Consider the following 288,358-nt stretch of genomic DNA (forward strand, 5'->3'; position numbering starts at 1 on the left):
CCCGGCCGCCCGGGAGCCTGCAAGTCTTTGCTCCCAGCCAGAGCACCACTCCTGTAGCTCCCACTGCCCCCCACCCTCCCCCTCATAGCAGGCGTCCTGCCCCGCCGGGCCACTCCATGCCTGTGTATGCAAATTAACCCACCTTGTTTGTTGGGTTAATTTGCATATTCACTTCTGATTTGCTGATGGGCGTTGTGGAGGAATGGTCAATTTGCATATTTCTCTTTTATTAGTGTAGATGTAACAATCTGCTCATTTATTGAATTCTTATGTTGAGTATTTATTATATATCTATGGTTTATACAGCATGCTCTAGCTGTCCCTTTAATTTGTATCAGCCAGATCTATGTAAATTGGTTTAATATGGTTTCCTCTATTCCTCTATAGCTGCAGTGTTCAACTTTTTTTATCTCATGGCACACATATACTAATTATTAAAATTCTGTGACACACCAAAAATACATTTTTTGCCGATCTGAAAAAAAAAAATATAGGTATAATTCTGATTCATTTACACCAATGGCTGTTGTTGGCTTAGATGGTCATTTTATTTGACAATCTCAGGGAAAAGAGTTCAGTGACCCTGACTATATAGTCAGGTATTGCATGTTTTAAAAATTTTGTGGCACACCAGTTGAAAATCGCTGCTCTGTAGAAAAGCTCATCTCACTTTTTAATTACCATGATAGGCAGGACACACACATCTTACATGGTTTTCCTTCATTGTACATAGTGGAACTTGCAAATACATAGTGTTCAAATGGGTGTTGATAGATTGATTTATGCTGATGGTGATGTTCTGCATCGATCCATGCTGATATGTCTAAAAGATAAATTGAAGGTGGGAATCCCAGCATCACCTGGGAACTTGTTAGAAATGCACAATTTTGAAAATCATCTCGGAACTACTGTATTCATTTTTGTAGTTTTAAAGGACTCCCCAGGTGATTTTCAGGTACATTGTTTATGGAGCACCGATAAAAACTAAAGCACACAATTCTTGAATTTTATATTATTCAGAATATACAGAATATTTAGTATTCAGGATATAGAATATTTATAGCATTTGGTTAATGGTATTGTTCAAAAATAATCTTTGCCTAAAAACAGAAATCAAAAGGGGAAATGATTATTTTCTTTTATTAAGCTCATATTTTAAATATAATTAAACCATTCATATCAGCATATTACATACACTATTTAACATAAATAGCCCAACATATTTTACTGGTGTGGTAAGTGACTTGTTAAAAGGCACAAAGCCAGTGACCTTACATGTTGAATTTTAGCTAGTTATTCTGTTTCGTTTTATTTAATATACTTAGAAAGCCTATAAAGTAAATGCTTATTCTATTTTAAAAGAATAAGAAACTTCCTTCAAATCAAAGAGTGAATAAATAAATCAGAGATTCACAGATACATCTCTGTTCTTTGACACCATGCTCTTAATTATTCTATTCTATTACCACAATAACCCACGGCATAGATTTCCAAAGATGTGAAATAGAGAAGCATGGCAGATTCAGGCAAGTCAAAGAAGGTTAATTTGGGAAAACCAAGCAAGGTGGAATGTAGTATGTTTTGATGCTGAAAAGGAGGCAGGCTTCATTTTACAGGCAAAGTTATAGATTTTATTTTTTTCTGAAAATAGTGCTGAATCATTTTAACAAGTATGTCCCATGAATAGAAGCATTATGGAGTACATATTGGAAAATAAAATAGAATGGATGCAATAGGACTAATATTTTATTGCCAAATTCTAGGAAAAGATTAAAGGCAGGCTGGACTGTAATATTTGGCATTAAAAAGATAGAGATAGCCATTGAATTTGAAGACTAGAATTAAATCAATAGGAACTGGAGATAGATTTGGTATATTGAGTAAAGGTAAAAAGAAACCTCAAGAGTTTTAGGTCTCTGGTTTGCTATTTGAAGGGATGACAGTGTCTTTCCCTTACTGAGAATAATAGGTAATAAACTAAGAAATTTACATATACTATCATGTACAACTCACAAAATATGTGCGATTACTTTGAAGATGAGAAAATTAATCCAAACTTATACAATTAAAAGTTTGTCTAACTAAAAGGCCTTAAATTCCAAATGTTCCTGCATAGGCTGGTGTTGGTTTTGATGATGTTTCTATAAATATAAATTTATACAATTAAAAGGCTGGTATTTATCTGAGATTTATTTTTATTCCATGTTTTTAGTATACACACATACATACACTCGTATACACATACATGAAATGACACTGAAAATAGATGATAGGTGTTTATATTATTTAATTGACAAGTCATTGGTAACTATATGTTGATCACATTCACTTTTATTTTTTTTACTACTTTGAAAATTTTCATAATTTGAACACCCTTTAATATAATTTATCTTCTGATCTAGCATCTTTTCTGAGTACACGACTCTGCAGTGTGGTTGCATACATTTTTGCAAGCATGTGTTCATAGAGAAACAGTATTACATAAAAATATATTTGAGTGATATGCAAGAGGACTTTTAAGTATGATGTCAACTTGTTGACTCTCCTAAAACTGTGAGTTATAAAAACCAGAATTGTGTTTGTGTTATCAAAGCGAATTTGGGTTCACATCTTGGTGAGCAGGGGACCAGATATTACACTGAGTAGTTGCTGCCCAAAGCAAAGTTTGCAGCAAATAAGGAATAACTTCCAAAGCCATGCTCCTGTAATTTAGGAGCCCCTGTGCTTTTATCCTGTTGAATTAATGTGTGTTCATAATCAGAAATTTTTTTATAGCGTATATGGGGTGGTATTGGGTTGACGGGCACAATTTAGAGATGGCATCTAACCTCCTCCCAGAGGCAGGGATTTTACTGTAAGGAGCTCTTGGTCACCTCATATTCACCATGACTTTTTATTTTTATTGATTTTTGGAGAGAGAGAAAGGGAAATAGAGGAGGAGAAAGGAAGAGAGAGGGGGAGAGAGATTCATGTGAGAGCAAAACATCCATTGGCTGCCTCCTGCAAGCCCCCTACAGGGGATGGAGCAGGAAAACTGGGCATGTGCCCTGACTTGGAATCCAAATAGACAACACCCAACCAATGGAGCCATACTGGTCAAGGCAAAATGGCTTTTTTAACCGGTTTGAGACAGTTCTCTATTGGGTCCTTTCAGAGGTTTCTGCAGATGATTACCTGGAGGCACAACCATTTCCTGGAAAATAGGCTAACAGCAGTTAATGAAAACTTAGTAACTTTTCAACTTAGTTTGGGGTGATATTTGCACACAGCAAAAACTCAGCAAATATTGAGCTATTCATTCACGATGAATAAGTAAATGCATAAATTTCATGTTTCTTGTGTACTGGAACAAAGAGTGGCACAAGGTAATTAAGCAAGTCTTCTCTTTTAATTAGATCAAGTGGATCAAAAAAGTTTGTCTAAATTACCTCTCTGGCAAGAAACATTCATGTGTTAACATAAGGTACAATACATTTTAATTTTTTTTCACATAGGACTCTGTTTCAGGTAACAAAAATAGACTAAATTGCAAAAAGTAACTGCAGTGTGAACAGATAAGCAGGCTCATGAATGTCCATCCCTTCGTCCATCAACTGATGCAGTGTGACAAAGGGAACCTTCTGGGGTTTAAGAGAGCAAAGCTGAAAAACTTGTTTATCTACAAATTTTATTCACATTTCTTAGAAATTCTCAGAAATGTATCATTCTTTCTATCTTATCAAAATTCGAATAAAGCATTCAATAGCCTGAAAAAGTAGTGGTATACTGTAGTGAGAACTGATGGTTCAGTTTACTACACTCCAGGGACGTTAGGAAACTAAATTATTAATTCCTCTTCTTTTCATGTCATTATGATCATTAGACTCCCTTTTATAGTATACTTTCATTTCCCTTTAAACTTTATCATAATTAATGATTACCAGATTATTTGTGTATGGACAAGGAGCCCTTTGTTCATAATTGTCTTTTTTCTCCAGATTGATTTAGTTAGTATTTCTCATATCACAGTGGCTATATCACCATGAATATAACTACAGTGTGATAAATATTAGATAAATTAAATGGAAAGAGCATGATTAGAAAGCTCAATTATTTTTGCTTTTTTGAGTGATAGCTTCACAGTAGTCAACAATACATACATATTTTTAAACATTTATTGAAATATATTTTTAAAATATTTATATAAGCTAAATATATTTTAGAAATATATGTATTTTTTACTCCTTCGGTTCTTTTTGTTCCATTTTCTTTTTTTTTTAATTTAAATTTTTTATTGTTTAAAGTATTACGTGAGTCTCCTTTTATCCCCATTGACCTCACCCCGCTGATTCCACCCCCCAGAACATGCCCACACTCCCATCCCCCAATGTCTGTGTCCATTGGTTATGCTCATATGCATGCATACAAGTCCTTTGGTTGATCTTTTATCACCTCCCGCCTCCCTCCCCCCAGCCCCCCCCCCCCACCCCCGCCTTCCCTCATAGGTTGCACAGGCTGTTCGATGCTTCAAAGTCTCTGGTTCTATTTTTGTTCATCAGTTTATGTTGTTCATTATATTCCACAAATGAGTGAGATCATAAGATATTTATCTTTTTCTGACTGGCTTATTTCGCTTAGTATAATGCCCTCTGCTTTCATCCATTCTGTTGCAAATATTAAGAATTTCTTGTTGTTGTTTTTTTATAGCAAAGTAGTATTCCATTGTGTAGATGTACCACAGTTTTTTAATCCACTCATCTGCTGATGGGCACTTAGGCTGTTTCCAAATCTTAGCTATGGTGAATTGTGCTGCTATGAACACCTTTCTGATTGGTGTTTCTGTTTTCTTGGGATATATTTCTAGAAATGGGATTAACAGGTCAAATGGGAGTTCCATTTTTAATTTTTTGAGGAAACTCCATACTGTTCTCCACAGTGGCTGCACCAGTCTGCATTCCCACCGGCAGTCCACAAGGGTTCCTTTTTCTCCACATCTTAGCCAGCACTTGTCATTTGTCAATTTGTTAATGATAGTCATTCTGACAGGTGTGAGGTGGTACCTCATTGTTGTTTTGATTTGCATCTCTGGAATGATTAGTGACTTTGAGCATGTTTTCATGTGTCTCTTGGCCTTCTGTATGTCCTCTTTCGAAAGTGTCTATTTAGATCCTTTACCCATTTTTTGATTGGATTGTTTATCTTCCTTTTGTTAAGTTGTATGAGTTCCCTGTTAATGTTGGAGATTAAGCCCTTATTGGAGATAACATTGGCAAATATGTTCTCCCATGCAGTGGGTTCTCTTGTTGTTTTGTTGATGGTTTCTTTTGCTGTGCAGAAGCTTTTTATTTTGATGTATTCCCATTTATTTATTTTCTCCTTAGTTTCCATTTTCCTCGGAGCTGTATCGGTAAAGATATTGCTATGACATATGTTTGCTATTATGCTGCCTATGGATTCTTCTAAGATTTTTATGGTTTCCCATCTTGCGTTTAACTCCTTTGTCAATTTTGAGTTTATTTTTGTGTATTGTGTAAGTTGGTGGTCTAGTTTCATTTTTTTGCATGTATCTGTCCAATATTCCCAACACCATTTATTGAAGAGACTGTCGCCTCCATTGTATGCTCTTGCCTCCTTTGTCAAATGTTAATTGAGCATAATGGGTCAATCTCTGGATTCTCTATTCTATTCCATTGATCTATATGTCTGTTTTTGTGCCAGTACCAGGCAGTTTTGAGAACAATGACTTTGTAATATAACTTGATATCTGGTATTGTGATCCCTCCAACTTTGTTCTTCTTTGTCAAGATTGCTGCAGCTATTCAGGGTCTTTTTTTTATTCCAGATGAATTTTTGGAGAGTTCTTTCTAGGTATGTGAAATATGCCGTTGGTATTTTAATGGGAAGTGCATTGAATCTATAGATTGCTTTGGGTAGTATGGACATTTTAATGATGTTGATTCTGCTAGTCCAGGAACACTGTATATTCTTCCATTTGTTTATGTCTTCCTTTATCTCTTTTTTCATCATCCTGCAATTTTCTGAGTACAGGTCCTTTACCTCCTTGGTTAAGTTTATTCCTAGGTATCTTAATTTTTTTTTGTTGCAATGGTAAATGGGATTGTTTTATTAGTTTCTCTTTCTGTGAGTTCATTATTGGTGTATAAAAAAGCCATATATTTCTGGGTGTTAATTTTGTATCCTGCTACATTGCTGAATTCAATTATTAAGTCTAGTAGTTTTTTGATGGAGTCTTTAGGGTTTTCTATGTACAATATCATGTCATCCACAAATAATGACATTTTCTAATGTAATGCTGGATCTGATTTGCTAGAATTTTGTTGAGGATTTTAGCATCTATGTTCATCAAGGATATTGGCCTATAATTATCTTTCTTTGTAGTGTCTTTATCTGGTTTTGGGATTAGGGTAATGCTGGCTTCATAGAAAGAGCTTGGAAGTGTGCCTTCCTCTTGAATTTTTATCTTCAACTCGTTCTCACTAAAAGACACTTTGATCATATCATATGGCATTAATATTTATCCAAATACACATTTCTCTTCAGAATATCTCTCATATTTTATTTTTGTAATTAGTGACATAACTACTGATTTAGGAAAGATAATCTTTTCTTAAAGACCTTTCTTTATAATTCTAATCAAAAACAGAATGTTGGCATGTACGAATATATTTTGAATTAATTCTAAACCTGCTGACGTTATGTAGTGTATTGGAAAGAGAATATACAGAGAAGACTTGGGTTTCAGTGGTAGCTTCTCCATTTTCCAGATTTTCTAGTTTTATAACTTATAGAAAATTCTTTTGTAAATGAAGTCAACTATCAGATTTTATTTATTTACATGTATATAATTATTGTCTCTGAGATAGATATGCATATATACCTATAATAATCATAAATAGTACAATCCTTGTCTTTTACTTCTTGGATGAAAGAGTACAAGAAAACTTTAATTATGGTTCTCTATTTCCTCTCTATTTCCTGCCACAGATATGGTAAAGTTCTATCAGCCTGAGTTCGTGAGTGACCATGTGAACCAGACCCCGACTGGACATAAAGGGTGAGTACTTTGTCAAACCATAACTGAGCATAGAGGGTGAATTAGAAAGATATCTTTATTGGATTAAATGTATTTTATTACAATATTAGTAGTTATTACCTATGGTATCATGTATCCCTCAGAATATGCTTGGTAAAAAATAAATCTCAATTTAAAATGTAAATTAATTATATGTTTAATTATATATGTATGCATATTCTTGGCTCAGCTCTCTTTTTACCTCTCAGTATTAGTAAAGAGTTTTTCCTTTTTCTATATCAATTGATGTTGTACATTCCTATGAGGGATACTTCTATTGACTAGTGGAAAAATGAAAGGAATTTTGATTGTCTTCTTTCATTTGTTGTCCTTTTTATCTATACTATAATAAAGCTTTGTTACAATCATCTTAATCTTTACTAGTCATCAAAATTTAACTTGCACCTACCAGTAATTATTTAGAAAAGGGAAATAGTTTAGTCATAAGTTTTATATCATCCTATTAATTCAAATGCATTATCAAATTATTCTCCTTCAACATGAGATTTTTATTGAGGAATTTGCACATCCTATGGAAAGTATTACTGATAAAACTGAAGGTTTTACTGTGAAATACTATAATTGTTAGTTATATTTATGGCATTGGCAAAATAAATGTTTTGTTGCTGTTGTTAATCTTCACCTGAGGATATTTTTTTCCATTGATTTTTAGAGAAAGTGGAAAGAAGGGTGGATGGGGGAGGAGAGAGAGCAAGAGACAGAAAGAAATATTAATATAAGAGAGACATCAATTAGTTGCCTTCCGAATGCTCCCTGACCAGATCAGGGCTGGGGATTGAACCTACAATCCAAGTAATGTGCCCTTGATTGGGAATCAAACCCTCAATGTCTTGTTGTTCAGGCCAGCACACTAAGTGGTTAGAGCACTTAATGCACTGCCCAGGGCAAAATAAACATTTTTATAATCATCCTTTAAAAACTATTAATGAGTTAATCTTTAGGTCAATAGCAATGAAACATAGAGGCAAATCTTATAGTTTCATATTCCCAAGCATTTTAATATATATCCAAATATTTGATTTTGTTTAATGATGTGTCTAATATGAGAGAAGTAAGCATTTAATAAAATAACATAAGCTGGAAGCATGCTACATTGTAAACAATGAGTGCTGTTGGTATTATTAGAAGAGTATAAACATTAAAGACTTCAGTTAAACATTTGGAAGTGAAGAAGGCAGCCATAGTTAACTCTCAATGCAATCTATATTAAAGAAATTCCCTTTGTTTTTTTTGCAACAATGTTTGCAGCAATAAGACCCTTATGCTTATCAAAAACCATAGCCAACCTGATCTTTGCTTTTCAGGAATGTCTACTCAGAAAAAATAGTTCAGAAAGCAGGATTCCTCAGATGTCTATCCCTAGTGACTGTCAACAAACTTCTTTTTGAAACAGAATTAATAATTTATTTACTTATTAATAAATCTTTAACTTGTAACCACTCTCTTTTCCCCACTAAATTTTTTTCTTCACTCTTCAATTACCAGTAATTCTGGAAAATATTGCAAGTGGAATTGGTTGCACATAATCCAATTATAAGAACACTGTGGGGAAGAAAAACTGCTCCTTTATTTCACTGTCATGGTTTCATGGTTATAAACAGCGTGTACTCTCAGATTACAGAAGGACTTTGCGAATATATGTTCCAGTCTGCCCAAAAATAGTCCTCATGTACTAGTATACCTGCTGTTACAATGTTCTTTAAAGTGTAGCATTTGTCATAGATTTTCCATTTATTTAAGACAGTTATATTCAAGAATTTGCACAATGCAACAGGAAATAAATTTAAGTAAGAATGGCCCTGGCCAGGTATCTCAGATGTTTGGAGCATCATCTTGTACACCAAAAGGCTGCAGGTTCGATTCCTGGTCAGGACATGTGCTTAGGTTCTGGGTTCAATTCCCAGTCAGGGCATGTACCTGTCAATGTTTCTCACATCGGAGTTTCTCTCTCTTTCTCATTCTCTCCCTTCCTCTCTCTCTAAAATCAATAAAAACGTATCCTCAGGTGAGGATTAATTTAAAAATACATATATAAGCAATAATGATTCTTTATTTCAATGAAGCCAATCTTAAAGGAAGGTTTTTATGTATATATTATAATGTCTGAATATACAAGGTGTCCTCAAAAAATGTATGCACACTTTAAAAGCTGATAGCTTAATTCTGAAAATGAAATGTGTTTTAATAAACACTGCCTTTATAATTATTCAAAGTGTTTGTATACATTTTTGGGACACCCTACATAATTATATCCAACTCAAAGGAACTAGGTGGACTTCACTGCAGAAACTGGCAAACAGATTAGATTCTAAAGGACAAAACATCCAGAATATTCTATCTGGGATATTGGAGGGATTGATTCATGCTAAAACTTTTAGAAGGACTTGAGAGTTCTGCATGCCAAATTTAGAAGGATAGCAGGCAGGTGATAAACAGGAAATGTGTTCAGAAGGTCAGTAGTCTAGGAGACTATATAAGTAGGGATATTGTCTGAATAACTTTGGGAGAATCAGTGTCTGAAATGTATTGCTCAGAATCTATTTGCTTTAAAAGGCTAGTGCCAGTGGAGATTGGGAAAGTAGTATGTGAAAGGAACGAGATGTGAGTGGAATTGCAGAATGTTTAAATCTTGGATTCAAGAATCAGATTGACCTATTCAGATAAGGGAAGTGGTTATCAGCTATGTGATTTAGGTCAAGTCCTTTAATCTCCCTAGACTTAATTTCCTCATGTGAAAAATAAGTATAAAATAATAATAATCCTTATGTGAGGTTTAAATGAGATAAAATGCTTACATCATGCTTTTTATATCACTGTGCCTGGTACATACCAACTATTAAATGATAGTATTTAAAATAGAGCAGACACTACATAAGATGGGGCATTATATAAAACCAGTCATTTTCATGAAAGATTTGCCTATCTATGACCCCATAAGGTATTATCAAAGTTACCTTTATGAGAGTAATAACTTTGAGTTAGGAAACATTTGAAAGATGGGGCACAGTGACTCTGGTAATTAATGGAATAAATTCAAACAGAATTTAGCAGTAAGTGTATTTGGTATTTAAATGCAGATCATCTTTCAATTACTTTGCGTTCTCACTAATTGCCCTCTGTATATGTAAAGTATTATAAATCTCAAGAGTTCCAGTGACTCATACTGTGGGAAAAAATCTTAGGATTTGATTTGGATTTCAATGGTTTCTGAAATATGTATCTGATGCAGAGGCATAAATCAAACACCTGTTTATCTAGACTGGTTGGGGAATATAATGATTTGGTTGATTGAATATTTAAGTTAATAGGTCATTAGAATACAAATATACTATGAGCTAATTGCATATTTCAACACTTCAGTGTAAAACTAAAGTGAAAAAAAAATTGGTTTTTGAACGTTGACAGGTCATTTGAAGTTCTTACTGTGTCTTATACTCTCCATATGAATATCGCTCATCCTTACCTTTTCCAAACTGAGCCAACATAGCGCCAACTGATTTCTTACCTATAATTTCAACCTGTTTGCTTGTGCAAAAATCCTCCACCACTGCACCAGTATAACAAAACATAGTCTCTACGTGCAGCTGGGGTGGCTCAACACTCTTGCAAGAAAAAATGTATCAGAAAGGATACCTTTCAGTATACATTTAGGTACCCAATTATGGTTGTACCCTCCATATTACTGGGTATTTTTATTATGTATTATTATTTTTACTTTATAAGGGCAGTTTCTTCTCCATCCTTCTCAACACTTATGCCAAATGTTCACCATATCCTCAAATCCACTGCAGCTTCCTGCGACTATCTCTCTCAAAAAGGTCAAATGGCATTACTTCATTTTTTTATAGAGGAAGCAGAGAGTATATGACACAAACACATGTCACCTCTTAAACCCACCTGCACTTTTACTGCATCTGCCCCAGTTCTTAAACCTTTCACAGCTGTCGTGGAGGGAGGGCTAACACTTCATTTCACTCACATAAATCATTTCCAGGCGGTATACTTTTTCACGCTTGTTCGTAGTCTCAACCAGCAGACAGCAACATACAGTTTAGCACCAAAATATCTCAGGCATTGTTTACTAAGTTTTGTTCTAATTGATTCCCAACTCCATTCTTTATACTGTTCTAAGTTTCTAATTTAACTTCCCTGTCCCTATATCATATTTAGAAAAAGTTTTCTAAAAAGTCACACTTTTTCATTGGTCTCCCAGTGAAACTCAAGTTTTATAATGACCTAATCCAATGGATAGATAAATTATTATTGCACTCACCCTAATTAATATAAATCTTTGCATCATATATTTAATTGTAAAAATACATTAACAGGTATATTTATTTATATATTTATACAAGTTATTCTTTGTCCTTGAAAGAGAATTGAATATGTAAAGTGGGTTGAAAGAAAGAGAACGCAAGAAAGCAAGAAAGAGGGAGGGAAGCAGGAAACAAAGAAACAACTTTTCTTAGATTATTTCCAGTTTGGGGGTTGTCTTCTCTGTCCTTTCCTCATTAGCAATAAGGAACAGTCCCCAATCTACAGATGCGTTAACCTTCCGTTAAAAGTGAATTTTCTTAAATGACACACACCTTTCTAAAGAATTTCATCATGGTTTGATCATTTAGAACAGACTTTATATAAAACTAAATAGTAGTGCTTTCCTTACATAAATGTTTCTCACATATAAAATTACACAGTATAATGACATTTATAATGCTCACATATCAAACAGTAGCAAATACTCATTTTTGATTAAGTAATCATTTAAACCTAACCACATGTAAATGGAAAATAGAAAATGTTATTAGATTTGGGGAGAAAAATGCTTAGAACTTCTAAAGTGTTATTCATCTCAGTAAAATGAGGAAATCTGATGTTGATATTATGGTCATCAAAAATTCTGGTAAGCTTCTTTGTAATGGAATGAGACTTACGATTTGTGAAAATGTTGATACAGGTAATGAATTCTTTTTCAGAGATACATAACTGCTAAGTTATGGCAAAAATATTAATTAATAGTTTAAAAATGTATTCAAAGGTCTTATTTCCATGGTTAATCTGACCTACTTACATAGGGGAAATATGTGTATTGGTCATTATGAGTTAGGAATTCCATTTCTCCTTATAGTTAAAAACACTTCATTCTAAGATTGATGGTTCTATTTTTATTTACATGAAGTAACTTTTGGCTTTTTAATTTTATTCAAAAGATTAGACATATTGTAAGATCCCTATTACTTACACCCTAAGGCACTGTTATCAAACTCTGGTTCATGTACCTGATGCTTCACAAAGCCAAGAATCCAAAATGTCAGAGTTTGGAGCAAAGAAAGGTATCTGGATTAAGAAGGTGTTAACTGAAAAGATGGAAGACTTAGAAATGCTTCAAATCCATTTTGCTGGCTGAAGTGACTTAGGGGTTTTTAAGCCCCAGAAGGGGAATGGGAGGAAACTTAGGGTAAACTTCTATGGTTTCTTGATAACATCTCAAGAATTTGAGCAGGCTTGTAGAGCCATTGGATGATCACATGTGAACAGAGTGGGAGTACGGTGGAATAGAGGGAGGATCTCAGTTCTCATTCTTTAATGCCAAGCCAACCTGTGAATTATTCCCTCATGATCATTTTCTCTTTACTTTTTTCTATGAGGAAGAACAAAGACATTAAGGTATTATCTATTGTTTCCCTAAATTGTTGAGCGATAAGTCACAGGTAATTGATTCCAGAACATGTTTCAAACTTATGGAATCTTATGTTTAGGATATAGCGCAACTGTGTTTACAACTGTGATTACAATTGTTTAGGTTCAACTGGTTCTAAAGGGCATGAGGGTGGCAATTAAAGGAGAGTGCTTGACTGTAGGGACATGGTTATGGTACCACCAAGAGACTGACTTCTGGGACTTCCATTTTCTTTATCTTTTCTAACTGATGAAGTGAAGATCTTTCAATTTCTAAATGGAAAATGTTGTTTTAAAACCTCATGAGTTTGAAGTCCCAAAACCTATGTTATAAGTAAATAAGGAGGAACATAGTGCAATGAATATAAATTTCTAAATTAATATCATTTTGATTACTTGTTTTGGAGTGGATGCGCAGGAAGCCACTTCTGGACTGAGGACCTCAGTTTTTCAGCTGCCAAGGGTGTTGCATGCTAATGCATCCCTTACTGGGTAAACCATCCTAATACATTATCTGATTGCTGGGGCAGTACAAAAACCCAGTCTATTGCTTGATGGAGCACAGATTTTTGGGCCATCCCTGTCCCAGAGCTCCCTATAGGATTGACTAAGGCCATTATTATGACTGCATGTAGTTCAGCTTTTCCCCCTGCCAAACCCTGCTTTCCTCACTCCCTCACATGGGTATTCCAGAAATAACCCCAATCATTCTCAATATACCTGCTACCTGCAAATCTCAGAATCTCCAAATCTGTTTCCCTGGGAAATTTATCCAATTGGTGCCCAAAGTAGTTGTAGAAGGCAGACCCTAAAATGACATTTTGAAGTTAGATAATAATTAGGAAAAGAAACTGGTAAAACTTTTAATGATGGTAACTTGGGTAAGACAATGAGAACAGGAAATTCACAGGTAGATAGAATATCTCAAACAATTGAGAAATTTTGAAAAATAGTAATTATAAGGACCATATAGCTGTTGCTGGGCAATTTATACATTATAGAAAGACAATAAAAGATTGAGGGCAATTAATCATCAATTTGAAGCTGTTGATCTTCCTTGGCAGAACTTCCTTGCCAACAAATAAAGATTACTTTTATCTTCTTTAACCAAGGGACAAAAAAGCTCCATAGGCCCAGGATTTATTTATAGTTGTAGAAGAGTTATAATAGGGGTTAAATTCAGCCTCCAAAAATTGTATATAACAAGGTCACTCTTCCCAATAGGCAGAATGTTGGTCGGTGAATCTGCTCATCTAATTTGTGTGGAAAAAGAAATAGTCTGAGGTAGCTATATAAGAAGATTCGTGGACAGTACACTAGAGCTTGGAAGAAGAAAAACTGGAGGTTGAGGACAAAGTTTTGGGGAAGATATATGTTGATGGGATTATAGGAATGGGCAAAAAGCATGAGAGCATCTACCAACAATGCTGAAATGACTCCATTCCTTAAGGAAACCAACCAGTGATGTTGTGGCAAGTTGATGAATTAGGTCATTTCACCCTGAAGAGTCAGCAATTCATCTTTACTATATTCAGCACAGGTTTGTGTCTGCCTTTTCTACCCCCAATACCTCAATCAGCACCACTCTCAGACTATTTAAAACATGTTTGATTGGCAAACACATGACACTATATAACCTCATATCAGACTAAGGGATCCAAAGCAAGGAGGTTTGGCAGTGAGTACATGACCAGGATCTGTCTATACACACTGTCCACTCAAAAGCTGCCAACTTGATAGAGCAAGAGAATGATCATTTATTAGTAAAGGTGAGGTGGCATCTTAGAAATGTGTCTGAGATGATGGGGACCCATCTCTCATGACAATGTACCCTGAATTAACAATTACTGTCTGATGCTATATCCCCAAAATGCAGAATCTGGGTTCATGGACAAACAGATGTAGGAGTAGAAATAATCTCACTTGTCATCACTTCCAATGCTCACTTGGGAAATCTGTGGTGCACTCCTCCACAATTTTAGTCTCTGTGACAAAATAGGAATATAGTCATGTGCCATTTAATAACGTTTTGATCAACAACAGACTGCCTGCCTATACAATGGTGGCCCCATAAGATTATAATGCAGCTGAAAATTTTTTATGATCTAGTGAGTCACGGGCATCTAACATAGTAGCTCAACATATTACTATTTTGTGTTGATCTTAGTCTATGGATCATAATGATATCTGCTAGAAATGACTGGGGGCATTCACCTAAGCTTCTAGGGAGCCTCCCACAGACATCTTCTCTTTCTAAATCAGTGTTACAACCAACCCTTTTGGTTCCTATTACGACTGCGTGGCACACTTTAGAAATGACCATTAGGAAACTTTGAAGAAGAAAATAGTTTATTACTTACGGGTCCTGGGGTATATAAGGCATGCTAGGGGGCACAGCAAGATCTTGTTGAGGGGGTGGGTGAGAGAGAGAGAGAGAAAAGGACAGAATGGGCTTAGGTTCTGTATTTATTGGGTAGGGGTGGAGGCCTGGGGTTTCTCAGGCTCATTCCTTATTGGTAGATTTAAAATATAGAGTGGACAGGAAGAAAAAAAGCAAAAACAACCCAAATGGTCAGTTGTAGAAATCAACCAAGATCTCTAAAACAAAGGAGCTTCCATGAGGGGAGGTGGCCTTGATCTTTATATAGGCATGCAGCTGGTAATGTGTCTATTGAATAGCCTCCATTGAAGTGGATGCCTCATTAAAGTGGTTACCTCATCAATCAAAGCTTAAGTTGGGAACTTGCATTACAAAAAGAAAGGCCAACTCTCAGGGCTTATACAATCATACTCAAGTGTTTGTGGTGATGCTAAAATAAATAAACCTACTGAGCTGCCAGTCATAAAAAAGTATAGCACAGATAATTACTGTAGTAGGCTATACCCTCTAGTCTATGTATGACACTATGATGTTCACACAGTGATGAGATTGTCTAATGATACATTTCTTAGAATGTATGCCCATTGTTAAGCAGTACATGATTATACTCTCATCTAGGGACAGAACAAGAGTCCTATAAACTGTAATATATGGGACCCACACTTACTTCAGACTCCTTATGCAAAGAGACCTATTGGAAATGAAAGAATAGGGGTTGCCATTCTAGAATGGGAAACTACAGATAATGTCAGTTCTATTTCTACTACAGAAATAGAACTGACATTATCAATGGATGCTGTGGTTTGTCACTCTATATCAGGCAAAGTACAATCTAAGAAATAGAATCAGTAGGAGATTATATTTAAGAGATTTGTTGCAAGGAATTGGCTTCCATGATTATGAAGGTTGACTAGGAAAGACCCAAATCTGTAGGGCAGGCTGTCAGGAAGGACAGGCTGGAAATCTTGGACATGGGCTAAAGCTTCTGTCTACAGGTGGAATATCTTCTGCAAGGCATTCTCAGTTCTATTTTTAAAACCTTTCAAGTGACTAAATCAGATCCACCCAGGATATTGAGGATAATCAGCCTTACTTAAAATCAACTGATTATGAACTTTAATCACATCTACAAAGTAACCTCCAAAGAAACACATACAGTAGTAGTAGTAGTAGTATTTGATTAAATAGCTGAGGCCATTAGGCTATCCAAGTTGACACATGAAAAAGGACATCACAGCCAACCTTATTACATTTAGGACTGAGGAAGGGACATTGGCTGTGAAATCAAGGCAGTGGCCAGGAGTTGCCCTCAGCCAAAGGAAGCTGCTTTGACCGAGGCTGTGCTCCCTTTCTGGGGGTAGCTTTCATCCAGTGACTTGTCCTTGTGGGGATATACAGTTTTAGAACACCCTGTGTTCAAGAATTTTGGAGATATCCTCTGAGGAAAAATACCACTGAGAGGAGGAAGCAGGAATAAGAAGGAGTGGTTGAACTGCCTTTTGGTAACAACAGTGACCTTAGTCACCAATTCAGGCTAAATAGCAGAGCATATGAAGTGTGCTGATTGTGGGGAATTATTGGAAAAATAGGAGATATTGGGGAAAAATCTTTTTTTTTCTTGAAGCAAAAACTCTGATTTTGTTGAGAATAGTATCCTGTCTAGACACAAAGCTTAAAATTTACCTGTCTTAGAATCTGGGCCAGTAGATTCTTCTCAACAAATAAGTGGCTCAATAGTGGGTAAGAACTGTGCTATTATAAATGAAATCAGATAATATTAACTTTCTAAAAACTACTTTAAAACTCTTTTAATAATTCCTAAATTGAACTTTTGAGCAAGCCATAGGTTACTAATCATGGAATACATACAAAATAAGGCAAGCAGGCCTTGGAGGAAGAGTTTAACTGAATAATTTACTCAACAATCTTATCTATAAAAGCAATGTTTCCCCTCCCCTCCTGTTTCTCTTTGACAAATAATAAGCGTATTCTCTAATATTTATATCTGGTAGTTAACAGGATCAAATCTGAGCCTGATTCATTATGACAGACAGTGGGTGGTAAGATGCTATATTCATGCTAACTGACAAATCCTTAGCTTTGCCTCTAAACTCAGATGTCTCTCAGCTGGCTGGCACATCTCCCTACATTGGAGTTTGAATCATATGTGTCCCTCTCCAATAAGTCAGGAGAAAAGCTGTCCTAGCATTCATGAATAGAGATAAGCACTTTCATAAAGTTTTCTTCATCCAATGCAGCTCATTAGCACATCTTTAACAGAGTAGTACCTATTGTGTTCTTAGAAAACTACTGACCATTTCAAGAATTATATATGCATGTTTTCATCATGCAATGCCATATTTCTCTATCTCAAGTGAATCAAGAAAAAGAGCAGAGATGAAATCTTGATTTGAAAGCATTGCTAGGAAGCATTTAACTCATTTGAATAGTTTGCATGGCATAGGAGTTTTCTCTTGCTGAGCTCTAAATCTTAGGCATTTTCAAAGTGATTAGTGTCTTCAGGCTACACTTGTAATGTGTTTGAGGTTAACATTCCATAACAGTGCCATCAAGACAAGTAGGTGCTTTCCTGGCAAAATGCACGAAAAAGAAATGATTTGCTATTGCTATGACGAGCTATAGAATATCAAGAAGCAGGTGCTCTTTTATTTATTTTTGAATGTTGTTTAGGTGATTTCGAGAAAACCAATATTAACTTCCATAAAATACCCATAAGTCTTGTCAGAGAAACAATACTATTAAAACTGTGAGGAGCTCTTAGGAGAGAAAAGAAAAATATAGGCCAATAATTATTATTACATGGGGAAGTTTCAGGAACTATAAAGTTGATTTTATAGAGCTTGGGGAAAGCTTCCACTACAACAATTGTCTTCAAGTATTTTATGACAATATGGAACTAAATTGTTAACTCCTCAAGAGCAGAGACCTTGAAAAGTCTAAGGATTTGTCAGTTAGCATCAATATAGCATCTTACCACTCACTGTCTTTCTAAGTGCTTCTCAAATTGCCCACACTGGAAGATTTGACTAAAGACTGACATTCCTCTACCTTTAAGCAAATGCCTATAAAAAAAAAAAAAAAAAAGACTCTTCTCAGGAAACTTTAGCCACCTCTTTTTGTCCTTTTTAAAAAACCTTTATTATTGAGAGTATTAGAGATGTCCCCTTTTCCCACCATTCCCCCCCTCCACCTGGTTCTCATCTCATCCCAGGCCTTCATCACCCTATTGTCTGTGTCCATAGGTAATGCCTATATGGATATATGTTCTTCGTTTAATCTCTTCCCACTCCCCCCCCCCCCCTTTCTCTCTGAGATTCCTCAGTCTGTTCCATGTTTCCATGCCTCTGGTTCTATTTTACTAGTATTCATCAGTTTATTTTGTTCATTAGATTCCTTGTTCATTTACTAGTATTTTGATTTCTGGATTCAATTGTTGATAGATATGTATTTATTGCCATTTTATTCATATTTTTTATCTTTTCTCCTCCTCCTCCTCCTCTTCCCCCTCCTCCTCCTCCTCCTCCTCCCCCTCCCCCTCCTCCTCCTCCTCCTCCTCCTCCTCCTCCTCCTCCTCTTCCTCCTCCTCCGCCTCCTCCTCCTCATCCTCCTCCTCCTCTTCCTCAAAGAATACCCTTCAATATTTCATGTAATACTGGTTTGGTGGTGATGAACTCCTGTAGCTTTTTCTTGTCTGTGAAGCTCTTTATCTGACCCTCAATTCTAAATGAGAGTTTTGCTGGGTAGAATAATCTTGGTTATATGTCCTTGCTATTCATTACTTTGAATATTTCTTGCCACTCACTCTGGCCTGCAAAGTTGCTGTTGAGAAATCAGCTGACAGTCCTTTGGGAGCTCCCTTGTAGCTAACTAACTGCTTTTCTCTTGCTGCTTTTAAGAATCTCTCCTTGTCTTTAACCTTTGACATTTTTATTATGATGTGTCTTGGTGTGGGCCTCTTTGGGTTCCTCTTGTTTGGGATTCTACATTTCCTGGACTAGCCACCTCTTTTGATAACCTCATCTGGAGGACATAACTCATCCATAAACCACAGCTCACAAAAAAATATTTCACATGTAAACTAATGTGCAAACCCTTTCCCTCCAATTCACAACACATGAGACAATTCTACCTACTTCCTCCAAAGTATCCTCTTATTTATGCCTAGCCCTAGGCCCTTTGTAAAATGGCATTTTGGCTTTGTTTGTTTGTTTGTTTGTTTTTGTAATGCTGTCTTCATTCAATTTGGAAAGTTCTGATTAGAGGCTGCTCAGTGTTCTTGAGCAGCTGATAAAGTATGCACTCTAACTACTTTCCTTTCACATTCTAGGCCACTATGTCCCAGCTCTAATCTTCCCTGCCCAGGTATCAACTAGGGAGAACCCTATGCCCAGGAGCCAGAAAAATTATTCCGATTAGCCAATCCATGAGGAGCCTGATAAACCTAGCTAACCCTACCTCACTTGCCTGCTGGAGTTCCAACTTGCTGTTATCCTGTCCCTGAGTAGAAGCCCCTGTGTGTGGTCCAAGTTGGTAGCCCTCTCTTCTTTGGGAGTAGCAAACAATTCTGCTTTTCATCCATGTCAGTGTCTTTATGTTTTCTCCTCTGATCAAAGGAATCTTTAAATCTTATAAAATACTTTGCTACCATCATTATAACCCCAAATTCAAAGTCAGCCCTTCCCCTGCCCATAACCCACAGATATCATCATTCTACTTACTAGTATAACCTGAAATGTTATTATGGTAATATAAATATATTTACATTATTTGTATCATTTTCTGATATAAAATTGCTTACTTTCAATAAATTGATGGTGATATCTATTGATCCTTTTGATTCTTCTAGTCATCATCATCCTGTGGAAACAACATAGTTTTTTATATGTAACTAAAGATAATCTTTTAGATAAATACCAGGGTCTTAACTTTGTTCTCTTTCTGCAAAATTTAACAGTGTTTTACCTCTCTTTTCCTAAACTTATCACATGGCACTGCTTTACTCTAATTTTTTCTCTCAAATTCATGAAATTTTTCTATTGTTTCTTCTTCTAATTGATGGATATCTGAAAAGTTTTTCATAAATTGTATATTGAATATCATTCTCATTCAAAAAATATTAAACATTTACTATGTGCCAGACACTTTACTAGGCAGAAAATATGGCATTGACAAACACTGATAGAGTATTGAAATAAAGGTATAGTTTTGGCTGCTAAACAATTTACAGTCTGATGAAGGAATTAGGGATTTACTGTCAATATCCATTGCATTGGAGATATCATCTCTTTCACCTCTTAACTTGCTTCCTCATAACTCCTAAACATTATTATTTTATTATCTTCTAAGTAATATTTCATGCATTTATATATTCATTCATTCACTCATTCTTTTTCTTCAAGGACGTTCTTATAATCAATTTGTGACAGTATTTTATTTTATTTTTAATGCTTCTTACTTTTTAATTACAGTTGACATACAATAACTTACTAGTTTCAGATATACAACATAGTGATTGGACATTTATATGACTTATAAAGTGATCACTCTGATAAAGTTAGTACCCATCAGACACCATGCATAGTTTTGACGATATTATTGACTATATTCCTTATGCCATTTTTTGTACTAATAGAGCAGCACTGCTTTTTTAAAAATCTTTTTGTCCCTGACTGGTTTGACTCAGTGGATAGAGCGTCAGCCTGCGGACCAAGGGGTCCCAGGTTCGATTCCGGTCAAGGGCATGTACCTTGGTTGCGGGCACATCCCCAGTGGGGAGTGTGCAGGAGGCAGCTGAATCGATGTTTCTCTCTCATCGATGTTTCTGGCTCTCTGTCCCTCTCCTTTCCTCTCTGTAAAAAATCAATAAAATATATTTTAAAAAAACCTCTGTGAATTTACTGTCCTCCCTATAGTAATTTCCTCCTTACCTATTCTTTTTTTTTTTTTTCCTGTCTGAAATTACCTTCCCTCTATCTTCTATCTCCTCATGTTCAAATTCTGCAAAAACCTAAAGAATTAATATAAAATACTGTTCCATATAACCACTCATATTTGCCTAAATGTTACACACACAGGAAATGTTTTCTTCCTTTTCTGAAAACATCTGTGTCACATATAATATTTTAGTTACTTCATTTTTAATTAGTTAAGATTTCCATTTGTGTGAGTGTGGGTGTGTGGATATGTACATGTCTTTCTTGTGTATCAAGCTCTAAAGGCAATATTTATCTGAATCGTAAGTCATCGCAATATTTTATTTTAAATGTATATGTTACTTAGTACATATTTGTTGAACAAACATATATATGACCCACGTTATTTTTTGCTTTATTCCAAATTGATTTGAATTTGCAAATAAGAATTGGCTCCCATCAATCCTTATATCTATATTTCAGACAAATAATTAGTCATGTAACCAATGTTGGTCACGTATATATGTCTCACTTACTTTGTTGTACATCTTATTTTAAATAAATCAGCTATAATAAATCCATATTCTAACTTCTTTCATAACTTTTAAGCTCCTCTTCCCATTTCCCACAAAAAACTTTTTCAATCTCTATTTGAAAATGTAAAATTTGAATGTATAGTATATCTTCCCAGTGGAAAGTTATTATCTATTAAAATGGATAGTTAGTAAGCCTGTGTATCATAAACACATTATATATGTTTATGATATTATCAAGGAAATGTGTGTACAAATATCATAATATGCTATATTACAACTAAGTAAATAATCGTCTGAGAGGACCATTTAGAAGAAATCACTCAAATTATAGCAAAAAATATTTGTAGTGGTGGATTTATGTATAGTTTTTATGTCCTTTTCTTTTGCTAGAATATTTATGAAGGAATATTATTTTTATATTTAGAATCTCAATGTTAAAGTAATACTGATACATTCTCATTGTGAAAAATAGACCAGTTTGACTTTTCAAAACAACCTCCACATAACAATACAGGGTGTATACTTATTATACATTATTATGTATACTTGTTATGCATTATTAATTCCAATGGGTTAAATCTGAAAAGAAAGAAACATCAATTGAGCTATCAGCTGTTAAAAGTGAGTATACATTTTTGGGGGGACACGCGTTTATAATAGCAAAAGAGTTCAGAAAATAAAGTAATATTTTTCACTAAATATGTCTTAAATGCAAGCCAAGTTTATATTTAAAGTTGCTCTCCTTATTCCAATGCCTGATGTCTACACTGCCTTCTTTTACTGAATGAATTCCTCAAATCCATCATAGGCATTGTAGCTAAGGCTTCTGTTTATCTGTGATATTATGTAAATATGTATCCATTCTAAACAGCATCAAATTTTATTCATCACACTATTATGATTATTTTGGAAACCAGCAATAATTCTTTCTTTAACTATGTAAATATATTTTATTTGTATCTAGCTGTAGCCAAATGACCACATATAAATCCCAAGGATTTTAGTAATATATATGCAAAGAAAGGAAAAAATATTATTATTAATTGTGTTGGTAACATAAATAAAGAAACATAACTCATTAATAAACTCAAACTGCAATTATAAGATATATAAAAGGTGAGGAAAAAGTAGGTTTATAGTTGTTTGTATGGAAAATAAGAAATAATTAATAAATAAAAGTACAAGTATAGACTCTGTTTTTCATACTCACATCTATAAACCTACTCTTGCCCCACACTGTATGAAAACTCTACCTGGCATTCAACTGATCCAGACAAATTTATTTTATAAATGCACCATACTTAGGGAATGGAGTACATTTTGATTAAAATAAACTAATTCATGTTAACTAGTTGACTATTTATTGTAACTTTCTGTTGATAACCTTCTTCAATTCTTATTAACAACCTCTCATGGTATTTTTTTCTACCCTGTATCTAAAAAGTAGTCAGAAATACATAAATGCCTAAGAATACACAATAAAAGTAACTGTCACCCAATCCAGCTAGAGAGAGAGAGAAGGAGGGAGGGAGGGAGGGAAGAACTAAAAAATATAAAGAGTTGGCTTACCTGACTATGGAGACTAAGAAGTCACGTGATCTGTACTTGGCAAACTGCAGACTCAGAAGAGCCAATGGTATAAATTCCAGTTAGAATCTGAAGGTCTGAGAACTAGAACTAATGGTGTAAATATGAGTCCAAACCAGTGGAAACTGCGAGAACCATTGGTGTAAACCCCAGCATAAGGACAGGAAAAGACTGATGTTGCAGCTGAAGTAGACAGGATAGAAAAGGTCCTTCTGACTCAGTGTTTTTTTTTGTTGTATTCAGGCCCTCAGTAGGTTGGAAGAGGGTCACCTACATTATGGAGGGCAATCTCTTTAACTCAGGGTACTAATTCAAATGTTAATCTCATCTAAACCAATGGTCTTACAGAGGCAATCAGAATAATGTTTAATAAAATATCTAGGCATCTCATGGTCCAGTGAAGTTGACACAGAAAAGTACCCATTTACAATCAGAATCTACCTGGCTTCTGAAACCTTTAACTATGACCATAATTGAAGCTATCACTTCGGAAGTCATTGGCTTTGACCATTATTTGAACATTGTTCATGAAATTATTGGTTCTGAACAAACGTAGTAATTGTCCTTAGAAAAAGAATTTTACTTCTCTGGTTTATAACTGTAGGGGTGCCAAGTTCACACCCTACTTCTAATTTTATCCTGACTCTTCTTGTTCCTGGCTGCGGAGAGTGACCAGTTCAGTGCATACTGCTGGGCAGTGACTCCGAAAGGACTGATGCAGAAGTTTCTGTCTGCAATCAGATTACCTTAGCAACCGTTCGACAGCTTCAATATCATTGGCTGTTCTGGTGTTAACCCAGGATTTACCAGTTCACTTTCTTTTATAAATTATAGTCTGGCAAGATGGAACCCGGGGAAAAACAACCCAATAATTGAGTCAGATGTCTGAAAAATGATCAGGCCTTGTCCATTGTTAAATGGGACACAGGGAATTCACATTGTATTTGAACAGACAGAAACCTTCACAGATGTTAGATAAAATGGGCATATCACTGTATTATGAACTCAAATTGAGGAATCAACAGTATTATCTTAGTCCAATCACCCCTTAGTCCAATCACAAATAAGCTCTTATCAACTGGACTGGAATCCCAGTAAATAAAAAATTTTAGTGGTAAATAATTTTAGTTTGAAATTATCATTTAAGAACTTAGATGAATTATGAGATGTGCATCTGATATTTCATGAAAATATTATTAGTTTTTATTTAGAGATATAGAAAATGTAGAAAGATAAAAATTATTTTTCATAAGTAGTGGTACAATTTATCATTGGTTCTTAATTCTATTTCCTAGTAAAATGAATAGCTATAGTATAAAAAGAATGGCATTAATTAAAATCTTGATAGATTTGCTTTTAATTTACTTTTATATTAATTTCTACTAAAATCTAAGCATGAAGCCTGACTCGGTCTAATTGACATAATATTGTTCATGTTTGAGTACTTGTCTTTAATTCTGAAATATTAGGTAACACTTCTAAAACTATTTTGAAAAGCAAAAGCAGTACATAATTATTTACATTTGGTGGTTAGAATAACGGTGCCTAATTATAAGAAAATAAAGAATTGCAAAGTAAAAATATAAGTTAAATATGTATATCAGTCAATTGCCATCAAACCACCAGATTTTCTGGATTAACGGAATTGTTTCACTGCTTTGTTCTAGTCATATGTAAAGAGCAGGGATTTTCAACTTTTTTCACCTCATGGCACACACAAACTAATTACTAATTATTCTGTGACACATCAAAAAATATATCTTTTGCCAATCTGACAAAAATAAATATAATTTTGATTCATTCACACCGGATGGCTATTGTGTTGGGTGTTGTCAGTTTCTTTTTGGACATTCTGAGAGAAAAGAGGTTCGTGCCCCTGACTAAATAGTCAGGTATTGCAAATTTTAAAAATTCTTGTGCCTGCCAGGGTACACTGGTTGAAAATCGCTGCTATAGAGTCATACATCTGTTCCCAGGATGTAAACTCATGTTTCAGAAGAGAATAAAGCAATACGTAGAAGTATTGAAATAGAGATTTATTTTGGAACCTTGAAAATGAGTAGGGATTATAAAGTTCAAAGTTCCTGACCATTTTTTGACCCTTCCAACAGTCTTCCCAGGTCAGTAATACAAGTATTGATAAGATTTCTTAGTGTACAAATGAGGCCACAGGGTACTCTGGGCAGGGCTCTGCGTTACAGTTAGGAGACACAAATGCTTGTCTTGATTCTGTCATAGGCAAGTTATTTGAGATTTTGACACCAAACTTTTCCTTTTTCTGGAGTCTCACTTTTTTCTCATTTGTAAGCTGTAGGACAGTGGTTCTTAAAGTATGGTATATGAGTCCTTGGAGCTACACAAGACCCCTTTAAAGGGTATGTGAGGCCAAAAGGATTTTTATAATAGCACTGAAATAGTATTTGTCTTTTCACTCTGTTGACGTTTGCATTAATGGTACGAAAACAATAGTGAGTAAAACTGTCAATACTTAGCGCCCGCAAATCAAGGCAGTGGCACCCAGCCATGATAATATTATTGTATTTATCATAGTGTTTTTATGAAACAATAAAAAATAAAGTTTTACATTTCTATTCTTAAATATATATCTTTGTAATGTTCTGTGTGATGAAATGGAAAGTACAAATAGAACACTTTCATTGCACACCAACATTTGAGGATTGTTGAAGAAAAACAATTGGGCAAATATATGATGGGAAATCTGATCTGGCTGCTTTATTTTTACTTGAAAAGAACTGATTTGCAAGCTCTGGTTATTTAAACTTAGCCTTTTGGCAGATATTGCCTTGAAAATGAACAAAGTGAGACTGCCATGTCAAGGGAAACCATGGACAATATTTGTTGTCAGTGATAAGTTTTCAAGCAAAAATTAGTATAATGGAAAAGCTAAATCTGCTTGGTACCTTCTCAATAGTCAAAAGACTTTTCTATTGAGATAAATGGTAATATCAGTAAATGTGATTTTAAAATATTGTATAATGAAATTTGTCAATATTTGGAAGATCAGTTGTTTTAATGTAAAAAAAAAATTGGTGTTGTGCTAGATTCTATATTACAACTATTCTTTAAATACAACCACCATTTGAGTTTGGATTTAGTATCAAAAATGAATATCCACAACTATCTCAAAAGATTATTAAAATATTCTTTATATTTCTAGCATACATATGGATAAGGATGAATATTCTTCACATGCCATATTTTTCCATGTATAAGACGCTATTTTTTTCTAAAATCGATGGACTGAAAATTGAGGGGCGTCTTATACACGAAAGTCAGCCAAGGAGGGAGCCCAGAGGGTGCCTAGCTGCCCTTACCTTGTCAAACAGGCTTCCTCCAATCACGAGCCTTATTGGTACTGACATCAGCTGATGCCATAATTGGAGGTGGAGGTGGAGAATGTGCAGATGCGACAGGAACCAGAGTGTTCTGAGCCCATAAGATGTCAAAAAATAAAAAGATAAATACCGGCAAGCAATTGTCTTACTCTGCAAAATTCAAACTGAATATAATCAGGTATGCAAAAGAGCATAGAAATAGAACTGCAGAGAGACAGTTTGGACCTCCTCCCACTGAGTGTTTTATCAGACAGTGGAGAAAACAGGAAGAACAACTCCTTAAGATGCCAAACCGAAGACAGCCTTAAGAGGAAAGCCAGCAAAATGGGCAAACTTGGAGCAGAGGCTTAAGACTTGGATTATGGAGCAGCGCCAGAATGGCTTATGTGTGTCAACCAAGCTTATTCAATGTCAGGCAAGAATGTTTACAAGCGAAATGAAACATTGTTGATTTTACAGGAAAGGCAAAATGGTGCTTCGATTTCATGAGGAGAGAAGGGCTGGCCATGAGAACAGGAACAAAGTTAGCTCAGAAAATGCCACCAGTTTATGAGGGTGATCTCACATATATAGACAGGGACTCAGAAACCCTGAGTGCCTGTCTATATATGTGATACAATAGAAGTATCACAGCAGTGATACAATAGAAGTTGAAGAAATTGGTATGTATGGAACTAATAGTGATGATGAAGAGAGCAGTGATGCAACAGAGGCTGACTAAAGCGATATGCTGCATAATATCATAGCACTGGTATGTAAACATTACCTGCAGTAATTACTAAATAAAAATGTGTTCTCTTTTATATTTAAAATATTGATTTCTTAATTTTGGGTTGGAAAAGTGGGGGGCGCCTTATACACGGAAAAATATGTGTACTTCAACCAAAATAACATTGTAATAAAATTAATGCTGAAGCAGATCTGAGAATCAGCTCTCTTATTAAACCAGACATTAGAGATCAATAAAACCAATAAACTGTATCTTTTCTCACCATATTGGAAAATGTTTATCATAGAAACTATGCCATTTATATTACCAGGTTTAACAGGTGAATGGGTTTATGTTAATGGCTTTATCTGGAGTTGCCAAACTACAGTGCATGGACAAAATCCAACCTGAAAACTGCAAATAGCCTGCCTGCTATTTTTGTAGAGTTTTCTTTGGAATAGAGTCATGTTCATTGGTTTGCATACTGAATATGGCTGCTTTGTGCTGCGACAGCAGAGCTGAATAGTTGCAGGAGAGACTTTATGGTCCACCAAGCCAAAAATATTTACCACCTGGCCCTTCACAGACAAAGTGTGCTGATCCCTGAGCTTGTTGTTTTTATCTTTAAATAAAGTAATACACATATTTACAAGTTTACATTTTAATTTCCAAGATGATAAATACCGAGAGATATAACCTCACATAAATAAAAGATCTTGGAAGTTCTCAATCATTTTCAGGAGCAAAAAAGGATCCTGGAACCACAAGCTTGAGAAGCATTGCCTAAGCGACCAGAATAAATCATATCTTCCTGAAACCATGGGTACTGCTAACATCACTCTCCTTTCAGCTTCCAGAGACCCCCTTTTCTTGTCTCTGGGTCTTAGGCTAGTGGCAGAGTTACTGTTATTTGCTCACAGTTCCTGCACGATTTCTATTGCCTTCTCTGAACTCCACCTACATTGTTTGTTATTAATTCTTTTGATAATAATCTCTTCCTCACTTATTTTAATTGGAATGTTCCACATATATTTCCTTTGGGACCCTAACTAACAATATATTCTCTATATTTTGTTTAATACACACAATCACAGTGAACTATGTGTCTTTTTGTTCTCATTTCACAGAAATGGAAAATAAGACGGAGAGTTTAAATGATTTCCTCTAGGACGATGCGTTAGTATGTGAAGCCAGGATGACAATGCAGGCAGTCTCACTGCAGAGCTTAGCTAATCAACCTCTAAATAACTGTCATTCAATTAAACAAAATTTTTACTTACTCGTGCATTATCCATATTGTCACCCTTGGAAATAAATAAATAATTGGATTTTTTGTGTGACCATAGTATTAGCATCAGCAAAACACACCAGCAACTCATAACTATATTTTCCGTATACTGCATGCTCACTGGTACGGCTTTGGATTTTCCATATATTACTGGTGCTACATAAAATGAAAATAAAAAGCTACTGAACGTAAGTTACTTCAGCATGAACTATGGCATCTGAAATAAAATATCTGTCATTTTCTGATAAGACACCTACTAGGCCTAAATGTGAAGTTTCCTGCTTCCTCTATCATTTTAGCATATAACTATAGTATTTATATGCTACCTCAAAGCATATTCCATCCCCTCAGTGTTTTGTTTTTATAATGATATCTAGCTTTACTCCACAGGGTGCAGGGAAAGGTAAACAATGTATTGATTTGCAAACCACAAGGGAGGGTATCCCTTACTCCCCTGGCGGCTGAACTCCTGAGCAGATTAAATGCCTCACCATAAGCCATGAGACCCTTGGTCATTTTGGCTATTGAATTTTGCACTATACCAGAAATCTGTGCGCTTCTCACGGCTCAGGTGGAGGCAGTGTATTTATGGGGAAATCTCTGTGCTTTCTCCTGTCAGCAACATAGCTTTCTTCTTTCTCCTTATATTTTACCCTCAGCCACTTTCAAGTATAAATTCCAAGTGAACACCTGAATTCCTACACAAAAATGTTAAATTCACATAATTATTATTTACATCCTCAGTTTAACTCAGAACAGTTTTACCTTTCCTCTGCTGTGATTTCGAGGATCCTAAAAATAGCTTCATTTTCATTCCTCCCACATTCCTCACCTGCCAGAGTTCTGAATATTCCCTTCCCTAACCATAAGGCAGAGCCTTTCCTCCCACATCCCGAGCTAAAGCTAAAATTGCACACTCCCAAGGACAGGAAGCACTATAAATTCATACTCAGGTGTCAATGGCTGATACAAAACTATTGCCCAGGAAGTAGGTTTTGACATGAGGCAAGTGCTAAGGAAATACTCTAAAAAGGGGTGGAGAGTAGGGTCTCATAAAAGCCTCATAAAAGGGGATGTCCTGGGCCACCTCAACATCATGACATGGCCCAGTATTTCCCTAACTTGCCTGCTGATAAAATAACCTGGGATACATTTTGTTAAAATCCTAGATTCCTTAGCATTAGACTCTCCAGATCCATCCATGCTGCCACAAAGGGTAAGATTTCCTTCTTTTTATGGCTGAGTCGTATTCCATGGCGTAAATGTACCACAGTTATTCTATCCACTCATCTACTGATGGATATTAGGGATGCTTCCAAATCATCGCTATTAAATTATGCTGCTATGAACATATGAATGCATATATTCTTTTAAATTAGGGTTTTGTTTTTTTTCTGGATATATTCCCAGAAGTGGAACTGCTAGGCCATAAGGCAGTTCCATTTTTAATTTTTTGAGGTAACTTTATACTGCTTTCCACAGTGGACAGGGTCTGTACCAATCTGCATTCCCACCAACAGTGCACAAGGGTTTCTTTTTCTCCACATCCTGAGCAACACTTATTATTTGTTGATTTATTGGTGATAGCCATTCTCCATATATATATATTACTGATTTCAGAGAGGAAAGGAGAGAGAGAGAGAGAAACATAAGTGATGAGAGAGAATCATTGATTGGCTGCCTCCTGCACGCCCTCCACTTGGGATTGAGCCCACAACCTGGGCATGTGCCCTTGACTGGAAACAGATCCAGGACCCTTCAATCTGCAGGCCAATGCTCTATCCACTGAACCAAACCAGCTTAGGCTTGATAATAGCCATTCTGACAGGTGTGATATGATATCTCAATGTGGTTTTAATTTGCATGTCTCTGATGACTAGTGACATTGAGCATCTTTTCATATGCCTGTTGGCCATCTGTGTGTCCTCATTGGAGAAGTATCTATTCCAATCTTTTGCCCATTTTTTAATATGGCAGTCAGAGAAAGACAAGTACCATGTGATTTCACTCATTTGTGGAATCTAATGAACAATATGAACTAAAAAACAAAATATAAACAGACTCATAGATAGGCAACAGACTTACAGCTGTCAGAGGGGAGAGTGGTTAGGGGGGATTGTATGAAAAAGGTGAAGGGATTAAGCAAGCAAAAAAATCCACAAAAAAACAAAACTCACAAACACAGACAATAGTATAGTGATTACCAAAGGGGAAGGGGGTTGAGGGAGGTAAAAGAGGGTAAAGGGGGGATAAATGTTGATGGAAGGAGACTTGACTTGGAGTGGTGAACACAGGTTGCAATATACAGATGATGTATTATAGAATTGTACACCTGAAACCTGTATAATTTTATTAACCAATGGTACCCCAATAAATTCAATTAAAAAAAAGTACAGATTCCTGGTCCAACTCCAAAATACCAAATCAGAATTTCTAAAGGAGAGGCCTGGGAATTTTATTTTTAAGTTGTATCCAAAATGACTTATTTTTTAAAATGTTTCCAATTTTTGGAAACATAGATGTAGTGCAAAGGATGGAAAATGTGACTACACCTAGCAATGTGGTTCTGATTGTGCTGCTTGACCTCTCTTTGCATAAATCCTATCTAATAAAGAGGGAATATGCTAATTGACTGTCCCACCCTCAAAGATGGCAGTGCCCACAGCCAATAAGGAGGGAATATGCTAATTGACTGCCACACCCTCAAAATTGGTGGCACCCACAGCCACAAGATGGCGGCACCCAGTCTCCTCAGCCCCACGGGGGTGGCAGGCGCGTGACAAGGCTGGGCCCACCTGGGCCCGGCCGCTCGGTGAGCCTGCCTCCAGAGTCCCCCAGGTCCCTCAGGTCCCCAGCCACCCAGGGCCAGCCCAAGGCGCAGGCAAGCCTCGGATGGCAGCTGCCCAGCCACCTAGGGCCACCCGAGGCTCAGGTAACCAGGACTGGCCGAGCAGTAGCAGCAATAGAGATGTGATGGGGCATCGTCTTCTCCTGGTCACCGGGTTGCCTCCCACCCCTGAGGGCTCCCAGACTGTGAGAGGGGGCAGGCCAGGCTGAGGGACCGCCCCCCCGCCTCCAGTGCATGAATTTTCATGCACCAGGCCTTTAGTTGTATTATAAAAAATATTGATAATGTTACTTAATTCACATAGTTGTAATGAGAATAAGATAATATATACTAAAGTACCTAGAAATCAGTAAGCACCTAATAATTTACCCTTGTCATAGTTTTGTTACAAATTAGCAGATTTACAGTGCTAGGCCTGCTTCTGCAAATTCTGTAGAAGGTTAGATACTCACAGAGCCTGCCTAAGGCCTTAAAATGCCGAAACTGTTCATTATTAACTTGTTTTTGAGATGGCTAGGGTAAGTGTCATTATCTACATGATCATAACGTTACCATCATAACTAGCTAGCTAAAAGGAATAATAGAAAAGGAGCTAAGGGAGGCCAGGCACTATAAGCATGGTCACCTGGGTGCTTCACCAGGAAGCTGCGGCCACTGGTTCAGTCCCTGAAAATCACTGGGGGAAGGGAAATGGACACGTGCCCAGTGAAGTTGGGGTGATGTAGGGCAGGTGCTTGCCAGTCAGTCTAACCTGGGAGCAAAGATTTTTGGCTAGGAGGGTGGACCCCAATGCAAACCTGGGAAAAGTTGGGAGCACATTATCCCCACATAAACAATTCTCTCTCTCTTGCTCTCTTAGTCTTCTTGCTTCAGTCTTGCTTCTTTGTATTTTCTAGCTCCATGACCCACACTAGCCTGCCATGTGGCCCTGGAAGCCACATGACCCAGGTCCACAGGCAGTGGACTGCAGCTGGGAACACAAGCTAACTTAGCCGGATGCTGGACGGGACTGTGTAAACCTGGAGCAGAAACCCTGGACAATGGCTTCAATCCTTGCTCTACTGAAGACAAAATGGGACTTTTTCCAAGGAAGGACAGAAGGATATGGGACCTTGGAGATCCAGGGGGTTAATTCCACAGAAATAAAGCTTTCTATGATCCCTCATCTTCTCATGGGGGACTCAGGAAGCCCACTTACACCTGCAACAGGTGGGGACACAGGGAGCACCCTACCGATAACAATGATATGGTCCCATTGGCTTCAATTGGTCATTTTAATATTTTTCCATCTTATTTTAGAACATGAAGAAGCACAAATTAACAGCATGTGAAATTCAAGTTATTCACAGTTGCGTGGCTCTTTTACAGTTGATATAATCCATCACTTTCTTTTGAAAATTAAATGACAGTTTCAGAGAATAACACAAAAAGAAAAATAAATATAGGTAAAAGTCCTGCCTTGCGTGACTTAAGAAAAGTTTAGTATAGCCCAAAAGAAGCTATTTAGTTCTAGGTCCAGAAGAAGACCTATTCTTAATAAAAGAGGCAATGTCTTTGAATCCTTGATTGCACAAGCAGGCATTTGGTAAATTCTATTGATAGCTTCAACATACAAGGGATTTAACCTTGTATCCCAGCCTGTCACTGTGGTCCATTTTCCTAAGCAATCCCGTTTGACCCTGCATATAGTTAGCTATATGTAATTCCTCTGTTTCTTAGCATATTTTAAACTCCTTGAAGGTAAAAATGTTGAATTCATCTTTTTATAAAAAATTGATTTTTTTTTGCCTGACCGGTGTTGCTCAGTGGTTGAGCACCAACCATGTACCAAGAGGTCGCTAGTTCAATTCCTAGTCAGGGCACATGCCCAGGTTGCAGGCTCAATCCCCAAAAGGAGGCAGTGGATCAATGTTTCTCTCTGATCATAGATGTGCCGATCTCTCTCTCCCTCTCCCTTCCTCACTCTGAAATCAGTAAGAACATATTTTTAAACATTGACTTTTATTGTTTCCCTTACTGATTTTTGTAAACTGTGCATTGTTTCAATTTTATTTAATAAATTCAGTTTAATTCAACAAATCCTGTTATCTAACCATAATTTTTTTTGTTTCTCATGTACAGATAGAAGCTATCAGGGGTGTTCTGTTTATCTATATATATAAAACCCTAAATGACCGGCGACCATTCGACCAGTCAACCATTTAACCAGTAGCTATTATGTGCACTGATCACCAGGGGGCAGACGCTCAACACAGGAGCTGCCCCCTGGTGGTCAGTGTGCTCCTACAGCAGGGGTCCTCTCAGCGAGCTTACCAAGCAGCAACAGCAGCAGCAGTGGGGCCAGGATGAGCAGGAGCGCCACGGCACCCAGCCTGGGCTCAGGCTCCTCCCCAGCCGCCTGCCACTTTGTGCACTACTACATCCCTCAGGGGATGTCAGACTGCCGGTTTCGGCCTGATCCCCAGCTGGTGAGAGGGTACAGGCCAGGCTGAGGGACCCCACCAGTGCACGAATCTGTGCACTGGGCCTCTAGTAGCTTTATAAATGAAAAGCACATTATGCCAGATATGCCCCTTGTTGGAACTGGGAAAACTGAGCTAACAACTCTAGCCTTCTGATATTTATTCCAGTGTGATACTTCTTTCATGATGATACAAAGCACTGAGATAGAAAACTGTCTGGAGCGATTACAGATGCTCCCTCTTTGGATGAAAAATCGAGGAAATGAGGACATATGTGTGTCTACCCTAAACCATATCTTTAATAGGTATTTACACATATATTGTGATGTTAGATCTTTATCTCAATTTTGAGAGGTAAAACTTCTTATTCTCATCTGAATAAGAGAAAATAGGGGCTCAGAGAAGTACCTTGAATCAAATTACATAGTTAACATTACAGTTGGGATTGGACACTAGATCTGCCCTATTCAAAGAACAAAGCTCTTTCCCCTCAGGACACAACCTATAAATATGGATTAGAATCACAGTGGAGGTAACAGATGATCTTCAGTTATTCCTCCACAGTCTACTATCTCCAGTTCTCATCCATGTCCACTCATCTGATAGGTTAGCTCCTCTCCTTTTATAATCTTCCTCTTGTCTGTTTTTTGCCTTTTGAAAAGCACCAATGCCAAGCCTTTAAAATATATTTTCCTTTGTTGTCTATTGGCCCCTATTTCTCTAGCTTTTTGATGCTCAATCAGAGTGTAATTCACTGAGTGGGCACCTGAGTATTATCTGTTTTCACATATTTTAAATCCAATGTGCTTAATTTGTTTTAGGCAACATAGCTTTGTTGAGAAATGTGTCCACATCCACTGTAAATGAACAGGTGTTATATAGAATTGCTTTGGGTTCATTTTCCCCCATTTCAATTTAGTATATTTATCTTTGAGGACAGCATTGCTACTTTGCGATTCCATCAATTCTTTGAAATTGAGTCTACTTGTGATCCAAATGTGAATTGCTTGACTAATGGCCTATTTGGCCAATGATAGGAGTCAATTTTTGCATTCAAATAGATTTCAAATATTAGAAATATGTATTTCCACCATTGGGGAAATAAATACATGGCACATGTTCCTGCTAGTAATAAAATTCAAGATATATTCACAGTACCATCTGGATATAAAGCAGGGAGACTACCTACATTTGACAGTTAAGAATGTAAATTACAAGTATTTTCATGTAAACAAAGTAGAATTGCAATGTATAACAAGCAGGTAGAATTCTATTAGTGGTATACTTGTGATAGTAGGTAGGGGTGGTGTTAGGAAAAGCATGGTTACTTTTCAGATATTTGCTTACTATATAAAAACATCTTTATTCTAATGATTGGATAGATTTTGCCCTTTACAAATAGTCTTTGTAGCAATAGCTGGGTGGCATTTTATCCCAACATTTTATAAAGATAATGAAGTCGAATTAAGAATGATGAGAAAATAATATTGTGTATGCCACAGTATTTTTATATGCCATCTACTATAGTAATTTTATGCAATAAAATAAAACATATTCACTAAGCTTCAAATTTTTTAAAATATATATTTTTTTGATTTCAGAGAGGAAGGGAGAGGGAGAGAGATAGAAATATCAATGTTGAGAGAGAATCATCAATCCTCTGCCTCTTGCACATCCCCCACGGGGATGGAGCCCACAACCCGGGCATGTGCCCTGATCAGGAATGGAAAGGTGAACTCCTTATTCATAGGCCCATGCTTAACCACTGAGCCACGCTGGCTGGCCTAAGCTTCTGATTTTTTAGTTATTCTTTGGTAATGACTTTTGAACCAGTGTGCTGATGAGAATAAATTCTATGAAGACTATAAAGAGGTTCTCTCTTGGGGGGAGGAGGTAATATTGTTTTGATCTCATATAATGTTTCCTGCATCCCCAATTATTTTGCAGAACAGCCATAGGTCTTCATCTTTGTTTAGGTGCCCCAGCTTTCTACCTTATTAATCATAGAGTCCCATCACTGTAATTCATCAACCAGCTACATTCTCTTTTTGGAATCTTTTTTTCCCCCCTACACTTGTTAGACTCAATTTCTTTTTTGGAATCCCCCTTTTTAGCAGTATGAAAAGAGTTTTTAACTTTTTGGTGGGGGGAAAGCAAGTTCCTGATTTGAAACAGATTTGAAAATAGGTCTTTCATATTATTGACACAATAATACTTCCCCTGTGCATTGTTAAGCATCAGTTGGGAACACAATATGTTGAAATTTCTTATTTATCACTTAATATGTAAGTTGACTAAGGTTTATCTGTGAATATGACACTGAGGAGAGAGTGACTTCACCAACTAGAGTTTCTGGTTTCCGGAATATGACTTTTTTTTTTTTTAATGGCATTGTATTTCACATGGCCGAACATTTTCATAGATTTATTTTTGAACTCCACGCTCAGAAAAAAGACCATGGAGATTGTGCTATTAAATATCTTTCTTTATAAATCTATTTAGAATAATGTCTCCTTCAAAATATGTTCCAGTATTCTATGATGTTAAACTTAAATAAAAATATTGCTGACAAATGAAACAGGACAAAATGAAGTAAGAGCAGGATCTTCAATTTTGATTTAAGCACATGAGCAGATGTAGCAGGGAGGAGACTAGACTGGAATAAGTTCCAGATGGGGTGCTTATGTCAGTAAAATCCTTTGAAGAATTAGTGGCAAGTAAAATCCCAGCACTTGGAGATGGGAACACTTTAAATTACTCTACTAATAAAACATAGTGGACAAAGTTCTAAAAGATTTTGATCAGCTTGGGTTGTTATTATTATTTTTGCAATACAGTTGAAGCAATCAAAACAATTAGGATATTCAAAATTGGCCAGAGAGCAAAAGAATGCAAAATTTTAGAATTTGAAAAGTTTAAAATATTACTTAGTGTAGTAAAAGAATTAATAAAAATAGCTGAAGACATTCTCTGGATGGACGGTGTGGCTCAGTTGGTTGGAGCTTCATCCCTTGCACCAAAAAACTGGTGGGTTTGATTCCCAGTCAGAGCACATAACCAGATTGCGGGGTTGATTCCCAGTCAGGGAGCCTGCAGGAGGCAACCGATTAATGTTTCTCTGTCACATCAATGACTCTCTTTCTCTCTGTCTCTGTCTCTTTCTTCCTCTCTCTAAAATCAATAAAAAAAACACACAAAGAAATGTAGGAAATACGTGACGTTGCTATATCAAACTTTAAGTTAGTGTCACAGCAGGTCTAGAAATTACTGCTAATTCAGTGGTGAGGGTTTGGTGTCCTAGATTTATTTTAGATTGATAATACATGTGTAATTTTAGTCCTAAAATAATCTTTTACTCTTTGATTTACTGATCACATCTATACTGTATTTTATGATGACATAATATAGTAAGTATGCTAATTTTTCATCATTATTATTTCCTTTGTCTTTATATCATTGAGGTTTATTTGGAGCATTTTGATTATTTTTACTTTAAAATGCTATTCATTCTGCCATATCAAAAAATCAAAATGTTTAATAATGAGCTGGGGTTTTTTTTATAATTTGACTCCAAATATATTGTAAATATTTTTCATACTTATACAGATTTGGCTGCTGCCTTTGCAGCTACACATCCACACAAGCCTTACTGCTCCCTAACCTTTTCCCTAGTAGCCCTGATATTCTTATCCAGAAATAGTCAGTCTGGGAAAGGCTTTGTCTTCATGCGGCACCTGCTATAATGAACATGTATTCCCTGAAAAGGATGGACATGCTGGGTTATTATTAATGAAATATGAATATTTTACAAAAATAAACAAAGATTTGGGCCTCTAACACAGGAGCATGGTTTTCTGTGTTGATGACATGGACTGAGATTTTGCTTGTTTAGGGGACTGAATAGTTGGGCTGGGCTGTCCAAGGCGGGCCCCACTGGAGTAAGCATTAGGCTACTCAGGACAATGAACACTTGCAAAGCAGTGTCCCCAAAATGTACTCTGAAAGAAGAGGACAGATATGGATGGCACTCTAACAGAGGCAAGCCCCTATTTTACAATTTTGCCTCAGGCTGATGATAACAGATTCTGTTGTGTCTTGACCATTGAGTTCACTTGACCCTCAAACTTGTGTCTGAATTTTCCGACATCTACAGTCACCATACCCAATAGATTCTACCTCTTTCAAATCTTCCACATCATTATATATATTTTTCCCATCTCTATTGCCAAATCGTAGTCCCGAACACCATCAGCTCTTGCTAGAATTATGCCAACACAATTCTGAGTGGTCTTTCCGCTCTGACTTACCAAATCTGACCTATTTTCCATACCAATGCCCCCTTAAATAAATGTGTGCCCTCAACACTAAATTTGAACATGATCCATAAATATATGAGAAGAAAATAATAGAAAGTTACTTAATTTTTTATGAACATATATTTACATTTGCTACTATTTGGCATCTACACTGACACTGGTCCTCTTAGTTGGTTTCTCAGACTCTCACATGTCATATCATTAATGAGGTGTCCTGCAGTGAGGACAGATGTTCAACAACACAGAAGGGCTACTGGAAACACAGTGCCTTCATGCTTATTTCCTTTTCATTGTGTTGTCACAGTATACACTGAGTGGCCAGATTATTATGATCTCTGAACGCATAATAATCTGGCCACTCAGTGTATGTGTGTGTGTGTGTGTGTGTATTTATTAGAGGCCTGGTGCATGAATTCCTTCATGGGTGGGGTCCGGCCAGCCTGGCCAGGGGGAGGGGAATGGGTGGTTGGCCGGCCTGCCTGCTGGTTGAACTCCTGGTCGAGGGGACAATTTGCATATTAGCCTTTTATTATATAGGATATACACTGAGTGGCCAGATCATTATGCGTTCAGAGAGCATAATAATCTGGCCACTTAGTGTATGTGTTCCATTAAATGGTTACAAAAATTATATTCCCTAGTTTTATGAGAAATGTCATACAACATGGAGAGATGGCTTGAAGCGTCTTTCCTCAGATGCAGTGTTGCATTAATGGAGTAAGCAGAAGCAACCACAAGATAAAAATAGTGTGGGCACTTTTCTTACTCCTTGTGAATACTTCATCAGCTACATTACAAAGTAGCATAAAATAATGGTGATTTAATCATCTCTGAAAGAAGTGAGTCCAACACTCCAACATAAAAAGGTCTATTTTAAATATGAATTCGTTTCCATGTTCATTTAGAAGGAACCTACTACAAATATGTGATTTGCCTTAAAATACTGGCCACTAAAAGGAAAAGGCTGAAAAGATTAGCAAGACATTAAATACTATTAATTAGTTGAACTTTATTTCATTCTTTGTTAATGCATACTTAAATGCCTTATAACATGTATTCATAGAGTGATATGTGTGCATACATACATACTTACATATACACACATACACTCACACATATATTATTTATTGAGGGGGAATGGTCAAGATAATTTACTAAGAGGGGTGCATGATTTGATCAAAAATGTTTAAATACCCCAGCAAGTCAGGGTCATGCTTCAAAATATTGCATTAAAATTATATCACTCTTTTATTTAAAGTATTTATATGTCTATTCAGTTTTTTTAGGAGGAAATTCAAACTCTTGGCCATAGCATTCAAATCACATTTTATGTCATGGTCCCTGCCCACTTCCCCACATCTATCTGTCACTTCACACACTAAATATTGCATATTTTCTTACCGTTACACATCATCTCCCAAAGCCAAACACATCCATTTTCTACCCTTTAGAGGAACCAAATTACTACAGAAGCTCTTATACTGATGCTTGTGAAATACCTATTTGTTTAGTTGATAAAGGCAGTGGAAGAAAATGCCCTTGGCACAGTAGAGAAAGATTTGCTTGCTATGAGATTTCAGCATAAAATTGGCAGAATAGTAGCAATAATATTGAGTGATGGGAAGCTAAAGGAGTTTCTATTGGACTTTCAGTTCCCTTCACAGGCCATGTTCTCTTGATCCAATGATACTGTTACCTCCTCTTCTTTTTTAATAAGTTAATTCCTATTTCATTTTCAGATCTCAACTTTCATGTCACTTTTTTCTAAAAAGCCCTCCCTGGTTCCTCTGGTACCTCTCCTGTGTGACGTGGTGCCTTCTTCTTGCCCCACCTTGCCGCTTATCTCCCAGGGAGGCTGAGACAGTTTACATGTCTTATTCAAATCGTGTCTTTACACCCCAGCATAGTGCTTTTATCATAGCAGAGGATTGATATGTATTTATTGAGTGGACAGACGGATGCATGGATGTAAATTTAGTTGCAAGATTTAACCGGAGCAAATATTAGAATCCAGAAATATTCGTTTTCCTGCCAACCCCCCTCTCCTTCCAAATCCCTTCTCATTTCCAAGCACCCTCTTTTTCTGCCTTGAAACTTCTCTTCCCCACCAGACATATATTCAAATTCAGAGGTCAGTCAATCATCTCAAGTTATTTACTGATAACAAAAGGAGTACTTCTTCCAACTGTTACTTGATAAGAATAATTTATGCAGCATCTTGCTGTTGGCATGCCACTTCGTGTGCGTTAAATGTCAAGAGAAATGTATAGCCATGATAGCAAAGTAACAAGCTATAGGACTGATATTTCTGGACACGTGACCCTGAGACTCCTGTAAGTAGATCTTGATAATGATTAATCACAAAACCATCCCTTGTGAGTTATCTGTGCATTCTGAGAATGAGTTTTCTCTCAAGAAGGGCAATAATAATAAATAACCTTTCACATTTGTAAGGCATTTTACACTAGTTTAAGGCATTTTACACTAGTTTTTCTTAGCAATTGTTTCATTGATTACTAATTACAGCTCTTTCAGACAGGTTGGGAAAATCCTCTCCCTTTCTTCTCCACACACACACACACACACACACACACACACCCACACACACACACACACCCACACACACACACACACACACACACACACACCTTAAATGAGAGAATTTAAGCCACTTGACTGTGTCCACACAAAAACACAGTAAGAGTTAACACCACTGGCTTCCTGATTCCTAGGCCAGGGTTCACTGCCACGCCTCAGACAAGCAAGTCATGGCCCATTTTTTTCTCCATTGACCCAAGCAGGTTAGTTTTGTGTCTAGTACCTCTTCTCACCCATTCACCACACCTGTGAGAGGAAACGCGGGCTGTGCACAGAGCAGCCCACGTGAATCACTGCTCTGTGATTGCAGAGAAAACGTGGTGCCGATTAGTGGGAGGCAGCCGCTTTCCCATGCTGCTCTGCGCATGCTTCGCTGTTACCCCGCATTTAAAGTGAAAACCTTGATGTAGAAAAGAATTACGGCCCAATTCTGATTTGTGGCAGTACACACCAGAACACTCTGTGGCATGCTCATTCATTAGAGGCTCTTCTTACATTTTAATCAGGCCAGGAAACGGCACAGACATTGTGAAGACATTAGTAGTTTTCCATTTGTAATTTCAGAGAGAATGAAAACGGAGTGGCAAAACCTACAATTTAGCATCTTCCACAGAAGGAAAATCTCTGCAATTTGTTTTCATCAATTGAATCATATTAGCTCTGTTGACTAAAACTCATCATTATATGAATCACCGTTTAAAATAAAACTTGTCATATATAAATATATCAGCCAGGCACAGTCCTGTTCATTTTGCATACATTGGATTCTCCATTTTAGAAAATTGAGAAATAGGCAGGAATCCATCCGGATAGATAGCTGGGAAGTAGTGAGGATTCAAATGCAAATATCCCTGATATTCAAGTTCATTTTCTTAAGCACACTTAAATATTATGTTTTAAATGCAATAGGTTCATGGACCTGATTATAACAGTGAAAATTGTTTAGCCCAATTGAAAATTGTAGTCAATGGATTTGTTCACCCTCACCTAACGGTAATTGTAGGAGGTATCTCTTTCCTCAATATTAAGTGTTCTAACCTGTGAGTATACTTCATGATATAAAATAATATACCATCAAGGGTCAACAGATTTCTTTTGGTTTTGACAGTAGGATTTTCTACAGTGACACTAACCCTGCGTATCTCGGACTATTCTCCCTGCCAGTTGCTCTCAGCTACCAGTCCTTTGTCCTGAAAAATTCATCCTTAATATATCATTCAAACCTAGGCCAGAGTGAGTAGAAGTGGCACACACCTTCGAAGGACCCACTCCAACCTTTCAGGGCAAAACAGATTTTCTTTTCTAATTCTTGTTGCCGTCATCATTCAGAACCACGTTAGCGTGGTCTACTTTCTACTAGTGAATAGAGACTCTAGTTCAAGATTTCTGTGTTAAGATTTCTATCTAGCTCCTTGCCCTTTACAATTTTAACCACTAAATAATAATCTCATGCAATTTCAGATTTTCTTTTCCCCTTACATTCTACTTTGCTTACGCATTCTTCCTGATGAAACAGAGTCAATGGAAAGAGCAGAGAAAAGAGAAAGATATTTTGAAGGCATAATAGTATAAAGAAAATAATGCAGTGAAATGTAAAGTTGTTGAATATTAGCAAAAGAAAAAAAAAGATTTTTGTTTGTTCTCTTTGCTTGTTGTTGTCTGGTAGATATTTTACCCAGAAAGTATTAATGGAACTAAAATGCCTTCTTAGAAAGATCTGCATCTGTTTATAGAATAGCTATAGGAATGAGATACAGAGCCATGAAGTCTTGTGTTGCTTATCCCGGCTGGAGGTGGGATTCCAGGGGATTGTGGCAGTAATGAAAGAAATAAAGGATTATGAAAAATAGAGGGGAAAAAAGAGACAAGAGAAAAGAACTCACAATTTCCCTCTGGTGATAAATGGGAACAGCAAAAAGATGTGTGCCATTTTTTAGGAGATATATATATATATATATATATATATATATATATATATAATTATGCATATTATATCACTCCTTCCCACATTTTGGAAATGAGGAAACTAAGTCATAGAAAAATTTTAAAAAAGAAAAGACACCAACAACAATAACTCATCTATAATAATAAAAGCATAATATGCTAATTAGACCAGACATTCTTCCAGACAACCTTCTGGATGAAGCTGGGGCTGCGAGGGAAGCCCGGGTCCGGGTGCCAGAGGGAAGCCGGTACCGGCAGCCGGGGGAAGGAAGGCCTACTCTTGCATGAATTTCGCATCAGGCCTCTAGTTACCAATAAATAATAGACAAAGATTGGATAATATCACGGCTATCTGATAGGTAAATATTATCATGCTTGGAGGCTGTGTGTGTGTGAGAGAGAGAGAGGAGGGGAGAGAGAGAGAGAGAAATCATTGGAGTTGTTGATAAAGTGGAAGTCATATCCAGTAGATGAGGCCAGTTGAGGGAAAGAAAATGAATCAGAAGCTTGGACAGGCTGACTCCATAGCAGGACTTGGTGGGTATTGGGAAGTTATGAGAGCACTTGCAAAGGCTTTCAAGTGCCACATTTCCATTTCTTAGCTGCCTGTAGAATAGCAGAAGCACAGCTTTGAAGCACCATCCCTGTATCAGACAAATGATCCACTTGTACCTTTTTCAGAACAGGGCAAGCTTTGCTATACACCCCTAGAGGAAAGAATGAAACATTAGGAAAAAAAAATTACCCACTCTACTATTTGGCACCATTGTCCTACTAGAAACTAGAGAGGACAATCTATTTAAACGTGTTTTATTGCTGATTTTTTTCTCTTTTTTAAAAGACCTGAAGTCAATAGCCAATCAAATAAAATTAAAGTCATATTACACTCTATATTTTCTCTTTCTTTTTACTTTAGTAATCATATTTTTTATGAGAGCAAAGCAATTCTCCCTTTCTTTTAACCTCCATCATTTCAATTTCACCTTTAAGATTAATAATTCAAAAGTATTTCTGTGCTGACTATAGATGTATTAAGTGTATAATAAGACAGGAAGTATCATAACCATAAGAGCAGCTTGGGTCATTTAGTCTATATCCAGGAATAATGAAGCATAACTATCTTACTGTTAGAAATAACAACAGTTGGGTTCAGGTTGGAGGTTTACTGATTCCCACTGGCAGTGCATTTTTTGACCTAAATGTCAGATATCATTTCTGATATATAATTTCAGTGTTTTAATTTTATATTATATAATGAGATATATTTAAAATGTATCATCCCCTCTAATTAATACAAATCTATTATATCACTTTTTTTGAAAATTAGACACGGTACTAAATACTAATATGAGATATATTCCATGTTAAAAGAAACTAATTTTTATCAGAAATATTCCTTTTTCTGCTTATTTATTTTTTTTAAATATATTTTATTGATTTTTTACAGAGAGGAAGGGAGAGGGATAGAGAGTTAGAAACATCGATGAGAGAGAAACATCGATCAGCTGCCTCCTGCACACCCCCCACTGGGGATGTGCCCGCAACCAAGGTACATGCCCTTGACCGGAATCGAACCTGGGACCCTTCAGTCCACAGGCCAACGCTCTATCCACTGAGCCAAACCGGTTAGGGCCTCTTTCTGCTTATTAATCAATCAATACATCATAACTATATATATTATATATTTTATTTAATATACTATATATTTTACTTAATTATTTTTCATATCATCTGATAGTAAACTCTATAACATTAGGAAAATTTTGTATGAGTTGTTTACGCCTGTATCACTAGAGCAGAGTGCTGGCATACCATAAAGTAACTACTAAGTTAATATTTTCTGATAGCAGCAGTGGTAAAATTTATTGAGTTCTAACATGTCATGCTAATTGATAAGGCATAAGCAATGCCATAGCTAACTTATACTCATGGAGAGGAAGCACATAATAAAGACTATTTATAATCAATATTTACTGAGCTCTTTGGCACTTTACGCGTATTTGATAAGTTGAAAATTATTTCTAGAAACGATTAAATATTATTTTTATTTAATGTCAAGTAGCCTTTATAATTATTACTGAGTCTGGCCTGCTGTGCCATATGGCCCCACACATATGCTAGAAAAACTGGAAAATGTAACTATTATTGTGGGTGTGGCTGAAACCAAGTTCATTGCTGCCCTCTACAAAATCACACAAAAGTGGGATTCTGCCGGAAAGGCAGAAAGAGCAGGTGGACACCCAGTTGCTCAGGCCCTGCCCCCCACTAGAAGTGCTCCCTCATTGCTCCAGTCTGCAGTGATCATCCTATCCCCAACTTCAGTCCTGCCTCTGTGTGGGTCAGAAGCTTTTGCAAAAGGGATGAATCTTGGGTTCAGCCTCAATTGCAAGAAAACAGTAGAATGACATGCTCATTCTTGTGTCAGAATTCTTAGCAAAGGCCCAAAGTAAACAACATCGACTGTAAATATTTCCACAAGGGCACTCACTAAAGTGTTTCCCCATGGAACTCAGGATGCAGCTGACTGCTCCTTCGAGCCTCATCCTACCCCATACTGCTTTCAAAACAGACTAGAAACTTGAGGAAATGAGCTATTAGCCTAGGGCAGTGGTCGGCAAACTCATTAGTCAACACAGCGGCAAACCGCGGCTCACCAGTTTGCCGACCACTGGCCGCGGTGGTTCTCAACCTTCCTAATGCCGCGACCCTTTAATACAGTTCCTCATGTTGTGGTGACCCCCAACCATAAAATTATTTTCGTTGCTACTTCATAACTGTAATTTTGCGACCCACAGATTGAGAACCGCTGCTGTAGAGCCTAAGACCATTGGAAAACACAGATATTTACATTACGATTCATAACATAGCAAAATTACAGTTATGAAGTAGCAACGAAAATAATTTAATAGTTGGGGGTCACCACAACATGAGGAACTGTATTAAAGGGTCGCGGCATTAGGAAGGTTGAGAACCACTGGCCTAGGGGAAAGAACTTTGTACAGTGACCTTTTCTACCCCATCAGAAGGGAAAGAAAGACCCCTCAAAGCAAGTGAATGGACTCTAAGAAAACTCCGCATGGAACCTAAGTACTTGAAGATGAACACTTGGGCAATGCCCTCCCCTTCTGGGTGCTCATTTACTCCAATTTGTATAGTCCTCCTCATGCTGTCACCAGAGCAGAACTTCACAATTTCTTTTCTTTTAATTTATATTTATTGTTCAAATTATTACAAATGTCCCTCTTTTCCCCCATTTGATACCCTCCACCTGGCTCCTGCCCCCTCCCCAGGCTTTCACCATACCATTGTCTGAGTCCATGGGTTACATGCATATAAATCCTTTGGTTAATCTCTTTCCATCTCCTCCCATTCCTGCTGAGATTATTAGTCTGTTGCATGCTTCCACGTCTCTGGATCCGTTTTGTTCATCAGTGTTTTTTTTTTCCCATTGGATTCCACATGTAAGTGAGATTCTATGATCCCTCCATGCTGTCTCAAAGGGTAAGAGCTCCTTCTTTTTTACTGCTGCATAGTATTGCATGGTGTAAATGTACCACAGCTTTTTTATCCACTCATCTACTGATGGGCACTTGGGCTGTTTCCAGATCTTTGCTATTAAATAGCACTGCTCTGAACATATGGGTGCATATATTCTTTGAGATTATTGTTTTGGGTCTCAGGATATATTCCTAGAAGTGAGATCACTGGGTTAAGTGGCAATTCAAACTAAAAATGAAACTTCATAATTTCTTAATTAAGCTTAATACATCTTCTGGAGTTTGAGGGGGCACATCCTATATAATAAAAGGCTACTATGCAAATTGTCCCCTCAACAGGGAGTTCCATCAGGAGTTCAACCAGGGGGAGGGGCCAGCCGGCCAACTGCCCACAGCCCCTCCCCCTGGCTGGCCTGGCTCAATCAGCAGGGGTGGGCCTGCCAGACCTCACCTGTGCATGAATTCGTGCACCAGGCCTCTAGTATGAACATAAAAGCTGGTAACTGCTTCCCTTTTAAAGGACTCAGATGCAAAAATTCTGCCTGACAAAGACACATGAATTTTCATCAACGAAGTTGATACTACTAGTATAAAATGTGAATAGTGTTATACCATCTTAATACAACCTGTACAAAAGGGTAGCTTATAGGGAGTGAGTCATCAGGAACAAGTTGTAAGTGGAGGTTGCAACAGGTCTTCAGAAAATGCATCACATGTCAGGAATATGACAATATAATGAAGATGTCCACATGTAGCCTCTATGGACTACAGGACTGTGACTCATTAATACTTACACTATGATCAAGACCAGCAATTATTATCTAAGTGAGAACTTCAGCTGCCCAATGATATTAGACTTCTTGTCTCTCTGCATCTAATATACCCTCCCCCTACTACCACCCTGAGGTAGTCAGAAAATGAAGAACAGAAAAAGGTAGAGAAAGAATGAAACAATACACCCCTTCCATTGGTTCAGATACATTCTTAAGGGAGAGTATAAGCTATGATGTGGATATAAAATTAAAGTTTTGTTTTGAATTGAGATGAATTTTTTAATACCTCTAAATGAGTTTTAATAAGAGAAATGAGACTAGTGCTATAACTGAAAGTTATCAGAAAACAATAGGAACTGTCTGGGATATTACATGGACAGTAAGAAAACTTTTTCTGATCAAATAATGTTAAGGCAAAACTATGGTTCACCATTATAGCATTTTTCAGAGCTTTTGATATCATAACAATTTATCATGGTCCTAGAGGTAGAGCATAATATACTGCTTTTCCATCTGAACTCCATTAACCTGGAGTAAATATTGACATTTGTCTAAATTTGTCCTCCGATTTAAGAGCTGAAAACAAACTCTAATTACCATATATTACTCTTTTACCTTGTCATTTCTGATACTCCACACCACGCTGCCACTAAAGCCCCAGGAAAATGGTAGATATTTTTAATGTAGCAAATATCTAATATTTGTATATGTACAAACTTTTCAATGTATTGTTCACTTGGCAAAGATGTATGGCATCCACAGACACTTCAAATGATGGGAAAGCAGGAGTCCTGAGGTTAAAACCAGCACTCATTGTAGCTCTCAACATGGAGAACTTGTGAGCCGTAGGTACGTGGAGTTTCCGCTTTAATTCTACTGCAGGACATTGATGAAAGCAGGATAAGCCTCCGGTGGGGGGGTTTAATAAAAGATTCCCACATAAAAGCTGTTGAAGGGAACAGTAGGACACTGATAGTATCAACCTTGATGGTGGATATAACTGGAAGGAGGTAGCTCTCATAGGAGGTGATCATATCAAACTGGTTTTTATTTGACTTTTTATCTGAAATTTGCAATACTTGTAAGGATGGAATAAAAATATTTTAAGGTTGTATGCTCAGTACTCTGGCAAAAGCCAACAAAAACAAATCAAGAAAAAGGCACCATCAAAAACAGTACAAATAATTACGTCAAAGTAATATGAGCTCCCAATCACAAGCCACCAAACAGCCCTGGCCAGTGCGCTAAGTGGTTAGAGCATCAGCCTCTGTACCAAAGGGTCATAGGTTCCATTCCCCGATCAAGGTCAGGGGCATCTACCTCGGTTGTTGGTTTCATGCCGAGTTCCCATCGGGGTGCATGTGGGAGGCAACCTGTCCATGTGTCTCTCTCACATAGATGTTTCTCTCTCTCTCTCCCCCTCTCCCTCCCTCCCCCCACAACCCAGCTCTCTAAAAATCAATGGAAAGAATTCCCTGGGTGAGTATTAACAACAACAACAAAAAGCCACCTAACAAATGAAGAAAAAAAGGCGCTCAAAGTTAAAAACTCTAGAAACAAAACAGACACAAAATATGAGTCACAAATATTTCAGATATTGAAATTACCAGAAATAGAACAAATATATATATATATACATATATATATATACATATATATATATGTTTGCTATAACTAGATAAATAAGAGGTTATTAAAAATATAAACATAATATAAGAAACCACCAAAATAACTGATTTGATTTTAAAATAATTTCAAAATAATTTATAGAAATGAAAAAATAGAAATTTAAATTTAAAATGACATGGACAGTTTAAAAACAAATAGATTTTACTGAAGATTAAAATATTTATTTAAAAATATATTTTAAATATTACACAGAATATGTAACAGACTGTTCAAGTATTTAAAATACTCTGTTTTAATATTAAAGGGCAAGTAAAAGACATGGAGTAGAGAGTACAACAGTTCACTATGTATATAATTGGAGATTCCAGAAATAAAGAAGAGAAAGATGAAGAAATGATATTTTAAAAGATAAAGAAGACAACCACTAAAAAATAAGTAAAAGAAGAAAAATACAAGAAATAGAAGTATAACCAATATATAAAGAGGAGAGACAGAAAATGGAATCATATGAAATGCTCACTTAAAACTACAATTGGCAAAAGAAAATTATAACTATGTGATGATGGATGCTAAGTAGACTTGGGATCATTTTGAAATATGTACAAATATTGAATCATTGTGTTATATATACACAAAACTAACATAATATTGTATGTCAGTTATACCTTAATTTGAAAAATCACATAAACAGCAGAAAATGAGTTGAAGACTAAAATATGAACAAAGAACAAGGGCAACAAATAGAAAACAAATATGGTAGATAATAGTTCAACTGTATCAATATCATTTTTAACATCAATGGTCAAAAGCTCTGTTGAAAAGACAGACATCATCAATGTGTGTAGCAGATAAAGTTTAGCAATATAGAGTGTTCAAAATTTAAAGTATCTGAAAGTGAATGAAAACCTATATGCACCAAGTTATGCCTACTTAGTAAAAAATTCCAATTTTTGTGATCCTCATTAAAAGTGCTTTCAAAGTGGCCTCAGAAGATCCTTTTCTAATTCATTTATTCTGTAGTGAGAGGGCCAAGTAATTTAGGGCATTTAGAAAGTGTCTTTTGACTTAATGATAGATCACACAGTTAGGATAGATCAGACAAGTACTTAGAAGATAATTGAATTTTCTGTTTAATTTTTCTGACATCTTGGAATGTTTCTGATTTAAAGCGAAATTCCTTTTTTTTTCTGGCAGTGTGTGGTTTCTTCAGAAATCAAGTAAAACATATTTCCTACTAGATAGAGGCAAATTACAGGTTTCCTCCAGGAAGACTAAGGGCACCTGAGACTCACATATTTGCGTGAGTATTGAATATGATTGTAGGAAATAAAAGCTATCCATATAACCTAATTCTCATTTGCACAGCTATAAATTAGGGTCTAAGCTTTTTCAAAGATATAGTGGGAATCTTTGAAGCTTCCTCTCAGAAAAAACAACAACACACAATGAACCTTAATTTGATTTCTAGTCCCTCTTTATGAATTCCTAGGGTAAGTACTATTTTATTTTACTGGATGGTATAGTGCCATAAGGTGTCATTATCTGGTCTTCTAAACAGGACACTGAGTATCTCAAAACCAATTCCTTGCCTTATGAGATGAGGGTACAGGGAGTTGCATGAGAGAGAATCCAATTGCAATTTAATTATTTCACTATTTTACCAAAGTGATTATGCTAAGAAAACACCAAGTTCAGTGAGATGGTGAAAGCCAGGTGAAATGAGAAAGTGCCTCACTCTGGTGGCATTATCTATTTGAATCTAAGACATTGTGGATGTGCCTAATCACAAATGGGATATACCAGGGGTTTGGGTCTCTGGCCCTCCTAGGAACTAGACATCTCAATATTTGCAGTAGACTCTACCTATATCAGTATTCATGTGTTACCCAAGTTGCCAAGAGGTTTTTGATTATTGCTTAAAATCATCAGTGGCTGTGAGCAAGAAAATACGTCAGTGGAACAGGATGAGAAGATAGAATATAATTATAGGAATCTTTGAGGCAGAGCAAAAGGTGACAATGACAGTAGGAAACGGATTGAATTTATATAATCAACTATTCAGAAAAATGGATGTAACTTTGTAGTCTGCTGATAATATAAATGAATGAACTAAGATAATCCTGTGAGCTGATATAGAAAAATAAAGAGACCACTGTGAACGAGCACCAGAAATTATGCTTCAGTGGTGGGGCATACTTGTACATTAGGGAAGGGTAAATTGGATGCAAGATGTGTAGAGCATCCAATTTTTTTTTGGTATTTTTTAAATTGACTTCAGAGAAAAGGGAGAGGAAGAGAAACATCAGAAATGAGTGAGAATCATTGATTGGCTGCCTCCAGCACACCTCACACTGGAGATCGAGCCTGCAACCTGGGCATGCACCTGACTGGGAATCAAACCATGCCTTCCTGTTCATAGGTCGACACTCAACCACTTAGCCACACCAGCTGGGCAAGAGCAATCGAATTATTGATCACAAGAGATGTAATCCATAATTTGTGCTGTATTTTTGCCTTTGCTGGTTTAGACCTACCTTTTTAGTCTGTAAAGTATACAGAAAAGACCATAATACTTCATTGAATATTAGTATACATATTTTTAAAATGGAAGCCTTCTGCATTCTCTAGCTGGCCTGAAACTTAGGAATCACTTCAAGTGGAAAGCTAAGTTAAAGTTAGCTCAACAAATATTAAGTACTAACTGTAGGGAGCGGCTCTAGACTTAAGCCTTGGACGGACTTGTAGCAGGGCCACAAACAAGTCCCAGGTTGGAGGGCAGAGTCCTCTTAGCATAATTAAGCTTAACCTTATAGCGCTCCCTAGTTCTTTCCTAGGTAGCTAATGGGCTGTGGGAGGTGTAGCAAGTGCTGCCAAAACAAGGTGAAACTCACAAGAACATTGTAAACATGTTGACCACTACCCTTGTTTTGATCTGTCTATAAAATAAAGCCTCGGCTTGCATGCTGGGTCTTTCTGTGTTCTCATCCAGGCACAGGAGATCTGCTGAGCCCCAGCTGTATTCTCTTGTGTGTCTTTTCTTTAATCCTTCACCGCCCCTTGTCAGGCTCACCAAATCCTTGGCTGTGCTGGAGAGGCACACTAACCATGTGTCAGATGCTATGAAAGGCACTAGTAAGTCACCCTTGATCTAAACCTTTCAGGTTAACATTGACCCTTAGAGAAGACTCTTTATTATAAAACTAGAGGCCTGGTGCACGAAATTCAGGCACTGGGGGAGGGGGGGTGCTGTCCCTCAGCCCAGCCTGCAGCCTATCCAATCTGGGAACCCTCAGGGGATGTCTGTCTACAGGTTTAGGCCCAATCCCCGCAGTTGGACATCACTCTCACAATCCGGGAGTGCTGACTCCTAACCACTTGCCTGCCGGCCTGCCTGATTGCCCCTAACCACTTCTGCCTGCCAGCCTGATCACCCCCTAACCACTCCTCTGCCAGCCTGGTCATCCCTAACTGTGCTCCCCTACAGGCCTGGTCCCCCACAACTACCCTCTCCTGCAGGCCCGGTCACCCCCAACTGCCCTCCCCTGCCAGCCTCTTCACCCCAAACAGCCCTCCCTTGCTGGCCATTTGGTGGCAGCCATCTTTTGACGACATGGGAGTGGCCATCTTATGATGACATAGGTGCGGCCATCTTGTGACCACATGTGGGTGGCCATCTTGTGCGAGGGTGTGACAGTCAATTTGCATATTACCTCTTTATTATATAGGATGTCTACAATAAAATATTTTAAATTTCCCATATACAACCTTCTGTATAGTGAGTGATGGTCAAAAAAATAATGTCCAAACCTATAGAAAAGTTACTTGAGCCAGATTATGAGAACATGCCCAGCAGCAAAATCTCAACAGTTTGAGAAAATGCTCCAGAGAATGGCAGTTTTGCAGTTCTTTTTATGCATTTAGAATCCAAGGAGAACATGTAAGGAAGTTTACATGAAATCCGTTGGTGGTAGATTAAGGAGATGAGAGAAAGCAAAGCGGGGAAATCTCTTGGATCAGATACAAAGCAGAATGGAAACACATACATGATAGTTAATAATTAACATTGACAGCACACAGAGATGGTATGCAGGGAACAAGACAACAATGAGGAGTTCCGTGGTCTTGTGCTCCGGTGCTGGCGGTTGTGCCTTTGAGGGGCAAGAAAAGCAAATTACTCTGACATTTCAAAGGTATGTTATGCTAGATGCATAAGAATGATGGACAGAGCTCACTTAAGGTAAAGCTTGCTCTTTGCTAAGGAAGCTATAGGTCTGGGACATGACTATCCACTATAGCCTGCCCAATTAGGAATTTATGATCAGACCATCCTGTGTGGTTACTTTTGGTCACTGAGCTTGTCAAGCCTGCCATGTAGCCCCCATGAGCTTGTGAGTTTATTATATAGCCCCTTTTCATTCACATGATCATGAAAATCTGAGGGGTTAGAAAGATTGTTGCTGTCATGATTTTGTGTATTTGCGTCCAGTGTACTTTGCAGATATTTTCCTAGTGAAAAATAAGAGCCGTACAAATATAACATATTGTTTTTCTTGGTCCTTGATATGTTCAAGCAAAAAGCTTATTCTTATAAAGAATAATACTAATTCTGGAACTAGCCTACAAAGAAAGCTGAAATGTGTTCCAATACAATCACCTTCATTCATTTATTCACTCAACAAATATTGAGTACTTAAACACGTGTCAGGCACTATTAAAGCACTGAGAGTTATTCAGGGAGCAAAACAAAGAACATTTAAGTCTATTTAAGTCTATACTCCCATGGACTTACATTGTGATGGGGAATATGTTAACAAAGAAGTATACACTATGTTGTTGCTAGTGAGTGCTGAGTATTAAACAAAAAAATTAGCTTCCATGACTGAACATCTTTTTAAAAGGAAATGTTTATTATGCCTATTATATTATATTGCTAACTGGTTTGGCTCAGTGGATAGAATGTCAGTCTATGGACCAAAGGGTCCTGGGTTCGATTCAAGGGCATGTACCTTGGTTGCAGGCTCCTCCTCAGCCCTGGCCCTGGTTCAGGCTCATGTGGGAAGCAACCAATTGATGTTTCTCTCACATCAGTATGTCTCTCTGTCTTTCCCTCTCTCTTCCACTCTCTCTAAAAATCAATGGAAAAATATCTTTGGGTGAGGATTTAGAAAAAAAAAATTTCAACAGATATACAGGAATGTGAGCATTCTTTCTGCAGGGCTGATCCACACCTATTAACAGACTAACTATTCTCTTTCACTTTCTGGGCACTGTAATTTTAATTTAGAGCTTCTCAGAATTTTTTCTTATCACCAGATATTATTAATCTTCTTTAAAAATATTTTTATTTTTGATGTATTTATAAGAAATATACTATTAGTATTTTTACTTTATAGATAAAGGTAAGGAGACACAAAATAATTTGGCTAAGATGAAGTCATTAAATGGCAGAGCTAGAAATCCAAGGAGATTGGCTGTATATCTTGTGATAAATAAGAATAAGGCAGATTAAGGGGGATTAAGAGAGGTGGAATGTGTGCTGTTTTTTATATTGTGATCTGGGAAGGGTTCCCTAGAGACAGGATATTTGATGAAAAATGTGATGGGACTATGAGAGCAAGCCATGCAGAAGTGGCTGGCACCCAGGACTAAGGCAGAAAAATCACAGGAGTTGAAGTCAGAAATGTAGTGAGTGGGGCTTGCAAGAATCAGAAGATGTGGGCCTTAAAGCAAAGGGTCTTGAATGGTAGGGAGTCATTAGAGTTTTGAAGAGAAAGGTGACATTATCTAATTTAAGCTTTCAAAAAAGACTGCCATGGGTGATTACGTGGACAATAGACAAATATAGAAGTAGGGAGACTGGTAAGAAGACTACAAGAATAATTCAGGTAAGAGATGATGTGGTTTGGACTGGGTGATAGCAGTGGAGGTGGTAAGGTGAGAAGTAGCCAGGTTCTGGATACATTTTAAAGCCCATTTGATTAGGATGTGTTGGAAGAATGGATTAGCTAAGTGAGACAAAGAGAGAACTGCAGAAACTCTAAAAATTTGGAGTTGAGTATTTGGAAAATAATTGAGGTGACATTTAGTGAGATCTAGACTAACAGGTGACAAAAGAAGCTCGGGAGTCTGTTTTGGAAACATGAGATTGATGGCATTCTTGGATATGGAAATGGAGATGTTAAGTGGGCAGTTGAATATTCATGGTTGGAGTTCAGAAGAGAGAATGAGACTGGGGTTATACATTTTGAAGTTATCTATAGAGTCTGTCTTAATCCATGGGACATGATAATGTCACCAGGCAATGATGTAGATAGAGAAAATTTAAAGTTTTGGTATGGTTTATGTTGTGTTTACCTACAAAGAATTCCATTAGTTCATAAGTTAGGGACCAAGCCAGCTGGCCGCAGGTTGCCCATGTCTGAGCAAAGAAAGAGAAGAAAAAAAAATTCTTCTTTCTCTTGTTTCAAAATTGCTGACCTACCTAGCAGCTTTAATGAGGGAATGGTGGTTGCATTGGGCCTTGCACCTCACTGGAAAAGAGCAGTGGTGGTGTCTGCCATGAAAAATAGATATTTGCTGAGGATTCAGACCTGAAGGAACAGGTTGTATTTCTGTCCCAATAGTACAGCACAGATTGATTCAAAGATGAAGGCAAGAAATTTGTGATTCTCAAAAAGATTTGGCAAGATAAATCCCAAGAAAAGACTCAACTTTCTAAGAAATTGACAAATGAATGGGGTAGAGCCATCATAATTCAGAATGTAATGTTAATGCAAGTTCAGTAATAATCATAGCCCATCCAACCCATAACATTGTTTGCAATTAACAACTTGTTAGAGCCGTTGTATTCTACAATTCAAGATTCTTATTTATAATAATTCACATTCCTTAACTAACTTTTATTGTATATCATTTTTCTACCTCATTGTAGAAAGAATATGTAGAAAGATATAAAGATACTAGGGGCCCAGTGCACGAATTTGTGCACCTTGAAAGGAACTGTGGGCCGCAAGGCTGCAGTGGGCACAGGGGCGGGTCTTGGCCCATCCTCCTTACCCCCACCTGGCCCCTCCCACTACGGCCCCCAGTCCCCTGTCTGCCTGAAGCCCCCCAGCCCTGCTCACATCCACTGATGGAGTGGAGCTATTGGGGCTGGCGCCAGCAGCGGATATGAACAGGGCCAGTGTTAGCAGCAGGTGCAATTGCTAGCAGCAGGTGCTAGCACCAAGTGGGACCACGGCGTGCAGGAGCAAAGAATTTTCAGTAACCACCAGAAGCTCACCCCAATGACAGCGACTGGCACCCCGCCTTGGTCTGGCCTGCCCCCCCTCACCCCCCCACCGCTCACCTGCTCCACCATCCCGCTGCGGCCGATGACCGCCACGTTCTACACTCTGCCGTCTGCTGCCGATGCCTGCCATGTTTCACGTGTGCCCCCTTGTAGTCAGCTCACGTCATAGTGACTGGTTATTCCGCCAGTAGTCAGCGCACGTCATAGTGACTATGTTCCGCCATTCGGTCTATTTGCATATTAGGGTTTTATATATCTAGATGATCTAATTTGGTAAGATAGCTTAAATTGGTATGTCAGTGCATTGATATTTTTGCACTCTTTGAATCTTCTCTTTGATCTTTCATTCATTTGGTTCATTTTTCAAATAAAAGAGTGACCCAGTAGTAAAACAATTTTATGTATATTCAGGGTTCATGCTTTGTTTGGGTAATAGCACATGACAGTAGAGTGTTTTGTTGCTGGCAGTCAATGGGTGAGTGGGAGCAGGCTAAGGCCCCCTTGTAGACCTCCACTTCCCGCTACCTGCATTATTGCGGTATGCATTTTCTAAGAAGCTTTGTCTTCATGTTTCTATTTTTAACTCTTGCAAGGAAAGTGAAAGAGCTGTGAGTCTCTGGGCATGTGGGGTAAGTGTGATGGCTCTCTATGAGTAGTCCATTTGCCTCTAGGCCCCCTGTGTTGAGTAAAATCACTTCATTCTAACCCATCTTCATTCAAGTTAGTAAATGCAGCATTGTCTTTTTGAGATTCTGGGTGATGTTAGGTATTAGCTATTAGTCATATATTAGTGTAATAAAATAAAATAAAATAAAGACAAATTCAAAAGAAAAAACAAAGGGAGAAACTAATACAGAGGTGGAGTATCAGAACTGAGTTTCTAGTACTTGCTCTGCTGCTAATTGTGTGAGTATGGACAGGTCAGGAAATCCTATTAACTTAACATAATACTCTGCCCAATGAAGGGTTTTGAGATAATATATGAAATTGTTTAGCATAATATAAAAAATGCTGAATGAGTTTACTTAAGGCATAGCAATGTAACATAGGTAAACGACATTCTTAATAATAAAAGCTCACTTATAACCAGCATATTATGTATCTCTTTTAAAATTGTTAACTTAAATGTTTAGAAATAGCGTTGCTTAGTTAATTAGTTCATTAATTAGTCAATTAGTTAAGAAATGTAATTTGTGTTTTAATTTAGTTTATGTTAACTGTGTCTTGTTAAATGGCCTCCCACAGAACTCCCGCCATAGATCACTCTCTCAGAGGCAGAGCCCCATCTCCACTAGCACTGGGTTACTCTCTTTGCAGGTGGCCAGTCCCAATTTCTTTAATGAGTGTCTGCATCAGTAATCTATAGAGCTCACAATAGAAGAGTTTCCTTACTGAAAATACGCTAAAATTATGGCAGAGCCACTCTAAATTGTGAGGAATCTTCACTATCCTATCTAATAAAAGAGTAATATGCATATTGACCATAACTCCAACACACAAGATGGCTGCCCCTATGTGGTCAAAGATCCTGCCCCCATGTGGACACAAGATGGCCGCCACAAGATGGCCAGCAGGGGAGGGCAGTTGGGAGGGACCAGGCCTGCAAGGGAGGGCAGTTGTGGGTGATCAGGCCAGCAGGGGAGGGCAGTTGGGAGGGACCAGGCCTGCAAGGGAGAGCAGTTGGGGGCAATCAAGCCTGCAGGGGAGGGCAGTTAGGGGTGACCAAGCCGGCAGAGGAGGGAAGTTGGGGGCGACCAGGCCTGCAGGGAAAGGCAGTTGGGAGGGACCCAGACCTGCAGGGGAGAGCAGTTGGGGGGACCAGGCCTGCAGGGGAGGGCAGTTAGGGGTGACCAGGCCTGCAGGGGAGAGCAGTTAGGGGTGACCAGGCCTGCAGGGGAGGGCAGTTAGGGGCAAACAGGCTGGCAGGGGAGCAGTTAGGCATCAATCAGGCTGGCAGGGGAGTGGTTAGGGGGTGATCAGGCTGGCAGGCAGAAGTGGTTAGGGGCAATCAGGAAGGCAGGCAGGCGAGCAGTTGGGAGCCAGCAGTCCTGGATTGTGAGAGGGATCCCAGATTGTAGAGGGTGCAGGCTGGGCTGAGGGACACACCCCCGCCCCCCGTGCACGAATTTTGTGCACCGGGCCTCTAGTTCATTCTATAAATGTCTTTATCTTTAAATGCATAATAATCTAATCATAAGTGAATAAACAGTAAAAAACAGATTCTAAATATTTTGACCAAAAATTACATTTTATCATAATTAGATTATTCAGAAACAAAATATAAATGCTTGTACAAGAAAATAGAAACTCTTTCTTAGGTAAACATGTATTTATTTAAGAGTCTGCATTTTTAGTAAATTTTATCACTTAACAATAAAAATTTTGGTTTTATGTAGAAAATGCATCAATTATTTTAACTTAATTTTAAATTACATCAGACTAATTGTGTTCAGCATAAGCCAAATAAAGCTGATCATGGCTAAAAACCGTGAATATTTTAGTCTGCCCATGACATTAGCAAAAGCAGAAGTGCACTTGGAAACTATTACACACACACACACACACACACACACACGCACACACACACGGCACCTAGGAAACTATTAAAAATTGGGACATAGAGAAAACATTCTAGATGGAATCAATTTAGTCTTTTTAAGTTCCTTGGTAGACAGAAAGCACATGATAAAATTCTTAATCAATGTGTACACAGAAACATCATTCTTTGTTTTATTATATTGATTAGAACTGGTGTTTTATTGTTCTCTTGATTACAATACCATTGCGCCACCTTCTGCCTCAACCTCTGTTGTCTTCTTTTGGACAAAAAATACCTTTCTACCCCTCTTAACATGTAACCACAAAGGTGGAAAAGTCATGGAAGTCTGGTTAAGAAAAGGCGGAAACTAGCACCTAAATTGAGAGATGGCCCACTTGCATGCATTATCATTGGAAATTGAGGGTTTCTCTTGGCAACAGCAGAACACAGTGTAGGGATACACAAAGGCTAATTAGACTTAGATAGGCTCACTGGTCACCTAACCAAAATTAATAAATTGGCTTCATGGGTAAAATATTCTGGGATTTAAGCCTATTGTTCTCAAATGAATTTCTGTAATATTATCAGTTTTCTTGATGGGATCTGCTGTATTGGCATTACACTACTACTCCCTTTTAAGATAAAGAACATTTTGAATTATGAGTATCTTACCAAGAGTAGAAAATATATATGTGGAAACTATTTTTATAAACATTAATATGCTTGTCAGATTCTTCATTGGTCAAATGTCTAATGGAGTGGGAAAAAGGATATTGAAGAATCACGGAGTACATGCTGCAGGAAAGAAAGCAACAATATTTTAGACTCTAAGCAGGGGTCCTCAAACTACGGCCCACGAGCCACATGTGGCCCGCCGAGGACATTTATCTGGCCCGCCGGTGCCGCTGCCTGTCCTGCTTAGCAGCTGACTCGTCCTGGGCCCGCAGTGCGCATAAGAATTTGTTCATAGTTTTTTTTTTAAACTATAGTCCGACCCTCCAACGGTCTGAGGGACAGTGAACTGATCCCCTGTTTAAAAAGTTTGAGGACCCCTGCAAGGGATTCTGGTTAGGACTAGGCTTTAAGACCAGGGGCTGGTATGTGACAAAGTTGTAGCAGAAGTCATTGGACCAAGGGAGAGGAGAGGACAAAGGAAAAGAAATGAATGAAACCAAATGAAGAATACTTTCACCTTGTCTAGAGCCGGTTGACTACTCTGTGTCTAGTCTGTGAAGCCTGATAGTAAATAAATATGAAGTCTTATATTAAATAGCCAGTACATTTTTTCTGTGGTTCTACTAGGCCAAAGGAATAGCTCTTACCATTGCCAAAGCATTTTCTGTCTTCAGCTACTTTCCTTTTTATCTAAACTAAATATCACCAATTAATTCTCAGACTGAAGATTCTTGTGTTGACTCTTGAGACTACCCAAGTGCTGTATGCATTTTAAAAAATTAATTTCTAAATTGAATGTTCAAAATTTGCTTTTACTTTCAAAAAATATATATTTTATTGACTTCACAGAGGAAGGGAGAGACAGAAACATCAGTGATGAGAGAGAATCATTGATTGGCTACCTCCTGCACACCCCTTACTGGGGATCAAGCCCACAACTTGAGCATGTGCCCCGACTGGGAATTGAACTGTGACCTCCTGGTTCATAGGTGGATGCTCAACCACTGAGCCACGCCAGCTGGGCTACTTTTATTTTATTTTTTTTTTACCAGATGATGAATCTGGTTAAACTATAGGAGCAATTAGTGTCTATTAGACTACTTAATAGTGTCTCAGTGAAAGTGCTTGGGGCTTCATCATTTTAGTCATTTTAAACTAGATTGTACAAGTCACTAGGGATTATACTAGCAAGAGCTGCCTCCTGGCTATGGACTAAATGACCAACTACAGCAGGACTTTCTTTTCCATAATCTTGTTATAAGTGACAGCTGTGTTCCTAGTGAAAAAATAAGAACTTCAATGCATCCACAGAGTTCTTCCCCCAAATAACCTATTTCCAGGAGATCTGAATCTGTGCTACAAAGGCAGTTTTTTATTTGGTTTTTAAATGAGCACTGGAATTAGTGCACTTTTTCATTCAAGTGTTTAGAGATATAAAATACACATTTCCATAGACTGCAGGGTAGAGCAATCAAAATCCTTGGAATTTCCAATACCATGAAAGTGGTTGTCACCTAAATCCTCTGACCATTCTCAATTCAGCTGACCAAGGGAATGTATATCAGAATCCATGCATGTGGGCAGGGGTGGTGGCAGGGGTAGCAGTGAGGAAGTCCCCCCCGGCCCCGCTCCCTTTGCCAGCCCCACTGAAGTTTAATAATTCCTGCTTCAGATTACATAGATGCCAATCAGAACTTGCTGTGCTGACTTATCCTTAATACTGTGTTTCGGTTCTTTCATCTGAACTTTAATACGCGATTGCTTCTGTTAGAAACAGTTATTAAAAATGGAACTGAATTCATCTAACTAGCATTAAATCTTAAAACTCACAATAGTTTTTAAAAGCTCCCATATTAGCACATCTCAATGCAATTTACAAATGACTGAGCCAATGCCAGTCCTTCCACTTATTCTGAACAAAGGGAGTAGTTTGTATAAGCAGTTAGTAATACTTCAGACACAGCCTCGGGAAGTCCAATGTGTCTTCCTCTGATAGAAGGAAGTTTTGAGGTTGGTATAAATTCAGAGTATAGACTTAAGGATTGGCTAGTACCCGATGAACCATCTCTTTAGTTAGATGTCTTTTTAAGGCGAAGTTGCTGGTGCACTCTGCTAATTATGACTAGCTTCAATATTTCATTATCATATCTCCATATTCCATTTCCTTGCTAATCTGGTCTCAAATCTCTCTGTGTCTATTTACTAGTTTCTTACACATCTTTCATTCATTACCCCAGTTCCCCTAATCCCACTCTAGCCTGTCATGTTAATTTCTTGACTATTATGGCATGAACTAAAATACTTAATCTCTGTAAAATGGGAATGTTATTAACACTTGCTTCATTGACTTGTCAAATGAAAGACAATGATGCATGTTAGGTATTATTACAGTTAAATACAAAATAGGGACCAGACTTGAAAATCCCCTGAGCAGACAAAACCATTTAAGCCATATAAGTGAAAATTAATTTACTTTATTAGGCAAAACAAGCAAAACTTCACTTGGAACACTTCTGCAAGTGCTTCTGATAACCAAAAAGGAAACTCAAGTCATCTTCCTAAAAATGGTAATTAGCCAATCCCTTTCGGTCTGGAAACCCCCATTTTAATAACCAGTTGTTGTAAATGTTATTTGCTATTTCTGAAACATTGACAGTACTTAACACAGGACCCTATCACTGAAATTTCTGCAAACAAATGCTTGCTATTATAGGGTGTGTTTTTTCATAGTTATAGTAAGTTCTGTGCATCTCATACCTGGCCTTTGCAGTATTCACCTTTGCATCATCTCCAGCTATGCTTTTTGTAGAGTCTTGGCTGAGCACAGCCCCTTGAGTTTCTAAACATCTAGCTGCCTCCTCCTGATTCTGTCTTGTTCTCAATGGACTTCTATTCATAGTTCCACTGTTAATCTCATTGATTTGAGGGGGAAATGGTAGGCAATATTTAGATTTTACCTGTATGACAGGCAGACAAACAATACAGATTTTAGCTATTTAATGATTAATGGTCACCATTAACTGAAGTACTTCTTCGTTTTTTAGTTTATAACCTTGACAGGAAATAATTTCTTCAATGAAAAAATATATTTTTAATGTCTCCCTGGAATTTCCAACCTTATAGGTATGTAATCTCAAATATGAAGAATAAACTGCTTGTTAATTGAAATTTTGCTTACAAGAGGTTTAAGGAGTCTAAGACCTGTGCTTCCAATATGGCAGCCACAGTGTCTACTTGAATTTAAATTAAAATCAACCAAATGAAAGGAAAACAAAAATCAGTCTCTCGGTCATACTAGTCACATTCAAGTGTGGAGTCACCACATGTATGTAGTAGCTACCAAATTAGACAGCACAGATAGAGAACATTTCTGTCATCACAGAAGTTCTGTTGGATACTGCTGGTCTAGAGCAAAGTAGCCAATAGTACATTCTATTTTAAGGTAGAGACCTCAAAACTCATAGTACACAACAAACATAGGACCAAATGTAAAAGAAACTGGCCTTAATGGTGCCCATGACCGGGCAGTGAAAAGAGAAACCAAGTACCTATTTCTCTAAGTATTTGGGTATCTATTTCCCTGGGGGAATCAATTCAGTTTAAACTATTGAAGACTTATCTGTTAGAGTGATGCTTCTTGATTATGAATATTCACACTTATTTGTGTCAGCAAATCTGTTCATGGTACATTAGAGATCTTGAAAAGCATCAGCTGTGTCTAGAGACTTGTAGATGCTTGTTGGTGTTTCACTGCTCCAAATATTGGCTAAATTGTCAGCTGTAAGAAGAGTTGACAGCTTAATCCAACAAATTCATCAATAAACTGGAAAAACATGGTCCCCTAAACCTAATCATTTTAATGCATATTTGGACAGAGTGAAGTATCTAGTGATCATCTCAGTCAACCCAGACAACTTTGGTGATGCATCCCAGGATTAGAGTAGTTATTTAATCCTTAAAGAATTATCTCATACATCTGCTTTAATTGGTTGATGTTCTTGCCATACTGATCATTAATTGTCATTATTTGAGTATCACCCTTGCTCAAGAGTCAGATTGTAGAAATTTAAGTTAATGCCTACCTTTACTAGATACCTGGATGCTAGAATATTCACTGGCCTGTTTTGTTTCAGAAGTCTAGGAGTCAAAACTGGTACTTAAAAATTTTAAGGTATTTAATAAGGTTTAAAACTTCCAACTCTTCCAGAATAAGATAAGGAATGATTGTTCTTTTTTAGGAAAATGATGCTGTTAAAACGATGGAATTGGAAAACTGTATCATATATGGTTTGAAAAGTCTAAAGACCAAGTATTTAGTTGCTCCTCCCTTTGAGAAACTCCTTTTTAATTGCATCCTTTGCTTAAATACTTCTACTTATAATAACTCAAAAGGAAGTGCACTCTATAAAAAGTATAATTTCCTAATTAAAATAATATGTGTTTATTGCACAAATTTAAAAAAAAACACAGAAACATATGTTGTAGGACCATATATTAAGATGCTAATATGTATTCTTAAAATAATTCTTGCCCCATATTCCAAGAGAACAGTTAGAATTCTTTGTTCTTCCTTACTTAGGGAAGATTTCTGTTACCAAGTAGAAATCAAAAGTTGTTTGCACATAATATTTTTTTCTGGATTTAGTTTTTGGAAATCTGAGCTCCTAGGGCAAAAAGTTACTCTTGGGAAATAAGACAGATGTCTGTTTTTAGGAAGAAAGAAGTGTCTGCAATGGGCCAAAGGCTATGAAAGATGATAAATGCAAGATCTTGGGTTTGAAAGGGATTGGGACACATGACTCAATTGTTTTTAGTATCTTAAGAAAAGGTAGCAGACCTAGGGGGTGTGGATGTAAATAAGAATTATCCTGGTTTAAAATTACTCTAAAACCACAGAAAAGTAGAGCTCTCAGATTTCCAAAGACAGTGGAGACTTATGCAGTAGACATCTTACTAAAACCTGAGACCAGCATGTCTTCTCAAATGTTTTTCGTCAAGTCTCTTACTCCTACCTTCGTATACCAAACTTCACAGGATCTTGACACAGCTTGTAGTAGGGGAGTGGTGATAATGTAATTGAGATAGAATTTCTTATCAACCAAAAATGGGGCTCAGACTTAGAACCCATTTACTTAAAATAAATAATATGGTGTTTCTTGCATATATGCATTTGTGGAGTTAAACTATATACTCTAAATATGTACAGAACAAAAATCTAAATCTGAAGATTCATGGGTCTAGTTGTATTCTAAGGCTAAAATATAGTCAAAATAACTGAAAATGTCAGAGTTGTAAAAATGAGTATAAACTGAAAAAATAAGTACAGAGTTCCTTTCCCAAAGATATTGCTCTGATAGTAATGAGGGCAAAAAATATCTGGCAGGGCTAATCTGTTATCTGCCTAAAAATCTCTGTCCTTTTTACACACCCATTATTGCCCATTAGTAAGTGAAAGCAAGTTTGGATTTCAAAATATGCTCTCAGAACCCAGTTTACATTTCCACAATTTTATATGTATAACAAGGAACTACTTAAATAAAATTTTGCTCTAACAGTCAAGTTCATTTTTGTGGACTTATTATGTGGATAATTTATAATTTGATTCAGCTTAATGTATTTAGAGAAAAAGGCATATAATTCATGCTTTGTTCTTCTTCCTTTTCTGGAACAAATAATTTCTAAAATTTCTGGCAAACTCCCAATTCTTCCACTTGCTGTTCCAATTCTGGAAATATTTAAAAATGTAGTACTTGGTTCAGACAGCATATGAAAAAAATACATCATGGGATAAATGTGTGTACTAGGTATGTGAAGATGGTGCAAGCTGGGTAAACAGGAGAGGTTTCTCCTATACATCCATCCTTGCCAGTATTTTAAAGCTAAAACTCTGTACTTTCATCTTACAGAAATGAAAGAAAGTGAAACATCTCCTCATTCTCCCAACAGGAAGAATAAGTAAATTTCCCTATTCAATGAAAAAAAAGTGTGTGCCCTGTACAGTAAGTTCACTTTTTCTCTTTTACTACTCAAATACTGAATTACAAAATCAAAACAGGACTCTGACCAACATCAGACCTCCCTCTAGTGTTCAAAGTTGTGCTGCTCCACTATGAAGAAGAAAAAAGAAACGGCTTAGAAATGTTCCCTTTCCTTCTGACAACTAGCTTCTTGTGCCTATTTGTCTCTATATGGCAACCCTGTAGGGAGATCCTGGCAACTGCTAACTGACTAGGAAACTCCCAGGCAGACTCGCCTATGACCTTGAGCCAAGAGCACCAAAATGCCAATCTTGGCTCTTGGAAACAATGCTCTTGTCTTTGTGCATCTGAAGCAAATGGAAAAGGGCATATTGGTTCCAATCCAAGCAGCAAGCATTACTCTCTGCAGCTGGCAGGAATTACCTTGCTTCTGGAGATGTTGGGTTCGCTGGTAGCATATGTTATTCTTCTAAACGCAGCTGATTTCATGTTACAATTACATAATGACCATATAAGCTTATAATGCCCCCATAACTCCTGAGTTAGGGTAATAAAGCTCCCATCCTCCTTTTGTCTCTTTTCTGCTGTTCTGAGCCTATTCTCAAGGTCATGCAACCTTTTTTGTTGTTGTTAAAGGAAACTCCAATTTAGACTTGTCTGCTTGTCAAAGCCACAGTGGTGTTCTGACTTGTCAGTGCACACTATGAGGGGAGACAAGGCAGATAAATTAATCAAATTACCCACAAGGAAATCTATGCAGATGTGTTCACCTTGAGCCAAATGCTGCTACTGGGTTCCCTAGGAGTGAAGTGTGAATTGCTTGAGGGGTGGGCAAAGTGGGAGCTTTTTGAAGGTAAAATGATGTTGATGGACTAGCTCCCCTGTCAGGTTTTTGGCTGTGGTTTTCCTTGGTTCATTATAAGGGGCATCTCTCTGATTTTTCTCCCACAGTTGTTCCTTTGTTTTCCTGCAAAGAGATGTTAATTTTCACATCTCTAGGTTCTTAACATCAGCATGAAATAATGGTACTAGATATTGAGACTTCAGCAGGATTAGCAATGAGCTTTCTTTCTGAACCATATGTTTTAAGAGTTTGGATATTTATGTATTGGTAGAGAGATGATGCTTGCTTTTTATGTAAAAGCATTTTAAGAAATCTTTATTCACACAATTCTGAAATTTCTCCAGTGTGTAAGAATATAGATTTATGTTATTAGTTATTTAGGAATAATAACTGGACACTAGGCAGAAGAGCAAGTCAAGTAAAACCCATTCAGCTCAGAAACCAGGACAAGAGATGTTTTATGAAAATGTGTGACATCACAAAAATCATGTTGAATAATTAAAACTTATAAATTATTTTATTTCCAGTGAGCATAACTCTCTTCCCAGTAAAATTAGCAGGATGATAGCATGGAGTAATATTCTTGGTGACCATCTAAGTATTTCCAGGAAGTCTGGACTTTGCTCTGAGGTGTCTTGAGTAACCTGCCCTCATAAACCTTTCTATGACTGAGAGGTAGGATTCAGATTGGTGTGACAAATTTCTCTGGGTGAAGTAGGGTCATATTAGTAAGCATCCTTTTGCTAAGGAAACATACATGGAAGAATGAAGGGAATTGTTTAAGAAGAAATTCTCATCACTTTTTTTCCACTGTAATTATACAGTTGTTGTGAGGATTAAATGAGGTAAAGCTCTTAGAGCAATGACTGGCACATAAGGGAGGAACAATAAATATTAGCTGGAATATTAGAATGTTAATACATAATCATATTCTCTTTTGGATCTTCTTAATTTGGAAGCATTGTACACAAAGTAAGTAGGGGAAAATGTTTCATTTCTGATAAGTTAAAAGGTGGATGTAACTTTGATCTGTGGGCAAAGTGCTTGCTAGCATTATCCCCAAGCTTTCTATATGTATACACTGTAGAAACACATTCAAGGAAAGTCTGTGTGTGCAGAGCAGATCTCTTTACTCAGGAATGCCATCTCATACTGGTCTGGGGCAGAAAGGAAAATAATGAATCCCCAATGATTGCCACAATTTAATAAAATAACTCAAAAACATGGGCCAATGAATTTCACTCACTAATTTGCTGGAGTGTAACTTTAGTCAAACTTCTTCCATATAGGAATTTAAGACTAAGGGAAAATAAGGTCCACTCCCAAACATTAGCTGTTGTTGTTATTATTATTATTACTACCACAAATTTATGGTGGCCATTATTTGCTTGTTCAGCTAAAATATTCTATGTAAAGCAAAGTAAAATAGATGAACTCAAGGAGTTCAGGGAGACCTGTCCCTTGGAAGCAAGGAAGATCTAACACTCCTGTTGAATATATTATTCCATTGTCATTTTTCGCACCATTTGCAAACAAACTCTTCCCTGCTAGCTGTCTTCTTAATTTACTTTCCAGTTGCCTGCTGCCAAGATTCACGATTCAGCAGGGATTGGTCCCCATCATTATGAGTGAGTTCCCAGAACAAAACAAAGAAAAACAGTTAGAGAGAACCTTACATAACACTGGGGAGACCTTAAAGTTAATGTGTAGAAAAATGGCCATGTACTTTCATTTCAGGGATAAGAAATTCTTTAACATTGATCACCTTTTATGTGTGGATATTAAAGTCTACAGCAGGAGAAGGATAGGGGAGAGTTACTGCCAAAGTTAGGAAAACCCACAATGTCCTTTTTAGGTATTAGTACTCAAGGAGAGTTAGTTTCTCCTTGAAAAGCAAGAGTAGGAACTTAAACTATGTATTTAGAGTAATTTGGGTTGAATGAGGAAAAGAAACATGTGGAGTAGAGGACATTCCAAGAAATAAAGAGAACTGCAGCAAGAAGGCAATAAACTGACTCCATGATTCGTGGTAGGAAGGATGTAATAGAACAGAGAATATAAAAATGGGTAGAGCTCTAAAAATGGAAGGTTGATAGTTTAGAGTGTGGTTAAGAGAAACAAGAGTAACTTGACTTGAGATTTATTTATTTATGATTGTGATAAAATACAACATAAAATTTATCACTGTACAGTATACAATTCAGTGGCCTTTAGTACATTTGCAATATAGTACGATCATTGCAACTCTAACTGAAACAGGTTCACCACCTCAGAAGGAAACCCTGTAGCCATTAAACACTCTCCATTCCCTCCTCCCCTAAGCCCATGAAAACCACAAAATTTTTACCTGTCTCTATGAACTTGCCTATCCTGAATATTTTGTATAATTGGCTGTTATGGGTTGAATTGTGTTCCCCTCCAAAAAATAACTGAAGTCCTAAGTGTCTCAGATTGTAAACTTTGGAAATAGCGCTGTTGCAGATATAATTAAGATGAGGTCATACAGGAGTAGAGTGGACTTTGACCCACTATGACTGTAGTCTTCATCAGAAGAGGAGAAGAGATGAAGATATACCAGCAGACAGCCCTGTAATCAGCCCATCCCCATCTGAGGAGTGGCAGCTGCATGAGCAGCCCACCCCCATCTGAGGAGCAGCAGCTGCGCGAGCAGCTCACTCCCATCAGAGGAGCAGCAGCCACAGGAGCAGCCCGCCCCCAATAGAGGAGCAGCAGCCTCACACAGAGCCCAACTACCCCCCAATCCAAGGAGCAGCAGCCATGTGAGCAACCTACCCCTGTACGAGGAGCAGCAGCGTCAGAAGCAGCCCACCCCTGTCCGAGGAGTAGCAGTTGTGCGAGCAGCCTGCCCTGCCAGCCAGTGCCCACCAGAGGAGCCGCCACCAACTGAGGAGCAGCCACTCCCCAAGGAGCCACTGACACCCAAGGAGCAGCCCCCACACAACTTGACACCTAGATCCTTTGGTGAGAACAAAAATGGGGAGACAAAGACACACCCAAAGGAAAGAAAAGGAGGAATCATCAGAAAAGCAGCTAAGTGAAACAGAGGCATGCAATATGTCAGAATTCAGAATAAGGGTCATACAGTTCATAAAATAGATGGGTGAAAAAAATCAACAGCTTATGTAAGAATAAAGATGAAATAAAGAGTGATATAGCTGCAATAAAAAACAACATGGAAAGTTTCAACAGTAGACTAGGAGAAGCAGAGGACCAAATTAGCAAATTAGAAGACAGGGAAGCAAAACACACCCAAACTGAACTGCAATTGGAAAAAAAATTAAAAGACAGGAGGAGAGCCTAAGAGAGCTTTGGGACAACATGAAATGAGCAACATACAAATAATAGGGGTGCCAGAATGACAGGCTATCATCAACAAATCAACAAATGACAAGTGCTGGCGAGGATGGGGAGAAAAAGGAACCCTCATGCACTGCTGGTGGGAATGCAGACTGGTGCAGCCACTGTGGAGAACAATATGGAGTTTCCTCAGAAAACTAAAAATGGAACTGCCATTTGACCCAGTGATCCCGCTTTTAGGATTATATCCCAAGAAACTAGAAACACCAATCAGAAAGGATATATGCACCCCTATGTTCATAGCAGCACAATTCACCATAGCTAAGATCTGGAAACAGCCTAAGTGCCCATCAGCAGATGAGTGGATTGAAAAACTGGGGTACATCTACACCAGGGGTCCTCAAACTTTTTAAACAGGGGGCCAGTTCACTGTCCCTTAGACTGTTGGAGGGCCGGACTATAGCTTAAAAAAAACCACTATGAACAAATTCCTATGTGCACTGCGGGCCTGGGACGAGTCAGCTGCTAAGCAGGACAGGCAGCGGCACCCGGCGGGCCTGATAAATGTCCTTGGTGGGCCGCATGTGGCCTGCAGGCCGTAGTTTGAGGACATCTGATCTACACAATAGAATACTATACCACTGTAAAAAAGAAGAAACTATTACAATTTGCAACAGCATGGATGGAACTGGAGAGCATTATGCTAAGCAAAATAAGCCAATCAGAGAAAGATAAATATCACATGATCTCACTCATTTGTGGAATATAATGAACAATAGAAACTGATGAATAAAAACAGATCCAGAGACAGAGAAGCATCGATCAGACCGTCAAACCTCAGAGGGAAGGTAGGGAAGGGTGGGGGTAAGGGGGAGAGATCAATCAAAGGACTTGTATGCATTCATATAAGCCTAACCAATGGGCATAGACACCAGGGGGTATGAATGGGGGGTGGGGGAGTTTTGGGGAATCAGACACATATGTAATATCTTAGTCAAGAAAGAGGGGAAAATAAGATATACCAGCAGAGAATGCCATATGATGCTACTGAGGCAGAGATTGAAGTTCTGCAGGTGCAAGCCCAAGATACACAGTATTGCAAGCAAATTACCAGAAGCTGGAAAGATGCATGGATGGACTCTCCCCTACAGATTCCAGAGGGAGCATGGGAGTGCCAATACTTTGGTCTCAGGTTTCTAGACTCCAGAACTGTGAACCAATACACTTCTGTCCATTTAAGCCACCTACTTCCCTGTACTTTGTTTTGGCAGTCCTTGGAAAATCATCCAATGTAACCATAGAATATGTGATCCTTTGTGTCTGGCTTTGTTCACTTAGGGTAATGTGTTAAAGCTTCCTCCATGGTACTGCATGTGTTACATTTCATTCTCTGATGTGACTCATCAGTGTTCTGTTGTATGGTTACACCACATTTTGTGTATCCATTCACCAGTTCATGAACTAACCTGACTTTTTTTTTAAAATATATTTTATTGATTTTTTACAGAGAGGAAGGAAGAGTGATAGATAGTCAGAAACATCGATCAGCTGCCTCTTGCACACCTCCTACTGGGGATGTGCCCGCAACCAAGTTACATGCCCTTGACCGGAATCGAACCTGGGACCTTTCAGTCCGCAGGCTGACGCTCTTCCACTGAGCCAAACCGGTTTGGGCTGAACTAACCTGACTTTTTAAGAGTACTCTTAAAATTGCAAACACATAATAACTTTAATTAATATAATAGACATAATGAAGTTGAAAAGTCTGAGAGTTAAAAATCAGTGCACATAAAACTGAAAAGCCTAGCTGCGCTAACTAGAATTGATTTGAGGTGAGACATTTCATAATTGTAATACTTTATATTAATTTATTATCACAATTTAAAAATACCTGCCAGGCTTCCAGAATTGTTTTTAAATGAGTCATCTTCATAATTCTTCTTAAGTCTAGTGCTCCTTAAACACATACCCATTCTACATGTCTGCCTTAGAACACTCCTACTAGTTCACTCTATATGGAGCACCATCTTAGCACATATGGCAGTGAATTATAATTGCTTATTTATTCCTTTCTGTTAACAAAAATAATAAGGTTTAAGCTATAATAAAGAATAATTTTTTTATTGGAACATGGGAGGGATTGCAGTTTAGGTCACAGATTTAGGTAACAACCTAAATTGTGCTGCAAGGAGAACAAAGAAAGGTAGAGTTTATAATGAGCAAAACCGTAAAATCTGTTCTCACTCAGTCCTCTATATGAATGAAGGATGGTGAATAGATCAGTTGGCATTGATTACACCCATTATAGAAATGAAGGATGCTGGTGTGGAAATTAATTGGTTCCTTTCAAGGTGAAAAATGCAGATGGTCTGTCTCTATGTTGAGGAGGAAGTACAGTTCATATAGGTCCATGTGGCAATCACAGATCCAGGATATTTGTGGTTCAGCCTTGAGCTGAGTTTAGCAACAGGGTAGCAAGTTAACAATAGAACTGAGACATGAGATGTGCAAAGGCCCCTTTTTCTCAAGACTACCCGACTCCATTTTAAATGACTCTCTTAGCAATGTTATTCCCGTTTATTTCTCCATTATCATGTCTCTTCTCTTTGGACACTGAGAGTAAGTTCTATGCCTCATTCATTTTTGCATTCTTTTGCATTCTTGACACATACTGAGTTTTCAATAGTTACTTCAGGTCGAGTGAATAAATAAGTGAATTAACCTGGTCTGTTTCCCCATTGGCTAGAATATCATTCCACATTTTTCTTGGGCATAACATCACTTGGCAGCAGTAACAAACCTGAGAGCAACAGTAGCTGGTGAGGGATTAATGGTCAACTTCAAGATTTAAGAGGCCAAGTCATGGTCAATTATGGCTATAAGAAAGCATGTTTAATTAGCTTCAACTCTGAGTTTTCTCTTTGCACATTTGCATCTCTGCTTCAGTTTCTTTTTATATTAAGGTCAAATATGTTTAGCCGCAAACACTATTGGAAATTCGTATTTTCCTCCCAATCACCACATTTTGTAAAAGCAATGAAAAAAAAAAAGGAACTATTTTGGGAAACCTCTGATTGCCTAGAAATTCAATAAAAATTTTGGAAAAAAACAAACAAACAAAACCCACACCTGTTATACAAGCTGTTGCATCCAGGGGGTTATAATGAGTTCAGTTACAATACACTCAACATTCATTGGATACCTGCTCTGTACAAGGTACAGGGATATAACCTGTGTGGGGTAAAAGGATAAATACGATCTGATCATAGTGCCTAGAGTTCTGGGCAAAAAATATAATCAATCACAAGCCGTAACAAAATAGGCAAGATATAAGTTAGGTTTGGCCAGCACAGATGTATAAACAATGTATCCTGAAGGCTCAGAGGAAAGAAATTTTAATTCTTAGTAAAGAAAAATGTCAGAACATAAAGCTTCAAGGAATAATAGTTATTTGAGCTGACCTGCTTTGAAGCATAAATGACCAAAGAGTAACTTGTATTAAATGCTTGTCATGTTACTGCTTCTCACCTAAGAATTTTATGTACTGTTAACTCAGTTATTTAATCCTCATAGGCATGCTTGGAGATAAGACTGTCATCATTTTACAAATCAAAAAGCGGAGGATCAGATAAGCTAAGTAAATTTGTCTAAAGTCATTTAGCTTTATGAACCAGAACCAGAATTTAAATATGAGTAAAATTTATCATAAACATAAAAAATTAGATTTGTTTCTGTGTTATCTCCTAGTTCCTTGGGTTGGCCCAATAATAGTTATTACACCTCCCATTTTTCTAGAACACGTAATAACTGCCTCATTGAGAGATAAAGTATCTGATCACTATGCTGAACAAACCCCAGTGAGTGAGAACAAAACCTCCTCTGGAATCTCCGAGACAAGTGGCATATTGGCTTTAGCATATGATCTTCTTGAACAGCTTCCTTCCTTTACCTCTCATCCCCCCTTGAGCTTTTATTTTGAGAAAAGCAAACAATAAACTATAGTGTGTGTGTGTGTGTGTGTGTGTGTATATTCTTCGAAATTATTTAGTATTAACTCCTCTTTTTGAACAGCTATGATCTCAACTGGGGCTCCAACACCAATATTGAATTTAGAATCTGACTTGGTGTCAGAAGAAAAAAAAAATAGCTTTCACTTCCTGTTTTTCTCCAGCCAAAACTCTGTGGGAGACCTTTATCTGAGGAAAGAAAGAAGTAACTTAGAATACATTCTGTAAATACTGATTTCCAAGCTATGGGTGTTTTACCACTTTTATCCCCAAGCTCCTCTGAAAGGAATGACAACAAAATCCTTTCTCACTTGATAAGCATTCTAAAATACTAAAAGTACATGTTTAAGCAGAAGAAAATTGGAAGTTGCAATAATTCTACAGGAACTACATCAACTTTTTGTAGCATATGGTTCAACATCATGAACTATTGAAGCCTCTTTTCTATTTTCTTTAACGAATTTTTTTTAACACTCATCAGTAACTACAGTGTAATTTCCCTCTAAATGATGTGGCCCTGCCTTAGCTGGTTTGGTTCAGTGGACAGAGTGCCGGCCTGCGGACTGAAGGATCCCAGGTTCGATTCCAGTCAAGGTCATGTATCTCAGTTGTAGGCTCCTGGCCCTGGTCCAGGGCATGCCAGAGGCAACCAATTGATGTGTCTCTCTCACATCGGTGTTTCTCTCTGTCTCTCCTCTGTCTTCCACTCTCTGTAAAAATCAATGGAAAAAATATCCTCGGGTGAGGATTAAAAAAAGTATAAATGATGTGGCCTATAGGAATATTGTCAAATCTCTCTTCTATGACCAATCCAGATATTACTAGCCAGCCTTGGCATACTTTCTGGGGATGCTCATCCACAAGAATCATCTTCATTAAACCAGGTGTGTGTGTGTGTGTGTGTGTGTGTGTGTGTGTGTGTGTGTGTGTAATAATGAAGCATTTTATCTTGCTTTCCTTATGTATGCCCTTTCTCCAAAAGGTCAGGAACATTGAACTTCACTCTATTTAATGTAGGCTTTTTCTTCAGGATTCTGTGGTTTCCAAAGCAGTTTACCAAGATAACTTTACATTGTGAATTCTACTGCATTCAAAATACACTGAGTGGCCAGATTATTATGACCACCCCATCAGTACTTCATTGGACCACCTTTTGCCTTCAATACTACAGCAATTCTTCTTGGCAGTGACTCCACGAGACGATGAAAGGTGATGTGAGGAATCTGACACCATGCCTGATGAATAGCACTGTCCAGTTCTGTGAGATTAGATGGTTGTGGAACCAGCTGCCTGATGGCTCTTTTAACTTGGTCCCACAAATGCTCAATTGGATAGAGATCTGGTGATTGTGGGGGCCACCTAAACAAGGTAAAGTCTCCCTCATGTTCTTGAAACCACTCCTGCACAATACGAGCACCGTGGCATGGTGCATTGCCTTGTTGGAAGAAGCCATCTCCATTGGGATATGCCATCAATATGATAGGATGAACTGGATCAGCAATGATACTTAGGTATGTGGTGCTATTCAGACGTTGTTCCACACAAAATAAAGGGTTCAAATCATGCCAGGAAAACATACCCCAAACCATAACACTGTCCCTACCAGCTTGAAAGGTTGTACTCATGCATGTGGGGTGCATGCTTTCATGCTGTTTCTGCCAAATTCTCACTCTGCCATCTGCATCATGCAACTGGAAACGTGATTCATCGGACCACATGACTTTTTTCCAATCCTCAACTGTCCAATCCTTGTGTTCCTGTGTGAATTGGAGACGTTTTATCTTGGTAACTGCAGACAGCAAAAGTGTTCGAACAGGCCTTCGGCTTCCACATCCCATATGATGCAGTGTACGGCTAATTTGCCTACAAACATCAGGTGGTCATAATAATCTGGCCACTGTGTGTATATCGGGCTCATACCTAATATTTAAGACATTATGATATATACAAGAAAGATTATATATGTGTGCCAGAGCAAATGTAAGAAACCAAAAAGAGTTTAGAAAACAGGTACTGGTAAATCTGTTTTTCAGTAATAAGAAATCATATATTCAATGGGACAAGATCTGTCCCATTATGAATGCAGAAAGCCCACATTAGGTCTATTACATATTTAATACTCTTGATGACACTTTTAAAATTTTAAGAGAATATTCACTGGTCAGCTAATCTTCCAAAGTTTTTTCACATTGTAGAAGCAATACAACATAGAATAGAATGGTATTCAGTATTTTCTTGCATGCCTCTTTCCATTGATGGAATTACCTCGGTTACATATTTTTAGAGCACAAATTTTGGGTTATAGTTCCGTTTATTTGTTGTGATTATTGTGCATTATAGTGGTGAGAAAAAAAATAGATGAAGGAGAATTAATAGACCAAACAAATGCAGGTGAAGAGACCCTAACATGTGTTAGTATTTTATCCAAATAGCTATACTAGCTATCAAGTTCACACTGTTTAATATGTTCCACTCTTCCAAAAATATATCTCCTCCACAATGGCTTTGGGAATAGAGGTGTATGTAATCATTGCACATTTTAAGATTTTGTAGGGATGGTCATTTTTTAAATGTAGCTAGTAGTGAAAACTCCAGCTAAAAAAGGAATCTGTCACATCCTAGTTAAAATAAATCATCCTAACTTCTCCCCTATCACTGAGAAATGTCAGAAGAACATTTGTTAGCTCAGTAACTTAGTTTCTTTAAAATACTGAATATGAAATGAAAATATACAATTGAGCTATTCACCATGTAGAAACAAATATTTAAAGAAAAATTCTAATAGTGTTATTAATAATATTTTAGATGATATTTGTGTAAGACATCTGCACAATCCTAATATATAAAAACCCTGGGTTGTACCAACCAGTAACAACCAGAGGCTGACCAACCAGAAGTCAGTGCTGGCCCCACCCCCAAGCAAGTGGTAAGGGGCAATCAGGCAGGCAGGCAGAGTGGTTAGGGGTTATCAGGTAGGTAAACAGCAGTTAGGGGTGACCAGGTAGGCAGGCAAGTATTAGGGGAGATGAGGTAGGCAGGCCAGCAGTTAGGGGTGATCAAGTAGGCAGGCAAGTGGTTAGGGGAGATCAGGTAGGCAGACGGCCCCTTGCCGGGCTGGCCCTGCCCCCAAGCAAGTGGTTAGGGGCATTCAGGCAGGCAGGCAGGCAGGCAGGGTGATTAGGGGTGATCAGAGGTGATCAGGTAGGCAGACCAGCAGTTAGGGGTGATCAGGTAGACATACCAGTAGTTAGGGGCAATCAGACAGGCAGGCAGAGTAGTTAGGGGTGATCAGGTAGGCAGACGGCCCCTTGCAGGGCTAGCCCCGCCCCCAAGCAAAGAAAGAGGGAGGCCCAGGCCAGCCATGCCATTGCACCCCAGCCTGTCGCCTGCAGAGGGAAGCCACCGGTGGCAGGGGAGAGGGGGCAGCGCTGCACAGATGGCAAGCAGTGGCAGCTGTGGGGGTGGGGCCAGTTGCCTGCAGCCCAGGGAAGGAAAGCCCCGATAGGCCCTGATGTCAGGCCAGGCCTAGGGTCCCTACCCGAGAAGTCCCGGATTGTGAGAAGGTGCAGGCTGTGCTGACGGACCCCGCCACCCCTGAGTGCACAAATTTTCATGCACCAGGCCTCTAGTAGAGTAATAATTATTCTATGTCTGGTCCCTAAGTACCTTGTGTTTATTTTTGTCATAATGTGTACTATGTATTATTTATAGGCCATTTTTACAGCTTTACTAATATATATTTATATCCATCAAACTGCACATATATGAAGAGTCCACTTTGATAAGCACTCACCCACAAAGCAAACACCAGCAAAATAATGAGCACATCCATCACCCCCACAGTTTCCTTATGTCTTGTTTTACTTCTTTTCCTTGCCCTTGCCTATCCAGAAGCAAACTGTGATCTAATTTTTTAGGTTAATTTGTGAGTTATAGAAAGATTATATGATTATACAACGTCTCAAATAAATTAGGAACGTTTTTCAGTTGGAGTGACAAGTTTGCATGTCAAGGTTAACAGGAAAAGGGGAGGAAATGCTGAACATGAAAATTTTTTAATTTCTCAAGTCATGAGATCCAACACCCAATTTTATAGAAATGTAGTTGCCAAGTTATAATCCTCTATTATATAGTGTTTTTCTTTAATCAGTATCTGAGCAGCTTAATTTACAAAGACCAATATCTGCTTCCTCTGAATGGCCTCCAATTCCTGGCTATGGCCTGTCCGCCAGGCTTCTGATTCTATAATATCCCATCCTACCTTTCTTAACCCAACCAATTAATGCTGTTCTCAAGATGTTTACAATTTAGGAAGTGAAGCTGCAATATACTTAAGTAGAAAATGTCTGTTTATTTTACCCAACTATCTGAAGAAGAGCCTTTTCCTTTGAAAAGCATCCTTCAGCTTTTAGAATTTCAGGAATAGAACTCAATTACATGTTCAATAGTAGCCTGCTTTTGAGTTTGCCTGTTCTCAAAGAATAGGAAGCTCTGGCAGCTGCCTCAGCTCTGTGATCCTGAGGCACTGCGTCACCCTGCATGAAGCTGTCTGAAGTGTTCTCCCTTAATCATGAGTATTGATTATACTCACCCAGCTCCGTGGGGAATTTCATTTCCATATAGAGCGCAAACCGGTGTTCTTTGCTGATTTAAACAGCAGACCAATGTCTGCTATTAGACTTGATACAACTGCTCAATGACTATTTCCCAAGTTTTTTTGCCTGCATCCTCCAAATATTTATAGCATTTCACAAGGTTTGCATACATAGTATTTCTACAGACAACACCACATTCACACAATGTGTGCTCACTACCGGTAGTTATTTTTTTTCCTCCCATTCACACATTCAAGTATATATCAGAGATTAATTCAGGAGTTGTTTTACGCTTAACTTCTTTCATTTTATTAATATCACAAGGACTCACAATGAAAATTAATAATGAATGCTTTCAGAAATTTTCTTCTCAATAATTATACTTTCGAAAACAAATAGCATTTAATAAAATGTGGGATTTGATATTTATTTTTTGAATGATTAATTCCATCAATGCATGTTTATAGAATGTTGTATATGTGTCAGGAAGTATTAAACACTGAATTTTCATGCTCAGAAGCTATTGTAAAGCCTAAGAAAGACAACTTTCAAGGTAGACACTACTTCTTATACATGTGTGATTTAAGAAATTGATAATTGTGTTCCTCCAAATAACCTAATATTTCAATAGCCATTAGAAATATAGCTTGTTAAAGTAAAATTCTGTAAAGAGGATGCTTACTTGAGTATTTCCAGGCAATAGAATCTTAACTTTTATTGTCAAGAAGTGTCCATCGATGTCATAAATGTAGTTAAAACAATTCCTTGAGGATATTTTTTAATGTAAAGGAAAATAAAATATTAGTCAAGACATACTAAAGCTTTACTGTGGAATGAGAGATACATTCAGTTTAATATAATCCTATATAATAAAAGGATAATATGCAAATTGACCCTAATGGCAGAATGACCAGGAACGACCGGTCACTATGACACACACTGACCACCAGGGGGCAGATGCTCAACACAGGAGCTGACCCCTGGTGATCAGTGTGCTTCCACAGGGGGAGCTCTGCTCAGCCATAAGTCGGGCTGAAGGCTGCGAGCGCAGCGGCGGTGGTGGCAGCCTCTCCTCCTCCTTGGCGATGCTAAGGATGTCCAACTGTGGCTTAGGCCCACTCCCTGCATCAGTTGGGGCATCCCTTGATGGCTCCCGGGCTGCCAGAGGGATGTCTGACTGCCAGCTTAGGCCTGATCCCCTGGGGAGCGGGCATAAGCTGGCAGGTAGACATCTCGGGAGCGCTCCTGGACTGCAAGAGGGTGCAGGCCGGACTGTGGGATCCCCCCCCCCCCCCGAGTGCACGGATTTTTATGCACTGGGCCTCTAGTATTAGTATAAAAGTATATGTTAATGTATGTCAGATATTGGCCTTCATCCATAGATGGGTGTTTTCCACCCACACTTTAACCTGGGCAGAAATTCTGATCTTTTTATCTCCTGACCCTTCCTTGTAGTCAATTCCTAGACATTGAATTCTTTGAGGGAAAAAAACCCCACCTCCCTGTTTTGTATCCTTTAATCTACAACACCTAGTTCATTGCAATCCATCTATGAAATGCTTAAATATTATTTTTTATTTCTATATTTAACATTAAATATATTAGTAGTTTGACATCTCTTAACAAGATTACATTTTGAAAGAGACTTTTAATTGCTCAACCTGAAAAATATTCATTACAATCACTCAAACTCGGTGTGATGCTCACCAGAAAGATGTTTGGAGATATGAGACCAGTCCTGTAAGGTTTCATGAGAAGATATAGATTGGTAATCATTAGCTGGGCCCACTGGGATAAGTTTAATTTCTTTGGGCTGCAACTTCTCATGTAACTAATGAGAAGAATGCATATAAATGTGTATTATCCTATCTAATAAAAGAGTAATATGCAAATTAACCATCACTCCGCTACACCCACCAGCCACGCCCACCAGCCACGCCTACCAGCCAATCAGGAGCGAATATGCAAATAAACCCAACCAAGATGGCTATGGCCACAGAGTGCAGGAGGGAGGCTTGGGTTTCCCCGGCAATGGAGGAAGCCAAGCTTTCCGCCTGCCCTTGCCGGCCTAGGCCTCCACTCAAGGCTACAAAGTTTCAATTATAAAGGATAAATAAACCCCAGATACCAGGGCCTCTGCTTGGGTCACCAGGGGGTGTGGCCGGCCTGCAAACCACCACAGGCCCCTCGCCCAGGCTGCCCCACACCCCAAGGGAACCCCACCCTGATCCGGGACACCCTTCAGGGCAAACCAGCTGGCCCCCACCCATGCACCAGGCCTCTATCCTATCTAAGAAAAGAGTAATATGCAGATTGACCATCACTCCAACACACAACATGGCTACCCACATGTGGTCAAAGATCCTGCCCCCATGTGGACACAAGATGGCCAACACAAGATGGCCAGCAAGGGAGGGCAGTTGGGAGGGACTAGGCCTGCAAGGGAGGGCAGTTGGGGGCGATCAAGCCTGCAGGGGAGAGTAGTTAGGGGTGACCAAGCTGGCAGAGGGGGGGAGTTGGGGATGACCAGGCCTGCAGGAAAAAGCAGTTGGGAGGGACCCAGGCCTGCAAGGGAGAGCAGTTGGGGGGGACCAGGCCTGCAGGGGAGGGCAGTTAGGGGCAATCAGGCTGGCAGGGGAGCAGTTAGGCATCAATCAGGCTGGCAGGGGAGTGGTTAGGGGGTGATCAGGCTGGCAGGCAGAAGCAGTTAGGGGCAATCAGGAAGGCAGGCAGGTGAACAGGTGGGAGCCAGTAGTCCTGGATGTGAGAGGGATGTCCGACTGCCCATTTAGGCCTGATCCCACCAGGATAAGGCTTAAACGGGCAGTCAGACATCCCTCGAGGGGTCCCAGATTGGAGAGGGTGCCAGCTGGGCTGAGGGCCACCCCCCACCCCCGTGCACGAATTTCATGCACTGGGCCTCTAGTTTAATATAATGTGATGAACTTTAACACATAGATAGCCAAATATTTCTCTAGAAAACTGGGTTTATTCAGGAACAACAAAGATTGCAATTCTGGACTTGTGGTTTAATGGTGAACCATGTTCAAGTCCAGAGAAATAAAGGAGAGGGACACTCTTTTAGAGACTTGGGCAGGACTGTTGTGAATGAACAGTCCATTGGAGGAAACTGAAAGTTGGACGTATAGTGACTTTTCATTGGCTGAGTTATTTATGGCAGTCTCCCATTGGCTGAGCTGTTATTGAGTAAGGGAAAATATTTCCCTCCTGCTGAGGTAGTAATGTGGTATCACTTCCTGTTGGAGATGCAAGATACATCTCCTCCTGTTGGGGTATTGATGTGCACTAAGTGACAAATATGTAAGTTTCTCTTTCCTGTCCATCTGCCCTGCCTGCATTTTAAATGAAGTTTCTGTTTCTTCTCACAGTGCAAAGCCTCCATTTTTTTATCTGTTTAATGTAGGTGATATAATGTAAATACCAAGATATTTTGAAGTTTAAATAAAACCTTATGTGCGGCACCAACACAGTGGCTTGCATATGGTATGTACCCAATGATTTTTTATTTTTTTATCATCTTTTTTTTTCTCAAAGGACATTACATAATAGCTGCCTACCAATCATTTTATTCAAATGTTCTCAAATCTGCAAAGCATGTAGCCTTCATCAGAATTTGTCTTTAGTTGTCCTATCACCTCTCTCAGAGATTGCTCACGGGAACTCACCCTTCATGGTGTTTAGCAATTGATAAAGTGGGCTTCAATATATTACCTTAGGTGAGATATTTTTAACCAGTGTGCTGCAAGAATTTTTAAAACATGCAATAACTGACTATTTAGGCAGGGGCACTGGCCACTTTTCTCTTAGATTGTCAAACTGAAAAAAATGACAACAGCTGACACAACAATAGCCATCCAGCGTGAATAAACCAAAATTATACCTTTTTTTTTAGATCAGCAAATTAGAGAATATATCCTATCTAATAAAAGAGTAATATGCAAATTGAATGTACCTCCACTACACCCACAAGTCACGCCCACCAGCCAATCAGGAGCAAGTATGCAAATTACCCAACCAAGATGGCTGCAGCCACAAAGCAGGAGGCTTGGGTTTCCCTGGGGATGGAGGAAGCCAAGCTTTCCACCTGCCCTGGCCTTTGCTCAAGGCTACAAAGTTTCAATTATAGAAGATAAATAAATCCCAACAAAAATGTCTGTGGCCACGGAGCGAGCAGGAGGATTGGGTTTCCCCGGCGATGGAGGAAGCCAAGTTCCTGGCCTGCCCTGGCCTCCGCTGAAGGCTACAAAGTTTCAATTATAGAAGGTAAATAAATCCCAGATACCAGGGCCTCTGCTTGGGTCGCCGGGGTGTGTGGCTGGCCTGCAAACCACCACAGGCCCCTTGCCCAGGCCGCCCCACACCCCAAGGGAACCCCCACCCTGATCCAGGACACCCTTCAGGGCAAACCAGCTGGCCCCCACCCGTGCACCAGGCCTCTATCCTATCTAATAAAAGAGTAATATGCAAATTGACCGTCACTCCAACATACAAGATGGCTGCTCCCATGTGGACACAAGATGGCTGTCACAAGATGGCAAGCAGGGGAGGGCAGTTGGGAGGGATCAGGCCAGCAGAGGAGGGCAGTGTGAGTGATCAGGCCAGCAGGGGAGGGCAGTTGGGGGTGACCACGCCAGCAAAGGAGGGAAGTTGGGGGCAATGGGGCCTGCAGGGAAGCGCAGTTGAGTGGGGACCCAGGCCTGCAGGGGAGGACAGTTAGGGGCAATCAGGCTGATGGGAGCAGTTAGGCATCAATCAGGCTGGCAGGGGAGTGGTTAGGGTGTGATCAGGCTGGCAGGCAGAAGCGGTTAGGGGCAATCAGGAAGGCAGGCAGGTGAGCAGTTGGGAGCCAGCAGTCCTGGATTGTGAGAGGGATGTCCAACTGCCCGTTTAGGCCCGATCCTATGTGGATTGGACCTAAATGGGCAGTCGGACATCCCTCGTGGGGTCCCAGATTGGAGAGGGTGCAGGCTGGCTGAGGGACACACCTCCCCATGCACGAATTTCGTGCACTGGGCCACTGGGCCTCTAGTGTGTATGTATGTGTGTGTATGTGTATATATATATATATATATATATATATATATATATATATATATATATATATATATATATATATTTATCTCTGCAAAATTTTAGTAACTAGTTTTTGTGTACCATAAGATGGAAAAGGTTGAAAATTGCTGCCTTAGTAGTTGAGTCTATTATTATCTACACTGGAGGCCTGTTGCATGATATTCATGCAAGAATAGGCCTTCCAGCCGAAACCGGTTTGGCTCAGTGGATAGAGCCTCAGCCTGCGGACTGAAGGGTCCCGGGTTCGAATCTGTCAAGGGCATGTACCTTGGTTGCGGGCACATCCCCAGTGGGAGGTGTGCAGGAGGCAGCTGATGGATGTTTCTCTCTCATCGATGTTTCTAGCTCTCTATCCCTCTCCCTTCCTCTCTGTAAAATATCAATAAAATAAAAAAAATAAAAAAAAAAGAATAGGCCTTCCTTCCCTGCCCCTGGCTTCACTCCCGGCCGCCTGGGAGCCTGCAAGTCCTCTCTCCTAGCCGAAGCACCGCTCCTGTAGCTCCCTCTGCCACCCCCTTTCCCCCTCACAGCAAGTGTCCCGCCCCTCCCAGCCACTCCACGTCTGCATATGCCAATTAACCTTCCATCTTTGTTGGGTTAATTGGATTGGCTGTGGGCGTAGCGGAGGTACGGTCAGCTTACATGTTTGTCTATTATTAGGTAAGATTTTATAGATAAAGGAAATGAGTCCAGAGAACTCACTGCTCTCTAAAGTGAATATGATCTGATGCTTACATTGACTTTGTAGAAAGTCACAGCAGCTGTCTTCCTTGTCAGTTGTAAACCTCTTAAGTTTCTTAGTACATACTTTCTTCAGATGTAATATTGCTGATGCTTTAAAAAAATTGTAACTTGCCTAATTGATTTGTAAATTAAATCTCCCCCTCTTTTTTAATGTTTCACATTTAGCAATATTCCTAGCATAACCTGTCTCCCCTAGGCCTGGGAATCTCATCTGCTTTACTTGGTTTGCATTTTTAAAACAATGCATGCGTTTGCAATATCCTGAGAGCTCTGGCTCAGATTACAAGACTTTCCCCTTATGCATGTGGAAACAATTAAATAAAAAACACATCAAAGAACTCTCTTTACGTGAGAAACCTGAGATTCACACATTTTCATAAATTCTAAACCATGCTTTTGGCCATTTGTTTTTCACTATTTCTCCATAATCCATTTTATCCAGTCCATTAATCATGATTTTAAAATATCTTCTCTGAATTTCCAATGAGTTTGACTTTATTGATAATGAGGTGTTCAGAACCCAGCTTATATTCCAGGGGTGTCAGTTATCCAATAAAAATGAGATACTTATCACTTAACCCATCATTTTAATTCATGCCATGCTATAAACATGAAATAATTTTAACTACACACTTTAAAAGAGTATTTTCTTATTTTTACGTCTGGAAAACCTGAATCACAGAGATTAGCCTAAGTCTATGGTAGAGGTTTTGAGACCTCCTTATATTCTAAAATAAAAGTTGAAAAATATTTGGTTTACTTTATGGGCATAACTTTGATAATGAGTTTCCTTTTGCATTAACACATCCCAAATTTGTTCTCAGCCAATGCTTTATCCCTGAAATATCTAAGGATTCTTCTCTTATTGATCTGTTTATCTTTTTAAAGTCCCAAGAAACCCAAAGGTTTCCAGGATCATTAAATCTTTCAAATTCTAAGGCACCATTTTTCATTCTTATCTCTATTTTCATTCCAGTGTTCTCATTCCTATACCTTCAGAGCCTAAACCCCTTTGTCCACCCTTCTCAACATTTTTTTGAACAATGACATTTACTGAATGCTTAATGTGTGCCAGAGATGTTGAATTCTTTGCTTACATTATCTATTTTTTTCTAATTTAACAGTAATTCTATGAGTTGGATGGTGTTATTCTCCCCTTATAAACTGAGGCAACTGAGATTCAGAGATTGGGTTGTAACAGTCAGGCTTCAGTCAAGAAACCAATCACACCAGTTGTTTTAAAAGAGATAATCCAGCCCTGGCTGGTGTGGCTCAGTTGGTTGGGCATCATCCCATGCACCAAAAGGTTGCTGGTTCGGTTCCTGGTCAGGACACATGCCCTGGTTTGAGGCTCAATCCCCGGTAGGGGGCATGAGGCAGCCAATATATGTTTATCTCCCTCATTGATGTTTCTCTCTAGCTCTCCCATCCTCTCCCTCTCTCTTTCTCTCTTTTTCAAAATCATTAAAAATATTTTTTTTAAAAAATAGATAATCCAATATAAAAGAACTGTTACCTACGCAAAAAAAAAAAAATGTTAAATAGGTAACTGGGCATTATAAAGGAACACTGAGGTATCATAGATATAACAGTAACAGGGAACAGTAAGAGGAGGTGGAACTTATTTTTCTTTTCTTTATATATAAATTTATATTTTTAAATTTTTCAATTACATTTGACATTCAACATTATATTAGTTTCAGGTATATAGCAGTAAGATTAAATGTTTATATAACTTGTGAAGTTTTCACCCTGATAAATCTAGTACCCATCTGACACCATATATAGTTATTACAATATTATTTACTATATTCCCTATGCTGTACTTTACATACCCATGACTTTTGTAACTACAAATTGGTATTTCTTAATCCTTTCCCCTCTTTTACCCATTCCTCCAACCCCCTTCCATATGGCAATCATCAAAATATTCTCTGTATCTATAAATTTGTTTCTGTTTTTTGTTTTGTTTTGTTTTTTAGATTCCACATATAAGTAAAATCATATGGCATTTGGCTTTTATGTCTGACTTATTTTACTCAGCACAATGCCACAATACCCTCTAGGTCCATCCATGTTGCAGATGGCAAAATTTCATTCATTTTTATGGCTAAGTATATTTCATTGTATATATGCGATGTTCTTTATTAATCTATTGATGGACATTTAGGTTACTTCCATATTTTGACTAAAAACAAGGCTTACATTGCTGTCTACAAGAGACTTACTTCACATTGAAAGAAACCCAGACTGAAGGGAAAGGGATGAAAAAAGATATTTCATGAAAACAGAAATAGGCAAACACACAAACAAACAAACCATCTTGTGTAACAGTATATCAACCAGACAAAAAGGCTTTAAAACAAAAGCTGTAACAAAGACAAAGAAGGATCCAGTAATTCCACTTCCAGATATTTAGCCAAAGAAACCCAAACACTAATTCAAAAAGACATTTACATCCATATGTTCTTTGAAATTCATTTTCTGCAAGTGACTGCTGCTTGGCAGGTGTTTCTGTCTGTGAACTTAAAACACACACACACACACACACACACACACACACACACACACACACACACACTTTAGAGCTGGAACTCAAGCCTCTGAGAAGAAGTTCCAGCTCACTGATGATGTGTTGGAAAAAACTTCAAAACAGATTTAACTGCTTCAAATAAACTTTTGCTGCCACGTTGAAGAATCTTTGCTAGTGATGAAACACCACTACAAGTGAACAGGAAGCGAACTGAATGGAGACTATCCCTAATAACTCCTCTAGACTTGCATTTTCAACCAGAATTCTATTGGCAGAGCCTTCTAGGAAGCCAGATAACAAAAGATAAGTATGGTTTGCAGAATCCCAGCCTCAGCATTGCAAAACAGAGTCTAGAAGGGTGGATTTGAAGCTGAGAAACAATCGCTTAATGACTAGACTAGCTCAACTATTTACTTCTTCATACACCATAACACCCTTCAATACATATTTAAATTTCTGTAAATCAACAATAGCAACCCTAGATTTCAAACAACAAGATGAAACAATATTTTATTCACAGCATCTTATAAGTAAGAAGGCACAAAGTCCAAATAGTCATTGTATTTATTTCTGCAAAACAGCCATATTATTATTTTAGTACTGAATTCAGCCATAGTTTTATTGCTACATCTCTTCAGCTGTGAAATGAGTTCCTTGGTCAGAAACAATTTTGTAAAGCATATCTGACAGTGACGATGGCATTCCATGAATACATGGATGACAATGGTGGCAGAAGCTTCATGAGCAAGTCCATATTCAAAATGCACGTCCACTCCAGGGAGGAGATTAGGAAACAAGTGCCATACATTCCAGTCTTTGCAGTTATCATAACCACTTCCTCCTCATTTTCTTTTCCCTTCCCTCACACCTTTCCCACAAGCAAGTTCTTGTGTAATATTCAGAACCAGCCTCAGGGCAATATGCCCTGCCCACCCCTCACCCATATTGGAAATTATTATACATTTTTAAATTGTTTTATGCTTACATTAAATTTTCAAATTTTAATAATTAAATATTTAATCTTTATAATATTAAAATGTAAATTTTACTTTTATAATATAAATGAATGTGATAAGCCCTAATAGTGTGTATTACATGAAATGACTAATGTCACCAGAACAGCAATATTTTGGTTATATGTTGAATGAATAATAGTTCCAAAAGTGTCAAAGTAAAGACCAAATTAATTATTTAATATTGGGTAATTATTATTTGAAAACCAAATTTATTAATTACATATCATGTGTCATCCATGCAGTGTTTAGGGTTCAAAGGTACTAAGGGCTCATTCTATGCTGGAAGTCAGGCAAAGGGATTAAAATGCATTGATACATTCTCATGAGTATGAGTGCATTATGAGTGTTTTCAGAGACATTAACAAAGAGATTTGTAAGCTGCAGCATGAGTCCTGACCTTCATCCATAGATGTAAAACAACTTAACTATGTCACTAAATAAAGTTCAACAGCGTTTGAAAAGCCATTATTACATTATACAATGGGTTTATGCTTACCCCTCTCATGTAATACTTGCCTTCCTTTCTTATACCATCAAGTGTCCACCAAATCCAGTTTATCTCAAAATATTTTATCTCAGATATATCTTAGTAAACCTCTATTTAGAGTCTAAGACTGTGTTATTGACTGTGAAGAATGCATGCATAAGAATAAAGTTACTTTCTCATAAATTGCAGCTGAGGATAAAAAGAAAAGATATCTACCTGGCTTGGAAAAAGAGAAAAACTAGAGAATCTAAGCTAATGTAAATATGGGGAGCAAACTGCAGTTTTGCCACATTATAAAATTTGATTTAATCCTGCTCTGTTGAGCTGAAATTCATGTTTCCATTTCCCTGTGGAAATATAGTAATTAAAAAATTTTATGTTAATTTTGAGTACTGAGTGGAAATACAAACATGATGTCAGTCTTCAAAAATAATTTTATTGATGCTTCAGTTGCTAGGTATTTTATCATATTTATAGAATGTTTAGAGGGCTTCTTTCACTCTTTAAGGCCTTCAAAGTCATTTAATGATTTGCTAATAATTTTTTTAAAGTCCTGGCCTCTATCCTAAAGCATTGATACCAATCCCTTGATATTTTAAGATGCTATATTTCTTGGGATAAAAACTCAATATAGAATCTTTATCAGGGATTTATCACATTTTAAAAAATTCATTTGTGTCATGATTTTGATTATTAATATTCAAATCTTCAGTAACTAGATAAATATGTTCTATGTTGTTTTTGTTTAATTTTCCTCATCAGTCTTCTCTTTTAGAGAAAAATAAAAAGTAAATTAAAACACCCTTTATTTCCTAACACAATGATGTAAAGCCAATATGTAATCTACAGTATATAAGTATGCAGTTTGGGGGCATTGTAGTTAATTTACCTAACGCTCAGTTTTTTCATCCATAAAACGGTAAGAGTAATTGATATTATTGTATTACATGAGTAGTACATACAAAGTCCTTTGCATAGTACCTGGCAAATTGTAATAACCACCCTGTAAATGTCAGTTTTTTAATTTATTGCAATTATTATTATGATTATTATTTTTGGTTGATTTCTCTATTATGAGTATTTTGTTGGCAGATTAGAATAAAACATATCATGCCAGGCTGAACTACTTAGGGTTTAAAATACAGCAGAAAGAATAAATGATTTATAAAGTATAGTAATGAAAAAGTAGCATGAACATGGAATTACACATCACATTGGCTTTGTTTCTTCTGGGTAAGTAGCAATCATGTGCCCACTGATAGGGTAGAATTACTGCCAACTAAATTATAGTTGGCAGAGAGTAGCAGCTGCATTCATTCACATCAGAGGAAAGATGCCAAGTGTCAATGAAGGAAATATTCTTACAGTGCCTTACAACCTGAAGATTTTTTTTTTTTTACTTTTCTTTAAATCCCATTCCTGCCTATCTCTCAGTTCTTTTAAATTGGAGATTATATATATATATATATATATATATATATATATATATATATATATATATATATTCATCCAAATTAAAGTTTTTCTATTTTATAAATGGTACCACTGTAAGGAGAGAAAAGTAGTAGTTTTAACTGTTATTAAAGTAGGATTGCAATTGGCTAATATAGTAGCCTCTCCCTAGTAATTTTAACTCTTAGTCACTGCCACTGCATTCAATTTTATATATCTGCTTTAAGGGAGACGTCACCAAGAAAAAATCTGCATTGCGTTATCTTCAGTCTACATAAGGAATTTGCTTTCATAATCTATCCCCTCCTCTTGTAAAGACATGTATTTAATCAATGCTAGCTTATTCCCACCAATTTATAAAAAATACCTCAATAAAAAAATTACTCTTATGGCCTTCTACCACATAACCATTTCTTTCCAAGGTTACCAATAATCTCTATGATGTCAAAAGTAGTAGTCACTAACAGGCTTCACCTAATTTAAGTTTTCTGCAAATTTGAAATGTTTATTTTGACATTTTCTTTTCTTGGCATTTGGGATGTCATACTCTCTTGTTTTCCCTCTTATCAAATGGGTCATTATATTTCAAGAAGATGTGGTAGATATATACAATGGAATACTACTCAGCCATAAGCAAAGATGAAATACTGCCATTTGGGACAACATGGATGGATCTTGAGAATGTCATGCTAAGTGAAATAAGTCATACAGAAAAAGTTAAGAACCAAAGGATTTCACTCACGTAGAATAAACTGAAAGCAACAAATAAACATACAAGAAAAATAAACAAACACTCATAGACACAGACAATAGTATGGTAGTTACTAAAGGGAAGGTGGGTTGAAGGGTAGTAGAAGGTAAATGGGGTCAAATATATGGTGACAGAAGGTTTGACTTTGGGTGGTGGGCACACAATGCAATATATAGATGATGTATCATAGAATTACACACTTGAAACCTATATAATCTTATTAACCATCGTCACCCCAAAAAATATAATTTAAAAAGAAAAATACATGTAATCTCAATTTTCCTCAGCCCCTAAATATTAAAATGTCCGAGAAATTAGACCTCTTCTCAATCATTCTATTGGTAGTTTAATCTAGTCTTATGTCTATAAGTAACATCATCTGATGATTCCTAGAATATTATCTTTAGCACTAACTTTTCCTTTCATTTAGTACTCTTCCTGACTATTCCATTTGGGAAGGTATTAAGCATTTGAAGCATAACACATATGAAACTGAAATTTCCAAATATCTTTCAAGAACTTTGCTTCTTCTTAGTGTTTTTTTTTCTCAGTAAGAGTCACAGGCATTCACCAAAGTACCCAGGGAGGAACCTTCCTCAGTCCTTGGCTGACAGGCACAGAGCAGCAAAAAGTTCGAGTTGTCTAATGGCTCATATTCCCAGCGGAGGTTGAACAAGGCCATGTGTCTTCTTCCTTCAGCTCTTGCAAATGTCATTTTGTGATCTATTTGCTTCCATGTTTTTTGCTCTTTGTATTTTATGTTGGTGATTTCACTGTTTAAAATGGCCCAAGCATAGTGCTAGCATACTGTCTGGAATTTCTAAATACAGGAAGGCTGTGATGTGCCTGCCTTGTGGAGATGATGTGTGTGTTAGATAAACTTTGTTCGGGCATGAGTTATACTGCTGTTGGCTGTGAGTTCAGTGGTATTGAACTGACAATATATATTAAAAAAGATGTCTTTAAACATAAATGCACATAAAACAAGGTTTTATATTGATCAGTTGACAAAGATGTGACCAGAGGCTCACAGAAACTTAAACATGTATTTCCCTTAGGAGAAATAATTCAGTATTCTCTAATTTAGTGTTCCTGGAGACTTTATAGAATATAACAACTGTGAATAATGAAAACCTTTACAGTGTTATAAAAATTAAATAAATTTTTAAAAATCAATAAGTAAAATTCAAAAGAGAAATTATACAAATGAACCTAACGTGTGTCCATTTGGTAGCATAATTGCACATAGAGAAATATTCACGAAGCTTTTAAACTCACTTATTTAAATGTATAGTCCTTAAGGACAAAGAGAAAGGCAAAATATCTTAAATTGCTTCTAGCAATTATATTTTTGGGGGTAGTATTTGTACTCTGAGGCTCGTGTGTATGTGCACATGTGGTCATGCACTCATGCTGTGGGAGAGAACAAGTAATTATACTAATATTATCAATTAGGATTTAGAGTGGTTAAAGAAGATAAAATGAAAAATCAAGGATGTTAAATAAAAACTCTGCAGTCTTGACTTTGAAATGTAAATATCAGTAGGACTTCATGTTGTACTTTTATCTTTCAAAAAATTACTTTTTTTTCTCTATCCACCGAAAAGGCTTAGAAATGATGAACAATCCAGTGCGATAACACCTCCGGATTCCAGATTGTGCTCTTCCAATATTATATCCAATTAAAAGGAATTAGAACTATGTGAAGAAATGTCTAGTTCCAAATCTGCAATTAGAAGTATGTCTGACAAGCCTGGGTTTATTTTTTCATGCTAAGAAAAAAGGGAAGCAATTTGAGTTTTGTGTGAAAAGACTCAAAAGCCAAATTGAAGAAAGTCACTAGTTAAAGGTAGGACAATTTGAGCATCAAATGTGTTTAAATTTATAAGTTCATAATGATTCAAACAAATGAACAAACATAAATCTCAATAGTCATCTTTAAAGGACACTTCAGAATCAAATTTAAGTATTTGTTTGTACCTCTCTGTACCCAAAAGTTACTGAGGGGAATGATCTTTTTACAGAAGTATTTTAGCCAAAAATGAAAAGTTTGAATTTTCAGTTTAATGGTTCTGATAGGTAAAGTTAATGACTAATCCTAGTACAAAACGAGAGAACAAGACATTGGTATCACCTGATGATGATAAATCATACCATCTATGAAATAGCCTAGCCATATGAAAGCAAAAACTCAATCTGTAACTATCAGTTAACAGGATATATAGAAAATGAATTGCAATTTGAAAAAGAAAATAGAAAGAAAGGAGAGAGAGAGAGAGAGACTGAAGAAAAATTATAAGCTTAGAGCAAAAAGACTTAAGAGGCATATCAATAAATTATATGTATTTTATTGGCTCCTTATTCAAATAAACATACTATAAAAACAAATTGTAAGTTATTCAGATAAATGTAAACAATAACTGGGTTTTGATGATTTATTGTTCATTAACTGGCATTATTAATTTTATGGGGCTGTGGGTAAAAAGTTTAAGGAATGATAATACTTATAAATACATATTGAAGTATTTACAGATAATGAAATTTCTGGAGCTTGCATCAGAGTAATTTATAGCGAGTGTGTGGCAAACAAGCTCAGCTGTGTCTTCAAATCACTACAATGAGTCTGATTTACTTGGATGATGAGTAAATCAGACTCACTGTAGTGTTTGCCAACATGTGCATGTATTTAAAAGTGCAAAATATACACAAAATTTGTTTCATTTTTGAAATTATTTCTTCTCTCCAAACACATATATATGCTGCCAGATAATTCTTTTCCACTTTACTTTAAAAGTCATCCAGAATCTCTCAATTTCTACCAGTTTATCAATTACCAAACCAAACTTCCATCATCTCTTGCCTGAGCTACTTACATGGTCTTCACCTGGCCTCCCTGCTTTCGCTCTTGCCTCTGATAGTCTCAAACCAGGAATTAAAAATGCAAGGCAGATCAGCCAGCTTTCTGCTCACAGCTCTCTAGGAGAGTTTTATTGCATTTGAAATAAATTTTAAACATAGTCTTAAATAGTCTTCCCTGGACTATCTCTCCCACCTCATTTCTTACCACTCTCCACTCTCTCACCTCAACCACATTCTGATTCTCAAACATCTGCAGCACGCACTACAAACTCTAGGCTTGGCACTTGCTCTTTACTCTGGAACGCTCTTCTCACTATTTGCATGATGTGCCTCCTTATGACATTGGGTTCTTAATTTCAATGTCACATCCTCAAGGATAGCTGCCTGAACACCTGATTTATAATAATATTCCCTTGTAATCGCAAACCATTTAATATGCTTAATTTGTTCTGTGTCACATTTTGTTATTACATATTTATTTGTGAACAATATCTTTGTTTTGTTTACCAGTGGACTCTGGTATCTAGATTGTCATCTGAAACATAGGGAATGCTCAATAAATATTTGTTAAATAAGTGAATGGATGGGTGATTTTCAATTGATTAATAGAGCATTGAGAAGAACATTGCTTAAGTCCCCACTATAGATCTGACAAATTATCTAATATTTTACATATATCATCTCACTTAATGTATATACAAACTCTATAATGTAGGTACTATATTTGCATAGTAAAATATATATATTTAGTGCAGCGCACATATAAATCTATCTGTGTAATTCCAAAGCATTTTCCATTTTCTCTTTTTGCTATAAGATTCTACCACATAAAACACATCAGACAGATGCACACTTTCTGAAATAAATATATCAAGCTTTTATTATTACAAATACTGAGTTTTCTGATCAAATGAAACAAGTGGATCTGGCTTTTACCCCATTAGGTATTTGTCTCATAATTCACCACCATTTGAAGTATTCTCTTTAAATATGGTCTCTTTGGGGGCTGTAAATCTCTGTTTGATATGTCCTTTCTGTAAATTCACAAAAGAAACCAGCATTCACCTGACCCAAAATAATGAAAGTACAGAAAAATCAATAATGGGAGATGAATAGCTACCCTCAGATTATGTTTTCCAGCAAAAACAGCAACAAAGAGGAAAAAGACATGGCTCACTAAGATGCCACTATTTTTTTCTAACCTGATATTATTAGAATTTGCTTTCTATGGAAAATTGGCCTGTCTATTCCAGAATTAACTTGCTGTAAAAATGAAGCCAATGTTCATATATGCCTGACTTGGATTTTGTGAGATTTATGGGAGCAAGATGGGAATCTGGAGTCTTGGATCCTGTTTCTATATCAATCTTTTTGTATTTTCAAAAGAATGGTATTACAGAGCCTTACTTAGCTATAGAGTATTATGAAAATACTAGAGGCCCGGTGCATGAAAATCCATGCACTGGAGAGGGGGTGTCCCTCAGCCTGGCCTGCTCCCTCTCACAGTCCAGGAGCATCAGGGGTGGGAGGCGACCTGGCAATCAGGGGAAGGCGATGCCCCCATCACACCTCTGCTGCTGCCACTGCAGGCAGCACAAGCCTCGTCCGACCCTGGTTACCTGAGCCTCAGGCAGCCCTGGGTGGCTGGGCAGGCACCATCCAAGGTTTGCCTGTGCCTTGGGCTGGCCCTGGGTGGCTGGGGGGCTGAGGGGACTGGGGGACTCCAGAGGTAGGCGCACAGCAGGGCCGGGCCTTGCCGCGTGCCTGCTGCCCCAGCGGGGCTGAGACGACTGGGCACCACCATCTTGTGGCTGTGGGTGCCGCCGTCTTTGAGGGTGGGGCAGTCAATTAGCATATTCCCTCCTTATTGGTTGTGGGTGCCACCATCTTTGCGACAGTATGAGGGTCAATTAGCATATTCCCTCTTTATTAGATAGGACAGTTAAATAAAGTGCCAACCAATTGTAGAGTCCAATGAACTAAAAAGTCCTGAGAATGAGGCAGAATATAGAGGTGGAGAAGGGGAGGAAAGCCTAATATTTAGTTAGTAATTATTACATACTGGTTTATATAATTTATATTTCACAAACCCTTTCAAATAGTCATGCTTAGCCCCACTCAATATGCAAGAAACAATGAAAAGTGGATAATTTCATCACACAAATAGAGTTGTCATTCAGTCTCCAAAATCTCTACTACCTTTTATTCATTCATTCTGTCTATGATTGCAGATAAGCCTTTATGTTATACAATTGTAAGAATTAAAAATATACTATTGTCGTCCTTCTAAAGATTACATTTTTATGTAGCTTGGGTCCTCAGATGCACACCAAGACAGAATGGGTTGGGCTGCAAGTGATTGATGGGAGGAAATGCCCACAAAAAGGTAAAGGGGAGATGGAGCAGGACTGGGTGTGATAAGTCTGCATAAAGCAACCCAGACCTGACACTTGTGAAGGGAGAGGGAAAAAGGAGGACTGACTAGGTAAGAAGTGCCTATGACTGCAGCGCAGCCTGGGAAGTCTCAGCCAGGCCCACGGCAAGTCCCTGAGCAAAGAGTTCATGTCAGAGAAGTCCTGCTTCAGGCAGGTGTGGATTTATAATGGAACCCTCACCATGTTTGGATGTTCAGGAGCAGAGGGGAGCATGGTATGGGGTGGGGTATGGTGGAACACTCACACTGGAGGCCTCAGTGTGAACTCTGGCAGGTCCATACATGCAGCAGCTGGACACTGTCAGCCAGCTATGCTTCTTATAGCACGTTCTCTCTAAGGAAGTCTCAGTGGCATACTTCCAGGACCACCCTAAGTCTCAATAAACATAATATCCAAGTTCAAAAATAAAAATGCTGCCGAAACCGGTTTGGCTCAGTGGATAGAGCGTCGGCCTGCGGACTGAAGGGTCCCAGGTTCGATTCCGGTCAAGGGCATGTACCTTGGTTGCGGGCACATCCCCAGTAGGGGGCGTGCAGGAGGCAGCTGATCGATGTTTCTCTCTCATCGATGTTTCTAGCTCTCTATCCCTCTCCCTTCCTCTCTGTGAAATATCAATAAAAAATATATTAAAAAAAAATAAAATAAATAAATAAATAAATAATAAAAATGCTACCTAATGTAGAGTTTTGTCTTCAGTTTATTGTTCTCCATACTCTACGTGATTTTGTTCGGAGTCATGATTTTAAGTATGACGAAGAGCTAGGCAAGATCACAGAGGAGGAGGGTCGAGGTTATAAATGTTACAAGAATGACCAATTATACTAGGCTTAGCCTTCTTTCACTTCACTTCTGTTTTATTATCTGATCATCATACAGAGAGTACAAATAATGTGTACAAAACCAAGGAATCAGGAAAGTAGACCAGCTTCCTCATTTTTACTATTTCCTAGATCTACTAGGTGTACTGGTTAATAAGGCGGATTTTTTCAATAGATGGAGTTAAACGTATGTTGATATATATGTGATTTGATATGTATGCTATTTTGTTGTATTGACAACAAGCTTCAAAACTTCATATGTCAAATTTGCTGAAGGTGTTAACATCATAGATATTTTTACTCTTAAAAATGTCAAATTTCGTGCCTAAAAAAGAGCATTTGCAGGAATTTATAATTCATTACTTTATTTTGAAGAAAAGTGTTGCTGAATACTGTGGGAAGCTTATGGTGAACATGCTCCATCTCAAGATACTTGTGAATGCTTGTTTAAACCTTTTAAAAATGATGATTTCATGTATACTTGTACAAGCCTGCAAAAGAATTGAATTATTTGGGGAGAGTGGCAAGAGGGAGAAAATTTCTGTTTTGATTTTGTACATCAACAGAAGTGGTGTAGTTCTAGCGCTGACAGCTGTGCTATAAAGCACTTGGCTTTCTAATTTGGCAGCCACCCAGTTATGGTAGAGGTAGCTTGTACTGAAGCCAGTGGCCACAGGGGCAATCTCTTGGATCTGCACATCATGGTAGAGGCAGCAGCCTCTTTGACCTTGTCTGTGCGATGGCTTTGAAAGTTTTCCTAAAAGCTTATCTGAGAGTTTTTCAATTTGTCCTTCTTGAAAATATTGTGAGCCCTTCCTAAAAATACTATTAGCTGTTGATAACATTTAATAAATTCTTTTCTGCTTCAACTATCTAGAATGTTTCTAGTGTCTATATCTAAAGATTCTGACTAATATCGAGCATTCAATCCAGCCTGATGACAAGGGAATGGTATAAAAAGCGGACTCTGGAAAAGGTGACTTCTGTGACTTCTTGAAGGTTGAATGCAAGTAAGGGAGTCATCTCTGTGGTACCAGTGTATAAAAAGTTCAGATGTCACATCCAGGGGACTACAAGTGTAGAACGTTCACTGTTGACACAGGATTACCTTGAAGTTTTATTTTTGATACATAATCCCTCCAGAAAAGATATGCAAAATATCTACTGCATTTAATTAAAATCTTTCTCAGTTGTGCTGGCATCAGAAGACTAAACAATAGAGTATGATCAATGTATTGATAGCTTGTTACCTGTATGACTGAGGACATGTTCGTTTGACAAAAGCATCTCTAAAAGAAATGCAATTTCAGGTCAAAAATACTTTCTGTCATAAATTACCATTATACACTATGTGAATTACCAATAAAATCAATGATTGTCCCCAACCGATGATCTCTTCCTTGGTCAAAACATTTAGACCCTCATTCAAGTTTTTTCAATTCAATTTTCTCTCTTTGAACCATGACTCAATGCTAAATTTTGCTCTCAGAGTTTAACAGTTAACTTCTTTACCCAGTTACCTTCCCTAACTTTGTATCTTATGAAGCCAATTAATAAAATCCCCCAATAGTCCTCACTCTTTTCCACATTGTGAAAATGTAGCTCAAAGGGTTAAGTAAGCCTGGCTGGCATGGATCAGTGGTTGAGTGTCAACCTATGAACCAGGAGGTCATGGTTACTTTCCCAGTCAGGGCACATGCCTGGGTTGCAGGTTTGATCCCCAATGTGGAATGTGCATTGTTGATGTTTCTCTCTCTCTCTCTCTCCCTTCCTCTCTGAAATCAATACAAATATGCCATATATATATATATATATTAGAGGCCCAGTGCATGAAATTTGTGCACGGGGGGGGGGGGGTCCCTCAGCCCAGCCTGCACCCTCTCCAATCTGGGACCCCTTGGGGGATGTCCAACTGCCAGCCTGGTCACCCCACGCAGCCTGCTATTCAGTCATTTGGTTGTCCCTCACTAACCCCCCTGCTGGCCTGGTCACCCCACTCAGCCTGCTGTTTGGTCATTACTGTGAGGGCGTCCTGACCAACCAATTTGCATATTACCTTTTTATTAATATATTAGTGGACCAGTCCATGAAATTCGTGCACAGGGTGGGTGTCCCTCAGCCCGGCCTGCACCCTCTCCAATCTGGGACCCCTCTCGCAATCCGGGACCACTGTCTCCTAACCGCTTAGCTGCCTGCCTACCTGATCACCCCTAACCACTCTGCATGCTGGCCTGATCACCTCCAAATGCCCCCCCACTAGCTTGCCCTCAACTGCCCCCCCCGCTGGCCTGTTCACCCCAATTGCCCTCTCCCCACTGGCCTGCCCCCCCATCTGCCCCCCCTGCCGGCCTGCTTGCCCCCAACTTCCCCCCCTATGCCAGCCTGCTTGCCCCCAACTGCTTTCCCCTGCCAGCCTGATTGCCCCTAACTGCCTCTGCCTTGGCCCCGCCACCATGGCTTTGTCTGGAAGGACATTCGGAACGTCTCCCAGAAGGTCTCCCAGTCTAATTAGCATATTATCCTTTTATTAGTGTGTGTGTGTGTATGTGTGTGTGTGTATATATATATATATATATATATATATATATATATATATGTATATATATGTATGTATGTGTGTGTGTGTGTGTGTATATATATATATATATATATATATATATATATATATATATGTTTTAAAGGGTTAAGTAATTTTCCTAGTTCATACAGAGTTATAGTCAGAGTGGTCTGCCATGCTCCAGATCCATTACATCAGGGTTGGGGAACCTTTTCTGCCAAGGGTTATTTGAATATTTATAACATCATTCGCAGGCTATACAAAATTATCATCTTAAAAATTAGCCTGCTATATTTGGTCAAACATTTAATTGACTTACTCATAATGCCTTGACAGGGCCAGATCAAAGATTTTGCAAACCTTATACAGCCCTCGGGCTGGGCATTCCCACCCCTGCCTTACATAATGACTAAGTCACACTGTCACATCAACACTGGGAAGAAAGTATCTGAGGACAATTGAAGATCCCTAGCAAGAAGACATATTCTGAATGTATATATTAGTAGCTAATCTGAATCAAACTAGTTCTCCTATGGAAATGTGTTCCACAAAGTATATATTATTCCTAAAACAAGATGTGTCTGAGTGCTAGCCCCAACAATATTAACTTATATATGAATCTTTGTATCAATTTTCTTATTAAAAATAGCTTTATGAATTAAATGGAAGGAAGTGCCAAAGGGAAGAAAAGCAATTGTTAGAAGAAAGATAGTTAAGAAAAATAGAATTTTATGTTTGATAAATAATTCTTAAAAATGTTTGAACATGTGGAATAGTTGCTATTTTATTTACCATTTTAATATTTTTCAATTTTAAAGTATTTTTTCAATTTTAAGTAACTTGTTATCATCTCAAATTCAATGAACACTGATTCGTTTCATGATGAAAAGTAGATGTAATATGCACTTTATTGAAGCTCCTGGAATAATTTTTAACATCTACATTTTCATTCTTTATTGTAGTGAATGTAATCAAGGAAAAACTTTTCTATTTCCAGGAGAAAATACTATATATAAATATACCAAATATTTTTAAGATGTTACCAAGAAAATTTAAGAAGTGTTTTGTAACATATTGAGAAAAACAGCCTTGTTCCTCCATAAATTTTCTTTGGGAATAACTTTCAAAGTAGAAGTGTGAATGGTTTAGACCAGTAGTCTGATTCCATACATAACCTCATAAAAGCTTATGCTTTTATGTTATCATAAATGCAAGACTTGCTACCTTCTCCTCACAACCAAAAGATGGAAATACTGATCTGTCTGATTTCAGGTTTACAGATGGGTGGGATTCTATGAGGATCTACATTGACACAACACCTGCTGTTTTGGTTTTCTGCCTCTCTGTAGTAAATTCAGCAAAGTTTGAAAATTAAGCCTCTCTCTCTGGCCAGCTCCTTTATTCTACAGACCAGGATCGAAAAGCTGAGACAGACTCACTAATTTATGTTTCCCCAGAACAAATGCCATAAACACATCATATTGTGTCTTAGTCAAAAAGGAATTCCTTGCCCTGGTTGGTTTGCTCAGTGGTTATTGTCAGCCCATGGACCTAAGGGTCGCAGGTTCGATTCCCAGTCAAGGGCATATACCTTAGTTGCAGGTTCCCTAGCCTAAGGCATGTGGTATGCAACCAATTGATGTGACTCGCTCACGTTGATGTTTCTCTCTTTCTCCCACTCCTCCCCCACTTCCATTCTTCCTGGCAATCACTGGAAAAAATATTCTCCAGTGAGGATTTAAAAACAAAGGGAGGAAACCCTTTTATGTATAATATTTTGAATGAATGACTATTAAAACAGATATAAATGTAAACTTGCTTGTGTTTGATCTTTATATTTGTGTTGTTAAAAACAAGAATAGCTTATAAAATATGTTTGGAATGTTTACATCATAAAATACGAATTAAAATACAAAGTAATTCTACATGTATCACTCAATTACTCTCAGTAAACAAAGGCATGAAAATTAAAATCACACCTGCAAGTTCACAATTGCTTGCTCTAGAAAAAATTATAGCCCTCCTTACTGATGGGTTATATCCTCTGAAGCTATTTATATTCTGAAACTCTAGCCACTCATCAAATCACATAATATTGAACTGCCTTTTGATATTATCTCTATAACAAATTACCTCATCCAAATGCAAAGATACAATGTCTCTATTATTTTGCATGAATTAAATATTTAATAATGTATATTGTGTGGCAGGTAAAAAAATATTGATAGATTCCATAGTGTACAGTAAAAGAATTGAGGGCTCTTGATCTCATAAAGAAAATTATGAGTTATCATTCCCATTTTGTCTTAAATTACAATATTTTCTTGAATCATAAGTTCAGTGTTTTTCTTTGTTCACACAGGGAGTCTTCTAAGAATGCTCCTAATTGCTTTTTTTTTAGATAAAAAATATCTTTATTTTGGTTTAATAATGTGCTACATTGTTTACAAAATAATGCTATGAAATCAAAATGACCTGTCTCATTACCCTGTAAGTAAGTGGTAAGTTGTTTAACAAAACAATGAAACCAAGTGATTTTAGGTTAAAGTCATGGGCAGTGTTCAAACACATACAACTTCTATTCTGTAGGACTAGTTCTTCTAAATATTGGAAATAGAACTTCACTAATGTTTGGGTTTAATCTCCAGAGGCGCTAATCACATTATACTCTGTTGAGGAGAGAAAATATTATAGGAGGTTTCTAACGGGAGGAGCTGGAAGAGCCTGCAGTAACTTATATCACAACAAGATGTTTAATAACCTGTGAAAGTTCCCCAGGGAATAGTAGAGTGTGGGAGAAAAATATGTTTCTTTACATACACATAAAAGTAAACCAAGTACATTAGAAAACTTAAACATATTGGGGTATTTTTAAAACCAAACAAGTAGGTTTAGAGGTAAAGGGCAATACTTGTTCTTAATACACCTAGCAACGAGTCTTAGAAAACAGCCAAAACTGTAGATCTCCCACCAGCTCTACCCCACTATCTTCTGTCATGTTGATGATCAACATCATGAAAAGTGTCATTACGAGATCTCCAGTGAGATTAAATCTCTAATGTGCACTCTGAGTGTGTATTGCATGATTTTTTACCTGGTAGAGGTGGTATTCAAAGTTTTTCCTTTGGTGAATCATGTGCTGACCAACAAGGATGACCAAGCAAATGCCTCCCTTCTCAGCCCTAGACTTGCACAACATTTAAACAATAGTGACATCTAGCAGCAAACATAGTCAACATGATGTCTCTCATGTAGGACTTTTCTCAGTGCATCAAAATATAATTAATTCAAGGCTCCCAACCATTACTCAAGGTGACAAATACAATAATTATTTATCAAATACCCTCTTAAATAAATGCCTTTTATAAAGTAACTGAAAACAAATCACATTTCATTTCTGCCTCCCAAACCACAACTCATGCTAAGCATTCAAATCAAGTGCCACAAATGACTTTGCTTTTAGGATGCATTTTTACAACATCTGCTGCTGTGTTATTGAATCTATATGCATTGCAGATTAGCTTTAACATGATGCATCTTAAAAAATGAACGCTGCCTCTGCTAGCAGAGTTAACTAGCTGCTTCAAAAATGTAATTCATTTTACTCCTAAGGCTTGGAAATAAACAACTTTAATATCTGCTTTAGAGAAATATGATGAAATGGGAAGCACAAATTTACATTTAAGATAATGTTAAGTGGAAAAAACATTTCCCTACTCTTAACTGACAGATATTTAAAGCTAATCTAAGAAATTTTATCCCATAGCTTAAATGTAGTAAGGGTGTTTTATTTTTTTTCTGCAAATGAAACTAGAATTTAAACCATATGAATTGCCAAAGGACTGGGCAGTTTACTTGATTTTGAATTTGCTTAACTACAGATGTTCCTTCTGATTGGTGTCAGAATTGAATTAGTGGAGGAAAAAAGAAGTTTGGAGAGGATGCCTACACTTGGGCCACTTGTTCTGATCTCAACATTGAGGATTGTGTTATAGAAAATCAGACCTTGCTGACACTGGGGTTTATGTATTACATTAAAGTATTTTCTGATTATTTTTGTTATTCCCCTATAAGAAGAATACACACACACACACACACACACACACACATATATATATATATCTCCTATCTAATAAAAGAGTAATATGCAAATTGACCGTACCTCTGCTACACCCACAAGCCACGCCCACCAGCCAATCAGGAGCGAATATGCAAATAAACCCAACCAAGATGGCTATGGCCACAGAGAGCAGGAGGGAGGCTTGGGTTTCCCCGGCAATGGAGGAAGCCAAGCTTTCCGCCTGCCCTTGCTGGCCTAGGCCTCCACTCAAGGCTACAAAGTTTCAATGATAGAAGATACATAAACCCAAACAGAAATGGCTGCCACCTCGGAGCACGCAGGGCCTCCACTTGGGTTGCCAGGGGGCGTGGCCAGCCTGCAAACCACCACAGGCCCCTCGCCCAGGTCGCCCCATGCCCCAAGGGAATCCCCACCCTGATCCGGGATACCCTTCAGGGCAAACCAGCTGGCCCCCACCCATGCACCAGGCCTCTATCCTATCTAATAAAAGAGTAATATGCAAACTGACCATCACTCCAACACATAAGGTGACTGCCCCAATGTGGTCAAAGATCCTGCCCCCATGTGGACACAAGATGGCCACCACAAGATGGCCAGCAGGGGAGGGCAGTTGGGAGGAACCAGGCCTGCAAGGGAGGGCAGTTGTGGGCGATCAGGCCAGCAGGGGAGGGCAGTTTGGGGTGACCAGGCCTGCAGGGGAGAGCAGTTGGGGGAGACCAGGCCTGCAGGGGAGGGAAGTTAGGGGCAAACAGGCCGGCAGGGGAGGGCAGTTAGGGGCAAACAGGCTGGCAGGGGAGCACTTAGGCATCAATCAGGCTGGCAGAGGAGTGGTTAGGGGGTGATCAGGCTGGCAGGCAGAAGCGGTTAGGGGCAATCAGGAAGGCAGGCAGGCAAGCGGTTGGGAGCCAGCAGTCCTGGATTGTGAGAGGGATGTCCGACTGCCCGTTTGGGCCCAATCCTACTGGGATTGGGCCCAAACGGGCAGTCGGACATCCCTTGAGGGGTCCCAGATTGGAGTGGGTGCAGGCTGTGCTGAGCGATACCCCCCCTTCATGCACGGGGCCTCTAGTATATATATATGTATATTGCTTGTGTGGCAGCAAACATTGAACTTGCTGTCTGTCAGAGATATAGCAAAATATTTTGTTTTCTGCAAAATTTCACTGAAATATAATGGATGAAACTGCCAATACAAAGAATGAAAAGAAAGGTATAAGCATGACAATGAAAATATGCCTTGCCCCCATTTTCTTTAAATGCTATTTGAGAAGTTGAGCAGAAATTAAAAGAATGTCTCTGCCTGTCTCTATTGTTGTTGTTGTTGATTTTTAATTGGACAGTAGCAAATTCATATGAAGGTTTACATAGTGGTAATATTTTCTTTTTTGTGTGTGAATCTGTCAAATGCTGTGAATCTATTTCAATTCAACTGAGAAGTAGGAAATTAGACCAATTGCAGGCTCCATAAGCAGCTCTTAGGATTTATGTTGTCTGTAGAGCGTAGCTTTCTTTCCAGCGAGGTCGATTCTTTACCAAGATCTGTTAGAGCAGATCTTCAAAACCAGTCTCACAGAAGAGAAGCACAACAGAATATCCAGGAAAATACAACTAGAATTTGAAAGGAAATGGAGGGGGGGTGCAAAGTCAAAGGAAAGAAAACAAACAAATGTATAGTATGGAGCAGTGGGGTGTGGGGGGAAGGAGTTTGGTACTAAAAAAGAAGATAAAAAAAATCTAGATTTAATAACAGCGACCATTTATTAACAAGTAACATTTTGAGCCCTTAAAATGGGCTAAGTACTCTTCTTCTATGAACTTTACACTTACAAACTCATTTCTCTTCATCACAACCCCATCAAATAGGTGCTGCTATTAAATCTATTTTACAGAAAAGGAAGCTGAGATACAGAGAGGTCAAAAATCGCATAAATAGGTAGTAGAGTTAGGATTCACATCCAAGAAGTACTATACTAGGGCACATCTCAAATTTATGGGTTATTTTGTGTGTGTGTGTGCCAGGCACTGGTTTAAGCAGTTACGTGGATCTACCTTATAGCAAACCTGCAAGATAGGCATTTTTCTCTATCTTATAGATGGGAAAGTGAGGCTTAGAGAAAAAAGCCCCAAATTCTGGTGGCTTAGCACAATTTTAGTGACTTATTTTTTTCTGATTGAATTTTAAAAGAAAAACAATGTTATTTCATGACGCTTTGTTTCTGATAAATGACTATAATTAAAGAACTAGTTGCCCCCTATGTGTTTCCTGCTGCCACCAAATAACAATTTATTACTAGAAAGAGATCCTGTCACTAGAGGAGAAAATACACGTGTTAGAGCCACGTGTAATCTTTCCCATGCCACTCCTAAGCTTTTTTGCTGACCTTGTTGAGAATCACTTTCCTTAATTAGAAATTTGCAAGGATTCATAATTTTCTCATACCAGTACAGTAAAAATCCAAGATCAGTTATAAAGTCCACTTATCCTATAGGAAATGCTCAGTACATGGAAGCTCTTTTGAATTTTTCATCGTTTGATTTATGTGTGTGTGTTTGTTCTAAGGATGACTCTAATATATGAGGGATCCTCAAGAAATTAAAAAAAAAAAAAAAAAAAGCGTTCAGGAAGAGTATGAAAGCCTGAGACTGACTGGCTGCTTATAAAGATGAGATTAGTGCAGTAAAAGTGGTACCCATTAAAAATGGAAAGGTCTATATATAGAAAAAAAAGACAGAATGTCAATCAGCAGCATCACATAACTGACAATGAAACTGGGCCTACTGTCATACTGAAGAAAAGGCTTTATGACATTATTTCAAAACATTGCTAAGTGTATCCACGTTTCACTTCCACTAAAGTATCTGGTGTCTGGAACTGCCTGCTCTAAAAATTTCATGAGAACTACTCTTGAATGTGCTATTTGGCAGTTTTTCTGTTGCCCTCAAACCACAACTGAATTATCTCTTCTGAACATCACACCTCTCACTACTAGAGATCAGTGACTCAGACCCAGATGCAGAATATGGTAGGAGCCCTCTTGCCAGCAGGAATCCTATTAAAGAAAACCTTTTAATGGCAAGAATCTATTTAAGCTGTGTCTTCCAAAGAAAGGGATACAAGGGCCATTGCCTAACAAAATTAAAATAAGATTGAGCAAAGGGCTGCAACTTATTCTTCAGGGGATCATTCTATAAAAGCAATTGCAACTGTAATTATTGGATTTTATGGGACAGTCTTGCTTTCCTGGAATTTTTTTTTTTTAATTAAGCCACTCTGTTAAATGAATAGCTAAAGTTAATTTAATTTCTACAAATTTTAAAAACTCTTTACACAAATTAAAAGTTTGTTTGAAGAATTTTAAGATTATAATATCCTCAATGCATATAGAAAACTAGTACTATAATAGGACATTTCTATATACAATTATTTTATTTTCAACCTGATTTAAAATCAGAACGAAAATAATGTTTATAATTAGTCCTTTCAGACAAGTCCAGTGAGAAAAAAATTCAAAATACTTGTTTATGCTGCTTGGAAACGTACATGCTCTTGCCTTTATAAGTTTATATTTGTTCTCAAGGAAGTGACTTAGAATTTCTTCGTGTTTAATTGTCATAGACTATTAAACTGACTCAGAGAATTAACTTCATGTCTTAAATGTAGAAACTGAAATTAAGTGACTGTACAGAGAGGTTTTTCTCTTTCTATCTCAGTGTGGAAATTTTCTTAAAAGCATGAGATTGCAACTCTTGAATGCTATGTACTGCCTGAAGCAGCTTGAACCCAAAGCTTTCTTTACAAGCATAGGCTGAGAAAATTTTAACAAGAACACGTCTCCATTCTTTCTCCTTAGTTTCCAAATCCAATGTAACTTGACTTCTTTTTTTAGGGTTTGAATAAAGAAAATTCAATAACAAATCGAGTATATAAAATATGTTTATTATTATAATAACACTTAACATGAAGTCCACCCTTATAACAAAATTTTAAGTGTACAATACAATATTGACAACTATAGGCACTAGAATGTATTCATCTTGCATTACTGAAACTTTATGCCCATAGAACAATAACTCCCCATTTCCTTTCCATCCAGACCCTGGCAAACACTATTCTACCCTATGAATTTGACTATTTTAGGTATATCCTGTGAGTGGAATTATGCAGTATTATTTGTTCTCCTATGACTGGCTTACTTAATATAATGTTTTCAAGATTCACCCATGTTATCACAGATGGCAAGATATCCATCTTTTCAAGGCTGATATAAAAATTAAAAATAACATATTCTTACATTTCCACACAAAAATTTTGTGTAACCTCACATGGAGCAAGACTAAATGTTTTATTGATTAGATTCTCAATTAGATGTTGGTCAACTTGGAGTCTATAGAATATTCATTGCTTCTAAATCATGAAGTAAACAGTCTAAGACTTGACTTTTTTCACAATTTTTACCGGTAGAAAGGCATAACTATTCACTCATTCTTAGTAGAGCTGAATTTGATTGACAGATGTGACAGTGCAACTCACTTTAATGGGCAGGCAGCAGTTACATCAACAACATTCTGTTTTGGTGGAGGAATTTCATGGAGATACAGGAGAGCCTTCTCTTTCATCATCCAGAGAACTTATCCTCCAGCACACTGATAAGCTAGAAACAAATACAAGCAGATGTGGATCACTTTATCTGTGATATTTCCTCCCCTAAAAATATTGAAGTGAATGTGGACAAACTGAAAGTTTGAGATAAATCCTCAACCCTTAACATCATCTAGTATGGAGTTATCCCTTCAGGTTGGAATAAATCAAATAATCTCAGACAGCTTGGGGTCTGGGAAAAGGCCTTTACCTTCAGTTATCCACTTACTAAACTATTTTAATTCTTGTTCTGTTGTTCCATAATCATATGGCATTAATCAACTGAAAAATATTTCAGTTAAAATGAATCAGCGAGGAGACTTTTTATACCATCCCTTCCTGGTTATGAGAGAAAGGTCAATTGCAAGCAGGAAGGAGGGAGATACTGACTCACCAATCCAGAGGGTCAGGTATATTGAATTCATGACAAAAAGCAGAAAATAGTTGTAGTAAATTAAAGAGTGAGGAGGGGGAAAAATTAGAGTGGGGGGAAAAATAGTGGAATCCACCAGATCTGGGTGTAATTCCCAGAATATTCTGCTATATCCTGGCTGGGTGATCCTGGAAACAAACTTAATTTTCTAATTCCCCTCCGAAAAAGTATCTCCTATCAACCTATTAGGGAAGTTTTTGAGGACTAAAACTTTAACAGCACATCACATATTACAGAGAACAGACTACACACTTAAAAAAATTATCTTTGCCTTATCCAGCCCTTTTTTTGTTGTAAATATTGCAATAGTTTTAAAAGAAATTGAAACTTTTAGGACCTTATCTCTGACTATATATCTAATTTCCAAACCACCACATTTGCTTGTGGTATATCTTTTTGCTATAGGGACCTATTTCTTCTACCTGGATATAAGCCTTCCCCTGTTCCATTCATTCCTTTCCTGGCTAATTATTTTTATTTTTGTTTTCTCAATGTAAAAGCTACTTTCTCAAGGATCATTTCCATATTAGCACACCTCACTATCTAGATAAATTTAGCTTCTCTTTCCCGTGTCTCATAATAACCTGTGTTTTATCCTCTCTAGTTATACTTTACTTATCCATATGTGCTGGACATTCATTGTAATTAACTTATGCTTCTAATTTGTTTTTTAATGTTACCTTCCAGTCATTGCATACTCTGGGAGAGGCTGTTTAGAATACTCCTATTTATACCCTACTGGAGGCCCACTGCATGGATTTGTGCACTAGTGAGGTCCCTATGCCTGGCCTGTGCCCTCCTGCAATCCAGGACCCCTCGGGGGATGTCGGACTGACAGTTTCAGTCCAATCCCCTTCAGTCCAATCCCCACAGGCCAGGCTAAGGGACCCCACCGGTGCACGAATCCATGCACCAGGCCTCTAGTATGCATAGAATATCTTTGGTTAATCTCTTCCCGCCCTCCCCTCTCCCCTCTTCCCTCTGAGATCATCAGTTTGTTCCATGTTTCCATGCCTGTGCATTGAGCGTCTGCCCCCTGGTGTTCAGTGCACATTATAACTACCGGTCAAACAGTCTAATGGTCACTTAGGCTTTTATAATAGATACCTAATGTGGTGCTTGCTACATAGGAGGGCTTGATAAATATTTGTTGAGTATTTATGAATGCTGAATATTTCATACATTTAAAACAGAATTCTAGGACCATTAGTATTATTTAAATTATTTAACATCAATATGTTATTTAGTGTTTGGTCATTTTAAAGAATCATGGAAAATAATCTAGGGCATAATTAGAACCATGATTTATTTCAAGTACTAGGAGATTAAGCACATATTCTCAGGATATTTTTGAATAAAATAAGTCTTAGTCTCTCTCTCCTTTTCTTTCTCTCTCTCCCTGTCTCTCCCCTGTCTCTCATAAACACATTACACACATGTACACACACAGAAAAATACTAAGAGTAGATATATGGAGGTAAATAATTATTTCAGCCTTTAGTGATGTGCAAATATGTAATACAGACAGGAAAGTATCATCTAAAAGGTAACTAAAAGTGAGTAAGCAATGTATTGTAATTTCTATGAGTTACTTACTAGAGAAATTTATTCAGTGAAGATCCAAATTTTGTCCCATTGTAATTTGGTTCATATTTTACATTCATGATTATTTATACCATATTTTGCCCCTGTTCCTTTTTTTCTCAAAAAAAAAAGACAAAAAAAGAAATTATAATGTAGGAAAGATATGAGAAAAACTCCACTTAGCATCTGTGCATTCTGTTTGATCTATTCCAGCATCATTCTCACTCCTAATTAGTGATGATGATAACACATTTGGCCTTAGGCAAATAAGGCTAAACCTTATATTGTTAAATGGCTTGTTCTTCTACTCTGAAGATAACTCCCCAACCACAAACTGTTAAATCTGGTGAGAAAATTGGCAGACAAACTCAATAAGCAGTTACTTTGTAGGCAATCCATAGAATGACTTTTCACAATGTTAAATTACCTTCATAAAGAATCTAGACAGTCTTATTCTTAATTTTCTTGAAATCATATGGCACAAGTGCTGTTAGTGTAAAACTTCACTATCATAAATTTCATGACAATTAACAATGGTGGAATGTGGTTCAGTACACTCAAGAAAATGACCTTCTGCCTTAATTGTGTGGGTTTTTCTCTTTTGGGATTTGTATTCAGGCTTTAAATACTCATATACTTCTAACAATTACATTTTGCTGTTTTACTTTCGTTACCAGCTGGTGTTTTGCCCCTGAAACCCATTCACAACTTCAATAAGTTATGAAGTTGCTGCCTGTTTTCAGAGTATGATGGCATAGGAAAAGTTTTAGCTGCTGGCTGTTTTCAGAGTATGATGGCATAGAAAAAGTTTTAGAAATATTTAAGGAGTAAAAATAAATCCAAAGTTATTGGTAATGCAAGAATACAGTAGCAATATAATATGATCTAACATTTAGCATCCAGCTTAAATTATTTAGAAGTAAGAATTAGGAACCCACGAGCAGTGGGCTGTATGCATGAGTTGCTAAAAGCAATGCTAATTATTAATCACTCTCTAGGGTAGCAATTATTATCAGGAGACCAATTTTCCTTTAAATACAGAAAAACTCATGGCAAACTACTATATAAAACTTTATGTAAGTAAAACCACTATTAAAGTCCTCAGTTTGAATATTATGGATTGGGTCATAGGATATGACCTGGGACACATTTTCATAGAATATGATAATGCATCTCTCACACTGCAGAGAAAGGCTCCTCACCTTGTAAGATCCCACCTTCAGCACACCAGAGTTTTAAAATGACCCTTTGAAGCCAGGACGGATTTATGTTAATGAATTATTTAATACCTATGCCAAGCTCAATTATTTTCACACACAAAAGAGGCAGTCACCACACACCCTAATCTGTATGCAACAGAAATGCTGCATGCAAATTACAGGTGAGGCAAGGATATACAGTATGGAAAAAGAGGAAAAGAGTAACTTCACAGAAGAAAAAAACTGGCAAACACTACCTCAGACAGGTGAAGTTCAACATGAACAGTGATAACTTACATTTATAATGGGGATCCTTGACATGATGTGATCTAAATGGCACTTTGCCCCAGTGGTCTTGCTCCCCAAAACACATAACCACCACTAGCATTATGATAAAAACGTCAAATAAGTCTCAAGTAAGATATTTTTTAAAAGATCTAACTAATAATCCTAAAAACTGTCAAGATCATCAAAAATAAGGTAGTGTAAGAAATGATCACATCCAAGAGTTGTCATGGAAATATAATGCCTAAATGTAATGTGAAATTCTGGTGGGATCCTGGGACAGAAAAAGGACATCAGGTAAATGAAGAAAATTTGAATAATGCATGGACTTAATAATATACTTGTTTATTAATTGTGACAAGTGTACCATATTACATATGATGCTAATAATAGGGGAAACTAGGTGCTGGATACATGAGAATTCTGTACTGTTTTTGGAAATTTTCTGTAAATCTAAAAATTCTAAACAATAAAGTTAATTTGTATAAGTATCATATAATGATCAAGAATATGCACAGTGGGAATTGCTGAAGGCAAAATGGCATGTCGGGACAGTGAATCTGATGGCTCGTAGAGCATGGATAGGGCTAGAAAGTTTTCTTAACAATGCTCAAACAGCATAATGCAGCTCCAGGTTTCTTAATGCCAACAAAAACAATTATTTTAGAACATCCCAGTGCACATTGCAGAATGAACTATATCGGCTGGAAACAGGTTGGGTAAGCCTATATATATATTAGTCAAAGGAAACTCAATTAATATATCGAACCATTGCATTGAATAATAACAACACTTGAGATTTAACACTAAAATTTATTTTTTTATCTTGCATGCTTACTTAAGTTTCTTTATTTAGGATAACTATTTCTTTTATTGACTCCAGATAACAATTTTGGTAGTCCCATGAGTTATCTGTTTTATCTTATGAAACAAAACTCACTATAGTCAGTTCAGCTTCCAGTTTCAAATCATTATTCATATTATGCATGTAATAAGCTCAATACTTAAGCATACCCAGAACTCTACCCCGTAGGCTCCTTGAGTTCTTCTTTAAAATCTTCTATCATGCCTTTGGATTGGAGAAATTATGTTTCACCTTTTCTTCTTGGAGTGTTTAATTAGATTCCTGAAAGAAAGTACATAAAAATTGACAGTAAATGTTAACTACTGAGTCTTTTTGTATACTCCATGTGATTGAAGATTAAAGAATAATAAATAGTAATAAACTATGTTTTAAGGAAATTTTTGTAATTACTGCATATGATCCAGTGTATCTTTTGAAATGTGATAGAAATTGTCTATTGGTACCTCAACCAGAACTTCCATGTTATGCATGTGTGTGTGGGGGGTGGGGGGAGGAGGGATGTACTGCCTAATATAATAATTTACTAGAATAAAACGATGGTGGTTTCTAGAGAGAAATACAAGCACTTATCCACCCCAGAAGTGGTTCTCAAAGTATGATTCCAAGAGTAGTGGCAACAATGTGACATGGGAGTAGGATTGCAAGGTAAAATACAGGACACCCAGTTAAATTTGAATTCAGCTAGACAGTAAATACTTTTTTAGTTATATTGTGTCCTAAAAACTGTATGAAACATACAAAAAAGGTATCTTTAATTCATCTAACATTTAATTGTAACTGCTTTAAAAAAAATAAAACTGTTGCCCAGCTGGTTTGCTCAGTGGATAGAGCGTCGGCCTATGGACTGAAGGGTCTTAGGTTCGATTCCCGTCAAGGGTACATACTTGGGTAGCAGGTTTGATCCCCAGTGGGGTCCTGCAGGAGGCAGCCGATCAATGATTCTCTGTCATCATTGATGTTTCTATCTCTCTCTCCCTCTTCCTTCCTCTCTAAAATCAATAAAAATATATTTAAAAAACAAACAAACAAAAAAAAAAAACTGTTAACACTACTTGAGAACTTGCAGATTCTCAGGTCATACCAACCCTATTGAATTAGATATTCTAGGGTGGAATTCTAGAAGTTTCTGTTTTAAGCAGCCCTATAGTTCTGTTGTGCACTAAAGTTTGAGAACCACTGCTCTGGTTACTAAGAATCTTTTAAGCACTTGATGTTTCTCCCAATCTGGTCCTTCTTTCACAAGCTACACAATAGACTTGTTCATGTCAAGCACCTGCATTAAGAAGAAATATGTCTGTTGGTAAAATTAATGTAATTCTTAAACCACTAAAAAGAGTCTGAAATTACTTGAGCCCCACTAAACTGACATTTCCTAGTTGTGATTCATTGGGTGATTGATAAATCTGCCTTAAGAACATTTTGCCTATGTCTCAGATTCCTGGTTTCTAGACTAGTTTCCACTTGAAACAACAGTGATTCATGCCATGTCCTCTTCTAAAATGTTCTCATATTTACCGTTTTTGGAATTTGCTACAAAGCACCTTCTTCATCTATAACTAAACTACCCAACGATTGCTGAGAAAGACTGCCACCTAAAATCCTGCTATGGTATACCTTTGTCCTTAATTGGGTCCCCTTGAATGTGGCATTTCATCTTAGGTTGGTAATATGGACCATTGGCTGCTGCTCACAGAGATACCCCTCTATCACATTCAGTATTGTTTCCTACTCTGGCATCCTTTGTCCGGTACCAAATGCATTTTCCCTCATGTCTTAAGTCCAAGTCTTCCTGTCTGCGTCTATGTAACATTCAGTGTGTAAAGTAGCAAATAGTCTCACTTAACTACAGTACTTCATTGACTGCATTTCTATTGCCTTACCTATTTCTGAGGCTAATTGCTATTAAACAAATCTTTACTAATGCAGGAAGTTGAGGAGATGTGACTCTTCATGAATATAAATGCATTCCACGGATATGCTCTACAAAATGTTTTCTATTTAAGGTCACGGGGAGGAAGGAAATGGACATTTATTGAATGTTGACTGTGTGCCAGCAACTGTATATATTTATCTCAATATAGAAATCTTTTTTTTTCTATTCTTACCACTCTCTTCTTTTGCTTAAAATCTTTTAATTTGCAGAACCATGTTGGTAGGCCTGAAATAATTAGAAAAGACAGAGAAAATCAACCTGTAGATCTCAGTGAGTGAAGGAAAATGAGGGATGGGTTCCTAGCAACAAAAGAAAGTAATAGACATTTTTTATTTGAATAGAAATAAGAGAGTTCATACAATACTCTCTTGTGTTGGACTGGGAGAGAGAGAAAAAAAAGGAGAAGGGGGGATTAAGATTGAGAGGAAATAAAACACAGGAGCAAAGGTATGATTACATGGAGGACTTCAAGCAAAATTTACTTTGCTCTCAGGATAAACTAGTAGGTGGGCACTGTGACAACTTGGATGTTATAATGCCTGTGTTATTGATTAAAATAGTTTTAGAAGCAAATGAATTTATTACCAATTCAAATTGAGATGCAAAGCGTGATCACATCATGATTATGTAAAGAACTTGAACAAATTATGTTTGTACCCTTTAAGGGAGAGAATAGTAGAAGATAAATTAAGCAGCACAGTATTTCTAGAACCATGCTACCAGACCAGAGCATTTGCCCTGAAGTGGCAAAATAGGTTTTCATGAGCCACTCAGAGGAGATAAGTAATCGCTGAGACCAGGGCCTCCTAGTCAGTCTTCAGTAAGTATCTGCTAAATTCATGACAAATTGTGAAATTATGTTTTACAGTTGCCTCAACTTGCTTGCATTTGCTTCAGGTATTCATATTTTTTTTCTTATTCAAGACAATTGTTGGATCATTAGTATATATGAGAGAATCGCTTGGAGGACTTATTAAAATAAAGTTTTTTTTAGCCTTACCCTTAAAGTTTATGATTTAGCAGTCTTGGGTCTGGCTTTAGATTTGAATGTATAACAATTTCTTAGGTCAAGCTGATGCTGCTAGTCTGGGACTACACTTTGAGAACTATTGGTCATGTCTTCAATAAGTCCCCTTATATGCATGCATACAAGTCCTTTGGTTGATCATGCATATAAGCCTAACCAATGGACACAGACACCAGGGGGTGAGGGCATGAGTGGGGTGGGGGGGAGGGCAATGGGGCAATAAGGACACATATGTAATACCTTAATCAATAAGGAAAAATAAAATAGGATCAGGTGAAGGAAGAAATTTAGAAAAAGGGAGAAAAGATAAAGAGGCAGAATCTTTAAACCTTGACAAGCAATGCATGTCACAGTATGTTCCTTAGTGATAAAGTTTTTTATGAGTTTTTGTATTAAAATTTAAATTGCTTATTGCATGTGGATTTGCTCATTCAAAAACTATCTCTGAGCTTTATGCAAGATGTCATGCACTATAAACAGCGTATACAGATTAGGAGGTACAAAAAATAGAATATTTTCACTCTTGAGAAAGATGCAGTCAAGTTTAAGCATAGCAGCTATATTTTACTTCATGTGTTAACACCACTTGATTTATAGTAGTTTCCTGCAGTGCTATGTTGGGAAGAATTCTGATCTCAGAATTTCCACTGTCCAGTACTGTAGCCATTAGCTTCCTATGGCTTTTTTAGTGTAAGTTAAATAAAATTAAAAATTTATTCCTAAATCACACTTACCAAGTGGTCAAGAAATGTATGAATTTTTGCTTTACTGTTAGAGGTAGACGTAGAAGGATGGTGCGAGAGAGGAGACACACCTCTATTAATAAAGTTAAAGAAGAGAATAAATAGATCATGATTATAGGGCACAGGATCTTCAACACGGCCTCAAATATATTTATCTTCCTCCTTACACACCTATGCTCTCAGGCTACATAAAACGGCATATTGTGAAAAGTCCAGGACTTAAATTATAGCTCAAAAGGCAAGTGAAACAGTTGTCATATAAGTTGGAAAGAGAAGCATGGAGAAGTCATCTGCATCATCTTGAGAAAATAGAAACTCTGCGTAGACTAGCTACTCATATTATGAAAGACAAGATGAAAATAAATGACTGCCCAATATTTAAGCACAACATAGCTTTAAAAGTTGCAAAACAATAGACAACCTTACTTATATTAAAAAATAATTTAAGGGAAAAGGCATATTATTTTTTAAAATTTTATCTTTATTGTTGAAAGTATAACAGATGTCCCCTTTGTTCCTACATTGTCCCCCTCTACAGCCTCCCCCAAGCCTTCACCACACTATTATCTGTGTCCATGGGTTATGCATATATACATATAAGTTCTTTGATTAATATCTTCCCACCCAACCCTGCCCCTCTTCCCTCTGAGATTCGTCAATCTGTTCCATGATTCTATGTAATATGTGCACCACTATGTTCATAGCAGCTCTATTTACAATAGCCAAGGTTTGGAAACAGCCAAAGTACCCATCAGTAGATAAGTGGATAAAAAAGATGTGGTACATTTACACAATGAAATACCATGCAGCTGTAAAAAAAAGAAGGCTCTCTTACCCTTTGAGACAACATGGAGGGACTTGGAGGGTAATATTCCCCTTGGAGGGAAATAAACCAGTCGGGCAACAAGTATTACATGATCTCACTCATATGTGAAATCTAATGAACAAAATAAACTTACGAAATAGAGCCCATGTAGTTTTTAAATGAGTAAAGAATCTGGAGTAAAAAGCTGATGGAAACTCAGTCTCAGTTGTATTGCCTAGAACAGTGGTCGGCAAACGGCGGCTCGCGAGCCACATGCCTATCTCACCTACGTTTAAGATTGCAGAGTCCAGGAATCTGGGGATTATATTTCACAGTCATAGAATCACAACTGTGAAATATAAATTATTAAAGCATGAATAGGAAAGGAGAATAATGGCGGCGGAATAGACAGACGTGTTCCGAGCCTTGTCCCGGAGCAGAAAGAAAGAACAGCTGAGGGTCGCGCAAGGAGTGTTTGTTGGCTGGTTGGGAGACAGCTGAATTCCAGAAGGAGGTGGGGGACTGCTGAACGGGGTTCCCCTGACCTGGCAGCAAGAACTGCGGCTGGGTCCCCTCCCGGAGCTGCGGGCTTGGACGCGGAGTCTGCGCCATCTTGATCCGGAAAGTGGAGCTTATCTGAAGCCTGAGAATCCACAACTGCGGCACCCCAGGAACAGCTGCGAGCCCCAGAACAACGCTCCCCAACTGGCGCAAGCACACGGGTTCAGAGAAGCTCTACACTCCACCACGGAAAGGTCAGATTTCGCCTGGGATAAGGTGAGGTCTCTGGTCCCGGCGGGAGAGAGGAACGCGCGTTTTGCGGGAGCTGGAGGACCAGGGAAGTCTGTGCCTAGAAAAATCCGTGGCTGTAGGGGCTGGCGTGATCTGTGACTGTGGAAAGGGGTCCTCAGAGCTGCTAAGAGAAGGGCACTCTAAAAAGCAACCCATTTTGATCTGAAGTGCAGGGACACCCTAAGAATTTCAGGCAGTCCAGACTTACGCGCAGCCCGTGCGCTCCCTGGGTGCCTGGGCTCACTCGCAGTCCCGGAGTTCGCACACTTGGGCTTTTTCCTCTTCAAATCCTTGCTTCTGATTACTAAGCCCAATACATAGGATCACCCAGTTGGGGACACCCTGGGAGACTGCAGGGGAAGGTTGTTTTTCTGGAACCTGGGGATCGGAGCGGGGAGTGACCATCAGAGAGTCAGCTCTGAGGCAGACCACTCCCACAGGCCCGAGTGCCACAGGGAAAGAAGGCTCTAACACTCCCTAGAGAGGCCATAGATAGACCCGGAAGTCAATCCAGAAACACTGCCACCCAGGGGCTGAATCACAAATTGACTCTTGTGTAATCAAAAATAAAGGAATACGAGAAATTAAGACACACCGCCTGCTTAAAATCAGGACTGGCTTACAACACCGAAGAGCAGTGGATCGCAGGGAACTGCAATACTGTCTGGACTGAGAAACAGGCGTGCCAAACAGAAAAACAGAGGAAGTGAATGACCTTCACTACTCCACATTTTATTTTTACCTTTTTTTTATTTTTTTATTTTTTTTTAATTTTCATTTTTTGCATCTTTTAATCAAGAAACTTTTTTTTCTTTTTTCATCACTTAATTTTGCCTTTTTAATGATTACATTTTTATTTTCAATCCGTATTATTACTACTGCTATTTTATCTTTTTTTTTTTTTAAAGTGTCATTTTATTTTCTCTTCATTTTATTTTGGGATTAGGGTTCTACATTCTATTTTTTATCTTTCCTTTAGCATCGTTTTACTCTATCTCAACTCTACCTTTAGGCCATCACTCTCTTCCTAACCTCCCCCTTTTCAGTGTCCTGTTTGTCTTACCCTTTTACTGCTTTAGATTTTCCCTATTCTTTCTGTTTACCCCTTGTTAAAATTTCACCCTACTTACATATCTAATCTCCAATCCCCTGCTCCAAGTCCACATACACCTCTCCCTTCGCTGTCTGAGTTATCCATAAACTTGTCCTTATCTCTGTCCTTTTGTTGTTGTTTGCTTGAATGTAGATTATATCCAATTTTTATGCTTTTTTTGTGAGATTGTTTTGCTTATTCTTCTTTTGTTTATTCTTTTGTTTGTTTTGTGCTTCAGCTTAACCTTGCCTCACTCCATATTAGTTGGTGTTGTAGTTTGTACTAATCCCCAGGCACTTGTTGCTGGCATTTTCTGGGATTAGTGATTGTTCTATTGGAGTTTTATCCCCAATATATATAGTCTGTTCCCCTTTCTCTCTTAGTCAATTTCTTGTCTCTTACTTTTTTTTTCTCTTTACTTTCCCTTTTCCCAATTTCATTTTCACACTCCTTTTTTCTTTTTTTCTTTCTTTCTTTCTTTTTTCCTCTTCTTCTTTCTCTCCTATCACCTAATTTGCCTTTCTCTGGTGGTCACCTTTATTGGAGGTTATTAATATCGTGAATACATTCCTGTTCAGTGCCTTGTGAGTTGTACCTGGTAGTGCTGTATTTTGTGCCTTTAAATCAACCCAGGAGAGAGAGAACTACATAACCAGACACCCAGAGAAGAGAGACCATGGGGAGACAAAGAAGCAGCCCGCATATGAAAGAAAAGCAGGCATCACCAGAAAAGGAAGTAAACGAAATGGAGGCAAGCAACCTTCCAGAAAAAGAATTCAGAGAAATGGTCATAAGGTGGCTGAAAAGAATGGAAGACAAATTCGACAATATGAGCAAGAACCAAGAGGAAATGAAGAAGAACCAAGAAGAAATGAAAAATGACATCGCTGCTGTAAAGAACTCAATAGAAAGCATCAAGAGTAGACTAGAAGAAGCAGAGGACCGCATCAGTGAGCTAGAAGACAAGATGGAAAAAAATACCCAAGAAAAGCAACTTCTAGAAAAAAAAATTAAAAGGCAGGAGGAGAGTCTAAGGGAACTTTGGGACAACACGAAACAAAACAACATCCGCATAATAGGGGTTCCAGAAGGAAAGGAAGCTGAGCAAGGAATAGAAAACCTCTTTGAAGAAATAATGACAGAAAATTTCCCAGATATAGGGAAGAAAAAACCCACACAAATCCAAGAAGCTCACAGAGTCCCAAGCAAAATGAACCCCAAAAGACCGACGCCAAGGCACATTATAATTAAATTGGCAAACACCAACGACAAAGTAAGAATCTTAAAAGCAGCAAGAGAGAGACAGAAAGTTACATACAAAGGAACCCCCATCAGACTAGCAACTGATTTCTCAACAGAAACTCATCAGGCCAGAAGGGAATGGAATGAAATATACAAAGTCATGCAAAGGAAGGGGCTGAATCCAAGAATACTGTACCCAGCAAGACTGTCAATCAAAATTGAAGGTGAAATCAGGAGCTTCACAGACAAAAAAGGACTAAGGGAATTTATTACCACCAAACCAGCAATGCAAGAAATGCTAAAGGGTCTACTGTAAAAAAAAAAAAAAGAAAAAGAAAGAAAGAAAGAAAGAAAGAAACAGGAAGCGAAGAAGTAACACAGGGGTAAAGAATAGGAATGGCGACAAATAAGTACCTATCAATAATAACTTTAAATGTAAATGGATTAAATGCCCCAATCAAAAGACATAGGGTAACAGATTGGATAAGAAAACACGACCCATATATCTGCTGTCTACAAGAAACCCACCTCAGAAAAAAAGACGCACACAGACTGAGGGTGAAGGGATGGAAAAAGGTTTTCCAGGCAAATGGAACTGAAAAAAAAGCTGGGGTAGCAATACTTATTTCTGACAAATTAGATCTCAAACTGAAGGACATAACAAGAGATAAGGAAGGCCATTTCATAATACTAAAGGGAGCAATCCAACAAGAAGAAATAACTCTGGTAAACATATATGCACCCAATACAGGAGCACCCAAATACATAAAAAAACTCCTGGAGGATATCAAGGGAGACATTGACAGCAATACAATCATAGTAGGAGACTTTAATACCCCACTATCACCATTGGACAAACCCTCTAAACAAAAAATCAGCAAAGAAACATCAATCCTAAATGACTCACTAGACCAGATGGAATTAATTGACATCTTCAGAACATTTCACCCCAAAGCCACAGAATATACATTCTTCTCAAGCGCACATGGGTCATTTTCAAAGATAGACCATATGTTGGGACATAGGCAAAGTCTCTTCAAATTCAAGAAGATAGAAATCATATCAAGCATCTTCTCAGACCACAGTGGCATAAAACTGGAAATCAACTACAATAAAAACAACCCAAAGAAATCAAACACATGGAGACTAAACAGCATGCTATTAAACCATGACTGGGTTACCAGAGAGATCAAAGAAGAAATAAAAAACATCATGACAACAAATGACAATGAAAACACTACAATCCAAAATCTATGGGACACAGCGAAAGCAGTCTTGAGAGGGAAGTTCATAGCTCTACAAGCCTACTGCAAAAAACAAGAAACAGGGGTAATAAATTACCTAACCCAACAACTCAAAGAGTTAGAAAAAGAGCAACAAGAAAAGCCCAGTGTAAGCAGAAGGAAGGAAATAATAAAGATCAGAGCACAGATAAACGACATAGAGACCAAAGAAACAATACAAAAGATCAACAAAACCAAGAGCTGGTTCTTTGAAAGGATAAACAAGATTGATGAACCTCTAGCCAGGCTCACCAAGAAGCAAAGGGAGAGGACCCAAATAAACAAGATCAGAAATGAAAGAGGTGAAATAACAACAGATCCCGCCGAAATACAAAGGATTGTTAAAAAATACTACGAACAACTCTATTCCAACAAACTGGACAACCTGGAGGAAATGGACATATTCCTAGAAAAATATAACCTTCCAAAACTCAATCAGGAAGAATCTAAACAGCTCAACATGCCAGTAACTATGGAAGAAATTGAAGCAGTCATCAAAGAGCTTCCGGCAAACAAAAGCCCGGGGCCAGATGGCTTCACAGGAGAGTTCTACCAAACATTCAAGGAAGAACTAAAACCTATCCTCCTCAGACTATTCCAAAAAATTCAAGAGGAAGGAACACTTCCAAGCTCCTTCTATGAAGCCAGCATCACCCTAATACCAAAACCAGATAAAGACAACACAATGAAAGAGAATTACAGGCCAATATCCCTCATGAATGTAGATGCCAAAATCCTCAACAAAATTCTAGCAAATAGGATCCAGCAGTACATCAGAAAGATCATACACCATGACCAAGTAGGGTTTATCCCAGGAATGCAAGGATGGTTCAATATCCGCAAATCAATAAATGTGATACATCACATAAACAAATTGAGAGATAAAAATCACATAGTCATATCAATTGATGCAGAAAAAGCATTTGACAAAATCCAACACCCTTTCTTGATAAAAACTCTCAACAAGGTGGGAATAGAAGGATCATACCTCAACATCATAAAAGCTATATATGATAAACCCACAGCTAACATCATACTCAATGGGCAAAAACTAAAACCATTTCCCCTAAGAACAGGAACAAGACAGGGATGCCCACTCTCACCACTCCTGTTTGACATAGTACTGGAAGTATTAGCCACTGCAATTAGACAAGAAGAAGAAATAAAAGGCATCCAAATTGGAAAAGAAGAAGTAAAGCTGTCCTTATTTGCAGATGACATGATATTGTACATAAAAAACCCGAAAGACTCCATCAAAAAACTAACAGACTTAATAAATGAATTCGGCAATGTAGCAGGATACAAAATTAACACCAAGAAATCTATGGCATTTCTATACACCAACAATGAACTTACAGAAAGAGAGACTAAAAAAGCAATCCCATTTTCCATCGCACCAAAAAAATTAAGATACTTAGGAATAAACCTAACCAAGGAGGTAAAAGACCTATATGCGGAAAACTACAGGACACTGAAAAAAGAGATAGAGGAAGATGTAAACAGATGGAAGAACATACCATGTTCATGGATTGGTAGAATCAACATCATTAAAATGTCCATACTACCCAAAGCAATCTATAGATTCAATGCACTCCCCATTAAAATACCAACGGCGTATTTCACAGACCTAGAAAGAACTCTCCAAAAATTCATCTGGAATAAAAAAAGACCCCGAATAGCCACAGCAATCCTGAGAAAGAAGAATAAAGTAGGAGGGATCTCAATACCAGATTTCAAGCTGTATTACAAAGCCACTGTCATCAAAACAGCCTGGTACTGGCACAAGAACAGACATATAGATCAATGGAACAGAATAGAGAATCCAGATATCGACCCAAACCAATATGCGCACTTAATATTTGACAAAGGAGGCATGAGCATACAATGGAGTCAAGACAGTCTCTTTAATAAATGGTTTTGGGAAAATTGGACAGATACATGCAAAAAAATGAAACTAGATCACCAATTTACACCATACACAAAAATAAACTCAAAATGGGTACAGGACTTAAATATAAGACGGGAAACCATAAAAATACTAGAGGAATCCACAGGCAGCAAAATCTCAGACATTTGCCAAAAGAACTTTTTCAGTGATACTGCCCCTAGGGCAATGGAAGCCAAACAGAAAATAAACAAATGGGACTACATCAAAATAAAAAGCTTTTGCACAGCAAAAGAAACCATCAACAAAACAACAAGAAACCCCACTGTATGGGAGAACATATTTGCAAATGGTATCACTGATAAAGGTTTAATTTCCAACATCTACAGGCAGCTTATACAACTTAATAAAAGAAGATAAATGATCCAATAAAAAAATGGGCAACAGACCTAAATAGAATCTTTTCTAAAGAAGACAGAAGGAAGGCCAAGAGACACATGAAAACATGCTCAAAGTCACTAATTATCCGAGAGATGCAAATCAAAACAACAATGCGATACCATCTCACACCTGTCAGAATGGCTATCATCAACAAATCAACAAACGACAAGTGTTGGCGAGGATGCGGAGAAAAAGGAACCCTCGTGCACTGCTGGTGGGAATGCAGACTGGTGCAGCCACTGTGGAGAACAGTATGGAGTTTCCTCAAAAAACTGAAAATGGAACTCCCATTTGACCCAGTAATCCCACTCCTAGGAATATATCCTAAGAAACCAGAAACACCAATCAGAAAGGATATATGCACCCCTATGTTCATAGCAGCACAATTTACAATAGCTAAGATTTGGAAACAGCCTAGGTGCCCATCAGCAGATGACTGGATCAGAAAACTATGGTACATCTACACAATGGAATACTATGCTGCCGTAAAAAAGAAGGAATTACTACCATTTGTAGGCACTTGGATGGAATTAGAGAACATTATGCTAAGTGAAATAAGCCAGTCAATGAAAGAAAAATACCACATGATCCCACTCATTTGGGGATAATGAAAAACATTATAAACTGATGAACAAAAAGATAGTTACAGAGGCAGTAAAGCATCAAACAGACTGTCAAATTACAGTGGTAAGGTTAGGGAGAGGTGGGGGAAATAAGAGATCAACTGAAGGACTTATATGCATGTATATAAGAGTAACCAACGGATGCAAAACATTGGGGGGTGAGGGCATGTATGGGAGTGGGGTGGGGGTGGGGGGCAATGGTAAGATATGTACACATATAATACCTTAATAAAAATTTGAAAAAAAAAATAAATAAAGTTTCTTCATGTAAAAAAAAAAAAAAAAAAAAATGAAGCATGAATAGACCCCAGAGAAGCTTGATTCATAGTGGTAGGTTGTGATTAGATGCAATGCCTCCCATGTCACCCTCTCACCACTGAACAAGGAGACCTTCTGTAATGAGCTGGAAATCAAGCTAAGAGCTAGCCATGTGAAGAAATTTCCTGCTTGCAGAGTTTACTCTTTGAGCATCATCTTCTTCAACAAATCCAAGATGTCTCAGGAGATTTGGATGGCCACTATGTCCTAGAATGAGGACTTGTAGTTTTGTTTTGATTTGAAATTCATACTCTTAAAAAATAAGTTTTTACTGATTTTAGAGTGAGACGAAGTGAGAGGGATAGAGAGATAGAGAGAAACATCAATGAGAGGGAAACATCAATTGGCTGCCTCCAGCATGTCCCTTCTTGGGGATCAAGCCCATACCTTGGGCATGTGCCCTGACCAGGAATTGAACTAATGACCACTTGGTTCATAGGCCGATGCTCAATCACTGAGCCACACTGAATAGGCCATACTCTTTTTGTTGTTTTACAAAATTTACATAATTGTTGACAAACTATAGTGAGTCAAGTCTATACTGTATGTTTTTATTGAAAAAAAATACCCAAGTCTATACTTTTTTTTATTAAAATTTCCATATTGTCTGCAAAGTTTTAGTCCTCCATCTTATTTTCAAGCTTTTAATTCTATTCAGAAACAATTAGTAAATATATATCCTGCGAGTAATAGTCTACTAAGTGCATGAGGGATGCAAGGATAAATACAAGAAATGCTGTGTTTCAAGGCTTGCATTTTCCTCGAGGAAGGAAAATATATTTTGTTTGAAATACAGCAGTGAATTATATAACTAAGTAAGACAGTTAAGGACCACACTAAAAAAATGCCTTAAATAAAAGCTAAATATTAAAAATGTTACAGTCGGGAAAAAAAAATACAACTATTCATTGAAGAATATGCTGTTAAAAGCTATGTAGCTTACGGACACTCCAATTGATCAGGTAAAGCAGGGAAAACCACAAAGTCAGTACACTGGTGTTTTCTATTACTTTTCATGATAGGACACATGTTGAATATTTGTGAACTACTGCACTGATAAACTGTTGTTTTCAACCAACGGATCTAATTTTCCCAGGCCCTACCTGCGTGCACTCCAGCCAAAGGGTTCCAGTCTTGGCACGTGTAAACTTATTGGTGACATATTTGTTGGAAATTGACAATTTATAAAATCAAACACCTTTAAGAGGCATTTCTTTCCAAGAGATCTCAGGCTTTTCTTAACTATAGGTTGATAACTTCTGCCCCAAAGGCAGCAATCTAGAGGTAGATTGGCAGCTATGAGAACTCTAACAGCAAGTTCCAGTGTGAGAACTCTAACAGAAAGTGATACCTTCAATTGCACTGTGTCCAGCTAACTAAATCACATTCCCTCTTGAAAATTTTGAGGTGAGATTTCCAGAATACATATAAAATTTGATTTTTTAATGGAGAGTCTTGAAGAGTAAAAGAAGTATGATGAGAAAACGGGAAGCAAGGGTCCAAAGAAGTGATGAGAGAGAAAAAGAGGAAAAATATCAAAAGTTGAATAGGAAAAACAAATGAGCAGAAAAAAAATCAGAAGGAGAGCCAGCTAAGTCAGGTATGTAACTGAGTCACCAGAACTGTTATCCGACCACAAAGCTAATGCTGGATGCTGCAAGGCCATGCTGTTCTCATGCACGTTCAGGGTCCCTTGTCAGAGTGCTTGCTCTTCTCCCTTATCCCCCTTGCATGAAACATGAGTTCATTTCTATTCCTCGCCACCTGGAAAACCTATATAACACATCACCCATAAAGCCAGTCCAGCAGGAACACTCATCTCTCTATGGCCTTCCTTGGTGTCCACTGTGACCACAGGAATGATGGGAAGGTCTGCCACTCCAGTGGAGGATTTCTGTCTCATGAATCATTCCATGAGGTGGATAATAGTTCTTGGAATGCTAGTTTACAAAGGCCAGTGGGTAACTGTAAAGTATTTTATGTTTCCTTTTCTACAAGGAAATATATCATCTCTTATTTATAAATTTCTTAGTTTTAAAACATATTCATGATTTTAGACACATCACCTAACCTCTTGTCCTATTAATCGCACATATCCCAGGCATAGCAAGCTTCAATTCTGAATACCTCATGCTGTTTCCCCAAATCCCATATTGATAATTTGATCTATCTCAATTATTCAACTAGATAGTTGTCACAAGAGAGCAGCCACAGACAGTAGATAAATGAATGGATAGAGCTCTGTGCCAGTAAAACTTTATTTAACCTTAATTTATAGTTCCATAAACTAAATAAAGTATTATTTTCAGCTTCCCCTAAGTTTTAGGGTGATTCTGTTACAAAACCAAAGCTAAAAGAGACACTGATTATATTGTCGTTTCCTTTCCCATCTTTCCAATCCAGTTAACTGCTCCTACTTGTTCTTTAAGATTCAGCAGAAGAATCATTTCAGAAATCCTGAAGGCACTGGTTTTGGAGGCAAACCAATCCAGATTTGCAACTTGATTCTACAAATTACTGCATTTTTGAGACTTGGGAAAGGGATCCTGTCTGTGCTTTAGTTTATTCATCTATAAAATATGCCTGGCATAAAATAACTGTTAGATACTTAATAATTATCAACAGTTAAATATTGTCATTATATCCTTATTACCTTCGCTCCAAGTTCAGAATAGATGTTCTGCACTATCTTATGAATACTCCTGTAACACTATTTACTATATTATATATTAATTATTCCGTTTTCCTTGTCATTATTTGACACAAAGTAATGAACTCATCATTCCAAAGCATGCTTTCCCTCCTCTGATGATTCCTTCCAAGAAGACACTCAGTTGCTGCCTCACTCCTGGCCTCTCTCTATCATTTCACTGAACTCAGTACTGAACTCATTTCCTACCTGTTCCTTTGGAGTGGTATGTGCTCTCTGAGAGCACACAACCCTCTTCTGCCCCTCTGGGGAGCAACATCACCTATGGTGAGGCCCAATCCTGAGCTCCATGACCAGGTTAGTACCTGCCTGGTTCTAGGATTCAGCATTAGGTATTCGGAGAACGCATTTGGCCCTTGCATTAAGTCATATCTTCCCACTTTGATCTGTCATTACTAAAGATTTAATTTAGACCCCAGTCTTCTTGCTTCTCTGTCATATTTCTCAATTGGATCATAGCTTCACTCAAGGAACAGAAACAATTTTTATTGGGTCTCTTGAGATCCCAGCATACATATGTATATAATGCACTTAGAACTGTTCTTGAAAAAAATAGTGGGCAATTCCTGTAGGGAGGAAGGGTAGTGTTTCCTTTCAATTCTAGCTACGTAAAGAGGCTTCCAGAAATCATACCATAAATCTTGAGGTTTGCATGGAGGAAATGGGCATGTTTACCTTCTGCTGGGTACTTGATGAGCGGAAGAAATTTGTATGTCAGCTCTGTGTATTTAATCTGACTGAGCATGAGAGAGTTTTTGGGAGAATCTGCAATTTGTCCCTAAGAAATTTTGACTGAAGGAGACCTAATTGGCAGTCAGTGAGTCAATGGATAATCTACATCTCAAGTGTGTATGTGGCGGGGGGGAGGGGGGCGGGGGGGAGGTGAAGGGTAATGGGGTGGAGGGGATAGCTAAGTAGGACTGTAGCAGGGCTTGAAGTTGTCCCAAATGTGTGGCCTCTGGGCATGGACTTTCCAACAGAAAAAAAAAAAAGGCATAGAGCAGTGCTTGGGAAAGGATTTAATAAGGAGCATGAGGGCAGCTGGAAAATTGTTTATGAAGCGTGTCAGGGAGCAAAGCCATGAGGTGGTCCCTACAGAAGAATCCCCAAATGAATCACCAAGAATCTGTGGTCTTCCTGCCATGACAGGCACTCCGCTGCCCAATCAGCAAGAGCTGAGGAAGCAGTTAACTCGATTGGAAAGGTAGGAAAGGAAACTGCTTGTTTTCCACTCAGCTCTCCCCCCACCCCTCCACTACGTCATACCCTACTGGAGACAACAGGGAAGACCTAAGAAGAAATAGACTATGGATAATAAAAGAAAAGAAAACAAGAGACCCTTCTTCCTCCTGAACTTCAGACCAAGAATTAGCTAGATAAAAGGAAAAATAAGTTTAAAATGTTGGTTTAAACTGTACTAGATCATAAGATATCTGATGGAGTGATTGTTCTTACAAGTAAACGAGACACAGAATGGAACACAAAAAGAATACAGCTGTTTCCTGATTTTACTACACTGTGTATAGTCTGGTCAATAATCAATACGTATGTCCATATAAACATTAATTATTGAATTTTCTCTTTAATTAGATTGTTGACATTACAGCAGAACTATAAATGCACTGCCAACATTTTTAGTAGCAGAAAGAAAAATGAGAGCTAATTTTGACAGGTCAGTTCGCTCTTACATAGATCACAAAAATTAACTTTAATGGCTGTTCTACAAACACTAAGATTATTTGATCTTGAAACAAAACTAGAGCTGAGTCAGCAGAGAGCTCCAAATTTTGCAGTGTTTGTATGTTTCAAAAATATATGCCCTCAGGATATGAATAAGAGAACAAAAACTCAGAATAGCCTCTTTAGTGTATAGAATGAATATTTAGACCCCTTCCTTCAGTATGCTGTATTCTTTTTAAAAACATGATAAGGATTCTCCAGTTAAATAACTGTTTCTAATCTACACTTTTATTCTTAAAATACTTTACAACCACTTTTGTTTTCTTTGTTTGTTGTACATTTCCTATAGAATTGCTAGATTAAACCTTTCATCATAATATTTTATCACCGCATTCCTATTTAATACAAAGCCATGTGACTGCTGGAAAGGTCTACAATAATTTGTGTCCCTAAGCACACCATTTCTCTGACTACATGCATTTTTTATACCCTAACTCTTATTGTAATTCTTATGATCAATAAAGATGCTTGCTCAGAAGTAGAATAAATTTGTGATGTATTAATATTTAATGTCTCAGGCCTTAAATCATTGTCCACTCTTACCTAAATAAAATTATTTTGTATTCTTTGTGGCGGCTTATGTAAATTGAGATAGAAAAATCAACGAAATTATTCCTGTTTGTAGCAGTTATAGAAAAATTGCTTTTTACATATTTATGCATATAACTAAATTCTATGCCATTTATTGATGCTGAAAGGTCATATGGAGACAATCTATGTAAGATCTGGATAACTTTCAAGGTATTATTTTGTACCTGGATTCCCATTCCCAAATATGCAAGAGTCTGGCTAATTTAAGCAAAATGAGAATAAGTGCATAGAGCCCTAACCGGTTTGGCTCAGTGGATAGAGCGTCGGCCTGCGGACTCAAGGGTCCCAGGTTCGATTCCGGTCAAGGGCATGTACCTTGGTTGCGGGCACATCCCCAGTAGGGGGCGTGCAGGAGGCAGCTGATCAATGTTTCTCTCTCATCGGTGTTTCTAACTCTCTATCTCTCTCCCTTCCTCCCTGTTAAAAAAAAAATCAATAAAATATATTTTAAAAAAAGAGAGAATAAGTGCATAGAATATGTAGATGGGAAAGCCTAAAAATGAAGCTCAGAAGTTACCACAAACAAAAACAACACCCAATATATAACTGGCAAACAAATATTTGATAGATGAATTAATGAATTAAGGTTAAATAATTATTAATTAAGATGAATTAATAAATTTAGATTTTGCCAGTCAGATGTACTTAAGGACTTTGATTTGGAAATCAGATGAGAGATGGTAGAGTATATCTTAAAATGTGGAATATTAATATTAAATACACTTCTTTAACTAGCTGACTATATTCCATTATCTAAAAATACAAGTGGAGATGTCAGATAGGCAGCTGATCATATCTGAGACTGGAGGTCAAAGTGTGATCCATGCTGGAAATATACATTTGGGAGTTTTGGGTGAATATATGGTTTTTAAAGTCATGGTACTGGGTGAAATCACTAAGGAAGTGAATGTAGATAGATAAAAGAAGAGCTCATGCATTAGGACTGGAACACATTGGTTTGGCTCAGTGGATAGAGTGTCAGCCTGCAGACTGAAAGGTCCCAGGTTCGATTCCCGTCAAGGGCATGTACCTTGGTTGAGGGCACTTCCCCAGTAGGAAGTGTGCATGAGGCAGCTGATTGATGTTTCTCTCCCATCGATGTTTCTAACTCTCTATCCCTCTCCCTTCCTCTCTGTAAAAAATCAATAAAAAATATTTTTAAAAAAATAGAGATCTGGGCTGAGGGAAGGACCATCCAGAGACTAAGAAAAGGCCAATGGAATACCAATACACTCAGGAGTGTAAGAGGTCTTAGCAGCCAAATGTATTAGTTTCCCAGGGCTTCCTTAACAAAGTATCACAAACTGGGTGGTTTAAAACAACAAATTTGTTCTCTCACAATTTTGAAGGCCACAAGTCTGAAATCGGGAAGTCAACAGGACCATGTTTGCTCTGGAGGCTCTGGGGGAGAATCCTAGCTTGCTTATTCCAACTTCTGGCGGTTGCCAGCAATCCTTGGCTTCCTTAGCTTTCATTACTCCAGTGTCTGCTTATGTATTTATCTGGTCATCTTGTGTGTGTGTGTGTGTGTGTGTGTGTGTGTGTGTGTGTGTGTGTGTGTGTGTGTCTGATTTTCCTTCCTGTAAGGACACCAGCTTAATATTATGTTAAAGCCCACTATAATCCAGAATGACCTAATTTCTAATATTATGTAATTACATCTGCAAATATTTTATTTCCAAACAAGGACACACTCTGAGGTTCCAGATGGACAGGAATTTTTGTAGGACACTATTCAACTCAGTAAACCAAGTGAAAAATTGTTTAAGGAGGTGAGAATGACAAACCTTATCAAATGATGCTGATAGTTCAAAATTGGTGAGGACTGAGATTTAGATTTTATCATTAAGAAAAGCCACACAGGAGTCATTGGCTCCCTCAACAAGGGTGATTTCATGTTGTGGGTAGGAGTTGAGTGTAAGCCTGACAGGTGCACGTAAAGAGAATAGATGAGAAGAATTAGAGACCAGCATACATGACTTTTTGAGGGTTTTGCAATAAATGATAGTAGAAAAGGCAGGTGAGGTAGGAGTGAAATACAGAGACAAGAGAAATCATGTTTTTTTTCTGTATGCTTACAGGGATAAAAAGCAGCAGCAGAGAGAATAATAATTTTGGCACAATAGCATGTTTCCTCTTCATATAATGAACATATCTTCACATAAGTAAGAAATACCTAAGTATAACCTGTTTTGACTTTTTGATCTCCTTCCCTTTAGCCTGATGCAATCTAACTTCATTTATGGATCTGGAGGCACTGAGGGCTATTTGGAATGAGGGTTGTGCATAACTAGTAGCCCCTTGCAAGATACCCCTTAAGGTCATCCTTAAATGTAGGCAAATCAGCTCCAAATCCCAAGAGACTACAGGGTTTACACCAGGAAATGGCCAATTTTTTTTAATGACTGACAAAGTAAATCTCTCATCTCTTATAGCTAAATTCTGATAGAGCTAACAATCAGATTCAAGGTTTGATTCTGCAAGTGTTCCTGGGTCACTAATTTAGATTCACAGTGTCTCCCAGCTCTTAGATTAAGGATAATACACAGATTTTTTTTTTTAAATTAGGTTCTCAGAAAAATTCCCTGGATGGAACTCATAAGAATATATTGTGTAATAATAGTGGTCCTAAGGTAAACATCAGCACCAAAAATATACACAGGAGATCCTCACATATGCAGAGATTAGCAATATATTTCTAAATAATCAGTGGCCCAAAAAATAAAGCATAATGGAATTTACAAAATATTTTAAGTAAATACCCAAATACTGAATACCATATAGTATGGAATGCAATTAACTAGTTTTATAGAAAAACATAATAATGTAAAAGTGTGTAGTAGAAAAAAAAGAAAGGTCAAAAAAATCAATGAACCAGCATCCAGTATAAGATATTAGAAAAATAAAACCACACTAATCTCAAAGACAGTAAAAAGAATAAAGATAAGAGCAGAAATTAATAAAATTAAAAAACATATAGTGAGTCAACCTCTGAATACACATATATGTATATGTGTATGTATATGTATATATTATAATCAGTACTCAGCACTAATAAGATATATTATCATATCCACATTGAGTATATATCAGGAATACAAAATTGGTTTAACATCAGAAAGTCAGCCGGTGTAATTTTCCACATTAATAGCTAAGGGAGAAATTAAATTATTATCTCAATATATGCAGAAGTTTTGACAAAAGCAAGAATCATTCATTATCAGAACAAAAACAAAGTCAGAACATTTTAACCAACTAGAAAAAGAAAGAGATCTTTTTCATTCTGTTTAATATTTATGAAACACACACACATACAGATGTAAAACACACATACATAGGTATAAACACACATATTTGCAGTTAATTCTCATTATCTCCAGTAGTTATCTATAATAATAAAAGTGTAGTATGCTAATTAGACCAGACAGCCCAACGGCCTTCCAGACGTCCTTCTGGACGTCCTTCCGGATGAAGCCGCCGCGGCGGGGGCCAAGGCAGAGGAGGTTAGGGGTGATCAGTCAGGCAGGCGAGTGCTTAGGGTCTATGAGGCAGACAGGCAGAGTGGTTAGGGGCCATCAGGCAGGCAGGCAGAGGCAGTTAGGGGGGATCAGGCAGGCAGGCGAGCAGTTAGGGGCAATGAGGCAAGCAGGTGAGTGGTTAGGGGCAATCAGGCAGGCAGGCAAGTGGTTAGGGGCAATCAGGCAGGCAGGCAGAGTAGTTAGGGGTGATGAGGCAGGCATGTGAGTGGTTATGGGTGACAAGGCAGGCAGACAGAGTGGTTAGGGGTGATCAGACAGGCAGGCAGGCAAGTAGTTAAGAGCCAGTGGTCCCAGATTGCAAGAGGGATGTCCGACTGCCGGTGAGGGTTCAGGCCTAACCCAGCAGTCTGACATCCCCCGAGGGGTCCTGGATTGCAAGAGGGTGCAGGCCAGGCTGAGGGACCCTCCCAACCCCCCCCCCCAAAGCCCCCCTCAACCCCGTGCACGAATTTCATGCACCGGGCCTCCATCATTCTTTAAAGTCCCTGTGAATGCTAAATTAGAAAATCCTGAACCATTGCTTCTAGAGGGAAATATAGGGTTTTGTACCTATGAGCTTGTCCTCACATTTTCATCAACCCATTGTGTGTATCAGCTTAAAGACAACTTTAAGGGGAGAATTTGTTCTACTAAACATAACAATTTATTAGAAAATTGTAGTGAGACTCAAAAGTACTTGAGAAAAGATACTTATATGTTAGTAGACCAAAAGAACTTTATAAATTAATTTTGTTGAATTATCAACATTGAAGTTATAACTCATGCCTGAATGAGGTTTATCTAATATACATGGCTGGACAAAAGTAGGTTTAAAGTTGCTTGTATGGAAAGTAATACGATAGTTAATAAATATTACAAGAAAAAAATCTGTGTTTTATGTAATCACAACTGTAGACCTTCTTCTGCCCATCCTGTACGTATTTTCTGAGTAATACATGTGGTTAAGAACACAAAACAGCACTTCAGCACTATGCTTGGGGACCATATTAATGAAATTACCAACAAAAATTACAAAAATGTGAAAAATATGACACCAAACCTTGACAACAAAGAGGACACTATTTACAAAGAGCTAAAAGAAGACAAGGATCATGGCTCATCAGCAGCAGGAAACATGCATGCCAGGTAACTCAAGTTTTTTACCACTCTGCAGTGAGTATTGATTTGGGGGCTAAAAGTAAATTTTAGTGATTAATAGAATTGGCAAACACAAAGTTTGAAAATAATGAGGCCACATAATTAGAAATAGCATCCTTAATGTTGAAATATCAAATGCTTTCCCTCTGAGATGAGGAATAAAATAAGGTTGCCTGCTACCACCACAGCTCTTCAACATTGTAATAATCCTACCCAGAACAAAAAGTTAGAAATATTTAAATAAGAATTGGGAATAAGTAAAGCATCCAACATGATTGTGTGTTTTAAAATCCAAACATCAACCAAATTAGTTTATGAATTTTACCATACTGAATATATAAAATCAAGCTTATTTCTATATCAAAGAAAAACATAAAATGCAATTTTAAATAGATCTTATTTATAATACCACCAATAATATTCCATTCTGAAGACTAAATCTAACAAAAGGTATATAAGATCTCTGGTCTGATCTATAAAAATTTAATGAGAAAGATTAAATGATACACATACTTATGAATAGGATCACTCAATATTATAAAATGTCAATTGTCTCTAAATTGATGTATAGAATCAATATGATTGATGAAAATCCCAGTAGGGATTTTACAGTGGAAATGAACAATTATTCTTAAGTGTATATATAGAGTTAAAGGACCAAACATGGGGAAGATTCAAGAAAAACAAAGGGGAGAGTTTTCTCTACTAAATATAACAATTTATTAGAAAATTATAGTGAGACGCAGTAGTATTTGAGAAAACAGTCATATGGACCAAAAAAAACTAAATAGCAACCCCAGAAATTGAACACACATTTATAAACATTTAACTTATGAAAAATTTGGCACTACAGAATGATGAGAAAGTAATTCTTTTTTAATGAGAAAAAATAGGACAACTAAAAACCAATTGGATAAAAATACTTTTTTTAACATCTATCTAAAAAAGTTAAAACAGATAGACAATAACCTTAAATGTACAAAGAAAATAATAAATATTTTAGAATTTGGCAGAGGAGAAAAGCTCTATAACTTTGTTTTGTTTATTTTTTAATTTATTTTTTCTTTATTGATTAAGGTATTACATATGTGTCCTTATCGCCCCATTGCCCCTCCACCCCCCCACTCATGCTCTCACCCCCAGGTGTCTGTGTCCATTGGTTAGGCTTATATGCATGCATGCAAGTCCTTTGGTTGATCTCTCTCCCTTACCCCACCCTCCCCTACCTTCCCTCTGAGGTTTGATAGTCTGATCAATGCTTCTCTGTCTCTGGATATGTTTTTGTTCATCAGTTTGTTGTTCATTATATTTCATAAATGAGTGAGATCATGTGGTATTTATCTTTCTCTGACTGGCTTATTTCACTTACCATAATGCTCTCCAGTTCTATACATGCTGTTGCAAATGATAAGAATTCCTTCCTTTTTACTGCAGTATAGTATTCCATTGTGTAGCTATGCCACAGTTTTTTAATCCACTCATCTGCTGATGGGCACTTAGGCTGTTTCCAAATCTTAGCTATGGTAAATTGTGCCTCTGTGAACATAAGGGTGCATATATCCTTTCTGATTGGTATTTCTAGTTTCTTGGGATATATTCCTAGAAGTGGGATCCCTGGGTCAAATGGGAGTTCCATTTTTAGTTTTTTGAGGAAACTCCATACTGTTCTCCACAGTGGCTGCACCAGTCTGCATTCCCACCAGCAGTGCACGAGGGTTCCTTTTTCTCCACATCCTCGCCAACACTTGTCATTTGTTGATTTGTTGATGATAGCCGTTCTGCCAGGTGTGAGATGGTACCGCATTGTCGTTTTGATTTGCATCTTGGATGATTAGTGACTTTGAGCATATGTCTCTTGGCCTTCCTTTTGTCTTCTTTCAAAAAGATCTATTTAGGTCCGTTGCCCATTTTTTGATTGGGTTGTTTATCTTCCTTTTGTTAAGTTGTATGTGTTCCCTGTAAATGTTGGAGATTAAACCCTTATCGGAGATAACATAGGCAAATATGTTCTCCCATGCAGTGGGCTTTCTTGTTTTGTTGATGGTTTCTTTTGCTGTGCAGAAGCTTTTTATAACTTTGGAGTAGAAATTATTTGTTAAGCAAGACACAAAAAGCACTAATTCTAAAGAAAACGAATTAATAAAATGGACTACATTATAATTAAGACTTTCCCCACTAAATACACCATTTCCTTATTAAAAATGCAAGCCACCCAATGTGATAACTATTTGCAACATAAACAGCCTATGAGACCCATATCTAGATAATATAAACATTTTCACCAGAACAATAAGAAGACAATCAGCACTGCACAGAAGAGAAAAGCCAAATAGCCAGTAAGCATGTGAAAAGATATTTAAGCACATTTCTAATCAGATAAATTTAAATTAAAATCATAAAAAGATAATAAAAGAGTAATAAACATACTGCAGTGGCAAAACAAAAAGAATGTCATTATGATAAAACTAAGAAGTATGGCAATTCTAAACAGAGGATTTTGAGCAGTGGGAATAATTTATGCACTGCTGGTTAGAGTGTACATTGCTACCACTACTTTAGGGAAAACAGTTGGCAGTATAAAATAGACATAAATAGATGCATACACTATGCTCTATTGATTCCACTCTTAGGTTATATCCTATGGAAGAATATGACTTTTGCTTAGGGATATATAAATACATAAAAATATATATAATATATTTGTATATATGAATGTTCATAGCAACATTGTTTATAATAATCCCAAACTGAAAGCAAAACAAATGCAAATCTATAAAGAAGATATATATGATACACACATTTAACGAAATATATAAGTAATGGAAATGGATAGCAATATGGTCAAACCTTAAAGACTCCAGGAGGAAAATCTGAACTCTGTAGAATCAATGGAATACAGTTTGTATCATTCCAAAATTTACATACTCACATACAGACATAGGCATACACATACACACTTATATAGGCATAATTGGGCAATAAATTACAAAGGAAGGTGAGAAATAAAGTACTGTTAGGATAAGACCAAGGTTACTGCTGAGGGAAAGGAGGTGCTATGATTCGAAAGGAGATATACTGGAGCATTTTGGTGCTAGTTCTGTTCTGTATTTGAACTAAGGGGTCACCCTACTGTTCACTCTATAATCCATTAAATTGTACATACATGTTTTTATTATATTTCATATATTTATAAAAGTCATAATGTTTAAAAGTTACAATCATATTTTATAAAATAAGAGTAAGGATAAATTAAGTGGGCCTAGACATTTGGTGAAAGGGAAAACAGGAGTTATAGGAGCATTATGATTTTGTATTTATTTAATCAATGGCCTAATCATTTAGGTTTAAAGGGAGTGAACTATAATGAATTATATGTCTGCTCTAGTAACTCCTGTGCTTGACCTCATTCAGTCATTGAAAGCGATATTGGCATACCATTTTACCAATGGGCAGAAAAATTGAGTTCAGAAATGTTAAGTGGTTTGTATAAATTCTCCCAGGTAGTAAATGATAGCACCAGAATTCACATTCAGATGATATGACATATCTTACATACTTTCCACTATACCTCATTACTGTCTTCTCTTTTTTACCGCCCTCTATTACCATCACAGTTCTCCTTTAAAAGGTTTTTATTTACAGGTGGAACATTTTTGAGGACACCATGGTATAAGAAATGTGCTAATAGCAATAGCATATTCATTCTTGTTTGGTAATGAACAGTTATTTTATTTGGCCTTTGCCTCTTTAAAGTAGGTGGATGGCATATGCTTCCTATAAAATAAATGGAATACTGAGAATTGCATTAATATGTATGCACACACTCCATTTACATCTAAGTAAAATTTAAAAAGGTTACCCACTTTATACATTAGCTTGCCATGACCTATGCAAGACCTATTCTTTAGGATTAAAATAATAATTATATAAGCAAAGATAAGCTTTAAATCTATGTCGTATTTCCTTAGCCACATTACTGAATGCTAATACTAATATCAAAAATACCAAATATCAGAGCAGAAGAAGAGAAGAACTTTGGGGATAGTGAGGTATGCTACAAGTAAAGACAGAATATACAGGGCAGTAGAAAGTCACTAAGGGAGGTGCTCTAGGAGGTGAGGATGCATGAATTAGAAAATTAGAGTATCAATGACTATTTTACCAACATACACAGGCCTCTGCAGGAGAGAGATCCTTGTGAAATCTAAAGAGCAGTGGTCACAGGAGTCCAGGTCCTGGTACTTCAGGCGTCCATGGCTTCCACCACACTAATCCTAGGCATGCATAGTTCTTTTGTCCCTTCCCACGTCCTCCCTTTGATTTAGTTCATAATTCTGCTGTCTTTTTAAAATGTTTTTCCTTTTTATCAAGAAACTTCCAAATTCTCTTTAAATACATTTGTAGAAGTGATAGCCAATTGACAAAAGATCTTACATCTTAGATTCATACCAAGCACAATGTAATCCCTGATATTATCAGAGAAAACAAAATCATGGAAATATCTTTTTATAGCTGTAGGTTTTATTCTAAAAACTCTGATTAGATGAGAGGTGCTGTGAGGCAGTTGGCCATTTTATTAGTTCAAATGATTGTCTTCCTTGTTCTCAATGCAGTCCAGTATTTATTCTATTATTTAAACAAGATTCCTGGTTTCCTTAATAGAAACTGCTCAGAATCGATATCAAAACCAAAGTCCATAGCACAAAAGGCAATAGTGATGAGGATCCATTCTGTAAATACTACCAAAGTATGGGAAGATATTGATCACCAGCATTCTGTGAATGAAGGTAGAGGGGAGGAAGCAGCACATGGACAGCAAGGAGGAGAGGTAACGAAATGAGTGTGGTGGGAAGGAAACGGTGTGGCAGGAAAGCATGATCCTGGACTCAAGACACCAGGGTTGTATTCTAAATGGCTAATTAGTTATATAAAATTGAAGAAATCATTTGACCTCTCTTGGATTTAGATTAACATTTATAAAATATAAATGCTAGAATAAATAATCTGTATTTAGTATTTCAATGATATTATAAAGACTAAAAATAGGTAGCATATGTACTTTATTTAATAACTAGAAGCAAAACATAGTCATTAATACCCTGTGTTTTGGGTATTCACAATGTTATTATTTTTTCTGTAGTGGTAACTTAGTTAAAATTCTACAATTGTGAAAAGGTGGATCTGAGATTTAGACTAAAAGACACAAGTTTATTCATCTCTAAAACCTTTTTTGTTTTCACTGAGTAAATTAAAAACAAAACAAAACACAAAACCAACAAACAAGGAAATATAAATAGTCCCATCCAGGAGTCTTTATTTTATTATGGCATAACTTGCAATCATTTATTTTTCTTATAAATTTCTGATCCAGGTATTTTCTAAAACTAACTTTTTCACAGTATCTTTCTCCACCATGGAAGTAATTGGACAGTATATGGAAAGTAAAGGCAAAATGAATGTAATTTGCTAATATGTAAAGTTATTTGTACGTCAAATGCTTTTTCATTGGGGGTAATCTATGTACAGTATTTGTCATGCTCTCAACTCTTCACAAGGTGATACAAACATCAAGAATCAGAAGTCATAGAGCCTTGCAATAATTTTACAATATAATTGGCAAATGCATAGGAAGATATAAACATGGAAAGTTTGGGGACAGTTTAGGGACCATTTAACTGACTTTAAAGAATCAGACAAAAAGTTAGGGGAAGAAAGCAAAAATCCTATTCTGAGTTGTGAGGTCAAGATAAGGTAAATGAAGAATCATAGGGTTTTTCAATAAGGAAGTCTGAAATGATGAAAGTATGTTTTAGGGAGACTAACCTGATGTGTGGATGTATTGAGTAGTGAGATGAGAAGCCAGGAGAGCAGCAGAGAAACTGCTGGGATAAGCTGGCAGTGGGAACATGAGAACGAATTAGCACTGAGTGGAAGTTTGCCTTTGAGCATGCTCACAGACTAACTGAAAATAGAATAATTAGATATTAATAAAACTTTCCTTCATCTTCAAGTCTCATTTAATCAGAGATGAGGTTTAAAATCCTTAAACTGTCTGTGATACACTTTAAGGAAGGAGATTTACTATCTCTTAAAAATATTCTACCAGAACATTTTTTCTGGATATTAACTCAGAGTTTGAAGGGATCTCCAATGCTTAGTCTCCCTGCCTCCTGCCAGAATTACTTTCAAACCATGCCCGACAGATGGCTGTGTATAAAACAATTTAAAGATTGCTCTGAAATTTATACAAAGATGCCACTAGAATGTGAAGAACATGATAATCACAGGAAAATTTAATACTACTCAGATAGACTGAAACAAAACAGCTTTGATAATATTCTAGGGAAAATAAAACTAAAATATCTGTTTATCATACAGATAAAAAGGTGTAGATAGTATATGTCAGCCTTCAAAAAACAATGTAGATTCAGAAATTCCCAATATATTGAAAATTAAGCAATGGTATAATCTCATGAATATTATTATTAACTGGCAACTAAAAGAAAAAATAATGCTAACCAAGTAGCACTCTTTTTTAGCTAGTTCAAATATGCTAAACAAAAAGCAGCCTGCTAAAATTCATACTGAATACATCCTGGTTTGTTTGCTCTTTAGCTCCTGTCAGCTTTAGAACAAGCTGTGTAACTGACCGTGGGGCATGGGTTTTTGGATGGCTTGTTCAAATGCACCTGAGGTGTGAAAAAGAGTACCAGGAATGTAGCAGCCCCTAAGATATACTTTTTGTATGATGGAGTACTCTTATATATATTTACATGGCCTTTTATATATCCTTAAAAGATTTAAAATTTCTCACTTTAATCTTTGGAGGTGATAGCAAAGGCCTTCCCAATCCACACTTAATATCCAACAGATCCTACATAACATGATAGAAGATAAAGAGTTTCAGAGTACTGAATTTGGAATCAAACTGACTGCATTTGAGTCTGGGTGCTGGTGCCTATTAGTTTTAGATTTTAGGTAAGTCATAATATTTCTCTGATCTTTAGGGCTCATATCTACAATATGAGACTAAATATACCCAGTAGATTGGGAATTCGGTTTCTCACCATTATAGTGGGAGATTACAAATAAGCAAGTGAAAAAGTCTAGAATGACCCATGTGGTAATGGATTAGAGTTGATTAATCAGTATGAACTTGTCTGACCTTAATATAGATTCAGATAGTTATAGAAATACTTACAGATATTTGTGTTTACATGAGTATATATACATATATTTCCTTGCTCTGTCCACTGAGATGACCTAGAATCAATGATGCCCAATAACTACAAGCATCTCTAACACTCAGATCTTAATTTTTCTAATGCCATTCTCCAATAAAAGGAACCAGGGATCCCTTGAGAAACAACTGATTATAGGACTAGGGCAAGAAATGAATTCAGATCATCTTGCAGATGCCAGAAAGTACTAAAACAAAACAACAACAAAGAAACCCACAATGATGGATGTGTGTAAAAGGACATAGCAACTAACGGAAAAAAGCTCCCATTGACCAAAGCTGAAATGATTTCACCAACAAGACAAATTGAATAATATTGGATTATTACTCTGCTATTACCCTGGTGTATTACACTGGTATAAATAAAGTATTTAATAAATAAATAATTAGGGGAGAATAGCCAAATTTCCTATGCAAAAACAATTTTAAATAATTTATGGAGATATTCTTCCCTTAAGGTGGCAAAATGTAATATTTTTTTTAATTATGGTCCGTGCATTGTGAAATTCTTCTCAAGAGTACTATATGGAAAGGGGAGCAAAAAAGTGACTCTGTAGTGGAGAAGCCTGACAAAGATAACTTGATCTAGGTGATATTATGTGATGAAAATGTTACTTTTCTTCTATGGCTTTCCTTCCCAAAATATGTAACCCCAGTTTAATCATGAGAAGAAACATCAAGTCATTAGGAAAATTCCAATTGAGGGGCATTCTACAAAAGATCAACCAAAAAACATATATGCATATATGCATAACCTATGACATAGACAATAGTGGGCTGAAGGCCTGGTGAGGGGACTAGAGTGGGGAGGAGGTAGGCCCATGAGGGGAAAACGGTAACATTTGTAATACTTTTAACAATAAAGATAAATTTTTTTAAATCTAACCAGTATTCCTCAAAGCTGTCAAGAACATCAAAACCGCAAAAAGTCTGAGATACTGAAACATTCAGGACATGCCTAAGGAGGTATCACAACTAACCATAAGAGGCCATTCTAGATGGAAACCTACAGAAGAAAAATGACATTAGGTAAAGACTACGGAAATCCAAATAAGATATCATAATACTGTATCAGTATTGATTTATAATTGTCACAAATCAGCAATATTATTCTAAGGTCTTTCTGCCAGTGTTCTGTAAATCTAAAATTCTTATAAAAGAAAATGTTTATTTTAAAAATACCTACCAGATATGATCTATACAATTCAGATAAGTTAAATATTGTAAATGTATAAGGCACAATGCAAACTTACATTAGTCTCTAAATTGCCATAAATATTACAGGTGGTACTTGAAGAAAATTGGAATTAACTCTCCATATCAAGAATTTCTCTTCCTCTTTGGCTCATCTAAAGATGATGTGGTCATCCCATTAAAGGTAGTCAACTCTGGCTTCTGTTGAATCTGTACTTGATGTTGGAATAGATTAGTTTCTGCTATAATACCAAATATCTTCTAAATATCAGTGGCATAAATAGCCAACGATTCTTTCTTGTTCACAACCCATTTTCATTACAGTTTAATTGTTCCACATCATTCTCATTCAAGATCATGAGCTAATAGATTCTCCACCAACTAGCATCTCACTGTTTTTTCTAACACTGTGATAATAGGTAAACACATAATGCATTTTAAAGGTGCCTATGTGACAGTGACATCTTATTTCAGCTCACACTTCATTGATCAAAGTAAATCTCATGGACACACCTTCAAGGAGGTGAAAAAAAAGACAACCTTGAAACATACCTGCAAGTAGTAAAAGCACAAATATCAGTGAACAGAGAGTACACGACTATCACAGGTTTTAATAACAATCTCTATTATCGAGTTATTCATCCATTCAACCAATAGTAAAGAACAAACCACATATATTATTGATGACATTGGAAAGTTTATACATTAAAAATGCATTTCCTCACTTCTCTATAAGTTTTTGACTTCTCTTACTGGACAGGTGATGCTCTAAAGCTCAAGATCACATGATTCAAGCTGATACTAACTATAGAAACTCCTTAGGCTACATACCTGAAAAGTTCTTGGTGAAAAGAACACACTGTTTTTAGTAGAACACCTTCAGTGACTAAGTTTGATTCTGGTTTCTTTCATAAGTATATGACATAGGGTGATAGCATAAGCAATCAACTCACAATAGTCAACTTGTAGGGAAATTCATGATAAAAAGTACAGGCTTTGGTTCAAATCCCAGCTCTGCCATTTTTCTCCCTTCTTTTCACAAAAACAAAACAAGCAAAAACAAACAAACAAACAAACAAAAAACACACAAAACCCTGAGTGAGTTAGATGTGCTTTATATTGGACATGTTGCAAAGGCAAGACAAATAGAAAGCAAATATAAAACATAGCCTCTACCCTTCAATAACCCTCCCAGTATGGTGGCTTATCTCTGGTTTGTGTCTCTTATATATGCCTTTTTTTTTTTTAATCCTCACCTGAGGATATTTTTCCATTGATTTTTAGGGAGAATGGAAGGGAGAGGGAATGACAGGGAGAAACAGTGATGTGAGAGAAACACATCGCCTGGTTGCCTCCTGCACAGTCCCTGAGCAGGACCTGGACTGGGGAGGAGCCTGCAACTAAGGTAAGTGCCCTTGAACAGAATTGAACCCGGGACCCTTTGGTCCCCAGGCCAACGCTCTATCCACTGAGCCAAACTGGCTAGGGTTTATATCTGCTTTTGATGAATATTTTTTGGGGAAGGGGTACATATTTGTCCCTCAGTGGAAAGCCATCTCTAATTTCTCCTCTGATCTGTAAATTATTAGTGCTCACAAGTTACACAAATCTGTTTAACAAGCAAGTATCACTTCTATAGTATAATATGATAGTTTCTAGCAGTGCTTTCCAGAGGTTATCTGCATTGTCTGTTATAGTGTCTGAAATTTCACTATCACAGATTCATTTCACTGGTAGGAGAGGGGGAAATTTAAGAACCTGCAGTAAAAATGTGAAGACTTTAGGAAGAAGAGTACCTTAGGTTTATATTAGTTCAAGTTAATAAAATTATCACTTGACAGTGCAGAGACCAAGACACTGGAGTGATAATTAACACCAAAGGCCCTAGAAGGCATAAGATGGGAGAAACAGTCACTGAAAAAGGTTAGATGGGTATAAAAGTCTTGTTGAATATGCTGTTTTGCCTACGAATCTGAATAAAAGAAATGGTGATATAAACATTGGAATAAAAGCTGCCTGCTGTGAAAGCCTTCAGTTCATTGATAGACCAATCTTTTCAACTTAATAGTTTAAAACAGTTTAATAAATCCGAAATGTGCAGTATTAATAAATACATTAACAAGGAAAAGAAATTCCTAGGGAGAGTAAAATTCGTTTAAGTCATTTCCATGCCATTATTTTCAAGAAACACTGTCAGGTTTAATATGAGATTAGCATTGAAATCAAGACAGGCCATCATAATTTTTTAAAACATCCTTCAAATATGCTTTCCTTGGTGGACTCCTTTGGCCTCCCACTGCCATTCTGTTTAGAGAAAGTGTTTGAAATCAGGGCTGCTCTCTGCAGGCCACCTAGCAAGGAGAAATTAGCAAGCACATAGCGGGAGACAGGCCAGAGGATCTCTACTCAGTCTAACAAGGCAAGCATTATGACTCCACTGACCAGATAAATGGAGCAGTAAGGAGACTGAAGCTACATGAAAATATTTATTATTAAAACACATTTCAAGAGCTTTCTGTTCTTCAGGGGATTAATGATGAATGAAAGTACTTATGATTAAAATATGAAGCCTGATCTTTTTTTTAAACAAAGCTTGTTAGACGAAATTTACCAGGCCGTGTCTGCCTCCATAATGTGGGGTCCTTTTCAATTTGTTTTTTTTGTCCTGGAATGATCATTCATTTTCCTTACCAGAAGCAATGTCAGTAATGCAAGTAAAAGGTCATTTTCATAAACTACTTGTAAGCTAACCACACATTCTTGTTTGCTTAGGACAGTCCTAGTTTATTCTGCTGTCCTGGTATCTTTATTAATAGCATGTTTGCTCTTAAAAGCATCCTGATTTAGATGATTCATTATATGGTTATGCAACTAATAAGCAGTCTCTGTGACTGATTTAGGCTCAATATAAATTGATACCAGCTTCACAGCAGTGAGTATCAATGAAAAACTCCATTGATCGTGTCATCTGATTAGAGCATTGCACTTAATGAGATCATAATCATATATCTCTTCCATATGATGGCAGGGAAGAGTAAATGTGTTCCAAGATCAAATAATTTTCTCCTAATCAGATTAAATTTCATATACACTCAGGGACATTGAAAGAGAATACATGTTTGTAAATATACACCCTTTACCTGAAGGCTTACCAGACATGTGAATTTGGACAAGTGACTTTACCTCTTTGAGTCTTAGTTTTCTCATCCATAGAACTGAGCTAAGAAAGAGCTGGGTTTCAATATAAACAGAAATCCAAGCCCTGGCCAGTGTGGCTCAGTTGCGCCAAATGACAGTTCGATTCCTGATCAGGAGACATGCCTAGGTTGTGGGTTCGGTCCCTGGTCAGTGTGCATATATGAGGCAACAAATTGGTGTCTCTCTCTCTCTCTCTCTCTCTCTCTCTCTTTCTCTTTCTCTCTCTCTCTCAAATCAATAAAAAAACATATTTTAAAAATCCAATCCTTTCTAAGAACAGACAGATTAACAAAGATCACTGAATTTGGAATCAGAAGAAATCAAATAATGATACCATCACTTAATAGTTGTGAGACCTGAGCAACTCATTTTAACTGCTTTGTGCCTTGGTTTCCTTATGCATAAGTAGAGGCATTAGAAGTTTGAAAGTATTCTCTGTTGCAAGAAAGGAGTATACATAGATGGCAATGGCATGGGAAAATGTATAGCTGTATTGGGTGCCCACAGGAGAGTACACATTAAAGTTATGCCAAAACTGGAGAGGCTGTTAAGGCTTTGGGATGAGAGTAATTCTGTTGAAGTAGGTGTTTGCAAATCAATTTCTGCCTTTCAGAGGAAGAATGGAATGTATTTTGGTACCGAGCTTTTCTTGTTTCTTAAAAATATTGAATTGCTGGGCTCCCTTAGTTATGAAAATGTGAGATAAATACTTTTTTGTGGTTGGCAAGAAAAACGTGTAAGCTTGTGTAGCCATACAACACGGGTGCTACATTCTCAGGTGTAAATGTGCAGTTTGATAAGGTAACTTGGGTATATTAGCAGGACCGTACTTTGGTATAATTAAAAAAATATTTGTTTTTTTCCAATATATGGATTTCAGTTGTCTTATGCCTGAAAATCATTATTTATCTCTGGGATATTCATATAAATTTATTTCCAAGCTTTTGCACAATCAAGAGCCAAAACTAGACTACAGAAGGTGCAGGAAACATATAAATCCTAAACTTCTCATCAATTCATGCAGAGAAAAAGGTAATAATAATAATAATAATAGCAGATAACATTGACACAGTGCTTCTTATATAAAAGCACTTACTGGACTACAGTGCTAAATATAATTTAAGTAATTTTCATACAATAATCTTTTTAATTCTCACAATAAATCTATAAAATGGGTAATATTCTTATCTCCAACTTACAGATGAGAAAACGGAGAATATAAGTAAGGTCTCCATGGTCAGGCTTTAAACCTAAGTGTTTGGACTTCAGAGTCTTTTAACCTTATCCAGTGTCACCCTCAAGACCGGCTTCAGCATGATAAAGTTTATGCTGTAAGGTCTTAGACTTGGTATTATTTACAATTAAATAAGTTTGAGGCTCATAGAGGTGCTTTCAGACTATAGTTTCTGGAGCTTGTGAAACCAGATTCCACACTTGAGGGATGAAGTTTCCATGTAATGGCTCCCACCATTGTCATTCTGGAAAGTAGTGAATACTAGTCTGTAAAAGAGCTGGATTCTAGACTAAGGGGAAATAAGGATTCCCTGTGTTTGGGTCTGGATGAGCCTGGAGTCTGGGGAATGGAGGTATTGGATAATTGATGGTAATGACTTGATTCCTGCCATTGAAGATATTTCAGAAGCTAGGGGAGAAGCCATCCTCATGCTGGAAGCAAGGTCATGTTTGAGCTCATGGGTTCTGAGAGTAGTGACTTTGAAGAGACATTATAAAAAGTCTTCTGGTTATATTTCTGTTATTTCTAAACCATAAGTAAATCTTTGCACAAGGCAAATGTGGTCTCATTAGTTCTGTGGGAAACGGGCACCAGTGTTCCCGGAGGCCATCGTGGTGTAGGAGCAGAGGTGACCTGTGGGGCATGGGGCTGTCTAAATGAAAAGCAGTCACTCTGATGCTTATGGCAGAGGCGGCCATGCAGGGGTAACATGAGTGTCTGGACAGAGGGTGATTTGGGATTTGATTAGGATTACCTTTAGGCAGTATCTGAAAAATTCAGAAATTGCTTGGGGGACATGTGGTGGGGGCAGACTGAAGAAGCTGATGACATTTGAGTTATCTAAAAACAGGTACAAAAGTGAAATAGCCTAAGAAACAGTTTAAGAGCCTTACAGTCACTGGATTCATTTTTTCCAAGACATTAAGACTCTTAGCGAAAGAAAATAAATATTGCTTTTAGGATACTCCCTGTGTGTGTTAATGACCCACTCTTCTATGTATACCTAACCCTCATCAACCCACCCCCACCCCACACAAAGGGATCTATTTAGGTAACCTTATCAATATCCAGTATTATTATTAATATTCAATATTGTTACCGATATCCACTTCACCCCCTCTTTGCTGATTTGGTCATATTTACTACTAAGTGTGGTAACTGCTGAAGGAACATACACTTGAACAATATTCTCTCTTTCTTCTTCCTGTCTTCATGACATTCCAGTGCTGTGACAAAGGATCAGAAGGTCTCAGGCTTAGCCATCCTCTCCTGGTATGGTTAATTTGCATATTTCTCTTTTATTAGTGTAGATATCTCCCCACAGAACTCTCTTATTTTCCTTTAACCACACATACACCCCCAAAGGATACCAGAATTCTAACTATAGCAGTTCCTAGAATAGCATTGTTTCCTTCAGTGTTGTTTCATTTTAATGTGAGATGCTATAGGAACTTACCTGTTGTTTTTATATTAATTAGACAATGGCAAAATTGGTTCTATTATATGTTTCACTTAAAGTCACAGAACTTATCTGTGGCATTAATTGAGGACTTACTGTATAGATGAGTCATTTTGCTGTTCAATCCCTCTTCCCCCCAATTAATATTCTACATACTGCTTACACTTAGGAGGGTAATCAACAATTACTAAGTAGAAAGACCCTTCTAAGAAAGTAGAACTTTGACAGTCATTTGGGAGGGGTATAGATTGCCAGAATAGGTAAGTTTGCTGAATTGATGATACTTTACATTTTTCTCAGGACCACCCAATTGGTCAGGCAGTACCAGACACCGACTTCTTAAAAGCAAAACAAGGTAGTTCTTTCTGAGCAAAAACATCAACAGATTTTGAATGCACTGATTTTGCAAAGTTGTAAGCAGTACCAGGTACAGCCCAAATGAGCTAGTAGGGAGCAGAGCAGGGAAAAAAACCTCAGTGTATCGAGCCCCTTCACCCATTACTTTACTTAATTACAGAGAAAAGTCTGATTGTATTTAATATATCAAAGGAAGCCTTGATCAGAGTATAAGCTTTGCAAACAGTGTTGGTAGGCAAAAGAGCCAAAGGGAGGAAAGTTATAGACAGGCAATTGGCTACCATGTAGTCATAGGATGAAAATGTAGAAGGGTCAGAGACTGCCATGTTAGAACAAATTTTCATATACTATTTACTATTGACATAATTTTATTTCCCTTTTTTCATTATTTTCTTTAATTTTTAATCTGGCTATTAGAAATTATAGTGAGTGTTTAAAATTTATTTTTAACATGTATTATTACAGACATTTCATTTATCATACAATTATATACTCATATATAACATAGGTGTTTTCTTTAGTAAATAATATCATGGTGTAAAGTCCTATAATCCTATCTAATAAAAGAGCAATATGCAAATTAACCATCACTCTGCTACACCCACAAAACCACGCCCACCAGCCAATCAGGATCGAGTATGCAAATTAAACCAACCAAGATGGCTGGGGCCACGGAGCGAGCAGGAGGCTTGGGTTTTCCCGGCAATGGAGGAAGCCAAATTTTCCACACACCCTGGCTGGCCCAGGCCTCCACTACAGGCTACAAAGTTTCAATTATAGAAGATAAATAAATCCCAACAAAAATGGCTGCGGCCACAGAGCAAGCAGAAGGCTTGGCTCTGCTCAAGGCTACAAAGTTTCAATTATAGAAGATAAATAAATCCCAGATCCCAGGGCCTTTGCTTGGGTACCCAGGGGGCATAGCTATCCTGCAAACCACCACACTCACTTGCCCAGGCCGCCCCATGCCCCAAGGGAACCCCCACCCTGATCCGGGACACCTTTCAGGGAAAACCAGCTGGCCCGCACCCGTACACCAGGCCTCTATCCTATCTAATAAAAGAGTAATATGCAAATTGACCATCACTCCAACACACAAGATGGCTGCGCCCATGTGGTCAAAATGGCTGCCCCATGTCGACACAAGATGGTCAGCAGGGAAGGGCAGTTGGGAGGGACCAGGCCTGGAAGGGAGAGCAGTTTGGGGTGATCAAGCCTGCAAGGGAGGGCAGTTAGTGGTGACCAGGCTGGCAGAGTAGGGCAGTTGGGGGCGATCAAGCCTGCGAGGGAAGAGCAGTTGGGGGGACCAGGCCTGCAGGGGAGGGCAGTTAGGGGTGACCAGGCCTGCAATGGAGGGCAGTTAGGGGTGACCAGGCCTGCAGGGGAGGGCAGTTAGGGGCAATCAGGCTGGCAGGGGAGCAGTTAGGCATCAATCAGGCTGGCAGGGGAGTGGTTAGGGGGTTCAGGCAGAAGCAGTTAGAGGCAATCAGGGAGGCAGGCAGGCGAGCAGTTGGGAGCCAGCAGTCCTGGATTGTGAGAGGGATGTCCGACTGCCCGTTTAGGCCCGATCCTACCTGGATCAGGCCTAAACGGGCAGTCGGACATCCCTGGAGGGGTCCCAGATGGGAGAGGTTGCAGGCTGGGCTGAGGGACAACCCCGCTTGTGCATGAATTTTGTGCACCAGGCCTCTAGTTTAATATATTAAACAATATATGGTCAATCTTTACTTGTGTAAACTTAGATCAACCTGTTTTGTGGGGTTGTTGTATTTTGTGGGGGCTATTGATAATTTTTATTTCTTTTTTATTGTAGTAAAATATATATAATGTAAAATTTACTATTTTAAGTGTACAGTTCTATCTCATTAAGGACATTCACACTTCTGTGTAGCCATCACCACTATCCATCTCTAGTTATATCCATCTCTGTTTATATTTTCAAACTGAAACTCTGTACCCATTAAATACTCACTCCTCGTTACCTTTTCTCATGGTTACTGGCAACCCCCATTATACTCTATATCTCTATGAATTTGACTACTCCAGGTACCTCATACAAGTGAACTCAGACTTTGCTGTTGTTTTGCAACTGGCTTAGTTCATTTACCATGTCTTCAAGGTTCTTCCATATTATGGCAGGTCTCAGAATTTCCTTCCTTCTTAAGGATGAACAATTTTCCCTACTATGTACATAACACATTTTATTTAGCCATTTATCCATAAATGAATACTTGAGTTGCTAGTACCTTTAGAGCTACTACAAATAATACTGCTATGAACAAAGGTTTACAAATATCTTTCAAGACCCTGCTCTCATTTTTTTATGGGTATATACCCAGAAGTGGAATTGCTAGATCCTAAGTTAATTCTATGTTTAATTTTTTGAGGAATTATCATACCATTTTCTACAGCAATTGTACCATTTTACATTCCTATTAGCAATACATAATGGTTCCAAATTCCCCACATCCTTGCCAATATTATAATTTTCCGTTAGTGTGTATGTTTTCAGTAATGGCCATCCTAATGGGTGTTAAATGGTATATTTTATAGTCAGTTTAAAATACCCTGTTACAAATATTTGCCAGTCCATGCAAGAAAACTGTGGGGTGACAGACAAGGTTTGAAGCATTCACTCAGAAACACTCTATTAATTGTTCTTGCCCTAATTTTATATAGCTCTTCCCTTCCCATCTCTAATTTCTCAACTCTGACTTTTAGAGCTCACATTTAGCTCCACTAGATATGTTTTATTCCATTTCAATTTTTTTGTTTTCAAGTTTAGAACTTTGCCATAGCACTCTTGCCTATATTCTGACTTTGCCCATCTCTCTCCATTGGCTCCACTGTGAATTCACTAATCATGTCTAGCTCAGCAACTCTAACTGCTGGGAGCCAATTCCAGCATGTCATAATTATAAGAGTTTTATCAAAAGGTTGATGAAACTTGGGGGCTTAACAAGGGCTGAGTCACATATGTAATTACCTGTGGGAGTGGCTAGAGGGCACTTCCCCCAAACCTGAATAGGATGATAGTTTACTGCCAGACAGCTCAGGGCATCTTAATCTACATGTTATTGCCTCCTGTTGGCCAAACTCCTGAACATCTGTAGGCTATTCCCCAATCTGATGATGCTTCTGTAAACCCTACCCTCTGAAACCCTACCCTTTAAAGTGTATGTCTCCACCTTGCCTTAGGACAATTTGTGTTAATAAAAAACACAGGGTCCTGAGACAGGGAGAGTCTTTAGCTCCTTTAGCTGAAGCTCCTCTGACCCCCAATGACTTTCAAAACTATCTTTCATCTTTGGACTCCTACTTAATCTACACACAGCCTTTCTCCAGATCACTAAAACCTTCATAATGCTGTGACAAGAACCTCAGCATCTAACTATGAAATAATGATATAGGCAATAATCACTACCTGTAAGATGTATGAAAACCTGAGACTTTGGGCCCAAACTCCAGTTTTCTGACTTCTAAGGTTATTCTGACTCTAAAAACAAATACAAGTTTTGTAGGAAACATAGAACATGTCCATCCAGATGGACATCTCACCAGAGCAGCTTCCTTCCTATAGAGAACACTGCTTATGTAGCTCTTCCCACTTTTGGTACCAGAATCTATATATGCCAATAGACATATGCTGTCCATTTGGTACAGATATCTAAGTATCACACTACCTCATAAATATATGAAGAGGCACTTAAGGACTAGTTGAGCATATCTGCACTCTGGGATCCCACCAGGATCGGGCCTAAACGGGCAGCCGGACATCCCTCTCACAATCCAGGACTGCTGGCTCCCAACTGCACACCTGCCTGCCTTCCTGATTGCCCCTAACTGCTTCTGCCTGCCAGCCTGATCACCTCCTAACTGCTCCCCTGCCAGCCTGATTGCCCCTAACTGCCCTCCCCTGCAGGCCTGGTCACCCCTAACTGCCCTCCCCTGCAGGCCTGGTCCCCCCCAACTGCTCTCCCCTGCAGGCCTGGGTCCCTCCCAACTGCCTTTCCCTGCAGGCCTGGTCGCCCCCAACTTCCCTCCTCTGCCAGCTTGGTCACCCCTAACTGCCCTCCCCTGCAGTCTTGATCACCCCCATCTGCCCTCCCTTTCAGGCCTGGTCCCTCCCAACTGCCCTACCCTGCTGGCCATCTTGTGATGGCCATCTTCTGTCCACATGGAGGCAGGATCTTTGACCACATGGGGGCAGCCATCTTGTGTGTTGGAGTGATGGTCAATCTGCATATTACTCTTTTATTAGATAGGATATAGTCTTGGTGCACGGGTGAGGGCCAGCTGGTTTGCCCTGAAGGGTGTCCTGGATCTGGGTGGGGGTTCCCTTGGGCTGTGAGGTGGCCTGGGCGAGGGGCTGTGATGGTTTTCAGGCCAAGCAGAGGCCCTGGTATCTGGGGTTAATTTATCTTCTACAATTGAAACTTTGTAGCCTGGAGCAGAGCCAAGCCTTCTGCTTGCTCTGTGGCAGCAGCCATTTTTGGGGGGATTTATCTATCTTCTATAATTGAAACTTTGTAGCCTTAAGCGGAGGCCTGGGCTGGCCAGGGTGTGTGGAAAGCTTGGCTTCCTCCATCACGGGGGGCAATCCTAGCCTCCTGCTCTTTCCAGCTCTGTGGCTGCCGCCATTTCTGTTTGGATTTATGTATCTTCTATCATTGAAACTTTGTAGCCTTGAGTGGAGGCCTAGGCCGGCAAGGGCAGGCGGAAAGCTTGGCTTCCTCCATTGCCAGGGAAACCCAAGCCTCCCTCCTGCTCTCTGTGGCTGTAGCCATCTTGGTTGGGTTTATTTACATATTTGCTCCTGATTGGCTTGTGGGCATGGCTTGTGGGTGTAGCAGAGTGATGGTTAATTTGCATATTACTCTTTTATTACATAGGATTGACCATCTGCTTAAGTTTTTAGTTTTAATTTAGAACCTTTATCAAATATATGTGGGGCTTCAAATATGCTCCCTGGTATGCTGTCACTAGTTACTTGTCCTGGTGTGTGGAAAAGGAGGTTATGGTGGTGAGTATGTGAAACATAGTTTGAGTTATTTTCCATATGAACAACTGTAAACCTACTTTTGTGCATCCCATATGTCTTTCTGCCCATTGAGCTTTGGCCCACCACTTGTCTTCATGCTGAGTGTTCTGGTGAACTGCTTCTCTCTTCTTCATCTCTGCTCTAAACATGCAGAAGGAGAGTAATGCTTTTTTATTTTTAATGGTCTAAGCTGAAAATTAATTCCTCTCCTAAAAAATAAAGACACATGGCTGTTATAACACTTCATTTTTACTCTTATTGGATGTTTTTTGAGACAAAATCAATGTATGGGTTTTATTACTTAGCTATGTATCTCCTAAATAACACATGGCTCTACATGCATCATGAAAAGAATTGGAACACATCCATATATTTCAGACAGTGGCACACACCTCAAAACTACCTTTGGTTAGCAACTCAATTAATAGTATTTGTAAACAAAATGTAAATGCATTGGAACTCATTGCAATGATAATAATTAAATAGTCCAGTGACTGTTGTGATGCATCCAAGAAGTAGGCACTACTCCCTTCTGAACTTCCTTAATACATGAAACTGGTGCCTTTGTGTTTCTTTTTAGATTATCTAGCTCCCACTACTACTCCTTCCCCACTCGCCCCTTCCCCGTGTAGCTGCTCAATTCTATCTGCCTTCCAAGCCTTACCCCTTATACTTATTCTTTTTCCAAAAAGGAAAAAAAAAATAGTAATTTCAATGTTATTTTCCATTTGTTGCAGACAAATTACTCCAGCTAATGACATTATCTTTTTGTTTAATGTTACAGATCAACAAAACTGCTTTTAATCATAACTTAATTCAAAATTATTTTCTATAGATAACTTTTTCCCCTTTCAAAATAATAATATAGGTACTTTTAATTCCTTTTTCTGTATAACACACAGAATATGCTTATGTTCATGTAGTTTGCAAGTGCTTAAGTGCTTTTAATCATAGATGTTTCTCTATAATAAGAGAATGATGTTACCCTTTCCAGATACTCTATGTTAAGGGTAGTTGACTTTAACTTTAACATAAAGCACTAACAGTGCAATAATTAGCACATGTAAAAACGGATCCATAGTAGTATTTAGCTTGGGTTGGGCAATAATAAGTCTGTGTCCTTGACTCAATACTTTCATTGACTGCCATTTTTTCATACATCACGACTGAGTGATGTGCTTCAAACAAAATATTTTGTCCATTCATTCTTGTTAGGTCTGGTATTTTACTTATTAAAAGAACAATGATAGAGAATAAAACAAAGCACATGCTCAGGAAGTTTGTCTAAACGTGGCACAGTGACCACATGTGCTCATCTTTTTACCTTCTCCCAAACCTAATTGAAATTACAGGAGAAAAATAAAAACTTACAAGAGCAAAGAGAATAGAGAGACATTAGAAAAGTTGAAAGAGAAAGACCGGGGATCATGATATGGGAGCCAGCAAGAGGAATGAAAGCCACTTCTTAGATAGCAGCTGTACTCTGGACATCAGTAGCAATCTTTCCTGATTTGCTGCTGGAAGACAGATAGCTCTCAGAGGAAGTGGAGGGGGTAAAAGTTGGTAAAAGACTGTAATTTAAAATGTTGATTTATTTGTTTGAGCACTGGAAAGAAAATATTGCTATCTTTTGAAATATATTAAGGGGAAATACCAGCCCATGTATAAAAAAAAAAATATTAAGGCAAAAAAAAAATACTAACTTTAGAATAAACCAAAATTTTCAAGAAATAAACTACTTAGTGGTTATAAATATATAAATATATACTACTAGGGGCCAGATGCATGAAACTTGTGCAAGGGGCTGGGCTGCCTCGTGGCTCCACGGCCCTGTGGCCCTGCCCACTGGTTGTTCTGGAAGGTCATTCCAGAAAGTCGTTCCAGAAGATGGGTCCACTGCCCTGTCTAATTAGCATATTAGCCCTTTATTATAAAGGATAATACTCTAAATCCTATCACTTCCTTAAACCTTAATATAAAGAATACTGGGAGAATAGAAACAGCAGAAGTAGGGAGGGTGCATGTATGCAAGAAAGAGAACTTCTCTAATATCATGCAAGGAAGATAATAGGCAATAGAATCCACTTAGAGTAGATAATTCCATTTATTTTGGAAGACAGAAACAGTGGGACTGATTTTTTCTCAGAAGCCTTTCAGGATTATTTGATGTCTTTAACTATGTATGAGTATTATTTAATAAAAATTGAATTGAAAAACAACAAAGCAGATATTTGGTTAATTACATATTCAGCCAATTTGTAGAGAAAGATGTTTCTTGTGGTGACACATGCCAGCATTATAGACTTTTAAATTAATCCTCTAATGATTTTTATACAACTCTAATAATTTACAGTCTCTAATTAGGAAGCACAAAGTTATGTGAAAAGAGACTTATTGCTATAGACAAATTGAAGCTAGGGAGCAAGCACATGGTATGTGACCTCCTTACTTATGATTAAGATTTTTAAAACTCAATTTAGAATAATTTTTAAATATTAGAAAAACATACAAAATTTGAAAATTTTCCTGCTTTCCTGAAATATACTTAGCCCATAATGAAACAGTCTGAAAATTCTGAAAACACATTCATATCAAAATATAGAATATTTAAATCACAAAAGAAAGATTCCTCATGCACCTCTTTAGTGGCAAACCTGTTAAGATATTTATCACCATAGGTTAGTTTTATTCGTTCTAGAATTTTTAAAGTGAAAATCATAAGATAGGTACTGGTTAGTGTATGAATTATTTTGCTCATTACTGCTTGATATATTTATCCACATTGCTATGCATATCAGTCATTCATTCCTCTTATTTTATGAGTATACCTTAATGTCATCCATTCTCTTGTTTGACATTTGAATTGTTGCCAGTTTCTGAATATTCTGAATAAAAATTTTATGAATATTTGTGTTGTAGTCTTTTTGTGGACATGTATTTTTACTTATCAGTAGAAAATACACATGAGAGAATTTGCTAGATTGTGAGATAGATGTAGGTATGACTTTATAAGAAACTAGCAATATCTTCCCCACCCATCAATATATAAGAATTATAAGAATTTAGTTGTATTACATACTTCCCAAAATTTGGTGATATCAGGGCTTGGCTTTTTACTTCATTTTTAAATTTTGTATTTTATTTTGTCTTAGCAATAAATATATGACATCTCATTGATTTTCATTTTAATCTCCCTGATGACTCATGAATACTTTTTCATGGATTTCTTGCTATTCAGGTAAAGTGCTTTGTAAAGTATCTGGTCAAATGTTTACCCAATTTTTAATAGATTTTATTATTAACAGGAGGACTTTTTTATATCCTCTTAACCCCAGTCCATTGTTAAATATACATATTGAAAACATTTTCTTTCAATTTATGGTTTGCCTATTTGTTTTGTTAAACAATGTTTTTTTATGACAATATTGATTTTAAATGATATCTAATTTATTATTTTTATGGTTAGTTTTTACTTTGTCCTGTGTAAAAAATATTTGCCTACTCCAAAGTCCAAAAGATAATACCCTAAGATTTTTTCTAGAAACTATAATTTTAGACTTCTAGGTTATGTCTAAAATCCATCTCATATTACTATTTTAAATTGCGTGTGGTAAAGTTTGAGGTTATTAAATATATGGCATTCCAGAGCAATTTGGAGAAACATTTGTTGAAAAGACTTAAATTTATACCTAAATTTTTACTATTTTTACTATTATATAATTTTATTTGCTTTCTGTTTTTTTAATTATATCTTTTTTTAATGATTCTGGTTTTTTAAAATATTCTTTTTATAAAATGTTTTTATTGATTTTTAGAGAAAAAGGAAGGGAGAGAGATAGAAAGATAGAAACATCAATAAGAGAGAAATCATTGACTCATTCCCTCCTGCATGGCCAGTAGCCACTGGGGATCAAGCCCGCAACCTGGGTATGTGCCCTGACCAGGAATCAAACTGGTGACCTCTTGGTTCCTGGGTCAAAGCTCAACTGCTGAGCCACACCAGCCAGGATGATTCTGTGTTTGTTTGTTTTTAAATTTATCTTTATTGTTTAAAGTATAACAGATGTCCTCTTTGTTTGTTTATGGCTTTTATTTTACCCTTGACCCTCTCCAACTCGTACCTACCCCTCCCAGGCCTTCACCACTCTATTTCTGTGTCCATGGGTTATGCATGTATGCATATAAGTTCCCAGGTTAATCACTTAACTGCATTATTAATTTATAATTAACATGTGAAAACGACACATATGTAAATTTGACAAGTTTGAATACATAGATACACCAGTGAAAACATAAACACAATCAAGTTAATTAATGTATCCATAAGTCCCAAAATTTCTTTGGGTGGAATTTCCTTTTTTTTGTGCCCCCAGGCAACCATTGATTTTCTTTGTGTCACTATAGATTAATTTGATTGTCTTAGAAATTTATATAAATGTAATCATCAAAAACACAATATATATTCTTTTGCAGAGGGTCTGTCTCAACACAATAATTTTATGACTAGAGGCTTGGTGCACAAATTTGTGCACAGGTGCAGTCCGGCAGCCCTCCCAGATGGGGGCCAATAGGGCCAGCAGGCTGGGAGGTGTGGCCGTGGGAGGTTGGCTGGCCGGCCCAGCCCCCGATCTGGCCAGGGCCGGCTGGGGGAAAGGGCTGCCCCTTGATCAGGCAGGTTGGCCAGCCACATTGTGCATCATAGCGACTGGTCATTGTGGTCATTCCAGTCATTCCAGCATTCCAGTTGTTCCGGTGTTCAGGGAGCTTGGCTTTTATATATACAGGTTTATGCATTTTTTATTTGTATCAGTAGTTTGTTACCTTCTTTTGCTGATGATTTCCCATTGAATGAATGCATCATAGTTTATCAGTTCATCAGTTGATGAGCATTTGCAATGTTTATAGATTTTTACTATTATATATAAATCTGCAATGTACATTAATATACAAGTTGTTGTTTGGATATATGCTTTAAATTTTTTCTTAGGGTAACAGCTGTGAGAATAATGCCTGGGTCATATGATAGGTATATATTTAATTTTTAAGAAATAGTTTTAGAAAGTGGTTATGCCATTTTATATTCTTACCAGCAGAATTTCTGTTGAAACATATCCTCTTGCAACACTTGGTATGGTCAATCCTTATAATTTTAGCCATACTAATAGATGTATAGTGGCATCTCATTGTTTTAATAATTTTCATTTTCCTAATAACTAATTATATTAAGCATATCTCCTTATACTTATTTGTCATCCTTATTACATCTCTATATCTTCTATGTTGATCTCCTTTGTCAGCCTTCATTCCAATACCACATTGCCTGTTTACTTCAACTTTAAAATATCTTAAAGTCACGTCCTAAGAGTCTTTAAAATTTATTCTTCATTTTCAGTGTTCTTTTGGTAATTCTAGTTCTTTTCATTTTCATATTAAAAACCAAATCTGCTTAGGTTTTTATTGGCATTGTTTTGAATCTCTTGATCAGTTTGAAAAGAATTACTGATTCTTCTGACCTCTGTACTTGATATACTTCTACATTATTTAGGTCTTTTTAAATATTTCTCAGTAATATTTTTGTCTTATTCAGCCAATAGGTTATCTCTTGACAGATTTTTACCTAAGAGTTTCATATTTTTCACGCTATTGTAAATGATATTACTTTATTTCTTGTTTTAATTACTGATTATTAAGTGCTACTATATATAGAAAAATATTTGAGCTTGTTTAATAATATTGCATTATACAATCTAGCTAAATTCACAATTTACTTAGTTTCCATAAGATTTTCTACATAGATGATCCTGCCATCTTCTATCAAAAATAGATTTCCTTTCCAACCTAGGTTGCTTTATTCCTCATGCTTGTGTTATTGTACTGGCCAAAAACCTGGGCGGGGGGCAGGGAATGGGTATCTTTGCCCTTTTTTTTAATATTTGAAGGAAAATATCCTGTTGGATGTAGGTTTTTCATAGATTTACTTTCCCAGTTTAAGTTACCTTAATCTTTCTAGTTTGTTGTGTTTTATTGGGAGTAAATGTTAGATTTTATCACATTTTTTTCTGCATCTATTGAAATAACATTTTTTTCTTTTTAAATTTAATATGATAGGAATTTCATTTACTGATTTTCAAATGTTAATCAAATTTTGAAATTTATAAAAAATGTTACTTTATCATGTCATTTACATTTGATATATTTTTAAATTTGATTTATTCAATAGGTTAAGAATTTTTGCATCTATGCTCATGAGGGCTATAGGTCTGTAGTTTTCTTTTACTTCTCTTCCCCCCCCACCAACCCACTACAATGCTTATAGAAAGAGTGAGAAATATTCCCATATCTTTAATTTTTAGTAGAATTTTAAGAATTGCTATTATTTTTTTAAATAATAGGCAGAAATTACCACTGAAGCCATTTAGTCCTTCAATCTCAATAGTAGTTACGGAGCTATTCAGTTTATCTATTTCTTCTGGAATGAATTTTTAAGGAATTCCTTCTCTCAAGGAATGTGTCTGTTTCATGTAGGTTGCTAAAGTTATTGGCAAAAAGTTGACATACTGTTTTCTTTTATTACTTTAATACATGTAGATTATGTCATGGTGTAGCCCCAATAATTCCTGCTATTAGTAATTTGTATATTTTTATGTTTTATTTATGACCAGTGTGCCAAGAGGCTGATCAATTTTTATTAATCATCTTTCAAAGCTATCTTACAGTTTAAGAAATATACTCAATTTTTTCTGCTTCTTTGCATGTTTAGTAACTTTTAATGTATTCTGAATACTGTGAATGCTACATTGCAGGGTGTTTGCATTTTTTGGTCTTCTTTTAAAGAATTTTTATATTTTTTTCTGACCTACAATTTGGTGTAGATCAGCTTGATACCCCAAGGATTGTTTTTAGGTTTTGTTAAAGCATCTGTAACAGCAATTCTCAACCTTTTTCATCTCATGGCACACAAAATCTAGTTAGTAAAATTCTGGCACCAACTATGTCTAGTGCATGTTGACCCTAAGCTGTATTTTTCATGGTTTTTCTATCTTCACTTTGCAACATGATCCACTAATCTTTGTTTTCACAGCCTACTTGACTCTATTCACACTTCCTGTATATTCTTACTGTATCTTTATGAGTAACACAGGACAAGTATCTTGTGTAAGTTAAACATAAAATATTTCCACAAAAAGCAGTCTTCATCTCAAAGAAGGATGAAACTAGCAAATTATACGCATATTTACTAGTAACTAATCAAGATGAAACAGTTTAGCTAAACTTAAAAAGCTTGTAAAGCAAGATGTGAGACATGATGTTGCAATTTTTCTTAAATTATAAATAGAGGTATGTGATAGTTTGGTAATGGAAAGAGTGGTCCAAGCCTTGTAGATCCAGACTCTAAAATGCATTAGTATATTTACAAGCAATAAATTATTTTTGGTCTGATTATAATAGTTGAATTCACATAAAACTGATATACCAAGCAGGATACAATTCACTGATTTATTATGGAAGATGATAGGTTGAGAATTGCCTATATCCTATATTTCTCTATGCTGGATTCTGATGCACATACATCTGAAGAAATTGCCTTCTCTGTAACATATTTTCCTAGGCCAGCTATACTCCATTGATAAATTTCTTTTAATTCGGTTAATATCATCAATGAAACTATAATTCAAAAAATTTCCAGGCAATCTCATATAAATTTTGTCTCCTTCTATTATGGACTTATTTAAATAATTTAACTCCAGAAAGCATTTTTTATAAGCTTGTCTCCAGGTTCTTGGAGGTAACCATAATCCCTGACACTCCTGTATGCCACCAACTACCCAGCTTAAAATTTCTTAATATCAGAACTTTGTCCTAATGAATAAACTTTGGATCTTTTACATGAAAATATATATCTATTGTCCAATAATGTGACATTACAAGGAGAAAACTTGAATAAAGACTGAAATAAAAACAGATCAATCACTCTAAAAACTTTTACAAACAATTCAAGGCTTAGAATATTGTACCTACAGATGACAGTGAAAGAGCATCTTTTTACCCTCATGTTATGGAAATGACTGTCATTTGTGCACTGGATTTTCATAGTAAAACCCTAAGAAAGATATTAAAAAGACAAGTATCACTAAAAATAATAATATTTGAATATTAATATCATTGCACTGACATAAATGCATATGCCCTTCAAAATGAGTTAGTAAAAATATTTTAAAAGTTCAAATAAAACACCCAGAGCTAAAGATACTAAAGGGCAATATCCTTTAAGAGGGAAATACAGCTTTCGAAAGATGAAATAATCTAAAAATTATCTGTACTACTGAAACATGATTCCATTTGTAATAAAAATAATTTGAAAAAAAAAAGATGAAATAATAGGTCTATGCATTTTCCCACTTAAGGGAACATCACAGAAATCCTTACAATTGCAGCAAAACAATGGTGAACAGAAGCAAAAAGAGTGTGAGTATACTTTCACTGTGACCAGCTTAGACCGGTCCATAGGAGATGAAATGGACTGAAACCTGGCAAATGCCAACACGAGTCTTAAAGATAATCGATCCTGTGGTCTTAGTTATAGATTCAGAGTAATTTTGCTGTATTTGTGACTTACTGTAACTCTTAAACACATAGCAAAATTACTTATTTTCCACCCTAAATGGAGTATGCTATACAGTTTGATATAACTTACTGGGTTTACTATGGCATGAGGAAATAATGGATGTGTTACTCTTTAGCTTTTAACTTTAAAGAATGAAGAAAGGAAAACCTTACACAGTACCCTTGAAAAGCCATCTACATGCAAACTTTTGGATATTTGAATTATCTGCTAATTAATCAACAAAGCATGTTAGAATATATTAATGTATTTATACATAAATCATTTTAAGAGTAGGATGCTTTTCACTGTATAGTAGTCATCAGAAAGTTTTTTAAATCACTTGTGCAATATTTTATGTGTTAATTGCCAAATATGCTAAAGGTCCCCTCCTAAATTTAGTTTTATTATTGTGAACCACTGAAACGTTCTCAGTATGTTCATTCATTCCTTTAATAGATAGTTGTTGCCCTCTCTTATATGGTAGGCAGAATCCTTACCCTCAGGGAATTTTCAGTCGACCTGGGACACAGCTAGATTATAGAAAAAGCAGTAAGTTTTCTGGCCCTCATGAAACTCTTATTCTACCTGGAGAGACTGATCTTAAACAAAGGATTTTACAAAACATTTTCCAGTTTCAGCTTGTTAATTTCTGATATGGGAAAGCGCATGGTTCTATGAGAGTGTCTAACAAAAAGTCTGGAATTGCTCTTTTCCATTTCAAAAAATGTAACCCAGCTGGTGTGGTTCAGTGGTTGAACATCGACCTATGAAGCAGGAGGTCATGGTTCTATTCCCAGTCAGGACAAATGCCCAGGTTGCCGGCTGGATCCCAATGTGGAACCTGCAGGAAACAGCCGATCAATGATTCTCTCTCATCATTGATGTCCCTCTTTCTCCCTCTCTCTCTCCCTCTCCCCACTTCCTCTATGAAGTCAATAAAAATATATTTTAAAAAAGAATTGTAAAAAATTTTCAAACTCAGAAAACTCACCTGAAAAATTTTCTTGTTTTAAGAGAAACTTTTTCTTAATTGCATCACTGCCCTTGTATAATTGCATGTTTATATTAATTAGCAGAAATGGCCATCACAGAGAGATCGAACAATCTACAGTTGAGTACGAAAGTACTTATGAACTGTTTCCTGTTTGTCCACTATGTGTTAAGCATCACTGCATACTCTAATGATGTAAAAATATGTAACATAGTAAGAGTAGGAGACAGCTAGAGTGATGCAGGTTCCAAGGCGATGGGGAAAGGGGAAATAATGAGATGGAATAGGTGCTTGTTCTAGAATGAGAAATCTTGATTACGTTTACAGGGTGAGAAATAGTGTGGTGAAGGCTTGGGAGGGGCGGGTGCAGGGTAGAGGGTTCAATGGGAAAAAAACATACACACAAAAGCAAAGGGGACATCTGTAAAATACTTTCAACAATAAAGATTATCTTAAAAAAATAACCAATAAACAGAAAAATGTTGAAAACTTAGGAGAAAGATTATAGAGTTGTGACAGTGCAAAGGCAGAGGCATTATACTGGATTATTATTCCTTGATGAGTTCCTATAAGAAATAAACTATCTAATGAATTACAAAAGTAGCCCAAGAAGCTATCAAGAATGATGAGGTTTGCAAGCAAGAATAGATTTTTCCTGTTGTTGCTAATCTTTTAAATATTTTTATTCCAAAAGTAATATAGTAGTTGCTGTTTCGAGATGTGCAGCAAATACTGATAGGCATAATGTAAAATGTGGAAGCCCTCCCAACCATATCCTTAGAGTTAACCTAATCTAACAATTTATTTGTTTGCAGACAAATTTCCTTCCCAAACATATACTTTGAAGTGAAAATAACATACATTCAATAAGGTTTAATGTTTGCTCATGAGTTTCAAGAAAATGCTGAGGTCAGAGACTAGCAAGACACTGGTCATGGATGAGGCTGAGTAGCAAGGAGGTCAATGGCTCTTACCATGGAAATGGAAATACAAACAAAAGACAGCATAGGTTAATGAAAGAGCTCTACATGAGTCCCTGGGATCCTGAATTCCAGTTTTAGCTCTGCCATTGATTTTTCTGTACAACTTTTCGTTAGTCACCTTTGGTTAGTTAGTCAATCTCCTCTTTTATAAAATGAATAGAATTGTCTGCTCAATCATAATAGTCATTGTCAGTTTTAATGATTGATAGATTTTAGGAATTTAATTACTTCAAGTTAATATATTGGGTTATAACTTTCACAGGTTTGCAGATTATTAGAAATAGTGCTTTCAAAAGTAGTGATCTTAGCCCTAGCAGGTGTGGCTCAGTTGGTTGGAGCATCATCCTGTACACCAAAAGGTGGTGGGTTCAATTCCTATGTCAGGGCACATATCCAGGTTGCAGGTTCGATCCTTGGTTAGGGTGAGTACGGGAGGCAGCCTATCAATATTTCTCTCACACATCAATGTTTCTACCTCTATCTCTCTTTTCTTTCCTCTCTCTACAACCAGTTAAAAAAAACCAAACACACACATATCCTCCAGGATTAGAAAAAAATGTAGTGATCTTAGAAAATGAAAAATTCAATGACATTTGGCCCAAACAATGAATCAAAGAAACTAAACATAACAATGGCATGTATTTTAAATTCAATTTCACTAGCATTATAAATGATATCTCTACAAAACAAAACTCTTGTCACTGTCATTGGCTGTAAGACTTTTAAAGCTTTGTAACCTCAAAAGATTTTTAATATCATAAAATAGTTGTTTAATCCATTTCTATTACTTTTAATAAACTGTGAGGTAAGAAATCCCCTCTCACTTTGAAAAAGGACAAAATAGGTTGGATTGTTATTATAAGGCATCTTAAATCACACTTTTGGTAAAACACTGACATAGCCAAAAGTTATATTAAATTTTTTTAAAGCTTAAAATATTTCACTGATATTTTCTCTTTGTAACTACCTGACTTACCACAGTTCCAGTATAATAATTTATTCAGGCATTCATTTAGCAAACATTTGTAAAGTGACAATTAAAACATTTATCACTTAGGCTCACCTTTCTAACTTGATTGATTTTTATGGAAATACATGGCCCTAGAGGATTTAAGATATAAATGGATTCTCTTGCTCTCTTTGCTGACTAATAAAGAGGAATTGAAGAAAATTTATTTGGAAAATTAGATGCAAAAAGTTACCAAACTATTATTTTTTAAATAACATATGTAATTAAGTTTCACTTATTTGTACTCACCAACCTGCTGCTAATTATTGTTATAGACTCATAATTAGCACTTATAATGTCAAGTATCTTGTTAAGTATGTGCATATCCTAGATTGTAAAACATTGTTAATAAAATTTAGCTATTATTGATTGAGCATTTATCATATGCCCATCAATATTTAAAAAGATAGTGATATAACAATGAAACATGCACATAAAAATGTAAATGCATGTGCTTTAACAAGTTCACAATCTTTAAATGGAAGAGACTAACAACATTATATCATGAAGTGGATGCTACAAAAGCATAGATTATTTTGAGGAGTGTACTGAAGAGAGTAATTAATTGTAGGGGAAGCAAGTAGCTTTATAGCATGGGTACTTTTAGTACTAGGCCTAAAGCCATAATTACAACTTCATTGAAGAGAGGTGATGAGATAGAAGAGTATCCTGAGAATAGAGAATAATAATAATTCCCCATCCTCGGGTAAGAGTGAAGATGATTTTTTGTTTGGGAAATTATAGATGGTCTAATCAGACTCATGCAAGAAGTTTGTCTTAGGAGAAAGAACCTGGGGCATGAATTGAGGTCCAGTTTTGAAGTATCCTGAGAGCCATATCAAGATACCATGACTAACTTTTCTTAAAGTGAATGTTTTTGACACTGGCTGTGATTACAGATTACTTGCGGAGCTGCCCTGTCAGTCCCTAGCCAAGGTTAAATGGGAAAGAAGGAATCTCTGTGGCCAAACCCATAAAACAATATCTTTTATGCCCCATAACTTATTTGGATACATATTAATGTTTGAAAACCAAACCAAATGTTTGTAACAGAAAAGGAGTTTTAGGCTGATATGCAAGAAATTATATAATCAGCTCTTGATTTGGAAAATCATTCTTGCCACTGAACGGAATAAGAAGAGATAAATTAGGAGGTGGCTGTGTTATTCCTATGCTGAACATTGAATGTTAGAGGTAAACAAGAGAGAAGTGTTCTGCTCTCATGCAGCTTCTATCTTAATGGAAAAAGCAATAATAAACACTATTTTGTACACTATGTGAAATTGGAGGTCAATATGCACTATTTGAATAATTAAAATGAGTAATACTTTTTTAAAATTTTGCTTTACCTACAGTCAATGCTTAACAAGCCTGGCTGGGCATCAATAATGACACAGGGGATCTTATTGAAAATACAGGCATCAAAAGTGCTGCGCAGTGTGAGGTACACGGGTCTGTATTGCTAAAACACTTCCCAGGCATCTTTTGGATGAATGGTCATTTGACCCTCTCCAAATCATCCATGGAGACCTGTGTTCCATGCCAAAAGGTCCTGATATTGGGTCCTGTCCAAAATGTCTGCACTGAGAAAATATCCCTGGATTTAATGATTCCTAATGTTTATTTACTAGTATATTTTTGGTTCATAGGATTAAAACATTAAAAACACTATCATGTTCTATTGGTCCAATAATTGTGTTGTGGCTGTATTGACAATAATAACTCTTCTTGCCATGGTAGTCTAGCAGCTGGTAATGACACATGGGACTAGGTAGATGGGTTGGCATGGATCAGATGTCCCCATGGACATTTTACGCAGGGCCAATTGTCCTACAAGGAACTTTTGAAGTGGTCTCAGCATACATTAGCAGGGTAGCTTTGGACATATAGGAACATAGAACTAGAAGATCCAGATTTGTTAAGTTATCCCAGTCCGGTACTTCACGCTGTACTTTGTAAAACTAACCTGAGGTTTAGCTGGGAATTATAATTCAATTCAGTCTAAATGTCAACAAAAACTATACTACCACTGTATGCCAGGCACATAAGGTTTGTGGGTGGGCAGAGAGATTAAAAAAGGACTCTACATTGTAGCACAGAAATCAGACTATATAATACAAGACAAAGCTGAATAGTACAAAACAGAAGGACTAGTTATATACAGTGAGAAGGAAAAAGAAGTTGTAATTAGTTCTATCTGGTGGAAGTGAACTGGGAGTGGGGATGAAATGGAAATCATGAAACTTGACCTTGGGGTATAGCAGAGTAGCAGGGTTTTGCAATTTAAGATGGATTTCAAAAGGGGATGAGATGACATTTCAGTATTTTTTAAAAACAGCATAAACTTAGATACAGAAAATGTTTTGTTTTAATGGTAATAATTTTGCTTAGCATCCTCAAGGGAAAATGTTTTCCAAAATTCTTGTCACATTGGAAAACAAGTGTCTAGTTCTTTTGTACTCATGAAATTTGCAGGATAAGAAATTCACATTTCAAAAACCAAACAACTAATCCTATATAATAAAAGGCTAATATGCAAATTGACCGAACAGCACAACAACCAGTCGCTATGACACGCACTGACCTCGAGGGGGCAGACGCTCAACACAGGCTGCCCCCTGGTGGTCAGTGTTCTCCCACAGAGGGAGCACCACTCAGCCAGAAGCCGCTCACTGATGGTGAGCACAGCATCTTGGTGGGAGCCTTTCCCACCTCAGCGGCAGTGCTAAGGATATCCGAAGGCTGGCTTAGGCCCACTCTCGTGCACCAGGTTTCCAGTCTTACAAGAATAACCTTGGGCATTTGACTGTGATTCTTTTCAGTCACAACTTGCCTATTTCACAGAACTCTCATAGTCCCTTAATGCCTTGTCTAGATTCTTTTTCTTGGGTTTCATTTTCTTCTTTTGAAAATCAGAGCAATCTACATAATAGGCTACCTATCATAAGAGGGGGCGTAATAGCAAAGCAGACTGTCTCAACTCCATTGAAACTGAGAGTCTTAATAAAAGAAAAATGAAGTGAAGTAAAAAAATTAAGTTTGAAGAACATAGAACAGTATTAGTTAAATCTCACAAGAGGCAAATTTCACCAACAGGATGACATTTGAAAATGTTTTTATTTTTGAATTTATGCTCAATGTTTCTTTTGCTCACATAGTTCTAGGGTCAGTTGTTTTAAATTTTTTCTCAACCAGTATCTCCCTTCTCTCTTAGGGCTGGCGAGCAGACCAGTATACTAGTATAGCATTAGAGATGTTAAACTATGCAAAGGTTCCTATTATGGAACATAAATGATGCCTGTGTAATACCAGGTATTTCAAAATTCTGTATTAATAACAATCACTAATTTACCCTCAAAGTTTTAGTTTTTGAAATATCAGAAACAAAATTAGTTATAGATTTAAGTGGCTCAAGCCGGGAGAGCTGTGCTTCATTCCTAACATTACATGTACCATTCAAATAAGGTCATATTATTTCATTAGAAAGTGTGGAAAATGCCTACTCAGAAATGCAGAGCATTGAGCAATAGTGTGCTCACACCGTGTATCAGGCAGAAGAAATGGACAGAGGGGACTGTGATAGAAAAATCAAGCAATTAGCCCAATTTATAAATAGTCTTCTTTGTACAGGATTTGGCATCAGACACATTTAGGTAAGAATCCCACCACCTCTCTGTTAATAACTATGACCTTAGCCAAATTACTAATCACTCTGAGTCTCCATGAACTTAATCTGTAAAATGGGGAAAATATAACTAAACCTCAGGACTAGTTTAAGGGGTCAGAATAATATAAAATAACATACAACAACCACAAAGCAGTCTAGTTATTCAAGTTTCTAGAATCAATAGTAAAAAGAACACAGAGTTTCATCCCTTTAACTTTGAAGTGGCAAATATCCAAAGAATCGTTCTATAACTTGAGAGTGTTGCATCTGCCCTCTGATTCACATTCTAGAATGTTAGGCCTTATTATTTCAAGTTATGTCTATTAAACCATAGGTTTCTCAGATGGCACTGGCAATACTTTGAATTCTGCTGGAACCTCTTCTACACACATCATAGAAGGCAGCCATTTGTCCAACATTCCTTGTAACAGGACTACACACAGATTAACTGTGAAACATGCTCTTAAAACAAAACAGAAAGGGGACTTCTCTTTCAAGACAGGATGGTGCTGCCCAAATGTGCAGCGTGCACACTGTTTAATGACTAGTTTCTCATGTCATGACTCCTCTGGGCTTTCTTGACAACAGCACCTCCCCGGCACTCTCTGCCCTGCCAAGTATTCTATTTCTGAGCCAGTTATTAGCAAATGACTGCTGTTCTGAGCTCCTGGACTGCAGAAGCAGACCATGTGAGAAATGCTAAGATCTGGCTGGCCTTATAATTTATTGGCTTTGTTGGAGTTTGAAGGCTTCTGCATGCTAACACATGCAGTGTAAGAGGACCAGGGCCAAAAGAAAGGATCAAATTGTCAGCAAGGTCTTGGAGGAAGAGATGGAGACATCTTAAATATATTAATGTGATTGCATATATGCAGAAATGTAAGAAACACATATATTAGTCCATTAGCATGTATTTTCTTAAAAATGCATACACACATGTAACTAAAAAGTTACTTCGATATACTAACCCTATGGTTCACCAACATTGACCCCATATTGTGAAACATACAGTTGTTATTTATAGGCATAACATACAAAAGAATATCAACCTTGTATAAACGTGACCTTTATGCAAACCTATAGAAAACCCTTTACACAAATGTGTATTTAATCTCTATGTAAACATATGTAACCAAAATGCATAGAAAGAGACAAAATATTTTGATAGAATGAACATTGGTTTTATCATGTTTGAAATACTGCACTTTGTCAAATAGTTGTCTGATGCTTTCTTTTAATTATTTTTATTCTCTTCATATAAGATGTTTTCATCATCTCTACAATTTTCACTAAAATAATGGCATTGCCTCCTGTTATTGATGGGTAGTCATTCTTTACTATCCATTACTTTCTTGGAGCTTCTTAGGGTTGTCCTATGTGTTAATGACATAATGTTATTGTTTTGGGTCTTACTGAGACAGCAAAATCCTCAGAGCAGAGAACCTGTCTATGACAAATTTTTAAAAATATAGTGTCTTTTAGAGAGAAATGTAAAATAACCTGCTTAGAATTTACTGGAAAATGGTGTTATGCAATGTTTTATAATGCAGTCACTGAGAGATGGTCCGAGGTTCAAATCCTGGCTCTGCCAGTTACTGGCTGGCTGCTTGCACTTATGAAAATTGCTAACTACTCTCTAGATAATTACTGCCCTATAGGGTGGATTTGAGGACTCAGTGAAATGATGCATTTAAAACACTTCATGTACTGTTTGCGTACTGCTTAAAACACAGGAAGTTCTCAGTAAGCATCAGCTGATACTATTGCTATTTTAAAATTAGTATCTGCAAAACCAGATAACTCTAGTGCAATTCTGTCTAAGTATGTACCTCTTGCATATGTGGATTTAATGGCCTCCAAGATATATTATGTCATAATGTGGGATGCTGATTTTACCATAGTCTGTTCACAGATAAACGTTTACTGGGTATAATTCTCCCATATGATTGATAATAGCATATATGATAAAATGATAGACAACCACAGGTGTTCCATTTCAAGCAATTAAAGGCATGAACCCCATACCAAGTAAATTTCTTCCCAATATGCTGACACAAAATTAAAAAAAAATAATAATACACATCTTTTTTTTTTTAAGGCAAAATGTCAATCTCAGATTTCTCAGACATCAGCAGAACATTTGCTTTGTTAAGTGTCCTACCACTTGTCAGCAAAAGCAGGAAGATGCAGTGTTTGCTTTGCTCTCATATAAACCTGAAGCACTCACAAAGGTGTACATATACACAGAATAACATATTTATGTACACGTAACCAAAATAACATATCTTATGGAGTTATTCATTTAGAAAATTATTTTTCCTGTATAATTCCTTGAGTATAGTATACAAAAAATCAGTTGACTTAAAGAAAAAAAAATTAATTTCTTTATTGATTAAGATATTACATAGGTGGTCCATATTCCCCCATTACCCCCCACCTCCCATTCATGCCCCCACCCCCCTGTTGTCTGTGTCCATTGATTAGGTGTATATGCATGCATGTAAGTCCTTTGGTTGATCTCTCCCCCTTACCCCCACGATCCCCTACCTTCCCTGAGGTTTGACGTTCTGATTGATGTTTCTCTGTCTCTGGATCTATTTTTGTTCATCAGTTTATGTTGTTCATTATATTCCACAAATGAGTGAGATCATGTGATATTTATCTTTCTCTGCCTGGCTTATTTCACTTACCATAATGCTCTCCATCTACATCCATGTTGTTGCAAATGTTAAGAACTCCTTTTTTACCGCAGTGCAGTATTCCATTGTGTAGATGTACCACAGTTTTTTAATCCACTCATCTGCTGATGGGCACTTAGGCTGTTTCCAAATCTTAGCTATGGTGAATTGTGCTGCTATGAACATAGGGGTGCATATATCCTTTCTGATTGGTTTTTCTAGTTTCTTGGGATATATTCCTAGAAGTGGGATCCCTGGGTCAAATGGGAGTTCCATTTTTAGTTTTTTGAGGAAACTCCATACGGTTCTCCACAGTGGCTGCACCAGTCTGCATTCCCACCAGTAGTGCACGAGGGTTCCTTTTTATCCGCATCCTCACCAGCACTTGTCATTTGTTGATTTGTTGATGATAGCCATTCTGACAGGTGTGAGATGGTACCGTATTGTCATTTTGATTTGCATCACTCGGATGATTAGTGACTTTGAGCAGGTTTTCATATGTCTCTTGGCCTTCCTTATGTCTTCTTTCAAAAAGTGTCTATTTAGATCAGTTACCCATTTTTTTGATTAGGTTGTTTATCTTATTTTTGTTAAGATGCATGAGTTCCCTGTAAATGTTGGAGATTAAACCCTTATCGTTGATATCACTGGCAAATATTTTCTCCCATGCAGTGGGCTTTCTTGTTGTTTTATTGATGGTCTCCTTTGCTGTGCAAAAGCTTTTTATTTTGATGTAGTCCCATTTGTTTATTTTCTCTTTAGTTTCCATTGTCCTAGTAGCAGTATCAGTGAAGAAATTGCTTCGGCATATGTCAGAGATTTTTCTGGCTGTGGATTCCTCTAGTATTTTTATGGTTTCTCGTCGTATGTTTAACTCCTTGATCCATTTTGAGTTTATTTTTGTGTATGGTATAAGTTGGTGATCTAGTTTCATTTTTTTGCATGTATCTGTCCAATTTTCCCAACACCATTTATTGAAGAGACTATCTTGACTCCATTGTATGTTCATCCCTCCTTTGTCAAATATTAATTGAGCATAGTGATTTGAGTCGATTTCTGGGTTCTCTATTCTATTCCATTGATCTATATGTCTGTTCTTGTGCCAGTACCAGGCTGTTTTGAGAACAGTGGCTTTGTAATACAGCTTGATATCTGGTATTGAGATCCCACCTACTTTGTTCTTCTTTATCAGGATTGCTGTAGCTATCCGGGGTCCTTTTTTATTCCATATGAATTTTTGGAAAGTTCGTTCTAGGTCTGTGAAATATGCCGTTGGTATTTTAATGGGAAGTGCATTGAATTTATAGATTGCTTTGGGTAGTATGGACATTTTGAAGATGTTGATTCTACCAATCCATAAACGTGGTTTAAAGAAAATTTTTTTTCAGGAATAATAATCTTCCTTGGAGAGAGGGAGGATGGAGGGAAAGAGGAAGAAAGAGATGGTTGTATATTCTTCACCGTTGTGTGGTAGGATGTCCAGGTGTATGTGTGGGTTTGTAAATGAGGTACCTTGCCATACATCTTGATAAATCACTGAATATTTCTTTGAAATCTTTCTTACCTCATTTTACTCTCCCTTCTCCATGTCACATTGTTCAATAAAATTGTTTATGTCAAATGAATCAATGCATGAGGACATCAATTTATTTGAGCAGAATGATCACCGCTACGATTAAAAGATACCAAATTTGCATTGGATGGTGAGAAAGGACTCAAAAAAACAGCACCATTTATATATTTTATTTTGGATTATAGACATATATACTATAAGGTTTTTAAAAATCTAATTTTGTACATACACAGTATAGAAATCTTTGTCTATTTAATGGGTTTGCTCACTTGGTAATTTTGCTTCCTACACTCTTGTATATGCCTTAATACCTTGAAATAGCACCGTGATTAACAGAATCTAGAGTTTTTTTTGCACAGTATTTAGATAATATGGGATATTATTATTTTGTTCATTTTCATAAAGCTCATCTAAACCACATGACTGTAACTATGGAACAGAGACATCAAAATCCACCTCCTGGCACAGTTAGATATCTTTTTGTTGAATTCATTTTCATTTCTCTTAATGCACCAAACAACCTCCTCCCACCCCCTTGAAATCTTTGCTTCTTAAAGTTGATGCCTGTTATCTAAAGGGCTAGAGGAGGGGGTTTATCCAAGTCTCTAAGTTGGCAGGGCTATTTGAAAAAGTTTCCAGAGCTGACTGAATCTACATTATGTTTATCCAGCACCATTAATCCATTGCCACCAGGAATGGTCAATTAATTCACCTTTTAAAATTTATTAGTCTCATTTGACTTCTTTATAGGAACAATGATTTAGTTGTGAAGTAGCAATGTGTATAGTCTAGGGAGAGGGGCGCATGAAAGCAAATGTCTCCCGGATATGTTATAGCTCTTACTTTGTAATATGTCAAGTCAACTTCTGTATAATTATTCACCACAGCAAAAGTATGTGATAATGTGTGTGTGTGTGTGTGTGTGTGTGCGCGCGCACACGCGCACGTGCACCACTACTCATGTAACATTGATAATTTCCAGTGGATCTGTAAATGCATGCCATCTTTGCCTTTGATCCCTAATGTGAGAAGAAAGCTCAAGAGAAATAGAAAGAAGCACTTTGACTCATTTTTATCATAACGCAGTGCGACCAGGAGACATTACCCTGATACCACTGGCTCAATATTAAGATTTATATAGCAATATTTGCTAACCACATAGAAAGAACAGAAATGCAAAGGTCACTTTGCTAGCACTCTCACTGCACCCTCTGCATGTTCATATTCTTCAATGATAAGCTCAGTTGTTTATTTGTGTTAGTGTTACTGGGGAAATTTGGCTATCCTCTTCCCCACTGGGTGCTGGCTGTGGGTCCTTACAATGTCTCAAGAAAAAACCACAGGAGGATGAGTGATTTTTATTTCTGTGGGATTACATTTCTGCATTTCCAAAGCCCCTTCCCAGTCATAGAAGAAGCATAGCTGGGGTTTCAGTAAGGCTAAAAGCAAAGCCAGTGTCCAGAGTTCCTGTTCCATGTTGCAGCCAGGTCCAGTTCAGCATCAGGCTAGTGGCAGCCCATTAGTCCATTGTGTGGGGGGCCCACATACCCGTGGCCATGTGGGTGAATGCCAGGGAGCAGTAGTGCAGTAGTGAGAGAGCCCTGCAAGCCAGGAGTCAAGTGCAACACACCAAGAGGATCCAAGAGAGTTTCTTTGTTTAGGGAATTGAGATTCCCAAACCTCACACTCTTGCAATAGCCACACCCATTCTGGCCAATGACCAGGCGTGACTGACAAAGAAGTACTTTCTCAACCTCACCCCAACTTTCCTGGGCATGCATTTATTTGCCTCCCTGTTCAGTCCCCAGCAATCTGAGGGGAATAGACTGATGGCTCCCTGGGGAGTATAAAGCTTCAGCTTCCTGGTGAAGCCACCAAGATGACATACCTATAATATTTGCCCTTCCCTTTGCTCCTTTCCTATTATTAATAACTGGGTTGATTATAATGGTATCATTATTACCCAAGAATTCTATTATATGGGATCATGGAATCTCTTACAGGGTTAAGACCTAAGACTTGTTATTTTTCTCCTAGTACCTTTTTAAATGAACTCTCCACAATGACAATATCTTCTCTAGAGGATGAAATAGATTAAAGATCAATCTGACTTTGTCAATTATATATCTTTCCAGTTATATTCAAGCACATTGTTTTTTGTTATATATGAATTATAGTCATTATTATAAATTGTTTTAGAAGTGCATCATAATTTCTCACACTTTCAATGACTATTGAAAGCTAAATCTTAAAATCACATAATTTTATGGTCAATAGGAAATTCAAGGAAAAAAATAAATACATTTATTTTGGGGGTGAATATAAATTGGAAAAAAATTTATAATTATCTAAATGTTTTTGTTCTTGGGAAGCAATTTGTTATTGCCTTAGGGTATATCTTTGCAGGAATTCTGGTTAAAGATGGCACACTGAACATGTATTTTTTTTAGTTTTTCCCTTCCTCCTCTCAACTATGAGATGATAGTGAGGATACATAAATTTGAATAATCATAAGTAACCCTGAAAATGAAAACAGATTTCATTTGCACTTCAGAGAAGTTGATTCTTTAGAGCAATCTGTAATAGAATAGGATTAAATTGACTGAGAAATCAAAGCATAGGGGGTCGAAGCCTAGAATATGACCAGCAAAATGCAGGAGATCTCCTGAATGGGCTTGAAAGAGGTACAAACCCAGAACCAGCAGCTACAGGAAAAAAAAAATCAACCATTGACCCATAATCAGTATAATTAGTGACTAATAGCTTGATTAGGCATCCCCACACAGAGGAAGATGTGTCTATCATTTGTCTCAGGATAAATCCTAAACCAGCTTTCTGTAGAAACTATATTATTCACCTAGTGTAAAGCTACTTGGAGTCTTTATGCCTACGAAAAAAGCAGAAAAAAATCCAAGTAATTTCAAACCTAACATGGGGTGGGGCCAGTGGAGGGTAAAAGGCAAGGCAGTGCTGCTGCCTGCTCTGCTCCTGATAGAGCCCCCTTTTTAAAAATTGAATATATTGGGGTGACATTGGTTAATAAAATGATATGAGTTTCCGGTGTACAATTCTATAATACATTATCTGCTTATTGTATTATGTGTTCACCACTGCATGTCAAGATCCTCCCATCATCATTTATCTCCCCTATACCCTCTTCTCCCTCCTCCCAACCCTCTTTCTTATTTTCAGATCTTATCTGAATGCTCTTGGCAGTTCATGCCTCTGAGTAATATTGTCAGTACTTTCCTGAATTTTTGATTAATTTATTTCATTCTCACAACAGCCCATGTGTGGTAGGTACTATTATTATAATTATCCAAGAGATAAGGGAACTGGGACACACAAATATTAAATAATTTGTTCAAGTTCATATAGCTAGCAAGGGTTAGAACTGAGATTCGAGCACAGTGCCATATCCTTAACCATGACCCTAGGCCACTCGGATGCAATGCCTATTTGATGTGTCATAAAAAAATCTACAGCCAGATTTTCCATATAGAGGAAAGGACTTCAGAAAAATAGACCAACAAACCTACAAGAAAAATTCATGCCATCTGCCTGTGTCTTTCAACTGAGTCCCTAGTTCAAGAGTCTGAACAGACAACCAAGAATCAGCAAACATTTTAGGAAAACCAATAGCCAGTAATCAATATGAAAAAAAGACTTAAAACTAAAAAAGCCAGAGATATTTTTAAGAAACAAAAGAGAGCTTTAACAATTATAAGAATTACACTTAGAGAAATAAAAGATATTTCATCAATAAAAAGTAACACTGCAATGAAAAAAAGTAATTTTATAAAAGTGAAGTTTCTTGAAATTTCAAATGTAATTCCTAAAATTTTTTAAAAAGTCCACAGAGTAGCTAAGTAATACAACAGACCTAGTTTAAGTAAAATTGTTTATCTTGAATAACATAACTATGAACTCTCTCGGAATAAGGAAAAAATGAAAGAAGTTAAGAAATGCAAAGGATCAAAGCAGGCATTCAAACAGCCATTAACTAGAAATTTTAGAATGAGGAAATTTAGGAAAAAATGATAAAATTACAGACGAACATAATTTTAATGATTCATTTTTTAATATTTAAAGAATTTGCTGGCCATCAAACAGAATGGGATAAAAGGTTTTAAACCTATAAATATTTTGGGAGAGTTTCTGAATTTGAAGGAAAATGATAAAATCCTTCAGAATGAAAAAATATACAGGTTGCTTCCAAAGGAATAAGAGCTCAGATTGGCTTTATATTGGTTACCACCAAACACCAACCTTGATAGTAATGAAGCAATGCCTTCACAGTTTGGAGGTAAATGACCTACAACTTGCAATTACAAATCCATCTGTCAATAAGTTAAAAAAAAAAACACAAAAAACAGACTGACTCATATACTTTATGTCTCATACATACCTGTTTCAAAACGTTTTCTTGAATATACACTGAGTGGCCAGATTATTATGATCTCTGAATGCATAATAATCTGGCCACTCAGTGTATATCCTATATAATAAAAGGCTAATATGCAAATTCTCCCCTCCACCAGGAGTTCAACCAGCAGGCAGGCCGGCCAACCGCCCATGTCCCCTCCCCCTGGCCAGGCTGGCCGGACCCCACCTATGCATGAATTCACGCACCGGGCCTCCAATATATATACATACATATACACACTGAGTGGCCAGATTATTATGCATTCAGAGATCATAATAATCTGGCCACTCAGTGCATATTCAAACAAAAAGAAAAATCCAAGATTAAAGATATTTAATCCAAGGTAGAACTAAACTAGAAGAGCAAATAGTTAAAATCAAAGGTGGTGACTATGTAGTAGATCCTAACTGTACCAAAAAGTCAATTCATAAAGTTTGTCTTCAAGAAGTAAGTGAATTTTATCAATAGTATATGTTAGGCCATTATTTGTCTCAATTGTCAACAAGAAACAAATAAAAAAATGAAACTCTGGGAAACATTTAGTTTTTTAGAAACAAAAATACAATAAAATTATGTATATAATATAAAATAAGCTAAATGGTGAAATAATTTTGAGCAAATAGTTAAATACCAAATATTCATTTCACTTAGGCATGTAGAAAATTCTTATTTCATTGGCAATTTTTTGGGAAATAGAATTTAAATTCTTTGGTAAAATCACAGTATTTTTTATTTAGAGATATACCATATTTTACCTATTCATAATATTGTTTTCATTAGTTATCTATCTTTAGAGTAAATAGTAGGCTAAGCATTCAAGAGAGTTAATTTTAGTTAGAGACCATGAATGTTCTAAATCATGGCAACTTGAAAATGTATACTTTATGTTATAGCTGACAGAAGTCAGAAACAGGATAAGCAGAGGAGAGAAGCTACATATGAATTTCCTCTTACTATAAAGCAAGGAATCAATAGATATTGTTTAACAATTATGCAGTAAAAGTAAAGACATATGATTTTACAGTTAAAAATATAACTACAAGAGGAACAAAAGTTATAAAAACAAAAATAAAGCAGGGAGAGGACAGGAAAATAGAGGCATCAGTAATGAAACTGACAAATTTCCACTACAATAAGATGCCAAGACATGTCATCCAATGAATAAAAAATAAATTGACAAATCAAAAAATAATGATGTGATAACATTTAGGTTTATGATTGTAACTATAAGTTAATTTGTGAAAATTAAGCAGAAAGTGGAATAGTGTGTCCTCTAGAAAGTGGGGTGTTGGGGTGGGAGGAGAGCGCAGAACTCTTTAATTTCACATATACCCTTCTGTACTATTTGGGATTTTAAATCAGGAACATACCAAAAATTATAAAAACATATGTATGCATATACATACATACATATATGTGTGTGTGTGTACATGTGCACGTACAGACACGTGTATGTGGAAACATGCAAATACCTGAATTTAGGCACATATGTATATTCCCATCTGCCCTTTCACATTTTTCCCTTTGAGTGTTTATAAAACTCATATGGGTGTCTTTCTGCCCACAGCTAATGCCTTTCAATCAAGATCTGTGTTCAATCAATCCTGCATTACCATTGTACTTTTCCCTAAGAGTGGAACAGTTTCTAGAGATAACCTATATATATATATGGCTAATAAGCAAAGTGTCCCTACAGGAGTTCGACCAGGAGACCAGGAGTTTGATCACTTGCTATGACATGCACTGACCACCAGGGAACGAAGGAAGGCTCTGGGCGGCAGCCGGCAGCCGGGGAAGGGAGGCCCTGGCCGGCAGCTGGAAGGCCCCGATTAGCCCTGATTGCCACCAGGCCTAGGGACCCTACCCATGCACAAATTCTGTGCACCGGGCCTCTAGAATATACATGTGATGTGATAAATTTCAGTATCTGTTAGATATACAAAGCTAATCTCATGACTCTAAAGATGTGGTGGTATATTCAGCTTTGTGGTCTTTATTATTTTCTCATTGGTCATTAGGGCTTAAAATGCAGTTTCTCATGAAATAAGCTGGCTAGTACCCATTCAGAAGATTTGGTGTTGCACTGTTTACAGTTCAGGAGAGTACTTTAATTTCTAACTAGAACACATTTGGAGTGTAATGAGTTTAAGATGGCTAAAATCCCACAGTATAGATTTGTCCAGATCATGATCCAAACATAATTCATAAAATCCATGCACCTGAAGGAAGTCTAAAGTATCTGATCAGTATATTCTCTTGCCTCATCTAAACTGTTCCAGGAGATAACTTGGATGAAGTTTTTATATAAACTAATAAATCTATTAGCCTTATTTTTTTCTAACTAGGAAGGTGCCTAACTTTTTATATTGTCATTTTTTCAAATTCTAGTTCTAGTGACATCTTTTTTAACTTTATTGAGGAATAATTGAAAATATAATTGTATATATTTAAAGTGTACAATGTGATGATATATGTATACAATGTAGAATGATTACCAAGATTAAGGTAATTACTATATCCATCACCTCACAGAGTTAATATAGGTCACTCTTTTGTGTATGTGTGGTGAGAATGTTTAATATCTACTCACCAACTTTCAAGTATACAGTATCACAATATTAACTGTAGTTAGTATTCTGTACATTAGATCCTCAGAAGTTATCTATCCTATATAATAAAGAAGTAATATGCAAATTGACTCTTTCCAACATACAAGATGGCCACCCCCATGTGGACACTAGATGGCCGCTACAAGATGGCCAGCAGGGGAGGGCAGTTGTGGGTGATCAGGCCTGCAAGGGAGGGCAGTTGTGGGCGATCAGGCCTGCAGGGGAGGGCAGTTGAGGGGTGACCAGGCCTGCAGGGGAGGGCAGTTGAGGGGTACCGGGCCTGCAGGAGAGGGCAGTTGGAGGCAACCATGCCAGCAGGGTACAGCAGTTAAGGGTGACCCAGCTGGCAGAGGAGGGCAGTTAGGGGCAACCAGGCCTGCAGGGGAGGATAGTTAGGGGCAATTGGGCTGGCAGGGGAGGACAGTTAGGCGTGACCAGGCCGGCAGGGGAGCAGTTAGGCATAGATCAGGCTGGCAGGGGAGTGGTTAGGGGTGATCAGGCTGGCAGGCAGAAGCGGTTAGGGACAATCAGGCAGGCAGGCAGGCGAGCGGTTGGGAGCCAGCAGTCCTGGATTGTGAGAGGGATCGGGCCTAAATGGGCAGTTGGACATCCCTCAAGGGGTCCCAGATTGGAGAGGGTGCAGGCTGGGCTGAGGGACACACACCTCCCGTGCACAAATTTCGTGCACCGGGCCTCTAGTATATATATATATAAAAGCCTGAGCAACCGGATGACTGGATTACCAGATGACCAGCCGGTAGCTATGATGCACACTGACCACCAGGGAGCAGACACTCAACACAAGAGCTGCCCCCTGGTGGTAAGTGTGCTCCCACAGTGGGAGCACCGTTCAGCTGACAAACGGACGCCAGACTCCGGGCTGATGGCTGGCGAGCACAGCTCTAGGGGCAGGAGCCTCTCTCCGGACACTCCCCTGTGTGCCCAAGCAGCGGCAGCAGCAGCAGCAGCAGGCACATCCAGGCTGAGATGAGTGGGAGCAGCATCATCCCAGGCTCAGGCTCCTCTCAGGCCACCTGCCACTTCACGCACTACTCCATGCTGTGCAGGATTGAAGCAGACGGTCAGCTAGAGCCCGACAAACTGGTGGGTAAGGCTGGGCTGTGGTGGCACGGAGGTCCACTGATCCCCACAGGCCAGGCCAAGGGATCCCACCAGTGCACAAATCCATGCACTGGGCCTCTAGTTCTAATAACTGAAATTTTGTGATCTTTAAGCTACATCACCATTTCCCTCTTCCTTCAGCCCTTGGCAGCCACCAGTCTATCCGTTGTTTCTATAAAATACTGGGGGGTTCGGGTTGTGTGTGTTTTTGTTTGCCTTTAGATTCCACATATAAGTGAAACCATACAGTATTTGTCTTTCTCTTTCTGGCTTATTTCACTTGGCATAATGCCCTCCAGATTTGTCCATGTTGTTGCAAATGGCAGTGTTTCCTTTTTTTATGGACTAATAATATTTCATAATCTACACATACTGCATTTTCTTTCCATTGAAGAACATTTATTTTGTTTCCATGTCTTAGCTATTGTGAGTAATGTTACAGTGAACATAGGGGTACAGGTATTTATTCAATATACTGATTTTAATTCCTTTACATATATACCCAGGAGTGTGATTGCTGGGTTGTATGGTAGTCTAGTTTTAATTTTGCCATATTATTTTCCACAATGACTGTATCAACTTACATTCCCACCAATGATGTATGAGTTCCCTTTTCTCAACATCCTCATCACCATTTATTATCTCTTATATTTTTTATAATAGCTATCCTAACAGGTGTGAGGTGATATCTCATTGTGGTTTTGATTTGAATTTTCTGATGATTAATGATGTTGATCACTTTTTCATATATTTGTTGGTCACCTGCATTCCTCTTTAGAAAAAAATCTCTATTTCTCTTACCCATTTTTATTGGATTATTTGCTTTTATGCTATTAAATTGTATTAGTGTCTAATATATTTTGTATATTAACCCCTTATAGATATATGGTTTACAAATATTTCCTCCTAGTCTGTAGTTCACCTTTTCAATTTATTGTTTCTTTTGATATGCAAAAAAAATTTTTAGTTTAATTTAGTCCCATTAATGTCAAGGGTATTTTTTCCTATGTTATCTTTTAGGAGTTTTATGATTTCAAATTTTCTACTTCACTCTTTGATCCATGTTGAGTTAATTTTTTGTAGTGGTGTAAGACAGTGATCCAGGTTCATCCTTTTGCATGAGGATTTCCAGTTTTCACAAAACCATTCTGGACATATCACACTACCTGATTTCAAACTACATTACAAAGCTACAGCAATCAAAATAGTATGGTACTAACATAATAAAAACAGGTACACAGACCAGTGGAATAGACAGAGAGCCTAGGCATAAACCCATCCATATACAGTCAACTATTATTTTAATCCTCACCTAAGGATATTTGGCATTGATTTTTAGAGAAAGTGAAAGGGAAGAGGGAGAGAGAGAGATCAACATCAATATGGAAGAGACACGTCGATTGGTTGCCTCCTACCTGTGCCTGTGACTGGGGCCCGGGATCCAGCCTGCAACTCAGGTACGTGCCCTGGACCATAATCGAGCCCAGAACCCTTCAGTCCACAGGACAATGCTCTATCCAATTAACCAAACTGGCCAAGGCCAGTCAACTGCTTTTTGATAAGGATACCAAAAACACACTGTCTTTTCAATAACTGTTGTGGGGAAATCTCATACCACCTTTTTCATGAAGTCTTTCCTAGTCATCCCAGTCCATGTTTATTTAATACTGATTTATTGAGTGCTCTAAATAGGCAACATTTAGAGAACACTAATTATTTATGAGGTAGTCAGATACACATATAAATTAAAATTATACACATTATCCTTAAGTAACCAACACTCTAGTGCAGCAATTTTCCATGGGTGTGCCACCAGAATTGTTAAAACTTGCAATGCCTATTTAGTCAGTGACACTAACCTCTTTTCCCTTAGACTGTCAAATAAAAATATGAAAACAGCAATACAACAATAGTCACCCAGTGTGAATAAATCAAAATGATACCTATTTTTTGTCAGATCAGCAAAATAATTTTTTGGTGTGCCGCAGAATTTTAGTAATTAGTTTATGTGTGCCAGGAGATGAAAAAAGTTGAAAATCACTGCTCCAGTGAGCAAAATAGAGATGTAAGCAAGTCAACACATCTATATTATAAAGAGGTAATATGCAAATTAGGCTGGGACTCCATAACAGGTCACGACCAGACAGGAGGAGGTTGCACACGCAGGTGAGGCCCAGAGCAGAGACAGAGACAGAGGCAGGGGGGCCTGCCCAAGTCGGCATGGTGGCTTGGGCAGCCCCAGAACAGACACAGGCAGGGGGGCCGGGGGATGCTGTGAGTCAGGCATGGGTCCTGGCCCCCTGAGGGGTGCCTCCTCACACGGCAGGAGGCAGGGCGCCTCCTCGTGAGATTTCAATCATGTGTGGGGCCTCTAGTAATATAATAAAGGGAAGGAAATGCTCCTGGTAGTGGGAAGCATTGAATGCTTTAGGAACACACTGGGACACCCAACCCAGTTTAGTTAGAAAGGAGAAAAACTTCGTGAACTTGTTGAAGGAAATTCTGAGTCCAGTTATAATGGACAAGTAAGAGTTAATCAGGCAAAGAAGCCTGCTAGGAGTCTTCTAGTCAGAGGACACCATTAAAACATATATTAATTGTGCTCACATTGTTGTCCAAGTTGTGTTACTAAAGAATTGCCTTGGCTGCTTGTAGGGATTGGGTGAGTCAAGGATGTGAGCAGAGAACCATATGAAGACTATTGCAGTGATCTGTGTGAAAAATGATTGTGGCTTGGACCATGGTTGTAGAAAAAGATGAAAAGAATAGAAGGGATTTGTGATATATTTTGGAAGAAGAAATGACAGAAACAGGTGATGGGCTATTTGCTGGGAAGTGGAGCAAAAAGAGGAACAAAAAATCATTTCCAGCAGCCAGATGGGCAGTGGAATTTTCACTGAGATAGGGCAGTCTGGGGAACAACATGTTTAGAGTGAGGAAGATAATTAATAGTTTGATATTTGAATATATCTTGTATCCCTAATTAAGTAAAAAAAAAAAAAAAAAAAACAACAAAAAAAAAAACCTCTTATGAGTTCCAAATATGACATGTTGATAAAAGATTAATTCATTTAGGGGTAGGGTATAGTACTAAGAAAATTAAGTTCATTTAAATTATGTGAATTAATTTTCATACCATTTATGCAGTTAAGTGCAAAAAACATTTATGGACATAGGTAGTTCATTAGTACAAGGAAAGTCAGTTGATCGAAGCCAACACGTACTTTAACCAGGCTGCATGGTGTTGCCTGAAATGTAGCCTTGAATACACAGGGTGGAGGCGTAGATAGCGAGGGAAACAAGGATATGCACGTTTTTGCTTTCTGGAAGTGCCACACACCTCCTTTAAAACATTGAATTGTTTTATTTGCTCTTCAAAGAAATTGCAAACTCCTCTCCAACCTCACTCTGCACTACAGCCATATTGCCCCTCATTCTATTCCTTAAACATGCTCCTCTTCACATCTTTGCATTAACTATTCTGCCTTGAGGCCTTGAGTGCTGCTCATCCAGCTCTTTGGGAGTTTGGCCCAGTGTCATCCTTTGGGTTTCAACACAAATGTCAACACCTCAGAGCAAGTTTCCTTAACCTCACTCACCAGAGAGACGTTGGCCAGTTGGTTCTGCATATCATAACATTACCACCACTATGGCCAAGAGGCCTTACATGGTCTAGTCCCCCAATCACCGTCTGATCTTACCTTGTTCATTTGCTCCAATCTTGATGGTCTCTTGCTGTTCATCAAGCATACCAGCCAAATTCAATTGCAAATCCCTCTACCTAGAAGACTTTTGAATCATACATATACATGGCAAACCATAGTAAATTCCTTGGGTTTTTATACAAATAATATTTTAGGAGAGACTTCTTTGTTAATTCCCTCCCATAAGAGAGCATACCTTGTCATATTCCATCTCCGTTTGCTGTGCCATTTTTCCTATTACATGGGCAATGGACCTAAATAGAAACTTTTCAAAAGAAGACAGGAGGAAGGCCAAGAAACATATGAAAACATGCTCAAAGTCACTAATTTTCTGAGAGATGCAAATCAAAACGACAATGTGGTACCATCTCACACCTGTCAGAATGGCTATCATCAACAAATCAACAAATGACAAGTGCTGGCGAGGATGTGGAGAAAAAGGAACCCTCATGCACTGCTGGTGGGAATGCAGACTGCTGCAGCCACTGTGGAGAACAGTATGGAGTTTCCTCAAAAAACTAAAAATGGAACTCCCATTCGACCCAGTGATCCTCACACTTCTAGAAACTAGAAACACCAATCAGATAGGAAATATGCACCCATATGTTCATAGCAGCACAATTTACAATAGCTAAGATTTGGAAACAGCCTAGGTGCCTGTCAGCAGATGGATGGATTAAAAAACTGTGGTACATCTATATAATGGAATACTATGCTGCTATAAAAAAGATAGAATTCTTACCGTTTGCAACAGCATGGATAGAACTGGAGAGCATTATGCTAAGTGAAATAAGTCAGTCAGAGAAAGACAAATATCACATGATCTCACTCATCTATGGGAAATAATGAACAACATAAACTGATGAACAAAAACAGATCCAGAGACAGAGAAGCATCAATCAGACTGTCAAACCTCAGAGGGAAGGTAGGGTAAGGTGGGGGTAAGGGGAGGGATCTACCAAAAGACTTGTATGCATGCATATAAGCCTAACCAATGGACACAGACAACAGGGGGGTAAGGGCATGAGTGGGGGGGGGGGGGTTGGGAAGGTAATGGGGGGATGAGGACACATATGTAATACCTTAATCAATAAAGAAATTAAAATGCAAAAAAATAAAAATTTTTACAAAGCCATTTTAATTCAGAAATATTATAGGAGCCCTGGATGGTGTGGCTAAGTTGGTTGGGGTGTTGATCCAGACACCAAAATGTCACCAGTTCCATTCCCGGTCATGTGGCAGGTTCAATCTCTCTAACATTGATGTTTCTCTCTCCCTCCTTCCCTCTCTTTCCCTTCCTCTCTCTCCAAAATCAATTTAAAAATATTATATGACCTCCTCTGCAGTTTCTTGCAATCGACCCATCTTTCTATCATCATGTCTTTGATCTACTAACTGAGGATGAACTGGACAGAATTCTAAGAAATATGGTATCTCAGGATAAACTGAACAATTGCTAAGATTAATGTTGTGCTTTGAAGATTCCAAGTTATATAAATTTTACCTTTTAGCAGAGAAGACAATAGCAGGACTCTAAAGCAAATGAGGCAACAGGAAGAACAATGCAAATTAAGGAAACAATATTAGTTAAAGCTCAGTTCAGGAAACTCACACCACTTTAAGTGGTTTAATCAGCAGGAACTTTAATACAAAAGAATCAGTGCTTATAAATGCTTCTGAAGGGCTAACAGAAAAACTTCAAAGCTAAGAATTCTTGAAAATATACCAAATACATTATAGAACTTACTAGGGGCCCAGTGCACGAATTTGTGCACCTTGCAAGGAACTGTGGGCCGTGAGGCTGCAGTAGGCACAGGGGTGGGTCTCGGCCCATCCTCCGTGCCCCCACCTGGCCCCTCCCGCCACGGCCCCTGGTCCCCTGTCAGCCAGCAGCCCCACTTCCACCGCCACCACAGTGGATGCCCGCCATGTTCCGCACAAGCCCCCTGGTGGTCAGTGCACATCATAGCGACCGGTTGTTCGGTTGTTCCACCATTCGGTCTATTTGCATATTAGCCTTTAGTTATATGGGATGAGCCTGTGACACAATCAGAACTATGGAGAATCAGGAAGCCACCATGGGAAATACTGAGTTCAAGACCACACCACTGTAGATAGGATCCAAACAGTAGGGTGTACTAATAAATATGTGATGACCAGCTGGGGTTGTTGTCTCTCCCTCCATCCCTACTGAATTTAAGTGTTTGTCAATTACTGTGGTGTAAAGAATCCCTTCATGGCCTATTATAAGCACCAAGGTGAAGTCACTAAATAAGTTGCAAAAAGATAAACACTAATACAACATTACCACAAACTGATAAAATAAATGTAAATAAATTCAAAAGCATAGAAAATAGTAAGTGCAGTATTAGGAAGTGATGAATTTTGAGTTTTTATTACCTGATTCTAGCATAATGTATTTAATTTTAAGTTTATGTAATTTAAATTTTAAGAACAGTTATGTTTAAAACCAGCTTGCAAAATTCCTAAGTACTTAACTGTGGGCTCTCAAAAGCCAATACGATTTGGCTCCAGCGCTCCAGTGTACACAAGGATCAAGAAGCCTGGGATAATGAGGCTGCCATCACCACACTGCCACGACTGAATGGAAAACATTTCCAAAAGTTTACTTCAGTTTGCCAAGTAATGTTTAAATGAAAACATCTGCTTGACACTATTTGCCTGAGATCCCCTTTCACTCTCACAACTAACAAACAGGGAATCATTTCTAAAAGTGTTGTTTTCGAAGTCAATAATGGTTATCAACTTACCACCTCCCCAGTTTCTAAAATGCTCTCATTTGTAAACTAGTATATTGGGAATAGAAGGTGATGAAGGGAAAGGAAAGTTTGTGAAGGAATTAGCAAGTTTATAGTCAGAGTCAGCATTGTGCAAAATATTTAAGTGCATAAATAATTAAAAAATTGAAATTAAGAGATCTGGTTTTTAAAACTCTAATGAACAAAAGTAATAATATTCTCCCACGCAACTAATAGCTTATATTGGGCACTACAGTGATACCAGTAGCAGAAAAATGCTTCCCGTGCCATGGCCTCTATCTTCCAAAAACTATGTGAATGTTTTTAATGCCCTTAACAATGCCTTTCTAGTCTGATCAAGAGATAAATAGTACTGCCGTTATTTAAAAAAAAAAAATGCTTCTCATCAATAAACCTCAGATTGGTAGGCTGCAAGGAATAAAGAAGAAGAAAAGTGTTAACAAGAAAATGTTTCATTTAAGGCATAGGTGCCTATATAATGCCTCTCCCTTGGTGAAACGTTAAAATTTCCAAAAGTCTGCTAACTGTAGTACATAAAGCACTAAATATAGTACACTAAGCACAAGATGAAACTCTTGGTTATATTTGTCTGAAACATTGTTAACATTACAAATTGTTGACCACGCTATAAAGTATAAATAAGAAAACTGTAGAATGCCAATCTCATTTGGGGCTACTACTCTCTCATTAAAGTATTGGGTGTCCACTTCCTATTATCATCCCTTCAAGAAGTTTTAGTAAAGATACAACTCTTAATTGTGATACCTATAAAATAATCAGTTACTAATCTGTCTTTGGCTGACTTTAGAATGACTTAGGCAATAGAAAGATTATCACTGTGCAAAATATTCCTACGAGAACATAATTAAAATCACAGATTCTTTGAAAACACAGCATACAATGTTTAAACACCATCAGAAGCTCATTCCAACAACGAGGCAGGGTTTGATGAGAGAATGTGTCTATTGAAAACAAATTTTCACATGTACAAAATAAAACTCTAATTAGCACTATCATGCTAAACATACATAGGCTATAACTCAAGTTTTTACTTTTCCTTCTTATTTGTATTTTTTTATTTAAATAGATTTAATGTCTCATATTTTTGTTCAGCATGAAGCCTGGTAGAAAAAGTGGAAACTTTGGGATCCGATAAGAGTAGACTCCATCCAGATTAAGTTCTATTCTTTTAAGTTACTCCTCTCTGAGACTCAGCTTCTTTACATGTAAAATGTAGTAAAAAATACCTTCCTCCTGTGAATTTTGTTCCCTCCTTATAAGAAGGTCTGTGAAAATGTCAGTCCCATAAGCTGTGAAACATGTTCTACCATCTGCACACAAGAGCGTTCCCCTCATTTATAAGAACAGTAGGATGGGTTCAGTGACAGAGGATGGGTGTGAGACCAATGATTTGAGGTGACAATTCCATAAATAGTAAAACATCTGTCTACTCTGTGGATTTTGACACCTTTTCAAAAAAAATTTATTATCTAAAATCACACCATGATGAACAAAAATAAAATATAAAACTTGGTAACAACTGAAATTATTGTTTGTTGGGTTGTTTTTTTTTTTGGTATCAGTAAATATTTCAAACATTCAAAATTGCCTAGTAGAATATAAAGCACCCTGGCACTTACTATACAATTTAATAAAACATTTAAATTACAGTGGAATATTCTTTCAGTAAACTATGTATTAAAATGTCAATTTTTTTTTTTTTTTTTTTGCTGGTTCAAACTGTTCCTCTAATTTTTGAAAACAAAACCCTGAGTAATTTAATTCTTCTTAAATCTTAAAATCTTTTAAAAAAGCACTAATTTGAGTATGTGCATAGGGCAAAAATGGGTAAAATTTTAAAATGCATTAGTAGGAGAGCTAAAATACAATTGCAAAAATGGAGCATCCAGAAAAACAAAGCATAATTTGAAGTAAAACAGAAGCACAAATTGAAGATGGGAGAATTCAGCACAAGGAGCCTCCCCATTCAGCTTGAAAATGAGAAAAGTACGCAGGAAAGTCATGGATTTTGATATAGACTATAAGAATTAGTAAGAATTAGGGAGATGCAAGAGTATGAGGCATGATTCTTGATTGAAAGCCACATATACTGATCATGTAGCTTTAAACAAAAAGTAAATATATTGCAAAGTTATTGGAGCTTAGAGAATTAAAAAAAAAGACTAAAAGACATAGTTTGGAAAATAGAAAAGAAAAAGGATGGATTTAGAAAATTGGCAAGAATCTTGCTAGGCAGGCAAGGAAAATGTAACCAGAAACCATATGTTTGTTGTAGCCTTTAAGCCATCACTGTAACAACAACAACAAAAATATGAATTGTAAATGCCTTTTGCTTCTTGTGTCACTCTACAAAGTCAACAACAGGAATGACCTAGAGGCATCTAGTCTAGGTCAAAGGCTACCTCTTGGATTCAGGAATTGGGGAGTACAGGAGTAAAAGAAAGGAGAACCCCACTCTGTGATATTGTAAGTGATAGAATGAATACTACATCTACTGGTTTAGATACCAGTAACTCAGTACTTTATGCTAATTTGGCATACTATGCTATTTATATGTATTAAAATACTTGTGGGTTTGTTTGGTGTGTTGTTTTTTTTTTTTTTTTCATTTAAACTGACTTTTCAATCTTTTTGAAAATATGAACCTGAATCATTTACATTTTGAGTCACTCCAGAGAAATTTACTCAGCATTGGTATTTTGAGTGAAAGGAATATTCATTTGAAAGGCATCCTTCTTTGCCTACATTATCCTCAAGCAGAGGCAGAAAACTGCTTTCGACAATGTAGTTTCTCTAGAAGGATAATGCTTAATCCAAATTCAAAGATTTCCTGAACATGTGGAATAAAAAAATGCAATACTGTGAATTACACATGTACCTCTGCACTGAAATTGCTACTTTTCCATCATTAAACTAAAGGAGACAAAGATTAACTGGAAAAGTTCTCGATGAAGTGAAACTATAGTTCACTATCAATAAGAAAATGGTTGTTCAAAAATAAGGTTCTTAAAGTTACTAGACAAGTAAAGATGTTATTTTCTTGTTGGACTAAAAGATTGCAGTTAGCTAACAACTGTCTTGTCACCATTCCCCTGAAAAAGAAATCTTGTTGAGCAACTAAAAATCATTGTAGGAAGACATGCCACAGATTCAGCAATGATCTAACACTGATACACTTTGCTATTTAAGATTGTGCTTTTTCATAACTTGGAATATTAAAAAGTTAATAAAGATTAAAATTATCTCAACTTTCTTTATATATTGTTTGTTGTTATTAATTCTCATCCAAGGATATTTTTTTCCATTGATTTTTAGAAAGGAGGGATATGGGGGGCGGGGAGAGAGAGAGAGAACATTAATGTGAGAGAGACACTTCAATGGTTACCTCCCCCTCACACCCTGAATGGGGCTAGGGATCAAACCTGCAACCCAGGTACATGCCCTTGACTGGGAATCGAACCTGCTAACCTTCGGTGCACAGGCTGATACTCTAACCACTGAGATCACCAGCCACAACTCTTTATATATCTTTTTGAGCATTAGATTCATTCTGTTTGAGGCTTTTCCTCTGAAGTACAATGAACATCATTGTTTCAGATTCAATTGTTAACTTTTTAAAGAATCTGAGTATAAATACTTATGGAAACGAGGTATTCAGAAGAAAATATTTGTTATACATTTATTATTATAGGAGTAGATATAAAAAATATAGAATGGGAGTGAAAGTTTTTATTTCTTCCTGTAAAAATGTATTTAATGCATTTATTTGTAAAACTTCAGGCATAATAAACCTTTGAATTAAAATAAAGATTGTGCCTTTTTAATATGCTCAAATAATATAATGTCATATCATCTTTTATTGATAGTTTAAACTCTGGTCTGATTTATTTAGAGTATTATATGCATACAACTTTATTACAAAGATATTAGTTAGCATATATAGTTTTTATTAACTTACATTTAGATTGTAAGTTAATAAAACTTTTAAATGTTACTATATTTCTAAAATGTTACTACAATTTTGTTTTTAGTATGTTTTAAATTTGTAGTGTATTGATTTAAAATTGTGTGCCCTCATAAAAATAATGATTCTTTGCAAATAAATACCCAATACCAGTAATATCATTTTGCTTAGTATTGCTATCAGGAACTACTTTATAATGTTTCTCACAATGGAATAATTTTCGCAAACCAAAAAGGGTGTTTGAGATAGAATAGGAGAAAATCAAATGCAGGAGTAGAGGTGGGGAAACTCGGTACTTTTGAAAATGGTGAGTTATTTACAAAGATAAACTTATTTCCTTTGTCATATCTTTAGTTAGCCTTGGAAAGTCAGTCTCCTGAAGTTTATCATACACATTTTTGAGTGGAATTCAGATGACTCATTGATAAAGAGCCTGGCAATGGAGCAGATGCAACTTATGCATACCATGGCTGACGAGATCACATGTTCATCTTTATAGAAGGTAAACGTACAGATACAACATGGGCCCTTCAACCAAGCATATGTGCAGGGTAATTACATGAAAGAGTACAGATAAGTCAGCAGTAAATAATTATCATCAGAAAATGTTCAATTATGCTGAAATCTTTCCAGGAAAGTGAAAGTGATCAGAGGGTTGTGTAATGGGAAAGGGGATATTTCAAATACAAAGCAAAGCAAGTGATTAATGCATTAATTCTTCAGCAAGTAGAAGGAAAGGGTTTTAATGATCACTCAAGAATGAATTAGAAAATATTTTAACTTGACATCATGCCAAAAATATTTAACATTTTGTTCTCTTGATTTGCCATAAAAAGGCAAACTAGTAATCTAAAATAATAAAATCTTAACATTAATAACACTCAAAAGATTGCTAGGTACTGAACTAGTAGTTCTAAGCACTACAATATGTGGTCGACTAGCGGCACATAAAGGCCCTTGTCAGTAGATGAAATATTAAACAATCACAATTAATATCAGAACCTTGTGGAGAAAAACTTTTTTCAGGTAAAGGTCCTACTCAATTTTACAATTCTTAAAGTGTATATAGCAATCCTTCCTGTGGGCTGTTTAGTAGTTCATTACAACATAAAGTCATTTTCTGTAAGTGGTCATTTAAGTTCAGCTAAATAAGACAGAGGGTGTTGTTCAAACTAGACTTTGAGTTGGGAAAGAATTAGTAATCTTACTTCACATGAAATAGTCAATGTTTAAGACACTTACAGCTAAAACCTTGGTTTTAAATGACTAAGAGCCATGATCTTTGATATCATGTCACAGTACTTTGTTTCCTGAGTGAGAAGAAGGAAATGGGTTCAGTGATATTAGAAACTACTTAGAGGGTTTCTAAGCAATAAGGAAAGAGGTAACAGCTAAATTCTACAAGGATTAACAATGTTATGCCCTAACCGGTTTGGCTTAGTGGATAGAGCATTAGCCTGCAGACTGAAGGGTCCCAGGTTCCATTCCGGTCAAGGGCACATGCCTGGGTTGCGGGCTCAATCCCCAATGGGGGGCTTGCAGGAGGCAGCCAATCAATGATTCTCTCTCATCATTGATGTTTCTATCTCTCTCTCCCTCTCCTTTCCTCTCTGAAATCAATAAAAATATAGTTTAAAAAAAACCACAAACAATGCTAGAAAAACATGATCAAATGGCACCTCTCTAAATTGGGAGACAGAATTATTCCATTTGAAATAGGAAGAAATGATATTTCACTGGCACATTTAGAAACCTCGTATCTTTTAAAAAAAATGATCTTCGTAACTTTGTAATATCTAACTATTATATATGCTACTGACATTTCCCATCAGCCAAACATTCATTTACATAATTTTTAAAAGGCAGGAAATGGATGAAATGTTACATAAAAGACAGATGATTTAGGATCAAGTCTCCCTTTGCTACTTGCAGTTATGTGATGAAACCTTACCAAGTTCAAGCCTCAGTTGCTTCATACACCAACGAGAAATACTAATACCTCTGTGCATGGGTATAGAGGAGACTAGGTCTCTTGGGGTTCTTTCACTGATGAAATTCATGATTCCGTGATTTAATATGTTCATGTTCCCACAGAAAAAAAGGAAAAAATAAATTATTTTTCAATTTTTCACCCGCTTGCTTGCAACACCAATGAATAAATGCCATCATTTTCATTCTAACACAACACTAACATTTTGAATATTCACAGTATGTCAAGCATTGTGTTAAACATCAATTAATTTAATCCTCAATATAATACTGAGAGATTGCAATTAATTTCCCCATTTCACAGTTGAGAAGCTGAACATAAAGGAGATTAAGAAATTTGTTGAAGGTTACATATGTTCTGAATAATAAACTGATTGAAACCCAGGTCTCTTAGGGACTAAAGATGCTACCCTTCCTCTTTGTCGCAGTTTCTCATGCTTGTTAGCACTGAAGGAGCTGCATTGCTTCAACAAGGCAATACCCATATTAGCCTCAAATGGTTCTGACGATTCCATTTTAGCCCTCATCCTCTAGTTCGAAAAATAACATGCTATATGGCACCTTTAACTCTGCCAAAGCAATGCCATATATATCTTAGTTTATCATCCCGGAAATCTTGTTCATCAGATATAACTGCTATGCCTGTTCCCATTTGGCATACAAAAATAATAATTAGATAAAATATTTTAAAAAAACAACACTATTTCGAACCAGACCAGCTCAGTGGTTGAGTGTAGACCTGTGAACCAGAAGGTCACAGTTCAATTCCCTGTCAGGGCACATGCCTGGATTGCAGGCTTATCCCCAGTAGGGGGTGTACAGGAGGCATTCGATCAATGATTCTCTCTCATCATTGATGTTTCTATCGCTCCCTCCCTCTTCCTTCCTCTCTGAAATCTATAAAAATATAGTTTAAAAAAATATTTCCAGAGTTAGGGAATGATTAGGGTGTGGTAAAAAGAGATCTGCACAAGGAGTTAAGCAGAACTGAATTGTAAGCCAGGTGTTCCCAATTCCCCCGCAGGTCTCTTCCCATCACCTCATGTTTTTGCTTCATGGTTTCCTGCAGGCTGTAGCCTTTTCTGACTCCTCGGTGCCCAGCAGCAACAGCAGCAGCAAGCCGTGAAGAAGTAGTATGCGAAGCATAGACTCACCATCATGCATCTGTCAGAGAGACAGCCAGTGAGAGATCGCCTTAAGATATCTTAAAGAAAACTAAGTAGAGTTGAATATCAAATGGAAGAAAAGCCCAGAAAAGCATTTGGGAAACATTTTTATATATTGTTTCTATCATTTGATACCTGTTTGTAAGCAAGGATCTAAGACATTTTGTCAAGTTGAGGATTCATAGTACCGGAGATAAAAACAAAAAACAATATTGGGCAAGCAGCCTATTCAAAGAGATGTGTTCAGGAAGACGGTGGGTGGGCAATGATGACCAAGTGGGTCTCAGTGAGGACGATGCTCTGAGTGCTGAGAGCACAGGTAGCACATGTGTCCTATGGTTACCTATGCACAGGTCATATCGCCTGGAGAGAGGAAATGCTCCATAGCTAACTGGCTCAGCATTTGGTCTTCTTCTCTCCTCTTGCTTTAAATAATTTGCCTAACCCATAATTATTTCTAGCTTCCTAAAAGAGGTTAAAATATGTCAGGATGGCCAAGAAGATTGCTTACTACCGTGTTTCCCTGAAAATAAGACAGTGTCTTATATTAATTTTTGCCCCCAAAGACACGCTAGGTCTTATTTTCAGGGGATGTCTTATTTTTCCATGAAGAAGAATACGGTACACATTTATTGTTAAATGAAAATAAAGGAAATTTATTACCTGTATGCAGTACGGTAGTACGGTAGTTGTCAACACAAACCAGACAAACTGTGAATCCTACAGTATCAAGAATTTACTCATTTATTCAATGACAATCATGTCATCATCTTCTGGAACATCATTATAACAATCCAATTCCTGAATTTCCTGGTGAATTTCTTGTGACTCCATTTCTTTCAGAATCAGTGGACCAAATCTCTCATGTTTAGCAATAGCACTGTCTTTAAATGAGTACTTCTTGTCAAGGTAGCCTGCTCGCAGTGCATTTGCAATGCAACTGTCAGTGATTTTCTCCCATGAATTCTTCACCCAAGGCACAACTTCTTGCAGTTTAGGTTTCACAAAGTTTCCACGCTGATTTCTCTCCATTCTATTTTCAATGTAGTATTAATTTCCATGCGCAAATTGTCTTTGAATGACTTGTTTATTGCAATATCAAGAGTCTGGAGATAGGCCGTCATTCATGCGGGAATCATTATCTGATCTATTTTTCTTTCGTGAAGAAATGTCTTCATGTCTTTAGCGCGGTGAGTGCTGGCTGCATCCCAGACTAGCAGACCTCTTTGGCTCCCTCACATAACAAGCGGCAGCATTAAATCGACCCACTTCCTTATAACTGCTTGTGTGGCCCAGGCTTTTTCAGTTTCAAGAATAAAAACGCCCAAAACACATTCAATCTTTTCCTTCTTGCCCTTAGAAATGATTAAAGGTGGGATTTTAGTGCCATCCAGACGAATTGCCAAAATACAGGAAACGTGCACTTTCGTAAGCAGTGGAGGGAATGTACGCCAAGGAGGCACCCCGCTGTTCAGTTGTTGTTTGAGATGATTGGCCCATAAACACTGCAGTTTCATCCATAGCAATCATGTTGGAAAGATTGTATTTAGAGAAGTCAGCATCATCAATAAAGGACTTGAATGCAAGTGCTCGCTTAATAACTTGAGTAGCTTCCAACCTAAACAATGTTGTAGATCTTCTTAAAGACAGTTCACTTCGCTGAAGGAAATTATCCAGCCAGTGTTGTGATGCTTTGAAGTCTTCAGGGGCTATGTCAAACTGTGGTGCCATTGCAAGGGCAAATTCTTGAATCTGAGCCCTATTCACAACCAAAGCCTTTGCTCTCCTGTCAACAACCCATTCACAGATCAGGTCTTCCAGCTCGGAAAATAATGGTTGCCGACCTGATCCACATTTGCGCTTTTTAGCATTTCCCTTGTCCACTTGTTCAATGAGGTTACCATACTCTGCTCGCCATTTTTGGACCAATAGGATACTCAACATCTTCTCTTTGCAGAAAGCAGTAAGATTTTGGCCCTAAGAGTCTTCCACGATTCCTTTCTTGTACTCCACGGAGTAGCTTTTTCTTTTTGCGCTCATTTCTAGGGGTAAAAAAAAAGGAATTGGGGTATCAAGGTGGGGGGAGGGGCATCACTCAAAATGACACAGGGGGGATCAGAGGGGGGAATCAAAATGGCACAGGAGACTCAGAGGGGGGATTACCATTTTAGTAACCCCTTTTGATCCTCCTGTGTCATTTTGATTGCCCCCTCTGATCCTCCTGTGTCATTTTAAGTGATCCCCCTCCCCCCACCCCTGTGCCACTGAACACCTTCACCAGACATCAGACATTTACCCCCTGGGGCCTGCCTGGGGACTGTCACTGGGCTTGCTGGGGCCTGGATCTGGGCTGGAGCAGGGTCTGCCACTGACTGAGAACCTTCAGTCATCATGAAGGCGGCCACGAGCATCAGGTAGTGTCACCAGAGACAGACCAGCACTCACCACCTTCGCCGCGTCCCATCCGCTCTAATCCTCCTGTTCTTCTACATGCATCTGCGAAAGTCTCCTCCTCTCTCCCGCCCCACGCTCACCGCTCAATCCGACCTCCGCTCCGCCTCCACACAGCAGTGACGTCAGGACTCCGTGTAACGTCACTGGTTGCTAGACGCCAGTCAGGGCGGCCCTAGCGACCAGTTTACGGTAAATTAATTTTCATTCTGAGATAGAGCCTGGGGCCTTATTTTCGGGGGATGCCTTATATTTCACCCAGAACGAAACCTGTAAGTAGGTCTTATTTTCGGAGGATGTCTTATTTTCGGGGAAACACGGTATTATGTATAGGAATATGAAAACCCCCCAAAAGTCTAATGCATTATCATCACTAACAAATCTAAGAGTTAATGATAATGGCAATTAGCATCTACTGATAGCTACTATTTGCCAGGGACTATGCTTAATGTTTTATGTGATTACCTCATGAAAACAGTATTTTGTACAAAAGGAAAGTGAATTATAGAGACATTAAATTTTTGCCTACAGTCATACAGATGGTGATTAGAAGCGCCAGGATGTGAACTTGGAAGTTGGACTCTGCAGTGGGAACTCTTAACTATTTCACTAAATAGCAGTTTGTTCTCGCGGAGCATGTGTTAGGCACTACGCCAGGTGCATTATTGTATTTCATCTTTATATTTATTATCATTCACATTTTCCAGTTGAGGAAACAGAGGCTTAGATAAATGAAGCAAATTATTAATTTAGCATACAGCTGGTGAGTGGTGGAGCCCAGACCAATTCTATTTCTGTTTTGCTTTCATTGTGGATTCCAGTATCCTTGCAAGTGTGTGTGCTCCCTTCCATATTGCCTCTCTAGAGAGCAGCATCACATGTAACAAGAAAGAAAACATCTAATTTTGCCCCTTCTTTGTTCAAATGAGGAAACTGAGGCTTAAAAGGAATGGGGACTTACTCAAGGTTATGCAACTATTTGCTACAAAGCAGTGACAAATATGTTCTCACAATTTATCCAGAAATTATTCAAGTAGGCTATCTTTCCTCTCTTAAAGCATGTTCTGTGACCTTTTCTCATTAGGTAATGTCTACTGTGACACACATTGAATTTAGAATTAGATAGGGTTAGGTATGGCTACCTTTTGTGTTTAAAGAGGAAATTTCTCTCTAAGTAGCAATTTCTTACTTGTGTTATTTTTTAAATCACCTGGAAAAAATTAATACATGATAGAAAAGGCACAGTTTATTTTATTTTTAACCCTGAGTTCAGCTTCTACATCTAATTTTAAAACATTGACTCTGTCAACTTACTTCATTCACCCTCTCATCAAGCTGCTAGACCCCCTGAAAATGTTTGGACATATTTATTTACACTTAAGTTTATACCAAAGATTTAATGCCATATCAAGGTTTGTGCCATATGATAATTTCTAACAGGAACTTTCACTAAGCATATATGTGAGCATCTTGAAAGCGCTGAAAGGTAAAAACATATCCCTCAAGTACACTTTTATAGATGGTTTCGTTTGCAAAGCCACAGGACAAAATTTTAACAGTCAGGGGTCCCAGACCCAAAGTGGGCTATGGAGATGGTTAATAGCAGAGTGTTCCTAAGACAGGATAGAAGGACAGCCCCAAAAACATGTTGCTTAATTTATGCAATAAAAATAAATCAGGGATGGGAAATAATGGAGGCTGAGAACAGCCACCCAAATAATAATATTTTCCCCAGTTTCTTTATGTGTGTCATTTCATTGAAAAGGGGGATAGCTATTCAAGAAAGAAGTGCCGTGCAATTACACCCAGTAATGTTTACCACATACCTTCGCAGAAAGGATATTTGGTGAGGATGGTTAGACACAGGGAATCAGAAACCAAATGGAGTCCTGGCTCAGATCCAGCTCATAGTGGGTCAACAGTGCTCACAATTCCTCCTGCTGATAATTATCCAAGTCACTGAATAAATAATTTTAATTGATATATATGTAGTTGGCAAAATCCTCATATTGGCTCCTTGATATATAGTGTAAGATCTATCATGCTGATAAAGGCCAAGCGGAAGCTCTGAAAATTCCCCTACTCTTGCAAGATAGTAAATCACAAGCTATACTGCATTCTCTTGGGAATAACAGTACCTGATGTAATCCTAAAATAATTAAAGGATACAGGAATGATAGTCCTTATCATATTATCATACAATCTAAACTGGATCACAGTGGATTACTACAAACTTTACTGAGTAATCTGAATGAAGTTGCTATATTGAAAGTGTGTATTTATTGCAGAAAATTAATGTAGCTTTGAGCAAATGGTACTGAGCTTTTGACTTGGTGAATGCATTCTTTTATATGAAACTCTGCTCTAGGAGGTAGAAAATGTGAACTTTCTATGTCCATGGGTTCCCATAACCAGCAACTTTTTTGGGTTTGGGTCATTGGGAATCCCTATGGGAGGGAGTCTGTACCTGCCTGGAAAGCCACTTTGAGCTAGTTGTGTTACTTGATTGAAGGTTACTGATCTAGGCAACTCTGTGTCTCCGGGTTGCAATATCCCCTGCATTGCTATACTCCTCTATGACTGAGGATATCAATAGCCTGACTACCACTAAGCTCCAGGTTTTGGTGTTAATTCCACACCTTTGTAACTAGTTCTTTAATAAACAAAACTCACTTGATTTTCTTATTGTGAATGAGTCTTCTGTTTTCTTTGAAATTTTGACTGTTTGATATGAGACCATCAAATTCCTCTGAGATATTGAGAGGGGAAGGACAGGTAAGTTGAGAATTAGGAAGATAAAAATTATACTGAGTGGTTCTGGAATTAACTTTTTCTCAATGACTCCGGAACATATTTTAAGAATGTTATGAATATCTAATGAATGGCCTTACTCGTCTTTGTATTAAGATAGTGATTGTCAATGTGTGGCCTCTGTACAAGTCACATTGACAACACTAGGGAACTTGTTAGAAATGTAATTTCTTAGGCTGCATCTCAGACCTACTAAATCAGAGACTCTGGGAGTAGGGGCCAGCATTCTATATTTTAACAAGCCCTCTAGGTGATTTGATATATGCTACACTTAAGAACCATAGTAAGGTGAATCATGATCCTGCCTTCCTAATACCTATATTACACAGAGAAATACTAATTTAGGTATTGCCAAACACATTGGAAACTCTTTTTAGGTAAAACCAAAAATATGAAATGAAGACATAAAGAGATAATGAAATAATTCAATGATTGCACCTATTGCCAAGCTTCCGCAATTATTTTTAATGTTAGCAAGTACATAGAATATTTAGCTCCCCTATGACAAGCTTTTCATAATTTTCAGCTCTAAAAACCACATATGCCATAAAGAGGCATCTAGGTAACAAATAAAAATTTAATTATTTACAGGTCAGACATTTTTTCTAAGTGTTTTCTGCAGAATAATATTGTCATGAACTATTTAATAGGAAGTATTGGGAAATTGGAGGTGGTGGTGGACCTCAACTCAAATAATTAAATAAAACTTTTAGTTCAAAATTTATTTATAATATGAGCTATCCTAACTTATTCATATGCATATAGTGTATTTTATCTGCCAGAGTACCATAAATATAAAATGAATTTTTGGAGAACACTTAGGCCAGGAAATGGTATAATTAGTAAAATAGGGTTATCTACCAGGAAATCAAAGGCAGATATGAACAAAAATGAAAGAACTGAAGGTAAATGGACCATCCTGGTAAGGGTCTCTGATTCTCAAAATGTGATATTAGAATTATTCCCTAGCATGGCAAAAATGTACCACATGGTTTAAGATAGCAGACAGAATGACAAAATTACCATGAAGGAGGGAGAAGGTAGCTTTGTCATGTTACAACAGGTTTGTAGAGTGGCTGAGGTAAAGAATAAGCATAGTAAAGCTGTAACCTGAAGGAGAGAATTCCATGTACTAAAGGCAATTCTTCACTTTAAATAAAGTAGTAAGGAGAGACATTTATTAATCCATTATTTTATGTGGTTTCAATGAGGAGTTTATCATAGTTGATCACCAATGGAATGTTGGTGAAAACCCAATATATCTCTGCCTCAATATATAACTCCCTTGGAAAGAGCACTAATAATTCACATTTTAGGCCTATTATTGTTGTTGTCATGGTTTAGTGTTCTGAGCAGAATGCAAAAATAAGTCATAAGAGCTACAGAATCAAATCAGATGTAATATTTATATACCTAAGATTTTTGGCCCTCCCAGATGGGAATATTATGGGAATATTTCAGAAGGAAGTTGAAGTTAAGAGAAAGAGAGAGAGAGGCTTGAATCTATTCTATAAGTAAAGCAATCTAGGATAGTTTGTGACTCAAGCAGGACTTGTGAAGTATCTATTAGCTTAACATAAATCTAGGGGATCTGGGCTAAAAGACCATATTCTTTGGAAAGTATGGACTTGGAATTGGAACATAGGAATTATAAGTGAGATTTATTTGTGTTTCTTTTTGTCCTGAGAAAACCATCTAGACATCAGGTCTCTTGTATAATCTCTGGTTGATGTGCAACTTGTACTAAATTTGGCACACAACCCCAAATTCCTTAGGAAAATAATCCTAATTTGCTTAGAGTGGTACTAAAGTTCCCATGATGGGCAACTCTGTTTCCTTAGTGGGCAAATACATTTTATTTTGAGTGAATTTTTAAAATGTAAAAGCAAGGGAGCCCATAGTTTTAATGTTCTTATGTTAAGCTTATGAACAATTTGTGTGCCTGTGTGTGTACATATATACAGTTATAAATACTGTTGCTTGATAGAAAAATATACATTAGGGTATCTAATGGTTTAACTTTATGATTATAATGAAAGTATTTAAGTTAATGATGAAACTTTTCATTTTAATGTGAAAAGTTAAAAATTATTAAATTTGTAAGAGTATTAAATATACAAATTATCACATTTATAAATTTAATCTACTAGGTTTATAAGACTATTTTAAGTACTTAGAAAGGTTTTATTAGGCAGTTGAAGTACTAAAAGAAAAAATTTTATTATTTTAAATTTATAAAGGCAATTTAAAATTTTAAGATAATTATTATAAAGGATGGTTTAAAGGTAATTGTTAAAATTGGATAATTTATTAAGTAGAATTATGACATTTGTAAGTGAAAACTAAAAGCTTTTGAATTAATAGGTTTTAAAATTTGAATATAAAGCAAATATTTATATCAAAAGTAGCTACAAAGTTCATATTTTGTACACAAAAAACAAAAGAATTCTCCCAATCCTATCTAATAAAAGAGTAATATGCAAATCGACCATCACTACAACACACAAGATGGCCACCCCCATGTGGACACAAGATGGCCGGCAAGGGAGGGCAGTTGTGGGCAATCAGGCCTGCAGGGGAGGGCAGTTGGGAGGGACCAGGCCTGCAAAGGAGGGAAGTTGGGGCGATCAGACATGCAGGGGAGGGCAAGTTAGGGGTGACTGGGCTGGCAGAGGAGGGCAGTTGGGGGGGACCAGGCCTGCAGGGGAGAGCAGTTGGGGTGGGGGGGGGGACCCAGGCCTGCAGGGAAGGGCAGTTGAGGGTGACCTGGCCAGCAGGGGAGGGCAGTTAAGGGCGACCAGGCCTACAGGGAGAGGGCAGTTGGGGGTGACCAGGCCAGCAGGGGAGTGCAGTTAAGGGCAATCGGGCTGGCAGGGGAGTAGTTAGGTGTCAATCAGGCTGGCAGGGGAGTGGTTAGGGGGTGATCAGGCTGGCAGGCAGAAGCAGTTAGTGGCAATCAGGTAGGCAGGCAGGCGAGAAGTTGGGAGCCAGCAGTCCTGGATTGTGAGAGGGATGTCCGACTGCCCGTTTAGGCCCGATCTGGATCAGGCTTAAACGGGCAGTTGGACATCTCTCGAGGGGTCCCAGATTGGAGAGGGTGCAGGCTGGGCTGAGGGACAACCCGCCCCCCCCCCCCCCGGGCATGAATTTTGTGCACTGGGCCTCTAGTGATAATAATAAATGTGACATTTGGCAAACTTTGTAATATATAGCCCTAAGACAGTGGTCGGCAAACCGAGCCACTTGCGGCTCATGAGCTGTGGTTTGCTGCTCTATTGACTAATGAGTTTGTGAACCACTGCCCTAAGATACTGATGACTTTTTCTCATTCTGAATATCAAATTCTTGACTAGTAATTGCTCAGTCAAATTACCTGTAACTTACGACTTGTCACTTGAAAAACAATGGAATCTATAATCCAAAATCGTTAATGAAAACTATATATACTCCCCTATATATAACTTTTACATTAGAAAGAAAGAATAAGTACAGTTATTACTGAGCTGCATTCTAGGGGAAAAGGGGTATTAACAGGGTAAATAGTTACTCATTAAGAAAATACCTAGCTAGGTGTTGACAAATAAGATGGCCAAATAAGATGTCCCTCATTTATATTCCATTCTCAAAATTACTCAACGTCATTAATCATTGGGGAAATGCAAATCAAAACCACAATGAGGTATTTCCTCACACCTGCTGGAAGGGCTATTATCAAAAAGACAAGAGACAAGTTTTGGTGAAGATGTTTAGTTGAGGAAAACCTTGATGCAAATTTGGTTGGAATGTAAATTAGTGCAACCACTTGGAAAATAGTATGGCAGTTCCTAAAATATTAAAATTAGAACCACCATTTGATCCAGCAATCCTATTTCTGAGTATATATGAGGAAGAAATAAAATCACTATCTCAAAAAGATATCTGCACCCATATGTTCATTGAAACATTATTCACAATAGCAAAGACATGGAAACAAAGTTAAGTTTCCATCAGTAGATGAATGGATAAAAAAGATGAATACACACACACACACTCACACACACATGCACACACACACACAATAGAATATTATTTGGACATACTAATAAAAACAAGGAAATTCTAGCAAGGGACTAAATTCAAGAATACTCTATCCAGCAAGGCTATCTTACAAAATTGAAGGGGAAATAAGGAGCTTCACAGACAAAAAAAAAAGGCTAAGGGAGTTTATCACTACCAAGCAAGCAATGCTAAAGGGACTGATGTAAAAAGAAGAAATAAAAATTAAAGAAGGAACACAGGCACAAAAAATTAAAATGGTTACAAACAAGTACCTATCAATAATAACTTTAAACATAAACGGACTAAATGCTCCAATCAAAAGACATCGAGTGGCTGAATTGATAAAAAATCATGACCCATATATATGCTGTCTACAAGAGACCCACCTAAGAATAAGGGACTAACACAGTTTGAAAGTGAAGGGATGGGAAAAGACCTTTCAGGCAATGGAAATGAAAAGAAAAAGCTGGGGTAGCAATACTTATATCTGACAAAATAGACCTCAAAGTGAAGGCCATAACAAGAGATAAGAAAGGCCACTTCATAATACTAAAGGGATCAATACAACAAGAGGATATAACCCTGGTAAACATATATGCACCCAATGCAGGAGCACCCAAATACACAAAAATACTCCTGGAAGATATCAAGGGAGAGATCGACAACAATGCAATCATAGTAGGGTACTTTCATACCCCACTGACATTACTGAATAAATCCTCTAGACAAAAATTCAGCAAAGAAACAGCAATCCTAAATGACTTACTAGATCAGATGGACTTAATTGAAATCTTCAGAACATTTCACCCCAAAGCCAGGGAATATATGTTCTTCTCAAGTGCACATGGGACATTTCCAAAGATAGACCACATATTGGGTCACAGGCAAAGTCTCTCCAAATTCAAAAAGATTGAAATCATATCAAGGATCTTGTCAGACCACAGTGGCATAATATTAGAAATAAACTAAAACAAAAACAACTAAAAAATTCAAATACTTGGAAGCTGAATAGCATGCTATTAAACAATTATTGGGTTACCAAAGAGATCAAAGAAGAAATTAAAAACACCAGGAAACAAATGACAATGAAAACACAACAATAAAAAAAAACCTATAGGATGCAGTGAAAGCAGTCCTGAGAGGCAAGTTCATAGCTCTACAGGCCTACCTCCAAAAACATGAAAAAAATGGTAATAAATCATCTAACTCTAGAACTTAAAGAATTAGCAAGAGAGCAACAAGAAAAGCCCAGAGTGAGCAGAAGAAAGGAGATAATAAAAATTAGAGCAGAAATAAATGACATAGAGACCAAATATATATATATATATATACATACATACACACACACACACACACACACACACACACACACACACAAATGATCAATGAAACCAAGAGCTGGTTCTTTGAAAGGATAAACAAGGTTGATGAACCTCTAACCAGGCTCACCAAGAAGCAAAGAGAGAGGACTCAAATAAACAAAATCAAAATGAAAGAGGCAAAATAACCACAGACCCCACAGAAATACAAAAATTGTTAAAAAATACTATAAACAACTCTATTCCAACAAACTAGATAAGCTAGAGGAAATGGACATATTCCTAGAAAATACAACCTTCCAAAACTCAATCAGGAAGAATCTAAATATCTCAATAGCCCTATAACTAAGCAGTCATTAAAAAGCTTCCGGCAGCCCTAGCCAGTTTGGCTCAGTGGATGGAGCGTCGGCCTGCGGACTGCGGGGTCCCAGGTTCGATTTCGGTCAGGGGCATGTGCCTTGGTTGTGGGCACATCCCCGGTGGGGGGTGTGCAGGAGGCAGCTGATCGATGTCTCTCTCTCATCGATGTTTCTAACTCTCTATTCCTCTCCCTTCCTCTCTGTAAAAAATTAATAAAATATATTTTTTTTAAAAAAAGGCTTCCAGCAAACAAAAGCCCAGGGCCAGATGGCTTCACAGGGGAGTTTTACCAAACATTCAAAGAAGAACTAAAACCTGTCCTCCTCAGACTATTTCAAAAAATTCAAGAGGAAAGAACACTTCAAGCTCCTTCTATGAAGCCAGCATCACACTAATACCAAAACCAGTAGACAACACAATGAAAGAGAATGACAAGCCAATATCCCTCATGAACATAGATGCCAAAATCCTCAACAAATCAGATTACATCAGAAAGATCATATGCACATGACCAAGTAGGATTTATCCTGGGGATGCAAGGATGGTGCAATACCCGCAAATCAATAAACATGATACATAAACAAATCTATATAATAAAAGCCTAAGCGACTATTAAGGTGGAACGGAATGACCAGAATGACCGGTCGCCAATGACCAGAATGACCAGTCGCCATGATGCGCCCTAACCACCAGGGGGCAGACGCTCAAGAAAGGAGCTGCCCCCTGGTGGTCAGTGCGCTCCCATAGGGGAGCACTGCTCAGCCAGAAGCTGGGCTCATGGTTTGCAAGTGCAGCGACAGTGGCAGCACTAAGGAGCGGCCAGCCGAGTGATAAGGCACAAGCAGGCAGGCTGTAAGGAGCGAGGGATCCTGGCCTGCTAAAGAGCACAGAGCAGGCTGAGGGGGATACCACCCACCTCCCCCCCCCCCCAGTGCATGAATTTCGTGCACAGGGCCTCTAGTTGAAAGATAAAAATCACATAGTCATATCAATCGATGTAGAAAAAGCATTTGACAAAATCCAACACACTTTCTTGATAAAAACCCTCAGCCAAATGGGCATAGAGGGATCATAACCTCAACATAATAAAAGCCTTATATGACAAACCTACAGCCACCATCATACTCAATGAACAAAAACTAAAAGCATTTTACCTAAGAACAGGAATGAGACAGGGATGCCCACTTTCACTACTCCTGTCTGACATAGTACTGGAAGTGCTAGCCATAGCAAGTAGACAAAAAGAAGAAATAAAAGATATCCAAATTGGAAAAGAAGACATAAAACTGTCATTATTCACAGATGACATGATACTGTACATAGGAAACCCTAAAGACTTCATCAAAAATTATTATACTTAATAAAATAAATGAATTTGGTAATGTAGCAGGATATTAAATTAATGCCAAGAAATCTATGGCATTTTTATACACCAATAATTAACTTACAGAAAGAGATATTTAAAAAACAATCCCATTTACCATCGCACCAAAAAAATTAAGATACCTAGGAATAAACTTAACTAAAGAGGCAAAAGACCTGTACTCAGAAAACTACAGGACACTGAAAAAAGAGATAGATGAAGACATAAACAGATGGAAGAATATACCATGTTCATGGATTGGCAGAATCAACATCATTAAAACACCCATACTACCCAAAGCAATCTAGAGATTCAATGCACTCCCCATTGAAATACCAATGGCATATTTCACAGATCTAGAACGAACTCTCCAAAAATTCATCCCAAATAGCTGCAGCAATCCTGAGAAAGAAGAACAAAGTAGGAGGGATCTCAATACCAGATATCAAGCTGTTTTACAAAGCCACCATTCTCAAAACTGCCTGGTACTGGCACAAGAATAGACATATAGACGAATGGAATAGAATAGAGAACCCAGAAATTGACCCAAAACAATATGCTCTATTAATATTTGACAAAGGAGGCATGAACATACAATGGAGTCAAGAAAGTCTCTTCAATAAATGGTGCTGGGAAAATGGAACAGATACATGCAAAAAATGAAACTAGACCACCAACTTACACCATGCACAAATATAAACTCAAAATGGATAAAGGACTTAAACATAAGATGGGAAACCATAAAAATATTAGAAGAATCCACAGGCAGCAAAATCTCAGACATATGCCAAAGCAATTTCTTCACTAATACCACTCCTAGGGCAATGGAAGCTAGAGAGAAAATAAACAAATGGGACTACATCAAAATAAAAAGCTTTTGCACAGCAAAAGAAACCATCAACAAAACAACAAGAAAGCCTACTGCATGGGAGAACATATTTGCCAATGTTATCACTGATAAAGGTTTAATCTCCAACATTTACAGGGAACTCATACAACTCAACAAAAGGAAGATAAACAACCCAATCAGAAAAATGGGCAACAGACCCAAATAGACACTTTTCAAAAGAAGACAGAAGGAAGGCCAAGAGACATATGAAAACATGCTCAAAGTCACTAATTTTCTGAGAGATGCAAATCAAAATGACAATGTGGTACCATCTCACACCTGTCAGAATGGCTATCATCAACAAATCAACAAATGACAAGTCCTGGTGAGGATGCGGAGAAAAAGGAACTCTCGTACACTGCTGGTGGGAATGCAAACTGGTGCTGCCACTGTGGAGAACAATATGGAGTTTCCTCAAAAAACTAAAACTGGAACCCCCATTTGACCCAATGAACTTCACACTTCTAGAAACTAGAAACACCAATCAGAAAGGATATATGCACCCCTATGTTCATAGCAGCACAATTTACCATAGCTAAGATTTGGAAACAGCCTAAGTGCCCATCAGCAGATGGATGGATTAAAAAACTGTGGTACATCTATACAATGGAATACTATGCTGCTGTAAAAAAGATGGAATTCTTACCATTTGCAACAGCATGGATAGAACTGGAGAGCATTATGCTAAGTGAAATAAGCTAGTCAGAAAAAGGTAAATATCACATGATCTCACTCATTTATGGAATATAATGAACAACATAAACTAATGAACAAAAACAGATCCAGAGACAGAGAAGCATCAATCAGAGCATCAAACCTCAGAGGGAAGGTAGAGGAGGGTATGTGTAAGGGGGAAGAGATCAACCAAAGGACTTGTATGCATGCATATAAGCCTAACCAATGGACACAGACACCAAGAAGGTGAGGGCTGAGTGGGGAAGTAGGGGGTAACGGGGGGATAAGGACACATATGTAATACCTTAATTAATAAAGAAAAAAAAAGGAAATTCTGCCATTTGCAACAACATTTATCTTAAATATATATGCTAAGTAAAATAAATCAGACAAAGAAAGACAAATGCTGTATGATTTCAATTATACATGGAATTTTTAAAAAAGCTGAACTCATAGAAACAGAGTAGAATGGTGGGTTTTATGGACCAGGGGATAGGGGACATGGAGAGCTAGAGGTCAAAGGGAGAAATTTCCAGTGTTAAATTGAATAGTTTCTGGGGATCTAATGTATAGCATGGTGCCTATCTACACTAATAAAAGAGAAACATGCAAATTGACCATACCTCTGCTACACCCACAAGCCACGCCCACCAGCCAATCAGGAGCGAGTATGCAAATTAACCCAACCAAGATGGTGGTGGCCACAGAGCTGGAGTGAGCAGAAGGCTTGGGATGCCCTGGTGATGGAGGAAGCCAAGCTTCCCACCCGCCCTCACCAGCCCTGGCCTCCACTCAAGGCTACAAAGTTTCAATTATAGAAGATAAATAAATCCCAGATACTTGTTTCCAGCCGACCCTGGCCTCCGCTCAAGGAGGTGCTGAAAAAAAAAAAGAAAGAAGGAAAAGAAAAAAAGGAGGGGCTGGGAGCTTGGGTCACCAGGATGTGATCAGGCCAGGATGGGATGGCAGTTTTGGGTGATCAGGCTGGTGGGGGGCGGGGCTGTTGAGGATAAGCAGATCAGCAGGGGGTCAGTTGGGGCTGAGCAGGCCATCAGTGGAGGTCAGTTGGGGGTGATTAGGACAGTGGGGGGGGGGTGCAGTTTGGAGTGAGCAGGCCAGCAGGGTGGCAGTGGGGGCAAGCAGGCCGGCAGGCAGAGTGGTTAGGGGCAATCAGGCAGGCAGGCAGGCAGGTTAGCGGCTGGAGCCTGCAGTCCCGGATTGTGAGAGGAATGTCTGACTGCTAGTTTAGGCCCAATCCCTGTAAACCGGCAGTAGGACATCCTTCGAGGGGTCCCAATTAGAGAGGGTGCAGGCCAGGCTGAGGAACATCCCCCCCCCCCACCCCCGTTCATGCATTTCATGCACCAGGCCACTAGTAGTTAATATCACTGTATTATATGCATGAAACTTGCTAAGAAAGTAGGTTTTAAATGTTCCCACTACAGAAAAAGTAGTAGTTATGTGAGGTGATGGATGTGTTAATTAATCTTTCCTTGTAATCATTTCACAACATATACATGTATGAAATCCTAATGTGTACACCTTAAATAATGTTATATGTCTGTTTTATCTATATAAAATGGGTGGTGGAAGGAGAAAACACCTAAATGGGTTGCTGCTTAGTTATACAAGGTGATTTATTATCCTGTCCTTTCTCCTACAAAGTGTGGAAGGGGCTACTAGCATCAGAAATCAATAAATTGTTGAGAATCACAAATATCAGACAAAAGGATAGAGAGAAGGTAGATCAAATAAACATGGCATCAGGTGGGTCTGTAAGGAAGTCAGCTATGAAAAGTGTACCTGTGACAGGATTGGACAAGGGGGTGATGCAGGTATGGCCAAGGGACCAAAGGATTGTGTTGCTTGATAATTTGATTTAAGTTATAGTCTATTCTATGCTGTTCTAAAATTGACTTTGGTTTTTTTTAATATTTAGTGAAACACTTTTGTTCAAATTAGCATAATCAATGACTCTGAAGTTTAAAGGAAAGGAGAGCTTTTTCTCTATGATTAGGGGTAAAAAGAGCAGAGAAAATAATGTAAAATAGAGAATTCAATAGAAGCAAAAATTTGGATCAAGGTATGTTTACTAAATTCATGCAAAATATTTGGGAGGTGGTTGGACTTTCTGTAAGAGTTGAAATGGGAACTCAAGGAAGTTTGTTTGTATTTAAAGACCAAATGGACAACATGTCATTGGAAGACTTACTGACATTCAGGTGATAAACACATGGATTACTTTCATATATAATGAACTATAAAGGATATACAGTTGACATTTCCTCCTCAACAAGGAATTGTGAAGACTTATCTAGTGTACCAGAAACAATAGTGGCCCAAACTGTAATCTTCTCTTAATCTGGTCATTGCCCTTTATAAACTCTTTACTGAAAGCCTATGAGATGCCTAAGGTCAGATACCTGTCTTTAAAAATTACCTGAATATTGCACTGCATGCTTTAACATAGAAACCCACACATGAACCCTATATGTTCATGTTGACAAATTTCTCCCCCAATCAATTTAATAAGTAAAAATTTTTAAATCACCTGGAAAACACTTCTGCTAACTCTCTTAAGCTATCTTTCCTATATTTATATCCATGGTTCTCCCCTTGGTTTAGAAATTGGCTTGTATGCCCTTCTCTAGGTAACTTGAAGCTCTTCCTGTTTTCCTTAATTTCCCTGTTACCTGTGTTTTTGAATACAAATATCTTCTCTCAGCAAAGTCTTCCTTGCAGTCTGCCCATTTTCTTTTCCCCACTGGGATAAAGACAGGGATAAGGACAGGGATAAAGACATCATATCCATCTTACAGTGAATCTCTTCTTTGTGTTATTTGTGAATTTTTCTCTTTGCCTTCCCTTCAGATATCTACCCATTAAAACGTGTACTAGTAATAGAGCTCTGTAATTTTTTGCTTACAACATATTTGTAATGATAACTACAAACAAGGGTAGAACTATTCAAACGGAGACATTGAATTTTCAGACATAGAGGAACACCTTAGTCATGAATCATCAAGGTTTATAGAAAACATTTCAAATGCCTTCCATCCAGGTGCTTTTGTCTAAAAAGTAGCATGTTGGAGGAACCAGTCCTTCCATAGCCAAGTTTTCCAACCGTATCTCTACCCTCTTCAAGTCTTTACTAGTTCACTGTAATTAGTATTCATCTTCCAGCTGAGGTGCTTCAGAGAAATATGTGAGGTAAATCAGGCTGGTTTCATATTAAAAACTAAATAAAAATAGTGAATATCATTAAATTAAAAATGCCTGCAGCATTGTCTAGGCTGGCAACTAACCCTTTAATTAAAAAAAAATATCTGGCCGAAACCGGTTTGGCTCAGTGGATAGAGCATCAGCCTGCGGACTGAAGGGTCCTGGGTTCGATTCCGGTCAAGGGCATGTACCTTGGTTGCGGGCACATCCCCAGTGGGAGGTGTGCAGGAGGCAGCTGATCGATGTTTCTCTCTCATCCATGTTTCTAGCTTTCTGTCCCTCTGCCTTCCTCTCTGTAAAATATCAATAAAATATATTTAAAAAAAATATCTGAACCGTGAATAAAAAGAATCATTACTTGGTATTATTATTTCTTTTGCATAAGGAGTTCCGCTAGCCATGGAAAGAGGTGGAGATGACCTATTAGGTTGAGTTATTATTGAGAAGGAATCACAAATAGAGAAAAAGCCCTTCCCACATCCTTCATTTTTAGTGAATTTCTCTGCAAAATGTCATCTCACTTTACAGGTTATAAAACAGAGGCTTAATGAAAGTAAAGAATTACTTGCCAAAGATCAAATGGCTAATATGGGACAGAATTAGGATTTAGAACCTGCTCGGCCCTTGGATAACTTGATTGGTTATTGAGTTCGAATTTTCTTGAGCAGAGAAACAAGATAATGCTTTTATTGTACATAGAAATGCATAGAAAACAGTCAGTAAATGGTTGTGCAAAAAATCCCAAGCATTACTTCTTTTGTTTCACTTAGCCACCTCTTCTTGTTTCTAACCTGTCTTCTGCCTGGCAATTCTGCAGCGACAGTAAATGACAACATTCAGCATGAAGTTTTGTAAAAGTACTAAGTGACATATTTCAAGAAATGCTAATTTAAACTTGGATCAGTTAAATCTCTGAGGATTCAACATATGACTTAAATGGATCATGGGAAGTAACAAAAGACAATTGAGAGCATTCCAGAGGCAGGTGAGATACAATGGTAACAATTTTTAAAAACAAGTGCTTATCCTGATGAGATCTTTATCCACTGTCCTCATTTTATAGTGACAATTTGTAAATTTCTACCATTTACTCATGGAGTTGAATACCTGAAGAGACCTTTCATAGGGATTCAGTGCTATTGAAGACAGTGACACCATATAAACCATTGAAAATATGCATTACTAGAGTTAAGGATACATAATCATTGGTAAATATTATTTTCTCCTTTCTTTTCATTTCTTCACAAGAAAGGTTAATCAAATTTTCTCATGGAATAAAATAGAGACAAATCCAATTGAGCTAAGCAGGCAATGCACAAAAATATAGGTATTTTTCCACCCTGATATTCCCTAGTTAGACGTGTGTTGTTTCTTAGTTAATTGAAAGCACAGGGCCAGCCCACATGATGCCAAATTATAGAGCAATGTAATCCTGTTTCCACAATAGCTTTTGGCTGTAACTTCTAAGAATTCACATTGGAAAATTAGTAATTCACTCTAGCTGTGTACGATTGTCATATAATTTTTCTGCCATAGTATTATTTTGGATTTGACAGCAAGGGAAAGGATTAGAGAGGGTTCCAGAATGTACATTTTTTGGTAATGATATTTTGCATGTTTCTAAATTTCGTGATAAGTAGATGAAGAGTTTAAGAACTTAAAAGCCTTGATATGAATATATAAGTAGCTGTAGATATTATGGGCATGGAAAAGGAATAGTTTTTCACTGAAAGGGGAGAAGTGAACTTTTCAGAATACTTGCATTTTTCTTAAGACTGTGCATTTCACAAAGCTCTCAGGTCACACTAATTACACCTCCACAATAAGGCTTCCCCGCCCCCGAGGTAACACCACTAGTGTTTCTGCTAAGAACAAAGAGAAAATTGACTGTATCTTTTCCAAGGCAATTGATGATCAGTCTATAGTTATCTTTTATTTCTTGCCATTTTTAAAATAGCCAAAACCAAAGGAACAGCCTGACCAGTTAACCTGCCTGCACAATTGCAAGGCAACGATGACCACAAGATGGGCTGTCTCTGCCTCTCCCAACTTCGTTCAACAAAGGCACCAAATTCTAAGTAAATGACACTTAGACAACTGCAGTCATTATTAGACATATGCAATTCTCAGGAACTGGAACCACTTTGCTGTCAGCTTCCTGGCTCAGCATGTTCCCAGGCTTATGATTATCGCACAGCTGCAAAATTTAAAGGATGCTGCTCATTAGTTAATGCTCAGCTAGGGTACCCAAGGCTGGAGGCTGGGTGAATGTCCTCTTCACTGCCAGGGCAGTATGTCCAAATAAAAGAAGAAAAAAAGCGTATGTGTCCTACACTATTTCCTTACTCTCAGATTTTCAAAAGGTTCTCTTTAGCCACTTTTTAGCCTTGGCATCTTTAATGATTCAACCCTACACCTAAAAAGACTGGTAGAACAGGTTCAGTCTTTTATAAAAACTTTTGTGACAAAATGAGTGTCTCTATGCTTGTTATTGTGACTATAGAGAGCACCACATTAAAAGGGGACATATGTAATACTTTCAACAATAAAGATTTTAAAAATCCTATCTAATAAAAGAGTAATATGCAAATTGACCATCACTCCAACACACAAGATGGCTGCCCCCATGTGGTCAAAGATCCTGCCCCCATGTGGACACAGATGGCCACCACAAGATGGCCAGCAAGGGAGGGCAGTTGGGAGGGACCAGGCCTGCAAGGGAGAGCAGTTGTGGGCAATCAAGCCTGCAGGGGAGGGCAGTTAGGGGTGACCAGGCCAGCAGAGGAGGGAAATTGGGGGTGACCAGACCTGCAGGGAAGGGCAGTTGGGGGGAACCCAGGCCTGCAGGGGAGAGCAGTTGGGGGACCAGGCCTGCAAGGGAGGGCAGTTAGAGGTGACCAGGCCTGCAGGGGAGGGCAGTTAGGGGCAAACAGGCTGGCAGGGGAGCAGTTAGGCATCAATTAGGCTGGCAGGGGAGTGGTTAGGGGGTGATCAGGCTGGCAGGCAGAAGTGGTTAGGGGCAATCAGGAAGGCAGGCAGGCGAGTAGTTGGGAGCCAGCAGTCCTGGATTGTGAGAGGGATGTCTGACTGCCCGTTTAGGCCCGATCCTACTGGACAGTCGGACATCCCTCAAGGGGTCCAAGATTAGAGAGGGTGCAGGCTGGGATGTGGGACACACACCTCCATGTACAAATTTCATGCACCGGGCCTCTAGTAAATAAAATAAAAATAGAGCACTACATAGAATTCAGGAGACTAGCATTGTATTTCCAAAGCCACAGCAACTCATTTAATTCCTCTGGCTTTCACTTTAACATTCTCTATCTCTAAAATGAGGTACTTAGGTTAGATGGTATCTATAATTTCCTTCAAGTTTCTATGATTTTTATAGATTTGTTCATTTACTTCAAGCTAATGGTAGCTTGAAATGAAAAACACCATCACATTAATTGACACCATTTTATAAACTATTTCACACACACACAGGCATACACCTTATTTAAGGAAAATGAGAACTAAATTATTGAAAATCTACTAAAATGTCAGCACTGTTTTACATGATCTTATTTGATTCTCATGAAAAATTTTAGAAGTTGGTTTAATGTACCAATATGTCCAGTAAAGAGACATAGTTTGGCAGATTTAAAAATTTAGATAATTTATTCTACTAGTAAATAGTAGGGTTTGAGAACTATAAAGTCATGCTTATGTCACATATTTAGGGTGTCTTCTACTATACATCTGTTTACCTCTTTCACTGGTAAAAAGTCATATTTTTTTAAGATTACTCTTCAATAACTTATTGAATGACCTCTATATGCCCAGCTCTATTCTCAACACTAAAAATATAGATCCTGCCATCATGGATCTTATGTTCTAGTGCAAAGGAAAGAGATATACAATAAAAAAGATAAGTTAATATCTATCCACCATGTATTAGATAGTGATAAATGACAAGGGGAAAAATAAGACACAGGAGGATTGAGAATATTGAAGTGTTAATGAGGGTGAGGAGGGGGTTTAAGCTTATTTGAATGGAGTGGCAAGAAAAGTTTTCATTATGAAGGTGATATCTGACACAAGAACAAACAGAGATGAGGGACATGCAGATAACTTGAGGAGCAGCATTATAAGCAGAGGGAACAGAGAATGTAAAGACCCTGAGAAGTAAGTGTCCCTGGAGTGTGTAAGGAACAACCAATGAAGACTGGGTGACTGGAATGTGGGAAAGAGACATAAAGTAGAGAGGAAATGATGTAATGGTGGTAAAGGACAGATTATATGGGGTCTTGTAGACCATTGATAATTCCCTACCTTTAATTTTGAGGCATAAAGCCATTGGAGGGTTCTGAGGTAGGAATTTAATCACAGCAATATTACCTGGTGGCTATGTTAAGAGTAGACTATAAAGGAGGAATGGAGGGAGCAAGGAGAACATTTAGGGGTAATAGTGATAATGATCTAGGTGAGGGATGATATTGGCTTTCAGTAGACTTATAATGGTGGCATAGAGATAGTAAGAAGCAATAAGATTCTAAGTATTTAAAGTTAGAACCCACAGGACTTCCTGATGAATTGGATGAGGTATAAGAATAAAGAGAATAATTAAAGGATGGGGCTTTGTTTTTAACCTGACAAACTGCAAATTTGTTGTTACCATTTATTGAGATGGAGAAGACTTTTAAAGGAACAAATATGGAGGAAGCATTAGGAGATTTGAACACTGAATATTTGGATATTTAAAATTAGATTTTAAATTTGGCTTGCCTATTAAATACCCACAGAGTCATTAAGTAGTTTAATACATGAGACAGAGATACAAAATATCAAATAATCAGCATAGATATGGCAGTTAAGGTTTCTGAGAATGATGTGATTTCTATGGATATAATTATGAATTAAAACACACTCACACATACATTAGATTCCAGAAAAATGGGTGTATTCCATTTAGGGAAAGAGAACTAGGGGGAGAACCATCAGAAGATTATTAGCAGTATCAGCTAAAGGCAGGTGGAAAACCAGGATCTGTAGTTTCTTAGAAGCCAACAGGAAGAAAGTCTTTCAAGCATGAGAGAGTGATTAACTCTGCCAAACACCAGTGATAGGTGAGGTAATATGGTTCTGGGAATTTGCTATTTGATTTAGCAATGTGAAGATCATTGGTAACTAGGATCTTGGAAGAGGAAAATAAAATTATTTGGTCCTGGCCAATGTTGCTAAGTGGTTAGAGCATCAGCTCATGCACTGTGGGTTGGGGGTTTGATTCCCAGTCAAGGCCAGGTACCTGGGTGGCAGGTTCATTCCCCACCTAGGCACGGTGTGTGTGGGAGGCATCCAACCAGTGTGCCTTTCTCACATGGATGTTTTTCTATCTCTTTTTCTCTCTCTCTACCCCTCCCTCCCTTCCACTCTATCTAACAATTTGTCTGAAAATTTTTGCTCTAAAGGGAAAGAGAAAAATGGAGTGATAGCTGACATGGGGTTATTATAAGGAAGATAAAGATGGCTAGCAATAGACATCATCTGAAAAATTCTTTACTTTCTTCACTTAGTAAAGAAACAATAGGATCAAGGTAGATAAATGTAATTAATTTGGTCTATTTATAAATAATTGTTGAGTGCCTTCTTTGTGTCAGGTACTTTTCTAAGGTATTTGTACACAGCAATGAACCTTCAGAAAACACCTGTGTTTAAAAAAGTAAAAAGTTCTATGTAGACAATTAAAGCGGAGTTTGTATAAAAGGAAGATTGACCAATGACTAGTAGAGATTGTATGTTCAAAAATGCAGTTTGGGAGATCCCCAAGATGGGCTTCAACTTTAATAATTCTCTAGAAGAACTCACAGAACTCAGAAAAGCCAATATACCTATGGGTACAGTTTATTGCAGCATGAAGACATGGAGTGCAATCAGCAAAGGGAAGATTTGCATAGGGCAGAGCCCAGGAGAAAACAGGAGCAGGTTTACAGTTGTCCTCTCCCAGTGGGGTCATGCAGAAAGCAGTCACTTCTACCAGGAACAATGTGCATCTATATTTAGGGAGTGTTCCCAATCAGGAAATCTCACTCAAACCTTGGCTTCCAGGGGTTTATTTGGGGTTAGTCACATATATAAGCAGAGCAGATTGCCTGCATGGCTGACCTGAGTTACTCACTCTCCAGCCCCTACAGAAATCAAGCCGGTATCACTTGGCCTAAGGTCTTTATCATAAAGAACATTGTTAAAATAAATTTTCAGATATGCTCCAAGATCGCAGTTAATGATACTCTTATGAAGCAGAATATCAAGGTTTTGAGATTCTCTCACAGGAACAGGTCAAAGCCCAAACCTTTCTTTGGAAGATGTTCTTTCATACTCGAATGTAGAATTTTGATGTTTTCATATAAATATTCATATCTCCAATATTTATTGTAATCTTCTAAAGAATCTTGTATTGTGTTACTTAAGCAACTCTTTTAGCTTCCAGATGCTCAACTAGGATGTCTGAATATTTTAGCAGTTTAATCTGATTTTTCTTTTTATTCATTTGGCTAATCAAACTGGTTGATGGTTTACATTATTTGATTTCAAGAAGACTCTGGGCTGAATCAACTGTGTCCAAATTAGAAAACAAATTATCTTTAATTACTGAGCAGCTTGAAATAATTTAACAATTTTCATTCAGAAGATGAAAAAGATGGAATACATTTGTGACTGCTAAAAATCAGTATCATATCAGAAAATTTGAGAATAAAAATAATCTTTAACAGATATCAGGATATTGAATTTTAAACCTATTCTTTTCCATCACAGAAATAAATATCTCAATTTATAAAATAATAAGAGATTTTAAAAATAAACAGCTATTATGGCCCAAAAATTAATGACTAAAATACACAAACATACAACTATCAAGACATATTCTATAACTGTAGTTAAAATGTTTTAGAGAACTCCTAAAAATACTTCACCATAGCAATCTACAGATGTATTCTGAAGTTTTTGGATTTACAATATTACTTTCTTCAATAAACAAAAAACAAAAATTACATGTGGTGGTTCCATATTCATACACATGCCATTTCAACCCTGAAACAGAACAACTATTTTAAGCTTTGTTTACAAGCACATGCTCAGAAGTCAAATATGAAGGAAAAGGTAATCTGATTATTTTATCTGAAAAAAAATATGGTATCAAAGAAAAAATATGAGTTTATATGCTTTTGGATTCTATTAATTTGGGGGAGGGAACGAGTTAGAAGACAGAGATTGGGTTAGGGGTACTTCATATGCTTCCTGGAACTCTGCTGTATTTTAAAGGGTTCTTCATTAATGTAGCTTGCCCTTTATTTCTAAGGGCCATCTTTCATCAGCTCTATAAGTAAGTCAGTGAAAGAAGGATAAACACAAATTTACTATCCACTATTTGCTTATTATACTAAATATATTTCATCTGGTTTGTTTTCCAAAAAAGCTCACTTATAGTGATACTATTATGCTCACTAAGAGCTAAAAAAAAAAAAAAATAGGATTAGAGAGACTGGATAACTAGCCTAAAGATATACTGTTAGTAAGGAACAGAAATGAAGCTTGAACCTAGATAAATCCCAGAATACCATGTGAAATGTAAGATGTTTCTGTCCAGGGTACAGATCTATAAGAACAGATTAGTAAACAGCATCTATGAGTCCACAAAATAAACACAATATAAATGTGCATTAAAAACCAATCATTGAGCCAAAATAAATGCTTATTGAGTATGAGAGCTCTTTGGTGCCATGGTACAGAAAAAAAAAAAAAAAATATATATATATCCTTGAGAGAGTACTTAAGAAAAGATGCTTAAATCAGTGATTATAATCCACTTCAATTGTGGAACATAAAAGAAAGCACTCTGTTCTACTTGTAGGCTAAGGAGAATAATATGAGAGCTAATGTGAGAACTGTGTTTAAAGCATGAATTCTTCAGGGAGGTAAACTATGAAAGGATAGTCCAGGCAAAAATGACAAGTATGACGAAAGACACAGAAGCATGGCAGATTGCAGTCTGGTTAAGGAAGGAGGAATTTACTGATTGACCATAGCATGAAACATATAGGGGATTTAAGAGAAGATAAGATTGGGAACACACTATTAGGATCACATTGTCTATTTTAAGAAATCTGGAGTTTATTCTGTAGTCTAAGGATAACTATTGAAAGGGAATGCTATGAATATATATTAGTATATCATAGTTTTAAAAATGCTTGCTTTTCTGCCTTAAGGAGTGGAACATTTTCTCTCTAGAGTAGTAAATTTTATTTAAAGAAATACCTTGTAGATCATTTTGAATGTGAAAGATATAAGAAGCTCTCTCTTTCTCCTGCCTCCTTCCCCTGGCATAGAGTTAGAAAAAGGCAATGAAACAAAATGTATGTAAGCTGACTACATAATAAATTAACAGGAACGTGGGTGTACAAGAGAAGAAATTGGAGAAGAAAAAGGGCTAAGCAAAATCACAACTGGGCATAGAGAAAAAAATCATCCTTAAGAAGATGGTGAGCGCTGAGAATGTCTGAAGTATTCTTAACAACAGCAGGATCTAATTTTAAGTCTTGTGGCACTTCGCTGTCCATTTCCCCCTATTACCTCAAACTTCGGTAAAAATTTACATATATGTTTTGTGTAAGTGTACTTTGGAAAAAGCAATGAAAAGGGACTTTATCCCATATCACAGTGACATATGTCAGGGAATAAAACAAATGTGGGAGGAAGAAACCTTGAATTCCAAATGAGTTTTAGAGTGCATTATATATGCAAAAAGGGGGGCGGGAATAGAAGCAACTATGAGAATGAAATTTCTACACAGATTTGCAGAAATCATGTGGGGGGATGTTAGATTACCAACTACACACAGGGTAGGTTTAAAAATTCATTTAAATACCATAGGACATTGACAAACAGGAGAGAAGTATGACACCTGCTTAAGTGATTCTTACAGTATCTTTTATGTAAATGACAATAGTAATAACTTGGAATAAGGTATTAGCAGTGGAGATGCAAAATATTAGATGGTTACAGGAAACTTTTGCAAGTAATATCAGAAAGACTTGGCAATTATTTAGAAAAATTTTAGGGTTTTTTTTGTTTGTTTGTCTGTTTTGTGTGTTTTTTTCCCCTAATTGGCAGTGCCATTTACTGAGATAAAGAATAGAGAGAAAAAAGCCAGCAGAATTAAAATAAGTGTTATGCTTGGCTGTGTTGAATTTGAAATGTATATTAGATAACTAAGTCAAGATGTTGCCACTATTCTGTTTGTAATCACCTAAGAAAGTAGTATATATGAAGAACAATGGAGGAATTTGGATCTCTAAACTACATCTAGAGGCCTAGCAGAAAAGTAAGGAAAAGAGCCAAAAATGGAACAGCCAGCCAGTTAGTGGGAAAAAAAAAATAATGTAAGTATGGTGTGATGATAGCGAGACAAGGGTGTTTCAAAAAGATGAGAGAGTTAATTTGTGTCCAATGCTGTTGAGAATTGGATAAGAACAGATAAGTAATCTTTGCCTTGAATGTTTAGAAGTCACTGGTAATGTTGACAAGAATAATTGTTAGTGGTATGTTGAGGTTGGAATAGTCTAGGTATAGTATGGGAAGTAAGGAAGGTAAGACAAATTCCTACAATAGACAAATTTTTTGTAATTTACTGTGAAATTCAGGAAAAGTTGGATAGTAGATTCAGAAGGAATATTATATAATAAAAATGCATACATTGTTGAATATGAAAAATATTAGAGAATGTTTGCATTTTCCTAGGACTATTTCACAATGGATACATTACAGAGAGGATGTGCTTTTAAGAACTGAGTCCATAAAAAATGTTATGATAGCATCTTCCAGTTGCCTTGCAAAGGTCTTTTTACCTTAATAACATTTATTCTTCTCCACACATTGAGATTCCCAGGTCCTAAAGGTTTGCAGTTGGTTCAATAATATCTTGATCGACAAATCATCTCTTTTACTTTCCTTTTTTAAATAACTTTTTATTTTAGAATAGTTTTAACTTTCCAGGAAACGTGAAAAGATAGTACAGAATGTTTTCTCATGCCTGACCCATATTTCTCCTTTTATTAACATCTTAAATGAATATGGTATGCCCTGGCCAGTGTGACTCAGTTGGTTGGAACATCATCCTGTATTCAGAAAGGTCGCAGGTTTGATTCCCAATAAGGACATATACCTAGGTTGTGGGTTCAGTTCTGGTTGGGGCATGTATGATGTTTCTCCTCTCCTCTCCTCTCCTCTCCTCCCCTCCCCTCCCCTCCCCTCCCCTCCCCTCCCCTCCCCTCCCCTCCCCTCCCCTCCCCTCCCCTCCCCTCCCCTCTCCTCTCCTCTCCTCCCCTCCCCTCCCCTCCCCTCCCCTCCCCTCCCCTCCCCTCCCCTCCCCTCCCCTCCCCTCCCCTCCCCTCCCCTCCCCTCCCCTCCCCTCCTCTCCTCTCCTCTCCTCATCTCTCCTCTCCTCTCCTCTCCTCTCCTCTCCTCTGCTCTCTCTCCAGAGCCTTTTCCTTAATAAAGCCAAAATCTCCACTGGGAAAGCCTCATCATTTCACAAGGATTATTCTCTTCTTCCCCTGCCAGAGCCACAATAGGATCTTTCTCAAATTTTCACCATAAGAACTTGGTGTGGATCCTGGAAGTATAGTCCATTGAAGTGGAGGGCCCCCCTTTTAACGGCACATATCACACTACACTACACTCAACATCTAGCAATTTGGCAAAATTATCATTTAAGTTTCCTACTAGTTTATAGCCCTAAGAACTTCTGCTGCTGCAAGTAAAAAGACCTTGGCTGTAATTTAATTCACTTGTTTCTCAGGATGTCAGGGTGGCAGTTTGTGCTGCAAACAGTTCTCTCATGCATCCAAGAAAAGTCATTGATTTTCACTTTGTCTAGCTTTTTTCTTGTTTTAAAGATGGGAATTTTAAAGGTCCTTGTATATTGGAGCTGAAACCAGAAGCTAGTCCCCTTGTGTTTAATTCATCATAACATGCCTGTCCTGCTTTCTCTTTCATTTGAATTTTTCAGATGGATAGCCTGAACTTTATCTAAGACTTTTGTGCCTAAGTAATAATGTTAAGTGTTACCATTTTACGGAGTTATTCTGTGGTACAAAGGCATATGTAATACGTAAATCAACAATAGACTTGGTGTCACAAGACCTCAGTTAGAATCTAAGCTCTGGCATTTGATGGCAAGATTTTTGGCTTATTACATGGATGAAATGAGATATGTGTTCAGTGTTATTTAGAAGCTTTCTTAAACTTTTAAGTTACATATTTGTTATTAGTAAGAATAAAATTATTGTTTTAAAACTAAATACTTTATTTCTACAAGAGAGAATGCTAGGCAACTCAGAGAAATACTTTGGAACTGATAGTCATACAAGGCTACTTCTAAATTTTTATCAAGTAAGTTACTCTCTATTCACTTTATATTTCAGAGTAGTTAAGAGTTGTCTTCTATTTAAGGCTCTAGATTGTCTGGATCTTATTTATTTGTTTTTCTCTCTTGTGCTTGGGGAGATGCTCAGAGACCATACCCTATTTTTTACCTGTTCACTCATCTGTGTGTCCATTTAATTTAGTGAACTTGAGTATGTTTCAGGCATATGTTTGGCATTAAAGGGTCTCTCCTCAACTGCTCAAAATGTGATTGGGAAAGGAGCTACATAAACCAACATATACAATAGAGAAAAAATGTTTGGTAAAAATATGGATAGATAAAGAAGATGTGGTACATATAGTATACACAATGGAATACTACTCAACCATAAATAAGAATGGATGAACTACTGCCATTTGCAACAATGTGGATGGACCTTGAGAATATTATGCTGAGGCATAAAAAGCTAAGAACCATATTATTTAACTCATATGTAGGATATAAAACAAAAACTTGTGAACTGAAACAGCATTGTGTAAGTTGCCAGAGGGATGGGAGTGAGGGTTTGTGGGAGTGCAGGGGGCCTAATTTACTCATCATGCATAGATATCACCTGTATGTGTCTTATGGCACACTTAAACACACACACACACACACATTTATAGTTAATATCATCATCTAATGTGATATATATATATATATATATATATATATATATATATATATATATAATTTCAAGGCTTTAATTTCATCCTTCAAACTTCTATATTATAAAGGTAATGTATACATAAATGGTGTTAAAAGGAATATTCTCTCCTTGTTATATACATCCCTGGTATTTAAATGTTTGATTTATTTCATAGCATCTTGATTTCCTTAAAAATAAAACAAAAGCTTCTGGGAAATTGCATTGCAGTATAATTAAGGCTTAAAGCAAATGGGAAAATTTTAAATAAGAAATATTTATCTTTCTGAACATATTTTTCACAAATCAAAAATATGACAAGTTTCTATGGAAATTTTCAACTTAAGTATGTTATGAGACATCGTATTTTCAAAGTGAGAAACCCACCTCAGCTTCTGGACAAGATAAACTAAAGGGATTGAATTAACCCAGGCCCTGAAACAACCCAAAGAAGAAAGAGGAAAAATATAAAGAAACAATGGTTCTCAAACACTGCACATTTGGCATCAGAGAACATGGATCACAAGAGAGGAGACACAAATAAGATGGGCCAAATGATAGCTCCAATTACTGCTGCAAAAGTGATTTCAGAGCCTTCATAGAAAGGTGAGCCCAAGCAAAGTACAGTAGGTCCTCGGGTTACATTGGAGATCCGTTCCTACGGCGCGACATAATGCAATTTTCGCCGTAAGTTGGAACCCACCTGCATAAGCTCCTGTCACTCACATTGAGCACATACACAGCAGTAATGAAGTGAAACAGTAAAAAAATTAAAAATTAAAAGAAAGATAACAATTCCTGACCTTTACTTTGGTAAATACAGTAAATAATAAAAAACATAAATCACATATGTACATACGTCGAAATGACAGAACTTGTTTTTTATATATAAATGGAGATAGCGACATAACCACGAAATGACGTACATGGAGTCCAACATAAACCAAGGACTGTCTGTACAGAGGTCTGACAGAGGGGAGGGGATAGAGCTTGAAATCACTGAAGGCCAAGGTGGCTAAAGCATCAAAAAGGAGAAAGCTGCAGAGATAGAGCATTCTAGAAATCAGAAGACCCTACATATACTTATTAAATCTTCAGTTGAGTGCTTGTCAATAAATGCACATACTAGACCAGAAATAGACACACCCAAAAAGATTAGAGGAAGCAATCACTGGTGCTCACAGAGGGCCAGAAAGAGCTCATGTTTCTGCTAGCCAGACTGAAACTATTTTAATTCATGGTTACCAGGCAATTACCAGGGTATACTGGCCCAAAGTGGAGCAAAATCAGTCCTAAACAAAATGCTACTTTGGTTTTGCTTTAAAAAATATATATGATCAAACTTGAAAGGGTAAACTGTTTTCATAAAACTTAACAGCAGTATATGCTATAAAAATGTTTTAAATAATTTTTAAGTCTAGTACTCAACTAATAAAATTCACAATGTGTCCTATATAATAAAGAACTAATATGCAAATGATTGTCACATCCTTATGCCCTAACGGCTCAGACACCAACACTGGGGAGAGAAGAATGGGGACCAGCCAGGCACAAATGAGCTCATAAGAGAGGAATGGGGACCAGCCAGGCACAAATGAGATTGTGAGAAAGGAATGGGGACCAGCCAGGCACAAATGAGCTCACGAGAGAGGAATAAGGACCAGCCAGGCTGCAGCCCAGGAGAGGAACAAGCTGCCTGCCCTGCCATCCCAGGTGCCAGCACCTGCAGCTGAGGCCTAGGCGAAGTCGCCCGCCCATGATCCCCTGTGGCTGCGGCCGGCCCAGGCGAAGCCAGCCTGAGTCCTGGGTGCCTGCAGCTGTCCAGAGGGAGGGAAGCCCGGGTCCCAGGTGCCTGCAACCAGCTAGAGGAGAGAATCCTGGGTCCTGGGTGCAGGGTGAGACAGAGGTGGTTAGGGGCGATCAGGCCAGCAGGGGAGCAGTTAGGGACGATCAGGCTGGTAGGGGAGCAGTTAGCGGCGATTAGGCAGGCAGGCAGAGGTGGTTAGGGGTGATCCGGCAGGCAGGCAGAGGGGTTAGGGGCGATCAGGCAGGCAGGCAGGCAGACAGATGAGTGGTTAGGAGCCAGCAGTCCCAGATTGCGAGAGGCAGTTGGATATCCCCCGAGGGGTTCCGGATTGGAGAAGGTGCAAGCCGGGCTAAAGGGACACCCTTTCCCCCATGCACAAATTTTGTGTACTGGTCCTCTAGTTTGCATATAAAAAAATAACTAGGCATACAAAAAAGCAGAAAAATATAATTCACAATGAGGAATAAATGTATGCAAAAGAAATAGACTCAGAAATGATACAAATAAAACAAATCATAGAAAGGAACATTTAAAACCGAAATCAACTATTCCATATATGCCCAAAAATATCAATGAAAAATTGAACATAAGTTGAGACCTGGAGGATATTTAAAAGAATCAGCTCATGAGATAAAAAATATGACTTCAGTAAAAACTACTTTTTAAGGAAATAAAAGCAAAGTCAATACTCAGAAGAAAAGAATAGTTAACTTGAAGACACCGTAATGGAAACTAACTTAATGCAAAGAGGAAGAAAGTCTAAAAAAATAAATATCAATGAGCTTTGTGTCAACCTCAAGCAGTATAAAATTAGTGAATTTGAACCTAGAACAGTGGGGTGGCAGTGGATAGGAAAATATTTTTTAAAATATGTCTTGAATTTTTCAAAATATTGATAAAACTGTAAGCCCATTAAAGAAAAATAAGCCCCAATAATAATAATAAAGAAAATAAAGAACACCAAATTAAGGCAGTTCTTGAAGAGTCTAAGAAGAAAGACAACTTACACAAGACAAACAAAGTTAAGAATGATAACTGACTTCTTTAAATATATTTTTATTTCAGAGAGGAAGAGAGAGGGAAAGAGAAATAGAAACACCAATGATTAGAGAGAATCATTGATTGACTGCCTCCTGCTCACCCCCTATTGGGGATGGATCTAACAACCCTGGCATATGCCCAAATCCAGAATCGAACCACGACCTCCTGGTTCATAGATCGATGGTCAACCATTGAGCTACACCAGCTGGGCTGATAGCAGACTTCTTTATGAAGACATTAAAGCCAGAAGTGTCACCTTTGAAGCTCTGAAAGAAAAGCATTCAACCTAAGATTCCATATTCATGAAAAATATCATTCAAAAATAAAGGTAAAATAACTTAAAAAACTCTCAGTTATTAAGGCTCCCCAAGGTTTTCTTTTCATTAAAGTGGCTCTCAAAAGTGCTGTTTAGTGTTTCCCCTTGCTTTTAGAAAATATGTTTATTGACATATAATTCACATACCATAAACTCTATCCACTTAAAGTATACAGTTAAGTGGTTCTTGCATATTTACCAAATTATTCAAACATCATCACAATATAAATGTAGAACATTATTTTGTTGTTAATCCTCATCCAAGGATATTTTTTCATTGATTTTTTAGTACATTTTTTATTGATCTCAGAAAAAGGAAGGAAGAGGGAAAGATAGAAACATCAATGGTGAGAGCGAATCATTGACCAGCTGTCTTCCACACCCCCCCACTAATGACAGAGTCTGCAACCTGGGCATATGCCCTGACTGGAAATCAAACCATGACCTCCTGGTTCATAGGTCAACGCTCAACCATTGAGCCACACCAGGTGGGCTCAATTGTATTTTAGAAAGAGAAGAAGGGAGGGGAAGAGACACAGAGAGAGGAACATTGATCTGAGAGAGACACATGGATTGGCTGCCTCTCGCATGTGCTCTGACGGGCGGGGATCGAGCCTGCAACCAGGGTACATGCCCTTGACCAGAACTGAGCCCAGGACCCTTCAGTCTGTGGGACAATGCTCTATCCACTGAGCCAAACCAACTAGGGCTAGAGCATAGTTATTATTCCAAAAAGAAACCCATGTTTGTCAGTCACTCCCAGCCCTCCCATCCCAGCCCTAGGCAACCACTAAGCTGATTTATTTTTCTATATCTTTGTCTACTGTGGATACCTCATATAAATGGGATCATAAAACACATGGTCATTTGTGACTGGATTCTTCATTTAGCATAATGTTTTCAAAGTTCATTCATGCTTTGACATGCATTATTACTTCATTTCTTTTTATTGCAAAATAATATTTTAAGGATATAACACATTGTATGTATTCATTTATCAATTGATGGACATTTGGTTAATTTCTACTTTGGGGTCATTATGAATAATGCTGCTATGAAATCTGTGTATGATATTTTGGCAGACATATATTATCCTTTTTGTTAAGTATATATCCAAGAGTGGAATTAGTGGATTATATAGTAACTCAATTTTTAACATTTTGAAGAAATGCCAAAATATCTCCCAAGTGACTACACCATTTTACGTCCTCATGAGTGATGTATAAAGATTCCAATTTCCTCATATCCTTGGTAACATTTGCTGTTTTATGTCTTTTTTATTATAGCCATGCCAGTTGGTCTCAATTGGCATCTCACTGTGGTTTAGATTTGCATTTACCTAGTGACTCATAAGGCCAAACATGTCCCTTTATATCTTCTTTAAAAATATACATATATACACAAACTATGCCCATTTTTAATTGTGATATATGTTCTTTTTTATTGAGTTGTAAGTATTCTTTATATATTCTAAAACCAGTTTCTTATCATATATATATGATTTGCAAATATTGTTTTCCATTTTCTGGGTTGTATGACCACTTTCTTGATGGCATCAATTTTAGTACAAAAATTTTTAATTTGAATAGAGTTCTAATTTATCTATATTTTTGTCACTTGTGCTTTTGATGGTATATCTAAGAAAGCATTAATTACCTAACCCAAGAATATGGAGATCTACTCCTTTGTTTTACTCTAAAAATTTTACCAATTTAGCTCTTAAATTTAGGCCTATTACCCATTTTAATTATTTTTTGTATATGGGGTAGAGAACATTCTTGCTCTCTTTCATCTTTTTCCATTTCTTCACTTTCAGTCTATGTGTGTTCTTAACACTGAAGTGTGGCTCTTGCTCACAGCACATTGTTGGATCTAGTTTTGTAATCCATTCAGCTGCTCTGTATCTTTTGATTGGAGAATTAAATCCATTATATTTAAAGTGAATATTAGTAGGCAAGGATTTACTAGTGCCATCTTGTTATTGTTTTCTGACTTTTTATCGTTCCTTTGTGTTTTTGCTTCCTCACTTACTGTGTTCCTATGTGATATATATTTTGTAGTGGTGTGTTTCAATCCCTCTCTACCTTTTGTGTATCTACTATAGGGGTTTTGTGTGTGTGTGTGTGTGTGTGTATGATTAGCATGAGGCTTAGATAAACACCTTACATATATATAACATTCTATTTTAAGCTGTTAATGACACCTTCAATTGCATACAAAAACTCTATTCTTTTACTTCTCCTCCCCACTTTATGATATGAATATAATGATTTATGTATTTTATATTGTACATCCATTAACAAATTATTGTATTTATAGTTATTTTTGATACTACTCTCTTTTAACTTTTATACCACAGATAAAAGTCATTTATTTATATGCCTCCATCAGAGTAATTCTAAATTTGATTATATATTTACCGTTACAAGTGAGTTTTATATTTTTATAAATAACCAAATGGAACTGTAGCCTAGGCCACAAGGGACTGAGTAGAATCCAGGTGTGTAGCTATGACAGCGTGTCAGCCACCTGTCCATGGGACCACCTTCTCAAAATGGCCTTCCTTGGCAATGGGCTTTATTGAAGTTTCAGGATCTCCTGCCTGGATCCCAGAGTTTTCACAAAGCACGTTTATCCACGAATGACTACAAATATTGTTGCTGAGGAGGGATAAGAGTGAGGGGCCTCTAGCTGATATCACACCTCCACAATCACTTTAAACTAAAATAGTTAGAATATCCAGTTAAGAAGCAGAGAGTGTCAGGCTGGAGTTTTTGTAAAGCGAAATAACTCTTCTGTATATGCCTTTCAAGAAACTCAGTTTAAATGCCAAGAACTAACTATGTCAAAATTAAAAGGGTAGAACAGATATACCATGAAAACTATAATCAAAATAAAGTAGGTCAAAGAATATCACCATGGATAAAAAGGGTCAGTTTATAATGATAAAGTACTCAATATATTAACAGGAGATACTAATCCTGAATAGTTATATACCTAAAAACAGATCTTTAAAATGCATAGGTTCAAAATGATAGGACTGTGAGAAAAAAAGTGAACATTGTGGGGCAACTGCACATGCAAATAATAATCACCACTGTGTACACTGTGTTCCAACACAAAAGAGAAAAACAATTGCAGCAATAGCAGTGCTTTCCCATTTTTATATATATTCATTAAGATGTGCTTATTTGACTCTCACAACAGCCCTATGAAGAACAGAGATTTAATATTATTATTTTATTTAAAAAGTAACAACGTTCAAAAAGATCTAATTAGTTTCCACCCTAGTTCAGAAGCTATGGTTTACTCAGATAAACCATAGACATAAGCAGTAAAATTTGAAATGGAAACATTTATAAATCTGGATTTTATTGGATGGTACATAGATGACATAAAATATGGTTTAAAAGGAACTCAGACAGAATTTAGAACATAGAAATCCTTAGGTTATTCTTAAAACAATAAACAAAGCAGAATGTCCTTAGTAGAGAAGCATACAGACACAATTTTTAATCAAATAAACTGTCTCCTCAAAGTTATCCATCTTTTTACTATCACTTGCAGCAAGAGAGTCTTGGCCCATCTGAGAAATCATAAAATAAACTCACAAATATAAAATTTAATGAGAAATCAAATAACATAAACCAATCTCATAAAAAAGAAATGAGGAAATGAAATAAAAAACAGCCGAGATAAAGAAACCTGACTTTAATACTCTTGATGGTTTGCCAGTTCACAGCCTGCTATAAAAAATCACTATAATTAATGGATCGTTATTGAAATATTTTGGAGAATGGAAGGAGACATTGCCACAGTTATTATTTTCACTGAGATGATGATATAATTTGTGACAAGGATTATGTGGATATACCTGCACAAAACTGTAACCAGATTTCCAACTATTTGTGTAAATTTTGATACTAAAAGTCAAATGCAATGTAGTAATAATACAAATTCCGAATAAAAGGATGCTTCATATGACATACCAAAGATACCTCTAGTATAGCAGTCAGGTAATTTTGGTTTGCATCTCAACTTTTTAGCTGATTAGCTCTAGTGGATCTCAGCAAGGTTATTTCACCTTTCTGGCCTTAATCTTTCTTCATCTAAATGAAGAGGCTCATACTAACAAATTAAACGTGCCAATAGTAAGGCAGTAGGCACACTGTGATGAGTACCTTAAAGAAGTATACTTCAAATAAATATAATTCACTACCAGTTTTAATTGTACATGAGAGTGCTTCAAATTATAATGATGGTGATAAGTATTTATTAAGTGAATATTTATTGAGAAATTACCATCATACTACCTGTGTTAGATACTGGGTGATATTATCAGATATTGAGAAAAGGGAAGATATGAAAATATATGCAATTTATGGCATATTCATACAAAAATAAATTGTATCATTATTTATAGTAATGCTCTGACAATATGAGCACTAGAAATTTTTTAAATTTCTGTTTATAAAAGTAATAATTATTGAGTTTTAAAAACTTGAAAAATATTTCTAAAATGAAACCCAAAATTATTTGAAATACTGAGCAATAGCCCCTATTGACATGTTTCCAAAAATTATTAATGTTATATATATTTCAAAGTCAAATAATACTGCCCAACAGGCGTGGCTCAGTGGTTGAGAATCAACCTATGATCCAGGTGGCCACGGTTCAATTCCTGGTCAGGGCACATGCCTAGGTTGTGGGCTCCATCCCCAGTGTGGGGTGTGCAGAAAGCAGCCAATCAATGTTTCTCTCTCATCATTGATGTTTCTATCTCTCGCTCCCTCTCCCTTCCTCTCTGAAACCAATAATAATATTTTTTAAAAGTAATAATAAAGTCAAATAATACTAAAAGTCTCACAATGAATAGCAACCATCAGTCTCACATAAAACTTCCTATCACCCTGTTCTGATGTTTTGAGATGATCATTTTTAATACTTAGCCTATTTTTTTCCTGACATTTATTTGCTTATCTAGATTATAAGGTTCATGGCATTTATTGATTTATCAATATATTATGTATTAATTTCATTTTTATACCAGGATTTAAGTCTTTTATACTTACACTACTCTACCCCTTCCTTTTTCTTTCTTGTTTTGGTTTTCTATTGCTGCCATAAAAAATTATCACAGATTTAGTACCTTAAAAATCACAAATTTATTATTTCACTGTTCTATAGGTCAGAAGTCTGGTAGGTCAGCTAGCTTCTCTGCTCTGTGTACCATGAGGTCAAAATCAAGATGTTGACCAGGCTCTTGAAGAGAATCCATTTCCAGGCTCTTTCAGGTGGCTTACAAAATGCAACTCCATGTTGCTGTAATCTAGGATCCTCATTTTTTTTCTTGGATGTCAATTGGGACTGTTCTTAACATTTAGATGCTTTTCCCCAGTTTTGGGAGATGGCCTCCTTTATATTAGAACCAGAAAACCAAAGATGTAAACACCAAAAGGTAGGAGCTATTTTAAGTTACCATAGTTACTCTGCCATACTCTACCATCCAGCTCCATTGATCCACAACACTCTCACATGCAAAATACAATAACTCTCCCAATCTTTCAGTTTTACCCCCTTACATTATTTGCTCCAAGTCCATGATTTCATCATATAGATCATGCCCAGGTGAAAAATGAGGCTTCTGCCTGGCCAGTGTGGCTTAGTGGTTGAGTATCAACATATGAAACAGAAGGTCACAGTTCACTTCCAGGTCAGGGTACATCCTGGGTTGAAGGCTCAATCCCCAATGGAGGGCATGCAGAAGGCAGCTAATCAATGATTCTTTCTCATTATTGATGTTCTCTCTCTCTCTCTCTCTCTCTCTCTCTCTCTCTCTCTCTCTCTCTCTCCCCTCTCTAAAATCAATTAAAGTGTATTAAAAAGAAAGAAAGAAAAGAAAATGAGGCTTCTATGTATAAGCCATTATTAGCTCTTAGAGTACCATTATTTCCCACCTGTGGACCTGTGAAACTAAAGGAAAAAATATCTCAAACATACTCAACATACAATAGTGGGACAGACATGAGATAATAGCTACAGATTTCTGAATCAAATATGGAGAAAATGAAGAAAATGAAAGATAAAAAGGAGTCACTGGTAAGTGGAAATAAATGTCAGGAAAAAAAACAAAACTGGTTTTCACATACATCTAGGCAAACTCCAGCCATAGTTTATTTTTTCCCAGAAAACAATGTCTCTGTTTATTTTTTTTTTAATTTTATTTTTCAATTACACTTTGTATTCATTACTAGTAGTCCTGCGCACAAATTTGTGCACCAGTAGCTCGCCAGTTGCTCTCTGCTGCCCTCCAGTAGCTCTCTGCCACCCTCCAGTAGCTCTCCGCCCACTGCCACACCCTCCTGTAGCTCTCTGCCACCCACTTGTAGCTCGCTGCCCCACCCTCCTGCTGATCTGCGATCCAGTTGTTACACCATGAAGCGTAACAACCGTTTGCATATTACATCTTTATTATATAGGATAATTTTTTTATTAATTTAAGTAGCATAGCATAGTCCTTAGACAATCATATACTTTACACAACCCCCCCTCACCCCCCACAATATTGCAGTACCTACCTGGCACCACACATAGTTACTACAATATTATTAACTATATTCCTTATGCTGTACTTTATATCCCCATGACTATTCTTTTACTACCAATTTGTACTTCTTAATCCTTTCACCTTTTTCACCCAGTTCCCCCACCCCTTTCCCTCTGGCAATCATCAATCTGTTTTCTGTATCTATGAGTCTATTTCAATTTTGTTTGTTTATTTTAGTTTTTATATTCCACATATAAGTGAAATTATATGGTATTTGTCTTTCTCTGACTTATTTCATTTAGCATAATATCCTCTAGGTCCATCCATACTGTCGCAAATGGTAAGATTTTATTCTGTTTTTAAGGATGAGTAATATTTAATTGTATATATATAGCACAGAGTTTTTTTAATCCACTCATCTATTGATGGTGACTTGGGTTGCTTCAATATCTTTGCTGTTGCTATTATCTATAGTTTCTTGATTAGATTTCAAAACCTGGGGATAATCCTGGCTTTAGTTTCTTTTCCTGGTTTTAGTTTGGTTTCTTGGTTGTGCCCTTTGAATCAGGCTTCCTTTTGCAATGAAAGATCACATGTGTTTGCAGAGAACTTTTATCAGCCTCATCACATTTAGTAGAGTTTGAGGACTCCAACAGTTTTTTCATTTTGCATCCTTCTGTCCCTTTCAGTCCAAGATGGCAATTTTTACTGAAGTAAATTTCTCAAATATGTTGTCTGTCTCCCATGGATTTCACTGAACTTCACTCCAATAGACAAAAGCCACATCCACAGATTTTTTTTTTTTTTGTAACAACTCTATTTTGAATTCCTGCTGAGGTGGCTGAAGGTCAATGCCATTAAGCGTCCTAAAGACCCTTTTGTTTGAGAGGATCTGTGAGACATACTTTTAACCTTGTGAAAGAATCCTTTATCTGACTGAAACTCTGACCTTTTTATCTTTCTGAGGTTTTAGTACAATGTTGTCCAGTTAACATGTTGGCCTTTTCTCTAAAGTATGCTTTCCTGACAGCAAATCTCTTAATGTTGGTGTTTTTGGTTTTGTTTTTCCCATCTGGAGAGATTGAGAATTTTCAAAATTATTGACTCCTGCTTCTTTTTGGTTTAATAGTCTATTTATCTCCCTCCCATTTTACTATAAGCATTAAGAAAAAAAAATCAGGTATTTTCAGCAAGTTTCTTGGAACTCTCTTTAGCTGTATATATAATCAAATTATCACTTAAACATCTTGATTTTCAGATAACTGCAGGAGATAATTTTGCTAAATTTTCTGTATAACAAGAATCCCCCATTCTTTAAGTTTTTAGTAACCTGTTCCTCACTTCCTTTTGAGTTTTCCACTGTAGCTTCCTTCAAGTCTAAATTTCTACTAAAACTCTGTTTATGTAATTTAGGCTTGCTATCATGCTCCTCAACATGTTTCCAGCTTCAGTCCCTTGCTCAGTTCCAAAGTCACTGACAATTTTAGGTCTTTGTTACCACAGCATTTCACTCTGGTACCAAAATCTGTTATTAAGCTTCTACTGCTGCATAGAAAATTACCACAAATGTAGGAATTTAAAGCAACACATTCATTATTGCACAATTTCTGTGGGTCACTGTTCCAGACATAAGCTGAGTCATCTTCTTGAATTCCCACAAGGTTGCAATCAACATATCAGTCTTATGTGTCTTTAGCTTTTGGGCACTGATTACTCAGAATTTTTAAATGATAAAAATTGCTGGAACACTGTGTAGTTTATACTTGACATACATGAATTCATGTGGTGTCACCATTTCTACAATGTAATATATTACTGTTATTAAACCTCTTGATCTGAATGACTTGGTATTGAAGCAAATTGTTTTTCAGAGTTGACCTTAGATAGCTTGTATGACCTATCATGGTCTGGTAAAGTTTATCTTTTCATGAATCATGATTCATTTTGAAAGTTTTGGTTTCTTATTTTTTAAATAAATTAGCATGATATTCTGTGGGATAACAATGTAGGATAGAGCAGGATGGAAAGCAGGATGAGCCATAACCGGTTTGCTAAGTGGTTAGAGCAGTGGTCGGCAAACTGCGGTTTAGTCTGTTGACTAATGAGTTTGCCGACCACTGGGCTAGAGTATTGGCCTATGGACTGAAGGGTTGCGGGTTCACTTCTAGTCAAGGCCCGTACCTTGGTTGCAGACTCAATCCCACACTCTGGTGGGAGGCATCCAATCGATTTGTTTCTCTCCCATAGATGTCTCTCTCTTTCTAAAAATCAATGGAAAAAATATCCTCAGGTGAGGATTAACCAAAAGAAAAAAGAAACCATAATTATAGTTCTGGTTAAAAAATCTAAGGCTATATGTTTGGATTTTCTACATAAATTCAAAAAAAAATTTTATTTCCATTTATGATGAGAAACAACAAAAATAAATGTGTATTCCAAATCAATATTTATGTACTGTATCTCAGGGATTATATTGATTTTTTCCAATGAAGTTGCCATATCCAAAACCACAGATACAATTGATACCAACACCTGGATAAGTTATTTATTTTATACTATTACTTTCCATATTCTTTTTGGTTTCTCATTGGGCAAACAGGCAAGTTCAATGTGGAGACAATAAGAGGCACCACGTTTCTCAAGTTACTGGCAATAGTTTCAGTAATTTTTCCAAGGGATGCAGTATTGATTTCAGTGTACCATCTTGTGAGGGCATTTGTAGAATACTTTTATACCCTTCTTATCATGCTTATAATTCATAATCTTCCAATCCTCTCTCTAAGTGTTAGTGAGAACTGCAGAGATTCTTCCAGTAACATTTATTCCCCACTGTACTTTCTGGGACTGGGTAAATAATTGCAGGGCATCCGTGATCCCACTAAACCCCTATTAGATTAACTTAGGTTAACTCTTCAGGTGTCACTTGACTACACTAACTTGTGGCTTATGGCATTTGGCATCTTTCAGGATAGGCAAGAAAGCAGAGTCAATATTCAGTAACCCCAGGAATGTCTGGGGGGAGGGTTCTTTCACCAGTGTTATTTAATCAATTTGGTGTTATTTATGTTGTGTCTTTGGGAAGTTCTCAGGTGAAAATTAATGGCCTAATTCTATGGCTATATTGTAGGGTGCTTCCATAAAAGGTTTTAGCCTCTTTCTCTAAGTAGCACCAGATCTGTGAACTGGCTTAAGCTTAGTCATAAAAGTATATTAATCCCCAAAATATTAGCTATATTCAGATTTCTAGTCAGAGGATGTAGAATTTTTACCTACATATATCAAACAGAACCATATCTGGCTGCCCATTTATCTTAAGAATTCTGGATCTATTAGTCATTGTTATAAATCTATGTGTGCCAAAATAGTCTAGTTCCCATGGAATTCTTTTAACTTATTTTATACTTGCTTCTGCCTTGTCTGTGGTATTTAAGCACTGCCATCAGGTGCTATCATTTTGAAATTCCATTTTTTCCCCATTGAAATATTGGTTCCATTACAGCATCTTTTTTTGCCTTTTTTCACTTTATTACTGACCTACTGAGAGGCAGCACCAGAGATCTCTTTAATGACCAATATATGTCTGACTTTTTTAATGAAGGGAATGATAGAAAGTGTGGTTTATGAGCAGTTGAGCAGGTTCCTTAGAATAGACTAGAGGCCCAGTGCACGACATTCATGCACTGGTGGGGTGGGGAGGGTCCCTCTCGCAGTCTGGGACCCCTCAGGAGCTGGCCTAAGCCAGCAGGCGGACATTTCCCGAGGGGTCCTTAGCAGTGCCTCGGAGGTGGGAGAGGCTCCCGCCATCACTACTGCGCTCGCCAGCTGTGAGTCTGGCTTCTGGCTGAGCGGCACTCCCCCTGTGGGTGCACAATGACCACCAGGGGGCACACCTGCATTGAGCATCTGTCCCTGGTGGTCAGTGCACATCACAGCAGCCGGTCATTCTGCCATTCGCACAATTTGCATATTAGGGTTTTATTATATAGGATACTTCCAATATTCTTATTTCTGGGAGCTTTCAGATACCTTTCTCTGTGGTTTGACAAGAAACTTCTGGCGTAAGGACCTCATTAACTAAAGGCCACAATGTATCCAGGCTTCAATGATCAAACCAAATTAACTATTAATGTCAGTTTCAACTGCTGAAGCTGCCAGTTAAATACAGTTCCTAGCTAGGTAAACTCCTTTCAAGGATGGGCCTACAGGTAAAGCGAGGTACTGGATTGGGAAGATGTCTGCAATGACAAAAGGAAACACTGAGGTTCAAAGTTCTTAGCCTCATCCATGAATGTGCACATGTAACAATTCCATGTTTCAAGTTCCTGCTGCTTCTTCAACAGGACCCATACATTAGTGTAAGAAAGCTGGTGGGATTAAACAATTAATTGGTCTTTCAAAGTCTATAATCCTTCCAATGAAATCCTGGCTTTTGTCTTCATATGAGAAATAACATTCCTTTAAAGTTGCCATTGAGGCATTCTAATTTTCAACACATATTCTTAATTACATGTTAATAGTTTCTCATTTCTAATTATATGTATGTGTGATCTCTAGGACTAACCTGAAAAGCAGTGTCATTGAACAATTCCTATAATCACTAATGTTGCCACTCTGATTAGTTGCCACAGCCACATGTTCTCCCAAACGTGGCTCTCTATATGTACCTTATACCCTTTACCTAATGCTGCCACCAGAGGTAAGGATTAGGCGTGCCTCATTTCCTTTAGGCAAGAAAATCTTTTTTTTTGGTACTTGAAAGTATGGAGCAGCCTAATCTCTGAATATGTATTCAACTGTCTATTTTTTCTGGCCACTTGCTGGACCGATTATTTACCAATTAGGTTTTCATTAAGAAATAGATGGCACACTTAAAGCACGAAACTTGGAGGAGAATTTCATTGTAAATTTACAACAAAAGTAGCAACGTAAGATAATCAGAAGTATAGCCATCGCCACTCTTGGACCAAAAGAGACATGAAGAGAAAGAAGTTACTAGAATTGTGATGGACACAGTGGTTGTATTAGTTTCCTCGGTTGCTATAAGAAAGTACCAGAAATGTATTCTCTCACAATGTGGGTTAAGTCACATATTGGATTTGGAAATGACAAATTTTAGGGGGCACAATTCAGTCCAGTGTGTATAGAGTATGTACTTGAGAAAGGCTTCATCCTTCAATATAAGTGAAAAAACTAGCTCGAGGTGACCTACAAATAATGGACCTAGGAAAATATATAAGTGACTCCATTATTTTCCCTCCATCTAAACATCCTGCCAGGCTCCCTGTTGGCCACCACGAACTGGAACCTAGAAGGCTTAAAAGCCATATTGCTCAATCTCTTGGCCAGAGAGTCAGGTGGAGAAAAGTAGGAAGATAATCTTAAAAAGCGAAAATATCTAGCACACCCCTGGTGGGACTCTGGAAATCTAGATAAGCTCACTAGGCTTTTAAACAAATAGGAAAAGCATTCCAAAAATTAGGTACCTGATGGAATGGAATGATAAAAGCACGAGTATGTAATCCAAAGTCTAGAAACAAAGTAATAAAAGTTATTGTTGATAGAATTTGTCAATTTTTATTCTGAAGTTTCATCTGCCTTTTAGCTTCTCAGGAAGCAGAAACTATTGGTTACTTGAGAGAAATTAAAAAGTTTGAGAGAAAACTATTAAATTTACATATTTTGAAAATCTAATCCTGTGAGAGGCCAGTAAGGTTATATGCTAAGCTGAAAAAACACACAATTTCCTAAAGATTCTTAGAAATAGAGAAGGAATATCAGAGATCAGGTACTCAAAAACTGATTTTAAAAATATCTTCATGAGTTCTGATCTAGTCAACTGAAACAATCTTTTGAGGAGTGTTTATCAAAATCATGGTTGTTGTGGCTTAAAAAAAAATAATCCAACCTTCTATTATCCAAAGTGAATAAGCTTTTTTTTAAAATCAAATAGAATCAAACTATTTTTAAAGGTAAATAGCATGTCTAGGTTAAGATAATGTAAATGGAACATCCTCTAGTGTATCATCTCCTTAAGTCACATTAAAATATTAGAAATACCCTATCTAATAAAAGGCTAATATGCAAATCGACCTAATGGCAGAAGGACCAGTGGCTATGACGCTATGACATGCACTGACCACCAGGGGGCAGACACTCAACACTGGAGCTGCCCCCTGGTGGTCAGTGCACTCCCATAGAGGGAGCAGCTCAGCCAGAAGCGGGCCTCACAGCTGGCAAGCACAGCAGCAGTGGTGGCAGTGCTAAGGATGTCCAACTGCCCACTGGGAGCCCCAGATTGCAAGAGGGTGCAGGCCAGGCTGAGGGGACCCCCCCCCCCCCCGCCGGCCCAGTGCACAAATCTCGTGCACTGGGCCTCTAATTAAATAATAAAACATATTAACACTGAAAACTTAGGCTAACAGTCATCAATTCCTTAGTGTCTGTGGATAATGTCCATTAGGGGAAAGACACGGTGTCATCGTTTTGTAAACCTCAGACCCTGACCTAGGACACTAATCAAGAAAAAAGTAAGCTTTGGTTTTACTCACCCCAACTCTCTTACATTAACTACAAGACATGTTTCTGCATCAACCAGACACTGTACAGGAACACTGCCTTCTTAAGTGGCCATTACCCATGTCTAACCTCATGATTTTCTTCTTTTCTCATGCATTCAGACACTACCCATCTCATGATGGGGGCGGGAAAAGAACAGATATTGAAACTTGGCATTCTCGTGTAGAATCATCTGATCTACAGTATTACAACTGTGTGAGACATAGGCAGAAAGTTAATTGATATGGTTGGGTTGGTGTGTGTGTGTGTGTGTGTGTGTGTGTGTGTGTGTGTGTGTGTTTATTTTAATGCTCTGTAAATCATCAAAGGAAAGATATATTATGAGGAACATAAATTATCTTCCTCCTTTTTGGAAACTATAAAACTTCCTTAGTTCAGACATAAAAATTTATAAGAAAATATACCAAAATAACTTACAACGGTGACTGGAATGCATAATTATAAGTTATTTTTAATTTCTCTGATACAGATGTTTGGACTTTATAAATTTTCTAGACTATGTCTCTATAACTTGTAATTAAGAGGAATAAAACATTTAAAAATAAAAAAAGGACAGGAAAGGAGAAAAGAGAAAAGCAAAAGTCAGAAAAAGATAAAAAAAAAAACCCTCTTGTCTGAATGAATTATTGTATTGTCAATTTTTGTAGCAGTGGTTGAAAGGACCATCAAATGCAGAATAATCTTTATTATGTAGCTGATAATTCTTGAGTTTGTGCCTTAGAATAATATTTATTAAAAATCATGTCACTGTTTGTATCTAAATTCTCTGATGTTTTGCTCCCTACTTATTAACTAGAAGCTCTCTGCTGCATGAGGTATAGTTTTCCAGCACTACATCATGGTATATTCAGCTTGTCATTTTTTAAAAATTTCTTTACTGATTAAGTTATTACATATGTGTCCTTATTCCCTCATTCCCCCTCATCCCCCCCCCACTCATGCCCTCACCCCCCTGTTGTCTGTGTCCATTGGTTAGGCTTATATGCATACATACAAGTCCTTTGGTTGATCTCTCCCCCTTACCCCCACCCTCCCCTACCTTCCCTCTGAGGTTTGAAGGTCTGATAGATGCTTCTCTGTCTCTGGATCTGTTTTTGTTCATCAGTTTATGTTGTTCATTATATTCCATAAATGAGTGAGATCATGTGATATTTATCTTTCTCTGACTGGCTTATCTCACTTTGCATAATGCTCTCCAGTTCCATCCATGCTGTTGCAAATGGTAAAAGTTCCTTCTTTTTCATAGCACCATAGTATTCCATTGTGTAGATATACCACAGTTTTTTAATCCACTCATCTGCTGATGGGCATTTAGGCTGTTTCCAAATCTTAGCTATGGTGAATTGTGTTGCTATGAAGGATATGCATATATCCTTTCTGATTGGTGTTTCTAGTTTCTTGGGATATATTCCTAGAAGTGGGATCACTGGGTCAGTGTGTCATTTTGGGGGGTGTTTTTGGCCGACCTAATATAAAGTGCTTACTTTCAATTCAGTTGTTTCACTCATGCTTCAAGATCTATCTCAACCATTTTAAGGAATCTTCCTAAAATTTACACTCTGTGGTGCTATCTCTTTTGTCTGAAACTTATCTAACTTCAGTCTTCTTTAGTGCACTGTTTTTATGTTAAAATCTGTCTTCTCAACATACTGTGATAAAAGTAAAATTTGGCATTCTATTTGCATCCAGATCTACCACAATTGCTCTATTTTAACAGTGGGGAAGAGCCAATAAAAACTTTATCTCCCTAACAAGCAAAATCATATTAGAAATATGTTTAAGTTAGAAGTGACAAGGAACTCATTTACAGACAGATTATCTTTAAGATTATTTATAATATAGTTTAAGTGACAGAATTTAGTTTTTCATTATAAATATATTTTTATGGTCAGCAAAAGTAGGCACAATTGAACTTTTGTGTCATTAGTATTGAGGTGAAGTTTCCATTCTTGGGCAACTAAACATAAAAATGAACATTTTCTTTTTTCTCTCTCTGTTATCTATCAACTATCTAGAACTAATTGCTAATTATGAACACTGAATGAATGACCATCCTATCTAATAAAAGAGTAATATGCAAATTAACCCTCACTCCGCTACACCCACAAGCCATGCCCACCAGCCACGCCCACCAGCCAATCAGAGAGAATATGCAAATAAACCCAACCAAGATGGCTACGGCCACAGAGAGCAGGAGGGAGGCTTGGGTTTCCCAGGCAAAGGAGGAAGCCAAGCTTTCTGCCTGCCCTTGCCGGCCTAGGCCTCCACTCAAGGCTACAAAGTTTCAATGATAGAAGATACATAAACCCAAACAGAAATGGTGGCAGCCATGGAGCTGGAAAGAGCAGGAGGCTAGGGTTGCCCCCGGCGATGGAGGAAGGCACACCCTGGCCGGCCCAGGCCTCCGCTTAAGGCTACTAAGTTTCAATTATAGAAGATACCTAAATCCCCCAAAAAAAGGCTGCTGCCACTGAGCAAGCAGAAGGCTTGGCTCCGCTCCAGGCTACAAAGTTTCAATTGTGGAAGATAAATAAACCCCAGATACCAGGGCCTCCACTTGGGTCACTGGGGGGTATGGCCAGCCTGCAAACCACCACAGGCCCCTCGCCCAGGCTGCCCCACACCCCAAGGGAACCCCCACCCTGATCCGTGACACCCTTCAGGGCAAACCAGCTGGCCCCCACCCGTGTACCAGGCCTCTAACCTATCTAATAAAAGAGTAATATGCAGATTGACCATCACTCCAACACACAAGATGGCTACCCCCATGTGGTCAAAGATCCTGCCCCCATGTGGACACAAGATGGCCACCACAAGATGGCCAGCAGGGAAGGGCAGTTGGGAAGGACCAGGCCTTAAAGGGAGGGCAGTTGTGGGTGACCAGGCCTGCAGGGAAAGGCAGTTAGGAGGGACCCAGGCCTGCAGGGGAGAGCAGTTGGGGGGGACCAGGCCTGCAGGGGAGAGCAGTTGGGGGGGACCAGGCCTGCAGGGGAGGGCAGTTAGGGGTGACCAGGCCTGCAGGGGAGGGCAGTTAGGGGTGACCAGGCCTGCAGGGGAGGGCAGTTAGGGGTGACCAGGCCTGCAGGGGAGGGCAGTTAGGGGAAAACAGGCTGGCAGGGGAGAAGTTAGTCATCAGTCAGGCTGGTAGGGGAGTGGTTAGGGGGTGATCGGGCTGGCAGGCAGAAGCGGTTAGGGGCAATCAGGAAGGCAGGCAGGCAAGCAGTTGGGAGCCAGAAGTCCTGGATTGTGAGGCCCAGTGGGATCGGGCCTAAACGGGCAGTCGGACATCCCTCGAGGGGTCCCAGATTGGAGAGGGTGCAGGCTGGGCTGTGGGACACACACACCCCAGTGCACGAATTTCGTGCACCGGGCCTCTAGTAAGGAATAAAGATTATGCAGACTTAAATTTAATCCTATTTTGCCTATGTGGCATGACATTTTGTTTATTACACATTTGTGGTCGGTCACTCAGTCATAAATATTCTCTAAAGTTCTCTTCTGCAAATAACTGAGAAGGTATTACCCTGCACTTGTGTAATTTTTATATCAATAAAAGTATTCTCTCATTTTTTTTCTGTACTGTTGAAACATACATTTAAAAACTAATTTGAAAATTTCAAATTTCTATGATGTTTATAAATGTCAAGTAAACAAATATCACACTGTACTAATATTAGAAACTGGACTGTTTAATAAATACTTATTAATTTATTGAACATTTTCTCTACTTCTTGGGCATTACTCTAAGAGATAAGATGCATAGAAATATGTCAAAAAGTTCCTACCCTTAAGAAACTCATAATCTAGTGAAGGAGGAGACCACCAATACAATGTAATGAATACTATTCTGGATATGTGAAGAATAATAAAGAATTCACCCTGCCTAAAGGGTGAGGAAAGACTTAACCAAGGAAATAATATTCAAATTGACTCTTGATGAATTCAGATATTAATTTAATTTCTTAGGCACTCTTTTTTTCCTGAGAACTTATATGTTCCAGCCACTGATCTAAAAATTAAATGGATATAATTTTTAGCAATACACGGTGGGGCAAAAGTAGATTTATAGTTCTGAGTACATTCTTGCATTATCACTTATTAATTATTGTATTATTTTTCATATGAACAACTGTAAGCTTACTTTTGCCCAACCCTGTATATCCAAGTTCTGATCTATTACAAACTAATATAGGAGACAGATATAATTTGTATAATCTTATTAATGGATATACCTAGCACAATTACAAACTGAAATATATTCTATGAAGATACAGAATGAGGATCTAAAAACATGTAAGATGGTACCCAAATTTACCCTAAGGAAATATTGCTTAAACTTGGTGGAGTTTGTTAAGCAAAGTGAAAGATGAGTTCAAGAAAGGGCATTGTGTACACAAAGATCATCTGGTAAAAGGAAGTGGAACACACTCAAGATAGTGATTTTTAAAAACCAAAACCACCACAACCAAAAACCTTTTTGTAGAGCAGAGTATTGGAGGAGATAATGTAAGATGAGCTGAAACCCTAGTCAAGACCAGATAGCCAAGAATTCTAAGCCATGTTAAAGACTGTATCTGTAATACTTTCAAAAATAAAGATATTTTTAAAAGACTGTATACTATATTTTAAGAGCAATTGAAACCAATAAAAATTTTAGATAGGAGTCTACCACTCAAAGAAAAGGATTTTGTACCATCCTGATATTAAAATAAGAGAGCATATGGCATATTCAGAAAATGGTAAGTAGTTGAACTTAATTAACTTTGTAAAGTGGGGACTGAGAGGTTATAAAGACAGCCTTAACATTCCCTTCTGCTTGATGAAACTTGAAATAAGCCTCTTCCTGACTCCAGGCTCCTGACCTCCCTTTTCTTAGAGCATTTACTTTTGAAACTTGTAATCATAAGTCCTTTCTCTGATCCTTTGAAATTAAAATAGTTTTTAAAGTTTCTTGCTAGTTTTTCTAACCAGAAATATCTTTCTCAGGGACCTGGGAGCTGTGTCTTTGCAATATAATCATCAAGAAAGAGTGTACTCCTATCTCCACTTTCTGTGAGAGGATAGATAGGGGCCTAATTTTGGCAGATGTCTTGCTCTAAGTTGTAAAAATACATCCTGTCATGAAGATGGAGAAAGTTTATTTTTCATCTGGTTAAAACCAGCGAGCAAATATGGGTGGCCTATGACCCCAACTCCAACTCTTAAAAACCACAACACTTTCAGTGGAGTTGAGCTCAGACTGAGTTCTGGCATTTCTCTCCTATTGTAGTAATCCTATATCCTATATAATAAATAGGTAATATGCAAATTGACCCTCATGCCCTCACATCACAAGATGGCCACCCCCATGTCATCAAAAGATGGCTACACACATGTTGTCACAAGATGGCTGCCCCCACGTCATTACAAGATGGCCACCCCACGTTGTCACAAGATGGCCACCCCCACATCATCACAAGATGGCCGCCCCCACATCATCACAAGATGGCTGCCCCCACGTTGTCACAAGATGGCTGGCAGGGGAGGGCAATTGGGGGCGACCAGGCCTGCAGGGGAGGGCAGTTGGGGGGGGACCAGGCCTGCAGCGGAGGGCAGTTTGGGGGGGACCAGGCCTGCAGGGGAGGGCAGTTGGGGGCGATTGGGCCGGCAGGGGAGAAGTTAGGTGTCAATTAGGCTGGCAGGAGAGCGGTTAGGGGGTGATCAGGCTGGCAGGCAGAAGCAGTTAGGGCTAATCAGGCAGGCAAGCAGGCGAGTGGTTAGTAGCCAGCAGTCCTGGATTGTGAGAGGTATGTCCGACTGCCGGTCTAGGCCCGATCCCACAGGATCGAGCCTACACCGGCAGTCGGACATCCCCCAAAGGGTCCCAGATTGGAGAGGGTGCAGGCTAGGCTGAGGGACACCCCTCCCCCCCCCCAGTGCACAAATTTCATGCACCGGGCTTCTAGTCTTAAATAAAGTCTTCTTTGCCTGTTTAACTTTGGTGCAATTTTTGCTTTCACAAAGGTGAGACCCAAAACATTAAACTACTTGCTAATAAGCTTGTATTCTATTATTAGGCAATGTGGAAGCATCCAACGATTTTTAAACAAAAAGAATGATCAGATAATTTAGAAAGATATCTTTGGGGACAAAATAAATGAAAGGTTGAGGACCAAACAAGAGATATTTTAAGAGATCAGCAAAAGATATAATAATAGATTAAAAGTAAAAAAGGATAAGTTAAAGTAATTTTCTTTTATTTATTTATTTATTTATTTATTTATTTATTTATCATCTAAAGTTTTATATATGTCTCCTTTTTCCCCACTTGACCACCACTCCCCTCCCAGCCATTCTCACCCCAGGCAAGCCCCCACTGCCTCAGTGTCTGTGTCCATTGGTTATGCTAATATACATGCATACAAGTCTTTTGGTTGCTCTCCAACTCTCCCCCCACCCCTGGAACCTTCCCTGCCATTTGTCTCTGGATCTATTCTTGTTCATCAAATTATGTTGATCATTATATCCCACATATGAGTGAGATCATGTGATATTTATCTTTCTCTGACTGGCTTATTTCGCTTAGCTTAATGCTCTCCAGTTCCATCCATGCTGTTGCAATGGTAAAATTTCCTTCTTTTTTATAGGACCGTAGTATTCCATTGTGTAGATGTACCAGTTTTTCAATCCATTCATCTGCTGATGGGCACTTAGGCTGTTTCCAGATCTTAGCTATTGTAAATTGTGCTGCTATGAACATAGGGGTGCATATATCCTTTCTGATTGGTGTTTCTGGTTTCTTGGGATATAGTCCTAGGAGTGGGATTACTGGGTAAAATGGGAGTTCCATTTTTTAACTTTTTGAGGAAACTCCATACTATTTTGCACAGTGTCTCCACCAGTCTGCATTCCCACCAGCAGTGCAAGAGGGTTCCTTTTTCTGCACATCCTCACCAGCACTTGTTTGTTGATTTGTTGATGATAGCCATTCTGACAGGTGTGATATGTATCTCATTGTTATTTTGATTTGCATCTCTCAGATGATTAGTGACTTTGAGCATGTTTTCATATGTCTCTCGGCCTTCTGTATGTCCTCTTTCGAAGAGTGTCTATTTAGGTCCTTTGCCCATTTTTTGATTGGGTTGTTTATCTTCCTTTTGTTAAGTTGTATGAGTTCTATGGAAATTTTGGAGATTAAACCCTTATCTGAAATATCATTGGCAAATATGTTCTCCCATGTAGTGGGCTTTCTTGTTGTTTTGTTGATGGCTTCTGTTGCTGTACAAAAGCTTTTTATTTTGATGTAGTCCCATTTGTTTATTTTCTCCTTAGTCTCCATTGCCCTAAGAGCTGTGTCGTAAAGATATTGCTATGACATATGTTTGCTATTTTGCTGCCTAGGGAGTCTTGTAGGATTTTTATGGTTTCCCGTCTTACTTTTAAGTCCTTTAGCCATTTTGAGTTTGTTTTTGTGTATGGTGTAAGTTGGTGATCTAGTTTCATTTTTTTGCATGTATCTGTCCAAATTTCCCAGCACCATTTATTGAAGAGACTCTCTTGACTTCATTGTATACTCTTGCCTCCTTTGTCAAATATTAATGGAGCTTAATGGCTTGGGTTGATTTCTGGGTTCCCTGTTCTGTTTCATTGGTCTATATGTCTGTTCTTGTGCTAGTACCAGGCAGTTTTGAGAACCATGGCTTGGTAATATAGTTTGATATCTGGTATTGTGATCCCTCCAACTTTGTTCTTCTTTCTCAGGATTGCTGTGGCTATTCGAGGTCTTTTTTTATTCCAGATGAATTTTTGGAGAGTTTGTTCTAGATCTTTGAAATATGTTCAAGTGATTTTCAGATGTGAAATCAAGATTTATAATTTATTCAAATGGATAGATATTGATTCTATTAATTATTTTGCTTAATTTATGCTTTTCTTGACTGAAATATTTCATTCTTAAATATTTCTATATGTCAAATTCCTTCAAGATCTTCTTAATATATTATCTCATCTTGTGCTTTCCTCTAATTCTCTCAAGTGTGATGATGTATTTCTTTTTATGAATTCCAGAGAGCATTAGATGTAGTTCTGCACTGTGGTGTCTATAAACATGGTTATTTATTTGTGTGACATATTTTACGTAGAAGGAAATAACTGTGTCTTATTCATAGTTAACTCTTCAATGATCATTGTACCTATTACTTAAAAGTTAAGGATCATAAGAGTGAGGAAGTAAGAATAATGAGAAAATCACAAGTGTATATGAGTGAAAATAAAAGAAGGTAAGTTGCAATTATAGACTGTGAGGGAAGGAGCACTATTAATCATAGATAGGAGACCTATAGTTTCTGCTTCAATGTACTGAATAATATAATTTTTGAAGCTATAAAAGTTGAAATATTTGAGCAAAATCAAACAGAAGCAAGGAAGAGGAAAAGTTAATGTAGTTGACTAAGAGTTGAAGTGTAACTAAATATAGCCATAGCGAATGTTTCCAGGGGACTTCAAAGATGGGTGAACACACATTCCCAGCCATACATGGAAGCAATCCAGCTTCTGGAAAAGTGACTCTTATGGGCTGGCTTTAGAATTGTATTAAGAAACAAAGATATTGGAGGAATTTTAAGAGAGGCGTGGCTTAGCACAGGGACATTTACCTTTGGTTTGGAGTAAAAAATTGGAGGCAGAAAGATGGGCTACATGAATTAGAACTCCAAAGATGAGGCTGAGTTCATTGCTGAGCTTTGCAAAGGAAGTGAATTCAGCTGTCTGTTAAAGGAAGAAAATTGGCACTTGTGCTGGAAATGTAATGTTCTTAAATAAATATATTACACAATTGTTGTGATGGTCCGTCCTTGCCATACCCTGGAATCCCAAGTTATCTCTATGTGGGACTCAATTTATTAGAAGGTACTCAGTGAGTATTTGTTGATCTGATCTGAGTTGGCACACATTTTGCATGCTAGGATTTATTTTATATACATAACTTCAGCCTTGGTAATATTGTCTAATTTAATTTAATCAGATATCAAAGTGAAATGTTTTCTATGGAAAATGCTAATTAAACTGTTCAAGAATTCGACTACTTACATGCATAAGGAGTAAATTAACTAGCATATTATCTGGCACATATATGTTGGTTCCCTACTTTGTGCTTTTTCTTTTCCTAAAAATTCAATAAATATTGAAATGGAATACAGGATATCTGTTGATATTTTAATTATATCAACTATAAAAAACTGTTTGGAGACAACTCATAAGAAGGTTTATGTTTTATAAACTTTATTATGCAGGGTGTCCCCCAAAAATGTATATACACACTTTAATAGCTGGTAGCTCAATTTTGAAAATGAAATGTATTTGAATAAACACTGCTTTTATAATTATTCAAAGTGTGTGTATACATATATATGGGTTTGCAAAAGTAGGTTTATGGTTGTGAATATGTGAAACAGTTTATTCTTATATTATTATTTATTGTAATATTTTCCATATTAACAACTGTAAACCTACTGTTGTCTAACCCTGTATGTATGTGTGTTTGTGTGTGTGTGTGTATAATGAAACAACCCCTGATATAATAAAATGTTAATAAAACTTTCTAAATATATTATTAAAAAATAAACTGTTGCAACATTTTCTACATTTGCAATTAAAAATTATTAGAATTCTGGGTGGCCAGTACTGTAATTGACCTCTCAGAAAAATAAATGATGTTTATTCTTCATGAGTTATCAGGATCATATACTCACTCATAAAAAATAAGATGGTTTTCATTACTGACTTGAGACCATATCTTTATTGCTTTGGTGACTGCTTTAATAATAGGAATTCTATGAAACTGGTTAAGCTGCTTAAACCTGTTTATTTGCCTCTTTGATTTTCCTTTATAAAAAATATTTATGGTATAAAATTAACATCTCACAAGCAGTATAGTTGAGGAAGATATCATAAAACAAAAATTTTATTGTTACCCCATAGGCGTAGTTTAAGAGATAATGAAGTTAATGGCATATTTAATGATACTGTGCTTATGATGAACATTCATATTATTAGAAATTCAGCCCCAGTGGAGGAAAGTATCTCAGTATCCGTATAGCAACTTTCAGAATATGAGAATGTTAATGTTTAAATTACACCTCAAAGTCACCTATTTAAATTCTTTTTCTCACAGATCAGTACATTGCATCCTTTAGGTTAAGTGATATATACACATTTTCAAAGCTAGTAAAGGACATAACCAGCCTATACCACACTATCTATCCAGTTTATTATTATTACTGAGCTCCAATTTTCTCAGCTATAAAAATAGGATAAAAAACTTAAAAGTCTTATTTAAAAAGATGAAATAAGATGGCATGAGCACTCAATAGATGGTTGTTGTTGTTGATGTTATTACCTTAATAAATCGTGGTTGTTGCTTTTTTTTATTTCACAACCTCAACTAGGAAACATTAATAATAATAAACCATAATAATAATATGAATTTAAGAGCAATCTATCTTTATAGTATTTATGGTTAATTGATTAAATGAAGGTCATCAGAGCATTTCTTATAAATGTATTTTCACTAAAAGCTGCCATACAGGATAAATATAATTACCTTTTGTATTATGATAGAAATAAGACATGAAGGTTACATGTCCTTACCTACATAATAAGTTGGTATGCAAGATAAAATCAAAGTCATGATTTTTACCACAATTTTCTGACTTTTCAACTTAGTTAGTTCGATTTATCTCATTGGTGGGAATTGGTAAAAAGTGTTAAAATATTCACTTTACTATTAAAATTACTTTTTCTTTTCCTATTTTGATTTATTTTATTCATATCATAAATGCTTCCAAAAAAGAAGAGGAGGGGAGGACAAAAGCAAATTTATTATGCTATAATAATGAATTAAAACTCTGAAAACTACACAAAAAGTTGAGACTTGTACTGAAAACAATCATTTTATTTGATCATTCCTGTATGTAACATTTAAGATTAATGGATTCCTTTAAAACATCTGCAAATTATAAAATTAAAGAAATAATATATTCGTAGTGCTAATCATGAAAGAAAAAAGTTAGTTAATTGAACCACAAATTATCTTCAGCTCCTTCTTTTGGGACAGACTGACCAAGAATATCCTCTTTCTAGACCAGGGATCAGAATTCCAAGAACTTCAAAATGCTACAGCACAGCTCGTGGAAATCACAGGGCCCAACACGATGATGTTACCAGCAAATCTAGAAAAAAGTCAATGGGTTTGGGGTGGGTGTGACTGGAGAGAATAAAAAGGTTTAAAAAAGATTGAATAGTGGAAGAATTGGGGTAGAAATAAAGGAGGGATAAGAATAAAATGGATGAGCCCTGGCTGGTGTGTCTCAGTTGGTTGGAGCATTGTCCGGTATACCAAAAGGTTGTGGGTTTGATTTCCGGTCAGGGAAGGGCACATACTCAGGTTTCGGGTTCCACCCCCATGGAGGCACAGGTGGGAGGCAGCTGATCAATGTTTCTCTCACAGCAACGTTCCTGTCTCTCTTGCTGTCTCTCTCTCTCCCTCTCTCTCTCCCTCCCTCCCTTCCATCCTGTCTCTAAAATCAATTAAAACACACACACACACAAACAAACAATGAAATGGATGACCAAGTACAGTAATAACAAGAAGTTCTCTTCTCCTTGGCTTTTATGAGTGGTGTAATCTTTCCTCCCAAATTCATTTAAAAACACAAACGGGAAAAGGCTATGAAAAATAGCACCATAACATGTTGTTACATAACATAAGATGTTGTTATTCTAGATTTAATTCCTTGTCATTTTTACTGTTTAATTTTAATTTGAACTCAAAGGTTTGAAAAAGTGTTGTATTTGTATAAAGAACATCACTTTGAAGAAATGCCAACTTTCCTTAATTTTTTGCTAATTTTACTTTATAAATATTGATAAATGAACCAGTTAGGGTCCTGGCAGAAAAAGAATTGGCACACCCAAACAGAATAATTAAGGTGTATGGTATATGACACAGAAACTATTTATTAAGGTGTAGGTAGGGTTAGAGAACTCAATAAGGAATGGTAAAGTGTCTGTCAGATAACAACAGCAGGGAACTGTAACCACCACAGCTTTACTGGGAAAGGGAGATAGTTACCCGACAAGTGGTCAAAGACACTGTTGTATGGAATATTATGACAATGAATAAGGCCATTTTGTCGGTCCACAAATGGTGGTGCTGACTCTGGTAAATGCCTACAGATTTTTCTGGGGAAATGTTGGGTGAAGACTCATAGTACATACTAATTTTCCTCAAATGGACCTATATTCTACCTCAACTGATAGCCTACCCCTTCACCCCCACTATGTGAACTGCCTTAGTTCTAAGATCTGGAGAAGAGGCTGTGAATTGCAACTATGGAAAAGTGAATTAGGATGCTTTGCATCAGTCTTAAAATAGCATGCATGTGAGTGCGGTCAATCCTCATTATTTGCAGATTCCATATTTGTGAATTCTCCTACTCACCAGAGGCCCACATACCCAGCTGAGTTTGAAAAAGGCAACTTTTTGCCTTCTTGGTTCATATGTAAATAAATGTCCTATTTACAGTATATTTAATGTCATATTTTGCACATTTTTATGCTTTTTGTTACTGATTTTGCTGTTTAAAATGTCTCCCAAGTGTAGAGCTGAAATACTATATAGTGTTCTCGAATAATAAGATTGTGATATGCCTTATGGGGGAAATACATGTATTAGGCAAGCTTTGCATATGCATGAATTATAGTGTTGATGCCCATGAGTTCAATGTTAGTAAACCAATATATATTAAATAAAGTGTCTTTAAACACTCATAAAACAAGATTATGCATTGATAAGTTGATGAAAATGTTGTGAACAGAGAGTTGCAGGAACCGAAGCCTGTATTTCCCGGTGGAGCAATGGTTCATTATTCCCTAATTCAGTGTTCTGCTGACTTTATAGATCATAACTACCACAAATAATGAATACAATGAGAATTGGCTGTGTGCCTACATATATATCAAGAAGCCCCTTAGTAATCTGCTTATCTGTTTCATGTCTAAAGACACTGTAATCAATTAGCCATTGTGGAAGGTCTTCATGTGTGAAACATTCTAATTATCTATCCATGCCAGATAGATTATTGTGGTAACTATGCCCATCTTATCCCTTAGAGTTGAATGACACATCTGGCCTCTCCATTCTGGAATCCTATTATTCTCGGTGAAATCAGAGAACCCAATTCCATTGTATGTACCTCCCCCAACACCACTGAACTTCCAGAACAGCCTCCGCAGAAGTTTTAAGGAAGCTAATGTTCTTTTATCAATGCATTTCTTAATACCTGGTGAAGAGAGTCATCTGGCCCTTCCAGATAATATGACTAGGGAGTAGAGAGGGTCTTACACATAAATGATCCATATAAACATACCACGTTCCGGGAGTTTTCTAACTCTTTTCTCTACCATATGGAAGGAAAGTTCCAGCATTTCAGTCCCATTGATTATAGATCTCTGTTGAGTCTGAATTTTTTAGAGCTAACATACTAAACATTAATACCTCACCCAGGTCTTTCTGGGTGAGTGTACCATCAATTAATTTAGCCTAATAGAGAAATACAAGCTTAGGTTCATACAACCCTCTGTTCACAACATTTTCATCATTTTTCTTAGTCCAACATCATATATATATATATATACACACACACACTCCTGGTGATGTAAATTTGTTCTGCAAGTCTTTTAGTGTATAGTGTATCTCTTTGCATACCAGGCTTTGTATGTTGCTCTCTGAACTCTGTTGGGTCTAACAGTTATGTGTGGAGAGACATGTGAGGGCATTTTCTGAGGAATATGGGCATATCACTGTGAAGTAACTCTCCTAGATAAAATCATTGGAAGGCCATTGTGCAATCAGAAATCCTGGTTCACTCAAATGTGGAGTAAGGAGAGAAGGGTTGCTTCCCCTAGCAAGGGGGGTTTATTGACTTTGTGAGATTATTAGTCTCATTTGTGGTTGCCAGAATATGCATTTACCGTATCTCAGGGGCTCACTGCTTCCACATCTGCCCTTGAAAGTTAACATATCAGGCATGACTTGGTTGAATATTTAATTGATGTTTCAACCCTATAAGACTCTGAGTTTTGTCTTCTGTCATATATATTATGCTGTGACTGCAGAAGATCATAGCTTTCAGAGCTGCTATAACAGGAATTTTTTTTTTAAATTTCCTTTTGTATTTTTCTGAGTTGGGCAGAAGCCTTCAACTTATCTTTCTCCCTGTGGATACTCTCTCAGGTTTTTGGCATTAGCTCTGGTATAACATTCTTTGTAATCACTGTAGTTGCCAAGGTTAGTAAGTATCATAGCCATTTGCTATGCAAACACCTTGCCCTCTACCTGTGTTTCCTCCCCTGCCTCCACTGTTGATAATTTCCATAGTGTGACACCTTCACAATGTACAGACTCCCAGGACCCCATTTCCCTTTAGCAAGATTTACCACAATCCCATGTTAAAGGACTGTTTCATAGAACAACTTCCTGAACCCATTACTGTAGGAGTCAGGATATGAAGAAGAAAGTAGTAACACACATTAATGTGGCAATCTGGGAAAGTAGAATAAAAAGAGTGTGCACAAATCTGTGAGAAGTAAGCCAATATCTAGTGCCCTGAAATAGCAACAGGAAGTGGATTCATTGCCACTAAGTTAGGTGAAGCAGGCCGAGGGAGTAGGTACTGAAGACCAAGAAAAGTGCCTGTGGCAGAGGTCCATGCAGCGTGAACCATGGCCTTCAGGAGCAGGACACATAATCTACAGTGACACAAGCAGGAAAGACAGGGAGTAACAGCTCAGACTTAAATCTTTTCCCACTCTTCATTCATTAATCAGAGAATCAAGGTAGATGTCAGAGAGCAATGGAGCCAATTGATGTAGTCCAGAACGTTTAAGCTCTGGGGATACAGAGCAAAAGTGAAGACTTCTAACACAAGAAATACTTTCATTTATTCAACTTAAGTAATTATATAAGGGACAGACTATCCTTGTGATGAAGACCAAAAGGAAATACAGGGCTTTTGCCCTATATTTCAATTAAAGTACTTCTTCTCCCTTGTTATGATATACTAGAGTCCCAGTGCACAAAATTCGTGCACTTGGAGGGTCCCTCAGCCTGATCAGCACCCTCTCACAGTCCGGGAGCACTCAAGGGATGTTTGACTGACGGCTTAGGCCCGGGGACATCCTTAGCACTGCCATGAAGGCGGGAGAGGCTGGTCAGTGTGCATCATAGCGATTGGCCAATTTGCATATTAGCCTTTTATTGTATAGGATTCTAGTTTCAGAGTTAATGTGTGAGGATTGTGGTTTTTGTTTTTTTATTTTTTTTATTTTTTGAGTGTGAGAGCATGTTTTTATTTATTTATTTATTTATTTATTTATTTATTTATTTATTTATTTTTAGATAGTATATATTTTTTCTTTATTGATTAAGGTATTACATATGTGCCCTTATCCCCCAATACCCCCACCTTCCCTCCCCCCCCCCACTTGTGCCCTCACCCCCCTGGTGTTTGTGTACAATGGTTATGTTTATATGCATTCATACAAGTCCTTTGGTTGATCTTTCCCCCTTCCCCCCACTCTCCCCTGCCTTCCCTCTGAGGTTTGATGGTCTGATCTATGCTTTTTTGGTTTTTGAGAAATGTATGTAAAAGCATTATTTACATAGGAAAATAAAATTTTCCTATGGAACTTCTCCATTTTATGTCCCATTCTCCAGTCACCCATACTCCCATAATTTCATCCTATCTAATAAAAGAGTAATATGCAAATTGACCATCACTCCAACACACAAGATGGCTGCCCCCATGTGGTCAAATATCCTGCCCCCATGTGGACACAAGATGGCCACCACAAGATGGCCAGCGGGGGAGGGCAGTTGGGAGGGACCAGGCCTGCAAGGCAGGGCAGTTGTGGGCAATCAGGCCAGCAGGTGAGGGTAGTTGGGAAGGACCAGGCCTGCAAGGGAGGGCAGTTGGGGGTGATCAAGCCTGCAGGGGAGGGCAGTTAGGGGTGACCAAGCTGGCAGAAGAGGGAAGTTGGGGGCCACCAGGCCTGCAGGGAAAGGCAGTTGGGAGGGACCCAGGCCTGCAGGGGAGAGCAGTTGGAGGGAACCAGGCCTGCAGGGGAGGGCAGTTGGGGGGGACAAGGCCTGCAGGGGAGGGCAGTTAGGGAGGACCAGGCCTGCAGGGGAGGGCATTTAGGGGAAAACGGACTGGCAGGGGAGCAGTTAGGCATCAATCAGGCTGGCAGGGGAGTGTTTAGGGGTTGATCAGGCTGGCAGGCAGAAGCTGTTAGGGGTAATCAGGAAGGCAGGCAGTTGATCAGTTGGGAGCCAGCAGTCCTGGATTGTGAGAGGGATGTCTGACTGCCCGTTTAAGGGCAGTCAGACATCCCTCCAAAGGTCCCAGATTGGAGAGGGTGCAGGCTGGGCTGAGGGACACTTCCCCCCCCATGCACAAATTTTGTGCACCGGGCCTCTAGTAATTCCATATGCATTTAACATTAACCTCAACCATAACCCCAGATTTGTGCCCTTGTTAAGCGAAACCCATCCATGCTTTATGTTCTCTTGGCCATAGCAATTGTTTCAAGGATATCTATATAACTCAGTTGAAAACCCTTAGATTTAGAAGACTTTTGCTGCCCTGGTCTGTGTGACTCAGATGGTTGGCCATTGTCCGGTGCACCAAAAGATTGCTGATTCATTTCCCAGTCCAGGCACATGCCTGGGTTGCAAGCTTGATCCCATGCAGAAGACAGTTGATCAGTGTTCTGCTCTCACATTGATGTTTCTCGTTCTCTATCCCTCTTCCTTCATTTCTCTAAAAAATCAATAAAAATACTTTGTAAAAGAAGACTTTTGCTGACACTCTCCTGAAAATAAAAGCAGGTATTCTTTTCTGTAAGACTTGAATGAATTGGACATAGGGTAGAAAGGGTGTAACCACCTGCCAACACTGACAGTGTAGGAAAGCTCACATACAGAAGTGAGTGGAGAAGTAACACAAGATTTTCTTGGAAGACTTTGAGCCTTAGTCAGGCTCCCTTAAATGCAACACCACCCTTGGGACTTAACGGTTACAAATAAAAAAGAAAAAGCAACTAATTTTTTACTTAAAGCAGTTTGGGTTGGATATTCTGTCTCATTCAACCTAAAGCATCCTAAATAATATAAACTTGAAGCTGTGCTCAGGGAAAATTCAACTTTTGACAGAATATTATATCAGCAAATGTTTCATTCAGTCTTAATTAAAGATAAAGTCAAAAGCAGAGGGCAGGGTTTTTACTGAGGAAAATACTACAAAGTGTATTGGAGAATGCAATTCTCAAAACAAAGATTAGCCTTTGATAAAATGAAATAAAACCTGAGTGATATTGAAATAGCCTCTTTGGTCTTGAAAAATGAATGCATATTTATATTTAGAAGTCTAAACTGTATGCTAATTATCATTGCTAAGTAATCAGGGACAATATGTGTTCTAAAGACACTACTAACAGGGTGTCCTTTCTGTAGTTCTTAACCCAAAGAGAAAAGGTAAAGATTACCTTAAAGCAATAGCTATACTTGGATCACATATGCAATCCTAAATCAAAGCAGTGGTTTTAGGTTTGGTGAAAAAAAAAGTCTTTTTTAATAATATAAACGAGATCCCCAAATCCTTGGTTGATTCCCAAAGGGAATCATCTTAATAGCTTTAAGAACATTAACTCAGAAATATAAAACTCTGACACAGGAAATGCTATATCAGAGCAAGATTTTAGGTGAATGTTTTAAATATAGACTTTATAAAAATAATGATAAGAGATGAAGAAATACATATCTATTCTTCATTGCCTGTTTTATCTTTTGATAGGCTACCAATAAGAACAGACCTTCATTAAGACATACTAAATGTCCTTGGAATATTTTTAATATCTATTGTTCTGTTCATTAGTTATTTTCTACATAGACATTTGCTAATTGGAGGCTTAAAGACGCAAGCTTAAAATTATAACAAGATGAATATATATCCCAAACTATGTTCCTCTGTCATTATTCTTAGATTTGCTTTTAATTTGAAGACCATTTTCAATATTTTTATCTTCATATTTTTCTTTTTGGTTTTTTGGCCTCAGGCAAGCTCCATGTTAAGCAGCTCTGAGCATATAAATTTAACTTAAAAAAGTTTTTTACATTCCCCAAAATTGCTGAAAATTGAAACTGCAGATTTCTATATACATTTGCAAAGAAACTCATTTTTTATTATGAACTGAAAAATCATGTCTCCTGAATGCTTGAGCCACTCAGTCAACCAGCTTTCATATTTCAAATAGTTGGAAACTCACAAATAATCTAAGGCCAAGCTCCAACTGCAGAGAATAGCACAAGAAAATCCTTTCTTGCATATTTCCAATACCATATGGCGAATTGCATTTTCTGCTCCTGGAGAACATTTTAGCTCTGATGAATTTGTAATTACATCCAACTAATTAGCACCATTTTTTTTTTACAGTGCTGCCCTTTCTTTTAAGAGGAAAGGAAATTCTGTATCTTTCCACGGTGATTATAACTTTTACTATATGTGTAGTTGTTAGAGGAAAAGAAATTTAAGCAGGCACCTAATCAATATTCATGAAATCGGGATCAAAAAGGGTGGTGCCAAATCTGCTTTAGCCTGTTTTGGAATCAAATCCACAAGTTGGTGAAATTGTTTTTTCTAATTGACATTTTGGTTGTATGTGGGCTCAAATCTGTTTCAGTTAGTCCAACTTTGAGAGTTTAATGTGTGGACAAATCTGGATAGGAGACTTTTCTTTTCTTTTTTTGCTTCTGCTTTATTTTGCAAGTCAGCCTGCAAGTTTTCCATCATCCTTTGAAAAGTAGTTGCCAACATTTCTGCCTGATTGGTGCCTTTCTGTTCTCTCAGCAAAGCCAGGACAGGGCTCTACACTGTGGAGAAGGTAGACAGGGTGCATCTTGTTAGCTCCTGGCTCTGTCTGCTGACACAGCAGCTAAAGTAATTGCAGCCAGCTAATGGCTCTTCCTGGTTCTTTGAAAGTACATTGACATCTCCACTGACTGGGCAATAAGTGTCCCTTAATAGTCTTCCCTTTCCTTAACCTGCCTCCTTCTCTGGGGTATGCTGGACAAGGAGGAGAGGTGGCCACTGCTTTAAGGATACAGTATTCTCATTTTCTTGTGTCTTCTCTTTCCTCATCAAAATTTGCTCTCAGAAAGATCCATTATGAGTCACTTACGCATCACTGTTTTACCTCCTAACGTCTGGATGGGAAGGCCTGGTCTCATGTGAAAGGAACTGAGTACATCAGAAAATGGTAGAGAAGCTTCCTCAGGAAAAATCTGTTCAAGCTTTTCTTGTGCCTTTGCAGTCACTTATGAGCACAGGGAACACTTAACCTGGAGTCAGGCTAGCAGAGCAGGTTTGTCATAATATTTATAACTTCAAATAAAGGTTAAAATACAATGCTATATAAGTTCTGTTTTAACTGCTTTAATCCTCACAGTAATCCCCAGTTTATAGATGAGCAAATTTATAAAGTCTGAATCCATAAATTCCATATCTAATATTGTCATTAAAAAATGGAAAGAAGGGTCCTAGAAACATTTAAACCAAGTTGAGCCTGACTGGTGTGGCTCAGTAGTTGAGTGCTGACCTATGAACCAAGAGGTCGTTGGTTCGATTCCCAGTCAGAGCATATGCTCTGGTTACAGGCTCAATCCCCAGTGGGAGATGTATGGGAGGCAGCTGGTCGATGTTTCTCTCTCATCAATGTTTCTATCTCTGTATCCCTCTCCCTTCCTCTCTTTCTAAAATCAATAAAAATACATTTAAAAATAATAATAAGCCAAGTTGACATGACTGTCTAACACTCAAATATGAGTAATGTTTTATTTTGCTGTTGTGAAATAGTTCCATTTCACTTGCAAGGGATAGAGGCCTTTTTTGTTCTCATACTTTAAGCAAATCTGATTATTTCCCAGCTATAAAGTACTTTATCCCCCCCGCCCCCCGCACCTCCCCATTGACCTGCATTAGCTTTCATGTTTGGGTGAGGAAACCAGGGCTGAAAGAATCTGAATGTCTTGCCCAAAGTTGTGCTGTTGGTACATGTGGTTGGGGGAGCTTATCTGACCAGCTCCAAAGCCTGTGCTGCAATTGCTCCACCAAATAGCCTGTGTCCCTCCAGGAAGCCTGTGTGCTTTCCCAGATTGAGGAATTAGAAAATGACAGACTCCTAATAGCTTTTTAGAATTTTGTGTGTTGTTTTCTTTTACTTACTTGTTTTCTCCCAAATGAATTCATCTGACTTTTTAACTTTGGGGTGACACTCATGGAGCTAAACTCCACTTAATAAAGTCTGCACAGTCATTATTTTTTTTCTTTATTGATTAAGGTATTACATATGTGTCCTTATTGCCCCATTACTCCCCCAATTCCCCCACTCATGCCCTCACCCCCCTGTTGTCTGTGTCCATTGGTTAGGCTTATATGCATGCTTGCATCCATCTCTTGTCATGGCAACGAGTACATTGCTGTGTTTTTTGATAGCTTCTAGCAGTATTTGGTAAAGATTTAACAACTATATCTTTGGCAAGTGATCCATTCAAATTTTCATTTATTTATTTAATTTTAATTGAATTTGAATGTTTGTTGATATCTGAAAACAGAGCAGGTAAAAAGAGAGCTTGCCAGTTACTAGTAGTTACATAATAAAACGTAAAAAAAAAAAATGTAGATCTGTAAAATCTTTCCCAAGAGTAAGTCTTTTTAAGAATAAGGTAAGCATGATAAATTTCAAAGGCCTTGAAACTGATAAACTCATTTTTTCTCCTAGAATATTCCTAGTGAATCCATAGGCCATTGCCCACAGCAAACATCCTCTCAAGCTCCTCATTCCCATCGCATGCCCCCCCCCAACCTCAGCCCTTGTGGACAACCGCCATTCCCACGTTGTGCAGAAGGCTGGGCCACTCCTCACAACTGCCTCAAAAGTGTTCCCTCACTTTACCTGTGTCCATTCACTTTTTATCTGTCTCAGAAAAAGGATTGCTATCACATTTACTTTTTTTAATTTTTTCATTAATGTTTATTGAGTATATTTTATGTGTATCACAGTGGCCTGAGTCTCAAGCAATGCAGGTATCCTATGCCTGGCAGAGAAGTGGTTAAGAAAGAAGCTGAGAGCCAGGTCATTGTTGAGGCCTGAAATATTGAGTCTGAAAATATTCTATAATCTATGAAATGCTATGCTATTGTGGTGTCAACAATAGCATTATTATTATTCTTTTCATCCTCCCTCTCTCTCTTCTTTTCCTGCATTTCTCCTTTTCTATTTATTTTCTTTTAGTTATATTATGGACATCATTTAACATATGCAACGGGAGACAGAATACTATAAAGGAACTCTGGTAACCATCCTCACTCAGTTTCAACACTTAACATCTCATAGTCAATCATATTTTTCCTGTCAATATTTTATCCTTGACACAGTTCTCCCAATTCCTAGTTGTTTTGAAGCAAATTTAGAACAACAATCATGTCATTTCATTTGTGGGTACTCAAATGTTTATCTTGCAATAATAACTTTTTATAAATGACCATAATATCTTGTTGTCATCATATATGTGGTCAGTGATCAAATTAACCATTGCTCTTTAAATATTGTTATTGTAAAAAAAAAAAATCTACATCAAATTCAGTATCCTAATAAGGTTCACACATTGAAATTGGTTAATGTGCCCTTTATGTCTCTTTTTAATCTGCAGTTTCCCTTCTATTTCCCCACCCCCAGCCTCTCATAATTTACTTTTAAAGAACTATTGAGTTTCTATTGTCTGGATTTTGCTGATTGTGTCTGCAAGGTATAGTTTCACATGTTCTCTTTTCAGTATTTTCCACAAATTGGATGGTTACATATAAAGTTTTTATTAGATGTCAGTTATTTTATTTTTATTTTGGCAAGATAATTTCATAGAGGATGGGCATTCTTCCTTCAGGACGCAATTATATTTGGTGTTTCTCCTTACATGATGTTAGAAGCCATTGATGATCAATCACTAGATCTATTAAAGATTGCAAAATAGTATTATTGTAATTGTATCCTTCCCTGTTTTATTTATTAGCTAGAATAAGTCTATGAAGGGAAATATTCCTATCAACAATTATGGTTTCCAAATGACATGGTTCACCAGATATCAAAAGAATTATTTATATTCCTGGGCCTACTAATGATAACCAAGAAGGTTTTCTTTTGGAAGGGCGGAAGTCAAATTTATTTAGGTATAATTTACATAGTGAAGTTCATCCTTTAAAACATATAGTTCTGTGAGTTGTGACAAATTCTTACAATCATGTCATTACCTCTAAAATGAAAATATAGAATATTTCCATAATACAAAAAAATTATCTGTACCCCTTAATAGTCTTCCCAACCCCAGACCCTGGAAACAAGTGATTTCTTTTATATCCACATATTTTTGTTTTTTTCCAGAATGTCATATAAATGGAATGATGTATTTTGTGGCATTATGAGTCTGGTTTCTTTCACTTCCAGCACCATTATGATCTTATTCTATAAATTAACTTAAATTTATTTGTATATTTACTACTTTTTTATTATTACTCAATAGCTTATGAGTATTGTAGCAAAATTCCTCAAAGGATTTGATTACATTAATTTACTCCATTTCCTCTTTTGCTATTCTCTCTTAAACACTGCAATAGTTAGCTAATATAGATGGTTACTGGAAATAGCTGCTGCTGTAATTGTCCTGAATTTCTTTAAGGCATATTTCATGCAGTGCACATGCCCTGACTGGGTAGCTCAGTCAGTTAGAGCAGCATCCTGCTATGCCAAGGTTTCAGGTTCCATCCTGGTGAAGGCTCATACAAGAAGCAACCAATGAATAAGTGGAACAATAAAATGATGCCTTTCTTCTCTCTCTCTCCCTCCCTCTCTCTCTCTCTCTCTCTCTCTCTCTCTCTCTCTCTCTCTAAAAAAAAAAAGAAAGAAAGAAAGAAAAAGAAAGAAAAGGAACTCTTCTTTCTTTATTATTACAGGTATCTCTGTAATAATATCAACAATAAAGAAAAATAAATAAATAAATGGAAAATAGCTGCCTCTCTAATGGCACTGAGTTTAAGGCATATTACAGATAGTATACATTCCGTATCTGTAAAAGCCCATATAATATTTTATACAAAACTTAAAACAAATATTGGTGAATAAAGAATGGTAAAAGAATACATGAAAAATTTCAGCTTAGCATAATTATTATATAAGTGTAATAAAATAAAAGTGTTGAGATTTTGATTGATGGAGCCCTAATGTGATGTTTTCTCACATTTTTAAGATGCAAATTTCCTGTTAGATCTAAACTTCACCAGGGGAAAAATAACTATATGTGTGTATGCTCAAAGTAAAATTGTTATAAGCAATTATAAGTAATGATCTGATTAAGCACAGTATTTCACTTGTCATTAACAAACTTATTGCTTGATACAATAATATTCTCGTTTCTCAGAGAAAACTGTCAAAATATTTTCTTATAAACTTCTCAAAGGCATTTAATGCCCAACTTATTTCAGAACTAAATTCCTACAATAAATTCTTTAACCCAGCTTGAACAATTCAAGGACTAATCAATCTTGTTTCATTTCAGTTTAAATATAAAAATCTGAGAGTAGCTTTCTGAAAACCTCCAATGTCAAAAGGTAAATTAGATATCTTACACTCATTTTTACTCATTACAAACAAATTTATATGTATATTAGTATCAATTTCAAAGACTACTCTTGAATATAATCATTGTCTGCTTTATGTCATTGAACTTAGCTTTTATCAGGGTCTTGTGGTGAAACAATATAAGAGCAGAAGGGATCCTCAGAATATGATATAACTTTGAAATAATGCTCTCTGGATATGATTGGATAGGTTTTGTTATTAATGTTTGTTTGTTTGTTGATTTTGTTAATCCTCACTAGAGGCTATTTTTCCCCCAATGATTTTTAGAGAAAGCGGAAGGGAGGGAGGCAGGGGAGAGAGAAGAGAGATAGAGAGATTGGCTGTCTCACATGAACCCTGACCAGGGCGGGCAGGGAGCAAACCTGCAACCCAGGTACCTGCCCTTGACCAGGAATCCAACCTGCAACCTGCAGGTGCATGAGCCAACACTCTAACCACTGAGCAACACTTGCCAGGGAAATAGGTGTTTTTTTTCATAGGAAGTACTATAAATTTCTCTGCCAATTGTTTAAATTAAATGACTACTGCATTTTTCTATTCCAAATATCCACATATACTTTATGTCATAGATTCTTATATAATTAACTAGGGGCCCAGTGCACAAATTTGTGCACCTTGAAAGGAACTGTGGGCCACGAGGCTGCGGTGGGCACAGGGACGGGTCTTGGCCCATCCTTCATGCCCCTGCCCGGCCCCCTACAGCCCCCAGTCCCCTGTCTGCCAGCGGCCCATTCCTGCTGCCGCTCCTCCCACACACTCAAGGCGCTGGCCCTGATAGTGCCCACTGACAGCGTGGAGCGATTGGGGCTAGTGCCAGCAGCAGGTGCTAGCGGGGCCAGCACTGTCAGCAGGTGCAAGAGGCTGCTGCTGCCCCGATTGCCCCTCGGGAGCAGGGTGAGGTGGAGAAACCCTCAGGGGTGATCGGGACTGGTGCCGGGTGCGAATGATGGCTCCGGTGCCGGCAGTGGGTGCAAGCAGGGCCGGCACCAGCAGCAGGTGTGAGTACCAATGGGACTGTGTTGCACAGGAGTAAGAATTTTCAGTAACCACCAGAGGCTCACCTGATGACAGCAACCGGCGCCCTGCCCTGCCTTGGTCTGGCGGCCCCCCTCACCTGCTCCACCATCCCGCCATGGCCAATGCCCGCCATGTTCTGCTCTCTGCCACCTGCTGCCAATGCCTGCCATGTTTCACACATGCCCCTAGTGGTCATTGCACATCATAATGACCACTTGTTCAGTTGTTCGGGTGTTTCGCTGTTCGGTCTATTTGCATATTGGGATTTTATATATATAGATAGTTTTTGAGAAAGTACATCATTTAAATGTGATAAATGCTACCTAATAGACCATATTAAATAAACAACAGCAAAAAAGAAAGAAAATCTTTATTCTAAGAAACATATATTTACTTAAATATTTTTTCAATTGTATTTGTTCAAAAATATGTCTTTCTACAATGGATGGTTATTTCTAAAATAGATCTACCTGAGAGAGTCAGGTTGTATATAATTTATTTCACAGTGATACAAATAAAACTTCCATCAATTATACTCTCAACTATACTACTTGACAACATTTAACTAAAACCCTTATTATCATTGTTATTATTTCATTGTCACCAACCAAACTCTAAACATTTTAGAGACCAATGTACCAGAAACAAAAATGACATTAGGGGTGCTTGCAACCTCATTAGGTTGAGAAAATAGATCTAAAACATACAGATAGAAAAGGCAATAATGCATAACAGACCTCAAGACAGCCATTATTTTGTGAAGAGAAAACTAGAAGGAAATAACTCTCCAGCTAAGGGATTGTTTCCTTTTTTTAAGTTGAATTTTCCTAAGCACTGAATCCATATTATAGAAATCCCTGGAGAATTCAGTTGTACCTCAGCTATCCAGCTAAGGGTGTTATTTGTCTGGAGAATTCTAGTAACCAGAGGAAAACAAAAGAACTAAAGAAGATTCAAAAGCAGTGCTCTCACAGAGAAAATTCTCTAGAGACTATAAATCCCTCAATAAATATATGATAAATAACTTTATTTGGAGTTACAAGATAGCTGCCAAGTAAACCTCCTCCCTTGTGTATCTTATAATACCTAAACACCCCTCCAACAGAAATAACAAAAAAGCTATTTGTATATCAATGTACAGTTCACAAAATACTTTTCTGTTGCTTTGCTTAATTTAATCTTCACATTGTCTTTGAAACATGCACTAAGAAGGTTCTGTGTAGACACTGACTATTTAAATTTATTTAGTAGGCCATAATAGTCAAGACACCCAATATACCGTAATAGACTGTATACCTAGCCCTGTGCAAAGTGATAAGGGATAAGTAAATGAGACATGGTTCAGAGTTTAGTGAGCTGCCACATACATAAGTGACTATAATACAACGAGACATGCTATGGGTGAACCAATAAACTAAGTTCCACGAACTAGTTATTCTGTGTGCAATACTGAAAAAATCTGAGAGAGGCAGGTTGAATGTTATAATTGTAATTTTTTCATCAAGTTGTAAAAGACATCTTGGAAATACATGTATATTCATGTCTTATTAAGGTGTTCAGGTCAATCTCCTCACTTGAGGACCCTTCAATAATACATTACTCTGTAAAGCAATGAGCTGTGATTTTTTTTTTTTTTTTTTACTTCAAAACTATTACAGGCTATGGATAAAAATTTGACTGATGAAATTTGAAAATAATATTGGTTTGATTTAGAAATCAGTACTCCATTTTGAGTAGCTTTTTGTTATAATTTTCAAATGGGTTTATAGGTTACTCTTGCTTTTAAATATTTAATCTTTAGGCTTCTTGGGTAACTCAGACCCCAAATGCTTGGCTAGTCTCAAAAATGGTCAGCCCGCCCTAGCTGATTTGGCTCAATGGATAGAGTGTCGGCCTGCGGACTGAAGTGTCCCAGATTCGATTCTGGTCAAGGGCATGTACCTTGGTTGCTGGCGCATCCCCAGTAGGGGGTGTGCAAGAGGCAGCTGAATCGATGTTTCTCTCCTATTGATGTTTCCAACTCTCTATCCCTCTCCCTGCCTCTCTGTAAAAAATCAATAAAATATATATTTTTTTAAAAAAAAGGTCAGCCCTACAGCCAAGAGGATGCATAAAATGAATGGTTTGGCAACTCCTGGAGCAGGACAGTCTCTAACAACTGGACACTATTCAGTCAATGTCACTGCTACTGGAAACTCTGAGACCAGATGACAGAAGTTATAATCCTTCTTGAGTGCTGGTAGGCCTCTGGAACAACTCTACTGACTCCTCTTTAACATTAATGCACATCAAAACTTGCCTGGAATAGAAGACATTTTAACCCTTACTTCCCCACTTTGATTAAGTTTCTTTCTCTTCTCTACTGTCCCAAGATTAAAAACATGTTTGCTTTATCACCACCTTGTGAATATGTTGCTGTGTAAAGATACACTCATTTACATGGCAAAAGTCTTTGAACCTTTGCTTTCAGACTAGAAAATAGGTTTCTAACCAGGTTAATACAGCTCGTGCCAGGAAACCAGGCATAAAGAAGATTTTCAAAGAGAAATAAGTAATCAGGAAATTATTGCATACATATAAATGGAGAGAGAGAGGGAATACCAATATGATAATAGAATTGTGGAGTTATTATACGATAGTATGGTTGTGGTATTGTATTATATGATAATCATACTCAAGAAAATTGAAATAGAAACTCTCTATGCTGTGAAAGAAAACAGAATCACACCTGAATAGTGAAGTCATACCCTGTGGCAACATCCTGAAAATGAGGCTGTTTTCTCAGTCAGGAACCAGAACTGAAAGGTCGGGCTCAAGGGAGTCGCAGAGAATAGCCTTTTATGTTCTCTTAGCTTTGACCATGAAGCTGTCGAGATATTTTGAAAGCAGTTCCCTGAGTAATAGATATGACGTTGTCCTTCAAAAGTTGTCATTAATAAGTCCAATATTTTTATCAAAACAGTCTTCTAGTCATTCACTAAAGTGATGCTTTTCCTAGTCATTCAATTTCTTAAAGCAGCTGAGAGAATTAGCACAGCTGTCAGTGATGAGGGGATTTAAGGGCATGGCTGATGAAAAGTTATAGGAGTGGTAAGAGAAAGACAAAACCTAGTTTCTTTTCTCCCAAGCTCCAAAGTATCTTTAACTTCTCTCTACTCTAGTGTTCTCATACAGAAAAATAAAGTGTGTGCACGCCTCTTTTCTTCATCAGAACTTAAGCTTCCTCAGGGCAGGTGTGCACGGTTCCTGGCACAGGGCCTGGCACTTGATGACTCTCCATAGCTGTCCATGAATGAATAAACAGTACCTGAAGCTAAAGTATCTTTTTCTCTACTTAGGGATGCAATCAAATCATATATTTGCAAACCAGTCATTATTTACATAATTGTCATTGTGTTACTTTAGAAAAAAAATGTCATTGAGGTAGAAGATTAGAGATCTGATACTGTAAAGGAGAACAATGAACTCCCCTGTTTGTTGAAATTCCCTTAAGTTGAAAGAACTTCAATACTTTGATAACTCATTTAGACCTTAAAAATATTCCTTCCATAGGGCACTATCTTGTTATAAACCTTTTTGAAATCACATATGTACCCCTGGTCACCACTCTCCAAACACCAAGCATCCTCAAAAACACGATGCTGATTTTGTTGTCAGAAAGGCCTAAACGGTCAGAGATGTTGGAATCGTTCTGTTGTCATTGTGGGTGCTTAGTAGTATTGGCTGCAAAAGCAGTTGAGAAGACAGTTGGAATGTTATTAAATTCTGGAGCTCATAAAATTTTGGGGAAAACTTTCTTTATGTCTTTGTATGAGGGAAAAGGGGACTAGAAATTAGCAGAGAGCTCTTAGTCATATTCTTAATTAGGGCTGTGAAGGGAAGATGAAAGAGTGTCTACTGTGAGGTAAGCACTGTGTTAGGCACTTCCAATCTAGAAGAAAATGAACAGATACCTTATATCTGAATAGCACTTTACAAATCGCAAAGTTCATCACACTTAACTTCATGAATTGTCAGAAAAGACATCACAATCCCTAATTTATGGATGAGAAAACAGAGGTTTAAAGAAACTAAGCAAAGCTAGTGACCTGCACAAGTGGCAGAACTGGGACCAGAACCCGGTTTTTTTATTCTAAAGTGCATGCATATATTTAAAAAATATAAGCAAAAAGGAGAAACCAAGATGGCGGCATAGGTAAACACCTAACCTGCTGCCTCGCACAACAATTTCAAAATTACAACTAAAAGACAAAACGGACATCATCCAGAACCACAGGAAGGCTGGCTGAGTGGAAATTCTACAACTAGAAGGAAAGAGAAAAGCACCTTGAGACTCAGAGGAGCCGCAGGAGGCAGAGGTACCAAGGCGCACGCGCGGTAAGGGTGGGCAACTGAGTGCCCGGCTGGCTTTCTCAAGTGGGAGGGAGACAAAAGCTCCAGACTACACTGAACTCCAGTTCCAGGCAAGACTCTGGGGACCCAGACTCACTCGGGGAGAAACTGAACTGTCTGGCAGCGGACGAAACTCGAGGGCGGCTTTCTCTCAGAGGTGCTTGCAGTGATTACCACGGAACACTGAGATACAGGGGCCTATTAGGGCAGGGCTGACGGGAAACCAATGCTGTCTGCTCCTCCCTGAGACTCTGCCCCATCCAAGCTGAGCACAGAAGCTTTTGCAAGTCTAGTCTCATAAGGGTGTCTCCAGCACAGAAGTTTTCACAGCGTAGACACAACTGATCCTCACAGCCAATTGGCCTGGAGGTCAATTCCTCCTAGTGATACCAACAACAATCAAGGCTTAGCTACAACAGGACTGTGCACACAGCCCACAAAGGGGTGCAGCAAGAGTGTCCACCTCAGGTAACTGAGGAGGCTGAGCCACTGGGCCCTATAGGACACCTAGACACAAAGCCACTCTATCAACTCAGGGAAGCAGCCAAAATGTGGAGACAAAGAAACAGATCACAAATGAAAGAAATGGAGGAAAGCAAACAACTGGATATAGAGTTCAAAACCACGGTTATAAGGTTTTTCAAGAATTTCCTAGAAAAGGCCGATAAATTTAGCGAGACCCTCAAGGATATGAAAAAGGACCAACTAGAAATTAAACATACACTGACTGAAATAAAAAATATTATACAGAGATCTAACAGCAGACTAGAGGATCGCAAGAATCAAGTCAAAGATTTGAAATACAAAGAAGCAAAAAACACCAAACCAGAAAAGCAAAAAGTAAAAAGAATCCAAAAATATGAAGATAGTGTAAGGAGCCTCTGGGACAACTTTAAGCGTACCAACCTCTGAATTATGGTGGTGCCAGAAGAAGAGAGAGAGCAAGATACTGAAAACCTATTTGAAGAAATAATGACCGAAAACTTCCCCCACCTGGTGAAAGAAATAGACTTACAAGTCCAGAAAGCACACAGAACCCCAAACAAAAGGAATCCAAAGAGGACCACACCAAGACACATCATAATTAAAATGCCAAGAGCAAAAGACAAAGAGAGAATATTAAAAGCAGCAAGAGAAAAACAGTTAATTACCTACAAGGGAGCACCCATACGACTGTCAGCTGACTTCTCAACAGAAACTATGCAGGCCAGACGGGAGTGGCAAGAAATATTCAAAGTGATGAATAGCAAGAACCTACAACCAAGATTACTCTACCCAGCAAAGCTATCATTCAGAATTGAAGGTTAGATAAAGAGCTTCACAGATAAGAAAAAACTAAAGGAATTCATCACCACCAAACCAGTATTATATGAAATGCTGAAAGGTTCTTTAAGAAGAGGAGGAAGAAGAAAAAGGTAAAGATAAAAATTATGAACAACAAATACTTATCTATCAACAAGTGAATCTAAAAATCAAGTGAATAAAAAAATCTGATGAACAGAATAAACTGGTGAATATAATAGAATCAGGGGCATAGAAAGGGAGTGGACTGACAATTCTCGGGGGGAAAGGGGTGTGGTGGGTGCAGGAAGAGACTGGACAAAAATCATACACTTATGGATGAGGATAGTGGGGGGGGGCGTAAGGGCAGAGGGTGGGGTGGGAACTGGGTGGAGGGGAGCTATGGGGGGAGAAAGAGGAACAATTGTAATAATCTGAACAATAAAGATTTATTAAATTAAAAAAAGAGACTAAAAATACTTAACCAAAAAAATAATAATAAATATAAGCAAAAAACTTCATTGTTCATGAAAATCCTTATTGACTAGTGGAGTCTGTCTGAATTCTGTGTTAAGAAGGATCTGAAGCCAAGCCATAACTAATTGAAAAAGACTGCTGTGTTTGATTATTAATGTATTTCCTTGACAAAAAAAACTAAAGAGTGATGAAATATCACCCATTTCTACACTGTTTCCTACATTGAGGTCTTCAGATATGCATGTCCATCTCAATAGTAACACTGATTGATTATAAGATCACTCATCAATGGAAAGTAAGAATTGATACCAACTGCAGAGAATTAGGGGCAATTGCAGGTGCCCCCTCCTATTCCAATGGACCAGTTAGGACTTTATTGATTGGACTAGGGGCCCGCTGAATGAAATTCATGCACGGAGGGGTGGGTCCCTCAGCCTGACCTGCACTCTCTCCAATCTAGGAGCCCTCAGGGGATGTCCTACTGATGGCTTAGGCCTGCTCCCCGTGGTTCTCTGCTCTCTGAGGACCTGCCTGCTTGATGCCATCACAGACCCTTGTGTCTGCTCTCTGTGGGGGCCTGCTTGCCCTTTGCTGCTGGGGCTAGGGGCAAGCAGGGCCCTGCTCTCTGCTCACTCACTGCGGGTGACTGCTTGCCCTTTGCTGCCATGGCCAGGGGCAAACAGGGCCCTACTGTCTGCTCGCTTACTGCGGGGTACGTTCCTGCCCCGCCCCCAGACGCTTGGCACCTGCACACGTAGGCCCAGAGTAGCTGGGGTTGTTCTGGGACCCTGGCCACTCCGGGCCACGCATGGGCCTACAGGCTCAGAGTGGCCTGGGTCCCAAAGACGCCCATCCCCAGGACCCAGGCCACTTGGCACCGGCATGTGCACAAGCGGCTGCCCTGCCCCCAAACGCTCGGTGCCTGCATATGCAAATTAACCCCCCAGCTTTGTCAGGTTAATTTGCATACTCACTCCTGATTGGCTGGTGGGCGTCACGAAGTGACGGTCAATTTGCATCTTTCTCTTTTAAGTGTAGATTGTTGTCAAAGGCCTATTGGGATATGACCAGGGAAAAAGTAGGGAATGGATTATTCCCAGGAAATGGATTATGCCCTGGAAGGCTAGGCCTCTTGATTAGGCACAGCATGCTATCTATACATAACTTAAATTAAAACTTTCAACCAATTTATAGAGTTAAAGATATTTGCTTAATCCCAATGCTTATAATATTAGTGAAGTTTAAAGAGTATTATCACCTTTTATGCACATTATTTCCACCCAAATAAAGTTATCTTTATTTTTGTTCTCTATATCAATGAAATGATTTGCCATTTGAATCATGAAAATTCTTTCCAAACAAAACAAGTAATTATCTTCAGGTAAATAAGATATTTGTCTCTTTTAGGAGGCCAATTAAATGTGCTTGATCAGCATAGTAGAAAGACTGCAATTTCTACATTACTCTACTTAATGTATTTGCTGACATATTCTCCTAGAGGGAAAAATATAAACAAGGCATTGTAGCAATGCAATAAGTAATTGTTATCTAAATACGTAGAAAAAAAGTTACAATTTAAAGTGTTACCTCAGCTATTAATGGTCTTTTGGCAACTTGTTTCATATTAGACTCTTTTCTGTCTTTCTCTGAATGTTCTTGCTGTTGTCACTTTTTTTTTTCCCCTGACTGAAAAGCAGAGCTACAAAATGCTTTCAGTGCCCTGTACATTTCAAATCTATTCTCATTTTCAATGCCTAATTCTACGTGTAAAAGTATCATTTAAATTCAAATTTCAGGTAATTTTAATAGACCATTCACATAATACAAGTCTTTCTTGTCATAATTCAAATCTGCTTACTCTAAACAGTCTTCTCCATGGACACCTCTGCCAGGCATCGAACGCCAGCACACTTGCCTTACCTAGGGTGAGCGTAGGAAAGCAAAAAGGAGTACTCCCTTTGGTAAGAATGCTGAGTGGAATTTCAGGAAGCTATTAATACTAGACCTTGAATTTTCACAGAATGACACTTTGTTAAAACAAGCACACCCGTTATCTTTCTACTCTAGCCTCCCATGGACAACTTTAGGCTCAAAAAAGCTCCCTCAGGCAATATATCTATATGTGAAGGGGGTGATGTCATTGAAAAATTTCATCTGAAAATGTGGTAAAAATTAACCAAAGTTAAAAGGGCCTTCTCTATCAGATGCCTACAAGTACTGCTACCTGCTCTTAAGTCTGCTTCTTTTCCTCATTTCTAATTGTTAGTTGGTTGGATTTTACTCTCATTACTTACTTGGTCTATGTATCTTTATATCTCTCCTCTTCCATAAGCTCTTTCTGTGAATTATTCTAAGAAGTAAGGTAGACGAAATGCTACATGCTCAAAAATGGTTACTACCCCTTCAATGCAGGCAAAAATAAGTTTCAGACATATATAGTGACTATTACCACATTAAGAAGCATAACTGCAAACATTGACTTTTCATATCATTACTATTTATATTTAATATAATGCCTCTCATTTTCTCACTCTGTGGGTATATAAAATATATACAATGTTTACAACTCTTTTTCTTCTATTATGATCCATTTATCTAATCAGTCTTCATCTTAAGTTCATATTTCTCTACCATTTCTGGATATTCTGCCCACACAAACTGAAGTGGATGGTTTTAAAGACATACATACCTTCAAAGAGGTGACTAGAACTGAAAAAGGATTCTGTAACGATAACTTGTTTTTCAAAAACAGTCTCCTAACTCATTCCTTAGGTCAGGTTTCTCACCTCTCCAAAACATTTTTTATGCTGTTGCCAAGGTTAACTTCTTAAAATCACTGTCCTCATCCTCCACTACTCAGCATCAAGCCTGCAGTGTATCACCCCTGATTTCAGGATTCCCTATGGTGAGAGCCCTCCATTCTTAAGGATGGAGTCATTGTTATTCATATCATCAAACAAACTTTACCTCCATGCCTTTATGCATGGCTGTCCTTTAACTTAGTACTTCCCTGCCCTTATTTATTCTTTGCTTATTGGAATACATCGTTACCTTAAAGAGCCAACTCATCTGTGACCTCTTCTTTGGAAACCTTCCATGGTGAAATAATCATAAATATTTATTTTGTTATGTTTCCAGAACATGTTGTTATAATTTATACTAGAGGCCTGGTTCATGACATTCATGCACTGGGGGACCGGCGGGGGGGAGGTCCCCTCAGCCCGGCCTGCACCCTCTCACAGTCCAGAACCTCTTGGGGGATGTTCGCCTGCTGGCTTAGTTCCCGGCAGGAGGACATCCCCTGAGGGGTCCTTAGCACTGCCGTGGAGGCGACAGAGGCTCCCACCAGCCAGCCATGAGCCCGGCTTCTGGCTGAGTGGCACTCCCCTTGTGGGAGCACACTGACCACCAGGGGGCAGCTCCTGCATTGAGCGTCTGCCCCCTGGTGGTTAGTGTGCATCATAGTGACCAGCCATTCTACCATTCAGTCAATTTGTATATTAGCCTTTTATTATATAGGAAATCCTCACCTAAGGATATGTTTTCCAGGGGATGGACCCCTGACGGGAGCTGGGGGATGGAGACAAGCAAACCCACAACCCAAATACCTGAACCCGCAACCCTTTGGTGCCCAAGGCTGATGCTCTAACCACTTAGTTACCCCAGCCAGGGCTAGGATATATTTTTATTTATTTATTTAGCATGTATATCACTTTGTCTTATGTCAAAAGTAATTATTCCTTCTCATTAGATTATATGTGTGTTCCTTAAAGGCCAGAGTTAAGGTTTATTCTAATCTCCTCCTTATAGTCCCCCACCTCCAACACACAGCATAAATAAATGCTTTATAAATATACATCGATTTAAATCTAATTTCTAAAACTTATTAACATGAATGAGTAATTTCAGTCCCATTTAGCCTTCTCTACCTGCAGCAGCTTTTATGATTATCTTTCCCAAGGTCAGTGACACCTCATTCAGTTTCTCTCTGACCTTTAATCTATGGTCTTGGAATCTGGTGTCCTGTGTGTTACATTTTCATCTGATCAATTCCGTGCCTATAATGATTTAATTAAATTATTGATTATTCACTGGTCACTAAGTCTTGATGCATTTAATAGCTTATCCTCTTTATATGTGCTTCTGTGGCAAGCATTCCAAGATAATTGAGAAAGAAAAAGAAGATGCAATCTAAAGCAAAATGACTTTATTGTCTTTCTAAACTGTATTTGATTTCATTGGTAATTTTTTTTCAAAATGGGTCTGATCGATATGCATTGCTGTTAGTATCCTTTAAATTTGGCCATGCAATACGCCCCTTAATTTTGTATGTATAGCCCATATCTGAGTAGTCTCTCAACTCCTGCCCTCCCCCCACCAAAAAAGAAAAAAAGAAAAGGAAAAGGAAAATCCAGAACATAGATTGATTTAAGGATGCAGATATTGTACAATGTGGCTGTACAGAAACAAAAGAAAAGATCCAACAAGGAGCTGGTCCTTGTAACATTAGGCAGCTTGCCCACTGAGAACACTCTTAATTAGCATTATTACCCCCAAAGAAACTGGCATACTACCTTGTGTGCAGGCACTCGGCCATCTAACAGATGGGTCTGCATATGAGATGCCAAAAAAACCACATATGAACATCAAACGTGGCTCTTCACTATGTTATTTTCAGCTTATAGTCTTTAAGTGGCTGTTGCCCTACAATGCCACAGTTGTAGTCAAGGAGAAGAGCAAATACAGCAATTACAACCACAACAACTGTCAGGAACTGAACAAGAGGGGTTCTCATTTCAACATACCTATTTGGTTATTCTAAGTAACACTTTTTAAGCATTTTTTTAAAAATCATCATTCTAAAGGCTGATGAGAATTTTGTTTCTGAAAATAAAGTTTCTACTGAAATCATAGCTACCTAAGAAGACTTCTCTAGCAATATGTGTCATTAAAATAAAAAAATATATTTTCAGCATCATTTAAAAGTTTAAATTAAATTTTGACCATCAGAATATATTTTAATTTTTCAAAAAGGTATATGCATCATGTTAGCCAGATACCCTGCCGTGATTCTCACAACTTTAAATGTATAACTTTATATATAAAATAGGATATTAAAGTTAGTTAATATTAATGAACACCTATATGTTCACAGCACTGTGCTGAGCTCGGAGAATACAGAAAAGAAGTAAGACAACAGGCTTACCATCTTTTGACTTTACATGCAATTGTGAAGGGCACATGTGATAACTTATATTTGAAATTTTACGTTTGTTTATTTTCAAAGTTACAACCAGCTTAAGGTTTCAATAAAGACCCTTGAAAAAGTTACAATTGAAAGAGGCTTAGAAGACTAAGTAGAATTTGCCATCAGTTGAATATGATGTACAGTGTTTTATTTACCTTTTGTGGGACTGATAAGACAGAGTCACAGGCTCTGATAATCAACAGGTAATTTAGATGGCTTCTCCCTGGCTTTCTTATCTTGTTATAGTATCCCTTTGAATATTTCAATAATTGCCTAGGGAACTGGATTCCCTGCCAAAGATCCCATCGCTCATGCCTCGTGAGGCAGACGCTGCCTCTAGCCGCTGGGATGACCGTGCAAACCTGTCTGCCCAAGGAGCCTGGCCAAAGACAAGGTCAGCTCCTGAGGGCCCCCTATGCCAGCTTCTCGGAGAGAGTGGAGGGATTTCCAGGGTCACTTCCAACAAAGCCACCTTGCTCATCTTGCCAGCTTACTTTTCCAGAATTATTTACTTCTGCCCATTCCCAAGAAAAATCAGCTTCCATTTCCCTGGTCAGCTCAACAGAAACCCATCTTGGAGGTTAAAATTTTTCAATGTATTAATTGGTCCACATTATCTATTTTCCTGCTGCCAAGCTCTTCTACTACTTCAGTTTCATTCAGAATCAGTCTTCCTTTCCCACAAGCCTCATAATCAACCATCTGTCCTCTGGTTCTTCCCAGCCTTGACTTTTCCTGACTTCTTGATTCAATCTACTTCTGCTCTGGGAAGGAACTAGCTGGCTCTTATTAGTGGGCATATAAACTTTAATGACCCTCTTCACTAACATTAAAGCTATCAAATTTGCCTGAATAATCAGAGTGTCTTAAAGTGTAAAAATCTCCCAGTAGGCATCTCTTTTCTGTGTGGGAGGGAAACAATGGAAAAGATTAAAATGCAGTCTCTTCCTTCAATGCCAGCTCCCTATGAAAAGTAAAAAATAACTGCTCAGCAGATTCACATATTATGTTTCAAGAATAAGGAAGGTTAAATAGAATGCCTGACTCACAGCAGGGACTCAGTAAATATTTAAAGAATTAGTAAATGATTTCTCTTTTCACATTCTTATTGTAGCCCTAGGTAAACCCTGTTGCTCAGTGAAAATGTTCCTGATCCCAAGATAGAATTATTATTTATAATTTAAAAGTTATATTTTCTAAATAAATATATTTTATAGATTATTTACAAAATGTATTCACCTTGTAACTTTCTATAGCAAATAAGTCATTTGCAAATATTAGACACTAAGAACGGATTTATTCTTTATTCACTTAACTCAACAAATATTAATTAGACACTTCATCAGTCAGGATTGGTGAGGTTATGCTGCAGTAATAAACAGCGTGAAAACTCAGTGGTTAAAACAATAAAATACATCTTCTGTTCTCTCAATATTGTATATATCTATTGCAGGTTCATAAGAGAGCTCTGCTTACTATGGTCACTCACTGGTCTGGTTTGACACAGATTTTATCTCACATAAAATTTCCATGATTGAAGATGCAGTGGGGAAAAAGAGACAATTTTGAACCAAACAATAATTCTTAGAGCTTTTTCATGGAATAACAGGTTACATCTGCCAAAATTTCATTGACCAAAGAAAGTCATATGAATACTCCTGGGTTAAACAGGCAAACATATATAATCCTCCCACATTTGTGGCACCATGGGATATAAATCAGGATACATGGTGAAGAGTAACACCATCTTCCACAAGCATGTAATAAATATCAGCTAGTGTGCTAAGATGCAAGGTGAACAAAATAAATTTGAGTTCTTGTTGGCTCTAACAGAGATGCAAGCATGTCTCATAAAGTACACAGTGCTATATAAATTTTAAAATGACTTTTACTATAAACCCAAGGAAATATGCTTCTAGTAAGGACAGTGGGGATAGAAGGGGAGATCGGGGAGATAAAGCTTGAAGTTCTGGTCAGATAGTTGTAAAAATAAATGTCTACTCTGCTTCTTAATCATTTGGTCTAAGTTTTTCTATTCTTTATTTTTAAGATTAAGCTCCCATTTTCTTTTGGATATGATCTTTTAATAAGAGCAGTTGCTTTTATTCTAGACTCCAATAAAAGGGTCTATAAATTTGATTACAGACTCATTTCCAAATTTCTCACTGAGACTCAGATCCTTTCTTCAAAGTGGAGATAATGCTATCCACCTCATAATATTATCACAGGATCAAAAAATAAGAAAATGTAATACCATGGGATTACAATATTCTCTCTCTGTCCTTTGGTGATCCATATCAGGTTCCATCCATAGAATATGTGGTATATTCCATCTTTACCTCTAGTTTCTAATTTTATATGAAATATAAAAGTTATGACTATCTCAGGAAATGCTTTATTGAGTCTAAAAACAGTTACACTAAATTATAAGTATTAACTAGATTTAAGATGTTATCTCTCTTGAAGGTAATTTGAATTTTGAAAAAGATAAAATCTTATTTTAAGGTAACAATTAATCTTAATCTTAAGTAAGCACTGTCCTGTGAGTCTTTGCACTTTCAACTTGTGTGACCCTGAACTAAATTTGTTCATCCTTGGGGAAGTTATTGCCCATTCTAAGTCTCGGGTTTTTGTTTGATTTGTTTTGTTGTTTCTTATTTTAAAACAGTGAACCCAAACTAGATTATCTTTATAGATAAGCACTATCAGCCTTAATGTTTCTATAGTTTGATTGTGTAATTTTAAGTATTAATAAACTAAGAGTGAAAATAAGATTTACTAAATACAAAAAAAGTGGGCTATATGTTTTAAACAATCTGTAAGGCTTAAAGAATTCTGAGTTATGATTACTCTCCCTGTTTTGTACATGAAGACTTCAAGGTTCAGCAACAGTTAAGAGACTTGCCTCAGGTTGGATGGCTGACAAATCATGAGCCAAGCTTCAAACTCCCATTTGCCTCCCTCAAAGCCTTTGCTCTTTAAGCCAGATAACACCACCAATAGGAAGGCCAAAAATGCCACCCATGAAATCACACCATTAAGGGGGCCACGAAAATTAATGTGGTTTGTTTTGTTGCAGCTATCTTTATAGCACCACTTGTAAGCACCTAGAGAAAGAGAGGTGTGCATAACTTGCTTTCTTAAGGTCTGGGACCTACGAAAACTAAGGGATCAAGTATGTTTTCAATAATATATAATAATCCTATCTAATAAAAGAGTAATATGCAAATTAACCATCACTCTGTGACAAAAATGGTGGCCCGCAGAGCCACAAGATGGCGGCGCCCAGTCCCCTCAGCCCCGCCGCTGGAGTGTTTGGGCCTGTTGGCCCAGCCAGGGGTCCCGGAGACCAAGCAGAGAGGTGGGATCTGCCCACTCCGGTAGTGGATCACGCCTCACTGCTCTGCCACCTCTGGAGTGTCTGGGGCTGAACAGCGAGGCTGGATTGTTTGGGCCTGTTGGCCCGGCCAGGGGTCACCAGGACCAAGGGAAGAGGCAGGATCTGCCCACTCCAGTGGCGGATCCAGCCTCACAGCTCCCCAGCCTATGGAAGTGTCTGGGCCTGTCAGCCCCTCCATGAGGGTGGATGCTGCATCCAGGGGGCACACACAAGTGGGTGGGGAGTTGACTCTGGGTCTTTTGGTGCAGGGGGACTTGATACTGTGTCCCAGCTTGTGCTGGCCCAGACTCTGACAGCAGGGAGGAGGAAGTCCCACCCCCAAAGAATCAGCCAGAATCAGCCATTGGTCAGACAGCTCTCAGTGGCCTGACAGCCATCTGACAGCAGGGAGGAGGAAGTCCCACCTCTAGAGAATCAGCAGTTGGTCAGACAGCTCTCTGCCACCTGACAGCCAGGACTCTCATTCACCAGACAACAGGGAGGTGGGACTATGTCTAAACATCTACTATTGATACAAGGTAGCTCTGCAGCCAAAAGAAGCCGGCGTTATCAACAGAAAATGTCAAGACCAACGTGCGTCTGATCTTGATGGCAGGCAGGCGAACAGTTGGGAGCCAGCAGTCCTGGATTGTGAGAGGGATGTCTGACTGTCCGTTTAAGCCCGATCCCGTGTCCGGGCCTACACGGGCAGTCGGACATCCCTCGAGGGGTCCCAGATTGGAGAGGGTGCAGGCTGAGCTGAGGGACACTACCCCGCCCCCCGTGCACAAATTTCATGCACCAGGCCTCTAGTAAAAGCATAATAGGCTAATTACCGGATATCATTCCAGACAATCTTCTGGATGAAGCCAGGGCTGTGAGGGAAGCCTGGGTCCCGGGTGCCAGAGGGAAGCTGGTGCCAGCAGTTGTGGGGGGAAGGAAGGCCTACTCTTGCACGAATTTTGTGCACTGGGCCTCTAGTGGTTTATAGTAGAGCAGAAGGCAAGACAAGGAAGAAGAGAGACTAATGGGGTCTGTCTTCCTATGTGCATCATAGCCCAATAGACAAGAACAGGAGCTTACAGCAAAAAAAAAAAAAAAAAAAAAGTAAGGGTTTATTAGTGCATGAAGTGGCTCATGCCCAGAGACAGGCAAACTAAAAGCTCAAAGACCTGGCTCCCAATGGGTTCCCGGGGATAGGTTATATAGGGGAAAATCATTAATCCTGGTGACTAAGGGAGTCAAGGTTGTGGTTTCTACTGATTGGTCAGTGCAATTTTCAACTTCAATATCATTCTTCGTTCAACTTTGTGGGATCACACACAAGGAGTTATTTCATGCTGAAAGGAAAGAAAAACTTTTCCTCACTGCTCTCATTCTCTATAACTGAGACATGCAAATTAAACTGACAAAAGACAGATTAACTGGAGAAAAGGCATACATATTTTATTTTTAATTTTATGTGCATGTAGATTTCATAGAAGAAAAGTAAAAATCCAAAGAAATGGTTAGTCTCCAAGGCTTATATAGCATCTAAAAAAAGGTGAGGGATTGTGGAAGAGGACCAGGAAATGTCTGATGAAAAAGGTTTGTTCAATGAGATTTGTTATGCAGACTTATCCTAGTGCTAGCTCAGGTGTGAGAGGGGAACATCCTTACAAATGGAGATTTATGTCACTTTACAGGGGGAAATTATGCTCTGCTTTTAGGCAGAACTGGAGGAGGACAGAGAGCATTTTGTCAATTGTGTCTGCTGTTTTTCAATTGCCTTCAGCTCAAAATAATCTTTATGTCAAAATGACATTTTTGGGGGGGCGGCATATTCTTATCCCCTTTAATGCCAATAATATTTTTGGTTACTTGAAAGAACAATGGTCTACTAAAAATTCTAAAGAAGATGGATGTGAGGAAATGCCTTTATTCACTGTGGGCTGTCATGTTGAATATACATGCTTTCTGTATCAAAATTTATTCAAAATTATATATCCTTTGAAATAGCAATTCTACTTCCTGATATATATCCAGAGGCAATAATCAAATACATGTAAAAATGTGTCTAGATTTTTGTTAATCAAGGTAGACATTATCCTATATAATAAATGGCTAATATGCAAATAGACCAAATGGCGGAACAACCGAACAACTGAACAACTGGTTGCTATGATGTGTGCTGACCACCAGGGGCCGTGTGAAGAACATGGCGGGCATCAGCTGCAGCCGGATGGGGGAGCAGGAGAGGGGGGACACCAGACCAAGGTGGAGCACCGTCACTGTCATCAGGGCTAGCCTTTGGTGGTTACTGAAAATTCTTTGCTCCCACACGCCGTAGTCCCACCCGGAGCCACTGCTTGTACCTGCTGCCAACGCTGGCCCTGCTCACACCCACAGCTGGCACCGGAGCTGCTGCTCGCACCTGCTGCCAGCGCCCAGCACTGGCCCTGATTGCTCAGTGCTGTCAGCAGGTGTGAGCGGCGGCTGCTGGCCCCAATAGCCCCTGAGGGCTTCTGCACCTCCCCCTGCTCCTGAGGGGCGATCAGGGCAGCAGCTGCTGCTCGCACCTGCTGATGGCACCAAGCGATCAGGGCCAGCGCCAGGCACTGGCAGCAGGTGCCAGTGGTGCCGGTGCCATCAGTGTTTTGGAGTGGTGGCAGCAGGAACAGGGCTGCCGGCAGGCAGGGGACCAGGGGGCTGTGGCCGGAGGGGCTGGCTGGGGGCACGGAGGATGGGCCGAGACCTGCCCCTGTGCCCACCAAAGCCTCGCAGCCCACAGTTCCTTTCAAGATGCACGAATTTGTGCACTGGGCCCCTAGTAATAGTAATAAAGTAGGGAGGAAAAACCTAAATGTACATCTATAAATGAATAAATACAAAAATTATTGTGGCCAAACTATGAGACAGTTATCTATAATGTAGATCTTTACTGGCATGACCAGGTGCCCTTGACATACTACTGAGTGAAAACATTGGTCATAGTATATGGAGTATGAGAATATAGATTTTATGTAGGTAATATCTTCCTATGCAATTTTCATAGGGTAATATCTATAATTACCAAAATACTAACAGTGATAATCTTTAGTTTATTTTTATATATTTTTTCATCCTCAACTGAAGATATGCTTGTATTGATTTTGAGAGAGAGAGACAGAGAGAGAATTATATGAGAGAATGATATGCCCCGATGAGGGAATTGGGCGGGGGGTGGGGGTGGGGGGCGGATATTGAACCTGAAACCTCAGTATGTGCCCTGACAGAAAATTGAACCTGCAGTCTTTTGGTGCATGGGACTGTTATTGGTGGAAGCGCAGTGCTCAGGGTGTCATGAGGGAAGTAATTTCCTGAGGCCGCCATGGGAGGATGGGGTTTTGTGGAATGCTTTATTGATGATGCAAAATTCAGGGAGTTCCCCTTCAAGTTCCCATCTCTGTCTGTCTTGCCATGGAATAAGCCCAACCTTGTCCAGCAGGGCCAAAATAAAGACCAGTGTCCAGAGGTTCTGCTCCATATTAAAGCACCGTCCAGCCCACATCCAGCCAGCTGAGCCTGTGTTCCCGCTGCAGTCCCTTGTGTGTCGGGCCCTCTGGCTGCTTACGGCCACGTGGCTATAGAAAGCCAGCAGGAGGTGCACTGGCGAGTGCGGGTCACTGAGCAAGTGAGACCAAGAATAAGAACAAGAGAAGGGAAGGGAAACTCTTTGGGGATTTTAACTTTGATGGAGTGCAACCCCTAGCCAATCCATTGTTCCCCAGGCTAGACTGACAGGCAAGCACTTTCCCTAAATCACCCTCACTTCACTGTGCATATGGCTATCGCCCCCTTTCCACCCTCAACAGTTCAGTACCAGATGGGGGAAGGGATGGGTGTTAATATCCTTGAAGGAACAATGCCATGTGAAGCTCTAGCTTCCTGGTGAAGCCTCCCACTATGCTTTGCTCTCTTTATTATTAATATTAGCTAGCTAATTACAATGCTAACAGGACAATGCTCCAACCAACTGAGCCACCCAGCCAGGGCTACATTTTTGTATATTATTTAAATTTTCACAACTCACAGGTCTCATTTTTATAATTAAATAAAAAGAAACCTATTTTTACTTTTTAAAAGTTTATATTTTGAAATATTAGGAAATATGAACAAATTATTATGAATTTCTAATAAAATAAACATTGGGAGGTTTAAAAATGATTGGATGTGAAAGGTTTAGGTATGTTCTCAATATCAATACTTGAAATATTACCACAACCATATAACTGTTAGCAGTGAAACAACACCAAGTGTTATTGGTGGAGTTACACTGGACCTCAGTTCAGCAACCTTGGTCCTCGAGTTCAGCAAAGAAAGAACTCAGAGCCAAGGAACTCAAATTGAAGAAGGAAGTTTATTTACAAAGTCACAGAGGTAGAAAGAACTGATCCAGCTGGGCTGTGCAGGCTCAGACAACAAATTACAGAGGCAAAAGAAGGGCCCCTGGAGCTTAGGAGAAAGAAAGACACAGGCGTGTGAAAGAGAGAGAGGGGAGAGAGAGAGAGAAAGAGAGAGAGACCCAGACCCAGTCTTGATCCACTCTCTGAAGGCAGGGATCTTAGGGGAGGTCCTAGGGGAAATATTCCATATCTCAATGGAATATTGGTCAGCTTTCCAGATGTGTCCTTTCAGGGTCATGGTTTCTGTTGATTGGTTGTCACTAGGGAAGGGGGTCATTAATTATTTCAGTGGGTTCTGGTGTCAGCCCTGGTGCCCCGTGCCTAGCCTTGCTGCTTTTCTGAGCCTGGAGCTGAACACAACTGAGGCCTAGGTGTTATCCTGAATTTGACCAGAACTCTTTCTCTGTTGTCAACAGACCTGAGGCTCTATTCCTAAGATTTTATGCAGGACAGAACCTCATTGTCTTGAGGGCTTAGGACTTAAAGGAGTGATCACCCAAGGGCTTGTATGGGAGTCATATGAGGTTATTCTCTGGGCCTCCTCTAAGGGAGCCTACACGTGGCTAGTGACATGCCAGGGGAGGAAAGGTCAAGGGAGACTCCAAACCACATGACCAGTGATATGCCAAGGGAGGAAAGTTCACCCTGGGGGTGAGGTCCTTGTTTCCCCAGTTTTGCTTTCGGCTCTGGTGGCATTCCATACCTGGCCTATCATTCCTGCCTGCTCATGTCTGTCTAACTGCCTACTATATAACTGCAACCCTGAAAAATAGATTAATTTCATAATGCATGTCCATGGAGAGTGGGCAGAACAAGGGGCAGGGGGAACCTTGAGCGTCATGTCAATCCTCTTTTCTTGTGAGTTTACGGAAATAAAATCACTCACATGGGTCAAGCAAATGTTTCCCATTGAATGAAAACCTAATATAGTGCATTCCAAATTGTTCTTCAGCTAGGAATATGATTTTTATCTTGTAATACATTTTGAAAAAGTTGATCTCACTGTAATGATAATTATGTAAGAAATTTAACTTCTCCTTGGGATTGTATGTGGAAAATCTAAAAATAATAGTATTCATGCTAAGTAATTACACAAAATTTTATTTGTACAAAAGGAAATGTTTTAGTACTCTTGATAACACTTTGTTCTTTAGACCTGCCTACTGGAAGGTTAAATATTCTCTAGATTTGTTCTGCAACTCAGAACTGATACTATTGCTCCCTGTCTAATATAATAGCATGGAAATTTAGGATAAAGGCTAAAAAAAATTGCTCAAACCTCAGAAATAGTCAATCAGAGTAGCCAAGTTTACTTAAACAGAATTATAAATGTACTAGAGGCCCGGTGCATGAAATTCATGCACAGGTAGGGTCCCTAGGCCTGGTCAGTGATCAGGCCCGATCTGTGGGGCAACCATCGGGGTGATCAGGGGGCCCCTGCTGGCACCCACCTTGGATGGCCTGGGGCCTGTGGGCTGCGGGCAGCTCCTGTGTTGAGTGTCTGCCCCCTGGTGGTCAGTATGCATCATAGCGACCAGTCATTCCACTGGTTGTTCTGCCATTTGATCTATTTGCATATTAGGCTTTTATTATATAGGATAATGGCATAAGCATATGTTAAATAAAAACCTCCCAAGCCAAAAGTTTTTCTGAAGGGTTTATTGAGCCATTTGCTGCCCAGAAAAAGGACCAGGTCCTGAGGCACGCAGTCTGAACCACCAGCACGGGGGCTAGATCGAAATTATTGTGCTCAGGGCTATTGGGGCTTTTGTGTACAGTGAGTGTGGAGAAGAAAGACATAAGTTGCTTTGAAAGAATTTACATTGGCTATGGATCATGGGGGTGGGAGAAGATAAAACAAGGCTACTTCTAGGATAGGTACATAATCTGTAAGGATAAGTGTTTGCTCTATTTGGATTAGTTGTGGGCAATAGTCCAGAAAGTTCATGCAGAGGCATCTGGTGGTCAGCCATTCTCCCTAAATAATCAGGGAAATAGCCTCCTGAAAGGCAGTTCAAAGTTTAAGTGCACATTCGGGAACTTAACCAGTCTTTTATATTTTACTTTTTATTGAATTTATTGGGGTGACATTGGTTATTAAAACTACATGAGTTTCAGGTGTGCAATTCTATAGTACATCATCTGTATTCTGTATTGTGTATTCACCACCTAAAGTCAAGTCTCCTTCCAACATCATTTGTCCTCCCTTTACCTTCTTCTACGTCCCCCGAGTCCCCTTTCCTTCTGGAATCACCATACTGTTGTCTGTATCTATGAGTTTTGCTTTTGTTTTTTGCTTTATCCCTTCACCTTTTTTTACCCATTATCCCATCCCCCTGCCCTCTGACAGCTGTCAGTCTGTTCTCTGTATTTATGAGTCTGTTTCTAGTTTGTTTGTTTATTAAATTCCAGATATACTAGTAACTGAAATCATCTGGTATTTTTCTGACTGGCTTATTTTACTAAGTATTTTACTTAGCGGAATACTCTCTAGGTCTATCTATGTTGTCCCAAAAGGAAAGAATTTCTTTAACAGTCAAGTAGCATTCCATTGTGTAAATGTACCACAGCTTTTTTTATCCACTCATCTACTGACAAGCACATTGGTTTGGTGGCTTCCTAGTATTAGCTATTGTAAGTAATGCTGCAATGAACATAGGGGTAGATGTATACTGGTATAAAAACAGACATATAGATTAATGGAACAGAATAGAGAGCCCAGAAATAAACCCACATCTTTATGGTCAATTAATATTTGACAAAAGAGGAAAGAACATACAATGGAGTAAAGACAGTCTATTCAATAAAAGGTATTGGGAAATTTGGACAGGAATATGCAACAAAATGAAACTAGACTATCCTGTAAGTAAATTACATCTAGAAAATTTTTACTTTAGAAAATTAACTTTTGTTTGAAATGCTAACAGCAAGACACCCATGAAAAACACACATGGTGTCAAAACAAGCCAAAGGAAAATCGTTTGGGCAAAAAATGAAAAAGGATCCCAAGTCAAATTTATAGAAAGGATTCCTTTATTAACTTTTGGTCGAGAATATGTTTGTATATTTTCAGAAAACAACTCCAAGACCATGTGGATTCCTGCAACAGAGAGGAATTGACAGAACTGCTCCAGCCATGAAGACAGAAGAGAAACAGTCCAGAGATGGAAGACTCTGCCAACGCCTTGCCATACTAGCAGTCAGCAGCTGTGCGTCGCTGCAGGTTGCCCAGGACCAAACCAGAGAGGGTCGGACCTGCATTACCACCATTTGTCCACCATCCAGAACTGAAATATCATTGCTGACACGTATACATAAGGAACTGTTTGACATTGAAATTGGGACTCAAAAGAACTGTTGGCCCAGAAAGAAACTCACTACAGACTGATTCATTTGCCTCTCAGCATAACCATTATTGCTTGTCCCATTTTCAGTTCTTATAAGTGTATTTCTAGTATCAAATGATCTCACTCATCTAGGGGAAATAATGAACAACATAAACTGATGAACAAAAACAGACCCGGAGGCAGGGAAGCATCGATCAGACTGTCAAACCTCAGAGGGAAGGTAGGGGAGGGTGGGGGTGAGGGGGAGAGATCAACCAAAGGACTTGTATGCATGCATATAAACCTAACCAGTGGTCACGGACAACAGGGGGGTGGGGGCATGCGTGGGGAGGGGTTTGGGATGAGAATGGGGGGATGAGGACAAATATGTGATACCTTAATCAATAAAGAAATTTAAAAAAAAAGAAAAAAAAGAAACTAGACCACCTTCTTACACCATACACAAGAATAAACTCAAAATGGATTACAGACTCAAAAGCAAGACTCAAAACCATAAAAATCTTAGAAGAAAACTTAGGCAGTAAAATCTTGAATATTTCTTTTTTTAATATATTTTTATTGATTTCAGAGAGGAAGTGAGAGGGAAAGAGAGAGAGAAACATCAATGATGAGAGAAAATCATTGATTGCTGCCTCCTGAATGCCCCACACTGGGGATCAATCCTGCAACCCAGGCATGAGCTCTAACCAGAAATCAAACCATAACCTCCTCGTTCATAGGTTGACGCTCAATTGCTGAGCCATGCCAGCCAGGCTCAGATATTTCTTGTCACAATATTTCTTCCCTCAGCAAGGGAAACAAAATAAAAAAATAAACAAATGGGACTACATCAAACAAAAATTTTTTGCACAGCAAAGGAAACCATCAACAAAATGAAAAAATAATC

The sequence above is a fragment of the Plecotus auritus genome (assembly GCF_963455305.1).
Source record: "Plecotus auritus genome assembly, chromosome: 9".
Taxonomy (NCBI): Eukaryota; Metazoa; Chordata; class Mammalia; order Chiroptera; family Vespertilionidae; genus Plecotus; species Plecotus auritus.